The following is a 288,358-nucleotide window of genomic DNA, read 5'->3' as shown; positions in this document are numbered from 1 at the left end:
TTATATATGTATAAAAAGCCTTGGGATTTTCCTTAATCCTGTTTGCCAATGACTTTTCATGACCCCTTTTAGCCCTCCTAACTCCTTGCTTAAGTTCCTTCCTACTGTCTTTATATTCCTCAAGTGCTTCATCTGTTCCTAGCCTTCCAGCCCTTACAAATGCTTCCTTTTTCTTTTTGACTAGGCTCACAATATCCCGTGTTATCCAAGCTTCCCGAAACTTGCCAAACTTGTCTTTCTTCTTCATATGAACATGCTGGTCCTGGATTCTAATCAGCTGACGTTTGAAAGACTCCCACATGTCAGATGTTGATTTACCCTCAAACAGCCGCCCCCAATCTAAATTCTTCAGTTCCTGCCTAATATTGTGATAATTAGCCTTCCCCCAATTTAGCACCTGCACCCGAGGACTACTCTTATCCTTATCCACAAGTACCGTAAAACTTATGGAATTATGGTCACTGCTCCCGAAATGCTCCCCCACTGAAACTTCGACCACCTGGCCGGGCTCATTCCCCAATACCAGGTCCAGAATGGCCCCATCCCTAGTTGGACTATCTACATACTGTTTCAAGAAGCCCTCCTGGATGCTCCTCACAAATTGTGCCCCATCCAAGCCCCTAGCACTAAGTGAGTCCCAGTCAATATAGGGGAAGTTAAAATCACCCACCACCACAACCCTGTTACCTTTACATCTTTACAAAATCTGTCTGCATATCTGCTTCTCTACCTCCCGCTGGCTGGAGCCTTTTGTAACAATGTTCTGCTGGTGGGTTTGGCACTTGAAGTGGGATCATAAGGCATGGAAGCAAGGAGTATGCCATGTCTTCCAGAAGCCATCCTGATATTTGACTTTTTCCCTGAATAGAGCTGAGAGGCTGGAATTCTTCATAAGAAAAGTGCTTTGACCCCTTTCAGAAAGATTAACATAGGGAGGCAGGATTTGTTGTGGCTAGTCACATACAATTTGAACATTGAGAGAGTGGGAGCCCTTTGCAATGTGGATGCCATCCACAGCATCCTGGGAATTGAGACAACCAGCAACAAAATAGAACTGAATTGCCCAGTTTTTCTGCTGTTGCCCAGGAATCATAATAAAATGAAGATGGTATTGGTGACCTAAAAGACAGGTCTGTGCAGCTGATCTTGCAGAAATTCCCAGCTGCAGCTTGACAGGAGCCAGTATTAGAAAAGTTGAGAGTTGTACTTTAACACCCACTGGCAGAGCTGTTCATCATTTGGGGTGAGATTTCAACCCACTAATACAGAGATAAAATCAGGCCCTTGATTTGGGCTGCAGATCATTGTGCAGAAGCTGAAATAAAGGGCAGAAACTTAATGAAGCAGACCCGCCCACAGTGGGAATGCCAGTAGCATTAGCATCCCGCTTCCGGATTTCCTGGCCAATCACAGAGTAAGGGCTTGAAGGCAATCTGCACTCTGTCAATGAAGCAAATGTAAAATACTGCAGATGCTGGAAATCTGAAATAAAAACAGAAAATACTGGAAATATTCAGCAGATCTGGCAGCATCTGTGGAGAGAGAAACAGAATTAACGTTTCAAGTCGATGACCATTCATCAATCTGAAACGTGAATTCCGTTTCCCTCTCCACAGATGCTGCCAGACCTGCTGAGTATTTCCTTCATTTTATGTTTTTATCTCTGTCAATGAAGGCTCTGTATTTAAAGAGACCCCTGTAGGGGTCTGAATGGCTACAGGAAAGCTTGCTGCTGAAGCAATCTGAAGGCAAGAGCATGGAAGGAGGCTGGCCCCCAGATCTCTGACTCTACCCTAAATGTCATGTCAGAGGCGGTAAGGGTCTGAAGAGATGACCTCTTCCCTGTGGATAGGAGGAAAAGGCCAGCCACCCAAAAGAAGCAGGCGTGGCTAGAAGATGCAGAGGTTGTGAGTGACAGGAGTGTGGTGCCCAGCTCCTGGATTCAGTGCTGGAAAAGGTTTAATGACCTCATTAGGACTGGTAAAGTGAGTGCCCTACAACTTTCACCTTGCAGCCATCACTCTTTCACCTCCCCAGCATTCTCCTGTTCAGCACTCCTCTGACTGACACACATTGCAGTTCGACACATTCCTTTCTCTCCAGGCAACTCCTCAAATCTCCATCTGAACAGTCAACACTCAGTCACCTTCATTCTATTGCCTTCTCAAACTGATCTCTCACAGTTACCCTCCTCAAATGCATGCATTCCATCCTCAACACATCATAGCCATTTTCCTTTTTCTTCTGAAGGTCTCAGGTGTGTGTGTATATATATATATATATAAATAATTCAACTTCATTACTGATCGTTTCATTGATCAGGAGAGCTAAAAAGAAATAACAATCATTAACTCTTTATCCCCACCCCCAATACAGAGCCCTTTCACGCCGAAATCGCTCTTCGTGGGCAGCACTTAAGGATAGAGTGCAGTCCAGGAGACAGACGAGTTTTTTCTCCTTGTGGACCAGGCCTAAAGTCAGCGTGCGGCCCAAGAGATTGTTAAGTCTTTTTTCCAAGAATAAAGAAGATGTGATGGCACTGAGACTTCGAGAAGCAGGTAGCATAGCAGCTGTGTTTGAGCTACAATAGTAACTAGCTGCTCTACAGATACAGCATAAATGCTACCCACGCTACAGTGAGGATTTTGTTCTGCAATTGGAGAAGGAGCTAGTACAGGCAAGGTTAAGAGCAGCAGAATTGCAATGTGCTCTTCAAGAGATGCAGGACAAAGTCTTGGGCATAGACAAAGAGAAACTCTTCTTTATCTGATGAGAATAATGTGGCCAGATTGCAAGAGGAGCTTATAGGGGTGAAACCAAGAGAAGCAGAAGCCAATCGGTCTGAAGGAATTTTGTCAGCAAGTTAACGATTTGGAGGATCATTGGCTAGAACTATTGGCAAGTGGAAAGACCTAGACCTTGATGTACAGGACACAATTGCAAAATTTGCGATGATAATAAACTTGAAACAATTGTGAACTGTGAGGAAGATAGTGTTGAACATCAAAAGGACACAGACAAGTTGATGAAATTGGTGGACAAGTGGCAGATGAAGTTCAATGCGGAGAAATGTTAAGTCATTCATTTTGGTAGGAAGAACGTGGAGAGACAATATAGATAAAGGGTACTTCTAAAGTGGGTGCACGAGCAGAGGGACCTGGGTGTATATGTGAATAAGTCATTGAAGGTGACAGGGCAGTTAATAGAGCATACAGTATCCGAGGCTTTATTACGAGGGGCATAGAGTACAAGAGCAAGGAAGTTATGTTGAACTCGTATAAAAGACTAGCTCAACCTCAGCTGGAGCTTTGCATCCAGTTCTGGGCACCACACTTTAGGAAAGATGTGAAAGCTTCGGACAGAGTACAGAAAAGATTCACAAGAATGGTTCCAGGGATGAGGAACTTCAGTTATGAAGATAGATTGGAGAAGTTGGGACTGTTTTCCTTAAAGAGAAGGCTGAGAGGTGATTTGATAGAGGTATCCAAAATCATGAGGGGTTTGGACAGAGTAGATAGAAACTATTCTCACTCGTGAAAGGATTGAGAATGAGAGGACACGGATTTAAATTAATTGGCAAAAGAAGCGAAAGTGATGAGGAAAAACTTTTCATCGCATGACGGCTCTGGAGCTGCGGATGGACTCACTTTGGAGCATCCGCGATGCTGAGGAGGTCGTGGATAGCACGTTTAGCGAATTGGTCACACCGCAGATTAGGATTGCTGAGGGAGAAAGGGAATGGGTGACCAAAAGGCAGAGAAAGAGCAGGAAGGCAGTGCAGGTGTCCCCTGCGGTCATCTCCCTCCAAAACAGGTATACCGTTTTGGATACTGTTGAGGGAGATGGCTCACCAGGGGAAGGCAGCAGTAGCCAGGTTCATGGCACCGTGGCTGGCTCTGCTGTTCGGAAGGGCGGGAAAAAGAGTGGAAGGGCTATAGTCATCGGGGATTCGATTGTAAGGGGAGTAGATAGGCGGTTCTGTGGTCGAAAACGAGACTCCCGAATGGTATGTTGCCTCCCAGGTGCACGGGTCAGGGATGTCTCAGATCGGCTGCAGAACATTCTGAAGGGGGAGGGTGAACAGCCAGTTGTCGTTGTGCACATAGGCACCAATGATATAGGTAAAAAACGGGATGAGGTCCTACAACCAGAATTTAGGGAGTTAGGAGCCAAGTTAAAAAGTAGGACCTCAGAGGTAGTAATCTCGGGATTGCTACCAGTGCCACGTGATAGTCAGAGTAGAAATGAAAGAATAGTCAGGATGAATGCGTGGCTTGAGAGATGGTGCAGGAGGGAGGGGTTCAGATTTTTGGGACATTGGGACCGGTTCTGGGGGAGGTGGGACTATTACAAATTGGACGGTCTACACCTGGGCCAGACTGGAACCAATGTCCTTGGGGGTGCTTTTGCTAACGCCGTTGAGGAGGGTTTAAACTAATGTGGCAGGGGGATGGGAACCAAATGAGGAGGTCAGTGGACAGTAAGGAGGTAGTAACTAAAGCCTGTAAGGAACTAGATAATGAAGTCAGCGTGACTAAGGGAAAGAGTAGGAAGGGAGCAGATGATGTACGCAAAGGGACTGGTGGTCTGAGGTGCATTTGTTTTAATGCAAGAAGTGTAGTAGGTAAGGCAGATGAACTTAGGGCTTGGATTAGTACCTGGGAGTATGATGTTATTGCTATTACTGAGACTTGGTTGAGGGAAGGGCATGATTGGCAACTAAATATCCCAGGATATCGAAGCTTCAGGCGGGATAGAGAGGGAAGGGGTGGAGGAGTTGCATTACTGGTCAAAGAGGATATCACAGCTGTGCTGAAGGAGGGCACGATGGAGGACTCGAGCAGTGAGGCAATATGGGCAGAACTCAGAAATAGGAAGGCTGCGGTAGCAATATTGGGGCTGTACTACAGGCCTCCCAACAGCGAGCGTGAGATAGAGGTACAAATAAGTAAACAGATTATGGAAAGATGTAGGAGCAACAGGGTGGTGGTGATAGGAGATTTTAATTTTCCCAACATTGACTGGGATTCACTTCGTGTTAGAGGTCCAGATGGAGCAGAATTTGTAAGGAGCATCCAGGAGGGTTTTCTAGAGCAGTATGTAAATAGTCCAACTCGGGAAGGGGCCATACTGGACCTGGTGTTGGGGAATGAGCCCGGCCAGGTGGTTGAAGTTTCAGTAGGGGACTACTTTGGGAATAGTGATCACAATTCCGTAAGTTTTAGAATACTCATGGACAAAGACGAGAGTGGTCCGAAAGGAAGAGTGCTAAATTTCTTTTTCTTTTGGGCCTCCTTATCTCGAGAGACAATGGATACACGCCTGGAGGTGGTCAGTGGTTTGTGAAGCAGCGCCTGGAGTGGCTATAAAGGCCAATTCTGGAGTAACAGGCTCTTCCACAGGTGCTGCAGAGAAATTTGTTTGTTGGGGCTGTTGGACAGTTGGCTCTCCCCTTGCGCCTCTGTCTTTTTTCCTGCCAACTACTAAGTCTCTTCGACTCGCCACAATTTAGCCCTGTCTTTATGGCTGCCCGCCAGCTCTGGCGAATGCTGGCAACTGACTCCCACGACTTGTGATCAATGTCACACGATTTCATGTCGCGTTTGCAGACGTCTTTATAACGGAGACATGGACGGCCGGTGGGTCTGATACCAGTGGCGAGCTCGCTGTACAATGTGTCTTTGGGGATCCTGCCATCTTCCATGCGGCTCACATGGCCAAGCCATCTCAAGCGCCGCTGACTCAGTAGTGTGTATAAGCTGGGGATGTTGGCCGCTTCAAGGACTTCTGTGTTGGAGATATAGTCCTGCCACCTGATGCCAAGTATTCTCCGAAGGCAGCGAAGATGGAATGAATTGAGACGTCGCTCTTGGCTGGCATACGTTGTCCAGGCCTCGCTGCCGTAGAGCAAGGTACTGAGGACACAGGCCTGATACACTCGGACTTTTGTGTTCCGTGTCAGTGCGCCATTTTCCCACACTCTCTTGGCCAGTCTGAACATAGCAGTGGAAGCCTTACCCATGCGCTTGTTGATTTCTGCATCTAGAGACAGGTTACTGGTGATAGTTGAGCCTAGGTAGGTGAACTCTTGAACCACTTCCAGAGCGTGGTCGCCAATATTGATGGATGGAGCATTTCTGACATCCTGCCCCATGATGTTCGTTTTCTTGAGGCTGATGGTTAGGCCAAATTCATTGCAGGCAGACGCAAACCTGTCGATGAGACTCTGCAGGCATTCTTCAGTGTGAGATGTTAAAGCAGCATCGTCAGCAAAGAGGAGTTCTCTGATGAGGACTTTCCGTACTTTGGACTTCGCTCTTAGACGGGCAAGGTTGAACAACCTGCCCCCTGATCTTGTGTGGAGGAAAATTCCTTCTTCAGAGGATTTGAACGCATGTGAAAGCAGCAGGGAGAAGAAAATCCCAAAAAGTGTGGGTGCGAGAACACAGCCCTGTTTCACACCACTCAGGATAGGAAAGGGCTCTGATGAGGAGCCACCATGTTGAATTGTGCCTTTCATATTGTCATGGAATGAGGTGATGATACTTAGTAGCTTTGGTGGACATCCGATCTTTTCTAGTAGTCTGAAGAGACCACGTCTGCTGACGAGGTCAAAGGCTTTGGTGAGATCAATGAAAGCAATGTAGAGGGGCATCTGCTGTTCACGGCATTTCTCCTGTATCTGACGAAGGGAGAACAGCATGTCAATAGTCGATCTCTCTGCACGAAAGCCACACTGTGCCTCAGGGTAGACGCGCTCGGCCAGCTTCTGGAGCCTGTTCAGAGCGACTCGAGCAAAGACTTTCCCCACTATGCTGAGCAGGGAGATTCCACGGTAGTTGTTGCAGTCACCGCGGTCACCTTTGTTTTTATAGAGGGTGATGATGTTGGCATCGCGCATGTCCTGGGGTACTGCTCCCTCGTCCCAGCACAGGCATAGCAGTTCATGTAGTGCTGAGAGTATAGCAGGCTTGGCACTCTTGATTATTTCAGGGGTAATGCTGTCCTTCCCAGGGGCTTTTCCGCTGGCTAGGGAATCAATGGCATCACTGAGTTCCGATTTGGTTGGCTGTATGTCCAGCTCATCCATGACTGGTAGAGGCTGGGCTGCATTGAGGGCAGTCTCAGTGACAGCATTCTCCCTGGAGTACAGTTCTAGGTAGTGCTCAACCCAGCGGTCCATCTGTTTGCGTTGGTCAGTGATTATGTCCCCCGATTTAGATTTGAGGGGGGTGATCTTCTTGATGGTTGGCCCAAGAGCTCTCTTCATGCCATCATACATTCCTCTGATGTTTCCGGTGTCTGAGGCCAGCTGAATATGACTGCATAGGTGTTGCCAGTAGTCGTTTGCGCAACGCCTAGCTGTTCTTTGTGCAGTACTTCTGGCTGCTTTAAGTGCTGCGGATGTTAAATCGCTGGGGGCTTTCTTGTAGTTCAAAAGTGCAATGCGCTTAGCGGCTATGACAGGTTCCAGCTCTTCATTATGAGATTGAAACCAGTCTGCATTTCTCTTCGCACTTTTGCCGTAGGTGGTCAAAGCTGACTCATAGATGGCGTCTCTGATGTGGGCCCACTTGGTCTCAGCATCCCCTGTGGGAGTGTTTTGAAGGGCTGTTACAAGTGAATTTAGAAATTTTTGTAACAGCTGTGGGTGAGAAATTCTGCTCGTGTTGATGCGCGGGTGGCCCTTCTGCTTGGAATGATGCAACTTCTTTGGTCTGAGTCTAACCTTGCTGCACACCAGGGAGTGGTCGGTGTCGCAGTCCGCACTGTGGAAGCTGCGTGTGATTTGAACACTGTTTAAGGCGGCTCGCCTTGTGACAATGAGGTCTAGCTGGTGCCAACGACGTGATCTTGGGTGCCTCCATGAAACCTGGTGACAGGGTTTAGTGTGAAAGAACGAGTTGGTGATGCAGAGGTTATGATAGGTACACAACTCAAGCAGTCTCTGCCCGTTCTCATTCATCCTTCCAACGCCATAGCGCCCAAGGCAGGAGGGCCATGAGTCATGGTCGGCCCCAACCCTGGCATTAAAGTCCCCCAGCAGGAATAGGTGTTCGGTGTTGGGGATGCTGCTAATGATGTTATGGAGTTGTTCATAGAACTGGTCTTTAGCTTCAGGTGCGGAACAGAGTGTTGGAGCATAGATGCTGAGTAGGTGTACTGGACCAGAGGTGGTGAGCAGTCGGATGGACAGTATGCGTTCCGAGCCATTTGAGGGAGGCTCTATCATGCTGAGCAAGGAGTTTCTGATGGCGAAGCCCACTCCATGCTGTCTTGGTTCTTCAGGATCCCTGCCCTGCCAGAAGAAGGTGTAGTCTTGCTCTGCTAGAGAGCCACTCGCGGGGAGGCGAGTCTCCTGAAGTGCTGCAATGTCCACATTGAGTCTACTGAGCTCGTTGTTAATGATGGCGGTCTTCCGAGAATCGTTGATTTGTGTAAGGTCTTCCGACAGGCCAGGACACATAGTTCTGACGTTCCAGCTTGCAAAGCGAAGGGCTGGTACCTTCTTTCCTTTTTTCATGTTGTTTGGTGCGGTGTATCAGTCCACCTTTCGGGCAATGACCCTGAGCTCCAAGCACCCATTGAAGCAGGCAGACTGTGGCGGGACAGAACCTTATTGACCGGGGGCTGCCCGGTTTGAGGCGGGCGGTAGCTGTCCAGTGAGGTGCAATGACCTCTCCCACCGACAAAGGCAACCCGTGGCGCCCAGTTTCTACGCCAATTTATCTGGACTTATAACCCGTAACTGCTGCCTTCCGTGTTGTTTCAGTCGCTGTGAGGCAGCTATGGAGTGACCTCTCCATGGCGCATGCCTGGGCAAATTTATGGAGGTTGAGAGTTGCCCAGTCGTCAAAACCCCCCTCTCGGCCTTTCTGGTGGGGTCCAAAGGAGTGCAGGACACGACGTTTGGCACCAGTATGGCTGCAGGAACTGCCGGAAACATGCCAAAGGTGACACATGACCGCCTACGGGGTTCCGCTCCGGATTTTCTGTTAGGGTTTACTCCCTTAGCCTTGGTCTCTCCCGAGACGCCCACAAGGCAGTGGGGTTGTTGGGGCCCCTACACAGGTGTAGGATGGTGCCGGTGGGAGGAGGGGATGCAAGGGGGAGGGGTAGAGGGAGGGGGGGGGGTGCAGGGGAAGGGGGTGCGGGTGCTAAATTGGGGGAAGGCTAACTATACCAAAATTCGGCAGGAGCTGAGGAATGTAGATTGGAAGCAGCTCTTTGAAGGTAAATCCACATTTGATATGTGGGAGGCTTTTAAAGAGAGGTTGATTAGCGTGCAGGAGAGATATGTTCCTGTGAAAATGAGGGATAGAAATGGTAAGATAAGGGAACCATGGATGACAGGTGAAATTGTGAGACTAGCAAAGAGGAAAAAGGAAGCATACATAAGGTCTAGGAGGCTGAAGAAAGACGAAGCTTTGAAAGAATATCGGGAATGTAGGACCAATCTGAAACGAGGAATTAAGAGGGCTAAAAGGGGTCATGAAATATCTTTAGCAAACAGGGTTAAGAAAAATCCCAAAGCCTTTTATTCATAAATAAGGAGCAAGAGGGTAACTAGAGAAAGGATTGGCCCACTCAAGGACAAAGAAGGAAAGTTATGCATGGAGTCAGAGAAAATGGGTGAGATTTTAAATGAGTACTTTGCATCGGTATTCACCAAGGAGAGGGACATGACGGATGTTGAGGTTAGGGACAGATGTTTGATTACTCTAGGTCAAGTCGGCATAAGGAGGGAGGAAGTGTTGGGTATTCTAAAAGGCATTAAGGTGGACAAGTCCCCAGGTCCGGATGGGATCTATCCCAGGTTACTGAAGGAAGTGAGAGAGGAAATAGCTGGGGCCTTAACAGATATCTTTGCAGCATCCTTAAACACAGGTGAAGTCCCGGAGGACTGGAGAATTGCTAATGTTGTCCCCTTGTTTAAGAAGGGTAGCAGGGAAAATCCTGGTAATTATAGACCTGTGAGCCTGACGTCAGTGGTAGGGAAGCTGCTGGAGAAGATACTGAGGGATAGGATCTATTCCCATTTGGAAGAAAATGAGCTTATCAGTGATAGGCAACATGGTTTTGTGCAGGGAAGGTCATGTCTTACCAACTTAATAGAATTATTTGAGGAGGTGACAAAGTTGATTGATGAGGGAAGGGCTGTAGATGTCATATACATGGACTTCAGTAAGGCGTTTGATAAGGTTCCCCATGGTAGGCTGATGGAGAAAGTGAAGTCGCATGGGGTCCAGGGTGTACTAGCTAGATGGATAAAGAACTGGCTGGGCAACAGGAGACAGAGAGTAGTAGTGGAAGGGAGTTTCTCAAAATGGAGACGTGTGACCAGTGGTATTCCACAGGGATCCGTGCTGGGACCACTGTTGTTTGTGATATACATAAATGATTTGGAGGAAAGTATAGGTGGTCTGATTAGCAAGTTTGCAGACGACACTAAGATTGGTGGAGTAGCAGATCGTGAAGGGGACTGTCAGAGAATACAGCAGAATATAGATAGATTGGAGAGTTGGGCAGAGAAATGGCAGATGGAGTTCAATCAGGGCAAATGCGAGGTGATGCATTTTGGAAGATCCAATTCAAGAGTGAACTATACAGTAAATGGAAAAGTCCTGGGGAAAATTGATGTACAGAGAGATTTGGGTGTTCAGGTCCATTGTTCCCTGAAGGTGGCAACGCAGGTCAATAGAGTGGTCAAGAAGGCATACGGCATGCTTTCCTTCATCGGACGGGGTATTGAGTACAAGAGTTGGCAGGTCATGTTACAGTTGTATAAGACTTTGGTTCGGCCACATTTGGAATACTGCGTGCAGTTCTGGTCGCCACATTACCAAAAGGATGTAGATGCTTTGGAGAGGGTGCAGAGGAGGTTCACCAGGATGTTGCCTGGTATGGAGGGCGCTAGCTATGAAGAGAGGTTGAGTAGATTAGGATTATTTTCATTAGAAAGACGGAGGTTGAGGGATCCCTGTGGAACACCACTGGTCACATGTCTCCATTTTGAGAAACTCCCTTCCACTACTACTCTCTGTCTCCTGTTGCCCAGCCAGTTCTTTATCCATCTAGCTAGTACACCCTGGACCCCATGCGACTTCACTTTCTCCATCAGCCTACCATGGGGAACCTTATCAAACCTGATTGAGGTGTACAAAATCATGAGAGGTATAGACAGGGTGGATAGCAAGAAACTTTTTCCCAGAGTGGGGGATTCAATTACGAGGGGTCACGAGTTCAAAGTGAGAGGGGAAAAGTTTAGGGGGGATATGCGTGGAAAGTTCTTTACGCAGAGGGTGGTGGGTGCCTGGAATGCATTGCCAGCGGAGGTGGTAGACGCGGGCACGATAGCGTCTTTTAAGGTGTATCTAGACAGATACATGAATGGGCAGGAAGCAAAGAGATACAGACCCTTAGAAAATAGGCGACATGTTTAGCTAGAGGATCTGGATCGGCGCAGGCTTGGAGGGCCGAAGGGCCTGTTCCTGTGCTGTAATTTTCTTTGTTCTTTGTTCTTTGAGTGGTTAAGGTTCGGAATACACTGCCTGAGAGTGTGGTGGAGTCAGGTTCAATCAAGGCTTTCAAAAGGGAATTAGACTGTTATTTGAAAAGGAAGAATGTGCAGGGTTACAGGGAGAAGGAGGGGAAATGGCACTAGGTGAATTGCTGATTTGGAGAGCCGGTGAAGACACGATGGGCTAAATGGCCTCATTCTATGCTTTAATTCTGTGATTTTGTGACTCACCACAGAAGAATGCTGTAAGTGAGCTGCAGGACGAACTGATTAGAGTGCGCCTTAGAGGAGCTGAAACACAGGCAGAACTAAGTTAAACAAAGGATGTTGGAACTTGAAACACAGAATCAAATCAGCAGTAACCAGCTATGCCAAGAAATGCTCGACAGGCAAGAAAAAAATGAAAGACATGACACAAACCCAACATTCCCACCGACAGTCAAGACTGTGAGACTGTACACAACCACACATTGAACTTACAGGAACCAGGACAGGGCGTATGATTAGTCTGCCATTATGCTTTAGAGATTTGTAAATTTATTGCTGCATATTTTAAATATTTAATACCTTTTACACCCATTGTATTGTAAAGTTCTGATCATAACATTTAATATCTTTTTCACTTGCTGTACTGTAAATAGTTTCGATTATTTAATGACACATTTTTACTTTAGAGAAAAGGGGAATGTTGTGGTATTGCTTTAAGGGGCTTATCTGAAACGGCTGTCCATCTCCAGACAGGATGTGATGCATAGACCCATGTGATCTCTAAGCACTTGCTGGAAGCAGCCACAGGAACAAGACATGAAACATCACCTTCCCAGTATTGCGTATATAAGTTAGTATCTTCAATAAAAGAACCCACCGTTTACATTCACCAATCTTGTCCATGTGATCCAAAACACAAAAGTGGGGAGTCTTCATAAGGCACCCTCACTTCTCATCTCTTGCCTCCATCACCCCCTCAGACAAAGCTATACATGCTGCCTCCTGTCCCGATGACCAAATCTGTCCCTACAGTAGTAGCAGTCTTTAGTGGTGCTCTCACAGGCTACAAAACCCAGAGGATGTCTACCACGGGCAACTCATGTGTCAGAGCAGGGGAATGAGCAGTCTGCACACAGGGGTTTCACCACGTAGGAGTAAGAAGAAGTGAATGAGAAAGACTTAATAGTTGCACAAGGGGATTCACTTGGGTGTGTATAGTAATGTTAATGACATTTTGCTTATGTCCATTTCAATGAATGAAACACTATTTGAACACCTCTTTCTCCTGACCTCTACTTTATTGTATCCCCCATTCACCCAGGACAGTAGCCTTCAGGTGAATGGTATGATCAGCCTTTTTGAGGAGGAAAGGGTGTGAATATGATGGTTGGAAGAGTGGCTGCTGGAATGAATTGTGTCTTGGTGGTTTCTGATGGCACTGTCAGATGGCCTCATGCACACAGATTAAGTAAAGCATGCCTGGATGAGTCAGTCACAGCTCCTCCAGCAGCCAGGTGTGCAGCTGCAGACACTGTGCCCACATCTGACTCCTCTTTCTCCTCCTCCTTCTTCTTGGAGGATGCCAGTCAATCTGCATCTTCCTCTTGCTGCAGCTCTACTCCTCTCTGTTGTGAAGGGCACAACAGACCACAACCATCCTGGAGACCCTATGGGGCATACTGAAGGGCACCTCCAGAGCTGTCAAGGTGCCTGAATTGTATTTTGAGCAACCCCATGACTTGTTCTATTACTGCTCTTGTTGTACTATGGTTCCCATTATATCTCTCCTCCGCATCACTGGTAGCGTTCCTTACAGGGGTCAGCAGGCAGATCTTCAGAGGTGGCCATTGTCTCCCAGGAGCCAGCCGCTGAGGCTGTGTGGAGGACCGAAAACCTGTGGGAGATGTGACTGCCACAGGATAAATGAATCATGGCAGCTCCCTGGATGCAGACATGCATGATCACCTTCCAGTGGTCACAAATTAACTGGACATTGAGGGATGATTAATTAAAACTTCATGATGATCTTAGGGTGCCTTTATTGCCACATAAGTACAATCAATGACTCCCTGCACCTGTGAGAATCCAACCACTGCAGCAAACCAGACAGCCACCTGTACTTGACTGGCCTCATCCCTGGCGAAGTCCATATAAGCGGCAGCCTTGGCAAATGAGCATCAGTGACCTGGGAGATACACTTGTGGGCAACAGATTGTGAAATCCTGCAGATGTCACCAGCAAATCCCTGGCAGGAGCCAGAGGTGGAGAAATTCAGGGCTCTGGTGACCTTGATGGCCACTGGCAATGCGTGCTCACCTGGCCCTGGAAGGAGGATTTGTTCCAGGAGGCTGCAGATGTCAGCAACGACCTGTCGCAAAAGACTGAATTCCTGAGGCACTGTTGTTGTATCATGTTGAGGAAGCCTACCATCTGTTTGTAAACCCTATCCTGGGGTTATTGCCTCCTTCAAGCCATAGCTCTCTGTCTATCCCCTCTGTCCTGTAGAGTGACATATGGCTGCAGAGAAGGCAGCTGCTCTTGGTGTTGTTGTTCCTGGTGCTCTTGTTGTTGGTGCTGCTCCTGATGATGTTGGTGCTGTTGCTGGTGGTATGGTTCCTGGTGCTGTTGCTGGTGTGGCTGCTGCTGCTGCTCCTCATCAGAGGTCCAGGGCTATTGCTGCATATGTTTCTTTCATGCTGCAATGAAGTCTGACTGCAAGGAAGCTGAGATGAAGGTGAGTAAACACCAAGGCAGTGAAAGTACTTCCAAAAAGTTGAACTTTACCCTCAAAGTAGTGATTTCAGGCTCTCGGAGCTAATCTTGCAAGCACAAGCCTTTCACTGAGACTGGCCACAAGCTTTGCAATTTCACTCTTTAAAGGCTTCCCAGCATGTCAATTTCATTGGGCAATAACTCCCGGCTGTGCTCTCGCCTCATTGATCCTGGTGAGTTGCGGAGAGCTTGGGAAACCCATGTGCTGACCGTAAAGCCAGAAAGCTGGGTTAAATTCAAAGTTAATTGCCTGTTTGGATATTATAATGACTTTCCGGACAGCTACACGGGGGTTTCCTGCTCAACTGCAAATCCACGTGGGTTGAACCTGGAAGTGGGCAGGATCATGTTGGGTTCCTCACCCCACACCACTTTTCGTGGATTTAACACCCCTGCCCACAGCTGAACCTGCCTTCCCTTGGCAGTTAAAATTCTACCCAATGGATGCAGCAGTCCTTTATTTAAGCAAAGTCAGCAAAGACACAGATCCTCACTCAGCCTCTCATTAGATCTCCAGGTCTAGAAGCTCATTGCATGATACAAACATATCTGATAGAGGTGATAAAATAATTTTATTTTTCAAAATGGGGAGAATGGTTAACAGAATGACATTGTTGGCACTGTAAGGTTTTCACTGTAAAATAAGAAGATAAAGAGCTTTTTAAAAAACATATTACAGTGGAATGAAGCATTTGAATGGCGTGAAGTTTCCATATGGCAGTGACATTGTACAATTATGTACAGTTTGGTTGAGTGCTGGCAATTATGACATCACCTTTGGAACTGTTTCTAACCCTTAGTTTACATTATAGCTCTTTTTCAAACCACTTATTTTACTATTTAAAAAGAACTCTCAACTCATAGCATCTGTTCAAGTTACAACTGGTTCTTATATCGGTGCGTGGCGTATACCAAACTGAAGTAATTTTACTTAAAGCAGCCACAGATGTAGTCAATTATTGATCCCTTTGCATAATGCTAGAGTACTTCATGGAAAATGTTCAGAGAAGCTGTGGAATTTTCTTTGTTTCCACAAAGTACATCTCCTGGCAAAATAAGTCATGTTAAACAAGTAAAGTACAGATTGTTCAGCAATAACACAGAGCAGTAGTATGGCAGGGTCTTCTCTGGCCTACCCCACATCAAATTATTGGCTGTCAGCCAGACCTCAGAGCAAGGAAAGGTAAATTGGAGGCTATACTCACTTTTCGTGGTGATTACAACAGCAACATCACCAGAATCGCAGGAAAATTCTAAAAGTTTCTAAAACAAGAAAAGAAAGACCCTGGGGGGAAAAAATGAGTGAAAGTAAGAGATGGTGCAATGAGTCTTGTTTTCAATGAGAATGCAAGGAGGAAGAGCATGTAGTATGATTTATATGCATTTAGGAAAAACAAGAGAAGAAAGTTCAAGATTTGGAAAATGAGCAGTTAAACAAAAGTTGGAAAATAAAGGCAATCCTCACTTAGATTATCAGACAAAAAGGAACCCTGTATACACTGGGCTGGATTTTACCGCCGGCTTCAGGACCCGACGTCAAGACCAAATTGGGTTCGAGCACGCACTTGCCAGAAGCACGCCCGCCGGTACAATCTTCCCAGAGGTGGTCTCCTAATTGGCCGCCTCTGCATTCACTGTCCTTTTAAAGCGTTCATGTAATTAAAAACTGATGAGGATCAAAGCCAGTAAGGCCCCTCAGAGCAGAGGGGAAACCCCTCCGGAGGATTAGTTCATGCCTGCGGCCCTGTCATTGGATCATGGAGTCTCCCGCTCCAATGGGCCCCCCGGCCTGCCACATGGGGGCTACCTCCATTGAGCTGGCAGTCTCTGCACACGGGATGGGGGGAGAGGGGGGGGGGGTGGTTCTGCAAAATCACCCCAAATTGGGGCCACAATCATCTTGATTGGCTGCCCACCTACAGAACCTCATCTCCATGGAGCCAGGAAAATCCAGCCCATTGTGTGAAAAATTCACATTCAGCAATTCCTCAGAATGTTGAAAGTTTTTGCATTTTTCCTTGTGTTGACTAATCACAGTGACCCTTGTAGGAACAGCCTATTAGAGGTAGCTTATGGAAAATGTTTGTGGCTTGTTTGCATTTTAGGTCTAGCGAGACATGACAGAGTTCGGGAAACATTTACATTTTCTTGGGGTCTCCTAGGCTAAGAGTAGAATTAACTAAAGTTCCACAACTATTTGCCATTGCCATTGCAAAAGTGATGTCTAGCATTAATTCATGAGTTTTCTACACACAACACATTCAAATGAGATATATATTTTGACAATTTGTAAACTGAACAGTTATGCCTAGAACACAAGAGCTACTATGGCTGGACTTCAACATTTTATATTAATCCAAAAATTCAGCACAAAATACCAGTCCTGATACTTCAGTCGTTGCTTCTTACACCTGTGGACTTTCTCACATACAGTGCTGTTGCCTGGAACTTGGTTTAACTTCACTTCAGTTGCAGAGTTAACCATTATTTACTGAAATATGAGTTGTTGGAAATACTGTTCATGGACCCCTACAATGCAGTGACTATGAAAATTGGTGGAACTTCCATAATCTGAACCACATTTCTAGCACTGCTGTACTATCTGCCCTGGAATAGTTAGACTAATACTGCTGCTGCTCCACAAAGAATGGATATGATAAACCAGCTGTCTTTGGAGAAACTAGGCTTCTGGCTAATTGGCAGCGATTCAATCTGATTGGCAATGAAGTTCCAGATTCCAGATGTGTAATGCATGCTCAAGCTCTGATGCACAGAATAGGATAGATTTCACGAACTGTGCTTACGTCTGTGCTTAATCTTACAGTTTTCGTCCTCTAAAATGTATTATATAGGCTGTGCCTTCTTAACTGTTTTATATCCTTTAAGTATTGAGAAATGGGCATTCATGTTTAATTTTTTTCAACTCAACTGACAAAAGTGAAAACAAGGGGATCATTTCCAAACAATTTATAAGATGGCCCTTGGTAGATTTGTGCCCTGCAATGAGTCTTGTGGGTTTATTGTTAATCATTAGCATTTAAATATATTTATATATACCTTTTACAGCAACAAATTTCACCTAACTCTTTTCTCTGGCACGATGAAATCAGCATTGAACCAAAAGACTTAGAAACCAGTTACTTTGGCTGAATTGAAAGGTTTAATTTTACAAACCTCTTTAAGGTAGCACAGTGGGTCAAAACACATTAATTTCACTCCAAGGTTCAAATTCAGGACAAATGTCTTCTATTCCTCATAGCTCTAAGGATTGTAAATGAAATACATTTAAGCAACCTTAATCCAGTTCAAAGTGAGTGCGAGTTCACATCTTAATCAGCAACCTCACCTAGACATTAGGTTCAGGAATAAAATTCATTATTATTTTGGATCCAAGAGTTAACCCATTGAAGGGGGATTAATTACATCCCATGGAGGGCTGCATTGGTTGTTCATTGCTATACTATTCTTTCACTTCTGAGACTTTCATTGTAACCATCGCTAAAAGCTTCCTTTCTCTGACAGCCATGAGAGTCCTCAGTGAAATCAGCTTTTTAAGTCTCTGTATAGCTCCTGATGCTGCATGTCATCAGCATAAAACTGTCAGCATTTTGGCACAAGGTGGCCATCTCATGCAAGCAAAGACAAAAGCATAGCTGGCATATGAAGCAGAAACATTCACACTGAGTTTGAAGCTGAGGTTTAGACATAACACTTGGACAAAGAACAGTGGCAACTTTGCTCTGTATTGCTCTGCTACCAAACGCATCTTCCCTCCCTTCCCCTGTCAGCATTCTGAAGGGATTGTTCCCTCCAAGACACCCTGGTCCACTCCTCCATTACCCCCACCACCTCGTCCCCTTCCCATGGCACTTTCCCCTGCAATCGCAGGCGGCACAGTGGCGCAGTGGTTAGCGCTGCAGGCTCACAGCTCCAGCGACCTGGGTTCAATTCTGGGTGCTGCCTGTGTGGAGTTTGCAAGTTCTCCCTGTGTCTGCGTGGGTTTCCTCCGGGTGCTCCGGTTTCCTCCCACATGCCAAAGACTTGCAGGTTGATAGGTAAATTGGCCATTAGCAATTGCCCCTGGTATAGGTAGGTGGTAGGGAAATATAGGGACATGTGGGGATGTGGTAGGAATATGGAATTAGTGTAGGATTAGTATAAATGGGTGGTTGATGGTCGGCACAGACTCGGTGGGCCGAAGGGCCTGTTTCAGTGCTGTATCTCTAAACTAAACTAAAACTAAACCTGCCGATTTACCTCCTCTCTCTTCACTATCCCAGGCCCCAAACACTCCTTTCAGGTGAAGCAACAATTTACTTGTACTTCTTTCAATGGAGTATACTGTATTCGCTGCTCACAATGTGGTCTCCTCTACATTGAGGAGACCAAATGCAGACTGGGTGACTGCTTTGCGGAACACCTCCGCTCAATCCGCAAGCAGGACTGTGAGCTTCCGGTTGCTTGCCATTTCAACACTCCCCCCTGCTCTCATGCTCACATCTCTATCCTGGGCTTTCTGCAGTGTTCCAATGAACATCAACGCAAGCTCGAGGAACAGCATCTCATTTACCGATTAGGCACACTACAGCCTGCCGGACTGAACATTGAGTTCAATAATTTCAGAGCATGATGGCCCCCCATTTTACTTTTATTTTTAGTTACTTTTTCTTTTTCCTTTTTTTATATATTTTTTTGTGTTTATTTTATTTTATTTCATCTTGTTTGTTCAGTTTGCTTACCCACTGACTTTTTTCATGTTTGTACTTGCGGCTGTCCAATTTGCTCCATTCACACCCTATCTGTACGAATGCTTTGTCTTTCAACACACCATTAACATATTGTTTGCCTTTGCTCCACAACCTTCCGGTCAGCTATTCTGTGACCTTGTCCTATCTACACCTTCTCCTTTGTTATCTTTTGCCCCACCCCTGCTTTACTTGCTTATAACCTTTTACATTTCTAATATTTGCCAGTTCTGAAGAAGGGTCATTGACCTGAAACATTAACTCTGCTTCTCTCTCCACAGATGCTGGAGACCTGCTGAGTATTTCCAGCATTTCTTGTTTTTATTTGCTCTGTATTTGGATGTGCTTTACTTAACCTGAAAAATAATTGATACCAACACTAGGACCTAGAATGTCAACTGCGCATCGCCCATTTTTTGGACACTAAATGGCTTCATAAGCCTCCAAACAAAGGGTTGTGAATCTTTGGAATTCTTTACCCCAGAGAGTTGTTCCATCACTGAATATATTTTAGGCTGAGATAGACAGATTTTTGGTCTCCCAGGAAATCAAGGGATATAGAGAGCAGGAGGGAAAGTGGAGTTGAAGCCATGATCATATTGAATGGCGGAGGAGGCTCAAAGGCCCATAGGGTCGACTCCTGCTCCTATTTCTTATGTTCTTATGGTAGTCAGGAAGCATAGGCTCACTGCAAACTGGAAATGTGGTAAAATAATCAATTTCCAGGGCCCACGCCTGAACACGGAGTAGGGCTCTTTGCATATTCAAATAAGGAACCTAATGCCTGTTTGAGGCCTCTTTTGCAATAATGCTTTACCCTAGGACAGCTGGTGCTGGTTGTATTAAAAAAAAGCAGATCCTTATATGGCCTAACATGGACCGCTGCAGCTGACCAGTTACATGTTTAAAATGTACTTGCCTGACTTTGGAACTGGAATAAGCAAGAAGGCTCTTCCAGACCTCACATTAAAAGTATGCTGGATACTGCCAACCTGTTTCTCCTTCCACAGACCTGCTGAGTGTTTCCAGCATTCTTTGCTTTTATTTGCAGCATTTATACCTGTTAGCTGTTTGAAGAGTGTTGAAGAGGTATTGTTACAGGAACATCATGATTCACTGCTATTTTCTCATTACTGCTAACAATATGTTTCCATTAGGCTTTTCTACAATTTCATTAGTGGGTAGTAAATTCTAAAGGCAAGTGGGAATTGCTCTTGATTTTTAAAAAAACTAACCCTCGTGTGATAAGTAAAAAAAAGTTGCATTTTCTCCAACACTAACATCAATCGTCTTGGTGAGCAAATTTACACCCACCACCTTCACCCCAGTATCCCAAAAATAAAGAAAATCTCTTACCTAGGTACACAGCTACAAGACATTACAGTTCAACAAATGCAAAATGAATGAGGATTATTATTCCTATAGTTTTGAATTGAATGGGGTGGCATTTAACCAGGTTGGCACAGAAATAAGCTCAAGTAAATCACAGTATATCGATTCTGTTTAATAGCTTCAGTAAAAAAACGGAGCCAGTGTAAAGAAGCATTAGTAGCATAGAAATTATTGTTGAGGATTGTACAAATGCTTCACATGTTATATGATATTCTTCTATCCATTATTTTGGCAGAAGAGCTAACTCATTTAAAATGAATGGATTTATCACAGTAACAAAATATCAAACAGAAGAATGTTATGTAAATGTATTAAGTATTGGCACGTAAATATCACCAATAGTAATTTCTAGGATATGGTGGAGACTGACTTGACAATGCAGCTGGCTGAGCAATAAAAAAAAACCTTATGCGCTCTGGCTTTGAAGAGATTTGGATTTTCTTCTTTTTATTTTCAAAGATCAAATCAAATGGAAAATGCTTTAATTTGCCACTAAACTAAGCTTTTGTGTCAACGGAGGACCAAGCTGAACTAAGTTTGGGTTCAATTGGTTGACATATTTTTTTAACTTCCCAAAATGATCATTTAGCAAATGGTCTGATATTCCTTGAATGCTGCTGATTCACTCTGGTTTTCAGCTCAGTCAAACTGGAAATTAACTCAACCCTGATAAGCCAGCAATTGGAATTGTCCAGTCCTGGCTGGGCAGCAATTGGTCTGAGCTGCCATTCATGCAGAGTTGATCGTTACTGCACTATGTTGTTATATTATTTTTTATAATTTTATTGTTGCAGTGAGGTGATAATTTTGATAAAGACCCATTTCAAGTATTATTACATTTAAATCACTCCAGACAAAAAGCTGAAAACCCAAGTCAAGATCTATTTCCCTTCTCTAATATGCAAAGTGAAATCTTTACATAATGTCTGAAGACAGTTGGACATTTATGGGCTAGCCTCACTTAAACCAAACCAGGTACTCAGCTACAACCAGAACTCATCACTGACACGCACCCACTCATTAGAGACATGGTTGACATAAATCAGTGAAATACAACATTGGCCTTGAAAAAACCATTGCAGTGGAATAAAACATCATGGAAATTCCAACACAGTGGGAATGCAGAATGCTGAATATATCATGATTGAGATCATAGGAACACCCACACCTACTCTCCACCCCCCCAACCCCCTGCCACTTCCATAAGTAAAGGGTTATGAAATATTTCCTCTTAAATAACAGTACTCAAAGTTGATGGAAAGCATTCTGCTAATGTTTTTAAAGCATTCTGTTGCACTTCACTAATCAGGAACCCACTGGGGCCTTAGCTCTGTTCTTCAGAATTTCAAATCAAAGGGACGAGGCTCAGTTTTGTTTCTCAGTCATAAGTGTCCTGTCACGTGCTGGGATGAACTACTATTAATTTTTTGATGGTTTGTAGCTATCCTTTTCATATTATTCAATCTCTTTCTTTGTGTTAATCATTAGGCGTACCAGTTTACTGCAATCTGGGGAAGAGCTGTATTGTTTGAGGTACTGTCTTCCAAATGGGATATTAAACCCATGGCTCCATCTGCCTTATGAGATGGAAGTCCAAGAATCCATGGGCACTATTCGAAGAAGAACAGGAAGTTCTTCCAATGTCCTGACTAAAATCAGATTATCTGACTATTCATTCATTTGCTGTTTGTGGCACCTCGAAGTGTACAACTTTGCTGTTGCATTTGCCTACATAACAACAACAACGGTACTTCAAAATTAATTTGTTGACTTGTTAGTTTGTAAAGTGTATTGGATCATCTTGAGGATGCAATAAAATGCATTATGAATTAAAGTTGTCCTTGCAAAGTCTTAGGACTTAGCAGTATTTGTGAGAGATGCCCAGGCATCACACTGAAGAAACATTTTCCCCACTTTTTGTGTCCATTGTCAACATACAAGACTCAGGTCAGGTACAGAATGGACTACAGAGAGGCTGAAAGCCCTTTACTCCATTCTTTTAACTGTGTGATTTAACTCCAATTTGCCCAGTGTCAGTTTTCCATGTGAGGTCCCCTGAGGATCCAATTGATCATGAGTGGAGTTCCATTGCTATTCATTGCTTTCATCAATAATTTAGATAAGAACATTAATGAAAGCATTCTTAACTGCATAGACCACACATTTCCATTAATTAGTAAGTTAGACAAAATCAATAGGTTGTATTCTGATGTAGACAAGGTTCATGTGTGGCAGATATACTTTAACATTGACAGTGCAATGTCATGCATTTGGAGTTTGGAAGTTGAAGAAATGACCAAGTATCCAGCATTACAGCTACTAGTAATGAGGTTAAGTTCTGAGATTTAGGGATGTTTACTAAGAAAGGTTTTGACTCAGTCGAGTTTGCTAAATTATTGGAATTAGAGAATGAGCTGAAGATGGACAGTAGGTCTAGATAGGATGCATTTAAAATCAATAAGCAAAGAGTTTAGCTTAAATGCTGGAAAGTATTTCTATTCACAGAGACATTGCCCTCTGGGACAGACTACCAAGCAGATGATGGGTATGGATTTGTTCCAGTCCTTTACAAGAGTTTGACAAGTTGTTGAGCAGATAGTTCCATTATAGTGGATGCTAATTAGCTGGGATTATGAGGAGTTACAGGCAATGTTCCATATAACTTCTGTTTGTTGCGCATGGCTGGCTTTTTGTACTGTGCAATCCCTTTGATTGATGTGTTGATGTGCAGCCGCACATGTGCGCATCTTAAATGGAACATTGCTTGTGCGCAGCCTCTTTGTTCCTGTGCAGCACATTCCGGTTGGCGATCCTGCTGGAGAGCCAGATCATGGAGATGTGGCAGACCTGCAAGCCCTCGCCTCAACTATGGGCTCAATGCAGCAATAGCAATGCAAGCGGGGGATGAGGCACCGGGAGTCTTCTCCAGGTCCTCGTCTTTCTACGGTCAGAAAGGAGGTTCAAGTGAATCTTGAAATGAAGGAGGAGAGGTTGACTTCCACATCTGGGGGGCTCCCCTCGGGGTGCTCTAAGTGTGGTCAGTGGCTCCTCAGCCCCTCCGCGAGGGACCCCAGCTCCAGTAGCTGCGACGACCGAGGGGACTCCTGCCAGGTACAGGAGCCTCCCAGCCAGCCAGGGCCTTTCATGCGGGACATTGGCCAAAGTCATTCCAGGCCAAGGGACAGTGCGTCCAGCAGCCTACCTTCACCTCAGCTGCCAGTGCAGGGGCAGCACTTCATAGAAGCTCACGGAAGCAAGTGAAGAAGAACACTTGGGGTTTCATGGGCGTGTGCAACTTGGTCTTGTTATTGGGTATTGTGAATGTTTAAATAAATGGAGGTCACTTTCATTGTTGAGAATCTCTCATGCTTTCCCTGCTGCCCTGTCTGATGCCACCTTCACACTTGCTCCTTCAATGGGCTGCCAGTGCAGGCCATGTATGGTCACCTTCTCAGCTCTGTGCATGAACCTGGTGAGTCTGGGAGCAAGGCACGGGGGTGCGATACGAAAGAGGTGACACGTGGAAAACAGTGAGGTGGGTATTTACTGAATTCTTTGGAACAGACACCGTGGTGGCAGAAACCAGGTATGTATGAGATTGTCCTGAGCCTCACTTGAGCATCTTTCAATGGCCCTCGCCTCCAGTACAAGGGCTTCATCATCCAGAGCTGCCTGCTCGGCATCCTCCTCCACATCCTCCTCGTCAGATGAGGAGTGGTATTTAATTATGTCCTCCTGATGCAAGGCCTCCTCTCTCTGCAGTTTTAGATTGTGCAGCACACAGCAGACCACCACGATATGCGAGACCCTTTCTGGGGCAAACTATAGGGCTCCACCGGATCGATTGAGGCACTGGAATCTCATATTTAGCAGCCCAATAGCCTGCTCGATGGTTGCTCAGGTGAACTCGTGGCAGGTATTGTATCTCTCCTCTGCTGCAGTCTGAGAGTTCCTCACAGGTGTCAGTAGCCATGTCTTCAATGGGTAGCCCTTGTCCTCAAGAATCCACCCAGGAAGGCGAGCGGGGGGACGGAAAAGCTGTGGCACCTGGAATTGTTGAAATATGTAGGTGCCATGGCTGCTTCCCGGGAAGCAGGCACACACCTGCAGGAAATGCTTGTGATGGTCACAGACCAGTTGTATGTTGATGGAAAGGAAGCCCTTCCTGTTGATGAAGGCAGCTAGCTGTTCCACAGGAGCCTTGATGGCCACATGTATGCAATCGGTGTGTCTTGCAATTGGTGGGTCATAATGCTTTGCACCTGGGGAAAATCCAGGAATGGATCTGAAGCCGATGGCCCTTTCCACCTGACTATTTGGGTCGGTCTGATACCGCACATAGTTGCCGGTCCTCTTGAACATTGATTACCTCCTTGATGCAGCAAGCGACTGCTGCCTGGGATACCCCACACATCTCCCCAGTGGATCCCTGGAAAGAATTGGAGGCGTAAAAGTTGAGTGCCATGATGATCTTGAGGCCCACGGGCATTGGATGTCCACTGAAGCCCATGGGTCACAGCTCATCCTGCAGCATGGCGCATAAGTTGGTGATGGTCTCTGTGAAGAGCTGCAGTCTTTGCTGAAACTGCCGCTTGGACATTTTGAGGGTAGCTGAGGCAAGTCAGGTACACTCTCTGCTGTGAAAAGGCCCTTCTTGACGCAGCTTACTGCGGTGGCTCCCCTAGTTGATTTTCACCATCTTGCCCAGCCATCGCCTGGCCCTGCCTCCCTCTAAGTCTCTGCTGTGCAGCACAAGGATCTATAAAGACTGGGTGTATGAGACCCATGCATGCTGGTCGTTCCCCCTCCCGTACTCTGTCACCTTGCCTTTGGAGACTTCCCCTTACCACTGCCCTCTGAAAATGGGCTAATGACCCTCAGCACCCACCCTTGTAGGGAGCCCACCACCCTCTTGTAGTGAGGGCTGCAACCCCTCTTGCCTCGAGGGCTGCAACGCTCTCAGGCAATGGCTGCTGCACCACCCCTCCCCCGTCCCCCCGTTCCCCTTCCTGCATTCAGCCAATACTCCCCATGGCTGCTTTCCATGGGTGGCACAGAGGCCAGTCCTTGGTACCGCCACCTTTCACCGGGTGGGGATCAGAAGGCACATGATCTCCAAACACCGTTGATTAAATTCAAAACCCTTCACAAAACCAGAGTGAAGTCCATGCAAATGCTTATTACTAACCTGCTCAGCAATTCAAATTGCAGTCCAGTCACATCATAGCAGAAACACCACTTTGGACCTTTCCCACCGGAACTGACATCACCCATGTCAAGTTTCCGGGCAAGTGCATCCCCTCCCAATGTTACGGCCCCCCATGCCTCCAATTCTGCTCCTGCTGACTGGATAAAATTCAGCCCAATGATTCCATTCACACTTAAAAGGGCAGGAACAGCGGAAACCCTATAAGAGAAATATAGATTATTGTGGATTATAAGACGTATGAAAAGGTGAATTTTACAATAGTCTACTGTCAAAGGCTTGAAATATATTTCAGACAGCCTAAAGCTGCAATTAGCATTTCTGTGGTCAATATATTTATTTAAATATACCATACTCTGTGAATATGTGCGTGTTGTTGCATCATGATTAGGATGGCAGCAATCAAGCAAGCATGAGTTTAGTCACCACTACAGTTACCCTTGAAAGGAGTTTTCACTCTGCATTGCATCCATTTTGCAGGTAACATTTGGAAGAAGGGTGGAGGAATATCAGTCCTTCAGTTTTTTGCTCTGCACGCAGGATCTGAGTTGAGATAATCTGAATTAATTTCAGGTGAGAACTTTATAGCCATCAAAGGCAGGCGATCTTTGTTCCAGCTATCCAGTTTGGATTCAAATTTAATTTCCAGCTAGAGTTACTTTAATAAAAACAAGAAATGCTGGAACCACTCAGCAGGTCTAGCAGCATCTGTGGAAAGAGAGGCAGAGTTAACGTTTCGGGTCAGTGACCCTTCATCGGTTCCGCTGACCCAAAACGTTAACTCTGCTTCTCTTTCCACAGATGCTGCCAGACCTGCTGAGTGGTTCCAGCATTTCTTGTTTTTATTTCAGATTTCCAGCATCCGCAGTATTTTGCTTTTATTTTAGAGTTACTTTAAGTTCCTCTTTAACTGCCATTGCTATAGAATGCTGACTCTTTGGAGTCTGGCATTCATCAGACAACTCCTCAAGCTTATGTTACTAACTCTGCTGATCAAATAAGAGAGGCAGAATTGTAGAGCCACAAAAACTGGGTCTGTAACTCTGCAACTGGTATAAGAGACTTGGATTCAGTATTGTAAACTTGGAGACCTGGCTCACACACACTGGTCTCCTAGAATTAGCAGCAGTATAAAGCAGCTTTGCAATGTGCTACTCTAGTATTTTCAAAAATTTGCTTGTACGTGCTGCAAAGGATTTTTGCCTTAATTTGTTATAAAAAAATATAAAAAAAAGGACTTGCATTTATATAGTGCCTTTCATGACCTCAGGACATCCCAAATCCCTTCAGAGCCAATTAAGTACTTTTTTGAAGTGCAGTCACAGTTGTAGTGTAGGAAATGTGGCAGCCAAATTACAAACAGCAAGGTCTCACAAATAGCAATGAGATAATGATGAAATAATCTGTTTTAGTGATATTGGTTGAGGGATAAATATTGGCTGGGACACCACAGCAAACCCCCCTGTTTTTCTTTGAATAGTTACATGGAATCTTTTACATCCAGCTAAGAAGACACACAGGACCTCAGTTCAAAAGCTCATCCAAACAATAGCACTTCTGACAGTGCATCACTCCCTTAATATTGTATTTTGTGTGTCAGCCTGGATTTTGTGCTCAAGTCCATGGAGTGGGACTTGAATCCACAGAATAGACTGAACTTATAAAGGGTTAACTTCAAAGAATACACTTGGTCAAATGCTGCCTTAAGTCAGGTGCAGTCACTCTTACCTCACCTCATGAATTCAGCTCTTTTGTCCATGTTTAAGTCAAGGCTGTCCTGAGGTCTGGAGCTAAGGGGCCCTTGCAGAACACAAACTGAGCATCGATGAGCAGGTTATTGCTAAGTAAGTACTGCTTGATAGCAATGTCAATTACACCTTCCATCACTTTGCTGATGATTGCGAGTTGCCTGATGGGGCGGTAATTGTCCAGATCAGATTTGTCCTGCTTTTTTGGTACAGGACATACCTGGGCAGTTTTCCTCATTGGTGGTTAGATGCCACTGTTGTAGCTGTACTGGAATAACTTGGCTAGGGGAACAGCTAGTTTGGGAGCACTGGTTTTCAGTACTACAGCCAGGATGTTGTCAGGGCCCATAGTCTTTGTTGTATCCAGTAGCTTCAGCTGTTTCTTGATATCACGTAGAGTAAATCGAATTGGTTGAAGAGTGGCATCTGTGATTCTGGGGACCTGAGGAGGAGGCTGAGATGAATCATTCACTCAGCACTTCTGACTGAAGATGGTTGCAAATGCTTCAGCCATGTCTTTTGCACTGATGCGCTGGGCTCCCCCATCATTGAGGACAGGGATATTTGTGGAGCCTCCTCCTCCTGTTAGTTGTTTAATTGTTCATCACCATTCACAATGGATGTGGCAGGACTAGAGAGTTTTGATCTGATTAGTTGATTATGGGATCACTTAGCTCTGTCTATTGCATGTTGCTTCCACTGTTCGACATGCATGTAGTCCTGTGTTGTAGCTTCACCAGATTGACACCTCATTTTTAGATATGCATGATGCTGCTCCTGGCACGCCCTCCTGCACTCTTCATTGAACCAGGGTTGGTCCCCCGGCTTGATGGTAATGGTACAGTGGGGGATATGCCAGGCCATGGGGTTACGGATTGTGGTTGAATATAATTCTGCTGTTGCTGATGGCCCACAGTGCCTCATAGATGCCCAGTTTTGAGCTGCTAGATCTGTTCTGAATCTATCCAATTTAGCACAGTGGTAGTGCCACACAACACGATGAAGTGTATTCTCAGTGTGAAGACAGGACTTCATTTCCACAAAGACGGTGCAATGGTCAGTCCAACAATACTATCATGGACAGATGCATCTGCGACAGATAGATTGATGAGGGAAAGGTCAAATAGGTTTTTCCCTCTTGTTGGTTCTCTCGCAGAACTCGGCCAACTCGGTCAGTAATCGTGCTACCAAGCCACTCTTGTATATGGACACTGAAGTCCCCGTCCAGAGTATATTCTGTGCCATTGCTACCCTCAGTGTTCCTTCCAAGTGGTGTTGAACATGGAGGAGTACTGATGCCTCAACTAAGGGAGGGCAGTAGATGATAATCAGTAGGAGATTTCCTTGGCCATGTTTGACCTGATGCCATGAGACTTCGTGGGGTTGGGAGTTAATGTTGAAGACTCGCAGGGCCACTCCCACCTGAATGTATACCACTGTGCCACCACCTCTGGTTTGTCCTGATGGTTGGACAGGACATACCCAGGGAGGGTGATGGAGGAGTCTGAGACATTGGCAGTAAGGTAATGATTTAGTGAGTATGTCTATGTCAGGCTGTTGCTTGACTAGTTTGTGGGACAGCTCTCCCAATTATGGTACAAGACCCCAGAAGTTAGTGAGAAGGACTTTGCAGGACCGAATGGGATGGGTGTGTCTTTGTTGTTTCTGGTGCCTTGGTCGATTCCAGGTGGTCTGTCGGTTTTATTCTTTTTTGACTTTTCTGTTGCAGTTTGATACACTGAGGATATTTTAGAGATTTCAAGACAGGACATTTCAGAGGACAGTTGAGAGTCAACCACATTACTGTGAGTCTGGAGTCGCATATAGGGCAGGCCAGATAAGGACACCAGATTTTCTTTCCTAAAGAACATTACTGTAGCTTCAAATAATGCAAGTGCCACAAAAGTCAATTAGCTAAAATGGTCATATTCTTGAGAAAACATCTTTGTCCATCAACATAGGTGTTTCCCTTTGTTTTTAGGAAGCATTAGTAAAATACCCATTGTGAGTTATTTAAATCAAAAAGTACTTTTATATACACACACAGATCTAGATAAGTGAGAGATTGCCCTTTCTCTCTCAGAGTGTCAGATGCCTAAATTTTTCTTCATGATCACACTTGAAATTAGGAAGAATTGTGGCTGAAAGTGGAACAGAGTTGGATGGTCACGTTTACCACTACCCCCCACTCTGATCTCCATTTCTCTACCCTGGCTCGCCAACAGGACTACAGATATCCACTCCTTTCCCTCCTACAGCATTACCCTCCATTTCTATTTTCCTCATAGGAAACTGAGTCAAGGTTACAGTGGGGTCAGAGAGACCAGACATTCCTGTCCCACCACTATTTCATCCCAAACAGAGAAATTCTGACCAGAGACTCCAGTTTGTGCCAAACAAATCCATTCTATAAGAGAGGAACACGTGGCAGTTAGCTTAGAAAAAATTAACTTGAAGTTAATTTTTCACCTGGGACATCAGCAGAGTTGCATACAATTGTGTTTTGTAGTATGAGGAATAATAGCAAATTGTTGGATTTCCCTGTGAAATCTGTATCATTGTGTACTTCATTGGCTGTAAAGCGCTTTGGAAGGTCCTAAGACCATAATAAGCACTATATAAATGCAAGTCTTTCTTTTTCTTTCATTCATTATTTAATGTAAAATAATAAGTTTGTTAGATTATGTTCATGATGTCTAATTAACGTGCTTTGAAGTCTGCCTTTCTTAAAGAAGTTGAATGTACTTAGTAGTGCATGTGAGGTTAGAGGACATGCAACAAGACTTCTGTGTTATGACCATTGGAGCACATTGTTATTTAACTAGACATTGGGCAGTAAGTGTCTACTCCAGCTCATGGTAATTGGCCAATGAGATTCACTTATGGGAGTGACCAGCAATATAGAAACCAAGAGATACCTCTAATGTAAAACCCACAAAATTAACCTTATTTACTTCTAATTACGGGGAATGTAGCAAATTATGTTACGCATATCATGTAAGGCATACTAGACAAACCTTATATATTTCTCAGCTAAAAAGGACATACGTTGTAAAATAAAGCATAAATGGCTAAACTGAGTTTTGTAAGGAAATTAACCGAAAAAATTTTCTTGGCATAAATTAACATTAGAGTATGGAAAGTCATAAGAAATAGTTGAGGATAAAAAGGCAACTATACTAAAAGGTCCTTATAGAAAAATGATTCTGAACAAGTTTAGTAGTGATGGTTAAGCCTTTTTCAGTCACGACAGAAGCCAGGAAACAGTTGATTCTACTGGCTCATTGAGTAATTTAATAGGGCATTTTAGGTCTGAGAATCAGTATATTATCAAAGTGCTAAATAAATGCTTTGCATCATTTTTCATTAATAAAGATGGTGTTAAGAAGCTGGTAATGTTATATAAGGGTACTGTTAAAATTAATTTAATTGACAAGATTAAATTGATCCCTGTAAATTATAGGTTTGTTAGTTATAGGGAACATGCAGGAAAGCTTTTTTTTAAAATTCGTTCTTGGGATGTGAGCATCACTGGCAAGGCCAGCATTTGTTGCCAATCCCTAATTGTCCTTGAGAAGGTCTGCCTTCTTGAACCACTTCAGTCCATGTGCAGTAGGTATACCCACGGTGTTTTTTTTTTCCTGTAGCAGCTTGTTATGCCATTTCAGAGGCAGTTAAGAGTCAGATACATTGCTGTGGATCTGGAGTCAATGCGTAGGCCAGACCAGGTAAGGATGGCAGATTTTATCCCCTGATGGACATCAGTGAACTAGGTGGGTTTTTACAACAATCCAGTGGTTTCATAATCATTATTAATGAGACAAGCATTTTATTCCAGATTTTTTAATTGAATTTAAATTCCCCCAGCTGCCATGGTGGGATTTGAACTCGTGTCTCCAGAGCATTAGTCCAGGCCTCTGGAGGGTTCTGATTTATGATCACCTGAAGAATTCAACAGTTATCAGGGAATCCCAGTATGATTTTAGGAAATGAAGATCCTGCCACAAGAACCAATGCACAAATCAGAGGATGATGGCAATCCAGTAAATGGCATATACCTTGATATCTAGAATGCCTTTGATAAAACTACGACATAGACGGCTAGTAGAAAAGATTACATCATATGGAGTTGGTCAGATGGACAATGGTTGCAACCTTGTAGGTAGAGGGTGACTATTAATAGGACTTGGTTTGTATGGGGCCAGGATCCAAGTGTAATCCTACAGTCACTTTCATTAATATTTGATGAGAGTATTGCTGAAACCATTCACAAATCTGCAGATGACAAAATGTGCACAGAGTTTATGAATTTCCACCAAAACAATAGGTTGCAGATTCATTTACGTTAGTGGAATAGGATCATGTGCGGCAGATGTTGTATAATGAGGATATAACCGTGCAAATCTGGGTCAAATGATGCATTTTCACATCAGTCTCTGCTGAGTGTTGCTAGTGTCTGCTCCTGCCCAACAATCGTGGGTGATACAAGTTGTAAAGTGGCCATTTCCAGAAGCAATTTAAAGGATCCTCACCTGTAGTCAGAGAAAGACAGATGGAGCTTTGGGAGATATTTTATGGCAGTCACCTTTTCCAGATTTTACATCTTAAGGCCTTTCCAATACAATATATTTTCTGCTGTATGTTTGGCCCACATGTTACCGCTGCTGCTGTTTCTCTTTATTCCCGATGCTAATGCCCCTCTCCTTTAAGATTCTGCTGCTGCAGACACTTCGCAGCCGGCCACCCTGCCTTATTTCCCACCTCCAGGTCGAAGCACATTTCATACTGGCAGCTCACCAACATCATTACAATGGGGATCCAAGACAATAATCGATTGGGTCTCATGCTGACTATTCTGGATGACCACTATGCCTGTACATCCAGACTTCTGCCTGCTCAAATTGTGCTCAACTTGAAAATCGACCACAATATAAGCCTTACTTGAACATTTTATAAATCTGCCATTTATCTTTTCATTAAATAACTTGAAAAATAACTGAGTGAAAATTGTTAGAATCTTAAGAAAAATATTTCAGCAGTTCAGCTACTGATTGTGTATTGATGCAATCTGGGGAATTGAGTACATTGCGCATGCACAAACTGTGCCACTTGCATTCACCTCACACAATGATAGCTCTGGGCAAAAATATCTATCAAAGCCCAAGCTTCCGAGAAGGCCTGAGGCCTTCAATTTAAAAACTTCAATGACATCATTAGAAGTTATTTTAAAAAGACTTAATAAAATCATTGTGACATAAACCTTTACTTTTGATTTTAAAAATTTGGTTATACTTTTATTTTGGACATTTGATCGGCTGTGGGTCAGCAGCACTGTCATCTCTGCATCAGAAGGTTGTGCGTTCAAATTACACTCCAGAGGTACCAGTACTAAAACCTAGACTGACACTTCAGTGCAGTACTGAGGGAGTGCTGCATTGTTGGAGGAGCCGTTTGTCAAATGTGGCATTAAACCAAGGCCTCTCCTGCCCTTTCAGGTGAGCATAAAAGATTCCATGGCACTATTTGGAAAGACAGCAGGAGTGTTCTCTCTCAGTGTCCTGACTAATATTTATCCCACAACCAGCATCACTGAAACAGATTACTTGGTCATTATCACATTGCTATTTGTGGGATCTTGCTGCATGAAAATTGGCTGCCGCATTTCCTACATTACAACAATGCCTGCACTTCAAAAGCATTTTGTTGGTTGAGAAGTGTTTTGGGACGTCCTGAGGTTGTAAAAAGTGTAATATAAATGCATGTCTATTTTTCTATTAGAAGTTCCACTTACTGAGGACAAATGGCAGTGAATTTCTTTTTAGGAAACATTTAATACAGCATCAGGTGATTATCAGATTGTACAATTACAAGATGACAACGTTGCATTGGCAATTTCCAACAATATGCGAACATAGGAATTTAGAATGGAAAAGGTTGATACGAAAGTGACAAAAAGATGACAACAGGAAGTAAGGTTTTGGTCAATGATTTATTTTTCACTCACATAGGCTGTCCTTCCCCTCCCTCCCCAAGCATTGCACTCTTTTCCAGCCATGACAGCAGGTAACCACATCAATATTTTTTAGCATTCAGTTTCACGTCATGCTACATCCAACAATGATAACACATCTTCAGTGTTAATTAGGCTACCTTTAATACTACATGTGACCGAACAGAAGTACACACAGGAAATGCTTGCAACAAGAAACTGCATTTGTATAGCACTTTTCACATTATTTGCATATCTCAAAGTGCTTCACAACCAAAGAATGACGTTCATTTTATAGATATAAACAAGGGAGCACTTTTATGTACAGCAATTCACAAAAAAACCCAGCAAAATAAGGTAACAGATTAGATAATCTACACTTTGAATACGGCAGCAAGGCCTGGACAACGTACATCAGCTAAGAGCGACGTCTCAATTCATTCCATCTTCGCTGCCTCCGGAGAATCCTTGGCATCGGGTGGCAGGACCATATCTCCAACACAGAAGTCCTCGAGGCGGCCAACATCCACAGCATATCCACCCTACTAAGCCAGCAGCGCCTGAGATGGCTTGGCCATGTGAACCGCGTGGAAGATGGCAGGATCCCCAAGGACACATTATACAGCGAGCTCGTCACTGGTACCAGACCGACCGGCAGTCCATGGCTCCGCTTTAAAGACGTCCGCAAACTCGACATGAAGTCCTGTGACATTGATCACAAGTCGTGGGAGTCAGTTGCCAGTGATCGCCAGAGCTGGCGGGCAACCATAAAGGCGGGGCTAAAGCGTGGCGAGTCGAAGAGACTTAGCAGTTGGCAGGAAAAAAGACAGAAGCGCAAGGAGAGAGCCAACTGTGTAACAGCCCCGACAACCAATTTTATCTGCAGCACCTGTGGAAGAGTCTGTCACTCTAGAATTGGCCCTTATAGCCACTCCAGGCGCTGCTGCACAAACCACTGACTACCTCCATGCACTTACCCATTGTCTCCCGAGACAAGGAGGCCAAAGAAGAAGAAGACTTTGAATAGTGCTGCTGAATCTATATACATACACTTGGCTCTCAGCATTGGCTCAGTAGTAAGTAGCACTCTTGCCTCTGAGTCAGAAGGTGATGCATTCAAGCTCCAGTTCAGAAATTGCATAGATAGAAACAAAGAAAATTAACTGATTTCATTAGCAGGCAAATGATAAATATGTTCAGATGACATTCCTCTGTCTGCTTCTTTAATGAAGACATTAAACTGTACATTTTAAGTGGGTAAATGCCTCAGAGAAATGTCACTTGCATGCAGGAAGCTATTGTTCGTTAATATTTTTAACAGTGTTTACCAGCTTTTAATAACATTAAAACTTCTCAAGATACTTTCACAAATATTATAAACTACTGTACTGCAATATTGTCTTGAAGTCTGGCCATTGTTTAATATCTTTCATCAAACTTTGATAAGAGGCCCCTGTGTAGAAAAACCTGAGGCTGCATTACAAAAGGCAAAAATATGACTTGGCATAGGTCTCTGCTAATTAATACAAAATTTTGGCAAACCTGAAAATGTATTCTCATCTAAGTTACCCTCTAGATTTTTAGAAAAACAATGGTTATAACTCGGGGTCATAGTTCCAAAAACAAAAAAAAATGAGACAGCATATGTTTCTGTTAATGAATATGCCAGTGGCCTCTCTAAGGACTGTGGACTCCCTTTACTCCTCTATTGCAACAAGGCAAATGGAACTTTTTAATTGAAAACACTGTAGAACTCTCTTTAAATCTGAATGTTTTATTACGTTGCCCTTTCTTTTTAAAATTTACAACAGTGAAGCTGAAATTCACTGACAGATACTTTTTATTAGGAGTTTCACAGGGACTGCCAAAAATAAATGTAAAAGCTCTCCCACTCAGAACAATGGAAAACAGACACAATCTACCCTAAATCTGACTTAAAAGGGTAGGAAAAAAAGTAGCTTTTGAAAACAAAGGGACAGCCTGTAACCAAAATCATAATTATAAAAGTTTTGTGGGATAGCTCATCACACTTTAAAGACTAATTCTTAAAGTGAACCACGCAAAAATATGTTTTTTATTATTTTTAATTGTGTTTTGTGGTCATATATTCAACAACTGTACAGAGCCATAAAAACAGGAACTGTACTTTCATAAACCATAGGAGAGTGACTTGAGGTGGGCTCAGGGCCCCAACATAGCAAACCCATTATATAAATTCCTATGTTCTCTCAAGAAAAGGTCCCATCCATGACCCCCAGCTTATATATCCTTTGAGTACTTTGCATTTCTTAAGGATAATCTAAAAAATGTTTCAGAATAATTACTTGTAATTCTATTTTACCCTAAGTGTAAAAATAAAGCTCATTAATGTTAAATGAGAAGAGAAATGTGGGATGATTTTAACATGATTGGAGACACTTTTCATTTCTGATCCAAGTGGTATGTTAGCAAGTGGTATGTTGCAGATCAGCTTCCCAGTTATACGTCACAACTGATTTACAGTTCCATTGAAGTCAACAGAAAGAAAGTCAACTGGGACATATAAGGGATGGCTGATCCATAACCGGCAGTTTACCATCTTTGCCCAAAGTGAAAATCAGGCCCTAGTGTCCTAATAAACATGCCTAGAAATAAAACACTTTTTATAATGTTGGTTCCCACTGATTTCTTTTACAATTGAGGAAAAGAATTAAGGCCATATTATGAGGTGTTCTGTTGGTTCATGAGTGGGTATGACTCGCTGAATCAACGATCACGCCCAAAGCAGAATACCTATAGGAAACATAGGAACAGGAGTAGGCCATTTAGCCCCTCAAACCTGTTCCACCATTCAATGAGATCATGTTTGATCTGCAACCTTACTCCATATACCCACCTTTGCCCCATATCTCTTAATACCTTTGGATAACAAAAATCTATCACTCTCAGATTTAAAATTTATAATCGATCTAGCATCAATTGCCATTTGTGGAAGAGAGTTCCAAACATCTACCTCCCTTTGTGTATGGAAGTGTTTCCAAGTTTCACTCCTGAAATATCTGGCTCTAATTTTTAGACTATGCCCCCCAGTCCTAGACTCCATAACCAGCAGAAATAATTTCTCTCTATCTACGCTATCTGTTCCCCGAAACATCTTGAAAACTCGATCAAATCACCCGCTTAACTTCTAAATCCCACGGAATGCAACCCTAGTTCGTGTAATCACTCCACGTAATTTAACCCCAGATATCATTCTGGTAAACCTATGACCCACTCCCTCCAAGACCTACATATCCTTCCTAGTGTGATGCCCAGAACTGCTCACAGTACTCCAGGTGTACGTTAATCAGGGCTTTGAATAGCTGAAACATGATTTCTACCCCTTTGTATTAGAATGTTCCAGATATAAAGGCTAGCATTCCATTAGCCTTTTAATTACTTTCTGTACTAGTTCATGGCATTTTAATAATCTATGTACCTGGATCCCCAAGCCTCTTTGGAGAAATGAAGTGAAGCAATTTGCTGACCAAAAGGTAGGGGAACAATTGGGAGGCACTGGTCACAACATAATTAGATTCACAGTGGCGCAGTGGTTAGCACCGCAGCCTCACACCTACAGCGACCCAGGTTCGGTTCTGGGTACTGCCTGTGTGGAGTTTGCAAGTTCTCCCTGTGACTGCGTGGGTTTCCGCTGGGTGCTCCAGTTTCCTCCCACAGCCAAAGACTTGCAGGTTGATAGGTAAATTGGCCATTGTAAATCGCCCCTAGTGTAGGTAGGAGAATGGTGGGGATGTGGTAGGGAATATGGGATTAATGTAGGATTAGTTGTTGGTTGGCACAGACATGGTGGGCCAAAGGGCCTGTTTCAGTGCTGTATCTCTCTCTATTTAACTTATTAGGGAGTGATTTTCACTTCAAGTGTACATTGGGCAGACAGTCCAATCAATGACCTGATGGTTTATATCTGAGGATTTTGAGGGAAATTAGCAGAGAGAAGCCATAATTTTCCAAAATTATTTGATGACTACAGTTGTGCCAGAGGACTGGAAGGTGGCATATCTGACATATTTTTCAAAAAAACAGCATTAAGCGAGATAATTATAGATAAAGTAGTCTCATTTCAATTGTCAATAAACTACAAAGCTTGGATTTTCTTCAGGCAAACTGTTGTTATTTGGGTAGTTTAGCAGTGATAGTGAAGGGAAATGGGCAGTGATTCTTTCCAACACAACTTTCCCACCCACCGCACGCACCCCCCCCCCCCACCACCCACCACCCACCACCCACCACCCCCACACCCACCCCCCACCCCTGCAAAAAACACAGGTCAGTATTTTTCTTTGGGAAAACCACTTACACCACCAGCCCTTAGTCCACTGCACTGCATGTAACTGTCAGTGGGGGATGTGAATTGATGGCCCCTGCTATTTATCCAGTGACTGAGAAGGAACTGTGATTCTTGGAGACTTTTTACTTACTACTACCTAATAGTACAGAAATTTAAAGTGAGTAAAAAATGTATGTATTTACAAAGGAATGATGGATTTTCCTGTGGGAATATCTTTACTTCCTATGTTACGCAGAGAAGGATGATGTGGAAATGGAAGAGACTAGGAGAGTGAGGTATCACAGAAGCTGTCTACCACTGACCCATGGATACTCACTCAACAGGGTTTACTGACCAGAATTCTTACCTTGACTCTCAAGCCAAAAATGTAGTATAAGCCTTTTCCCACAAAGGTTATTGACACCTGTTAGCCAAAGACTTGCAAGCTACATCAGCAAGGAGCTGTACAAGTTACCACAGTGTTGAATTTTTATGCAGGCTACCTCAATCAAATCAGTCAGTTAGCTGTGTACCACTGTATTAAGAAGGTTACTATTATTCTGTTCAGCCAGCCATCTCAATTCATCACATTCTCAACAGACATTGAAAAGAAAATGAAAGTGAAGTGGAGACCGGAGACAGACAGAGTGAGAGAGAGAGAGAGAGGAACACAGGTGGAGAGGAGGTTTAAAAATCACACCAAAAGCCCAGAGTCAGAGACCAGAGTCAGACAGAGCGAGAGAGAGAGAGAGAGGAACACAGGTGGAGAGGAGGTTTAAAAATCACACCAAAAGCCCAGAGTCAGAGACCGGAGTCAGACAGAGCGAGAGAGAGAGAGAGAGGAACACAGGTGGAGAAGAGGTTTAAAAATCACACCAAAAGCCCAGAGTCAGAGACCGGAGTCAGACAGAGCGAGAGAGGGAGAGGAACACAGGTGGAGAGGAGGTTTAAAAATCACACCAAAAGCCCAGAGTCAGAGACCGGAGTCAGACAGAGCGAGAGAGAGAGAGAGAGGAACACAGGTGGAGAAGAGGTTTAAAAATCACACCAAAAGCCCAGAGTCAGAGACCGGAGTCAGACAGAGAGAGAGAGAGAGAGAGGAGCATGGCGGGAGCGGAACAGGGAAAAAAAATTGAAAAGTGATATCAGAGTGATGTCACAATCAACACAGAGAGCAGGGAAGAAGCTATCTGTTTGGTGAGTATCTGGTAATTGACTAAGGTCCATTCTGATCCTAACATTTAAAATAGTAAAGTGGTAAGCTTAATAAAATATATAATAAAAAGGAAAATAAAATAAATAATTGAATAAAATAATTAGTTAGTTAATTAAAACACATTAAGGATGGCAGGACAGGTGATGTGTCATGGCTGCAGCAGGTGGGAGCTCCTGGATGCTAGTGTGATCCAGGGCAAACACGTCTGCAGTAAGTGTTTGAGGCTCGAAGAGCTTCGGCTCAGAGTCATTGAACTGGAGTCCGAGCTGCAGACACTGCGACACATCAGGGAGGGGGAAAACTACCTAGACATTTTGTACCAGGAGGGGGGTCACACCCCTTAGGATAGGGTCTTTTGATTTGGTCAGTGGTCAGGGACAGGAGAGTGTGGCTACAGCTGAGGCAGGTAAGGGGACCCAGAGGGCAGGAGTGCAGGAGCCTCAGCCTTTGCGATTGTCCAACAGGTTTGAGGTTCTTTCAGCTTGTTTGGATGAGAGTGGGGGCTGCAGGGTAGATGAGCAACCTGACAGTATAGTTAGGGGGATTGACACTGTTCTCTGCAGCAAAGAGTGAGCGTCCAGACGGCTGTGTTGCCTGCCCGGTGCCAGGGTTCAGGACATCTGCTCAGGGCTGGAGAGGAACATACAGTGGGAGGGTGAGGATCCAGTCGTTGTGGTCCATGTAGGTATCAACAACATAGGCAGGACAAGGAAAGAGGTTCTGCATAGTCAATATGAAGAACTAGGTGCCAAATTAAGAAGCAAAACCTCAAAGGTAATAATCTCTGGATTATTACCTGAGCCGCGTGTAAATTGGCATAGGGCAAATAAGATTAGAGAAATTAATGCATGGCTCAAAGGCTGGTGTGGTAGAAGCGGGTTCCGGTTCGTGGGGCACTGGCACCAGTACTGGGGAAAGTGGTGGCTGTACCGTTGGGACGGTCTAGACCTGAACCATGCTGGGGCCGGTGTTCTAACCAACCACATAACTAGGGAAGTAGAGAGGGATTTAAACTGAATAATGGGGGGAAGGGATCAAATTTGGGAAGATATGGTAAATCAAGGAGAAGAGGCAAAGCAAGAGAGAAAGGTATTAATATGGGAAATGATAAGCAGACTGTGACATGAAGGGACAGAGCATACAAATCTAAGAGTAAATCAACAGATAAGGCTAGAGATTACAAAAATAATAAAAGGACACAACTGAAGGCTCTGTATCTGAATGCACGTAGTAATCGAAACAAAACAGATGAACTGAGAGCACAAATAGAAATAAATAAGTACGATCTGATAGCCATTACAGAGACATGATTCTATGACTCTGTTAATTAATGATGGTATTAGTGCAATAGAGAGGGATGACCTAAATTCAGGAGACCAGGATGTAGAAGCAGTTTGGGTAGAGATGAGAAATCATAAAGGCAAGAAGTAACCGAAGGGAGTGGTGTACAGGCCACCTAACATTAACCATAATGTAGGACAGGGTATAAAGGAAGAAATAATGGCAGCTTGTCAGAAAGGTACAGTGATAATTATGGGGGATTTTAATCTACATATAGACTGGAAAAATCAGATGGGCAGAGGTAGCCTAGATGAGGAGTACATAGAATGTTTTTGGGATATTTTCTTTAAACAATACGTTCTGGAGCCAACCAGAGAATAGGTTATATTAGACCTGGTATTGTGCAACGAGATAGGATTAATTAATGACCTCATACTTAAGGCACCCCAGGTAGCAGCGATCATAATATGATTGAATTTTACATTCAGTTTCAGGGAAAGAAGAGTGGATCCAAGGCTAGTATTTTAAACTTAAATAAGGGCAATTATGAGGGCATGAAAGCAGAGCTAGCTAACGTGAATTAGAATTAGAACATTACAGCGCAGTACAGGCCCTTCGGCCCTCGATGTTGCGCTGACCTGTGAAACCATCTGACCTACACTATTCCATTTTCATCCATATGTCTATCCAATGACCACTTAAATGCCCTTAAAGTTGGTGAGTCTAAACTGACAAATTAGGTTAAGGGACAGGTCAATAGAGATGCAGTGGCAGACATTTAAGGGGATATTTCAGAATACACAGAACAGATACATTTCAAAGAGAAAGAAAAATTCCAAGGTGGGATCCGCCATCTGTGGTTAACGATAACAGTTAAAGATAGTATCAAACTAAAAGAAAAAGCCTATAATTGCACAAAGATGGGAGGTAGGTCAGAAGACTGGACAGAATATAAAAAACAGCAAAGAATGATTAAAAGATTGATAAAGAAGGTAAAATTAGAGTATGAGAGAAAGCTAGCTAGAAATATAAAGACAGATAATAAGAGTTTCTTTGGATATTTTAAAAAAGAGTTAACAAAGTGAGCATTGGTCCTATAAAAAGTGAGTCTGGGGAATTAATAATGTATAATAAGGAGATGGCAGATGAATTGAACAGATATTTTGCATCAATCTTCACTATTGAGGATACAAGTAACATCCCAGTATTATCTGTAAGTCAGGAAATGGAAGGGAGGGAGGAACTCAATAACATTAAAATCACCAGGGAAGTCGTACTGAACAAGTTGTTGGAGCTGCGGGCTGACAAGGCCCCGGGTCCTGATGGATTTCATCCTAGGGTCTTAAAAGAAGTGGCTAGTGAAATAGTCGATGTGTTAGTTTTAATTTTCCAAAATTCCCTAGATTCGGGGAAAGTTCCGTTATATTGGAAAATAGCGAATGTAACTCCTTTATTCAAAAAGGGAGGGAGACAGAAAGCAGGAAACTACAGGCCAGTTAGCTTAACATCTAGAGTCATAGAGTCATAGAGAGATACAGCACCGAAACAGGCCATTCGTCCCACCGAGTCCACGCCAACCATCAACTACCCATTTATACCAATCCTACATTAATCCCATTTTCCTTCTCACATCCCCACCTTCCCTCAATTCTCCGACCACCTACCTACACTAGGGGCAATTTTTTTTTTTACAATGGCCAATTTACCTATCAACCCGCAAGTCTTTGGCATGTGGGAGGAAACCGGAAAAAATGTTAGAAGCTATTATTAAAGATGTTATGGCAGGGTATTTAGAAAAATTCAAAGTAATCAGGCAGAGTCAACATGGTTTTGTGAAAGGGAAATGATGTTTAACCAATTTATTGGAGTTCTTTGAGGGAGTTACATGCGCTGTGGATGAAGGGGAACCAGTGGATATATTGTACTTAAATTTCTAGAAGGCATTTGATAAGGTGCCACATCAAAGGTGGAGGGGGTAACATATTGGCATGGATAGAAGATTGGCTAGCTAACAGGAAGCAGAGAGTAGGCATAAATGGGTAATTTTCTGGTTGGCAAGATGTAATGAGTGGTGTGCCACAGGGATATATGCTGGGGCCTCAACTTTTTGCAATTTATATAAATGACTTAGATGAAGGGACCAAAGGTATTGTTGCTAAATTTGCTGATGACACAAAGATAGGCAGGAAAGTAACTTGTGAAGAGGACATAAGGAGGCTACAAAGGGATAGAGAGGTTAAGTGAGTGGGCAAAGACCTGGAGTATAATGGTGGAAAGTGTGAAATTGTCCACTTTGGCAGGAAGAATAAAAATGAAGCATATTATCTAAATGGTGAGAGATTGCAGAAATCTGAGATGCAGAGGGATCTAGGTGTCCTAGTGCATGAATCACAAAAGGTTAGTATGCAGGTACAACACGTAATTAGGAAAGCAAATAGAATGTTATTGTTTATCGCGAGGGGAATTGAACACTAAAGTAGGAAGGTTATGCTTCAGCTATACAGGGCATTGGTGAGACCACATCTGGAGTACTGTGTACAGGACTGGTCTCCTCATTTAAAGAAGAATGTAAATGCGTTGGAGGCAGTACAGAGAAGGTTTACTAGACTAATACCTGGAATGGGCGGGCTGTCTTATGAGGAAAGGTTGGACAGGCTAGGCTTGTATCCATGGGAATTTAGAAGAGTAAGAGGCGACCTGATTGAAAAATATAAGGTCCTGAGGGGTCTTGACAGGGTGGATGTGAAAAGGATGTTTCCCCTTGTAGGAGAATCTAGAACTAGGGGTCACTGTTTAAAAATAAGGGGTCGCTCATTTAAGACAGAGATGAGGAGACATTTCTTCTCTGAGGATCATGAGTCTTTGGAATTCTCTTCCTGAAAAGGTGGTGGAAGCACAGTCTTTGAGTATTTTTAAGGCAGAGGTAGATAGATTCTTGATAAGCAAGGGGGTGGAATGTTATCGGGGATAGGTGGAAATATGGAGTAATCAGTTCAGCCATGAACTTACTGAATGGCGGAGCAGGCTGAAAGGGGCAAGTGGCCTACTCCTGCTCGTAATTCGTATGTTCGTATGTTTCATATGTTTATAGATTACATGATTTCCCTAGCGACGGGGTGCCACTGATCATACTCATGTAGCATTGAAGGCCCCGTTTGAGAACCACATCAATTATTGAGCCAAAACACTGTCAACATGGTTGACTGGAGACCAGGGAGATGCCCCACAGCCCTAGTTGATCCATACTCAGCAAACAGTATAATAAAGCCCTTGGAAGCATTCGAACTGTTGTCAACAGACAATTGGAATACTGAAGGCTTTGGGGTAATTTTAATCTAACCCACCCAGTGCAAAAGTGATTGAATCAGATCAGACCTGTTCTATACTTCACCTGATTTTAATCTTTATTGAAATTAATGAAAAGCAAAATCAAGCGAAGTATGGTACAGGTGACCAATCCAATCAAATTCCTGCCATTAGGTTAAAATTACCAGCCTTGATAGATCTGGTGGTGAGCAGTCGTACAGCCCAGCAAGGGTATCAAGAATAATTGTAGCCAGCTGTATGCTGCACAACAATTCAAATCAGAAGGGCTTAGTCCTTCCAGCTGCAGAAAAGAAGACAAAGAGGAAGAAGGAACAGGCTTACTGTTCCCGGATAATGATGTGGTTGCCCAGAAGGGAGATGAGGTGTTTCACAAAAATACATTCCCTGCAGCTAAAGAGAAATGCCAGGAAATTATTGCCAACTGTTTTCAATAAAGCTAACTCATGTAAAACAGCTAAGACTATGACCCTCTGGATAAGCCCACTGTATTAGTCAGTTATGAACAGTATTCTCTAAAGCTTCTAAACTTTGTGTCTTTAAGGGGGTAAGTCAGTTTCCATATTATACAATCATAAGTAGCAGATGTCCACATACTGAAAATAAACAGACTCACACACTTTTGGCTGAAATAATGCATATTATTACTGTTAATTGCTATTACTTCTTACCACCATAATGTTTCCTACATTAGAACTTCAAACGAACTTCATTGGCTGTAAAGTGCTTTGGGATGTTGAGGTCATGAAAGGCACTATAAAAATACAACTCTTTCTTTTTATGTCTATCCCTTATGGCCATACTCGTGCTCCTAAGCTCTTAATCTACATGGTGCTCCCTGAGTGACAGGTGGTTGAGGGGAAGGTGGATGGAACATTTTTACTGGAGCCTTCAAGGATTGAGGTGCTTCAATAAAGCTGATGTTCCGGAAAGATCCAGCTCTGGCTGGATTTCTTTGCACTTGAGAGGGTTGCCAGATCCTTTCTTGTAGCTCCCTCATGCTAACATCAAAGGGGTCAGAAGGATGGAATATCAGTGTCACTATCCTGGGAGGCATCAAGTTACTGCTCCTTACAGTCCACTGAAGCTGGGCAGAAGCTCATCTAGGCTAATCGTCAGCTGGAGAACAGACTCACTAATCCCAATTAAGTTCTGGAAGTCCTGAGCATTGCTAAATCTGCCTAAAGGCATCTACGGAAGCAATGATAGCTGCAATCCTGAAGATCTCGTCTGTCCTTGGATCCTCCACCTGGTGCCTTGTTGCCACAGGCCACTACTGCACTGTTACACACTGTAGGAGGGTCCACATGGCTTGCTTTACTTCCTTCATGGTACTGCAGTAGTGGGGAGTGAACTGCTCCAACCTATGCACCATTTGAACCACAGTCTCTATTGTCTCGACATGACATTGAAACATCTTTATCGTCTATGGCTTGAAAACTGTGCAGCTGAGATCAGGTCCCTAGGTTCCGCAGCTTAAGGCAATTGTTTCTCCATTTTCCAGTCAGTTGTAGTTGGCTCATCCCCTTCCACTTCTTCCTTCTCACTGGTGCTTAGTGCATCATGGTCAAATCCTAATTGGTTGAGTGGATATATTTGGGCTCAAGTAAGTAAGGATCCCATGATAGCATTGGCAAGATTGGTGCAGGAGTGTTAAGCAGAAGGTACTAGGCCGCTCTTAAGACTGGTCATCCTCTTGATGAGCAGCTCCTGGGAGGGTCACAAGGGAATACCTTTAGTAGAGTGGATTCTCACGTGTAACTTTGAAGATTGTGATAGGAGACTAATTAAGGTTAACATCTGGAGAGTTTAACTGCTCACTGAATGTAGACAATCCCTGCCATTACAACCCTTTTCCTGGCAGCTCACCTCTAACTTCCCCCTCTCTCACTGCCTGTTCTCTACATCTCTCAAGGAATTGAAGCACTTTGCTCTTCATGTGATATTCAGGGATGCATTTTCCCGATCCTGTGGTGGTGGACTTAGAGGTGGGGGCCCAGTAAAATAGGGTGAGCTGCGTTGGGACGGCTCCTCGACACATTCCTGCCACCAGGCTCTTTCCTAGGGCCAGGCTGGGAAGCAGATAGGCTGCCCGCTTCATGGAGGCAGGCAGCCAATTAACATCAGTAAGGCCCCAATTAAGGGGAATTTTGCAACCACGCTTGCATTTTGCCAATTGCGGAGTGGCCCCTCCACCATGTGCAAAGGCTGCGAGCTCAATGGAGGTGGCAGCTGGGAGGGGCCATCAGAGCTGGGGGCTCCATGCCCCAATAGCGTGGACGTGGACAGGAAAGGCCGCACCGACAGCCCAAATGACTCCTCTCTAGGGCTTTCCCTTCCACTCTGAGGGGCCCAGTGGCTTCAGCCCTGATAATGTTTTAATTCCATCAACACCTCGGAGGGTGTCTCCATTGTTTTGAGATGCCCTCACGGTTCTCCACCTGCCTCCCGGTGGGGCTGCCGAGATTGCAGAGCTGTCAGCACTCTGATTGGGCCTGCAGCATTGTGAGCCTGCCCGCCGTTCTGAATAGGATGGCAAGCGTGGGGGCAGCCAATTAGGAAGCTGCCTCCTGGAAGATTGTGCCGCTGGTCTGATTGCCAGTAAGTGCAGGCTCGGGATCCCCATTTTGTCTCGACGTCCAGGTCCCGAAGCCCACAGGAAAATCTAGGCCTAAAGGTTTGATGATTGCTGTTCCTCCTGCTGTGGCTCTTCTTTGACACTGATTATGAACAACATTTTCCTCTGCAAGAATTATACAAATTGAGAAAGGCTTCTGGCTGACATAATATTTAATTTCACCCAGATGTGTCCAGTCATTCCAATGTGAGGATGGTTTAAGGTGAAGGCTATGGAGCCATACATTCCATTTGGAATCAGTTGTTACTTGCCATTTATCAGCCCAAGCTTGTATGTTGTCCAGGTTTTAATGCATCTGGACACGGACTGCCTCAGTCACTGGTGAAGCAGCTGAAGATGGATGGGCCTAGGACACTACCCTGAGGAACTCTTACAGTGATATTCTGGGACTGAGATGATTGACCTCCAACATACATAGCCATCTTCCTTTGTGCTAGGTATGACTAGGTTTTCCCCCTGATTCCATTGACTCCAGTTTTGCTAGGGCTTCTTGATGCCATATCCGGTCAAATGCTGCCTTGATGTCAAGGGCGGTCCTTCTCACCTCACCTCTGAAATTCAGCTCTTTTGTCCATGTTTGGACCAAGGCTGTAATGAGGTCAGAAGCTGAGAGACCCTGGCGGGACCCAAACTGAGTGTAACTGGGCAGGATATTGCTAAGCAAGTGCTGCTTGATAGCACTGTCGACAACACCTTCCATCACTTTACTGATGTTCAAGAGTAGACTGATAGGGCGGTATTTGGCCGGGTTGGATTTGTTCTGCTTTTGTGGACAGGACAGAACTGGGCAATTTTCCACATTGCCAGGTAGATGCCAGTATTGTAACTGCACTGGAACAGCCTGGCTTGGGACGCGGCTAGTTCTGGAGCACAAGACTTCAGAACTATTGCCGGAATGTTGTCAGGGTGCATAGCCTTTGCAATATCCAGTGCCTTTAGCCATTTCTTGATATCACGTGGAGTGAATTGGATCGGCTGAAGTCTGGCATCTGTAACGCTGGGGCCCTCAGGAGGAGGTTGATTTTATGGTATAATGAAGAAATACCTAACCTCCCAGCGGCAGCTATGTGCAAATGATGGAATTTGAATGGGATGGCATCACCCATCGTCAATTTGCATGACTATCATTTCAAATTCACCCTTGAGAACATGCACCATTGTTTAAAAAGCATAATTTGACAGGAGCTATTATCAAGGCAGAAGTGCTTGGTTAACAGGGGCAATGCTCAAGTGAGATTGTTTGTGGAGACTTTGGATGTATCTTGAAATTGACTCCTGCAGGTAATGGAAACTGTCAGGAAAAGATTCATGGTAGATGTCCCAGAGCATGTCAGAAAGCCTATAACACTGTTGATGATGAAGACACACCCCCATAAAAAACAGGAAGGTGGTGCAGCAGCAAATGCTGTTACACAGGATCATTTTGTACCCCTTTATAGATGAACTATTATTTGGAGGAGCAGACTGGCCATATGGAAAGTCAAGAGATTGTCCAAGTGTCACTGTGAATAGTTCCGTAGCGCTGTGTTATCACTGCCCCCCTTTATCCAGGAGAATCCCACTGCTTTTTCGAAGAACAAGTCCACCCCAGATTATCTGGAAGTCTCAGCTCAGATCAAAGGAAAACTCTTGCTCCTCACAGCTAGCCATCAACATCCAGTCCCAACATCAACACATTACTAGTTCCTCATTGGGTACTAGAGAAGTAAACACCAAGCAGGTGCCAGTATCGTAGTTGTACTGGAACAGCTAGGCTAGGGACACGGCTGTGTTTTTAAAGTTGTTGAGAGGGCACCTCAAGGTGGAGACGCCCTCTCTCTCCCTTACCTGTAACAGCAGGCTGCAGCTCCGCCAATGCTGGAGGTCCTTCTATTCGTCCTGCAGTTTCGAGAGCCCACCCACTGTCCTTAATTGGATAGCAAGTGTGGTCTTTGGCCAGTTCAGGGAGACCATTGCTGGTGACAGGTCCCGACAGTGCGTGGTCATACCCCCATTTGACCAAGATGGCGGGGTCCCAACCCAAAGCCCAAAATCTTGCCCATGGTCCCAGTACAAAGAACAAAGAACAGTACAGCACAGGAACAGGCCATTCGGCCCTCCAAGCCTGCGCCGATCTTGATGCCTGCCTAAACTAACACCTTCTGCACTTCTGGGGCCCATATCCCTCTATTCCCTTCCTATTCATGCATTTGTCAAGATGTCTCTTAAACATCGCTATCGTATCTGCTTCCACCACCTCCCCTGGCAGCAGATTCCAGGCACTCACCACCCTCTGTGTAAAAAAACTTGCCTCGCACATCCCCTCTAAACTTTGCCGTTCGCACGTTAAACCTATGTCCCCTAGCAACTGACTCTTCCACCTTGGGAAAAAGCTTCTGACTATCCACTCTGTCCATACCGCTCATAACTTTGTAAACCTCTATCATGTCGCCCCTCCACCTCCGTCATTCCAGTGAAAACAATCCGAGTTTTTCCAACCTCTCCTAATAGCTAATGCCCTCCAGACCAGGCAACATCCTGGTAAACCTCCTCTGTACCCTCTCCAAAGCCTCCACGTCCTTCTGGTAGTGTGGCGACCAGAATTGCACGCAATATTCTAAGTGTGCCCTCTGTGGGCCACAGAAAGCGAGATGCTGGTGGGTGTGCCTAAGAAACTGCTTCTCTTCACAGCAACAGCAAAGAATTGCACCAGCTCCCCACAGAAGCCATTATTGCAGGACCAGTCTGCCAAGGAACCCATGATGAAAAGTTAACCTATCCTGTGCCAATATCAGGATGTGGGGATAGAGCGAGAGAAGGGGCACCTCCATATGAAGAGGCAGTTAATATTTTTTTTTATTAGTCATTCAGGGATGTGGGTGTCGCTGACTAAGCCAGCATTTATTGCCCATCCCTAATTGCCCTTGAGAAGGTGGTAGTGAGCTGCCTTCTTGAACCGCTGCAGTCCATTTGGGGTAAGTATACCCACAGTGCTGTTAGGAAGGGAGTTCCAGGATTTTGACCCAGCAACAGTGAAGGAACGGCGCTGTAGTTCCAAGTCAGGATGGTGAGTGACTTGGAGGGGAGCTTGCAGGTGGTGGTGTTCCCATGCATTTGCTGCCCTTGTCCTTCTAGTTGGTAGAGGTCACGGGTTTGGAAGGTTCTGTCTAAGGAGCCTTGGTGCATTGCTGCAGTGCATCTTGTAGATGGTACACACTGCTGCCACTGTGCGTCGGTGGTGGAGGGAGTGAATGTTTGTAGATGGGGTGCCAATCAAGCGGGTTGCTTTGTCCTGGATGGTGTCGAGCTTCTTGAGTGTTGTTGGAGCTGCACCCATCCAGGCAAGTGGAGAGTATTCCATCACACTCCTGACTTGTGCCTTGTAGATGGTGGACAGGCTTTGGGGAGTCAGGAGGTGAATTACTCGCCGCAGAATTCCTAGCCTCTGACCTGCTCTTGTAGCCACGGTATTTATATGGCTACTCCAGTTCAGTTTCTGGTCAATGGTAGCCCCTCGGATGTTGATAGTGGACGATTCAGCGATGGTAATGCTGTTGAATGTCAAGGGGAGATGGTTAGATTCTATCTTGTTGGAGATGGTCATTGCCTAGCACTTGTGTGGCGCGAATGTTACTTGCCACTTATCAGCCCAAGCCTGGATATTGTCCAGGTCTTGCTGCATTTCTACACGGACTGCTTCAGTATCTGAGGAGTCACGAATGGTGCTGAACATTATGCAATCATCAGCGAACATCCCCACTTCTGACCTTATAATTGAAGGAAGGTCATTGATGAAGTAGCTGAAGATGGTTAGGCCTAGGACACTACCCTGAGGAACTCCTGCAGTGATGTCCTGGAGCTCAGATGATTGATCTCCAACAACCACAACCATCTTCCTTTGCGCTAGGTATGACTCCATCCAGCAGAGGGTTTCCCCCCTGATTCCCAATGACCTCAGTTTTGCTCGGGCTTCCTGATGCTGTACTCGGTCAAATGCTGCCTTGATGTCAAGGGCAGTCACTCTCGCCTCATTTTGCAGCAGCTGCCTACATTTCAGACCCAGGCTCTTAGGTAGCACTTTAGAAGTGTTAGAATAGGTCAGAGTGATGCAAGGGTTAAGCATGGTGACAAAATAATGATTGCGTAAATGACTACAATCACTGGCTCTCATTGTGGAGAAGAAACCCCTGCGCAAGGCGGCCTGTGGCCACAGTTATCGCCACATAAGCGGGGACAACCTCAAAATCTGCCTGAAGCACTGGAGCCCCACTCCTGGTCTGCCGCCAGGAGGCCACCACCAGGCGGCTGGCCTGTTCCTAAAGTCACATGGGGGCCCACAAGCTGACTGAAAAATTCCAGTTGGCCTCTTGATATTTAGCCTGTATCTTACCTTAATTGGTACCCACCGCTTGTGGGGGGGGGGTGGTTGTACCCCATCCGCAGCCAATCCCGCCTCCGGGAAAATGGTCCGGGGTGGGATGAATGCCAGCAAACTGACACACCAGTCGGTGGTGTGAAATTACACACCCGCCTGCTTCCTTTCTCGCCCATATTGGGGTGAAAATTCTGCCCCATGATTCTGGATACCAGCAAAGAGCAGACTTCACAGAATCAGAAACATCCTTAGGTTCCTAAGAATTAACCAACTATTCTTTGGACCCTGAGTGCCTCTACAGCTGCCCAGTATACTTCAAAATCTGGTTGGCATTGACCTGATGGTGGGCAGCATTTGCTGATATTCCTGTAGCTACCACTTGCTCCAGGCTGCTCTGCAATGCAAATGGCACAAGTACTTCACAAACTAATGTCAAATGTTGAGGTGCAAGAAAAGCTCATGGTAAACTTAGTTTCATCCTCATTCCTGGCAAGTGTGCTGTTTAAAATTCTTTAGAGATGTCATGACCCACTTCTTCATGCTTTCCTCAGCTTTGCACAGGGCTTCAATTGCATGTGTTATGGGCAGGTTTGTGCTGCAGTTTTACATTCTGGGATGGGGACTGACCAATCTCAAATCACTAATGTTTACAGTCGTTTCAGTCAGAATCAAATTCAGAACCCAGAAAACAAAAACAAGGTTTTTATCCATTCCCGAAAGCTGGTCTGAACCAGACCAAAGCCAACTTCAAAAACAGGAAAGTAGCTTATTGTGTAAGGAGCTTGCGATTAAATTTTGGCAAAGATCTAGGAAGCCATTCTTGAGCTTATCAGTTTTTGTAGTTACAGGGAGCTGAATAACCTCATAATATCATGTTAAAATAAAATAACAATCAGTATGAACAGAAATCTGATTCACATTGAAATGACCATTTGATAAAGGAGGCCAGTTATCAGCACCTTTTAAAAAAAAGCCTCCAGAAAAATATGAATACTGTAACGTGCATCATGTTTTTCTGTCTGCTTTTATTTTGTATATATTCTTGCTTAAAGAGGAAATCAAAGGACAAACTGGGTGTAGGGGTACTCTTCTGAGGCCCAAATTAGGGCACATTGCTGGATAAAAGCAGGAACTTTTTCTGATCAATGCTGTAGCCTTGCTTCAGTTCATCTGATGCTTCATGCTCACACTGAATATACAAAGTGGGAAAGGGAAAAAAAATACATTTAAAACATGCCTTAATACATCCTCAGGATGTCCCAAAGCACTTTATGATCAATGGATTTGTTTTGAAATGCAGTCATCATTATGTAAGCAAACACAGCAGACAAGTTGTGCACAGCAATATCCCAGAAATAGCAGGAAAAAACAAGATAATCACGTTCTCGTGGTTTGGTTGAGGGACATGTTGGGAAGGACACCAGACGAGCTCCCACTACTTTTCCATGAATCTTTTATATCCACCTGAATTGGCAGATGTCTCATTTGAAAGCTGGCACCTTCAGCAGTGCAGTACTCCATCAGTACTGTATGGAATTGTCTGCCCAGGTTATGTGTTCAAGTCCGTAAGCAAGGCTTGAACCCTCAGCCTTCTGACTTCGACAAAAGTTCTACCAACTGAGCCAAGTTGACATTTGGATTACATGCTCCAGCACTGATGTCCTGCAGCTTGATAAACAAAAAGAATTGCCAAAAAGTATTCTTAAAAAACCCTATTTGGAAAAATGGGTTTAATTTACAATAGGCCAGCTTACCTGGCACTGAAGTATTCAACATTTTCTTTATAAAAATTTGCTGCTCTGCTCTCTCACTCAGTGACATCCAACCTTTTCAAAACATGTACAATAGTCAACGTAAGAAGTGGGAAAGGAAAAGCAACGCAGAAAAGAATAGGGATTCAGAGAGCGAGATAAAGAGAGACTGGAGAGAGCCAGAAGCTGCAAAGAGATAGAGAGGGCGAGAATTGAAGGAGCAGACAAAGGGGGAGGGACAGATGCAGACAGAAATGAAGCAGGTAGAAATGGTGATTTCCAAACACTCCAAAAATGTGCATAATGGCTTAGAGGTCGATGTATTTAGTCCAGATTCTTTATCTCAAAAGAGTTTCATCATTTGTGATTGGTTGTGGTACATAAATCTGGCCACTGCTGCAAAAAGTTAGGTGCCCCTTCCTGAAATCAGTGGGCCCAGTTATCACTAGATAGAACAGAATGAAATCTGAAAAACACAAAAGAAAATTTCCAGAATTCCCTTACTAAAAACAGAAATTCATTTAAGATTTGGTAAATCAATGATTTCTGTTGATAACTGCTGTATTTAAAGTATGCAACCATCAATAATGACAAATTCACATTACAAATTCACAGTATCACGTCCACCAAGTTACCTTGGATAGAAGAGAGGGAAGTTAACTATTCAGATATAACTTAGCCCCATTGTATCTCTAATCCACACTCTCACATTATTGTTACAGGTTAACCAACAATTCAGTGGTTTACAAAAACCTAACTCTCAAACTATTAGCTTGTGATAAACAACCACCATGTCTTGTACTGTGATTACATATGCAATGATATAATCCCAAAGCTTTGTAAGCAATACTTAAAGTTTGATGGAAGTGAATTTTAAATAAACTGCCTTCCCCTCGCATTTTCATGAAACCATGTGATAATGCTGTTTGTAGATATCAGTTTACTGTTAATGTAATCCCAAATGTGTGGTGGCAGCTATCTTGAGAAGTTGAAAAAAAATTGATAATTTGGAATTATGCTTCCTTCTTTGCCAAGCGCTGTTGAATTGCCAGACCTTGATTTTAAGGCTGCTGTGGATTGTCACCATGTGGCAGAAGGCTCTTGACATGAGAAATAGTAGCGGCAAATTAGAAGTAAACAAGGATTCATCACACACAGTATATAATTCTTAAAATCAGTGTCATTTCACAGGAAGGTAATTGAATTGCTACATTCTAAAGAATTCTTGATACATATCAAAATAAATTGAGAAAAAACATGATGATGAAATTGCTACTTCAGCTGCTTGTGCAAAAAAACACAAGCACAGATGGTGGCAAGTGTCAAAAAGCAGACTTATAGGATTTATAGCTTGAAGCCGTAATATAGGATCCCAACCTCTATGGTGCATTTTAAAGCAGGAATATTATAAAGGAGTTTGGCTGATGCCAATAGCCACAGAACAAAGCTAAAGGTTGTCCTCTGAACCTCTGGTTTGATTACTGCAATGTAATTCTCTAAAGAATACATAGCAGGTTCATGAGAAATCACTTTGGCCAGTATTTTTGAAAAGGCATGAACCAATTTAGACTAAAATAAGAGTTAATACCTCCACTAAAAGATAAAAGAAATGATTATAAGCATAATTTCAAGGCATGTATGCTTTCAAGACATATATCCCATGGCACCTTGAAACAAAGAACAGACAGCACAGGAAGGTTAAGAACAGTACATTTTCTGCTACCATTTGAAAATATTGAATCAGGATCAGGATATTGAGAGATTTAGGAGTTGCAGTATCACTAGGTTACAAATGAAGTGATGGTGAGTTAGCAGCAAAGAACATTTCCTCCTCAGCTGCCTCTCACTCAGACAACAACACTCAAGAAGCTTGACATTATCCAGGACAAAGCAGCTAGCTTGATCGGCACCCCATCCACCACTTTAAACATTCACTCCCTCCACCACTGGCGCACAATGCCGGCAGTGTGTACCATTTACAAAATGCACTGCGGCAACTCGCCAAGCCTCCTTCAACAGCAGCTTCCAAATCGTTGGCATCTACCACCAAGAAGAAGAAGGACATCAGATGCATGGCAGCAACAACACCTGCAAGTTCCCCTCCAAATCACTTACCACCCTGACTTGGCACTATATTGCCGTTCCTTCACTGTCACGGGGTCACTATCCTGGAACTTCCTCACTAACTGCATTGTGGGTGTACCTACATCATATAGACGGCAGCTCACCACCACCTTCTCAATGGCAATTATTCGTTCACATCCCATGAACAAATAAAAAAGGTAGAAATGGTGGTCAAAGTGAAATTCGTTGTTAAAGAGAGAAGCACTCAAACCCACACACAGTTTTTATAATCTTGAACATCAGTACTGTAGCAATCATCTTGTTTCTTACATGGCATTTTTCACAGCAGCCAGAATAACACACAAGTCCCAACTCATGGTACTCTAGAAAGCATGGTACCAATACTGTGAATGTACAGACCTGTTACATCGTGGACATGGATGGCACATACTCCACTGGATATAATTTAATATGCTTTACACATTTAACCTCGTCAATCCTGGCTCATTAGTAGCACTCTCACCGTAGTCAGAAATTATGGATTCAAGCCCCACTGCAGAGACTGTAGCATATAATTTAGGATGACACTTCAGTGGAGTATGGAAGGAGTGTTGCCCTCTCAGGTTGGTGCAAAAGATCCCAGGGCACTAATTAAAGAAATGCAGGGGAGCTCTCCTGGTAGTTTGGCCAATATTTATAATTCAACTAACATCACTAAAACAAATTACCTGGTCAAGCAGCTCATTGCTGTTCGTGGGAGTTTGCTGTATACAAATTGGCTGCTGCTTTTCCCTACATTCTAACCGTGACTACTTCAAAAGTACTTCATTGGCTGTAAAGTGCTTTGGGATGTACTAAAGTCATGTAAGGCACCATATAAATGCATGTCCTTTCCTTTCCTTGTCATCATTTGCATCATCCAATTATTTAAACAAATATAAAGTCACAGCTGGTCACCACTATATTTAATATTAGGGCCCAGATGTACAATGAACACAACACAATTGCACTGTTGTCTTATGAAGAATTACAAATAGAGAAATAGCATACAAGATATGAGTCCAAAAACATATACAAATGTGACAGAACTGGGTAAATAACTAAAGTATGTTGAACATGACCACAGTAAAAAACAAATCTACAAGTAGATAGAGGAAAAATCTTTTTAAAAGCAATTTAAACAGCACAATTTATGGAACTTTGAATATTTTCTTCTGTTTTCATATAATGAGTGTCTTCCCATTAAATAAATACTTAGAAATTGAACGTCTAGACAAATATGCAGAGATGGTACTGGAGATCTGTGATATGCCTCATAGAAGCTAATGTTTTTGCCAGTATGCATAATCTTACTGTATTTCTTGACTGTGTTTTACAATATTTGTAATCAGAGTGTGAAACTTTTCATTTTCACCCACAACTATTGAGTTTTCTTTAACAGTAAGCCCTTGCCATTTTGCTTCTTTAATTTCTGCCATCTAATGCTGAATGAAGAGTTTTAGATTAACTTTAATTTTTTTGCTTGGCTTAGCAGAGCGACCATCAGTGCTGGTTTTGTTCTTTTTGCATATTACTAATATTATTTGGAGAATTATTTTCATATCAGGACAGTAAGGAATATTTACATGGAAACTGTAACAGCCAAATGTTGTCTACTGAATCACCAGAAAGATGATTGTAATTTTAGTATTTGCAAACCTTCTGGAGATTAGGAAGGACTCTTATAAGAAAAAAAAGGGGATATATTAAGGGGCCCTTCAAACACAAGCTCTCAAGAGAGCTCAGTATGAAATCTGCATAGTGCTGTAGTAAAATTAACACTAATAATGGAGGTTGGTTTTAAGTGCCCCTACTACAATATTTCATTGTTGAAATGGTACAAGATGAAAGAAGCCATGCTAAGGCAACAAACTTTCACATTCACTTTATTATACCAGCAATCATATCTGAAGGTCCTACCTGACAAAGACCAAGGAAAATCCTCTGCACAAGTTTCTGGAAGAGCTTCAAGGAGACCTGTAGTCAACCTGCACTAGGGTCCACACTAGAAATAACAGTCAAGTTCATTGACAGTGCTTCCACTTTTCTTCTCAGACGTTAGCTTGACGTCTGTCTTAGGGAATGTGTTAGAATCGATCATTAAGGAGGTTATAGCTGGCACTTAGAAAAACTCAAGATAATCGGGAATAGCCAGCATGGTTTTGTGAAAGGGAAATCATGTTTAACTAATTTGTTGGAGTTCTTTGAAGGAGTGACATGTGCTGTGGATAAAGGGAAGCCCGTTGATGTTCTGGACTTGGATTTCCAGAAGGCATTTGACAAGGTGCCACATAAAAGATTATTGCGCAAAGTAACAGCTCATGGTGTAAGGGATAACATATTAGCATGGAAAGAAGATTGGCTGGCTGGCTGGCAGAGAACAGAGACTATGCTTAAATGGGTCCTTTTCTGATTGGCAGGATGTGACGAGTGGAGTCCCGCAGGGGTCTGTGCTGGGGCCTCAACGTTTTACAATTTATATCAATGACTTAGATGAGGGGAGCGATGGCATGGTAGCTAAGTTTGAAGATGACACAAAGATAGGTAGGAAAGTATGTTGTGAAGATGACATAAGGAGGTTGCAGACTGACATAGATAGGTTGAGTGACTGGGCAAAAGTCTGGCAGATGGAGTATAATATGGGAAAATGTAAAGTTGTTCACTTTGGTAGGAAGAATAAAAAAACAGAATATTACTTAAATGGAGAATGACTGCAGAATTCTGAGGTGCAGAGGGATTTAGGTGTTCTAGTGCATGAGTCACAAAAGGTTAGTATGTAGGTACAGCAAGTAATAAAGAAGGCTAATGGAATGCTATCCTTTATTACAAGAGGAATTGAAAATAAAAGTAAGGATGTTATGCTTCAGTTATACAAGGCATTGGTGAGACCACATCTCGACATCTTGAATACTGTGTGCAGTTTTGGTCTCCTTATTTAAGGAAGGATGTAAATGCATTGGAAGCGGTTCAGAGCAGGTTTATTAGATTGATACCTGGAATGAACGGGTTGTCTTATGAGGAAAGGTTGGACAGACTGGGCTTGTTTTCACTGGAGTTTAGGAGAGTGAGGGGAGACTTGATTGAAGTTTATAAGATCCTGAACGGTCTTGACAAGGTGGATGTGGAAAGGATGTTTCCTCTTGTGGGTGAGTCCAGAACTAGGGGGCACTGTTTGAAAATTAGGATGCACCCTTTTAGGACAGAGATGAGGAGAAATCTTTTCTCTCAGGAGGTTGTGTGACTTTGGAACTCTCTGCCTCAGAAGGTGGTGGAGGCGGTGTCATTGAATATTTTTAAGGCGGGGATAGACAGATTCTGGTTAGGCAAGGGAATCAAGGGTTATCGGTGGTAGATGGGATTGTGGAATTCGAGACAAAAACAGATCAGCCATGATCTTATTGAATGGTGGAGAAGGCTCGAGGGGCTGAATGGCCTTCTTCTGCTCCTAATTTGTATATTCGTATGAGCATTAAAAGTACAGTAATGGTAGGTAAAAGGCCAAATTTGCAAGGCTTACAATAACACAAGAACCTGAGTCAGGTAAGAACACCAGATGTATGCTGGACCACTTAAAAGACTTAAACTGAAGAAAAATTTGTTCCCAATACCAAATCCTACAACCCATTCCTTACAGAGCAAAACCTATATAAAAATGAATACTTCACCTCTACAATTCACTTTCAATAAGCTGTAAAGCCAAGTAGTAACATAATAAAAATCCTTCCTGCATTGTTTTCACAAAGAGGGGCAGGGGGGATGGGGGGGAATGAATATACATTTGCATTAGGAGGGTACCACATTTTTAACATAAAACTATACCGATATGAACTTTCTTTCTATCAGTATAAACTTGTTCAAAGCATAATCAAAATCCAAGCAGAACATTTCTTCACAAATATATTGTGTGTTTGTTAGGTTTGACTGGAACAAAGGGGACAGAACACAATGCAGTTGACCACAATTTCGCAATAATGGTTGTATGGAATGCCTCCCACAGCAGTCTTTAATTTGACCAAGTCGCATAGCTCCGTGCTCTGAAGAGAATTTCTGTGATCAACGCCTAAACCATCTTCTGTCACATGGTGCACTTCATTAGTCTCCACTCGACCACACTCGTACATTTCATATCTTGGAAATACTCCATGAACACTTCATAAAGTATGTTATATAACAGTACCATCTAGTGCAAGAGGAGAGAACTGCATCCCAAGAAGCTACTGCCAAAGCCAATAATTCATAGCTTTCATGCAAAGACAACTTTTAAAAAATGAATTGAATCACAGAATATGGTACCTACAACACCAGTCAAATTCTAGACATTTCAGAAATAAGTTGTAATAAAAGCAGGATTTGATTAATTCAGTTAGCCTTCTCTTGGAGTCAAAAGTTTATGGGTTAAAGTCCCACTCCATGACTTGCGGGAAGCACATAAAGTGGCTGACACTTGAGTGCAAAATGTAAGGTCTGAGGCATTGTTGGAGGTGCCACTTTTCAGATGAGATGTTAAATCAAGGCTCTGTCTACCATCTCAGCTGAACATAAAATAGCCCATAACAATATTCTAAGATATCCTGGCCAACATTTATCCCTCAATCAACACCACCAAAACAGATTAATTGATCATACATCTCTTTGCTGTTTGTGGGATCTTGTGTGTAAATTGGCTGCTGCATTCACTTACCAAACATAAGTAATCCATTGGCTGTAATGCACTTTGGGACATCTCAAATATTGAAAAAACTGTAAAAATTCAAGAATTCATGTGGGCAAGAAAGAATTTAACCCTTACAGTCCAATAAACCAATGGCACTGTAGGATACTATATTTGAACTCAATCATTTACAGTGTATGCCCACCAGCCACCTCTCTCAGTGCCCAGAAAAAACACTTGAATTCCAGCCTCAAAATTGAACCACACACACCTCTGCACAATGCAAACCTATCAAAGGTCTCTCCCAGCTTGTAGTTGCATCTGTACAACAGAGTCCACTAAGCCACATTTTCTACCAAACTATAGCCTGTTGATCCCAGCAGCCTATTAAGAACAGCTGTAATTTTGAGACTAAATTTAATAACCCGACAAACATGCCAGTGGTGCTAGCCAGCAACACTAACCCAGCATATAACAGTACTGCCTATCCCAGTAATCAGAAAACATTCTTGTTCATATAGAGGAGTGGACGGCCGCATCATCAGAATGAGGCACGAAAACTCTGCTGTCTGTCTAGCAATTTCCATGACACAAAAGAAAGAGCATCTCGTGAGCTTATTTGTTGCATTATGTATCTAACCAACAAACCAGGAAACTTTTTTGTTAAATAGAAATTTGACTAGCACTAAACCTTTATTTTGAAGTAGGAGAAGCAGAAGTACAAGGTAAAGTGTGGCAAATTCATGCAATATAAAACATAAAGGAAGGAATCTCACCATTGGGATCCCTTTGAACAACTGAAATAATTACAATTAATAACAATTTGCATTTATGGAACACCTTTAAATGTAGTAAAACATCCAAAGCACAAGGGGGTACTTGAAAAGAAAACAGACACCAAGCCAAAAGAGATATTAGGACTGGCAACAAAGCGTTTGGCCAAAGAGATGGGTGTAAGAAGGCTTAAAAAGGAGATGGGAACATGCAGATGCAGTAGGATTCAGGGAGGGAATTCAAGAGCATTGGGTCTACATTCACCTCAGGGTCAGAAGGTTTTGGGTTCAAGTCCCACTCCAGAGACTTAATCATATAATCTAAGCTGGCAGTTAAGTGCAGTACTAGGGAGTGCTACGGCCAGTTAACACTTTGTTTTCAATAATTGAAAATGCTGGAACTACTCAGCAGGTCAGGCAGCATCCGATCATCGACCTGAAATGTAACTCTGCCTTTCTCGCCACAGATGCTGCCTGACCTGATGAGCATTTCCAGTATTTTCTGTTTTTGTTTCAGACTTCCAGCATCTGCAGTATTTTGTTTCTGTAACATTTTGTTTAGGGATCTTGCTGCGCACAATTTAGAACCCACATTTTCTACATTACAACAGTGACTCACCTCAATGTACTTCATTAGCTTTAAGATAATGAAGGCACTATATAAATTCCTTCTTCTTTCTTATGCCTTCTGTATGTGCGGCCCTGTCATTAGTTGGTGTACAATTATGAATTAAAAAGAAAAGCAAACATATTCCAGACCATTTATTTGAAAAACTAGGATCATTAAAAAGGTACAAAACTTGTCATCAGTAATACAGCTAAAAAGTTGTTGTGAAGATTCTCCACATACTCAAGTGGAGACACTTTTTCTTTTAGAACAAACCACTCCCAGCTTACAAGTGCAAACAATGAACAGGCAGCTGACCTGAAACATTAACTTTGTTTCTCTTTCCACATATGCTGCCAGTCCTGCTGAGTATTTCCAGCATTTTATGTTTTTATTTCAGATTTCCAGCATCCACAGTACGTTGCACTAACACAGAGATAGTATCTGAGAGATGATCCAGGATTATCATAACTTTCACCAACAGAGAGCATACTGTTAAAGAACACATATTTTTAAAAATGCAGTGAATTAGAAGTAAAAATCAATTTTATATACCATCTACATAGGCTGAAAGTGTATGTGAAGCACTGCATCTGTTCTTCATACTTGTGCAAAAATAAGAAACAGATGAACTTAAATTATATATAAAAATCCCATTAGTTAGTAATTTCAGTTGAATGCTTTATAGAATTTATTTTAGTTTTTATCTGCACCATGTGGATTTTTTCTTCTGATGACAAAGTCAGAATAAAATCTGTAATCTAATCAAATAATTCAGACTTGAGAGAACTGGAGACTTGGGAATGATTAAAAGGTAATAACATAACTGAATGGGGGAAAATCAGACAATAAAATTACAACCCTAGCTTGAATCATTTATAATGGTCATCTAACCTCCAAGATTAAACATCTTTGACTCTATGTACTGTAAAAACAACTTTAAAAAGCAAAATTATTTTGGATTGCTTTCTATGCTAACAGTGATGGCCAGTACAGACATCCAGCATAGGTAACTCCCTATGCTTCAGAGCCAACACTCAATGCAGGGCTCTCTCCATCACTCAATGCCGACACTCAATGCAGGGCTTTCTCACTCACAGCTTTGAAATCACTCTAATTTTTAATTTACATTAAAATTTGGGGATATTCCACTTTGGGTCAACATTTGTGCCTCTGGTGGATGTCCTGATCAACAGTGACAAGCAGTGAACTCGCACACAGTGTGAGATTTGTCCTTCCAAAGGAATAATAGCTGTAATGAGAACAATGTTTATCAACTGAAAAATCGGGAAACAACTACCACTGTATTCTATGTAAATCATCTTGCAAGCAAGGTGCTCAGTACAAGGCACAGCCAAGAAATGACGGTTTAAAATTGACTATTTTTTGTGAACTGCAACATAATCATAAACAGCTGATACCTGGAACAGGGAACACAATGCTGCGCTATTGGACTGCTATTAGTGGTGTGAATCCTTTTGGGACTGTACATACTTGCACATCACCAGCTCACAAATGTTGCTCTAATGTGAAAAATAACATAGCATCTTATTAGCCTCATGTGAATGGGCTTCTTGGGACATGAACAGAACATTTCTTCTCATCCACCTTTGAAAGAATAGACTGGCTGCTTTCAATGGGAATCATTAGCTGCCAGCTATCTAGGTTGCTTTGTCCTGGACTGGGCTTGACATCTAAAGGTGAAAGATGAAATATTGTCCGACTGCTCTTTGGCCAACTACAGAGGTTCCTTCACAGCAGGTCTGAAAAAACGGTCCATTGACAGCTGTCTCCCCCCACCATCTTTTGGAGCTTTGTGTTTTCTTCCTTTCTGCTCTTCCCCATTTTTTCCAGAGCCACACTCTCGCTTGTCACCCTGTGGAGGGATAAAGATTACAGCATTAGTTATGACAAGAAATTCTAAATTAGTTGTTCTAATGGAAAAAAAAACAATGGCCATTATTCATGTATAAGCCTTGTATCACGAGGCTCTGTGATTCCGCAGGGAATCATAGTCAAATCCAATTGTCCTCACCCAACATTCACATATGCATACTGACAAAAAGCAATCAGGAGCTGTTATCTTGCCCAATTTTCCTTCACCTAATTTGCAGAACTAAGAGCAAATTTTGCATCCATAAAGTTACCTAGCAAAGACCATCTATCTCAACATAAATTAAACATCAAAATAGAAACCTTCCTGGATTGCATGGTTCAGATATTCATTTGACAAACTCAGTCATAGAGCAAACTCTTATCCACACCTTCTGATAGCAATGTATCATGAATCTTTTGTGTCTATACCCAATAACACAACAAACTAAAATAGGAGGATGTAGAAAATAATGTGGCAAACAAAAGTAGGAAAATAGAAAATGGAATTGCAACAGCTACATTACACAGCGTTACTTTTCATATGTACACTGACAACACTCAACTTTACCTCACCACCACCTCTCTCAACTCCTCCATTATCGCTAAATTATCAGACTGCTTGTCCAACATCTAATAACCTGGATGAGCAGAAATCTCCTCCAATTAAACATTGGGAAGACCAAAGCCATTGTCTTTGGTGGCAAGACAGATTGAGAGAGCAGTTAATAAAGCATACACTATCCTGGGCTTTATTAATAGGAGCATAGAGTACAAAAGCAAGGAGGTTATGTTAAATTGTATAAGACACTAGTTCGGCCTCAGCTGGAGTACTGCATCCAGTTCTGGACACCGTACTTTAGGAAAGATGTGAAGGCATTGAAGGGAGTACAGAAAAGATTCACAAGAATGGTTCCAGGGATGAGGAATTTCAGCTATGAAGACAAATTGGAAAAGTTGAGACTGTTTTCCTTGGAGAACAGAAGGTTGAGAAGCGATTTGATAGAGGTATTCAAAATCATAAAGGCTCTGGACAGAATGGATAGGGAATAACTCTTCCCACTCGTGAAAGGATCAAGAATGAGAGGGCACAGATTTAAAGTGATTGGCAAAAGAAGCAAAAACAGCACAAGGAAAAACTTCTTCACGCAGCGAGTGCTTAGGATCTGGAATGCACTGCCTGAGAGAGTGTGGTGGAGGCAGGTTCAATCGAGGCATTCAAAAGGGAATTAGACTGTCATCTGAAAGGAAGAATGTGCAGGGTTATGGGGAGAAGGCAGGGAATGGCATTAGGTGAATTGCTCATTCGGAGAGCAGGTGCAGACACAATGGGCCAAATGGCCTCCTTCTGCGCTGTTATAGTTCTGTGATTCCTCGCTCCAAACTCCTAGCTACTGACTCCATCCCTCTCCCTGGCAACTGCCTGAGGCTGAACTAGACTGTTTGCAACCGGGGTGCCATATTTGACCCCAAGATGAGTTTCTGACCACACATTCGTGCCATCACAAAAACCGCCTATTTCCACCTAATTGGCTGTTTCTAACTCAGCCCCTGCCTCAGCTCATCTGTTGCTGAAACCCTGATCCAAGCCTTTGCTATCTCTAGACCTGACTATTTCAACACACTCCTGGCTAGCCTCCCACATTCTACTGTCCTTAAACATGAGGTCATCCAAAATTCTGCTGCCTGTGTTCTTGCTCACACCAAGTCCCATTTACCCATCACCCCTGCGCTCGCTAACTTACATTAGTTCCTGGTCAAGCAACGCCTCGATTTTAAAATTCTCATTGGCCCCTCCCTATCTCTGCAATCTCCTCCAGCACCACAACCCTCTGTGATCTCTGCCCTCATGTAATTCTGGACTCTTGAGAATCCCCAGTTTTAATTGCTCCACCATTGATGGCCATGCCTTCAGCTGCCTACACCCTAAGCTCTGAATTCCTTCCCCAAACCTCTCTGCCTCCCTTTCCTCTTTTAAGACAATCCATAAAATCTTTGATCAAGCTTTTGGCTATCTTCCCTAATACCTCCTTATGTGGCTCAGTGTCGTATTTCGTTTTATAATGCTCCTGTGAAGTGCCTTGGCATGTTTTATTACTTTAAAGGCGCTATATAAATAGAAGCTGTTGTTACCTTGTCAAACAGCTTCTCGTTCATACTGGAGTGTGTAAACAATCTGAATACCTGAAATGATGAAAAGAGTTAAACGTTGAACTATGAGCACTCATCCAAAGACGGAAATCACTCACCCTTACTGTAACAGTATCAAAGCTCAAACATATTGTGTTACGACCGAGGCATGAGAAGTGCCACTTCTTCACAGGTCACAGCATATCATAAATTTTTCCCATTTACTGAAACAGCCAATTAGATACTCTATTTGTCCCCAAAATAAACAAAGAACAAAGAACAGTACAGCACAGGAACAAGCCATTCGGCCCTCCAAGCCTGCGCCGATCTTGATGCCTGCCTAAACTAACACCTTCTGCACTTCCGGGGACCGTATCCCTCTATTCCAATTCTATTCATGTATTTGTCAAGATGCCTCTTAAACGTCGCTATCGTACCTGCTTCCACCACTTCCCCCGGCAGCAAGTTCCAGGCACTCACCACCCTCTGTGTAAAGAACTTGCCTCGCACATCCCCTCTAAATTTTGCCCCTCTCACCTTAAACCTATGTCCCCTAGTAACTGACTCTTCTACCCTGGGAAAAAGCTTCTGACTATCCACTCTGTCCATGCCGCTCATAACTTTGTAAACCTCTATCAAGTCGCCCCTCCACCTCCGTCATTCCAGTGAAAACAATCCGAGTTTTTCCAACCTCTCCTCATAGCTAATGCCCTCCAGACTGGGCAACATCTTGGTAAACCTCTTCTGTACCCTCTCCAAATCCTCCACGTCCTTCTGGTCGTGTGGTGACCAGAATTGCACGCAATATTCTAAGTGTGGCCTAACTAAAGTTCTGTACAGCTGCAGCATGACTTGCCAATCTTTATACTCTATGCCCCAACCGATGAAGGCAAGCATGCCGTACGCCTTCTTGACTACCATATCCACCTGCGTTGCCACTTTCAGTGACCTGTGGACCTGTACGCCCAGATCTCTCTGCCTGTCAATACTCCTAAGGGTTCTGCCATTTACTGTATACTTCCCACCTGCATTAGACCTTCCAAAATGCATTACCTCACATTTGTCCTGATTAAACTCCATCTGCCATTTCTCCGCCCAAGTCTCCAACCGATCTATATCCTGCTGTATCCTCTGACAATCCTCATCACTATCCGCAACTCCACCAACCTTTGTGTCGTCCACAAACTTACTAATCAGACCAGCTACATTTTCCTCCAAATCATTTATATATACTACAAACAGCAAAGGTCCCAGCACTGATCCCTGCGGAACACCACTAGTCACATCCCTCCATTCAGAAAAGCACCCTTCCACTGCTACCCTCTGTCTTCTATGACTGAGCCAGTTCTGTATCCATCTTGCCAGCTCACCTCTGATCCCGTGCGACTTCACCTTTTGTACCAGTCTGCCATGAGGGACCTTGTCAAAGGCTTTACTGAAGTCCATATAGATAACATCCACTGCCCTTCCTTCATCAATCATCTTCGTCACTTCCTCAAAAAACTCAATCAAATTAGTGAGACACGACCGCCCCTTCACAAAACCATGCTGCCTCTCGCTAATAAGTTCGTTTGTTTCCAAATGGGAGTAAATCCTGTCCCGAAGAATCCTCTCTAATAATTTCCCTACCACTGACGTAAGGCTCACCGGCCTATAATTTCCTGGATTATCCTTGCTACCCTTCTTAAACAAAGGAATAACATTGGCTATTCTCCAGTCCTCTGGGACCTCACCTGTAGCCAATGAGGATGCAAAGATTTCTATCAAGGCCCCAGCAATTTCTTCCCTTACCTCCCTCAGTATTCTGGGGTAGATCCCATCAGGCCCTGGGGACTTATCTACCTTAATGCTTTGCAAGACACCCAACACCTCCTCCTTTTTGATAGAGATGACTGAGACTATCTACACTCCCTTCCCTACACTCATCATCCACCAAGTCCTTCTCTTGGGTGAATACTGATGCAAAGTACTCATTTAGTACCTCGGCCATTTCCTCTGGCTCCACACATAGATTCCCTTCTCTGTCCTTGAGTGGGCCAACCCTTTCCCTGGTTACCCTCTTGCTCTTTATATACGTATAAAAAGCCTTGGGATTTTCCTTAATCCTGTTTGCCAATGACTTTTCATGACCCCTTTTAGCCCTCCTGACTCCTTGCTTAAGTTCCTTCCTACTGTCTTTATATTCCTCAAGGGATTCGTCTGTTCCTAGCCTTCCAGCCCTTACGAATGCTTCCTTTTTCTTTTTGACCAGGCTCACAATATCCCACGTTATCCAAGGTTCCCGAAACTTGCCAAACTTATCCTTCTTCCTCACAGGAACATGCTGTACTGCGGGAGGACATGTTGGTCCTGGATTCTAATCAACTGACGTTTGAAAGACTCCCACATGTCAGATGTTGATTTACCCTCAAACAGCCGCCCCCAATCTAAATTCTTCAGTTCCTGCCTAACATTGTGATAATTAGCCTTCCCCCAATTTAGCACCTTCACCCGAGGACTACTTTTATCCTTATCCACAAGTACCTTAAAACTTATGGAATTATGGTCACTGTTCCCAAAATGCTCCCCTACTGAAACTTCGACCACCTGGCCAGGTTCATTCCCCAATACCAGGTCCAGTACGGCCCCATCCGTAGTTAGACTATCTACATATTGTTTCAAGAAGCCCTCCTGGATGCTCCTTACAAATTCTGCCCCATCCAAGCCCCTAGCACTAAGTGAGTCCCAGTCAATATAGGGGAAGTTAAAATTACCCACTACTACAACCCTGTTACCTTTACATCTTTCCAAAATCTGTCTACATATCTGCTCCTCTACCTCCCGCTGGCTGTTGGGAGGCCTGTAGAAAGCCCCCAACATCATGACTGCACCCTTCCTATTCCTGAGCTCCACCCATATTGCCTCGCTGCACGACCCCTCCGAGGTGTCCTTCCGCAGTACAGCTGTGATGTTCTCTTTAACAAGTAATGCAACTCCCCCACCCCTTTTACATCCCCCTCTATCCCGCCTGAAGCTTCTAAATCCTGGAACATTTAGCTGCCAATCCTGTCCTTCCCTCAACCAAGTCTCTGTAATAGCAACAATATCATAGTTCCAAGTACTAATCCAAGCTCTAAGTTCATCTGCCTTACCTGTGATACTTCTCGCATTGAAACAAATGCACTTCAGACCACCAGTCCCGCTGTGCTCCACAACATCTCCCTGCCTGCTCTTCCTCTTAGTCTTACTGACCTTATTTACTCGTTCCCCCTCATTTATTTCACTTGCTGTCCTACTGCTCTGGTTCTCACCCCCCTGCCATACTAGTTTAAACCCTCCCGAGTGAAGCTAGCAAACCGCGCAGCCAGGATATTTGTGCCCCTCCAGTTTGGATGGAACCCGTCCTTCTTGTATAGGTCCCATCTGTTCCTGAAGAGATCCTAATGGTCCAGATGTCTGAAACCCTCCCTTCTACACCAGCTGTTCAGCCACGTGTTTAGCTGCACTATCTTCCTATTTCTAGCCTCACTGGCACGTGGCACAGGGAGTAATCCTGAGATTACAACCCTAGAGGTCCTGTCTTTTAACTTTCTACCTAGGTAGAACCTAGATTTCTTTCATCAACAACAAAATTGACTATCATAAAACCAAGTCTTAACCAATAATGAAATAAATCTATGAATTGAGATATTAAAGCTCCTTATTTCCCTAGTCCTCATGCATACATACATACATCCAAAAAAAAAGTTAACTGGAAAAAAACAGGATTTTACTTTACAGCTGTTTCATAGGAATGAAGAATAAACCTTTTACTGAAAAGCTATAGAATGAAGTCCTTCGGTTTGGCAAGGTGTCCCAAAGTCGAATAGTTGGATGCCACTTGAAGTCTTTCCAGGTGAGGTTGATGAACAGTCTGTGATGGGTAGGCGTTCAGGGAAATTCAACTGCAGCAGGCTTCACATAGGTCTTCCATCAGGGGTGTTGCAACAGGTCCTCTTAGGTGTTACAGCAGCAGTATAGCAGTAGAAGGTTTCTTCAAATTTCAGGATTGCTTAAAACACAGAAGGCAACACGAACCACACTTGATGCAGGGATTCTTCAGAGACAGGAGGCAATAGGAATCTGCCACATTTGAAATACAGAGTTTCTTCTCAAGAGATGCAGGATTCCTTTACAGAGAGGTAATACTTTTGCTGGGTCTTCTCCTGATCTCCAAGCAGGTCAAAATCAAATTTCAGAATGCCTGCTTTTTGTCCAAACTCACTGGCTTTTTAAAGTTCCAAACTGAAACCACAACCTTCCTGAAACAGTCATAAAGTCTCTCTTGTCACTCAAAAAGTAACTGAGGTCAAACCCCTTTGCTGGTTTCCTTGAAATGACCTACTTTCCTGTCCTTTTGGAAGTTCAGCTCCTGTTGACTTCCTTTCAAAACATCCATAAAGTTCAGCTTTTGTAGATGTCTCAATGTCCACTGAAAATCCTTTTCCAGTTTTTAAAAACATAGAACCTCAAGTTTTAATTTTAAAAAATATCCTTGTAACAGTTGTCCAAGCCCACAACTCTCCAGACTGCTCACTGCTTAACTGAATCATGCTAATACACCGAGTGAAAATTGGGGGTTGTGCACTACTCTTATAATAGGCTGTAGAACATCAGTGGCAGAGGTACCGATGGACCTCCAGCCCATTCTCAGTTGGATGAGGTTAATGGTGCAGGCAAATTAGAGGTAACAGCAGGAGCCCTATTTTTTCCCATTAGAGCCATGTACCAACAATTATAAAAAGCTGAAGCCATAAAATCAAAATCTTAGTAACAATATTTAGAATTTTAGGAAGCGTGAATTAAGAAAGACATCACAGCCCAGTTAGCTGACCCTGTTCAGGGCCGTGTACAGGAATTATACTGACCATTTTTAAACTCCCTCCTTCCTTGGCTGGGATTTTACTGAGCTCCCGAAATAGGGCTCCATGGTGGGGCGGGGCCAGAAGATCATTCTGGCAGCGGCCTGCTATGGAGCCCGACGCTGGGGGTGCCCGGCCTGATCTTCCCAGCAGTGGCGAGGCTCCATGGCGGGACCCGGATTAACATATTTAAATTAATTAAATGAATATATTTAAATAAAATCAACAGCAACCTTATCTTTGGGCCACGATCTTCCGAGTGGCGACCGGCACTCATGCGCCTTTACTTACATGTCCAGAGAAAGCATGCACCACCGTGGTGGGGAAGGGGGGAAACTTACGATTTTTGTGCAGTGCGGGTGGGGGTGGGAATGGCTCTAATGCAGATTACTAGTGTAGGGAAGGGTGGGAAAGATCGCAACGGCCTGGGCCACCACTTTTTTTGCCCACCGAAAATCCAGCCCCTTGTTTCCAAACCCTAACTCCTCTACTCACTGCAGTTTTGAATCATATTATGGTACAGCACAGAAGGAGTTTGTGCTGGTTCTTTCAAAGAGCAATCCAGTTAGTCCCCCACCTTTTGCCCATATCCCTGCATTTTTCTCTCCTTCAAGTATTTATCCAACTTTGAAGGCTATTTTTGAATCTGTATCCACCACCCTACCTGGCCACGCATTCTAAATCCTAACTGTTGCGCAAGATTTTTTTCTCATGTCGCCTCTGGCTCTTTTATAAATTATCTTAAATCTGTGCCTTCAATTATAAATTGAAGACTTTAGAGAATCCACATTTATTGTAACAGGTTGACCAGAAAAGGATAACAGTGGAGAGGGGAAAGGAAAGACTGCTTTCCATATAAAAAACTTTCCTCATTTAAGTAATTCAAAATAGTGATTAAAACTCTTTTTAATCCAAGAAAAATATACTCATCTTACAGGTGAAGACCAACGCAGTGAACTTTAAAGGAGCTGCTTATATGTGCAAATCATCACTAAAGAGCCCTCAAGTTTAGCTTAGAGCCTAATAATTTAACTACAGAGCCCTGTCCCTCTCGTTTTGTTTATTCACTCATGCGATTCAGCAGATCCCACAGCTAAATATTCACAGAGCTTTTACCTTCTTCATGGCTGTAGACACAGCTGATTGATGAAACTCATCTTTGGTTACCCAGCGGACGGAAGGATGTTCTGTCTCCTCCTGTTCCACAGTATTGGCATTTGCATCATTAAATGAATTACTGTACACATGGTAGGTCTGGTGAATGTGAGAAAAGATGTGCACTACCTAAAAAAAAAGAAAATGACTAATATATCTTTGCCTTACATGGTTGGCGCTTTGGTTGGTTGATGTCAATTGAACACAGTAATTACAATATTATACCATCTAATCAAAATTTACAAATCACACTAAAGACATTCTAGGTGCTTAATATTATTATGGCAAATGGCATTTGCTTTAATTTTGTATCTTCAACCCAACTCTGGGCTCCTGGAAATTGAGCCTGATTTCCATTTTAAGTCAATGGCACTTCCAAACTCACCTCCCCCATGTGCTGTAAATTTGCCTCTGTAACCGAACTCCCCAATAATTCTGTAAGCCGATCTAGAATGATATGTTTCTGCTTCTTTTCCGTCAACTCAGCCTCCAATAGAATGCTGGGGAACTCCCACATCCCAGCCAACAGGCCTGACAATTAGAAGGATACACCACAATGAATAAATGGCTTCAAAGCTCCAATTTCTGTGAAACTGGCAGAAAGAAAACGAAAATGAAAAAAAGAAAAGGAAAGACTGATTTGCAGGCACAGTTGTAACATAGGGAAACTATAACCGTACAAGTTTAACTACTATATTATCATTGGTAACACTTCTACTACTCACAGAAGACGGCCTATTGCCTCTGATTGAGACTACCAATTTTTGCCATGTTATAGTACTCCCTGTGCTTTACAATTGTACCCCCTTTTATCTGTAGAGCTTTGCTCCCTTTAAATAGGTATACCGTTGAGTTCAGCTTGACACATAATGAAATCTGTGAATTTGCTCTTGGAGTTCTCATTAATTTAATAGAATATTTTTTCTGATACCAAAAGAAAGGGCGTTGACTCCAAAGCCAAGCATACCTGAAGTCACTTCCATGTTTTACTACTATTGCCATAACTCTCAAGGAGGTGAAAAGCAAACAGAATAGAAATACAATTTCTCTCCCCTTTCTCCCCACACACCACCCCCACTCAAATTGTTTTCTACTGACAGTAGGTACCAAACTTGGGTCTCTGAACTAGGAAGTATTTTTCTGCATCATCAGCATCCCTCTTCCACATCACTACACAGGTCAGTGTTCGTTCTGTTCGTGGTGGTTTCTTTGCAGGTTTCCTTGGGAAATTCATTACACCAAGACTACTATCCCAGGATTCTTTGTCAGGTAAGCATAAAGAGCAGCTCCCTGCAATATCAGATAGAAAGATTACTTTATTAGGTATTCACAGTTGGCTTATCAGAAAGTAATGCTGGACATAGAACTGTTCTGGCCTTTGAAACTTACTGGAGAGGGGATGGAGGTGAGCCACATTATCAGGGTTTGGATCGAGCAACAGCAAGTTGCTTCTGAAATTTGATTCATCTGGGCTGGATTGCTGCCATCCCCACTCCCAGGGCTGAATTTAATCAGCCCCTCGAAACGTGGGTCGCAGCAGGGAGGCCCGTAAAATGCTAGTGGGAGCTGCCCGCCTTGACCTACGATGCCGGGAAGGCCCTGCCAGCTATTAGCGGGGGCAGCGAGGCCTCAGTGCGGCTGCACCCAGCCCCCCCACTCGCCACCCACCCCTCACCCCGGCTGCTTGGCAGCAGGGCCTTCATCTAAATATTTAAATGAACATTAATAAGATACAAATGACCTTACCTGCTGGCAGCAGCCGTCCCATGCCGATTTTATGTCTAACCTGATGCGCCTTGCACGCCTTCAGAACTCCATTGGAGTTCCGAGGCGAGACACTGGTGGTGAGGGGGGAAGGAATAAAATTATCAGGGCGGGGATAGGGGGAGAGGAGAGCAGGGAAAACACTTATTTTTGGTTGCAAGGATGATGGGAAGGGGTTGAGGGTCAAAGGGAACAAATTTCAGGGGGGAACGTTCAGGATATCAATAAAAGCTTTTTCTGGGGGGAAAGGGCAATTTATATATAGATTACCCACTGGGGAGTGGGAGACGGGATCTAAAGTTGAATTAAAATTTTAGTTTTATTTCCCGGAGACCGGGACCTTTAAAAATTTATATGTCACTGAAGGGCTTGAAGCCCTTTAAAAATGGTGCCGTGCCTGAGCGATGTCGCCGGACGCCATTGCTGGGGATGTGGCGGCCGCCCCCTCTACGCCATCGGGGGCAGCCTCTCTGCCCCCTCCATTTAAATGAGCCCCTGCTTGTAATATTGCGGGAGCTCGACAGCGGCACTTTTGTGTCAGAAGGCCGCCGTTTTCACAGCATCGCATGCTGATAAAATTCAGCCTCCAGGGATTTGAAGATTGTATGCAAATGTTGCAGCTCCCAGAGAATAACAACATGGAGGGATCAATGGGGAGATTTTTTCTGTAATTCTCCAAAAGTTAAGCTCCTGATCTAGGGTTCTGGGGAAAAAAATGTTTTTTTCCTCAGGATAGTAGGGAAAATAAAATCAAAGGGAAAGTTCCTCCAGCCATAGAACAATTATGGCACAGAAGGCGGCTATTCAGCCCATCGTGTCCGTGCTGGCCGAAAAAGCTAGCCACCCAATCTAATCCCACCTTCCAGCGCCTGGTCCATAGCCTTGCAGGTTACAGCATTTCAGGTGCATGTCCAGGTACCTTTTCAAAGAATTGAGGGTTTCTGCCTCCACCACCATTCCTGGCAGTGAATTCCAGACACCCACCACCCTTTGGGTGTCCTCTCTAATCCTTCTACCAATCATGTCCTCTCTAATCCTTCTACCAATCACTTTAAATCTCTGTCCCCTGGTAACTGACCTCCCCTCCAGGGGAAACAGGTCCATTCTGTCTACTCTATCTAGGCCCCTCATAATTCTGTACACCACAATTAAGTCTCCCCTCAGTTCCAGGGGAAACAACCCTAGCCTATCCAGTCTTTCCTCATAGCTGCAACTTTCAAACCCTGGCAACATTCTTGTAAATCTCCTCTGTACTCTCTCCAGAGCAATTTTGTCCTGTCTGTAATGTGGTGACCAGAACTGTATGCAATACTCCAGCTGTGGCCAAACCAGCATTTTATACAGTTCCAGCATCACATCCCTGCTTTTGTATTCTATACCTCGGCCAATAAAGGAAAGTAGTCCATATGCCTTCTTCACTACTCTATCTATCTGTCCTGCCACCTTCAGGGACGTGTGGACATGCACTCCAAGGTCTCTCACTTCTTCTACCCCTCTCAATATCCTCCTGTTTATTGTGTATTCCCTCACTTTATTTGCCCTCCCCAATGCATTACCTCACACTTCTCCGGATTGAATTCCATTTGCCACTTTCCCGCCCACTCAACCAAACGATCGATATCATTCTGGAGTCTACGGCTATCCTCTTCACTATCAACTACACGGCCAATTTTTGTGTCATCAGCAAATTTCCCAATCATGCCTCACACATTTAAGTTCAAATCATTAATATATACAACAAACAGCAAGGGAGCCAACACTGAGCCCTGTGGAACGCCACTGGAAACAGCTTTCCATTTGCAAAAACGTCTGTCGACTACTACCCTTTGTTTCCTGTCACTGAGCCAATTCTGGATCCAACCTGCCACATTCCCCTGCATCCCATGGGCTTTCATTTTACTGACGAGTCTGCCATGCGGGACCTTGTCAAATGCCTTACTAAAATCCATGTAAACCACATCCACTGCACTACCCTCATCAATCCTCCATGTTACTTCCTCAAAAAACTCAATTAAGTTAGTAAGACATGACCTTCCCCTAACAAATCCATGCTGACTATCCCTGATTAATCCGTGCCTTTCTAAGTGGCAGTTTATTCTGTCCCTCAGAATTGATTCTAACAATTTACCCACCACCGAGATCAGACAGACTGGCCTATAACTATTTGGCCTATCCCTTGCACCCTTTTTAAACAATGGTACAATGTTCGCAGACTTCCAATCATCTGGTACCTCTCCTGTATCTAGTGAGGATTTGAAGATGATCCTCAGCGCATCGCTATTTCCTCCTTGGCTTCCTTTAACAACCCGGGATGCAATCCATCCGGTCCTGGCGATTTATCCACTTTCAAGGATGTCAGACCCTCTAGTACTTTCTCTCTCATTATGCTTATCGTATCTAATATTTCACACTGCTCCACTTTAACTACAATGTCTGCATCAACCCTCACCTTTGTGAAGACGAGAGACAAAAAACTCATTCAGAGCCCTGCCCACATCTTCTGCATCTACGCATAAGTTCCCTTGCACATCTCTGATAGGCCCTACCCTTTCCTTAGTTATCCTCTTGCTCTTAATGTACCGATAAAACGTCTTCAGGTTTTCCTTGATTTTACCTGCCAATAATTTTTCATGTCTTCTCTCTGCTTTTCTAATTTCCTTTTTTCTTCATCCCTGCACTTTCTATATTCCTCTAGGCTTTCTAAAGTATTAAGATTTTTGTGATCATCATAAGCTTTCTTTTTCTGCTTTAACTTACCCTGTAGGCTTCTAGATAACCAGGAGGCTCTAGATTTCACAGTACCACCCTTTATCTTTGTGGGGACATGCCTACACTGTGCCTGTAGGATCTCGCTTTTGAATGCCTCCCACTGATTTGCCACTGATTTTCCTTCAAGCAGCTGCTTCCAGTCCACTTTCGCCAGGTCACCTCTCAGTTTTGTAAAATTTGGCTTCCCCCAATTTAGAATCTTTTCTCCTATTTTATCTTTGTCCTTTTCTATGATTATGCTAAAACTAACTGTATTATGGTCACTATCTCCAAAATGGTCACCCATTGTTAATTCATCCACATGCTCAGCTTCATTACCAAAGACTAAATCTAGAATTGCGCCCTCGCTCGTTGGGCTTATTACATGCTGACTAAAAAAGTTCTCGAACGCAGTTCAAGAATTTTGTGCCCTCTGTGCCCTTCACACTGTTCATATCCCGGTTGATATTGGGGTAGTTGAAATCCCCAACTATTATTTCCCTATAGTTTTTACACTCAGAAATTTGCCTACATATTTGTTCTTCTATCTCCCTCTCACTATTTGGGGGTCTATAGTACACTCCTAACAGTGTGGCTGCCCCTTTTTTATTTCTGAGTTCCACCCACAAGGCCTTGTTTGATTATTCATTTAGCATATCATCCCTCCTCAAAGCTGTTATTGATTCCTTAACTAATAATGTTACACCTCCTCCTTTTTTATCTCCCTCTCTATCCCATCCGAAAACTCTATATCCAGGGATGTTGAGCTGCCATTCTTAATAGTAACGATATTGTGTTGCCATGTGTTAACCTGTGCCCTCAACTCTTCGGCTTTCTTTACTATACTCCTTGCATTTAAATAAATACCCTTTAACACTGCCAAATTCCTGTGTTGCACCTTTTTAACCTTTGCTTCTTCTTTCAGAGCCGCTCGCTAATTTTCTACCTCCTGTTCCCTGCCCTGAAATTGTCCTATTTAAGACTGAGCTCAGGTTCCCATCCCCCTGCCAAACTAGTTTAAACCATCCCCAACAGCACTAGCAAACCTTCCTGCAAGGATATTAGTCCCAGTCTTGTTCAGGTGCAGACAGTCTGGTTTATACAGGTCCCACCTTCCCCAAAACTGGTCCCAATGCCCCAGAAATCTGAAGCCCTCCCTCCTGTACCATCTCTCCGGCCACGCATTCATCTGGTGTATTTTTCTACTTCTATACTCACTAGCACGTGGCCTTGGGAGTAATCCAGAGATTACCTTTGAGATCCTACTTGCTAATTTCATTCCTAACTCCCTAAACTCAGCCTGCAGGACCTCATCCCTCTTTCTTCCTATGTTGTTGGTACCAATGTGGACCAAGACCTCCGGTTGTTCACCCTCGCCCTCCATTCTCAGGCACCTCCTAGTATTTAGCTCAGAAGAGGATTTAAAAAGGAATGAATCTTATAAAATAAGACACACAAAGTTATAAATTGTTTCTTACATATGCAAGATGTTTCTAGTGTTAAAAAATGTTTTAACGTAACATATAGTAAACTGTACATAAGGTTGTATAGTATTTATTGACAATTCTTACCACATTGTTCGATGTCTGGGATGGAGGTGAGCTTTGACGTGGTATTATCCAAAAGTCTCTTTGAGACTGCTTCCCGCTCCTTCATAACCTGAAATAACAATCAATAGAAGAAAGATTTGCATTTATATAGCACCTCAGGACGTTCCAACGTGCTTTACAGGCAATGAAGTGTAATCACTATAGTAATGTAGGAAACATAAATATACCCAGAGCTTATGACATAATGAGTTAACTACAGTACACTTAGTTATTCTCTTTCTCTCCTCCCCACTGCAAAGGGAAAAAAAAAAACTGATAATTTTGAAGCTGCTTGTGCCTTAATTTTCACATGGGTGACTAAACTGAGCAAACTCAAAAGGTCAAAGGATGTCAATGTCAGAGAATGGAAACATTTTCAATTTTTTGCACTGCAGCAACCTCAAGAACATCAGGATAATGTTTAATGGGAGTAAGATATAGGGTAAAGTTCCCTTGACTCTACCCCAATATTCCTTACCCCCACACTGAGAAGCTCACCTCATACAACATACCAATGCAATACCAAGTGACTATTAATAGTTAGTTTAACTACTTGGATAATTTTATCTCTTGTAGTTTTTAATGTTTAAGATTCAAAGGAATACAGTAGGAGGATTTTTCCTAGGTGGTGAGTTTTAGTAATGGGAAGTTGTGGGGGGGTTGGGGGTCGTGGGGGTTGCTGTGAGGCTTAGTAGTTTTAGGATGACGCTCCTAGGGTTTTGGTGCTGGGGTCATGAGGATTTGGTTTGCATTGGGGAGGGAGCGTTTCAGCATGTGGGAGCACTGGGAATGGCAGTCGGACCAATGAAGAAATAACAAGGGCAAAGGGAATAGGAGAGGGTGATCAAGGTATGACAGTATCAGGAACTGCTGAGATAAAGGAGCACTAGGAGGGGAATGTTAGGTAACACATTAGTGGGAGGATGAATCTAGGGTATGCCAACATCGGGATGGCCTCATGTGGGTACATTGTTGAAAGAGGTTCATAAGAGTGTGGAAATACTGGGAGGATGTTGCAAGTTGCTATTGACAAAAATGTGGTGTTAAGATTTCCCTCAGGGGTAAGTCAGCTGCGCTCAGTCCAGAGGTATGGTTGCTGGGGATTGAAATCTTGACTTGCACTGCACTTGTGAAAAGCCCTGGATCACTCATTCATGACCAGAAGTGCTCAATCAACCAACTGATGAAATAAACCATAGTTGTACCGTCTTTTCCTTGGTTACTTGGACATAGTTGGTCATTAGTGCATACTTTATATACCGTAGTCAATCCCATTATCTCTTTCAGTCACTGTTTCAAACCCACCTGTTGGAAAGCTCTACAATGGGCCTGAACAGGGCACTCTGAACAAAGTGGAGCTTTGGGAGTACAGACAATAGCGCCCAGCTCCATCATAGCCTGGTTAAAGTCTCCCGGTCTAACTGGGTCCACCAAGATATTGGCCAAGATCCTACAATAAAACAACACCATGGCATAGGTTTAAAATATGCATACCACGAGCAAGCCCAACAGCAACATAAACTAAGTATTTGTGTCCTCTTTTAGTTGGTGAATATCTTTCTGAATCAGTTATTGTACATATGTCATTATAGAAAAATGACAGTAGTTCAGACATCAGTACCAAGTTTACCCTGAATCACAGGTTGCATGATCTGTTTCAATTAGTTTACAAACTATAGGCGTCAAGAGGTAAGCCAAGCTAATTTGAAACAAACAAGATTGCATGATTTGTTCAGTTAAATTCATAACATCCAATTATTTTGACCCTATGGTGAAAATGTTAAAGATAGTTTGGCCTCGGTCACTGCCCTGGGGAATTCCTGCAGTGATGTCCTGGGGCAGAGATAATTGGCCTCCAACAATCACCACCATCTTCCTATGTGTTAAGTATGACTCCAGCCTGTCCAGAGTTTTCTCTCTGATCCTCAGTAACATCAGTTTTACTGAGTCTCCTCGGTGTCACACGTGGCCGAAGGCTGCCTTGATATCAAGGATAATCACTCTCACTTCGCTTCCAGAATTGAGGTCATGTCCATGTTTAGACCAAAGCTGCATTAAATTCTGGGACTTCCAGAACCCAAACTGCACATATGTGAGCAGGCTACTGGTTTCAAACATTGAGATGAGTTCTTATGGAGGCATATGATACTCCAGTAGCGAATAACAATTATCAAATAGAGATTGTTGCTTATTTTTCTGGTATGTTGCCAAAAGATTACCTAGTTTGCATGGCAAGAATAAACATTCTTGAAGATATGGGAAGCTGACCCGCACCCATGAAATTGATCTACTGATATTAAAGCCAACACTATAGGATAAGATGGTTTAAAAAGATCCGAAAGTTAAAAATCTAAATTTAGGGAAAGATTTTGAGAGTGCTGTACATTCTGAAAAATTGGTTTAAAATGTCATTACACACAAACCATAGGGAAACATTCTGCATAGTTGCATTCCAATCTCAGTCTTGCCTTTGAGAAGGGGGTAGGAGCAATAGCTCCAACATACTTCTTACATGTTGTGGGGAGTTGGTGGGAGGTGGGGGGGTGTGGCGGTGGAGGAGAGGAAACTTTCAATCTGATTCACACTCCTCCATGCCACCAATGTCAGGCCGGGACCTGGGTGCAGGCTGCCTGCCTATCCATCCAGCCTGGGAATGCTGCACAAATGAAAAAATACAAAAAAAAAAATTAAAGGGGAGAAAATACAAGTTAGAACTTGGTAAACAATGATGCAATCAGTAATGAAAAGTTGGCTACTTTCACATCCAGCTTTTAACCCCTTCCATCTTTACACAAATAAAACAAGAGCAAAATTCCCCACAGAAACAGGCTCTAATGCAAATTACTAGTGTAGGAGAGGGTGGGAAGGGGACACCTCTGCATTTTAATTGGTTTGCGGAGGTGGGGGAGGGGGAGAAGATCAAGTGTTGAAGGTGTGTTTTTGGGGGGGGGTGGGGGGGGGGGGAAGGGGCGTTAGATTTATCACCGGTACAATTGGGGTGGGGGGTTAGCCCTTTAAAAATTTAAATGACCCAGCAGAGCTGGCTGCCCTTTAAAAATGGCGGCAGCGCCTGAGCACAGGCAGCTGACGCCATTGCCGGCATCGGAGAACCTGCCCCTTCCACGTGGTTGGGGTAGAGGGAGGGGGGGGATTGCGGCCTGACCAGCTCATTATCCTGGGCCGCCACAAGGAAGATCGCTGCAGCATGCGGGAGAAGAAAATCCAGCTGCTGTGATCATAAAACCCACCTACAGAGAATGTTGCTGGGAAGGAGGGGGGAAATTGGTAAAAAAAAATTAAAGAGGGACACTCTTTAAAATTCTTAACATGCTGCTGGTCAGTATACAAATTAGTAAGAGAAAAGTGAATCTTACCAAAGAGTTTCAGTCACTGGTGGGCTGTTGCTGTCTGCTCCAATCCCTCTAGTACGACAAAGCACTCGAACTACATTCCCATCCACCACTCCAGTCACCTACAAGAAGCAAAGCATCAAGTTCAAATATCCGCTGCTTATTTTTCCAACAGAAAGGAGATGTTTGGATTAATTTTTTTAAAAATCGTAACAATTTAGAAGCACATCACTAAATGATGTATTTTCCAAAATGCAATTTAAATAGTTTTTTTTTTCCTCTTATTTCCCTGGTACTCTTGTGCTGATTGTGCTCCTGTTATTGTGACACAGTGCATTTAAACATTTGCTCCAAGGAACAGGGGTTTAAAGATTCTGCTGGTTCAAGGTCTATAATTCTAAGTGTCTTAACTTGAAGAAAATATTCCTATGATGAGACATTAAACTGAGGCCCTGTCTGTCCTCTCAGGTGGGTATAAAAGATTCCACTGCACTATTTCAAAGAAGAGCAGTGGAGTCATCTGCTGGGTCCAGGCCAATATTTACCTCTCAAACAACATCACAAAAACAACTGGTCATTAACACTAAAATAAAAGCAAAATACTGCAGATGCTGGAAATCTGAAATAAAAACTAGAAATGCTGGAAATACTCAGCAGGTCTGGCAGCGTCTGTGGAGAGAGAAGCAGAGTTAATGTTTCGTGTCAGAGACCCTCCTTCGGAACTGGCAAATATTAGAAATGCCACAGGTTATAAGCAAGTAAAGCGGGGTGGGGCAAGAGATAACGAAGGAGAAAGTGTAGATTGGACAAGGCCACAGAATAGCTGACCAAAAGGTCATGGAGCAAAGGCAAACACACTAGTCATTAACACACTGCTTTGTGGGAGCTTGCTCTGCGCAAATTGGCTGCCGTGTTTCCTACATTACAACAGTGACTACACTTTAAAAGTATTTTATTGGCTATAAAGTGTTTTGGGACATCCAGTGGTCATGAAAAGCGCTATATAAATTACAGCACTTCTTTCTTGAAGTACAAGCAAGCACCTCTGCAACATTACTGGGTTTAGCTATGCCTAAAAATGTTAACTCTCTTGCTTCTCTTTTCATTCCTCCTTTTCAATCCTCCTCTTACTCTTGCTTGGAAAGATGTACATGGCAAAGCTTCATTTTTGAGTCCAGAGGGTGAAAGACTGGCTTGTATTTATGATGTTCCTGGACGGTGACAATCAACACAATGCTATAGTGCATTTACTTCTGTTAAAGTTTAAAATGGAATTGGATTTTGCTGATGAGTACTTGATGGTCAAGTAGTGCTCAACGCCTGAGCCCTCAATTATTAAAATATGACAAATCAGTTACTTACCATGTGAGTAGTTTGCACCATAAAGTCCAGTTTCCCCCAATAAGAGGGCTTAATAATGTGGATATAAGTGACAGCAAATATGAGAAATTAGAATGCAATTAGAGAGAAGGGCCCTGATATGTGGTTTCCTCACCTGTCCAAATGTGATGGAGGCAATAGCAGAAGCTGTGTATCTCCCAACCCCAGGCAGCAGCTTTTGTAGCTCCTCTGCATTCTTTGGCATCTCACCTTTGAACTCTGATAAAACCTATGAGGAGGGACAAGCATTTAAAGATTGCATAACTAGAGGATTTTAATAAAGTCTTTTCCTCTTTCTAGCATTTCTTGGTAGTCGACACCGTCCCTGGTTCAAAGAATGGGATAGGTGTCATTCAGACCTCTCCTGCAACACTGCTCTGAATCTGCTCACACACTGGTGCAGAATGGACAAAAACAACTCTTTGATTTTCCCCATCTTCTTGCAAGGACATGCATGGCCTCTGCATGGTGCTTTCACAGCAGCATGACTGTGATTAGGAACTCAGTACACAGAGAATTGTGAGCATAACCTGGACTCCTACCGTTCTGTGGCAAAGCAGCGACCAAACTCTATTACACATACCACAGTGCACTGCCTGAATATTTTTAATATTTTGAAATATATTTATAAATCACCGACATTTTTTTCCAAAATAAAAGCACACACGTAAAGGATATCAACTGAGCCAGTTGTGCAAGGATACCTCTGATACCTTTTGTGCTCCTTCATGCAATCTTCTGCCTCTGGAATAATATCCAAGTCCTGACCACATTTCATTAACTTCCTGCAAGAACAGCATTAAGGAGACAATAAAAGTACCAGAGTAAATATATTAAAAGAATGACTTGAATTTTAGTGATGATGCCTGCAGGGCCAGATTATTAAATTAACTCCAGATTAACACTTTTCCTCTGTAGATGATTGATGATTCGGAGATGAGTCATGTTTGATCATTTCATAAGAGACTCTGGGGTAGAAAGTTGTCTCGAGCAGTAATGCCAAAACGGGTGGTGTCGGATCGGCCGCCCATTATACACAGGGCCTAATATTGAGTTCCACTACAGTCAATGGAATTAAATAGTAGACGCTGAGTAGAACGGGCAGCCAATCCAACACCGCCCTTTTTGCGCCACCACTGGAGATAAATTTCTACCCTTTGAGTTTTACTTTGTTTAAAGAGGTTTTCTTGGAAATGGTCTAGCAAGCCACTCAGCTGTCTAGGCCAATTAGGATGGGCAACAAATGCTGGCCTTACCAGAGACGTCCACATCCCATGAAAGAATGAAAAAAAAGAGAGAAAAATATAAATATAAATAGTAAAAGGGTGGTTAAAGGTGGAGTAGGGCCGATTAGGGACCAAATGGGGGGTTTACGCATGGAGGCAGGGGCAACAGCTGAGCTATTAACTGAATACTTTGCATTTGTCTTTACCAAAGAAGAAGATGCTACCCAGGCCGCAGTGAAATAGGAGGTAATTAATACACTAGAAGGATTTAAAATTGATGAGGAGGTATTAGATAGGCTGTCTAAAGTTGATAAAGCACCAGGGCTGGATGAGATGCATCTAAGGGTACTAAGGGAAGTGAGAGTGGAAATTGCGGAGGCACTGGCCATAATTTTCCAGTTTTCCTTAGACTCAGGGGTAATGCCAGAGGACAGGAAAATTGCAAATGTTACAGCCTTGTTCAAAAAAGGAAGTAAAGATAAGCCCAGCAACTACAGGCCAGTCAGTTTAACCTTGGTGGTGGGGAAACGTCTAGAAACAATAATTCGAGACCAAATTAATAATTACATGGACAAATGCGGGTTAATTAAGGACAGCCAGCACCGTTTCATTAAGGGAAAACCATGTTTAACTGATTTGCTGGAGTCTTTGAAAAGGCAACAGAGAGGGTTGATGAGGGCAATGCTGTTGATGTGGTGAACATGGACTTCCAAAAGGCATCTGATACAGTGCTGCACAACAGACTTGTGAGCAAAGTTATAGCTCATGGAATAAAAGGGATAGTAGCAACATGGATACAAAATTAGCTGAGAGACAGGAAACAGAGAGTAGTGGTTAATGAATGTTTTTAGGGCTGGAGGAAGGTTTGTAGTGGAGCTCCCCGGGGTCAGTGTTGGGACCCTTGATCTTCCTGATATATATTAATAACCTAAACTTTGGTGTACAGGGCACAATTTCAAAATTTGCAGATGATACAAAACTTGGAACAATTGTGAGAAGGATAGTGTAGAATTCAAAAGGACATAGACAAGTTGGTGGAACAGGCAGACAAGTGGCAGATGAAGTTCAATGCAGAGTGATTCAGTTTGGTAGGAAGAACATGGATAGACAATATCACATAAAACTCTAAAGGGGGTGCAGGAGCAGAGGGACCTGGGGGTATATGTGCACTAGTCATTGAAGGTGGCAGGACAGGTTGAGAGAGCAGTTAATAAGGCATACAGTATCCTAGGCTTTATTAATAGGAGCATAGAGTACAACAGCAAGGAAGTTATGTTGAACTTGTAAAAGACACTAGTTCGACCTCAGCTGGAATATTGTGCCCAGTTTTGGGTGCCGCACTTTAGGAAAGGTGTGAAGGCGTTGGAGAGAGTACAGAAAAGATTCACGAGAATGGTTCCAGGGATGAGGAAGTTCAGTTATGAAAACAGATTGGAGAAGTTAGGACTATTTTCCTTGGAGAAGAGAAGGCTGAGAAGAGTTTTGATAGAAGTATTCAAAATCATGAGGGGCCTGGACAAAGTGGATAGAGAGAAACTGTTCCCACTCGTGAAAGGATCGAGAACAAGAGGGCACAGATTTAAAATGATTGGCAAAAGAAGCAAAAGCAGCATGAAGAAGAAAGAATTCATGCAGCGAGTGGTTAAGGTCTGGAATGCACTGCCTTAGAGTGTGGTGGAGGCAGGTTCAAGCAAGGGAATTAGACTGTTATCTGAAAAGGAAGAATGTGCAGGGTTACAGGGAAAGGGCAGGGCAATGGTATTAGGTGAATTGCTCATTTGGAGAGCCAGTGTGGACACAATGGGCCAAATGGCCTCCTTCTGCGCTATAAAAATTCTGTGATTCTGTGAATTAAAGCTGCCTTCGGAAAAATCTCTCAATTCACAGCATTTTTACATTTAATTATTCTTTAAAAATTCCATCAAATTCATGGACATTAATACAAACAGATGACTAAAGCACCTTTTACCTCAAGGGTAGCTTTAGCAAGATCCTGCAAGGTCGGCCATCTCTGAAAGTGAAAGCAATGACAGGATATTAAAATTTATGCTGCTTGCAACAACCAAAGCTATTCTTTGAATGAGGCCAATGAGAAGATTTTTTTTAACCTGCATCCATTTGTTATAGTAGTTGATCACAGTGGCAACCTGTGTTTGCTGCAGCATGATCTCAGACACCCAAACTGTGAAGAAGGATAAGGCTAAGATTTTAAAACATCAGAACACTTTCATAAAAAGATATACTGAAACATAGCAGTTGCTAAATCAAAAAAAAAAGCACAGTTCATCAAGTTCACTTTTGACCTGGTAATCGCATGATACAGTGATAATGGAGTTGTTGACTACAAATCAATAGCAAATCCATCAATTAATTAGCCTATAACAGACCCAGAGATGATGTGAAGAAAACCCCAGTGGTGCCTAGGATCTCAGTAGTGTTATTGGGACAGCTGCTGTCAGGAAGCCAGCTACTTTCCCCATGGAGAGCAAAATTAAGCAGCTCTCACACACTTTCTAAAAGCCAGAACATCATTGGCAGTGCCTTGCAGCAGAGGCTGTAGAAGGGGACCTGTAAAAGGGAGAACATCGAGAACAATTTAATGAATAAACTTTTGTATTTATAGTGAAAGGAGGGTCACAAAGTACATCTCCTGGTGGCTGATTATTAAATACAGCGGGCAGGGAAAAATGTGCAACTCTCATACCTTCCCAGGCAAAGGACAAAGCATGGCAATGACTGGCAACCTCAGCACCTGGCAGAGGAGCTGGACCATAAACAGCGAACCTGTATTGTGTCATTATGGGCAATGGAATTCGGAATTGCCTTTATTACAAGGATTTAATCAAAGCTGGCTATTGGGGGAGTCTTAGCAAATACCAAATGCTGCAACTAAGAAGACACTTTCTTAATGCTGTTAAAACATTAACATCGACAGAAGCCTTGAAGCAGGTCACCAGCCTGCCTTCTTGGTCAGAGAAAGGAAACATAAGAACAAAAAACAAAAAAAACGGGAAGCAGTAGAAAATAATAACAAAAATAGAGTTCACAATACCTGCGTAAGCCCTTTTGTTCAAATCAGACTCCGTCACAGCCTAGAAATAAAATGTTGCACTAATTAAACACTCCGGAGCAACAAACCTTCGTTTAATTATCTTCAAACAATTTAGGGGGAGAGGGGGTCAATGAAATTTGGACACTCAGATAGTACCATTCTCCTCCAAGGTAACTCCCGTTTGCTTTTATCATACCAGGAGAGCAGGTTCATCCGAATGGAATGGATTTCAGTGAGATCCTTGAAAGAATGGTAGCCAATTTCCTTGACAGATACAATCCTTGGTAACTCTGTAAAGGAAATAAAGACAACAAATATCAGACACTGGGCAGTTATTATAGATATACAAAGAATTGCAGCCCACAACCACTTGCGTTATGTATTGAAGGTAAACACAATTTTAATGTCAGGGGATATTGGGAGTGACATAGTCAGATTGGTTGCAATTCCATTCAAATATATGGAGTGTCATTTTCCCCCAAAATCAAAATACATAATAAGATACTTTTCATCAAGTTTTAAACCAAATGAATGAGTTTCAAACAAACAAGACTTGATTGGTTACTAAGCAGACTACAATGTTTATTCCTTGAACAAGCTATTAATTTCAGTGCCTGTTACAGTCATGAGACCAAGAAGTATCTGCTTGGCGAGCAGTATCCAGTCACCACTGCACCCTTGAGTCCTACGTTTTGCACTATTTTCCAGATTTTTGTCTTTAAACAGTCTCACGATGTGCAAGAAATAGCCATTGAACTGCCTTGTTTCATTGCAGATGTAACACCCTCTTTCACCCTCCTCCTCACTTTTTTTCATTCTTTCATGGGATGTGGGTGTCGCTGGCACGGCCAGCATTTGTTGCCCATCCCTAACTGCCCTTTGCCCATCCCTAATTGCCTTGACAACTGAGTGGCTTGCTAGGCCATTTCAGAGGGCAGTTCAGAATCAACCGTATTGCTGTGGGTCTGGAGTCACATGTAGGTCAGACCAGGTAAGGACGGCAGATTTCCTTCCCTAAAGGATAGTAGTGAACCAGATGGGATTTTACAACAATCGATGATAATTTCATGGCACCATTACTGAGACTAGCTGTCTATTCTAAAGTTTTTTTATTAATTGATTGAATTTACATTCCACCAGCTGCCATGGTGGGCAAGTGTGAAATTGTCCACTTTGGCCGGAAGAATAAAAAAGAAGCATATTATCTAAATGGTGAGAGATTGCAGAGCTCTGAGATGTAGAGGGATCTGGGTGTCCTAGTGCATGAAATGCAAAAGGTTAGTATGCAGGTACAGCACATAATTAGGAAAGCTAATAGAATGTTATCGTTTATCGCGAGGGGAATTGAATATAAAAGTAGAGAGGTTATCCTTCAGCTATACAGCGCATTGGTGAGACCACATCTGGAGTACTGTGTACAGTGCTGGTCTCTTTATTTAAGGAAGGATGTAAATGTGTTGGAGGCAGTACAGAGAAGGTTTACTAGACTAATACCTGGAATGGGTGGCCTGTCTTATGAGGAAAGGCTGGACAGGCTAGGCTTGTATCTGCTGGAATTTAGAAGAGTAAGAGATGACTGAGGGATCTTGACAGGGTGGATGTGGAAAGGATGTTTCCCTTTGTGGGAGAATCTCGAACTAGGGGTTACTGTTTAAAAATAAGGGGTCACCCATTTAAGACAGAGATGAGGAGAAATTTTTTCTCTCAGAGGGTCGTGAGTCTTTGGAATTCTCTTCCTCAAAAGGCAGTGGAAGCAGAGTCTTTGAATATTTTTAAGGCAGAGGTAGATAGATTCTTGATAAGCAAGGGGGTGGAAGGTTATCGGGGGTAGGTGGAAATGTGGAGTAATCAGTTCAGCCATTAACTTATTGAATGGCAGAGCAGGCTTGAGGGGTCGAGTGGCCTACTCCTGCTCCTAATTCATATGTTCGTATGTGAACCGGTGCCCCCAGGGCATTAGCCTGCGCCTCTGGATTACTAGTTCAGTGACAGGGCCTTGCAAACCTGCTCAACCAGCCATCGCTCACATTCTCCTCCCTCCAATTTTAAATGTCACCAAACACAGTCTGCCCCATTCTTGTCCTGTTGGCCACGACATTGCCTCCTCTGGCACAATCCCAATTTGCCCATCCCTTATTCAAAAATACAAAGTTATTCCACAACTGGACAGCTATGGCACAGGACATATCCAAGCAGTTCCCAGCCCAGCATTTTCTGACTGCTAGTAATACATTTAGAAACACTAATGTGCTAAAAGAGAACACAAATCTGTGCATTTCTGGGTCGTGTCATGCAAGAGAACAATGGTGTCACTCTGGGACCTGGCTTTTAATCCTGTCATGTGAAATGTGGCCAGGATTTTATTGGCAAGCCACAAGTCCCGATGTTGGGACTCAATGTGGGTCCCAAGCCCACGCGTGTGAACAGTGGGACCACGGCGGTAATTTTACCAGCAGCAGCCAATTAAGAGGCCACTGCCAGGACTGCTGCCCCATTAAGGTTGGGGACCTGTGTCTCCCAACTGCCGACCCAATCAGAGGGCCGACAGCTCTGCAGCCTCAGCAGGGCCACTGATAGAGGTGGCTGCTGCTGAGGCTGCAAGGAGAAAGAGAGCGCACCTCCATATTGAGGCGCCCTCAAAGGTCCAGCATAAAATATCTTCATGTGCCAGAGGCAAGCAGGCAGGCCTCAGTGATTGGACAGGTGACCCCTCCAGTGGTGATGTCGGGGCTGCCAAGGCAGTTATCGACACCGATGGGCCCTTCCATGGGACATCCACACTCAGGAAAGGACGCCCCCACCCCCACATCCCGGGAAGCCGCTGGAAGGCCGCCTTGATGTAGCTCGTGGTCTCCCCAAACAACAGGAGCAATGTCGATACCGGTAAAATGGCTCCAATAGGCCAATTAATTACCTTAATTGGTCATTCACCTCCAGTCAGCAGGCAGCCAAGCTATACTTTTCTCGCCCCTGGAATATCCCTTGACAGCGGAAACACGTCAGGCTTCCTTCCTGACACCTTCCAATGCCATTTTACCGCCACCCACTGCCTCCCACTCCATCTCCAAAGGGCTTGTAAAATTCCGGCCATTGTTCTTTTTGATGGCTGGATGTATTGCATGAAATGAGCATGGGCAGCAATAACAGAGATCCCAGTGAGAGTGTAGGTCCACATCACGGAACTCCCCAGAGTCTAATTTAAAATTAGCAACATCCTTCAAACCCATTAGAATGACTGGGCTGAGAAATGGAAATGGTTCCATGAAGAGTGAAGGTGCTCTATTCCCACATTATACCTGACCTGAGACTGCACTGAATCCATCACCTTCATAAACACGCAAGGAAACACCAAACCAGCTCTCACAAAAAAAAAAGAGAAAGCACATAAATTTCAGAAAACTACAAAAATCAGTTCAACTAGAATCAGTAAATAAAGACTGTAAAATTGTTAACAATTTTAAACTTTACTACCCACCTTCTTTGATCTGTTTGTGACATAACCTCTTCCTTTGTGGAGAATCTTTCACATTTTCCTTTCTTTTTAATGATGTTTTTCTGCCCATCACTGTGGCTCTCAACTTGCTCATTCTATTCTCTGGAGATAAATTCCATAATGTAGCTCAGTGATAAAGGAAACATGCAGCATAAGAGCAAATATTTGTATGTAATGTATTTTCCCTGCACCTCCTTAAATTAACATGATTCTGACAGAAGAGAAGAATGAAAAGGTCACTACCAATTCCAGCAGAACATTTGCAGAGAAGCATTTCATGGATTCTACCAATTATCTATATGTATCAAAACTAGCCCAAAAATACAGAAACCAGCTTTGCATTCAGTTCTATGGAAGTGAAAAGTAGTGCGCATTAAAGATGGCAGCCTCGGCTCAGTGGTAACAAACCCACCTCTGTGTCATGAAGGTAGAGCGTTCAAGACCCTCTCGAGATTTGAGCACAAAATCACAGGCAACACTTGTCTACATTACAAAAGTACTTTATTATCTTTTTAGAATTAGAATTAGAATATTACAGCGCAGTACAGGCCCTTCGGCCCTCGATGTTGCGCCGATCATCTGACCTACACTATTCCATTTACATCCATATGTCTATCCAATGACCACTTAAATGCCCTTAAAGTTGGCGAGTCTACTACTGTTGCAGGCAGGGCATTCCACGCCCCTACTACTCTCTGCGTAAAGAAACTACCTCTGACATCTGTCCTATATCTTTCACCCCTCAACTTAAAGCTATGTCCCCTCGTGTTTGCCATCCTCATCCGAGGAAAAAGACTCTCACTATCCACCCTATCTAACCCTCTGATTATCTTGTATGTCTCTATTAAGTCACCTCTCCTCCTCCTTCTCTCTAACGAAAACAACCCCAAGTCCCTCAGCCTTTCCTCGTAAGACCTTCCTTCCATACCAGGCAACATCCTAGTAAATCTCCTCTGCACCCTTTCGAAAGCTTCGACATCCTTCCTATAATGCGGTGACCAGAACTGCACGCAATACTCCAGGTGCGGCCTCACCAGAGTTTTGTACAGCTGCATCATGACCCCGTGGCTCTGAAACTCGATCCCCCTACTAATAAAGGCTAACACACCATATGCCTTCTTAACAGCCCTATTAACCTGGGTAGCAACTTTCAGGGATTTATGTACCTGGATACCAAGATCTCTCTGCTCATCTACACTACCAAGAATCTTCCCATTAGCCCAGTACTCTGCATTGCTGTTACTCCTTCCAAAGTGAATCACCTCACACTTCTCCGCATTAAACTCCATTTGCCATCTCTCAGCCCAGCTCTGCAGCCTATCTATGTCCCTCTGTACCCTACAACACCCTTCGACACTATCCACAACTCCACCGACCTTCGTGTCATCCGCAAATTTACTAACCCACCCTTCTACACCCTCATCCAGGTCGTTTATAAAAATGACAAACAGCAGTGGCCCCAAAACAGAACCTTGCGGTACACCACTAGTAACTAAACTCCAGGATGAACATTTGCCATCAACCACCACCCTCTGTCTTCTTTCAGCTAGCCAATTTCTGATCCAAAGCTCTAAATCACCTTCAACCCCATACTTGCGTATTTTCTGCAATAGCCTACCGTGGGGAACCTTATCAAACGCCTTACTGAAATCCATATACACCACATCCACGGCTTTACCCTCATCCACCTGTTTGGTCACCTTCTCGAAAAACTCAATAAGGTTTGTGAGGCACGACCTACCTTTCACAAAACCGTGCTGACTATCGCAAATGAACTTATTCTTTTCAAGATGATTATAAATCCTGTCTCTTATAACCTTTTCCAACATTTTACCCACAACCGAAGTAAGGCTCACAGGTCTATAATTACCAGGGCTGTCTCTACTCCCCTTCTTGAACAAGGGGACAACATTTGCTATCCTCCAGTCCTCCGGCACTACTCCTGTCGACAATGACGACTTAAAGATCAACCACAACGGCTCTGCAATCTCCTCCCTGGCTTCCCAGAGAATCCTAGGATAAATCCCATCTGGCCCAGGGGACTTATCTATTTTCACTCTTTCCAAAATTGCTAACACCTCCTCCTTGTGAATCTCAATCCCATCTAGCCTAGTAGGCTGTATCTCAGTAATCTCCTCGGCAACATTTTCTTTCTCTACTGTAAATACTGACGAAAAATATTCATTTAACGCTTCCCCTATCTCCTCTGATTCCGCACACAACTTCCCACTACTATCCTTGATTGGCCCTGTTCTAACTCTTATCATTCGTTTATTCCTGATATACCTATAGAAAGCCTTAGGGTTTTCTTTGATCCTATCCGCCAATGACTTCTCGTGTCCTCTCCTTGCTCTTCTTAGCCCTCCCTTTAGATCCTTCCTGGCTAGCTTGTAACTCTCAAGCGCCCTAACTGAGCCTTCACGTCTCATCCTAACATAAGCCGCCCTCTTCCTCTTGACAAGCGCTTCAACTTCTTGAGTAAACCACGGCTCCCTTGCTCGACAACTTCCTCCCTGCCTGACAGGTACATACTTATCAAGGACACGCATTAGCTGCTCCTTGAATAAGCTTCACATTTCGTTTGTGCCCATCCCCTGCAGTTTCCTTCCCCATCCTACACATCCTAAATCTTGCCTAATCGCGTCATAATTTCCTTTCCCCCAGCTATAATTCTTGCCCTGCGGTATATACCTGTCCCTGCCCATCGCTAAGGTAAACCTAACCGAATTGTGATCACTATCGCCAAAGTGCTCACCTACATCTAAATCAAACACCTGGCCGGGTTCATTACCCAGTACCAAATCCAATGTGGCATCGCCCCTGGTTGGCCTGTCCACATACTGTGTCAGAAAACCCTCCTGCACACACTGGACAAAAACAGACCCATCTAAAGTACTCGAACTATAGTATTTCCAGTCAATATTTGGAAAGTTAAAGTCCCCCATAACCACTACCCTGTTACTCTCGCTCCTGTCGAGAATCATCTTCGCTATCCTTTCCTCTACATCTCTGGAACTATTCGGAGGTCTATAGAAAACTCCCAACAGGGTGACCTCTCCTCTCCTGTTTCTAACCTCGGCCCAGACTACCTCAGTAGACGAGTCCTCAAACGTCCTTTCTGCCGCTGTAATACTTTCCTTGATTAACAATGCCACACCCCCCCCTCTTTTACCCTCTTCTCTGTTCTTTCTGAAACATCTAAATCCCGGAACCTGCAACATCCATTCCTGCCCCTGCTCTACCCATGTCTCCGAAATGGCCACAACATCAGGATCCCAGGTACCAACCCATGCTGCAAGCTCACCCACCTTATTCCGGATGCTCCTGGCGTTGAAGTAGACACACTTTAAACCAAGTTCTTGCTTGCCAGTGCCCTCTTGCGTCCCTGTAACCTTATCCCCTACCTCACTACTCTCAACAGCCTGTACACTGGCACTGCAATTTAGGTTCCCATTCCCCTGCTGATTTAGTTTAAACCCCCCCGAAGAGCACTAACAAATCTCCCCCCCAGGATATTGGTACCCCTCTGGTTCAGGTGAAGACCATCCTGTTTGTAGAGGTCCCACCTACCCCAGAAAGAGCCCCAATTATCCAGGAAACCAAAACCCTCCCTCCTACACCATCCCTGCAGCCACGTGTTCAACTCCTCTCTCTCCCTATTCCTCTCTTCGCTAGCACGTGGCACAGGCAACAACCCAGAGATAACAACTCTGGTTGTTCTCGCTCTAAGCTTCCACCCTAGCTCCCTGAATTTCTGCCTTAAATCCCCATCTCTCTTCCTACCTATGTCGTTGGTGCCTATGTGGACCACGACTTGGGGGTGCTCCCCCTCCCCCTTAAGGATCCCAAAAACACGATCGGAGACATCACGTACCCTGGCACCTGGGAGGCAACACACCAACCGTGAGTCTCTCTCGTTCCCACAGAACCTCCTATCTGTTCCCCTAACTATGGAGTCCCCAATGACTAATGCTCTGCTCCTCTTCCCTTTTCCCTTCTGAGCAACAGGGACAGACTCTGTGCCAGAGACCTGCACCCCATTGCTTACCCCTGGTAAGTCGTCCCCCCCAACAGTATCCAAAACGGTATACCTGTTGTTGAGGGAAACGGCCACAGGGGATCCCTGCACTGCCTGCTGGTTCCCTTTCCTTCCCCTGACGGTAACCCATCTACCTACTTCTTTTACCTGAGGTGTGACTGCCTCCCTATAACTCCTGTCAATAATCCCCTCCGCCTCCCGAATGATCCGAAGTTCATCCAGCTCCAGCTCCAGTTCCCTAACGCGGTCTGCGAGGAGCTGGAGTTGGGTGCACTTCCCGCAGATGCAGTCAGCAGGGACACTCTTGGCGACCCCTACCTCCCACATTCTGCAGGAGGAACATACAACTGCCTTTACCTCCATTCCCACTATTCTAGATTCCCAATAAATCTACTGAAAAACCAAACGAAAAAAAAAGTCAAAACTTGTTCGCTTAGCAATCCGACGGACTGAAGTTTTAAATAAAAAGCTTACCTTATCAACACCCTAGAGTCCTTTTTTTTGGTTAGAGGAGGAGGGTGGGTGGGAGACACTACACATGTAGTGTCTCGGGTACTGCCACTGCCCAAATAAATAGTTTTCCCCTACCCAGCAGTCCCCGGTCCTCCGAAACAAAAAAGGGATTAACTTGTAACTTGTAACTGTGAAGTGATTCTGAATATCTTGAAGGTGTGAATGTAAATGCAAGTTTTTTTTCCTGTAATCCAATGAGCATTAAAATGCTTCCTGAGTAGCTCGTAATTTTTAATCAGAGGATTTTTTTAAAATGTGCATATGAAATTATAAAAAACAATGCATATACTTGTGCATAGCAGCATTTATTTAACAGGTGAGGAGAAGTGTTAGCAGAAATTTCTTCACACAGAGGGTTGTTGGAGCACAGAATAATATGCCACAGGAAGTAGTTGTATCTTTAAGGGATGGTGGCTAAATATTTAAAACCAATAAAGATTCAAGTCGACAGGGTAACGCAATTATGTTAGCAAAGACCTGGCAGAGATACAAGGAGTGGAATGGCTTTTTTCTGTGCTTTGAATGTATATGGTTCTAACTCTCTCCATATTTGTGCTATTAATTTCACAATACATTTTAGGATTGCCTTTCCCAGTTCAATTTATTTAAAGTATAGATGCCAATACGCAAGCAGCTGTAAGAAAAGTCCCATTTTCACAAATGACTTTTCTGTGATGCTCTTAATTCATGACCATGAACTTCTCTCTCCATAATCACAGAATTGTTACAGTGCAGAAGGAGGCCATTCGGCCCATTGTGTCTGCACCACCTCTCCGAATGAGCAATTCACCTAATGCCATTCCCCCAGCTTCTCCCCATAACCCTGCACATTCTTCCTTTTCAAATAGCAGTCTAATTCCCTTTTGAATGCCTCGATTGAACCTGCCTCCACCATGTTCTCAGGCAGTACGTTTCAGATCCTAACCACTTGTGTGAAAAAGCTTTTTTCTTCATATCGCTTTAGCTTCTTTTGCCAATCACTTTAAATCTCTCATTCCCGATCCTTTCACGAGTGGGAACAGTTTTTCCCTATCCACTCTGTCCAGACCCCTCAGATTTTAAATACCCCTATCAAATCACCTCTCAGCCTTCTCTTCTCCAAGGAAAACAGTCCTAACTTCTCCAATCTGTCTTCATACCTGAAGTTCCTCATCCCTGGTACCATTCTTGTGAATCTTTTCTGTACTCTCTCCAATGCCATCACATCTTTCCTAAAGTGTGGCACCCAGAACTGGACGTAATATTCAAGCTTAGGTCAAACTAGTATCTTATACAAGTTCAACATAACCTCCTTGCTCTTCTACTCTATGCCCCTATTAATAAAGCCAAGCTACTGTATGCTTTATTAACCACTCTCTTAACCTGCACTACCACCTTCAATGACTAATGCTCCCAGGTCCCTCTGCTCTTGCATCCCCTTTAGAGTTGTACCCTTTATGTTATATTGTCTCTCCATGTTCTTCCTACCAAATTGAATCACTTCATGTTTCTCTGCGTTGAACTTCATGTGCCACCTGTCTGCCCATTACACCAACTTGTCTATGTCCTTTTGAAGTTCTACACCATCTTCCTCACAGTTCAAAATTGTTCCAAGTTTTGTATCATCCACAAATTTTGAAATTGCACCCTGTACACCAAGGTCAATTCATTAATATATACAGGAAGAGCAATGGTCCCATCACTGATCCCTGTGGAACTCCACTACAAACCTTCCTCCAGAGGAAGAACATCCGTTAACCACTACTCTCTGTTTCCTGTCTCTCAGCCAAATTCCTATCTATGTTGCTACCGTCCCTTTTATTCCATGAGCTATACCTTTGCTCACAAATCTGTTGTGCGTCACTGTATCAAATGCCTTTTGGTAGTCCATGTACACCACATTAACAACATTGCCCTCATCAACCCTCTCTGTTACCTCTTCCAAAACTCCAGTTAGTTAAACATGATTTTCCCTTAATGAATCTGTGCTGGCTTTCCTTAATTAACTCACATTTGTCCATGTAACTATTAATTTGGTCCCAATTTATTGTTTCTAGAAGTTTCCCCACCACCAAAGTTAAACTGACTGGCCTGTAGTTGCTGGGCTTTTCTTTACATCCTTTTTTTGAACAAGGGTGTAACAATTCTCCAGTTCTCTGGCACCACCTGAGTCTAAGTAAGACCAGAAAATTATGGCCAGTGCCTCTGCAATATCCATTCTCACTTCCTTCAGCATCCTTGGCTGCATTTCATCCAGCCCTACTGCTTTATGAACTTTAAGTCTATACTTGGGCGGCGCAGTGGTTAGCACCGCAGCCTCACAGCTCCAGCGACCCGGGTTCGGTTCTGGGTACTGCCTGTGCGGAGTTTGCAAGTTCTCCCTGTGAACGCGTGGGTTTCCGCTGGGTGCTCCGGTTTCCTCCTGCAGCCAAAGACTTGCAGGTTGATAGGTAAATTGACCATTGTAAATTGCCCTTAGTGTAGGTAGGTGGTAGGAGAATTGAGGGAAGGTGGGGATGTGGTATGCAATATGGGGTTAATGTAGGATTAGTATAAATGGGTGGCTGTTGGTCGGCACAGACTCAGTGGGCCGCAGGGCCTATTTCAGTGCTGTATCTCTCTATGACAGCCTATCCAATACCTCTTAATCAATTTTAAATCCTTCTAGTATTAATTACTTCCTCTTTCACTGTGGCCTGGGTAGCATCTTCTTCCTTGGTAAAGACAGATGCAAAGTATTCATTTAATACCTCAGCTATTCCCCCACCTGCATGCGTAAATCCCTCTTTCGTCCCGAATCGGCCCCACTCCACCTTTTCACTATTTATACGCCTGGAGAAGATTTTGGGATTCCCTTCTATGTTAGCTGCCAGTCTCTTTTCAGACTCTATCTTTGCTTCTCTTATTTGCTTTTTCACTTCCCCTCTGAACCTTCTATATTCAGTTGGTTCTCCATTGTATTATCTACCTGACATCTGTCATAAGCACATTTTTTCTTCTTCATCTCTGTCTCCATTATCAAACAGGCCATAACCAAGAATAGTTTACCCCATTATCGTGCAGTTTAAAATGCTCTCCAAACAGAAACCAGTTTTGAAAAGATCTAAATCCTAATTATCCTGTTCAGACGAAACAAGAAAAAATATTTCAGGAGGTTACCGTTATTGAAATCTTAGTGTCTGGATTTTTGTTCTCACTTTACAATACAAAGCACAATCCAATAGGGTTTTCTCGTGTTTAAGGATACATAAACAACGTGTGAAATTATTAAATGTTTGCATCACCCAACATTAAAATTATACCTGGGTCTACCTGCTGCGCAACATACCTTCAGAGCCAAATAATAAACCCTGGCAGTGGATAAACCACAACTTCACCCAAAAATAATGCTTACATCTGCCCCATCTTTAAAAAAGGTAACCCATGACTCCCCGCCAACAATAGACCGATCTCACTCGCTTCAGCTTCCTCTAAAATATTAGAACCTATAATTTCCCATGGCTGGTGTAGAAGAACGTAACATCCTAAAATCTTATCAGCATGGATTTTTTTTTAATTCATTCATGAGATGTGGGTGTCGCTGGCCAGGCCACCATTTATTGCCCATCCCTAATTGCCCTTGAGAAGGTGGTGGTGAGCTGCCTTCCTGAACCGCTGCAGTCCATGTGAGGTAGGTACACCCACAGTGCTGTTAGGAAGGAAGTTCCAGGATAATGACCCAGCGACAGTGAAGTAACGGCGATATAGTTCCAAGTCAGGATGGTGTGTGACTTGGAGGGGAACTTGCAGGTGGTGGTGTTCCCATGTATTTACTGCCCTTGTCCTTCTAGTTGGTAGAGGTCGCGGGTTTGGAAGGTGCTGTCTAAGGAGCCTTGGTGCATTGCTGCAGTGCAACTTGTAGATGGTACACACTGCTGCCACTGTACTTCAGTGGTGGAGGGAGTGAATGTTTATAGATGGGGTGCCAATCAAGTGGGTTGCTTTGTCCTGGATGGTGTCGAGCTTCTTGAGTGTTGTTGGAGCTGCACCCATCCAGGCAAGTGGAGAGAATTCCATCACATCCTGACTTGTGCCTTATAGATGGTGGACAGGCTTTGGGGAGTCAAGAGGTGAGTTACTCGCCGCAGGATTCCTAGCCTCTGACCTGCTCTTGTAGCCACGGTATTTATATGGCTACTCCAGTTCAGTTTCTGGTCAATGGTAACCCCTAGGATGTTCATAGTGGGGGTTTCAGCGATCGTAATGCCATTGAATGTCAAGGGGAGATGGTTAGATTCTCTCTTGTTGGAGATGGTCATTGCCTGGCACTTGTGTGGCACAAATGTTACTTGCCACTTATCAGCCCAAGCCTGGATATTGTCCAGGTCTTGCTGCATTTCTACATGGACTGCTTCAGTATCTGAGGATTCACAAATGGTGCTGAACATTGTGCAATCATCAGCGAACATCCCCACTTCTGACCTTATGATTGAAGGAAGGTCATTGATGAAGCAGCTGAAGATGGTTGGGCCTAGGACACTACCCTGAGGAACTCCTGCAATGATGTCCTGGAGCTCAGATGATTGACCCCCAACAACCACAACCATCTTCCTTTGTGCTAGGTATGACTCCAACCAGCGGAGGTTTTCCCCCGATTCCCATTGACCTTAGTTTTGCTCGGGCTCCTTGATGCCATACTCGGTCAAATGCTGCCTTGATGTCAAGGGCAGTCACTCTCACCTCGCCTCTTGAGTTCAGTTCTTTTGTCCATGCTTGAACCAAAGCTGTAATGAGGTCAGGAGCTGAGTGGCCCTGGCGGAACCCAAACTGAGCGTCGCTCAGCAGGTTATTGCTAAGCAAGTGCCGCTTCATGGCACTGTTGATGACACCTTCCATCACTTTACTGATGATTGAGAGTAGGCTGATGGGGCGGTAATTGGCCGGGTTGGACTTGTCCTGCTTTTTGTGTATTGGACATACCTGGGCAATTTTCCACATTGCCGGGTAGATGCCAGTGTTGTAGCTGTACTGGAACAGCTTGGCTAGGGGCACGGCAAGTTCTGGAGCACAGGTCTTCAGTCGCTAAAGTCTGGCATCTGTGATGCTGGGGAATTCAGGAGGAGGCCGAGATGGATCATCAACTCGGCACTTCTGGCTGAAGATTGTTGCAAACGCTTCAGCCTTATCTTGCGCACTGATGTGCTGGGCTCCCCCATCATTGAGGATGGGGATGTTTGTGGAGCCACCTCCTCCAGTTAGTTGTTTAATTGTCCACCACCATTCACGGCTGGATGTGGCAGGACTGCAGAGCTTAGATCTGATCCATTGGTTATGGGATCGCTTAGCTCTGTTTATCGCATGCTGCTTACGCAGTTTGGCACGCAGATAGTCCTGTGTTGTAGCTTCACCAGGTTAACACTTCATTTTGAGGTATGCCTGGTGCTGCTCCTGGCATGCCCTCATGCACTCTTCATTGAACCAGGGTTGGTCTCCTGGCTTGATGGGAATGGTAGAGTGGGGGATATGCCAGGCCATGAGGTTACAGATTGTGGCAGAGTACAATTCTGCTGCTGCTGATGGCCCACAGCGCCTCATGGATGCCCAGTTTTGCATTTCTAGATCTGTTCGAAATCTATCCCATTTAGCACGGTGGTAGTGCCACACAACACGATGGAGGGTATCCTCAATGTGAAGGCGGGACTTGGTCTCCACAACGACTGTGCGGTGGTCACTCCTACCAATACTGTTATGGACAGATGCATCTGCGGCAGGCAGATTGGTGAGGATGAGGTCAAGTATGTTTTCCCCTCTTGTTGGTTCCCTCACCACCTGCCGCATACCCAGTCTAGCAGATCTGTCCTTTAGGACTCGGCCAGCTCAGTCAGTAGTGGTGCTACCGAGTCACTCTTGGTGATGGACATTGAAGTCCCTCACCCATTCTGTGCCCTCGCTTCCTCCAAGTGCTGTTCAACATGCAGGAGTACTGACTCATCAGCTGAGGGAGGGCGGTAGGTGTTAATCAGCAGGAGGTTTCCTTGTCCATGTTTGATCTGATGCCATGAGACTTCATGGGGTCCGGAGTCAATGTTGAGGACTCCAAGGGAAACTCCTTCCCTACTGTATACCACTGTGCCACCACCTCTGATGGGTCTGTTCTGCCGGTGGGACAGGACATACCCGGGGATGGTGATGGCAGTGTCTGGGACATTGTCTGTCAGGTATGATTCCGTGAGTATGACTATGTCAGGCTGTTGCTTGACTAGTCTGTTGGACAGCTCTCCCAACTTTGGCACAAGCCCTCAGATGTTAGTAAGGAGGACTTTGTAGGGTCGACAGGGCTAGGTTTGCCATTGCGTTTCCAGTGCCTAGGTCGATGTCGGGTGGTCCATCCAGTTTCATTCCTTTTTATTGACTTCGTAGCGGTTAGATACAACTGAGTGGCTTGCTAGGCCATTTCAGAGGGCATGTAAGAGTCAACCACATTGCTGTGGATCTGGAGTCACATGTAGGCCAGACCAGGTAAGGACAGAAGATTTCCTTCCCTAAAGGACATTAGTGAACCAGATGGGTTTTTACAACAATCAACAATGGTTTAATGGCCATCATTAGACTAGCTTTTTTTAATTCTAGCTTTTTTTAATTCCAGATTTATTAATTGAATTCAAATTCTACCTTCTGCTGTGGTGGGATTTGAACCCATGTCCCTAGAGCAATACCCTGGGTCTCTGGGTTACTCGTCCAGTGACAATACCACTATGCCACCGCCTCCCTCATTTGAAGCACGCTACTGTGAGACCCAACTTATGATCACATCATGCATCAGCTTGATCAAGAACCTGAAGCACAAATCGATACAAGAACATAAGAAATAGGAGCAGGAGTAGGCCATGCTGCCCTTCAAGCTCATTCCACCATTCAGTGAGATCCTAGCTGATCTTCTACTTCAACACCATTTTCCTGCACTATCCCCATAACCCTTGATGTTTTTAGTATGTAGAAATCTATCAATCTCAGTCTTGAACATACTCAATGACTGGGCCTCCACAGCCCTCTGGGGCAGAGAATTCCAAAGATTCACCACCCTCTGAGTAAAGAAATTCCTCCTCATCTCAGTCCTAAATGGCCTGCCCCTTATTCTGAGACTGTGTCCCCTGGGCCTAGACTCCCCAGCCAGGGGAAACATCCTTCCTGCATCTACCCTGTTGAGCCCTGTAAGAAATTAGTATATTTGAATGAGATCACCTCTCATTCTTCTAAACCCCAGAGGAAAAAGGCCCAGTCTATTTAATTTTTCCTCATAGGACAATCCCTCCGTCCCAGGAATTAGTCTGGTGAACCTTTGTTGCACTCCCTCTACGGCAAGTATATCTTTCCTTAGGTAAGGAGACCAAAACTGCACACAATACTCCAGTATCATCAAGGCTTTATACAACACATCTTTACTCCTATACTCAAATCCTCTTGTAATAAAGGTCAACATACCATTGCCTTCTTAATTGCTTGCGGTACCGGCATATTAGCTTTCAGTGACTCATGATCAAGGACACCCAAGTCCCTTTGAAATTCAATACTTCCCAGCCTCTCACCATTTAACAAATGCTCTGTATTTCTGTTTTTCCTACCAAAGTGGACAACCTCACATTTCTCCACATTGTATTCCATCTGCCAAATTTTTGCCCACTCGCTTAGCCTCTCCAAATCCCCTTGAAGTGTCTTTGCATCCTTCTCACAACTCACATTTCCACCTAGTTTTGTGTCATCAGCAAACTTGAAAATATTACATTTAATTCCCACATCCAAAGCATTGATATAGATTGTGAATAGCTGGGGCCCAAGCACTGATCCTTACAGTAGCCTACCAGTCACAGCCTGCCAACCTGAAAATGACCCATTTATTCCTACTGACTGTTTTCTGTCCGTTAACCAGTTCTCAATCCATGCCAGTATATTGCCCCCGATCCCATGTGCTCTAATTTTGTTTACTAACCTCTTGTGTGGGACCTTATCAAAAGCTTTCTGAAAATCAAAATATACCATATCCACTGATTCCCCTTTATCCATTCTGCTAGTTACATCCTCAAAAAAACTCCAACAGGTTTGTTAAACATGATTTCCCTTTCATAACTCTATGTTGATTCGGCCCAATCCTACCATTATTTTCTAAGTGTCCTGTCATCACTTCCTTTATTACAGATTCTAGCATTTTCCCTATGACTGATGTCAGACTAACAGGTCTGTAGTTCCGTTTTCTCTGTCCCTTCTTTTTAGATAGTGGGGTTACAATTACCACCTTTCAATCTGCAGGAACCATTCCAGAGTCTATAGAATTTTGAAAGATGACCACCAACGCATCTATTGTCTCTACAGCCACCTCTGGGATGTAGGGGCCCAGGGGATTTATCTACTTTAAGTCCCATTTATTTCTCTAGTAATATTATATGCAGATACTAGATTTTACTGAAGCATTTGACTCTGTGGCTTACCAAAAAGCTCCTGCATAAAATCAACCATAATGAGGTAAGAGGTGAAATCCTACAGTGACTAGAAACTTGGCTAACCAAGAAAAGTCAACGTATTGTCGACAGGGAAACGTCACAAACAATGCCACTTACATCGGTTGTTCCCCAGAGGACCGTTCTCAGTCCCCCGATGTTCCTACTGTAAATAAATGACATAGGACATAGAATCAGTCCCAACACCAAAATCATGCTCTTTGCAGATGACTGCCTCATGTATCGAACCATTCGCCAGCAGGAAGACCAAGTCCAGATCCAGAAGGACTTAGATGCACTGAGAGAATGGTTCCATAGATGGCAACCCATCAAAATGCCACACTATGCATGCAACAAAATGCAGACAGCCTAGGACCTTTATATATAGCTTGATGGGAGTTAACCTTACACCCATCAAGCGGAATCTATATCTCGGTGTCCTGCCATCATGAGTACACCACATAGATAATACTGTAAATGATGCAAACAATATCCAAGGATTTGTAAGGAGAAATCTAACTAAATGCGACAAAACAGTCAAGATTGCTGCATACAAGGCTTTGCTATGTTCCAAACTGGAGTATGCAGCAAAGGTCTGGCACCCCCTACCAAGCCTACCTTGTAAATAAACTGGAAATGGTCCAAAGACGTGCAGCACGGTTGGTCATCAACGCCTATGTTAGAGCATCCAGTGTTACGTCTATGCTGAACTCCCTGGAATGACTTACACTGCAAGAACGAAGACAGATCAGTAGGCTTACACTGTTCTACAAAGCAGTTTACCAAGAAGTTGCTATTGATATTCCACTATATGTTAAACAAGCAGTCCACCGCATGAGGGAAAACACATACCGGGTTGTGCCTCTCCAATGTCGCACACAATCTGAACAGCTTCATACCAAATACCATTAGAGACTGGAATAACCTCCCAGAAAAAAAATAAACAAACCACTTCACAGGCATTTAAAGTAAACATGGGAAAGCGGAAACAAGAACTGCATGGAAGTGGTACCACTTCCAGACGATGATGTCCAGATACTATTCTGAGATAATGAGCAGATGAATATGCAATGAAAACTCACAGTTAAATATTACAAACATCAGGCGCCAATAGGTGATTCACAACAACAATCCCAGGGACAGAAGACGATTAATAGACTTTATTCAAAGGCGACTTCGCTAAAGAAAGACCCCTCCAGGACCATGTACTCGTTCGCCTGGGAAACAGTACTGGCGACTCTCGCTTAACCATTTGCCAGGCGAAGGCACGGGTGCGCCCATCAATTTTTCGCCCGAAAGCGAATGCTGCCAATTTTATCCCCGAGTTTAAAGCCGCCGGGAGGAGTTGTGGACAAAACTGTGACTGTTCTCATCAGAGTGCGACTGCTGCATAGAAAGACCCCCCTCCGGAAGGTAGGTCGGTCCATGGCGACCGTGTAGGTTGAAGTTGAGTGTAGTCTTCTGGTGTTTTACCCGTTTTCGTGAGTGCATTATTTTTTATAAATCTGAGGAGCGAGACTTTAAACAATAAACCATTGGGGAGAGGAAATTAAGCGGGCGGAGAATGGCTAACTACAGCAACAGGAAAAACTCAAATCAGAGGAAGGGATTTGTGTAAATGGCCCTGTGCGACTGGCCTGAGCTTTTCAATGCTTGAGGCACGTTTCTATGTTGTGCCCCCTGCATGCTGTCTTTACTTAATATGAAAAAAGACTTTGCTTTGGGGAAACATTTCTTAAATTAAATTAAAAGAAATTAACAGAGGATTTTGGGAGAACCGACTTTAACTGCAAACGAGGGAAGCCAGTGTACCAATCTGGATAATCCAGTTTTTATTTTACGTTTAAAGATGCGTATTTTGAAGTTGGACCAATACGTGTCGAGCAGAGGCCAGACGCCTAAAGCACCAGTCTCCCGAAGTTATTGTTCAGCACTGGCATAGTTGTGACATTCTGACTGGGGAATAATTCTCATAAGTATTTATACAGGTCACCTAGAAAAGAGAAAATTCTGTTGTTCGATTTTAAAAGAATGCAGTACTATACTTGGGTCCTGTTTTGGAGAGGAAGGTTGGACAGCTTACAATGGCCTTTGAATTACCTGTAATTGTATGTTTTTCCCTTGATTCTGTCATGACAAGAAAATATTTTATAAGATTTCATTGAAAGAAAATACTCTAGTGCAAAGACGTAGTGCCCTTGTAAAAGACATGCTCATTGTGTAAAAGTTTATCCAATTATCTTTAACATGCACTTTTTTTTAGATTGTGAATGAGATGAAGTGCATTTAAGTATACAAATTATTTGAAGAATCTGAAGATGTCCTTTATGAAAGTGCCTGTCGTTGATGTCCACATTGACAATTTTAAGGAGATCTGGCCATCTATACTGCTTGCAGTAAGGACAGCGAATTTCATAGCCCTTGATACTGTGAGTGCAGGGTTTGTTGTCTCTCACTAGCTTTGAAATCATTTTAAAATGAGAACATTTATATTTGACTGCTCTCCTCACAGGAACTGAGTGGACTTGGGACACGAAAAGCTTTACTGGCACAGTGAGTAGAAACTTGAGTTGTGGTTAAAGGAGCTTATCCTTCTATGTTCAGTTGTGTGATATTACAGTATTGTGATTAATCTTTCAAATTAATGCTGGCTTCTATCCATATTTTGGCTAAAGGGGATTTAGATGACCTAATCTTAGTTCTTTGCTCGGTGACAAAAACATTTTTTTTTACTGTGTGACAGTTAATTTGCAGATTTTGTTTTTCCTTACCTCTCCATCTTGGGAAGCATCTATCCTTTACTCACTGCAAACCCATGATGAAACAGTGGAGATCAGGAACTCAGCAAATAAAGAATTGCAAGTATAGAACCTCAACAACTCCATGCTTGTCCATTAGGATGTCTACAGTCCTAGTAAATTTTCTTAATCTATATTTACTAATTTTCCTAAATGTCTTGAAATTGAAAACAAGTATGGTGAGTTTTGAAAATCTTGAACAGTGAATTCCCGTATCACCTGTAACGTGATCAGAATCATGGTCTTGATATTGATAAAAGGATGTTTCACCTTAATAATTGATCTATCACACACAAAACTTGATAAGTTTGTTGCATCAGCCATGTGCAGGCCTAATGCAGTGGCAAAGCTTAACGGCTAACACTGGAAAAGAAGGGACCCAAAACTACATAAAGCCCTCCCACAAATATTTTGCGATATATTAGGAGAGATGTCTCTCAGCGATTATGTCCATGATCTACAGTCCAGATCTAGTTAAAATTTATAGACCAAGGATCTATCTTCTGCTCAAAGGCCTCTTTAGCTTTGTGACCTTGAGCAGTGAAAGGGAGGATCCATTGAGTATTACCATTGCCTTTTTCTTCTCTCTAAGTTTCTGGGAGGTAATTTGTGTCCTCCTTTGGTTCTGTTTTCACAAAGTATGTATTTAATTGGTTTGCCAATTCTTTGTTTCCCCAGTTTCTGACTGTAAGGGACCCACATTTGTCTTCACTAATCTTTTTCTCTTCACATATCTAAAGAAGCTTTTATAGTCAGTTTTTATGTTCTCTGCAAGCTTACTCTGATACTTTTATTTTCCCCTCCTTAATCAATCCCTTTGTCCTCCTTAGCTGAATTCTAAACTGCTCCCAATCCTCAGGTTTGCTGCTTGTTCTGGCCATTTTATATTTCTCCTCCTTGGATCTAATACTACCCATAATTTCTTTTGTAAGCCACAGTTGAGCCACCCTTCCTGTTTTATTTTTGCGCCACACAGGAATGAACAATTGTTGTAATTCATCCATACGCTCTTCAAATGCTAGCCATTGCCTATCCACTGTCAACACTTTAAGTAATGTTCCCCAATCTATCATAGCCAACTCATACCTTCATAGTTTCCTTTTAGATTCAGGACCCTAGTCTCGGAATCAACTCTCTCTCTCCATCTTAATGAAAGAATTCTATCATGTTATGGTTTCTCTTGCCCAAGGGACCCCGCACAACAAGATTGTTAACTAATCCTTTCTCATTACACAATATCCAGTCTAGGATGGTCTGCTCTATAGTTGGTTCCTCAACGTATTGGTCCAAAAATCCATCATGTACGCACTCCAGGAATTCCTCTACAGTATCATTGCTAATTTGATTTGTCCAATCTATATGGAGATTAAACTCACCCTTATTGCACGCGTCTCTAAAGCCTCAACGAATTGAAAAAAAAATACTTGGATACGCACTTGAATTGTCAGTACCTACAGGGCTACGGACCAAGAGCTGGAAAGTGGAATTAGGCTGGATAGCTGTTTTTCAGCCGGCACAGAGATGATGGGCTGAATGGCCTCCTCCTATGCTGTAAATGTTGTTTTTCTTCAATCCCACTAGAGTTAGCTTACTTTCAAATATTGGTGTCAGTGTTATCTTTCTTGCTTTTCGCAGTTTCTGCTGAGTTTTGCTGTGCTTTAGTAACGGAGGCAAATATGGCAGGCAGTGAGGACAAAGACACAACTGAAAGCAAATTGTTAACATTGTCAGGAATAATAAGAGGACATGCACTCTAAAAGTGAACTTCCTTGGCTGTTGACTGAGCAAAATTGACTAAAGGGACAAAAAAAACCTAACAAATTAGCTTTTCCCTCCTGTGCTATAGTGGATGAAGTAAATGGTAGACTGAATAATTCACGTTTACTTGGATGTCTAACAGATCAATTGAAGACCGATACAAAGCAATATGCCACGCTGCCAGAACTCGTTCTGTACTATCCCTTGGGATAGCAAGTTTCAAAGAGCTGTCAGACAAAGTAAGAGCTTTTCAAAAGAAATTCACTTTAATTCTTTGTGCTTATCAGAAAACTCCTCTGAAACAACAATTTTTTAATGAATTGCCTGTATTTACCTTCTGCTAACAAGTTGGATGGTCTGAGCCTTCCAGCTTCTCGAGGCCGATCACTGAATTCCTTTAGATGAAGCCAACAGAGGCACACTTGACCATATGATGTAATCCATCTAGATAACTGCACTTTGTCCTTTTTCTTCCTGTTTTCAGATCCCCTTGCTCTATTTCTTGACCTTTTGAAGGTGTGAAAATAATCTGGTTGCTGGTCACAGCCTGACGGCTAGATTGACTAATTAGTGACTTGGGTGGTTCAGAGTGACTATTCCCATGTGTATATTTTTAGATTTTTGTTTCCCTTTGGCAGTGTCTAGCCACTGCTCTGTAGTATCTTTAATGGCATGACTAAGATTGGGAGCTTTCCATGTGGAACTATCTAGCTTGACCCCCATTCTCTGCAAACCTATAAAAGCTGTGAATAAATACTTGAGAATCATACTGGTCGATCTCCAATATTGTACTAGGAGTTGACCAAACAAGTATTGAGGTCATGTATGGTTAGGGGGCATGGGATAATTGGATTGGAAGAGGAGAGGGGGAATGGAGGGAGACGGAGCATGGTGGGTGCAGAAGGAAACTATCTTAGTAATCTAGGAGACCCCTCCCTGCTATGTGGGAAAGGAGCGGGCAGTGATGAATTGTGCTTCATTCCAACCTAACCTTGACTTTATTTTCCAAATGGAGGAAGATGCTGGTGAGCTAAGCTTCTCTTCTCCCAGGCTCTCATTTTTGAGGGATGGAACTGTATGGAGCTATACTTTGCCTCCCAACAGGGTCAAAAAGTTCTTTTTGGTTAGGCTGATGGTATTTCTGAACAAGAGCCAATTTCCCATCTAGGGAAGGTAGAGGGGGACAGGAACAAAGGAAGACAGGCTCAAAAATACTGAGGGAACTACTGTTTCATATCAGCGGTGGTTATCTTTTCTTCCCTTCCCACCCCATCTGTCTCCTGTTTTCCTGTCATTGGTGGAGTGGGAGAAAGGGTTATCTACCCTTTCAACCAGATCTCAATTTTGAGGCTTGTGGTGATCCTTACATTCCCATTTTGTTCTGTCAGAAATGGGGCTGGGTTAAGCTTCAGATATCGTTCAAACACGCAAGGCAGCCTACACCATATGTCAATGTCGGATGGCTATGATCACAAGTGGATATTTGAGGGAGGAGTGCGCGAACAAGGTGACACTGGTGGGGATTAGGTGGGAAAAAGAGAATATCCAGCTCCTGGGGACAGCTCCAGTGTGAGGTGTAGGGATCAAATGTTTTGAAGCCGCAGTCACTTTACAGTGGGCCTATGGACGATGGTCACTTCATGTTGTAGTTTATTCCACACAGAAAAAGTAGCTGTCTGGATGGGGGGGGGGGGGAGCTGCAGCAAGGGGAACAATTCACTTAAGTTTTTAAATCTTGTTTTTTGCTTCCTTGTAGAAATGTGGCTGCTGGGGTTTAAAAAGTTTAGGGCTGCTCGGCAGAGATACTTGATGGCCAGAGTCTGCAGCAGGTGCTGTTAACTCAGCATGTGTAACTGCTGCTCTTTTAGCAGCTATCATTGTGTGACATTCAATATTGGAATCCCCATCATTGAGTCACCTGCAGGTGTAACATGTACATTAGATAAATGTCAATACTTTTTCAATGCATCATCCCATTAAGATATGAACTAGGACTTCTCTGTTTTGACCCAATGATTTTAATATCTAACATATGGATACTTGTGTGTTTGTAATTGGTTAATCAGAGCTGTAAATATTTCAGCCAGGTGGTACCTACTTGAGTCAAGTGTACAATCTCACCCTCCTGTGCATGGATGAATATATGATCGAGCCACAGTCTGTTCAGTTCTTGGTCCAGCATGGCTTTGATTTCAATAAACAGTATGCTAAAGGGATTCCATACCACAAAGGGAATGACAAGGTAACAGCAGACTTGATTTCTTAATGTTATACTTTTAAAAAAAAAAATACGTTTAACTCTTCACTATAGTTCTGTTTATGCTATCTTTCTTGCTCCATGCGGTTTGTCATTACTACATACTTAATAGGGGTGGGAAGAATGTTGGCTTTACTGATTCTTGTGCAATTTATTTTATCGGTGTAGGAGGTATGGTGTTCCATAGCATAGTATAACTCAATGCAGTCACATTGTCACATGCCAGGATGTAGCGTACAATGCCAAACAACATTTCCCAATTAGGGCACCCATTATCACTATTTAGCATATGTGGGATATGCAGCTATACCATGGTTACTCTGCCCCAAAAGCAAAAGAATATTCTCTACTGTACCAATGTAACTTTTTGCATTTTCCTGAACTAGCCATCCCATACCAATCTAGTGGCACATTAAAAGACAGGCTCATAGCATTAAACGGTATACAGGAACTGGCTGGATACTACCCAAACTCATTTCACATAGCAACCAGCAAGAGGGGTCCTTCATGCCAACAGTCTAGGCTCAGACTTGAAAGGCATTAACCCATGGTGCCACCCAGTTACTTCTACTTTTACCACCCATCATTTTATAATTTATTTCTCCACAGCCGAATGAATGCCATGGCCAGAATATTAGAGCTTTGTTCCTAGAAATTATTCAGTCAAAAAAGCCTTTAATTCTTCACAATGGGCTGATTGACCTGGCATTCCTGTACCAGTGTTTTTATGCCAACCTTCCAGACCAGCTCATGACCTTCACAGCTGACTTATCTGAGATGTTTCCAGCTGGGGTTTATGATACCAAATACGCTTCAGAATTTGAGACTCGCTTTGTGTCCTCCTACTTGGAATATGCCTACAAAAAGTGGTAAGTGATATCAACTAGTTGTCATTTGAGTTAGGGACCAGGGAAGCAATAGAAAAATTTAATGGGAATAGAATGATTTTAAAACCCCAGAAATCTGGTATTACAATTTTCTATTTTATAAGAAATTAGGGTTAAAAACTGAAGCACAATTAATAAGCAGCTAATTACAGCAGTCTTTACACTTTCAGTGCAAGTGAAATAATTCATTGAAACTATGAAGCTAAAGTGATTTTGGTTAATGGATAAATGTTCGCTGGGACATTGAGGGAATTCCTTGCTCTCTCAAATAATGCCATGGGATTTTTTGTACATCTTAGAGTAGACATAGCCTCAGTACTACACTGAAGTATCAGCTTGGATCATGTGCTCAAGTCTCTGACGTGAACCCTCAACCTTACCTCAAGTACAGCAAGTAGTTAAGGTGGTAAATGATATGTTCGCCTTTAGTACAAGAGGATTTGGAGTAAAGATGTTTTATTACAATTTTATGTAGAGCCTTGGTGAAACTGCACCTGGAGTACTGTCTGCAGTTTTGGTCTCCTTACCTAAGGCAAGAGATACTTGCTATAGAGGTAGTGCAGTGAAGGTTCGCCAAACTAATTGCTGGGATGGAGGGATTGTCCTATGAGGAATAATTAAGTAGACTGGACCTTTATTCTCTGGAGTTAAGAAGAATGAGAGGTGATCTAATTCAAACACACGACATTCTTACAGGGCTTGACAGGGTTGTTGTAGGAACGATGCTTCCCCTGGCTGTGGAGTCCAGAACCAGGGAACACAGTCTCCGAATAAGGGACAGGCCATTTAGGACTGAGATGAGGAGGAATTTCTTCACTCAGATGGTGGTGAATCTTTGGAATTCTCTGCCCCAGAGGGCTGTGGAGGCTCAGTCATTGAGTATGTTTAGGACATGAGATTTTTACATATTAAAAACATTAAGGGATATGGGGACAGCACAGGAAAATGGTGAAGTCGATCAGCCATGATTTCATTGGTGCAGTGCGCTTGAAGGGCTGAATGGCCTACTTCTGCTCCTATTTGTTATGAGAGTGCTACCACTACAAGGCACTCTTTTGAAGGAATGGTAGGAACCTTACTTGGCACTTAGTTGATGCAGACACTGACTGAAGAATTTTGACTCCCAAGCACAGACATCCCCAACTTTGATTTAAATAAATAGCAAAATGTTAGGATTTTAAAATTGTAGCAAAAGATACTTTTTTTGCAACAAAAAAGATTGCTGCTCCAAACTCTACACTACTCTATAAAGTTGCATTGAGTATATTTTTGGTGGTTAGTTTCTGTGCAAAAAATGAATAGAAATTTGGAAAGGGAAAACAGTACCTCATCATTAGAGGGAGTTTACTGTTTACAAAGCTTTGAGGACCTCTGGTGGCTTCAAACATAATACTCAGCTCTTTCTTGTCTAATGTCTGAAGTCCTGGAAAAGCATGGTTGTAATTTATTTTTTTAATCCTGCCTCTACTTATGGTACATTGTTTCAATTTGCAGCAGAAGGGAGAATACCAGATTAATTGATACCAGCAACACTCATCTCTCTGTTGAGTTCTGTAACTATCAACAGGCGTTCACAGGTTATATTGACTATCGGTACTGCAACCTCCCAGAGGCTGATAAAGTGGTTACAGAAGAGAGAAAAATGGGAATATGTGAACAATTTTCTGTGAGTATAACTGGCATCAAATTAACATTTTTGGTGAATTTTGTGCTTATAAAATGAGGGACACCTGTGCTCTTCATCTTTAGGCAGACACTATTTCACACCAGAGACTGAGATTATTTGCTTCAAGCCTCTCTGTCACTGAACCAATCAATATGTGCACAGAGCAGCCTGGGATAGCCTGACCTCCTGTTTTTTTTTCCATGAGGAGGCCAGGAGCTCACTATGGGAATTACGGGTACGAGCTAGCACAATATGACCCTTGAGAATGGGAAATGTGTCCATGATGACAAACTTGTAAATGTCTTTGCATGTCTCTTAAAAGGCTTATGGCTGGTGTCCAAATGGAGTGAAATGCTCCCTGTCGCACAACACTGACCTCATTATTGATGAAGATGAACGGATCAATGATAAAAGAAAGAAGAGAAAGGCCAGGAGAAAACGGAGACAGCACACAATGGAATTGAGCAACAATGTTACTGAATGTGCAGCTGCAGATAACATGGCTCCTGACATCCCACCGACTAAGTTACTGTGTGATAACTCCAGTATGCAGCCAGAAAGAATGGACACTGGAGAAGTAGTACAGGGAAAGCCTTTAAGTGATGTACAACCCCCAGAGGACGACTTAGAGAAGGAAAGTGAAGATAATCTCTGTGATGGAGTGAAAACGCAGGAGGAATTTTTAAGCAACAAAGAAAAGGAAAACAACCCTGAGGATCAAAAGTGTACAGGAAGCGAAGTGGTGGAAAAGAGCAAAGTGGAAAAATATGAGGGGGGCACCCACCGTGCAGGTTTCGATGCTTTCATGACTGGATTTATAATGGCTTACATTTTGATGTGGAAAAATGGTGAAAATAACACAAAGATGGACCCATGGCTCCCTGACTGCCGCAATAAACTTTATCTGAGTGGGAAGGCCATTCCCTTACAGATTTGTAAAAGTTCATTTTCAAAATCCTCAAAAGCTCACCAGGCCAAGATTGAATTGGTTTGGGGAAAACACTGAGGTCTGAACTATGAAGAAATCTACTCCAGCCAGTTTTTTTTTTTAAACATTGAATTCCAGGAAAACAACCTATACTGTATACATAAGTTTCCTTGTAAACCTTTTCAAAGGATGTAATAAATTTACAGAAAATTAAGATCTAATAGGTAGTAAGAGGGATAACGTTGCTTATCGTCTTTCTATTGTGGAAATGTCAGATAATCCTTTATTAAATTTTAGTTTTCCTTGCTTACTTTGCTGTGTTAGAAGTATATTCGTGTTACTGTTCCCAGTCTGTAAAACTGGATGCTGATAGGTTTGTATTAATATGCTGTGAATGCACCTTTTTTCACTAGATGGTATTTGACAAGGGCATGAGCCAGCCTCATTTGAAACCTTTTTTTCTATGTTTAATGCAGCATAGACCGGATCAAAGGCATGTCTGTTCTTTATATTGCAAAATTTCTATTACTTGTGGACAATAGAAGAGTTTGGGCTGGGTTTTGCATTCAGTGGCATAGCAACAGTGCTCGCTACTGATCTCAAATACTGCCTGAAGATCCAGGGACCTGGTTTTCCCTATGCCAGATTAAATCTGACACAAGTCAAGGGGATCTCTGACATGCAGCAGTGATATCAACATTGAAGGATTCACACACACCAACCCAGGAAGTTAAAAGCATTTAATATTTTAGATAATTAAATGATTGGATTCAGATAAAAGCTAAAATAGCTAATGAAATTTATCCAGTGATAAACAATTTTTATGTTCCACAAATATAAAATTAGCTTTTGATGACAAGTGAGGGTGTTTACCAGTATTTATAAAGGTAGTTCGCCAGAGCTGGCGGGCAGCCATAAAGGCAGGGCGAGTCGAAGAGACTTAGCAGTTGGCAGGAAAAGAGAGAGGCACAAGGGGAGAGCCAATTGTGCAACAGCCCCGACAAACAAATTTCTCTGCAGCACCTGTGGAAGAGCCTGTCACTCTAGAATTGGCCTTTATAGCCACTCCAGGCGCTGCTCCACACACCACCTCCAGGCGCTTACCCATTGTCTCGCGAGATAAGGAGGCCAAAGAAGATGCCATAAAACCCAGTTACACCTCATTCAAGGTTTTTTTTTACAGCATAAGAGGGAATGTTCTCATCATTTCATAAGATTTTCCACTGACTAATGTATTTCTGCATAATTCTGCATGTGACTCTAGAAGTTGCTGTCAGTTTCGCCTTCGTTATCACTGCAAAATCTGGGCCAATATTTCAATTAAAGAGACATGGTATAGCAATCAGATTGAGTTTTACCCTAGTTTAAGTTTAAAATAGTTCACCACTCATTTCTACAGCAGCCATCTTGAATAGTTTTTGTGCTGAATGTCTAACAAGAAAGCAATTCAACTGAGTAAGTCTCAGTCACACAAAAAATTTTCCACAAAGTGGTTCTTAAATTATAGCTTTAATTAGAGATCTGAATATTAAGACATTTCGCAAAAACGCCTTCATAAATAAGAAAATAGATTTATAATCAACATCTTTTTCTTCCTGTTGCAAAAAGAGGAAATTTTTTTTGCATAGAAATGTAGTGACATGATGTAAGGGCTTATTACAAACGCAAATGATCTAGTTATACAAGTGTCTCAACTGCAAAGGTGCATTATAGCTTAATTGTTCAAGTCTATAACAAGTTTGTCAAAGTAAATCATTTTGCTGTATTTATAAGGAAAGCACTCAGATCCACAGTTCAAAATTATATCAACTAATGTTCCCAAATACCTCAGCTTTTTTTCTGAATTTTTTTGTAAGAATCGATACTAGGTATACTAGACAGCACAGGCACCATTCTGCCATTACCAATGCCTCTTTAGACTATATTCTTTAAAAGGGCATTTTCTGTTCTGTAACATCTTACTTCAAAGTTTATTCTGTTGCAGCACATATCCTTTCCACTGACTTTCTTTCCTGTTTCAACCTTTCTCAGAGCATATGTCAGCAAATTGTTATGCAGTCATGGGTTCAGTAACTTGGTATTAAGGGTCTGAACCAATGTTCCTTTCCTATTAAAAAGGTAAACTAAAGATCACTATTTTCCATTTGAAATAGACCTAGATTTTTGTTACTTTAAGACAATCTAACCATTGGTGGAGGAAAAATGTTGTTTTCCTTTGCAACTGCAAAATGCCCTCTGATCATTTGTCAAGTCAACATTTCAGCAGAGTAGGGGAGAAAGGTGATTACTGAAAAAAGTAGAATTTTCTGCAAAATTTACAAAACATTGATTAGAAATCTCAAATCAAAGTTGCTCATTTTACAAGAATGAAAAAGCTCTGGTTTAGCACTGCTATGCCAGTACTTCTCATAGATTGGATGCCACATATTTTCTAATTATTCCAATTATTTGGGAAAGTAAATGTATCAATCACAAAGCGATAGATTATTGGATATTTGAGCCCACGAACATAATGTTCTTATAAACTTTTTTTGATATAGCATGATTACAGTTTTTGATGGTGAATTACAATATTAAATACCTAATGTACAGTACTAGAACCTAATCTTTTGCAATGGTAATTATGTACCAGCCAACAAAAAGTTTTAAAATTCACAAGGATTTTTCCATAATCATTACAAAAATAAATTGCTCTAAATTTCAAGCAGGCTTCAAATGCTGACAAATAAAAACTGACATTTTTGAACTATCGTGACAAAAGTTTTTCAAAACCTGAACTCAAAACAGTTTCCTAAGATACAGAATAAGAACTGAGTGGTAGAAAAGATCATTTTGTTCACACAAGCATTATGTTTCAAAGTGGACTCACTTCTGCTTTTCCAATTATGACAATGCCCTTACAAGAATGTTACATTTTTGCTAACAAGCAAAAAAAAAACATGCAAGTAGTTTCCGTTTTTCCAATGAACTAAAAAAGATGCAACAGGATGACTATAGCAATTTACTGCACACTCCAAACAATTTGAATTTAGTACAGTGAATACTCCAATCATCTATTTAACAACAGTATTGTTTCATTATGATCAGCAAAAGCAACTAAAACTCAGTTTGTTGCTGCAGATTGTGTGTAAAACTAAAAATACCAACATTGATTTTTGAAACCAGTATTGTAAAAATTAAAAGGGGAGCTCCCTATCCATGAATGGCTTCTCTGCACTGTGGAAAATAGATAAATCCACAGGCATCTGACTTTATGCACTTTCAGCTAATAAGCTGTACACCATGATCCCGTGCCAAGAGTGTTGGCTGTATCTGATGCAACGAGGAAGCACCCTTAAGACCTGTTTTAAATGTGTAGATGATATCATTTAACTTACTGTAAATTAAATGGCTATTTGGAGCCTGGAGTTTCCCAGATTAAAGCACCAGGTAAAGCTCAAATAGAGACTGGTTGCTCAAAATGATAGATGTGTGCAGAGCAGTGTGTGTTAAAATACATACATTAACTTCCCCCTTCTGAAAATTACTGGGGGAATGGAAAATAGGTGAGAAGCAAATTTAACTGCTAAGTGGCAAACTTAAACAATGAGTATAACAATTATCTAATCTTTTCATCTAGACAGGTTTGCTAAATGCACAAATGCATAAAAAGTTGATCTACCTTTGTGAGTACCAAATGACATTCAGTAAATGAATGAATCAGTGAATTGCTTCAGTGGAAGGCCATCCATTGATAATCTGAAATCCATCCCAAACATGATAATTTTGAATGAGATTCATCTGAAATAAAAACCACTCTGTTCCCTCAACCATATTAATACAAGTTATGATAACTGGGCCACTTCATTAAAAAAACATTATTTAAGTTTAAAGTCTTGAAATCAATACCTTCAATTTTATTGCCAAAATTACACAGCTCCCACCTTGCCGAACAACTTTACTGAATAAGACAATTCCAAAAATAAAGCATGGTGCATAATAATGATGTGTACTTAGTGGAACTTTTCACTAGGAGCAGGGAATCCATTTGTGATCTCACTATTAGCATTATTTAAATTCTTTTTTCTTTTGGGCCTCGTTATCTCGAGAGACAATGGATACGCGCCTGGAGTGGCTATAAAGGCCAATTCTAGAGTGACAGGCTCTTCCACAGGTGCTGCAGAGAAATTTGTTTGTCGGGGCTGTTGCACAGTTGGCTCTCCCCTTGCGCCTCTTTTTCCTGCCAACTACTAAGTCTCTTTGACTCGCCACATTTTAGCCCTGTCTTTATGGCTGCCCGCCAGCTCTGGCGAACGCTGGCAACTGACTCCCACGACTTGTGATCAATGTCACAGGATTTCATGTCGCGTTTGCAGACGTCTTTAAAGCGGAGACGTGGACGGCCAGTGGGTTTGATACCAGTGGCGAGCTCGCTGTACAATGTGTCTTTGGGGAAATGGAGCGCTCAAAAGGTAGTGCCAATGTAAACAAAGGAATCCTACTGCGTGAAAATAAACTATTGTTAGTATTACATCCAGTTAGCAGCCGAATCACAAAGCATTTCTCACCTATACACACGTAATATCACCTTTTCCTGAAAAGTTAAATGAACCAAATTTATCACTTCTGTAAATTATTGGCAGGCTTCACATGGATTTGCTGAGTTGAATAAAGCTGCTGCCAACTCCCATTGCTTCTCCACTTATAATTGATGCAGGTATCACAGGACCTAGCTAGAAGGTCCAGACAGGTCACTGTGTCAAGTGTTCACTCCATTTCAAAAAATAGAAGTGGTAATTGCTTTTCCTGAGCATAGGTTGTACTGATCAGATACCCATTTCAGGTTGGTACATCTCTTATTAAAAGAAGCCTTTTAGTGACTCAATTACATGCACCACAGATTAGTGGAATTCAGTTCTTTAAAATTACATGCAAACACAGATGGATTACATGCCCTAATGCCCCACACAGTACGTTATTGACGCATGTACCCCTCCCTATGCCCCTATAACCTCCCTCCACAATGTCTGAAACAGTTTATGCTAAGAAATGTACAGCATATTTGATATTCAAAGATGCCAATATTGATTTCTCGTGCTGAACCTGCATTGTTGTGCAGAGGGATAAAAAGTTGAGTGCATGTGTGGAGTACTTGTGTGTACTTTAACACTCATATGAAGCAACACTGACAGAAACATGGAAATGTCAGAGAAACTAATGGGGAAGGAAAGAACTATCTAAAAAAAACCTGTGCCTCTGTTCAAAAGGTGTGACATACATAACTTAAGCAAAATCCTAGAAACAGAATTCATAAACAAAGCACTGAAGAATTATTTCAACATTGGCACTTCAATCTGAAGCATTTTTCAGTTTTAAAAGTATAGATGCAATGCTTTCCTCTCTATGGATCCAAACTGAAAAACCACACATTTCCAAATGCCTGCTGATGGGCACACTCCCTATGAACGAACTTGTATTTATACACTTTTCTTTCATGATCTCAGGATATCCCTAGTGCTTTACAGCCAATAGAGTACTTATGAAGTATGGTCACTGTTGCAATGTAAGGAATGCGGAAGCCAATTAGCACACAGCAAGGACCCACAAACAGCAATGAGATGCATGAACAAGTTATCTGCCTTTTGTTTTAAAAGTGATCAGTTGAGATAAATATTGGTTCGGACACCGAGAACTTCCTTGCATTTACTGCAGGTGTAATAGCATCTTTTACATCCACCCGAGAACGATTTAACATCTCATCTGAAAGATGGCATCTTTGACAGTGCCGTGTTCCCATAGCACTGCACTGAAGTATCAAGCTGGATTATGTGCTGAGGTCTCTAGAATGGGACTTGAACCCAAAACCATCCGACTCAGAGGTGAAAGTGTTACCAGTGAGCCAAGGTTAATACAACACATTTAATCAATCAGAATGATACTCCTGGAAATACTTCAACTATCTTTTACAAATTCAAATAAATTTTTATGTTACACCACAAATCGATGGAGATTAAGGGAAAGTACATTCAAAACATGGTATTAATCTTTGCTCAAATTTTTCAAGATCAGAAATAAACAGGTCTAATTAATCCTGCAATGAAAAAGTTTACTGAAATCTATGCAATTCATATCTATAATGCAAACCTTAAAATTAAAATGGACTCCCGCCAAAACTCATTCTCCAACATCATTTTGAATAGATTTCTTCAGTGAAAAATTGCCGCTTCAGCTGTGACAAATTCGAGTAATTAAGTGGTAGGGCATTCAAACAGCTTGCTCTATGTTGTTACTGGGAAATAATATAATAATGAAATAGCCAGAAATTCAAAATAATTTAGAATAGTTACATGCCATTTTGTGTAATATCTTTTGTGCAAACCACAATGTGAGGCCAAACTAAGATTCCTGTCATTATACTCTTAACTAGTTTTATATAACATCCAATATTAGAAATACAGAGTCATATTAAGAAATGTGACCTTTTTACATAGATGGTTATTATGTGTTGGTGTTCACCCAAATATTCCTAAAACCAAATGGCCTTCCATTCAGCTACACACTAACAACCATACAATGTATCTTCCTTGCTTTTGGCCAAAATAAACTTTTCTAAGAGTGCAAATGCAAAAATTTGTAACATTTTGTAAGGCTGGAGGATTTCGAAAGCAATAGCTTTGTTTTTTGCACACAATCATCAACTATATTGCAGATCAAAAAGAAAACCACAAGACATTTTTAAAATGAGATCTCACTTAGTTTCTGACCCTTTTATGGTTAAATGTTTGTTCCCATTTAAGGAATGTAAAACAACAAACATTTTATTGCATTATCCATTGCAAAATCTTATTTTCTGCATTACTTTCGAATTCAATTGTGAAATTTTAATAGTACACTCCAGGTTAAAAAACTAGAGTTTACTTACACAATACAGTGCACCACAGGTAAGTGTCTAATTTCTTGAATGTGTACACTGCAAGCCAAGCACGCACAGTACCCACTAAATAACAGGATCCAATGTTCACGATGAGGGCAAGCAGTGATGGTTAAGGACAGCCAATAGTGATTGATTTGATATCTTGGACTGTTAACAGCAGTTTGAAAATGGTGCAAAACTTCTGTACAATGCATACATTTCTTGAATGAAATAGCACATAACTGTTGCATGCCACAAATGATTAGCTGCATTTACATAGTATGTACTATCCAAAGATGTGTAGAGTTTTGGGTACACTTCTGTACAAATCTCACTGAAATCTTTAGATATACAGTATATAAATATAAATGGGACCTATGCATATTCCATATACTTTATGAAAAACCCAAAGCATCTACACAGTCCTATGCTTCTGTTATGAATTTTCTTTCCCCTCACTCTTACCCAGCCAAGCTAAGGGCAATGGTTTTTAAATAGAATTTTTTTGGTGTCAAATATACACAGCTGAGGACAGTATCGGGCTCAGCTGCAATGCCTCCAATACTCCAGGTCTAAGGCTTGCATATAGATAAAGGCTAGTGGATGAGAAGCCAGAATGCTGTTTGTGCTTATGGAACCATTTCTCACATGGAACCAAACTCCTCCCGAGAGTCCAACCAGAAGTTATAAGTCTACAATCTTACAGGTGGCACAGGTTTATTTTGCCCAAAAAGTTAGGAATAGCCTGATTCAAGTAACAACAGCAATACTGTGACAGCAGCAAGCAGAGACTTTGCCATCTTCCCTTGCTCCCTTCCTAAAAAACATACTGCCTGTATTTTTATTGTGCAATAATTTTTTTGTTGCATATGATTAACTTTGATTTCATTTATAACTTTATCCAAATCAATGTGCTGCTTACTCACCTTGATTAGTATACAGAGATGCAATACATACTATTTCTGTACACATGGAATTAGTAACCTACCAATTTCCTAGTTTCACATTCTACTCGGGAAACAGATTCATAACAGAATACAACTGTAATTTACACCAGAATTTATGGTTTTAGATCACAGTTAAGTCACTTCCTGGGATCTGAACACTGTTTACAAACATCAAAAAGCATGGGTTCGCAATTAAATCAAATAATCTGTTTTAGTGACCCAAACAATGGCAAATATAAAGACTGGATATTGAAAGACGGTACCAAGACAAATGCATCACCATCTTAAAGTAAAACACATTAAATTATGTGGCACTCTATGCTGAAATACTATAATATAGCACTTTCCCCCACCAAAAGCTGCAATTTGCGAAATATGTAAGTTAGCAGTTAAGGTGAATGCAGAACTGCAAATTCCATCACCAACTTTACTAAAATGATAAATGAGCAGAGCTGCAAGGACCTGTGTTCACTCTGGTATTAGAGTACATTGATCATGCTTCCTAACTTCAATTTCATAACTAAGAATGAATCTAACCAAAGAGACTTTTTTCACTTGGCAAATAGAATTGTGTGTTATTCTTGCAAATTACTTAAAGGAGAAATAATCATTGATATTAAGCATATTTAAGAAATTAAAAATTAAACTGTCCAAGATTAAGCAATTCATGTCCTTAAGGAGTCCCAGCAGTAGAGTGAATTAATCTGTGGAAATATTTAATGCAAAAAACTCAAAACAATGCAAAAGCACACCTACCAAACCAAAGTAATGAGTCAAATGCACTTTTCAGTTTGACCAAGTCGCTCTGGTTTTTAAAAAGCATAAGCAGACTAACACTGGACTGCTGCTTCACCATTACAGTACTGTAATTTGGAGAGCCAGACTGGATGTTAATCAAAAACCTTGTCAAGTCACAAGATGTGTGTGTATAAATATATATAAAATACACAAATAAAATTAATTTTTTTTAACTAAAACAATGAAATCAAAAGAAAATTAGAAGCAAGTGTTGATCAATGAATTTAAAAGCATAGGCCTGAACATTTAACACTTCCCATCAATTTATCTGTTCATTATATGTCAAACTGATTGAGGTTAGAAAACAGTATAATGCATAGCCATAGGAAAACCTGGAATGTGTATGAACCATGAGTCAAGTTAATTGCAGATAATCTGAAGTAAATTCCCCCATTAGCTCAGGAGTAAATTAACTGCACTAAATTACCTGATGCAGATTTATTTTTAATCTAGATTAGATCCAGACCAATAGCCCTCGTTTAAACCGGGTGTAAAAAAAACATTGCTTTGTAATTCACATTAATGGTTAAAATCTAATTAACTGATTAATCAGGACAAGATACTTCAGCAGAGGGCCAGAAAGGAAGGTAGCAGAGAAGGCAAACCTACATTTGACATATGGCCTAGTAGCCAGTTACAAAAAAGCAAAGGATGATGTGTGGAAAGAGTTCACCAACCTGCATAACATGTGACATTTTTGGAGGAAAGGAAAAGGAAGAAATCTAATTCAAACAAAATCTCCATATAATGAAATTGGATTTCACAGGGTCCAAAAAGATAAACGCATCATGCTTTTTGTAAATGAAACATTCTTTGTGCTAATCCTGTGAGTTGACCCATCATAAACTATAGTTTATATGGCACCATGCTGCTATACATCCAACTCCAGTTACAGTAGTCCAGGTTGAAATACAAAATATACAGTAGTAACATCTTTCAAGCTATAGGAAAGAAAGTGATGAAGTGCTTTTCTTGTATAAGAAACCTTGTAGGTCCACTTTTTCAATTTGAGTAATTTTATTTTTTTTTAAATATCGTTTTTGTGGACCAAAGGAAGACCAAATTGACACCCAACATGGTTTATTACATACCGGTACCCTGGGACATGCAGGCTATTCTTACAATGACACTGTATCCCTAACAGTTATCTTATTGCAAGTAGACTTGGATGCAAACATGTGAGATGTAATATGATCATATGTGCTCTTAAATAATCTTTAAGCAACATGGGCATAATCTTGAGTTAATGGGGAAATCTCCCACATATGGAAAATACTAAATAAAAGGTTATTTTTATAATTAACTTGCCCAATAGATTTTCACTAAAAATAGGATTGCTACAGCTCCATAAATGATACAACAAACTTCACATTCGAATTGAAGAAAATTTTCTAAAAATATCTTAATTGCATTCAAATTGAGAAAAGAATGGGCATCCAACAGATTTGTTCAAACCACTGGTGATCCTACAAATACTGAAGGTGCCAGTGGATATACTGCTTGTACACTGATACTGACATTAAAAAAGGGAGGACAAACTTAGTCACTTTATAGAACTACTGCCATAAAGGTTTGACTTAACTTGGAGGGGATGTGAAAAGTTTACCCAAATGAATGAGACAATTTATAATACTGGTTTACCACCACAAATTAAGCCAAATAATTTATTCATTAGAACAGACTGATGTCCATGGTACCAGCACCCACCTTGAAACAGCTTTGGAATTCTAGTCTCTCTCACATACCTCTTCTGACAATATAATAACTGGATTTTTGTTAGACCGAAATAACCATTATACAAAGCCTCACTGTACAATGTTAATACATGCACACCCTTCAAATATCACATTTTGACTGAAGGTGACATGGATTTGAAGTCATACATGGAGTCAGTACTACAGATGAGTGCCCTTCCACTTCAGAAGCTTCAGCTGGAAAAGCAGTACAGCTACTTGGGTCCACTTCACCATCTCGTTCCAGTGCGATACTTACACTGAAAGGTGACTTAGGTTCTGGAATTGCTAATTTAGACATGTCCCTCTGCATCTCTTGTTCCTCCATTTCTTCACCTGAAATTGAGCTATCCCACTGGCTAAATGATGTGCTATCTAAATTTTGCCCATTATCGCCAGTCATATTATTACAATTCAGACTTTCTTGGCCAAGAACAGTCATGCTTCCACTGTTTTTTAAAAGTTTCCTGCTCTCTATATATACTTCACTTTCATCTTGCCGGAACTCTCTCCCTGAACACTCCATAGCATCAAACTGTTCCAATGATGCAGTTTTCTGCATCTGTGGTTTGAACTTAAATGGTGGAATCTCCAACTCGGAGTATCTGGAGCTGCTCGACACTTTCTGACGCACATCAGTTCCAAGCTGCATGGGATCACATTTTCCAAATGTTAATGAAAAGGCCCCAAAACTGTGACATTCTTTTGTTGGAAGATCAGGTGAAACTGGAAGAGATCGATATTGTCGCTCAGAGGGAATAGATTCCTGAAAATCCCCACTGCAGTACTGTTTCGCCTGGGATATTGAAGTGACTGGGTAGTTTATAGCATCAGGTGAAGGCAGGTCAAATGCAAGTGATATTACTGATTTACTTGGTGTATCCACAAACTTTATCTTTCCACCTTTCAGGTCCTGTCTGGCATTGAAGGGGTTAATCTTGCGTAATGTTCCCTTACTAGGGGTATAGTATGGATCTTGGACATTAATCTTCCGACCGCCTTTTCGGGTAAAAAAGTCTGATTGACTACGAGAAAGCCATATATTGCGACGAGGCCGAGGCGATTTGGGTGGAATCTTGTCACCTGGAAGTCTCAGGGGACTGCACCTTTTTATTGCCTGTCCTTTCTCTCCAGCACCTACAAATGATCACAAAATAAAAAGTGTTAAAACAGAGTACTATGATTACAGCTTGAAGACTATTTCAAGTTATCCATACTATACTTGCAAGTGACACTGTCTTGCATAAAATATCACGGTGGCAGTAAACTACTGTGCTTCTATTAAGAAGCTTTTGTCAGTTTATTTTTTGAAGTATTCCAGTTTAAACATGAGCAACTCCCAGATAAATATTGACCAAATGTTCAAAGTAAAAGTAACAAGAGTATTTTCTACCGCACAGCATGCTGGAAGGTAGGGGCAGGGAAAATCAGTGACAGCATTATATTTTGAATAAATATACCCCAAGAGAAAGCTCTAAAATTGGATTATACTGCCTGTAAAATACACTCCTCCACATGCTTTATTAAAAAATAAAGTTTAAGTTTTTGTTTTAAACATATACAAAATGTTTCTTCACCCAATCAGAATTCAAACTTGACCATTTTCAGGCACACATGGGCCTTAATATTAACACCTCTATAATGGCGAGAAAGGGTCAGGGCCAATGAGGGGGGTTTAAAAATTAAAATCTGGAAACGTGCATGGCTGCTGTAATTTTCTTTTACAGCAATGTCCCCCATTCTGGAGAGGTGGGACATTTCGATCATATTTAAATCAGCCTCCCACAATGTAACTGGGAACCTGATTATAATTTAACAACTGCCAAGCCAGGTTTCCCAGGACTCAGCAGCTGCATTAATGAATTGCTGGAACAAGAATGAGGTTCGTGACTGTGAGGAGTGAGCAGAAGAGTGGAGTAAGACTAGCTGGAGATAAACACTAGGAGACTTGTTAGGCCAAAGTTGTAACAACCTATGATTATATAACTTATTTTCAAACTACAGATGTTCCCCAACTTGGGTGGAAAGTCATTACAGCCCAGCAATTTAAAAACCATACCTAGCCCAACGGACAGAAAATAAAATGGCAGTCTACCCCAACTGTTTACGCTTTCCACCAGTGGCACAGGAAGAGTCTTGGAAAACCAAGTTAGTGCTTACCTTCTCCACGAGTCATGCCACCTCATTCACATTACAATGCTGCACCTGGCAGCAATAATGCAATGTAATGGGGTGCCTGTATTTTTAAATAAAAATATATAATTCTTTTAGTGCAAATGAGGACAAAGCCACTGAACTATCTGATCCTTAAGCATATGGCTTTAAATAATAAGATATTTGCATGACTGGTGTACTCATAGAATCAGAGTTATACAGCACAGAAACAGGCCGTTCAGCCCATCGTGTCCATGCCGGCCATCAAGCACCTATCTATTCTAATCCCATTTTTCAGCACTTGGCCCGTAGCTTTGTATGCTATGGCATTTCAAGTGCTCATTTAAATACTACTTAAATGTTGAGGGTTCCTGCCTCTACCACCCCTTCAGATAGTGTTCCAGATTCCAACCACCATCTGGGTGATAAGTTTTTTCCTCAAATCCCCTCTAAACCTCCTGCCCCTTACCTTAAATCTATGCCCCTCATAATTTTGTATACCTCAATGGGGTCCCCCCTCAGCCTTTTCTGCTCTAAGGAAAATGGCCCTAGCCTATCCAGTCTCTCTTCATAGCCAAAATACTCCAGCCCAGGCAACATCCTAATGAATCTCCTCTGCACCCTCTCCAGTGCAATCATATCCTTCCTATAGTGTGGTGACCAGAACTATACACAGTACTCCAGCTGTGGCCTAACTAGCTTTTATATAGCTCCATCATAACCTCCCTGTTCTTACATTCTATGCCTCATCTAATAAAGACAAGTATCCCATATCCCTTCCTAACCACCTTATCTACCTGTGCTGCTGCCTTCAGTGATCTATGGACAAGTACACCAAGGTCCCTCTGACCCTCTGTACTTCCTAGGGTCCTACCATCCAACAGTTTCCCTACCAGTGATGTTAGGCTCACTGGCCTGTAATTACCTGGTTTATCCCTACTACCCTTCTTGAATAATGGTAACACATTTGCTGCCCTCCAGTCCCTTGGCACTTCTCAGGTGGCCAGCCAGAAAGGATTTGAAAATTTGTGTCAGAACCCCTGAAATCTCCTCCCTTGAGTCACATAACAGCCTGGGATACATCTCATCTGGGCCTGGGGATATATCCACTTTTAAGCCCACTAAAACAGCTAATACCTCCTCCCTTTCAATGCTAATTTGTTCAAGTATATCACAATCCCCCTTCCTGATCTCTACACCTACATCGCCCTTCTCCATAGTGAACACAGATGAAAAGTAATAATTTAAAACCTCACCTAAGTCCTCTGGCTCCACATACAGATTGCTACATTTGTCCCTAATGGGCCCTACTCTTTCCCTGGTTATCCTCTTGCCCTTAATATACTTATAAAACGCCTTGGGATTTTCCTTTATCTTGCCGCCAGTGTTTTTTCCCGCCAGCATTTTTTCATGCTCCCTCTTCGCTCTCCTAAATACTTTATGAAACCCCTACACTTTCTATACTCCTCTAGGGCCTCTGTTATTTTCAGCCCTCTGAATCTGCCATAAGCGTCCTTTTTTTTCTCCTTATCCAATCCTCTATATCCCTCGACATGCAGGGTTCCCTGGACTTATTGGTCCTACCCTTCACCTTTATGGGAACATGATGGCCCTGAACTCTCACTATTTTCTTTTGGGATGATTCCCACTGGTCTGATGTAGACTTTCCTACAAGTAGCTGCTCCTAGTCCACTATTTGATCATATTAAAATCACCCTTTCCCTAATTCAGTATCTTTATTTCCGATTCATCTTTGTCCTGTTCCATAACTACCTTAAATCTTAGCGTTATGGTCACTATTCCCGAAATGCTCCCCTACTGACACTTCCACCACTTGTCTGGCTTCATTCCCTAAGATTAGATCCAGTATCGCCCCTTCTCTTGTAGGACTTTCTATCTGCCGGCTCAAAAAGCTCTCCTGTATGCATTTTTAAGAATTCCGCCCCCTTTAAGACTTTTGCACTAAGACTATCCCAGTTAATATTGGGGAAGTTGAAATCCCCTATTATTTTCACACTGCTCAGATTTGCCTACATATCTGCTCCTCTATGTCTCCCAGACTGTTTGGAGGTCTGTAATCCACTCCCAAAGTGATTGCCCCCTTTTTGTTTTTAAGTTCTACCCATACGGCCTCATTTGAGGAACCTTCTAAGATATCATCCCTCCATACTGCAGTAATTGACTCTGATCAATAGTGCAATGCCACCTCCTCTTTTATACCGCACCCCCCTACGCTCCCCCCCACGTCACGCCTGAAGATTCTATACCCTGGAATATCGAGCTGCCAGTCCTGCCCTTCTCTCAACCATGTCTCTGTGATAGTAATATCATGTTCCCATGTGTTAATCAATGCCCTCAACTCATCTGCCTTACTTGCAAGACTCCCTGCGTTACAATAGATGCAATCCAGCCTTGCATTATTCGCTTGTGCCTTAAAAGGCCTATATTTGCCGTGCCTTCCAGACTGACACTTTCTCTTCTGTATTTGGCTGTGCATCACCCCTACTGTACCTCCACTCTGTATCCCATCCCCCTGCAAAATTAGTTTAGCAAACCTCCATGCAAGCATGTTGGTCCCGTTCCGGTTCAGGTGCAACCTGTCTGACTCGTACAGGTCCCACCTTCGCCAGAAATAGACCCAGTGATCCAGGAAACTAAAGCCCTCCCTCTTTATCCAATTGTATCTGTCCTTGCCAGAAGATGTGATACTTGCTGAGGTACAGTTCCACAGACGCTGGCAGGACTCCCATTGCCTGTTCAAGTGTCCATTCTTCCTGTATGAACCTCGGTTAATGACCCCTGGCTACAGGACCATGGAAAGCATCAAAGTCAAGCCCAAGCAAATGTACACATTCTTTCCACAGAACTAATTGGATCATCCAGAGTTGGAATTTTTATGTTTGGCTGGGCTGCTTATCCATTGAGTACTTACATAGACAAATAGAAAATAGGGGCAGGAGTAGGCCATTCGGCCCTTCAAGCCTGCGCCATCATTCATTATGATCATGGCTGATTATCCAACTCAGTAGCCTGTTTCCGCTTTCGCCCCATACCCTTTGATCTCTTTAGACCCAAGAGCTATATCTAACTCCTTGAAAACATACAATGTTTTGGCCTCAACTGCATTCTGTGGTAGCGAATTCCACAGGTTCACCACTCTCTGGGTGAAGAAATTTCTCCTCATCTCAGTCCTGAATGGTTTACCCCATATCCTTAGACTATGACCCCTGGTTCTGGACTCCCTCACCATCGGGGGCATCCTTCCTACATTTACCCTGTCAAGTCCCGTTAGAATTTTATAGGTTTCTATGAGATCCCCCCCCTCACTCTTCTGAACTCCAGCGAATATAATCCTAACCGACTCAATCTCTCCTCCTACATCAGTCCCGCCATCCCAGGAATCAGTCTGGTAAACCTTTGCTGCACTCCCTCTATAGCAAGAACATCCCTCAGATAAGGCGGCCAAAACTGCACACAATATTCCAGGTGTGGCCTCACCAAGGCCCTGCAAAATTGCAGCAAGACATCCCTGCTCCTGTACTCAAATCCTCTCGCTAAGAAGGCCAACGTACCACTTGCCTTTTTACCGCCTGTTGCACCTGCATGCTTACCTTCAGTGACTGGTGTATGAGAACACCCAGGTCTCGTTGCATATTCCCATCTCTCAGTTTACAGCCATTCAGATAATAATCTGCCTTCCTGTTTTTGCTACCAAAGTGGATAACCTCACATTTATCCACATTATACTGCATCTGCCATGCATTAGCCCACTCACTCAACTTGTCCATAACACCCTGAAGCCTCTCTGCATCCTCCTCACAACTCACCCTCCCACCCAGTTTTGTGTCACCTGCAAATTTGGAGGTATTACATTTAGTTCCCTCATCTAAATCATTAATATATATAGTGAATAGCTGGGGTCCTAGCACTGATCCCTGCGGTACCCCACTAGTCACTGCCTGCCATTTGGAAAAAGACCCATTTATCCCTATTCTTTGTTTCCTGTCTGCCAACCAATTTTCTATCCATCGCAATACACTACCCCAAATCCCATGCCCTTTAATTTTACACGCTAATCTCTTATGTGGGACTTTGTCGAAAGCCATCTGAAAGTCCAAACAAACCACATCTACTGCCTCCCCCTCATCAACTCTACTAGTTACATCCTCGAAAAATTCTAGTAGATTTGTCAAGCATGATTTCCCTTTCGTAAATCCATGCTGACTGTCTGATTCTACCACTGTTCTCCAAGTGCTCTGCTATAAAATCTTTGATAATGGACTCTAGAATTTTCCCCACTACCGATGTCAGGCTGACTGGTCTATAATTCCCTGCTTTCTCTCTACCTCCCTTTTTAAATAGTGGGGTTACATTAGCTACCCTCTAATCTGTAGGTAACTCTTAGGTAAATCCCTTGCAACTTAAGGCTTGCACTTACTGGTAGTAATTAAAGTACACCAAAATATGGCTTCGAGTGGTCATGGTGAGGAAAAGACATCATCACACTAAAAATCACATAGGAAAGCAGCAAGCAAAACATAACTTCTACTGAGCTCCTTCACCTAACTGTATTGTGCACATTATTTCCAATATTGTTCTGGTAGAATAACTAAATGTAAATTACTGAAGTTTTTTTTTTACACCTGTTCAAGGAACTATGACTCAGTTTTCTTTTGCAAGTATACAGACTCACTGGTAATCTTAACTTTGAGCGATGGTACAAGATCCATCAGCCACCGGTTTTTCAGCCTGCCCCATCTTCCTTTACACTGAAGTCAAACTGATAACTGAACCAATATCACCTGTTTTATATCACCCAAACTTAAATTTATCCACATTATACTTCAGCTCAACAATGTGCAAGTTAAGAAAATAGAGGGTCATTACCTCATTTAAAATAAAACAAGATTTTGGGAGTCCTCAGTAAAAGGCTTCACATACAATGGTTGAAATCAACACAAAATGCTGATGAAAATGACCTTGATAGGTACAGTAAATGTGACTTCAGATGACAGGTTGCATTATTTATTGCTGGTGTTTTAACTCACTTTGCTTGTCATACCCTCGAGGTATGGGTGCTAGGAAAACATTACCAATCTCATTAACACTAACAGCCAGAAAAATGGGGAGATTTTAAATTTAATTTTTACATATCTTATTCTTTCCCCAACATTAGAAGTATTTTAATTATGCATGAATTTACATCTGAAACCATTATAGCGAGACACTAGTATAGTGACAATATTACTAGACCAGTGATCCAGAGGCACAGACTAATGCTCTGCGGACAGGAGATCAAATCCCACACGGCAACTGGGGGAATTTAAATTCAAAAATTAATAATCTAGAATAAAAAGCTAGTATAATGATCATGAAACTACCAGATTGCTCTGAAAAATCACCTACTTCATGAATGTGCTTCAGGGAAAGAAAACTGTTGTCCTCACCCAATCTGGCCCACACATGACACCAGACTCTCAGCAATGTAGTTGACACTTAACTGCCCTCTGAAATGCCCTAGCAAGTCACTCAGCTGTATCAAGCCGTTAGAGAATAATAAAACCAAACCACCCAGCGTCGGCCTCGGCACCGGAAACAACAAAGGCCACACCCTGCCTAGTGTACACCACAAAGTCCTCCTCATTAACAGCTGGGGACTGGAGTCAAAATTAGGTAAGCTGCCCCAAAGATTAGTCAACTCACAGAATCATACCATACAGCCAATGTTCCAGACCCGTCTATCACTATCCCACCAGAGGTGGTGGCACAGTGGTATACAGTGGGGAGGCAGCGGCCCTGGGAGTCCTCACCATGGACTCCGGATCCCACGAAGTATCAGGTCAAACTTGGGTAAGGAAACCTCCTGATTATCACCTACCGCCCTCCCTCAGCTGATGCATCAGTGCTCCTCCATGTTGAACACCACCTGGACAAAGGACTGAGTGGTAAGGGCATAAAATGTACTCTGGGTGGCAATATACATGAACAGCGCCTTGGCAGCATACTACTGGCCAAGCTGGAAGAGTCCTGAAAGACATATCTGCCAAATTGACCCCGCAGCAGGTGGTGAGAGAACCAAGAGGGAAAAACATACTTGACCTCGCCATCTCCAGTCTGTCGTAGATTTATCTGTCCATGACAGCATTGGTAGCAGTGACCACCACACAGTCCGCATGGAGACAAAGTCCTGTCTTCACAGAGGACACGCTCCATCGTGTTGTGTGGCGTTACCACTGTGCTAAATGAAAGAGATTCAGAACAGATCTAGCAGCTCAAAACTTGGCATCAAAAAATTCCTCCTCAACTCCCCTCTAAACCTCCTGCCCCTTACCTTAAATCTATGCCCCCTAGTTATTGACCTCTCCGCTAAGGGAAAAAGTTTCTTCCTATCTATCCTATCAATGCCCCTCATATTTTATATACCTCAATCAGGTTCCCCCCCTACTTGTCTTAATATACATCAACGACCTAGACTTGGGTGTACAGGGAACAACTTCAAAATGTGCAGAGGACACAAAAGTTGTAAGTATTGTGAACTGTGAGGATAGTGATAAGCTTCAAGAGGACATAGGCCAGTGCAATGGACAGACAAGTGGCAGATTAACTTTAATGCATAAGTGATGCATAATGCGAAGTGATTCATTTTGGTAGGAGGAACGAGAAGAGGCAACATGTCTAAAGGGGGTGCAGGAGCTGAGGGCCCTGGGGGTATGTGTGGACAAATCACTGAAAGTTGCAGGGCAGATTGAGAAAGTGGTTAATTAACCATATGGGATCCTGGGTTTTATAAATAGCGGCACAGATTAGAAAAGTAAGGAAACTACGATAAACCTGTATAAAACACTTGTTCAGCCTCAACTGGAGTATTCTGTCCAGTTCTGGGTGCCACACTTTCAGAAGGATGTTAAGGCATTAAAGAGGGTGCAGAAAAGATTCATGAGAATGGTTCCAGGGATGAGGAACTTCAGTTATGTGAATAGGTTGAAGAAGCTGGGCCTGTACTCCTCGGAGAACAGATTAAGAGGAGATTTGATAGAGGTGCAGATAGGGAGAAACTGTTAGCATTGGCCGGAGGATCCAGAACCAGAAGACGCTGATTTAAGGTGACTGGCAAAAGAAGCAACAGCAACAGAAGGAAAAACTTTTTTTTAAACATAGCAAGTGGTTAGGATCTGGAATGCACTGCCTGAGAGTGTGGTGGAGGCAGATTCAAATGCGGCCTTAAAAGAGAACTGGATAATTATCTGAAGCGAAAAAAAATTACAGGCCTATGGGGAAAAAGGCAGGGGAGTGGGACTAGGTGAGTTGGTCTTGCAGCAATCCAGGACAGGCACAATGGGTCAAATGGCCCCCTTCTGTGCTGTAACCATTCTATGAAATTGCCCAGGTATGTCCTGTCAACAAAAGCCAGAATAAATCCAACCAGTCCAATTACTGCCCCATCAGTCTACTCTCAATTAGTAATGTGATGGAAGGTGTCGTCAACAGTGCCATCAAACAGCACTTACTCAGCAATAACCTGTTCCCGATGCTCCGTTTATGTTCTGCCAGGACCATTCTGCTCCAACCTCATTACAGCCTTGGTCAAAATCTGGACAAAAGAGCTGAAATTCAAAACGTGAGGGGAGAGCGACTGCCCTTGACATCAAAGCAGCATTTGATCGAGTGTGGCATCAAGGAGCCTTAGCAAAATTGAAGTCAACAGAAATCGGGGGAAAACTCTCCATAGTTGGAGACACACCTCGCACAAAGGAAGATGGTTGTAGTTGTTGAAGGTTAATCATCTCAGCCCCTCCAATCTTCTGCACCACCCCCCCCCCCCCCCCCCCCCCCACCCCCACCAACCCCCCCAACCGCCACAGAACCAGACGTTGGGCTGGGAACAAAATACAGCCCAATGTAATCATGACAAACTCAGGTGGACATTCCAATGGCTTCAACCCTCTTAAAGGCTCAATGTTGACTTATACTAAATTTATTTATGGGTGCATATAGTTTTCCCTCTGCCACACCTTATTCCTCGCCGAAGATAGCCAGCTCTAAATATGTCTCAATCTGGAAACTGATCACTAAAACAGAATTGGTCAGAGTTTATTTCTTTTTTAAATACCTGGCAGTCACTTGCTACACTCCCCTTTGCAGCAAAGAGAACAGGAGCTCACAAGAGTTTGTCATAAATCTGCATTTCATTACTCAGTGAGAATACGCTGAAACATCAATGTATGAACCACCCTCATCCTAAGATTACACATGGGCTGAAAAGTGCAACTGAGCAATCACCATTTCAATTATAATTTATTAGAGAAATTAAAGAATTCAGCAAAATAAAGTGCAACATCCTGCACAGTTCACAGTGACCAGTTTCAACAGCAATGTAAGCAGATGGAAAGTTTGGGGAATTTTGGTAAGGTTAAAAAGTGTTTCACTTTACAATATCCAAAACAGAATTAAGTGGCAACTATCAAAATACAAGACAATATGGTCACATGGAATTGCAAACCTTTGTGGATTCATGCAACTGCAAATTCAGAAGTGTTAGCAAACATTCAGCACATATATTGGGGTAGAGTTTCAACTTTGGGTGCAATCAGGAAACTGGGTGTAAACTGCACTTGAATTTTCTTCTTTTTCCCCCCAAAGTGGTTTAAGTTTCTGCCCAAACTCATTTGCATAACCAAACAAAATTTTCAAAGAACCAGTGCAGTCAGCGTAATTGGACATAATCACTGAATATTTTTTAATGCAAAGAAAAAAAAATTGATGTAATTAAGAGTGGTATTGTTGAAAATGGGTTTACCACAAAAATAAGTATTTTTGGTTAAGAGTGTCTAGTCCTCCACTTGTGAGTAACTTGGTTTTAGATCACTGAAAATTACTTTAAAAATATCCTGAACCATTTACTAGATTAATTGATATACACTAATCAGTAAATATTTAATTTATTAAGAAACTATGTACATTTAAAAATGCATACTAGCATCTAACAAAAAAAGCTCAACTTGCTTCCTTGAATGACCACAAATGGGCACAATCAGCAGCAACTTGTCTCATTACTTCAATCTGCGGCCATGGCCAACTGCTGCAGAAATGATTTTTAAACCAACGTTAAAGATCATGGAAACCCTATTATGACTGATGTAATTACTATTTAAAATTCCCTGATTTTTTGTACTGGTTTGGTTGTTTTCACCTATTTTTGTGCTGATAATACTGTCACAAACTCTACTCCATTGCATTTATGGTTGCACTGCATTCTTTCAATATTAGGATCCAATACCGTTGCTCTGTACAGTTCAACATACAACAGTGCTACAAGACTTCAACACAGTAAAAATTCAATTCCCATTAGTAACATCATGGCACTCAACAACCTATACTTTTTCTGCCAAATTGATGCCTTCTTTTTAAAAATCTGGACAATAAAAAAAAAGCATGCTTACTTTTTTGAAGATTAATTGGCTTGGTCTCTCTACCTTCTTCACTATTGGCACATCTCTCTTGACCCTCATCTTGTAGGTGTGGCATAATCTCTTCCATCATTTTTACTATTTCTGGAAAGGACGGACGGAGCTTTGGATCCATCTAAAGAAAGCAAAGGAACACTTTTAATATTGAACCTCCACAAAGCAATTCACAGTTAATGAGTTACATTTGAAATCCAGTAACTTACATAAACAAAATTTAAAGTGAGAACAACTTTACTATTTCACATAGCTCGCTTTAAACTTCACGAAAGCCCAAATAGTAAGGTATCAGTATAAGATTGGTCCCATCACATAAATGGAGTACATCAGGAATACATAGTTACTACCACTCTGAGATCATGATAAATTGTACAAAGCCACGATAGATTCAGAACCCTGCGGCAGATCTGTGTATATGGGTGGCCTGAATCCATCCAGGAGATCCCCACGGATCTGACAATATATTGGCCATATCGGGAAGAGATGGGTATTTAAAATGGAGTGCCCTTCAAAAGGACGCCAAGTCCTAATTCCAGTGTCACATTGGTCTGACATACCTGGTCAGCTCCACCAGGGCCACATGGGAATAGAGAGGACAAGATGACTTGCTCGTCGGTCACTGTTCTGGCCTGGCATTAGCAAGTACATCGACCAGGCAGTGAAGGCTTGTGATGTGTGTCAGGAGCACCAAGCCAGTCAGCACAAAGAGCTGCTCCAATCACATGACATCCTGTCCTCACCGTGGACCAAGCCAGCCGCAGACCTATTCACCAGGCAAGGAAGACTGTACTAGTGACCAACTATTACTCCAAATTCCCAATTGTTCAAAAACTTCGGGGCACACCAGGTGCAGCAGTGGCCAGCACTGTTCGTGCCATCTTCAGTATCTTCGGTGCCCTAATGGAAATGGTATTGGACAACGGTCCGTAATATAGTGGGAAACCATTTCAGGATGTGTGTGAAAAATGGGCTATCAACCCAGTATCCTCATTCTAATGGAGTGGCTGAATGCATGATCAGGACAATCAAATCACTGATCAAAAAGTGCACTGAGACTGGATAAGACATCCAGGTTGCGTTGCTACATCTCCGTTCGACTCCGGATTGCCATCACCAGCAGCGATTCTGTTCAGTCAGCTAGTGAGAACCACTTTACCAAGCTATCACTTCACGAAGTCATCCACAATCAAACAGCAGCTATGTCAGAGACAACACAGGATGAAAGACATGCATGACATATGTACAGGTTCTGAATCACTACTACTTTGCGTTGGCCAGAAGGCGAGGGTCCTACACCCACACAAACAGATGTGAATTCCAAAAGAAGTGTCGAAGATATGCAAAGAACCACGATCTTATAAGGTAATGACACCAAACTATGTGATACTCAGAAGATATCAGTCTCTCCTGCAGGTCTCTCTGCCAGTCACAAACAGGGTGACCAACCAGCATCGCTTACGAGCATGTGTTTATTTTTCTGACCAAGAAGCAACACACCGACAACTGAGGACAGTCAGTCTGAACACAATCTTCAGGATGAAAGAACAGACAATTCGAAATCACACCCTCATGTGGTTGTCACAAGGTCTGGTCAAGTCAGCCAATGACCAGTACGTTTCCAAACGTAGACAACACCTTGAGCAGTAGCATTCCAAGTGTTCGTGTTACAGTTGAATGTTCCATGTAAAGTGTTTATCGTTGTCATTTTTTGCTAATCCACAAGGAATAACTATATGTAAATATTAGTGTTGGACTATAGGGTTTTTTTTTACTTAAGGGAAGGGGAATGTTGTGATGGTACGTTGGAGGAAACAGTACCAGTGCCAGAAGAGGTTCTGAATGTTGTCAGCTCTTGTAACTCTTTCGACAAATGTAAGGAACAATATCTGTCCTTGGCATCTAGCTTAGAGAAGTGTTTTGTTCCTACAAACATTGGGTTAATCTGCAAGGCTTTGTTTAGCCTCCTTGGATCCAAACATAACCAAATTGAACCGTCCTTTTTGACTGCAGCAGTCATGAAGCTGCACCAGGACATGTGGTGCTGCACTCGGTGGATATTGCCTAGTCTCTCCATGCCATCCAGTTCGATCCTCAGCTTCTCCTGAATGTGCACGCTGCACTTCCGTGCCTTCTGAGGTGAAGAAGTGCAAAATCGTGGAAGTTTAACAACCGTGTCAAAATGGTCCAGATACAACCTCTGGAGGTCTTGAATTGATTCTAAAGGTGTGTACGCATTTTGATTGCTGCAATCTTTTGCCTGGGTCAGCCCACAGATGGTGACCAAGTTGAGCTCACTGCATGGCAGCATTCCTGCTACTGCAGATCCTGACACATCCACTACATAAAATGTCTTCCCAAATCAGGCTGAATCTTTGTACCTGCAGTCTAGATTTAGGGAGCCTAGGCACCTTATCTGTGATCCATTGTAAGCTGCGAGCTTTACGCTAGTGGGCTTGACCACCAATATCTATGCCTCGTGGTACATATCCTTAAAAGTACGGAAAGGTAGAGTATTGGCACCTGCGCCTGTCAACTTTCACATGCATTCGATAGCTCCCAGCTTTATTTGGGCAAATGATCTGCAGTGTTGCGAAATCTTCTGTTTTGGTTACGGAATTAACCTGCTCCGCTAGGGTGATCATGTGAAACAACTGCGCAGTAATATCTTCGCCTTGATCCACCTCATCCGGTTGGGTCGGACATTCTTCCATTTCTTGAATGAGTCAGTGCCTGTGGTAACGCTTAGAACAATCTCGCATGCCTTCACCACTGGGTAGCATGCTTCTGCGGTTGGATCACTGGCTTCTCCCTATGTTCCTGCTGCTGGGCCTTCTGCAGAGCTTGGCCCAGTGTCCTCTAAGCCCACAGGACATGCATGTGTCTGCGTATGCCGGGCATCTATGCGGTTTCTGGGAGAGCAGACAGTTACTGTGCACCTTGTTTTGTTTGGGTGCTCTGGAGATTGCACCAACAGATGTTTCAGACCCTTAAGCTTGAAAACACTGTCTTCCAGTCACAATGGCCTCTTATCTGTACCAATCCTGTAACACGCTTTCTACGCTGTGTTTTTTTGGCTTTTCCAGTAGATCTTTCTGGAACGCCTCTGTGGGAGTGGAGGCAATGACCAACTCCATAATGCTTTCCAAAAGTTCTGCATCCGTAAAATCGCATACTCTTGCTTTCTCCCTACATCTGCTGACAAAATCATCAATGCACTCTTTGGATTTCTGCTTATATCGCATGGGCTCCAAGCGGCGTATTCTAAAATTTACTTTAACTTAGAGCCGGGCTTCTGTATTGACTATAATTTTGCGGATCCTTCTGGTCAGAATCCGACAAACCGTGAGGTATTTATTCTGTGTAGCCCTTCATTGCTTACCGCAATCCTGATTTTTATGGCTTGCATTTCAGCATCCACAACTTCACGCTGCAGAAAATACAACTCCATCCTCTGTTTAAATATTTGGAACTTGCCCAGGTCATCCGACATTTTCCAGTTCATCTCGGGGAATCTGGCTGCCATGATCGCAGTCTTCTATCACTTTTCCCTAAGGGGCAAGTCTCAGTATGGAGCTGCAGCTAACCACAATGTCTACAGAGTTGAGCTGGTGCCACACCGCGTTCTGTTGCTGCAGTGCAGGCTTCGAGCTTGCAGGCGGGAGGAGCTTTGGTGATGGGGTCAGCTAGTGGTGTGCAAGTATGGCAATGGCAGGAAGAAATCTGTCCCCTAACAGAGTGCTGCCCTGTTCTCTCCAGCTAAAACTGCAGCTAATTTTGCTTTGCCAAAGTGGGGCAAACCTGGGGTGCGCTCAAGCCACTGCGAATCTCACTATTCACACCTTGCTCTCCTCATATATGAGCTATGGCCTGGTTGCACCACTTCTGGCAAGGCATCCGATTCCACTGTCAATTCAGCTGCTGACTGATGTCACCAATTCACCACCGCTGCCACCGTATTGTATTATCTGGGGCTTCAGACTAATACAAACATATTTGAAAGGCCGACAGAGTTGAAAACAGAGCTTTATTGGGAGGCTTCTTCCAGCTTCTGCTTACACATGCTACTGACAGAGCAACAGGGATGCAACAAGTGATATTACATCACTTCCTGTGATTACATATATACAAACATTCAAATGATTATACTTGTTCTATCAAACATATTACCTTAACATACTAACCAATGCACTATCACAACAGTTAATCTTTAGAATTCCCTTTCCCAAAGAGCAATAGAGGCTGAGTAATTGAATATATTCATGGATGAGTCAGATAAACTTTTGATCTACAAGGGAGTCAAGGTTTATGGGGAGCTGACAGGAAAGTGGAGTTAAGGCCACATTCAAATCCGCCACAATCTTATTGAATGTTGGAGCAGGCTCGAGGGGCTCAAGGGCCTACACCTGCTCCTTTTTCTTATGATCTTACAATGAGTCTAAGAGTGAAACAAGAGAATAAAAAAAATCTGTGCTCTACATCCAAGGGCGCCTGAAATACATCCAACATATTAGCAAGAAAGGAGTCTAACACCTGATTAAGGACTCCTCTCTGAAATTGGACAGAAACTGAGTGGAGACTGTGATTTATTCAGTTTTTCTGACCTTTCCATGGCCTAACTGGCAGACCTTAAAGAAACTGCCAAGGCCAACAATACAAAAATAACGTTTCTTGTTTTCAGTTATGAGGCAGGGGAAAACTAAACATACCAAAAATAAATTTAGTACAAATCAATATTGAACATTTAAGGGGAGGCTTGATGCACACAAGCAGAAGAGAACAGAAGTACACAAGGGCAATGGGGTGGGGGTGGGGGGGGGGGGGCGTGAGGAAGAGAGGCAACTCAAGTCATAGGAGACCTATGTGGAATATGCACAAACTCTCAGACCAATTGTCTGCTTCTGTACTGTAGAGTCAGTGTCACTACAAAGAGTTGCCATTGTTATGAATATAACAGCAACAAGCTGCATTTATATGGCATATTTAACGTAGTAAATCATTACGAGGTGCTTCACAGGAGTATAATCTGACAAAAGTTAGCACAAACTGTCAAAAACTGACGCCAAGATAAGGAAGGAGACATTAGAACAGGTGACCAAACATTTCCATCAATGATGTGTTTTAAGGAGGGTCTTAAAGAAGGAAAGGTGGGAAGATTTAGGGAAATAATTCCAGAGCTTAGGAAAGCTGAAGGCATGGCCACCAATGATGGGGTGAAGGAAATGAAGGATGGACAAGAGGCCAGCATGGGAGGAATGTAGTATTCTCAGAGGCCATGAAGGGATTTCGATGCACAGATGAAAACTTTTCAAATGAAGTATACAATGACTAGGATTAAGGGGGGTTCGGCAGCGAACAGCATTAGCTGAACAAATGACTGTGATAGAATAAATATTTTGGAATCTTATGTGCACATCAACTATAACATATCAAGCTACTGATTGAACCCACTCTCTTTCTGCTTGCATTATTTAAAAAAGTGGTTTGGAACACTGGCTCAGATACATTTGTTTTTGCAATTGACTACAGTACACAGAATTCATTGTAGAATAAAACAAAGAGAAATGCATGTGTTAAGATGAATTTTTAAAAATATTTTCATGATATGCATTCCTAATCTTATACTCTGATGAAAGATACATAACCAAAAAAAGTTATTTCCTCTTTTTTTCCAGTACAGATGCTAACTGACCTGTACATTTCCAGCATGGTATTTTCTTGAAATCAGTAACATATGCACAATGAGGAAAGAAAAGACTTGCATTTATATAGTGCCTTTCATGACCACTGGACATCGTAAAGCACTTTACAGCCAATAAAGTGTAATGCAGGAAACTGAGTCCAAATTTTGGGCCCACTGACTTTTCCAAAAAGCAGGAGCACTCACCAAGCAAACTAACAGAGTATTTCACTCTGCAGTTTATGATTGCTGTAAAAACAGTTAAGACAGATCATAAAGTACTTCATCCTTAATGACAAAGGGTGCATCATTTCTACCTGAGGTTACAACTTCAGGCTGAACAGGAATAGTCCACTACATACATCAATGCCTTTTTGAATTTATCAAAAAATACCCATGGCAAACCTTTGCTAATGCTATCTTAACTGACACAGAAATAACATTATAACAACTGTGTGCGGTCTCCTGCCAGAAAAAACAGTTCCCTTATTTATCCACAGGATTATCTAGAAATGACTCATTTTTATAATATTTTACTCACATTGCAACAGTTGAAGGCAAGCTGAAGAAAGCTAGGTGGACAGTCCCCTACCATGTTCTGAAATGCATCATAGTCTAATCCAAAGTTCTAAATTTTTGGTGGAAGGGGATGAGAGGAAAAGAGGAAAATTTAAATTCAGTAACCTAAGTGATGCATATACTGTAGCAGAAAAGTACGTACAAATAAGATGTACATTTACTATCACATAATACATAAAAATATGAAGTCACAAATTATACACATTTAAATCTATTGTTTTAGATTATAATTAATGAAAGAAGTCAATGTCTAACCAAAGCTCCTTACTGTCCATTCATATTAGCTCTGTAAGGGCAATGGCTTTATTTAAGGACAGTGCAGAAATTTTCTGATTTCGCCTTTGCATAATGAACAACAGACACTTCCATTACAACTCCAAGAAATGAGTATTTCTTTTTAAATAAAGAATTTTAGGTAAAATACAGCTCTAATTTTTTTTGAAGAACAAAAGTATAACTTGACATTTTTGTCAAACAGAACAATTCCCACAACTTTGTGGGTGCAGCTTTACCACAAAGACTGCAATGGTTCAAGGCGGCCCATCACCATCTTCAGGAGGAACTAGGGATAGAAAATAAATGCCAGCCTTGCCAGCAATGTCATGCCCCAAGAATGAATAAATAAAATTCTGAAGTATGATATTTACACTTCAGTTGTAAAATTGTAGTGAGTTACTTGTATCTAAATATTAAAACCTGAATATTTTAAGGTAAAGCATTTGTAATTCTATTCTATATGCAAGCTAAAGTTCATTTCCCATTAGCACACTTTTGTTGATGTGTGATCAATGGAGTCTGTGGTACTCCACATACATTCCTAACATCAAGACAGCAGCATTGATATTTCTTAGCTAAACCCAGGATTTACTCTCACATAATTTGGGGGATTTATAGATCAGGAAGAAAACTAAATATCTGCAATGAAGACAGAATGCTAAAATTCTGCAGTGTAAAATTTGTATTCCATGTTAATAAAATGAATAAAGTAACCTTAGCATCATTTCTTACTAATTATTGGACACAAACAATATAATGGCAAGATAGGGTAGATGGCTTTCAAGGTGGTTTCTTAATCCTAGCCATTACAGGAGATGCTGCACAACTTCAGCTCTTCCCAACAACTCAGGAATGAACACTGGAAAGGCAGTAATATTGAACACTTCTTGCCCCTTGATGTTTGCCAACCACCATCCTTGCACCCCTCCCCCCTACATGTTTTGATGCTTATAGTCCTGGCAAGAGAAACAGGAGATATTCTCAAATTCCATCATTACTGCACAGTTGATTAGTACTAGTATACTGACTAGTATTACACGGGACAGCTGAGATAACACCAATTTGTCAAACTTAAAAGAACAGCAAGCCTATTAGCATCCCCATTTAGATATTGTCCCATTCACCGGAATGCTGATGTCAAATGAAGGAGTAAGATGCTTTTTTTTTTAAAAATAAAGTCTCCTAGAAATACACTTACTTTTTAAAGACAACAAAGTTTGTTCATACAAAATTTGGCTGATTGTTAAACCACAGAAGTGACAGAACATTTTTGACAATTATTCTTTACTTCTTATCTTAGCAGAAGCAGGAGCAAAAGCTCACTCCTTACCACTGTCCGAGGGAGATAGTCAGGATCGGCTTGTACTCTGGCTATAATTTCGCATAGAATAATGCCGTATGAAAACACGTCTGCCTGCCATTAAATTAGAAACAGTGTTAGAAACAAAGCCTTGAAAGATCACTTATCTATTAAGCTACTATTGTTATTTATAAAAGCGAATAATAAAGAATTTACATTTATATAATGCCTTTTTTATTTTCAGTATTCCTCAAAGTACTTCACAGCCAAGGAATTACTTTAAGAACGCAAGTAGGAGGAGCAGGAGACGATCATACGGCTCCTCAAGCCTGTTCCACCTTTCAATACTTTTGCCTCAGTTCCACCTTCCTGCCCACTCCCCATATTCCTTGATTCAGAGAGATCAAAGATCTGTCTACCTCAGCCTTAAATATACTCAACGATGGAGCATCCACACCTTTTTGGAGCAGAGTTCCAAAGATTCACAATCCTCTGACTGAAGAAATGTGTTCTCATCTCAGTCCTAAATGATCCACACCTTGTCCTGAGGCTGTGCTCCTGTGTTCTTCGATCACCAGACAGGGGAAACAATCTCTCACTGTCTACCCTATCAAGCCTCTTCAGAATCTCATATGTTGCTATGAGATCACCTCTCATTCTTCTAAGCTCCAGAGAGCATAGACCCAATTAACTCAGTCTATCATAAGACAACCCTCTCATCCCAGGAACCAATCCAGTGAAGCTTCACTGTACCACCTTCAATTCAGCTATATCCTTCCTTGGGTATGAAGATCAAAACTGAATACAGTACTCTTGGCGTGATCTCACCAAAGCCCTATACAACTGTAGCAAGACTTCCTTGTTCTTGTATACCAGTCCCCTTGCAAAGGCCAACATGTCATTTGCGTTCCTAGTTGCTTGCTGTACCTGCATGCTGGCTTTTTGTGTTCCTTGTGCAAGTACACCCAAGTCTCTCTGAACAATACTTGAAGTGGAGTTACTGTTCTGCGGGCAAAAGTCATCGTCAGTGACCATGATCTAAAACATGGTCACAGGATCTTTCACATCCATCTGAACTGGCATATGTGGTCAGCTTATTCTCCTCATCGAATATGAGCCTCCCTGTGTTCTCGAGAACTTGCCAGTTTCCTTAATATCCAAATAAAGTATTGTGGTGCACACAGAATGGTAAACAGAAAACTGTGTGTTTTATTTTAGCTACTAGCTTTATTCCATGCCTCATGGGACTCTCCTAGTCACTGAAAGCAAAGTAACATTACACTCCATCTTATTTTGGGTTTTAACTACCAAATAGATTTATTGAACAGTTCAGAGCAATAACAGAACATTTCACAGTAGTCGTATTTTGCTTACTACTTGTTGAGAAGTGCTTTTTTTAAAAAAAATGTTCTTAAGGACTCATTTAAATTGTGCACATTGATTCATTTAGAAGTCTGAAGAAATGCTGGACTTGGTTTTTTCACAGGGGTCACTGAAAGGACACTTGACTGTGAAAGCTATTACTGTAAGAACCAAGGAGTGCTGAAAACAACCTTCACTGGAGATCACCTGCCTTGAGATAAATAAACAGGAACCTTGGACTAAGGGGAGATGTACAGAGAAGCCACATATCAAGTTTATGGAGGTCAGGAGGTTGACTTTCTGTTTGGGCTTTGGATATTGTTTTTTTCAGTTGGGGGGTGAACTGTTTTGAAGACAGTTGAAGATCAGCCTGCCAAGGAAAAAACACCCAACTCATCTCTTTCCTCCTGTCGCTGAAAAAACCCTGTGTATTCAGCATGCTAACCGAAACCCTTGATGCCACATTTCTCCTGAGAAGCTGGAAAAAACTTGTCAGATTAATTCTCAACGCTGCATGAAAAGAACTGTTCCAGAAAAGATCCCAGTGACCCGTCTACATGTACTTGGGCACCAGACCAAAAGGGACAACTGACATCTTTTATTTTTTTTTCTCTTCAAGAATTAGCAAGTATTTGGCTGAAGTATTTTTTTTGTAACAGAGCTCTGCAGAGAGAATTTCTTAATTTTTCTCAGTGTGTGTGTGAGACAGTTTGTGTGTGAGGGGGATTTAAAAAAGGAACTTTCATATTTCAATCTGTGAGATAATGTTTTGCTTTGTTACTGGATAAGTCTTGTTTTTATAATAAACTGATAATTTTGCTGTTTGTTAAAGAAACCTGGTTGGTGTATTTTATCCTGGGATAAAGAGTAGAGTCTCTGACTGACCGTATCAGTAACTGCGTAAACATTTTAAAAATATATTTTGTGACCTGTGGAGAAGTAGGACTAGAAAAGACAGTGCACTCCTCCTACCCTCTGTCGTAACATTGTATAGTAGAAAATATTATAGTTCACAATTCTCTGCTAAAACTATATTATAATTACTTTTTTTTTTAAAGAAGCGTAGTGGTTCTTCAATCCTCTTTTCAAAGAAATTCTTTGGCCTATCTAATTACCTTTACAAGTTCTAGACAGTCACAGGCCCCTTATCAAACTCATCAATTTGAAAGGGACAGGTTGAAACAGTAATCAGAGGTTAGTGAATATGAACAAAAGTAAAATTCAAATGATCGCTAATCGGGCACACATCTGAACAAACAATACAGCGTTTGAATTTAATTAAGTCACTTAGCTCCTCCCTCAAGTAAACTGCCTGACAATGCAACAAGTTAAGCTGGAACATGACACAGTTAATAACTCTTACGTACCATGAGAAAGTTAGAGCCAACACCAAGGTAAATGTTACACAAAAATACCTAATTCTTTATATAACTCAGCCCTTATAGATTCAATACTGCCAAATGCACCAACACAAAGATCAAGAGGATCAAAACCATATCTTATCCTGTTTTCCCATTTTGGAAGCCACATTGATATTCGGTGATGATGCTACATTCTTGCAGCAGAATATTCCAATCACAACAGATGTCTGTTTCTGTCGTGAGTTAAATTGGAACCACACTAAAGGATTGTGATCAGAATACACAACAATGGAATTGTCTATAAGCTTGCAGCACACAGATGATGCTTAAAAATCCTTTTTCAATTCCAATTGCATAATAAGCTATTTTCCACAGCAGCTGCTTCGAACTCAAAAACTGCATCTTTCTCCCCAGAATAATTTATATGTTTCAATACAGCACCACTGCAGTTTCAAAATTGCTCACAACTCTTCAGCTGTCAAAACTGATGTCACACCTAGACTACAGGAAAACAACTGTGATTGTTGGAGGCCAATCATCTCAGCCCAGGACATCACTACAGGAGTTTCTTGGCGTAGTGTCCCAAGCCCAACCACCTTCAGATGCTTCATTAATGACTTTCCCTCCAACATAAAGACAGAAGTGGGGATGTTTGCTGATGATTGCAGAGTGTTCAGTCCCAGTCACAACTCCTCAGATAATGAAGCAGTCCGTGTCTCTACGCAGCAAGACCTGGACAACAGTCAGGCTTGGGCTGATAAGTGGCAAGTAACATTCATGCCATACAAATGTCAGGCAATGATAATCTCCAACAGGAAAGAATCTAACCAACTCTCCTTGACATTCAACAGCATTAACATTGCAGGATCCCCCATCAACATCCTGGGGACCACCACTGACCAGAAACTTAACTGCACCAGCCACATAAAATATTGTGGCTACAAAAGTAGTTAGAAATTATATACCTTGTGGCAAATGCCTCACCTCCCAACTCCCCAAAGCCTGCCCACCATCTGCAAGGCACAAGACAGAAGTTTGATGGAATACTTTACACTTGCCTATAAGTACAACTCCAACAACACACAAGTTCAACACCATCCAGGTCAAATCAACCTGCTTGATTAAGGTGATGGATATGATGCCATTCACTCCCTCCATGACCTGTGCACCATGGCTTCGATGTGCACCATTTACTGCAGTGCAGCAACTGGCCACGACCTCTCCATCAGCATCTTCCAAACCCATCACCTCTACTACCTACAAGAAGGAAGCAGCAGGCATATTGGAACACCACCAATTGCAAACTCCCCAAGTCACATACCACCCTTGCTTGGAAACACATTGCCGTTCCTTCATCATCACTGGGTAAAAGTCCTGGCATCCGCTATTAACAGCACTGTAACAGTATCCACACCACACAGATGCAGTGGTTCAAAGCTCACCATCAGCTTTACAAGAGCAATTTTGGACGGGCAATGAATGCTGGCCTTGCCAGCAAGATCCTATGAACAGAAAGTAAACTGCACTTCTGTAGAGGTCCCCAGACAAAAACCAGGAACACCTCACATCTATTTCCAATTAAAAACAGATACCTTAAACACACTGGTAACTGACCAGAAAGATAGAAACACCTTACACATCTCCATCTAATGCATATCTTCAAAGTTGAATAAATAAGTTATTTCTTCTTGCACATCAGCATGTATACCACCATATAAGAATATAGTACAAAGATAAAGCACTGTAAACTACTTAGTGTTGTCCTCAATATACTTCTTTGTGCTTGGAACTTGACAGAACTTGGCAAACAATTTGTCGCTGACTGCATCAGAAATAGAAGTTGCCTTCTTCCAACTGCTGTTGAGACCCACTTCTAAACGGGTCATGTGAACTGTGCCAGATCTGCTCCTGCCCAGTGCCTGACTGAGAACAGTCCTGGGCAGATATATAAGTGGGGGAGAGTGATACTAGGTGGTCAATATAGCATTGCTTCCTCCAAAACCCATGCAGCTATGTAAAAGCATTTACAGATAGAAAAAGTACACTGACATGCATCTTTGTTCAGTTAGCTTTTCAGGCCTTTTTAAAAAATACATACTTTTTCTATTAACCAACAGCAACACAAGTGACTTTTAAAAAAAATGAAGCTGAACCTAAAAGAAAACTGAGAAATATATAGAAATAAACATTTAAAATCAGCTTTCTATAAAGTTTCTTTGAAAAGATGTCTGCTACCCATCTCAGAACAGAACACCTACCTTTTCATTATAATGCTCACTGTGCAGCACCTCTGGAGCCATCCAAAAAGGTGATCCAACCACTGACAGCTTTTCTACATCCGCACTGAGATTTGAAAAAAGGAGAAATAGCATGCTTCGTTATTCTAGAAAACACGAGTTTATTTAATATGGCTTCTTTGGCATAGCATTAGGACGTCGTTAGTATAGATGTTGACCTTCAGTGCATGATGATATTCACATAAGGATAGTAATGATTTGCAATGTGACCAGGTTTATTAAAATATTACTTTCAGTTGGATTATCAGAAGATTCTATGACCAGTGCACATCATCCAATTTCATTTCTGATCAGCTACAAATCATCATTTGGCAAAGTTCCCACAAGGAGATATTACAATCATTAATTCTTCAGTACAAGCACCATCATATTTTAATTACAGCTATAAATATCTGCAACTCCTGTAAAACATCCCAAACTTAGACATACCTTCTCCCAATACTTCATGGCCTAGTTGAACCAAACACACCATGTAGCCCAATCTCCAACACAAAATAACCAAGATACCTTTCGACAGTTCTCATGATCCTTAGTATAGGCCCAGTCCATATACATCTCCACTCACTTGCTCCAAGCCTGCAGATGACCCAGGTTCCATAATTTATCATTCCCTCCTGACCCAAGCCTCTGCTGCTTCCTCCTACATCTCTCTCATGATGGTCCTGGTCAATCCACTCCAACATGTCTCCCTTCATTCCTACACAACAGTGACTATACTTCAAAAGGTACTTCATTAGCTGTAAAGCGCTTTTAAATGTTTGGTGGTTGTGAAAGGCGCTATATAAATGCAAATCTGGCTTTTTCACATACGCTCAGTCTCAGTGCCACCCTTCACTGCCTTCTCGCCCTCATCAGCTTGGTTCAATTGCTAGCACTCTTGCCTGAATCATAATCTAGTGCCAGGCAATGACAATCTCCAACAAAAGAGTTTAACCATCTCACCTTGACATTCAATGGCATTACCATTGCCGAATTCCCCCACCATCAACAGCTTGAAAGTCACCATTAACGAGAAACTTAGCTGGACTAGCCGCATAAATACAGAGCGGGTCAGAGCCTGGGTATTTTGCAGCGAGTAACTCACCTCCTGACTCCCCAAAACCACTCTACCATTGACAAGTTAGATGTCAGGAGTGTGATGAAATACTCTGCACTTGCCTGAATGAGTGCAACTCCAACACTCAAGGAGCTTGGCACCAACCAGGACAAAGCAACCCACTCGATTGGCACCTCGTCCACCACCTTAAGTATTTACTCACTCCACCACCAGTGCACCATAGCTGCAGTGTATACCATCTGCAAGATGTACTGCAGCAAGTCACCAAGGCTCCTTCAACAGGACCAAGAACAAACGCAACAGGCATATGGGAACATTACCACTACCAACTAACACACCACTCTGACTTGGAAATATATCGACATTCCTTTATTGTCACTAGTTTAATATCCTGGAACTCTCTACCTAACAGCATCATATGGGCTGCAGTGATTCAACAAGACAGCTCACCACCACCTTCTGAAGAGCAATTAGGAATGGGCAATAAATGCTGGGCTTGCCAGCAATGCTGATATTCAATGAATGAAGTAGAAAAGAAAGTTCTTCCAGTGTTCTAGCCACAACACCCTCGCAACCAAAAAGACGACAAATTAGTTGTTTGCATCATTACTGTTGGCTTCATCATGCTGTATTTGCTTAATTTAACAGTGACTGCATTTCACAGCAATTCATTTTATATGAAGTGCTTTCAGGACCATAATAAAGCAGCATATAATTGCAAGTCTTTCCTTTCCATTTGAAAATATACTGCAAATTTACTGATTGCTTAGAAGATTGATATTTAATCACAATCTATGCTGTAAAGGGGCAAACCACATTTTAAGAAACAAGTGAAAATTGTTAAATGAAAATGGAAAGCCATTTTTACAAGTAAACCCCCTTTAAAGCTAAAGATGATAATTTGGTCAGAAAACTAAACTGAGGATTAACCAAATATTAGAGAAGACAATTTTTTTTTTTAAAAAACAGTAAATTGATGCGGAAAAGCCAAATAAATACAAAGTTGGACAGTAACACGCCACTGATTCTACAGTTTTTACAGAAAAATGAACAGAATTGCATAACTTGATGACTAAGCTCTCATAATGATCACAGATTTCCATATAACAAAAATCAAATTTGACTTATTAGCCACTATAAAAACCAATGGCCTCAATCGTAAGTCAGCAGAATCATGGATTGTGACCCCAAAACAAGAGTAAAATACTGGAGTCCCAATTATGCAATCAAAAATAAATCTATATTCAAATATTCAAAAATTGTTTAATATTTTGTCCATATATGTCTGTTTATGGGAATAATGTGCATTTACGTTGCATAAAATTATTGTACTTTAAAAACTTGATTAAATATCTCAACATTTTTAGAAGGGATGCAAATAAAAACATTTCTACAGATGATCATTTTTGTCACAGTTACATTAGTAATTTGATTCTACTAAAGAAAGTTCCACTTAAAAGAAAGGGAGGTTTACTTACCTGTCAGGGATTTTCTCTGCCAACCCAAAGTCACCCAGCACTCCAGTATATCCATTGTCTTCCATTTTAATTAAACAGTTCTGAAGGCAATAACATTTATTACATTAAAAACAATTACGGTACATAGAATTCTTTACATCTTTACGTTCCAAAAAATGTATCCGTGGACATTTTTACAATTAAATCAAAGTAAGTTAACAGCCATGGAAAGATATGAGTCTACCGTCAAAAAGTAGCTCCTTTAGTATTTCTTTAATATATGCTCCAGATGAAATTTAAAACAAATTAAGCTACCACCTTTGTCATCCTTTGCAGATGTGAAACATTGGACTCCGCTATGTATGGAGTTGCAAAATTTTGAATCAACCGCCCCCGAGGTGGTGAGCACCGAATTTTAGCTGAAAACAGTCTTTAAAAAAAGCTGACTTTTTATCAATCAATACACCTGCTTACTTTGTAAATTTTCATTTGCTGGATGCATATAGAGTACAGAATATTTTTATCAAGTCAACCCCTCAAACTAGCATCTAATCTTAAAATGAAGAATACATGTATACAAGCTACAGATTTTTTTGGTTACGGAATTTGATTTGGAGAATGCACAGTATCAGCACTTAAACAATGAACCTTTAAGTATGTATTTAAGCATCAGGACCATACTCTCAAAACTCAACTTTCAGTAAAAAATATGTACATATATTTCACATAAAGATCTCGTTACCACTTTCCACTTAGCAGCCATCATTTATAGAAAATGTTCTAGAAATGTACACTGAAGAATGAATGTACTTTAGACCATCTTACTCTAGTGCAACAGAGCACCCTACACCTCAAGCCAATTAAAAGCTGCCATACTTACGAGCAATATATTAACACTCCCTGTATAAAAAAAATACATGAAGGATACCACTTGGATACAAAATTTATTTGACAGCTTCAGAATTTAGATTCACCCACTAAGCAAATGTTGTACACAAAAGACACTATATTCTTCACTTATACTTGACATAATTTCTGCTTCCCTGGAATATTATAATCACTGCTTTGATATCACAGCACATCCTAATGGCATTCAACAAATTTCAGCTTTTAAAAAACACAAATACCAATAGAAATCATTGCAAGCACCTTATTCACAAATATGGTGTGATACTTTACCTCCTCCAGATAAGAACCCTTTGCATTCTTGGACCAACTTCATTTGCACAGGCATCACCACAACCGAAAGACCTAGGATAAATCCACCACCACCAGCCCCACCCACCCATCCCCACTTCTTTCAACCAAGCTCCTGCTGAAACTTCGATGAGGATGTTCAGCTTCTTTACTGATGGCCTCAAGAAGAGCCCTCTGAATGGTAATCCAAATAGTATGCAATGCTCAAGTTGAATGAAAGCTGATTTTTGCTACCCTACCCAGGAATAAAGAAATAAATCTACTATATTATTTACAAACTTATTTGCTGTGCATTGGCTAGAGCCTTGTTCCCAAAAAAACCCCAAAACAATTGCCTTGATAATACGAATGCGTTGCACAATCGATATAAAAGGGTAGTGCCTTATACAGGTAAATTAATTGACACTTACTTTCTTCCACCGAACGACAAAATCCAAAATAAAATTTTGGCACATCATCCGAAGCAAAACATTTTTGGAATGTAGACCAACTGCTCTATCCACCTACAAACTGAGATAACATGGGCCCCACTACGAATGCACATATCTTGCCAATTCTGTGCTGAGATGAGGGCTAGCATATTATGAATGTTGAATTGAAGAAATCACAACATACAGGCTCCAATTATTCCAAAGGATTTGCTGAAAACCAAATTTAATTCCTTTACAAACCAACAGAATGAATGAAATATCAGTTTCTAAGCAACTAACCATAAACTGAGGCACCATTGGAATATATTCTAGGTGCTGTCTCTGCTAAAAGCAATGTGCACTCTTAATACGATTGGAGAGAATCTAGCAACAATTGCCAACAATATTCCAACAGTTTGAAGCTGTCCCAAGACCTTGGACAAATATTTGCCATTAAGCCTTTAAAAGGACAGGACAGGCCAAGCTGGATAGCAATGAAGTGGCAGGAAAAACTGATGGAACGAATCCCCGATGACTATAGCCCTTCCACTCTTTTTCCCGCCCTTCAGAACAGCAGAGCCAGCCACGGTGCCATGAACCTGGCTACTGCTGCCTTCCCCTGCGGTCATCTCCCTCCAAAACAGGTATACCATTTTGGATACTGTTGAGGGAGATGGCTCACTAGGGGAAGGCAGCAGTAGCCAGGTTCATGGCACCGTGGCTGGCGCTGCTGTTCAGAAGGGCGGGAAAAAGAGTGGAAGGGCTATAGTCATCGGGGATTCAATTGTAAGGGGAGTAGATAGGCGGTTCTGTGGTCGAAAACGAGACTCCCGAATGGTATGTTGCCTCCCAGGTGCACGGGTCAGGGATGTCTCAGATCGGCTGCAGAACATTCTGAAAGGGGAGGGTGAACAGCCAGTTGTTGTTGTGCACATAGGCACCAATGATATAGGTAAAAAACGGGATGAGGTCCTACAAGCAGAACTTAGGGAGTTAGGAGCCAAGTTAAAAAGTAGGACCTCAGAGGTAGCAATCTCAGGATTGCTACCAGTGCCACGTGATAGTCAGAGTAGAAATGAAAGAATAGTCAGGATGAATGCGTGGCTTGAGAGATGGTGCAGGAGGGAGGGGTTCAGATTTTTGGGACGTTGGGACCGGTTCTGGGGGAGGTGGGACTATTACAAATTGGACGGTCTACACCTGGGCCGGATTGGAACCAATGTCCTTGGGGGTGCTTTTGCTAACGCCGTTGGGGAGGGTTTAAACTAATGTGGCAGGGGGATGGGAACCAAATGAGGAGGTCAGTGGACAGTAGGGAGGTAGTAACTAAAGCCTGTAAGGAACTAGATAATGAAGTCAGCGTGACTAAGGGAAAGAGTAGACAGGGAGCAGATGATGAACGCAAAGGGACTGGTGGTCTGAGGTGCATTTGTTTTAATGCAAGAAGTGTAGTAGGTAAGGCAGATGAACTTCGGGCTTGGATTAGTACCTGGGAGTATGATGTTATTGCTATTACTGAGACTTGGTTGAGGGAAGGGCATGATTGGCAACTAAATATCCCAGGATATCGATGCTTCAGGCGGGATAGAGAGGGAGGTAAAAGGGGTGGAGGAGTTGCATTACTGGTCAAAGAGGATATCACAGCTGTGCTGAAGGAGGGCACTATGGAGGACTCGAGCAGTGAGGCAATATGGGCAGAACTCAGAAATAGGAAAGGTGCGGTAACAATGTTGGGGCTGTACTACAGGCCTCCCAACAGCGAGCGTGAGATAGAGGTACAAATATGTAAACAGATTATGGAAAGATGTAGGAGCAACAGGGTGGTGGTGATAGGAGATTTTAATTTTCCCAACATTGACTGGGATTCACTTAGTGTTAGAGGTCCAGATGGAGCAGAATTTGTAAGGAGCATCCAGGAGGGTTTTCGAGAGCAGTATGTAAATAGTCGAACTCGGGAAGGGGCCATACTGGACCTAGTGTTGGGGAATGAGCCCGGCCAGGTGGTTGAAGTTTCAGTAGGGGACTACTTTGGGAATAGTGATCACAATTCCGTAAGTTTTAGAATACTCATGGACAAAGACGAGAGTGGTCCTAAAGGAAGAGTGCTAAATTGGGGGAAGGCCAACTATACCAAAATTCGGCAGGAGCTGGGGAATGTAGATTGGGAGCAGCTCTTTGAAGGTAAATCCACATTTGATATGTGGGAGGCTTTTAGAGAGAGGTTGATTAGCGAGCAGGAGAGATATGTTCCCGTGAAAATGAGGGATAGAAATGGCAAGATTCGGGAACCATGGATGACAGGTGAAATTGTGAGACTAGCAAAGAGGAAAAAGGAAGCACACATAAGGTCTAGGAGGCTGAAGAAAGACGAAGCTTTGAAAGAATATCGGGAATGTAGGACCAATCTGAAACGAGGAATTAAGAGGGCTAAAAGGGGTCATGAAATATCTTTAGCAAACAGGGTTAAGGAAAATCCCAAAGCCTTTTATTCATATATAAGGAGCAAGAGGGTAACTAGAGAAAGGATTGGCCCACTCAAGGACAAAGGAGGAAAGTTATGCGTGGAGTCAGAGAAAATGGGTGAGTTCTAAACGAGTACTTTGCATCGGTATTCACCCAGGAGAGGGACATGACGGATGTTGAGGTCAGGGACAGATGTTTTTGATTACTCTAGGTCAAGTCGGCATAAGGAGGGAGGAAGTATTGGGTATTCTAAAAGGCATTAAGGTGGACAAGTCCCCAGGTCCGGATGGGATCTATCCCAGGTTACTGTGGGAAGCGAGAGAGGAAATAGCTGGGGCCTTAACAGATATCTTTGCAGCATCCTTAAACACGGGTGAGGTCCCGGAGGACTGGAGAATTGCTAATGTTGTCCCTCTGTTTAAGAAGGGTAGCAGGGATAATCCAGGTAATTATAGACCGGTGAGCCTGACGTCAGTGGTAGGGAAGCTGCTGGAGAAGATACTGAGGGATAGGATCTATTCCCATTTGGAAGAAAATGGGCTTATCAGTGATAGGCAACATGGTTTTGTGCAGGGAAGGTCATGTCTTACCAACTTAATAGAATTCTTTGAGGAAGTGACAAAGTTGATTGATGAGGGAAGGGCTGTAGATGTCATATACATGGACTTCAGTAAGGCGTTTGATAAGGTTCCCCATGGTAGGCTGATGGAGAAAGTGAAGTCGCATGGGGTCCAGGGTGTACTAGCTAGATGGATAAAGAACTGGCTGGGCAACAGGAGACAGAGAGTAGCAGTGGAAGGGAGTTTCTCAAAATGGAGACGTGTGACCAGTGGTGTTCCACAGGGATCCGTGCTGGGACCACTGTTGTTTGTGATATACATAAATGATTTGGAGGAAAGTATAGGTGGTCTGATTAGCAAGTTTGCAGAGGACACTAAGATTGGTGGAGTAGCAGATAGTGAAGGGGACTGTCAGAGAATACAGCAGAATATAGATAGATTGGAGAGTTGGGCAGAGAAATGGGAGATGGAGTTCAATCAGGGCAAATGCGAGGTGATGCATTTTGGAAGATCCAATTCAAGAGTGAACTATACAGTAAATGGAAAAGTCCTGGGGGAAATTGATGTACAGAGAGATTTGGGTGTTCAGGTCAATTGTTACCTGAAGGTGGCAACGCAGGTCAATAGAGTGGTCAAGAAGGCATATGGCATGCTTTCCTTCATCGGACGGGGTATTGAGTACAAGGGTTGGCAGGTCATGTTACAGTTGTATAAGACTTTGGTTCGGCCACATTTGGAATACTGCGTGCAGTTCTAGTCGCCACATTACCAAAAGGATGTAGATGCTTTCGAGAGGGTGCAGAGGAGGTTCACCAGGATGTTGCCTGGTATGGAGGGCGCTAGCTATTTAGAGAGGTTGAGTAGTTTAGGATTATTTTCATTAGAAAGACAGAGGTTGATGGGGGACCTGATTGAGGTGTACAAAATCATGAGAGGTATAGACAGGGTGGATAGCAAGAAGCTTTTTCCCCCCCAGAGTGGGGGATTCAATTACTGGGGGTCACAAGTTCAAAGTGAGAGGGGAAAAGTTTAGGGGGGATATGCGTGGATAGTTCTTTACGCAGAGGGTGGTGGGTGCCCGGAACGCGTTGCCAGCGGAGGTGGTCGACACGGGCACGATAGCGTCTTTTAAGATGTATCTAGACAGATACATGAATGGGCAGGAAGCAAAGAGATACAGACCCTTAGAAAATAGGCGACATGTTTAGATAGAGGATCTGGATCGGCGCAGGCTTGGAGGGCCGTAGGGCCTGTTCCTGTGCTGTAATTTTCTTTGTTCTCATTCCTCTCAGATGACCTTCTCCAAAAGGTAAGCCATCAAACTAAAACTTCAAAAGTACTGCACTAGGTCATAATCTTCAAAGTGCCCCTGGATTAAAGTATGTGGAGGCTTTGAAATACTCCACATTAAATGCAAATCATAATTCAAATTTTGGTTCCCTCAGTTGTTCCTCCTTCTTATCTACAGGATAATCGCCTGCAGATGAAGGGTGGAATTTTCAAAGTGGTACCTTGTGGGTTGACTAGTTGTGCAATAGTGAGGAGAGTGTGACTGCCCTTGACATCAACACAGCATTTGACCGACTATGGCAACAAGGAGCCCCAGCAAATCTGGAGACAATAGGAATCAAGCGAAAAACTCTCCGCTGGTTGGAGTCATAGTTAGTACAAAGGAAGATGGTTGTGGTAGGTCAATCATCTCAGTCCTTGGACAATCACTGCAAGAGTTCCTCAGGGTAGTGTCCTAGGCCTAACCATCTTCAGCTGCTTCATCAATGACCTTCCCTCCATCATAAGGTCCGAATTGGGGCTGTTCACTGATGACTGCACAATGTTCATCACCATTCGCAACTCCTCAGATACTGAAGCAGTCGGTGTCTAGATGCAGCAAGACCTGCACAACATCCAGACTTGGGCTGATAAGTGGCAAATAACATTCTCACCACACAAGTGCCAGGCAATGACCATCTCAAACAAGAAAGAATCTAACTATCGCGCATTGATGTCCAATTACATTACCATCACTGAATCTCCCACTAACATCATCCTGGGGGTCAACACTGACCAGAAATTGAACTGGACCAGGCACATAAATACTGTGGTTGCAAGTGCAGGTCAGAGGCTGGGAATTCTGTGGCAAGTCGTTCACCTCCTGACTCCCCAATGCCTGTCCACCAACTACAAAGCACAGGTCAGGAGTGTGATGGAATACTCTCCACTTGCCTGGATGGGTGCAGTTCCAAGAAAACTCAAGCTCGACACCATCCAAGACAAAGCAGCCCGCTTGACTGGCACCCCATTTACCACCTTCACCACCGATGCACAGTGGCAGCAGTGTGTATGATTAGCAAGATGCGCTGCAGCAACTCACCAAGGCTCCTTCGACAGCACCTTCCAAACCCACAACCTCTGCTGCCTGGAAGGACAGGGGCCGTAGATGCATGAGAACACCACCGCCTGCAAGTTCCCCTCCAAGTCACACACCATCCTGACTTGGAACTATATCGCCGTTGCTTCACTGTCGCTGGGTCAAATCCTGGAACTCCCTTGCTAACAGCACTGTTGGTGGACTGACACTCCAAGGACTGCAGCAGTTCAAGAAGACAGCTCACCACCATCTTCTCAAGGGCAATTAGGGATAGGCAAAAAATGCTGGCCTTGCCAGCGATGCCCGCATCCCAAGAAAGAATAAAATAGTTGTCTACTCCTTTAAGTAGCATGTTTTATTAAAATCAACTACAGCGAAAATGGATTTATTTAGAGAATCATATCCTTCATCCAGACATGCTCCTATGGTTCAACCAATCTTGTTTCAGAAAACCTGACTACTTTTCCTCGAGGAAGGTAGTAATTTTCATAGTAATTTTATGAAGGGAGGTGGGAGTACACGTAAGCAGTTTTGACTTTAATAATGATTTGGCACCAAGCAATTTTGATAGATACACTGCACCAGTGTCAGAGTCCTCAGATATTCACAATTAGGAGTGGCTGAATGCACCAAGATCAGCATTCCTGATTGGAGTTTACCCTTACATTACAAACTGATCTGATGCTCCTTCAATGTGCATTTGGAGCACCAAAGACAAAACATAGGATTACGTAGGATATACAGCACAGAAACAGGTCATTCGGCTCAACCAGTCCATGCTGGCGTTTATGCTCCACACGAGCTTCCTCCTACCTTTCCTCATTGAAACCAATCATCATAACCCTCTATTCCTTTCTCCCCTTTATACTTGTCTAACTTCCCTTTAAATGCATCTATACTATTTGCTTCAACCGCTCCCTGTAGCAGCGAGTTCCACATTCTCACCTCCCTTTGGGAAAAGTTTCTTCTAAATTTCCTATTAGATTTCTTGGTGACTATCTTCTATTGATGGCCTCTAGTTATGCTCTTCCCCAAAAGTGCAAACATTCTCCCTGTATCCACTCTACCAAAACCTTTTAAAATTTTAAAGACCTCTACTAGGTCACACCTCAGCCTTCTTTTTTCAAGAGAAAAGAGACCCAGCCTGTTCATCCTTTCCTGATATGTATACCCACGCATTTCTGGTATTGTCCTTGTAAATCTTCTCTGCACCTTCTCCAGTGCCTCTATATCCTTTTTATAATATGGCAACCAGAACTGCACACAATACTCTAAGTGTGGTCTAACCAAGGTTCAATATAACCTCCCTACTTTTCAATGCAATCCCTCTAAAAATAAAGCCTAGTGCTCGATTTGCATTTTTATGGCCCTGCTCACCTGTGGCGCAACTTTTAGTGATTGGTGCACTTCTACACCAAGATCCCTTTGTTCCTCTGCCCAACCTATTACTTCTAAGTAATAAGTGACCTCCCTATTTTTCCTACCAAAATATACTACCTCACGGTTATCAGCTGAACTTCATTTGCCAATTATTTTTCCATTCGGCAAGTTTATTAATGTCCACCTGTAAATTGTTGCAGTTTTTCTCAGTATTGACTGTACACCAATTTGGCATCATCCACAAATTTAGAAATTGCGCTTTTGATTCCAAAGTCCAAATCGTTAACGTAAATTGTGAACAACAGTGGTCCCAGCACCGTTCTTTGTGGGAGACCACTTCCCACCTTCTGCCACTCTGAATAACTACCCGTTACTCCGACTGTCTGCTTTCTGCCTTGAAGCAAGCTAGCAATCCATTCTGCCACTTGTTCCAACTACGCATTCTCTGAACTTATTCAGTAGTCCATTATGGGGCACCTTATCAAAGGCCTTTTGAAAATGCAGATAAACTATATCTACTGCATTAGCATTGAGTACTTTCTCTGTTGGAAACATAGAAAGTAGCAGTGTTTATATCCTGGTGAGTTGAGCTTTATGCATCATTTAAGAATAAATATTACATTTGATATTATTTAATTTGGCAGATGCTGTTAACTTTGTTCCAACTGAAGTGGTGCTCACTTGGATTGATGCAGGCAATATATTGCATAGCTTACAGGATTGCCAATCCAGTTGTAGCAGATCTAAAATAACTCAGTGGGGCACACTGTTCACTAATGAAATTCTCACTGCCTTTTGTTTTACGTCTCTCTTTGAAATAACTGCTTACAACTACATGGTTGTCAATAGGTGAACAGAGAAATACTTTAATAAGTAATAAAACTGAGCCACATTAACGTTGTTTATGTCGTATTTTATGCAGGTCCTGAAGAAAATAACATTCCATTTTCATAATGAAGGCTCATCAATCAAACACCTCAATCCTCAGGAAGCTGAAAATGAAGGAAAAATAAAACAGACCTGCTTGAAAAGAAATACATTCACAAAGCTGTAAAGGACAATCTAAACTCCTCTGAAGGAGAAACCAGAGGCCTTGCCCAATTCTTCCAGAGAGGCAATGTGGGAGAACACTACTTTTTAGCTGGAGAAAACTTAGTTTTTCAATAATGCCTAGAGTTTCATACAATGTTGGAGTACACCATCATATGCAGTACCACCTATCTGCAACTTCATGATGATACTTGTGTACACACAAATGCCAGGCACATATTCCCCTAGATCAAGCAAGACTTGACTCGTGCGCTCCATGTTTAGCAAAAGTGTATTTGTCTATAAAGTGATTCTGCTCCATTAGTTTGTAAATAAATCTATCTTCCCAAGTGACAGTATTTAAATAACGACCCAAGGAATAAATAGCATTTATTTTTGATTTCTCGCTCTATATACTGTACCTTAGACGTCAAGTCCCGATGAAAGACGCCTTTTGAGTGCAGATAGCTGAGTCCACAGGCAAGGTCATACGCTATTTTGACCCGGACACACCAGGATAGATGAACGCTGCTGTCCAACAACTGTTCGAGGTTCCCTCTATTAATGTACTAAAAAGAAAGCACACCGAATAGGAAATTACTAACTTAAGTGGTTTCATGCAGTGCTCGCTTCTCATTTATAAATATTCAAGACCCTGGTCTAAAATACTACTACACTGATCACTATTTACAAAGAACTAGACTTAACAACTAAAAAATCTTCTCAGCTAGTATAATTCATTCTGCAAATAATTCTGAGCAACCTACTGCCAAATTTATTCCTTTGATCAGTTAGTAAAAGGTGTACTAGAGCATTATGGGACAACTCATTTAGTTTTGTGCAACTTTTCAGGCAAACCAACACTCCTGGTGCATCCCAAAAACATCTCGGCTGAGATCAGGATCTTGTCTTGCAAGTTCAAAGCCATATCCTGTCATTCAATGGTAGATAATATTTCTGCAGAACGGCTCTGAGCAATTTTAAGTCAGTTTGTAGAGCTAGGAATATGATGAATGTGATGAAAAGCTGAGGGCCCAGTACAGGAATAAATTGGTTGAAATAAGAAAATATATTTGTGCATGCCAGGTGATAGAAAGATGTGACCTCTGATGGAAAGAAATCTTATAATATTGACTGTCATACACCAGTCCAAGTCTGTTATTTCGCAATTTCTTTTTCACTATATACATAAATGACCTGAAAGACAAGAATGTGCGTATGTACTCATACTATAAAATAGCTGTTTTTACCCACTCTGTGCTATGTTTCCCAATTAGACATGAACCCTCTCCCATTCTTAATTCAGAAAGCTGCATCAGTTCCTAACCTTTCCAAGGAGATTTATTTTACTGGAATTAGATTATTGGCATGGCTGGGCAGTGGCCTCAATATCCAAGATCAGCTAAAAGTCGTCTAAGACAGAATAAATTAAAATATGAATTATCTGAGAACAAAAACTGAGACGCCTGGTAGTGGAGATACTGGAAAGTATTGCAGAAACATACAAGTATATTAAGGGCAAGAGGATAACCAGAGAAAGAATAGGGCCCATTAGAGACTAAAGTGGCAATGTGTGTGTGGAGCCAGAGGACATAGGTGAGGTTTTAAAATGATTACTTTTCACTAGAGAGAAGGACGATGTAGGAGTAGAGATCAGGGAGGGGGATTGAGATATATTTGAACATATTAGCATTGAAAGGGAGGAAGTATTAGCTGTTTTAGTGGGCTTAAAAGTGGATAAATCCCCAGGCCCAGATGAGATGTATCCCAGGCTGTTATGTGAGGCAAGGGAATATATTGCAGGGGCTCTGACACAAATTTTCAAATTCTCTCTGGCCACAGGAGAGGTACCAGAGGATTGGAGGACAGCGAATGTGGTACCATTATTCAAGAAGGGTAGCAGGGATAAACCAGGTAATTACAGGCCGGTGAGTCTAACAATATAGATGGGCCTGTAAAATGGGGCGGAGCTGTGGCAAATGGAATTTAATCCTGAGAAGTGTGAGGTGATACATTTTGGGAGGACTAACAAGGCAAGGGAATATACAATAGATGAGAGGACCCTAGGAAGTACACAGGGTCAGAAAGACCTTGGTGTACTTGTCCATAGATCATTGAAGGCAGCAGCACAGGTAGATAAGGTGGTTAGGAAAGCATATGGGATACGTGCCTTTATTAGCCGAGGCACAGAATATAAGAGCAGGGAGGTTATGATGGAGCTGTACAAAACGCTTGTTAAGCCACAGCTGGAGTACTGTGTACAGTTCTGGGTACCACACTATAGGAAGGATGTGATTGCACTGGAGAGGTGCAGAGGAAATTCACCAGGATATTGTCTGGGCTGGAGCATTTCAGCTATCAAGAGAGACTGAAAAGGCTAGGGCTGTTTTCCTTAGAGCAGAGAAGGCTGAGGAGAGATATGATTGAGGTATACAAAATTATGAGGGGCATTGTTAGCTTAGATAGGAAGACATTTTTCTCTTAGTGGAGGGGTCAATAACCAGGGGGCATAGATTTAAAGGTAAGGTGCAGGAGGTTTAAGAGTGGATTTAAGGAAAAAAAAATTCACCCAGAGGGTGGTTGGAATCGGGAACGCACTGCCTGAAGAGGTGGCAGTGGCAAGAACCCTCACAACATTTAAGAAGTATTTAGATGAGCACTTGAAACGCCACAGCATACAAGGCTACGGGCCAGGTGCTGGAAAATGGGATTAGAATAGATAGGTGCTTGATGGCCAGCACAGACACGATAGGCCGAAGGGCCTGTTTCTGTGCTGTATAACTCTATGACTCCATAGGGTGCCACATAATAGGCTTGCCAGCAAAGCTGAAGCCCATGGAATAAAAGGAACAGTGGCAGCATGGATAAAAGGTTCGCTGAGTCACAGGGAACAGTGTAGTGATAAAAGGTTGTTTTTCAGACTGGTATACAGTGGGGTTTCCCAGGGATCGGTATTAGGACTGCTGCTTTGCTTTATCTATATTAATGACCAAGACTTGGGTGTACAGGGCATAACTTCAAAACGTGCAGATGACACAAAACTTGGAAGTATTGTGAACTGAGAGGAGGATAGTGATAGACTTCAAGAGGACATAGACAGGCTGGTAGAACGTGCAGACACATGGCAGATGAAATCTAATGCAGAGAAGTGTGAAGTGATATACCTTGGTAGGAAGAATGAGGACAGACAATATAAACTAAATGGTATGATTCTAAAGGGGGCAGAGGAACAGTGAGACCTGGGGTATATGTGCACAAATCATTAAAGGCGGCACAGCAGGTTGAAAATGCAGTTAAAAATGGGTTTTAAAAATACAGGCATACAATACAAAAGTAAGGAAGTTATGAAGAACATTTAGAAAGCAGTGTTCGAGCCTCAAGTGGAGTCTTGCACTGCACTTTAAGGATATGAAGGCTGTAGAGAGGTTGTAGAAAAGACTTACGAGAATGCTTCCAGCACTGAGGAACTTCAGTGACCTGGATAGATTAGAGAAGCTGGGGTTGTTCTCCTTAGAGAAGAGAAGGTTGAGAGGAGACTTGAAAGAAGTGTTCAAAATCATAAGAACACCAGACCAAGTAGACAGAGGAAAATTGTTCTCACTGGCAGAAGGGTCGCAAACCAGAAGACGCCGATTTAAGGAGATTGATAAAAGAACCAAAGGACCGTGAGGAAAAACATTTGTTACGCAGCAGGTGGTTAGGATCTGGAATGCACTGCCTGAGGGGGTGGTGGAGGCAGATTCAATCATAGCTTTCAAAAGGAAATTGGATAAACACAAGATAAATAATTTACAGGGCTACAGGAAAAGGGCAGGGGAGTGGGACTAGCTAAATTGCTCTTGCAGAGAGCCAGCATGGACTCGATGGGCTGAATGACCTTCTGTGTTGTAACCATTCTACGAATCCGTAATCCTCCATGTTGAACACCACTTTGAAGAGGCACTGAGGGTAGCAAGGGCACCAAATGTACTCTGGGTGGAGGTCTTCTAATGTCCTAGCACCACTACTGATAGAGGTGGCCGTCCTGAAGGTCATGTCTGCTAGACTGGGCTTGCGGCAGGTGACGAGAGAACCAACACAAGGGAGAAACTTACTTGGCCATGTATTGGAGTGACCACCACACAGTCCTTGTGTAAACCAAGTCCCATCTTCACAATGAGGACACCCTCCATCGTCCTGTACGGTTGCTACCGTTGTGCTAAACTATATAGGTGCAGATCAGATCTAGCAGCTCAAAACTGGCATCCATGAGTCACGATGGGCCATCAGCAGATGCAGAATTGTACGCCAGCACAATCTGCAACCCCATGGGCCTGCACATCCCTTACTCTAACATTACGATCAAGGCAAGGGACCAACCCTGGTTCAACAAGGAGTATGGAAGAACACATCAAGAGCATATCTAAAAAACGAGGTACAAACCTAGTGAATCTACAACACAGGACTACAAAGATGCTAAACAGTGGAAGCAGCATGCTACTGACAGAGCAAAGCGATCACAACCAATGGATCAAATCAAAGCTTTGCAGTCTTGCTACATCCAGTCGTGAATGGTGGTGGACAATTGAACAACTAACGAGGAGGAAGTTCCACAAATATCCCCATCCTCAATGATGGCAGAGCCTAGCAAATCAGTGCATTTGCAATCATCTTCAGCCAGAAGTGCCTAGTGAATGATCCATTTGGACCTCCTCCTGAGGTCCCAACCACCACCACATGATATTAAGAACCTACTGAGAACCAGCTGAGCGCTCTGGACACAGCGAAGGTTCTGAGCCCCAACAACACCCCAGCTATAGTGCTGAAAACTTCTGCTCCAGACTGGCTGCGTCCCTAGCCAAGCTGTTCCAGTACAGTTGCAACATTGGCATCTACTCGTCAATGTGGGAACTTGCCCAGCTTGTGTCTTGTCCACTAAAATCAGGACAAATCCAATCTTTCAATAACTGCCTCATCAGTCTACTCTCAGAAAAGTGATGGAAGGTGGCATCGACAGTGCTTTCAAGCGACATTTGCTCAACATTAACCTGGTCACCGATGTTCAGTTTGGGTTCCGCCAGAACTACTGGGCTCCAGACCTCATTACAGCATTGGTCCAAACATGAACACGTAAGAAACAGAAGCAGGGACGGACCATTTGGGTGCCTCCAACAAACACGGCCCCTCCACCCACATCCTGAGTCTGCTCTGCCATTCAACACCATCATGGCTGATATTCTACCTCAACTCCACTTTCACAAACTTGGACAAAAGAACTGAATTCCAGAGATGAGGCGAGAGTGACTGCCCTTGACATCAAGGCAACATTTGACTGAGTGTGGCATCAAGGAGCCCTAGTAAAATTGAAGTAAATGAGAACCAGGGGGAAAACTCTCCCTCCAATGGCTGGAATCACACCTAGCCCAAAGGAAGATGACTGTAGTTGTTGCAGGCCAATCACCTCAGCCACAGGACATCACTGCAGGAGTTCCCTGGGCAGTGTCCTAGACCCAACCTTCTTCAGCTATTTCATCATGGACCCTCCCTCTATCATTAGGTCAGAAGTGGGAATGTTTGCTGATGATTGCACAGTATTCAGTACCATTTGTAACTCCTCAGATAATGAAGCAGTCTGTGCCTATACGTAGCAAAAGCTGGACAAAATTCAGGCTTGGACTGATAAAGTAACAATGGTGTCACACAAGTGCCAGGCAAAGACCATCTCCAACAAGAGAGAATCTAACCATCTCCCCAAGACATTCTGTGAGTCACCATTTACCTGAAACTTAACTGGATGTGCCATATTAAATACTGTGAAACAAGAGCTGGGAATTCTGCAGCAAGGAACTCACCTACTGACCCCCCAAAGCCTGTCCACCATCAACAAGACACAAGTCAGGAGTGTGATGGAATACCCCCCACTTTCCTGCTTGGGTGCAGCTCCAACACTCAAGAAGCTTGACATCATCCAGGACAAAGCACCCACTTGATCGGCACCCCATCCACTACCTTAACAATCACTCCCTCCACCACTGACGCACAGTGGCAGCAATGTACCAAGGCTCCTTCAACAGCAGCTTCCAAACCCACATCCTCTACCACCTAGAAGAACAAGGGCAGCAGGCAGATGGAAACTCCCTGCATGTTGCCCTCCAAGCTGCATACCATCCTGACCTGGAACCATATCACCGTTCCTTCACTGTCACTGGGTCAAATCCTGAAACTCCCTCCCTAACAGCACCGAGAGTCTACTTACACCACATGAACTACAGTGGTTCACCAAGGCAGCTCACCCACCATATTCAAGGGTAATTCGAGATGGGCCTTGCCAGTTATGCTCACATTCCATAAACGAATAAATTTTAAAAATTCCAATACTGGTGTGTGTGAAGAACAATTTCCTGATATCAGTTCTAAATTTCCCTTTTATGAAGTTAAAACTTCTTTTCCTACTTCCACAATTTAAAGTAGCATTTCAGATTTTCCTTATCCTTTCACTTTGTAACATACCTCAGTAAATACAGCTTTGCTGGAGTAGCCCACATGTGACAACAAAAAATAAATCACTTCTCCAATGCCTCCCTACAAGACTGAAAAGCCCAAATCTTTCTTAGCAATAGCCTCATGGGCTTTTCACTGAACTGCTTCCAGCACTTCAATATTTCCCTTGTTTCTCAATGACTAGAAATGGATACAGCATTCAAGGTGAGGTCTAGTCAGACCCCGGTATATTTGATCACTACTTTCTCTGACATATTCTACTGATTTGGCTTTTGTAGTTCAACGTTCTGTTGGCTTGATCAATTGCTACAGAATGAAAGTAGCGCAATTTTTAAACTATCATTTAATCCTAAACTGCTCTGGCAAGTTCAAGAACTTAGGTAGCCACAGGTTGATTGCAAGAATGAAATGATACATATCCAAAAGAAATTCCCATCCCCCAAATAAAGTGATGTGTTAGCTGATCAATTTAAAAAAGTGAAGCAGCTAATTACTAAATTAAAACATTAGCTATATGAATAATGAGCCGTCAAGCAGAATGAAGAGTTCCAGACACACCACTTGTTAAATTAAATCCAATCCACAGATGACTGCTGCAACTGCAAAACAATTAGGTGTTTTTTGTCTTACGTTCATTAGCTGGAGAATTAACATTCTGCAAATCAGATACAATATCAGATTATGTCGCTGGCTGAAAAGGGAAACTGAATACATTGGCTTCAAGAAGATACTATGAAAATATTAGGTAGCACACTAAATACACATTTACAACCAACAGCAAGATTCCCCCAAGGTAGTGTCTTTGATTTAAACCCAAGTTATCAAAATGAATTAAGGATATAATTCCCCTCCAAAGAATTCATAACAATAACCAATTTAACTCTCCTTTTCCATATCCTAGTACAACTCTCTGAAAGAAGACATTATTTCCTTTTGAACTGGGGTAGAAAAACAATGCACACATATAATCAATATTACACAAGATTGATGTATAAGCTGTAAACAGATTCCTGAAGAGGATCAAAGGACTGACTAGATCTCAGCATATGAAGATCAACATATTACATAATCTGTTACTTATTTTCGTTCAACATTCTCCTCATGCTGCAGAACTCAGGACTAAAACGGACATACGTGTTTAAACTGAAAGATTCTTGAAGTCAACTGAGAAAAAATCTTAAGGTTCTGCTGATGTGGAGCAAGTGGCCAGAAATGAAAAATGGAATCCTCAATACCTTGGACTATTGGTCTGCTTGAAGACTCAAAGTCCTCAGCCAAGCAAGACAGTAGACATTAGCAATGACGGAGATGTATACAATTTTTTGCGACAAAAATTAAATCGCCTCTCCACCAGGCTGAAGAGTCCAAGCTTCTCCAATATTTGGGCGGGGGGGAATGCATAGAGACTTGAACAGCAATGTTCAAAGACTAAATCTAGGATATCCTTTGGTAGAACAGCTCTGCCTGGTATATTTGCCAGCAATCTATCCTCATCTGTATTCAAACACATAAAGCTCTATTACCCTATTAGTTTAGCCATTTCAATTTAGCTTGGGTACAGTATTTTCCCACACTTTGCTACTTGGCCTGGAAGCAAGATCAGCCTACAATCCTGTAGAAAATGTTCTCCTGCAGGTGTCAACTTCTAGTGAAAAAGATGATACTGTTGCAAGTGCACCAAACAAACAGATAAACTGAACACAATGCTAAATAACTGGCATTATATTCATTTGCAAAGCTCTGGTGAATAATTCTAAACTACTGGACAAATCAAAATAATTTTCTATCAAGAGAAAAAGTGTTTAGCTCGAGCAGATAGTTCAACAGTGATAAATTTCTATGTGCCACCATCAAAACAGGCGCATTATTAAAAGGGAGAAATACAAGGGTGAGAGAGATTATATAGAGACCATTCACCTTCAAGCATTAAAACATGCAAAACAGCCTATGTAAGGAAACTGCTCAAAACCTTCTGTGATACTTCCTTATTGGTCCGCAAATAAAAGGGAACATAACTCAGTTGCTTATTTTTCAAGTGGAGTTGCAAGTTTTTTTTATTACTACATGCATTCTGCTGGCCAGTTCTTAGCCAGAGGCATCTAAATCCTTGGTGCAATAGATTGTGGCTCAAAAACGCCTCTGAAATAAGTCTGGCCTGGCAGTTCATTCCATCTGGGTGCACCCTTTCCTCTAATCCAACTGTAAGGAAACCCAAATGCATAAAAGTGCATATAAAAAAAAAAATTTCCACAGGAAAAGTAGTAGCGAGTGGCCCATACTGATAATAGGAGAAAACAGGTCTTGCGTTAGCTTTCATATGGAAAGCAATATTTGCAAATAATTCCTTTGGTCATAAAGCAAAATACTGCAGATGCTATAAATCTGAAATAAAAACAAAAGTACTGGAAATACTCAGTAGGTCTGGCAGCATCTGTGGAGAGAGCAGAGTTGATGTTTCAGGTCAGTGACCTTTCATCAGAATTCCTTTGGCCACATTTCTTCTCCTGCTCAGAATATGAACTTTTTGAAATATGAGGATCATAAGAGCAGTCAGAATGAGTAATTTTAATTAAATTATGACATACAGAAGTTTATGATAAAATTTATGCTCCCCTAATCACAAGGCAGTGTGAAGTGATATGCAACTAGTTACTATTGCCTCAATCTCTATCTTAACACAGCAGTAGTTACAATGGTAGTTATATAGGATCTTAAAGCACTTTACAAAATAATTCTTGCAACTGCAATAGGTTTATAGACTGCCAACAAATCTCTAGTGGCAACTAAAAAGTAAACATTATAATCTCAATTATACAAACCATGAGCAACAAAGGAAATGAAAATAATTTCAGTTTCCACAACAATTACTGAGGTTTTATTTATACTCTAGATATTTTGGATATTAACTATGTATTTGGAATTAGAAACAAGAAGAACTGCATTCATATAGCAACCTTTGCAACCTCGAGAGACCCTAAAGCACTTTACAGCCAATGAAGTACCTTTGAAGCGTACTAACTGTTGTAATGTGGGAAATGCATCTGCTGATTTGCGCACAGCAAGTTCTCACAAACAGCAGTGAAATAAATGGTCAGATTACCTGTTTTGGCTGTTGGTTGAGGGATAAATTTTAGCCAGGGCACCAGGAAAACTCCCTTGCTCTTCAAATAGTGTCATGGGATTTTTTGCATCCTCCAGAGACGGCCCCAGTTTAACCTTTCATCTGAAAGGCAGCAGCTGCAACAGTGCAGCACTTCCTCAGAGCTGTATTGAGACGTCACCCAAAATTATGCACTGAAATCCTTGAGAGGAGCTTGAATCCACTACCCAACTCAGACAAGAATATGGACAGAGTCACAGCTGACACTGTAACACAAGTATATATATATATGCTTAAGTTTGTACCTTAAAATCCAGCTGTACAGCAGTGTATGATGGCAGTGGAGGCATCATGTGTTGGCCAACTGCAATCGTGGACTGACACTGGTCTAAAATCACAGATTCTGTACTGGTATCACTCTAATACAAGGTATTTAAATTACATCAGTACTAAGATTAGATGATTTGTTTTTACATTAACCTTAAATTTGAGAGATATATTTGCAGCATAATCACAATCATTAATTCTGTTACCATGTGGCAGAAATCCCAATTAACCCCCCGAATCAACATGTTCAAAAATGGCTCAGGGGAGGGAACATGCTGGCAAACCGGCATGCCAGCCAGTGGCAGGAAATTGCAGGCCCATCTGCCTCCTGTCACACCTATGCAGTCATTTGAAAATTCAGCCCGTGGAGCTTAATCCCAAAGCACCAGTAAATAAAAAAGGGACATTTTACGATGTTAAAGGTGTTATGTAAATGCAAGATGTCATTGCAAAAATCTCAGAGTACATTTAAAGTAAAATTTATTAATTGGATCAGCGGCCTTGACATTATTCCCTGCATAGACAATGCTATAATTATAAAACATTGTATTCTCAGACTCACTATTAGCAATGCCACAAAAGATGCGCTAACATATCTGTTCTGAACAAACTTTGTTACATTCCACTACATTTCAACATAAATCCATATAATATTAACGTTGAAAGAGTTGCCTCTTAAAATAGTAGAAAATTTATAGAACCTATTCTGGCAGCTCAGGAAGGAAGAATTCCTACTTCACAGAATCACAGAATTGTTACAGCTCTTCAGCCTGTCATGTCTGCGCTGGCTCTCAAAGAGCGATTTACCTAGTGCCACTCCTCAGCCTTGCATATTCTTCCCTTTCAGGTAACAATCCAATTCCCTCTGGAATGCGTCGATTGAACCTGCCGCCACCACACTCTCAGGCAGTGCATTCCAGATACTAATCACTCGTTGTGTAAAAGTTTTTCCTCATGTCGCTATTGCTTCTATTGCCAATTACCTTAAATCTGTGCCCTCTTGCTCTTGATCTCTCTGCCAATGGGAAGGTTTTTCCTATCTACCCAATCCAGACCCCTCAGGATTTTGAATACTTCTATCAAATCTCCTCTCCAAAGAAAAGAGTCCCAATTATTCCAATCTATCCACGTAACAGAAGCCATCACCAGATTCAAACCAGTTGGAACGGAGAGATGGTACGTTACAAATAATTTAAACAGTTCTTAAACAGCCTTAATAAAGTTCAGCATGAAATAGTGAGGATCAAAGCTCACTGCTATTTATTTCAATGAAACATGGCCTTTACTTTGCAAGTTTCCAAATGCAGTTGTGTGAGACTGACTTGAACAGAGATACTTTAAAGAATCCTAAATCTCATTGAATTTACAGCCATCATTTTTGAATGGGTTAGCTGTTTATAAGTAGTCAGCAGGAACAGAAGCTGGCAAAGTCACTGGAAAAAGACATCTGCACACACAAGCAATGGTTTGCTAATCGATTAGCAAAAAATTCTGTTATACCTTTATTCCAATTTTGTGTTTTGTCCTACAGTACACTAATGAAGGGACAATTTGGTGAACATGTATTTGTACCAGAATTCATGTCAGCCACACACAACACACCATTACCAGCCAGTGCCTAAATGTGTTGACATTAAACCATTGTATGGTTAGTGTCATGGAACTGTATTTTTATTCTCCTCTGTTTGAAACAGCGTACCTTTAAGACTCTGTTGAAAACAGTGTACCTTTAAGACAGAGAGAGAAGTTTTAGACTTCTGAGAACAATGTGCCATAGCTGCACTTGTTACCTAGGCAACATGATATAATGTTTCAATTTGACTTTGTAAAATTCAGCTAAAACCAGTTTTGAGAGACACTAGCCAAGCGTGCTTACTGGAGGAAAGAGCTGTCTATTTTTCTCATCAGAAAATTCTATTATGAGTTACAGGCCATGTTAATTGCCTAAGGGGGAAAAAACCCTTTGAAAAAACCATTTGTACTGCTGGAGGTAGCGAAATTCTTTTCCTTTACTTCCAATCTAAGAGTCTTTGCTTCAAGAATGACTCTCTCTTGACTGATTGTGCTTGCTAGAATTTTCAGTAAAGTTTTTACGAAAAGACTGCCGATTTTTTAAAATTCAAGTAGACCTACTGCTATGCTCATTGACTACATGATGCCTGCTGCAGTCGAATGCCTATTTAAGAAAAGTCTGTTTCATCAAATCCGCGTGGAGACTTCGAGTGGCATTTGATTATTTCTACACTAGGAAATCTCACCCATCAGGAACGTAACCCACAAATACTAACAACCCAGTTATTTATTTATTCTTTATTAACAGCTAATTTTTAAAATATAATTTTTAAAAGAAACCGTTAACCATTGATTTTTGAGTATATGTTTGTGAATGGGGGAAGTTAGGTTAAAAGAAGTTACAAGGTCTTTAGATATAGGTTTATCTTAATAGTGTTTAAGATTGCATTTTTAATAAATGGTTAATTTGCTGTTGTCTAAAGATACCTGGTTTGGTCTGTTTTATTCTGCGGCATTACTAGACTGTTTAATTTGGCTGTTTTCCAGTTGGGTGGGAAAACTAATAATATGCTGCAACCTGTAGAGTGATGGGACTGAATTGACAGTGCACTGCTCCCGCTTCAGTCGTAACATTAGTGTTATGCAGGCTCCCATCTGCCAAGAATGAGGCACATATATTTCGCCACATGGACATTAGATTTTAAAATTGTTACAGGGAATAAATGAAGGCCTATTACAAGGGGTTGCCAAGCCCCTGGTTGGAAAGACATTTTTTTCATACTAGCAGTGATGGAACAAAGGAACCAATCCCTGCCCCAATACACAGAAGAGACCTGGTCAAACCAGTTGGTCATGTGACCACCTGCTGGCCAACTAGAGGAGTTTTAAATTGGAGAAACAGTGTTTGAAGACAGAAAGCTGTTTGCTCCTAGACTGGAAAAGACCTCTCGTGGCTGACTTGCCACCGCCTCTCTCCTGTATGCTCTCATTTCTCTCTCACCAGCTTCGGAAACCATTGAAGACATATGAACCCCAAGAGAGAAAAGTCTCCTGCAGTGAACAAGGTTTAAGAATAGGACTGGTCCCCAACGAAAAGCAAGATCCACCTACAAGCAAGGACTACAGCGAACTCAAAGCACAATAACAAAATCCCCTCTTCAGAGATTGCCTCAAACCTCGGTTTTATTTTTTCTTCTGCTCTTTTCTGTCTCTATTTGCATATGCGTATCGCGTATGCATGCTAGTTGGGCATTGCATGTATCCGTAGGCGTTAACCGAACTAAAGTTTAAGTTTAAATAAATTTCACTTTTCTTCTTTAAACTTAAGAAAGCCTGTTTGTGCTCATTTCTTTGCCTTATAATTGGAAAACGGTGAACAAGGGTTCACCAAAGGGGAGCTAAAACACGGTGCGTTTAAAATTAAACCCTGTTACAATAAGACCAGGTGAAGGCTGCGAAAGACCCCCAGCCACCTTTCTCACCTGGTTGTAACATTAGTCATCACCATTTTCCAGTTTATGTCCAAAATGTCCCAAACTATGGTTATTCTAAGGCATGCTACACCTGTAACAAAAATGCATTTTGTCTGCATTAGATTACTGATTTGGATTCCTTAGAATTAGCAGCAGTATGCACAGTGTCAATGAGAGGAGTCTCCAGTGTTGTACATTTTCATTCTAGCGAACAAAGATCAATTAATAGGTGTCAGAATCTTGGTTTCTGGGAAACAAAAGGGTATTAGGTTTATTTATCAGTGACTTCATCATAAATGAAGCCCCAGACAGGATAAATGGCCTAGCAAGTAACTCCCCAGGGACAGATAGTATGCGTCAATGAGTTATCAAGGAACACTTGGGGACAGATTTATGAAGCAGACAATTACAAGGGAGTCAACGGACACAAGGGCAGTACCAATAAGTAAGAAACAACAACAAGCCCTGAGGGAATCAGTAGCACCAACCCCCACAACCCAACACAACTCCTCTACTGGGTACTCATTGTTCTGTACCCTTCAGCTAGTGTAACTGGAGGAGGCAAGACAGAAATTACAGAATAATTTAGACAAAATATTTAAACAGGCATAAGTAACAGCACTATACATAAGGAAATATAAATGAAATGCATATTTCATGAATTATTTTGAAATGGCTAAGGATGAAACTGAAAGAGATCCAGGTGTTTTAGTAGAAACCATGCTAAACATGTCCAACATATGCAAAGAAATAACAAAGTCAAGAAGATTTTGAACTACACAGCCAAAGAAGTTGAATATAAGACAAAGGAAGTAATGATCAAACTTTGTAGTGCTCTGGTCAGACCACACGTTAAAGACTGCCACATAGAAATACAAGTGCTGGAGGCAATGCAGCTAACAGCCACAAAACTGTTTCATTACTAAACTGCAGAAGTAGAACTAGGGAACATAGCTTCAAATTAGTGAAAGATCATTTTACCAGTGATGTCAAAAAATTGATCACTCAAAGTGACCAATATATGAAATAAACAGAATAGAGACAACAAAAACCCTGGAATAATTTAGCAATTGCATGCTACAGCAGTAGTGGGAGGTAGGTGTAAATTCATTCATCCAAACAAGGCCCAAGATGGCTGAATAACCATCCTCATCCATAACTATCTTGTGATCAGCAAAGTCTGTTACTGGTGCCTGCTGAAACAAGTGATGTTTACCTGTACCAACATTGTCTGAATACAGCGGTACTGGGCCGCACATGGTTTTCCAATTTTCAGACATCGTTCAACCTGCTAGACAAGCATCCTGTTCAACTGAACAAGAATGGTAGCCAAGTAAAAGTTACTCTGTTCGTGTGTTTTGTTCTGACATGTATTCACATGCAATTCCAGGGCATCTGGTACAGATAAAGAAATCAGGCCCCATCAGAAAAAGTAATCCTTTGACTGAAAGCTGCCCGAGAGAAACCATGGGCCAGATCTGTGTGCATGGAAGAACTGAAGTTTCTATGCATCCATGTAAATAGACATTAGTGTGGCCAAAGTTTAAAATTACAGGGCTAAATTGGGCTATCCGGGTTTAGCTAGTCAACCACAGGTTTGTCGCCAGGAAACAGAGCGGCTAGTTTTACTCCATGACAGTGGTTCACCATGTACGAATATTAGTTTCCAAGGTCTGTTGAGTGTTGAGATATTATTCAAGAGAAGGATATTTATTATTGATATATTGAGGATGATACTAAAGTTTGTAAATTGCTGTAATGTGCTTTGTGCAAGTTAATCAATAGGTTGGTTTACAGCTTGAATATTAGTTTGAGGGTGCATTTTTAATCCACCTACTGGAGAGAACAATCAGGCGCCACTCGGGATATTCCAGCAAACTGGTAGATAGTGGCAAGAAATCTATGTTTGATCACAGTCTTTCACTTATTTACCTAGCTACTGGGCAGGTAAAGACACTGACTGTAGGAGACACAAGTTAGGCTTACAGAAATGGTTGGCAGCTTTGAACCAAAGTAGAATTATGCATTTTCAACAAATGAAACAAAAAATAATTTGACAATGTAATCATAGGGCGGCACAGTGGCGCAGTGGTTAGCACCGCAGCCTCACAGCTCCAGGGACCCGGGTTCAATTCTGGGTACTGCCTGTGCGGAGTTTGCAAGTTCTCCGGGTGCTCCGGTTTCCTCCCACATGCCAAAGACTTGCAGGTTAATAGGTAAATTGGCCATTATAAATTTCCCCTAGTATAGGTAGGTGGTAGGGAAATATAGGGACAGGTGCGAAGGTGATAGGAATATGGGATTAATGTAGGATTAGTATAAATGGGTGGTTGATGGTCGGCACAGACTCGGGGGGCCGAAGGGCCTGTTTCAGTGCTGTATCTCTAAATAAAATAAATAAACAACAGCATTTTTGCACGCATCTATACAAGTAGCTTTAGAGATGGCAATATTTAAAATTGAATAGTTTCCCCTCTCATTTCAAGTCATAGAACACTGTCAGGTAAACTACCTCTCTGTTGGCATTTCTGATGATATTCACCATACTCCTTCCGCTCACATACCCAACTTTCCCTTAAAATAAAGTGCCATCTGTCACAATCACTCCCTTTCACAAAGCCATACTCCAATGCTTTATCACAAGAATTTTCTCCTAACCTCTCTATGTGCCCTTAATTATATTCATGATCCCTCATCACAAACTCTCCAACCAGAGGAAACTGTCTTTCCCTATTCATTATCAAAAGTTTGTCATTTTAAAAACCTCCATTAGATTGCCTCTGTTCCAGTGGAAATAGTTCCAGTATCTCAGTTTCTCTTCCTGCGCAACAGCCTTGTGAATCTACAGTGAATGCTCTCTATAGCTTTATTGTCTTTTCTAGAAGAGAATTTATTCATCCTGCTCTCCTCCTAGTCTCAAACCTAGATTTTCCCAGCCTTCTGCCATATTTGATCCTCCTCCACTGCTCTATTTATTCCTTTTTCGCAAGGACATTGGTGCTCTGATTCTGGTAAAGACCAACCTTCAGTTACAAAAATTGCTACAATGTGTCATGAATGTGAAGCTCTCCTCCTGCACCAGCCCTTTCTCTCCATGCATGTGGCAAAGAAAAACAATCCTGAGATTATCATCTGAGGTCCCTTTCGCAAACTAGTGTCCAACTCCTTAAACTGCCTGAAACAACTTTTAACCACTCTCCCTCCATTTCCAGTAGATTTTCCACCTGTATTATGATAACCTTTATCCTGGCACCAGAGAAGCAATATGTCACCTGGGGCTCCTAAAAAAAACTGCAAAAAAGGCTAATTATATCCATAACTGTAGCATCGCTTTCACCCTCATCGTCTACCTCGTACTTGACCTACTAGTCAGCTCTAGTATTCTTAGATCCTATACACACAACTTGCAAAAAAAAATTTTAAACACTGCCCAAACATCAACAAATGAGGTTCTGCAACTGAATACCCATTTATTGCTGCATGTTATTAACTGAAAAGTAATACTTCCACAACCAATCTTGAGAAACAGCAAAGAGTAACACGATTCAAAAAGAAGTTCTGTTGCATTTTTAAACCTAATTGCTGCTGTTTGACACCTACACAAAATTATGAATTAAACACTAGATTTAACTTTATTATTCATTCTCAGGACATGGGCACCACCGGCAAGACCAGCATTTATTACCCATACCTAGCTGCCCTTAGTGTCAATCACATTGGTGTGGGCCTGGAATCACATATAGGCTAGACTAGGTGAAGGCAGCAGATTTCCTTACCTAAAGGACTTGGTGAAACAGTGACATTCTTATGACACTCCAACATTTCCGTGGTCACTTTTACTGATATCAGCTTTCCATTTCATTTTCTTCTAAATTTAATTTTAAATTAAACTAAAATTCTCAAACTGCACTGGTGGGATATGAATTCTCTTTCTCTGGATTATTAGTTAGGTAATCTTGCCATTACATTAGTAATATTATGGGATACAATAGCGTAACAGCATTACTATGTAACTACTACTGACTACAAACTTAGCAACTTACCTCAGTTAATGCATGCAGTTGGCCTTCATGAACACAAACACCCATAAATCTGCAAAATAAAAATGAATCATAAACATCTTGCCAAATTTGAACTACATCACACAAAGGGGCCACTAAAAATTAAGCAACTTGCTATGGTTACATTGTGTGAATTTTTAAATTCTATTAAAAAAGTAGTCATAATATTTAAGGCAAGAGAAAATAATACCTTGCAACTATAAAGCACCTTAAACATAGTAAAACTTCCTATGGTGCTGGAGAGAGGAATAACAAAAACATATCACTGGGAGGAAGCACAATCTCTGGGTGTTGTTGAATTTGTTAGATTTGTACCATATTTCCAGAATTAAAGTTTGTCCATCATGTTCTATCGTCAAAATTTAGTCAAAATGAAAAGAAAAATCAACCTCATACATTTTGCAAGCATGTTATAACAGTTGTTCCAAAATAACATATCCTTTAACTCACTGCTACATAAAAGACTAGTTTTGTAACAAATAGTCTGAATTCTAAATTCGTGGGTAATCAGTAGTTTGAGTTCAAGTGATTCAAAGAGACCCCACAGGATCCCATTAAAAAAAAATGGACTGGAGTGAAAATAAACTCAGTCATAGGAATTGCTGCTAATTTATATTCTGGATTGTCTTGATTACCCTGGTCCTTGAGGTGGTTATTTTAAATAAGTGCAGATTATTGGAAAAATTACTAGTTCTGACACACTAAAAATGTGATCAGTTTGTTTACACCCAAGTGATAGCTCTGAATTTAAACCTAAGCACACAAAGGTGAGGTGCAGGTCAACATTGCCCTAGTGTTCCACTGGGAGCAGAAAGAATTTATGAAGCCTTGATATCAACATTTAGTCAGAATATTTTGAATTAACATGGAATATTGAGGTAAGAAAGCCTAGTCACCAATAATTACAGTCCCTTTAGAAATGCGTAAAGCAAGACTGCAAATAAGGACACGCACAACAGTACAAAGCGGGATCTAGCCTAGGTAAAAATTAAACAGGTACAAATTAAACAGAACTGAAGTCTAACACAACAGGAGAGACTCAGAACCACATAAAAACAATCTAAATTTATCAGGAAAATTTTGTCTTATGTACCATTAAATCATAAAAAAGACATCCCAGATGGAAATGATGCACAATATTCTCAAGCCTCCTGACATCACAAAAACCAAGAAATTTGACAGACTCTTCCACAGGCGCTGCAGGTAAAGTTGGTTGTCAGGGCCATTACACAGTTGGCTCTCTCCTTACACTTCTGTCTCTTTTCCTGCCAACTGTTGAGTCTCTTCGACTCCCCTCTCTTCTGTCCCGCCTTTATAGCTGTCCGCCAGCTCTGGCAATCGTTGGCAACTGGCTCCCACGACTTGTGCTCAATGTCACAAGACTTCATGTCGCGTCAGCAATGTCTTTAAAGCGGAGACATGGACAGCTAGTGGGTCTGATCCCAGTGACGAGCTCACTGTACAATACGTCCTTGGGGACCCTGCCATCTTCAATGCGGCTCACATGGCCAAGCCATCTCAAGCGCCGCTGGCTCAGTAAGGCGCACATGTTGGCCGCCTCGAGGCGTCTGCGTTGGAGATACGGTCCTGCCACCTGATGCCAAGGATTCTCCGGAGGCAGCGAGGATGGAATGAGTCGAGACGTCACTCTTGGCTGACATATGTTGTCCAGGCCTCGCTGCCGTAGAGTAAGGTATTGAGGACACAGGCTTGAAACACTAGGACTTTTGTGTGCTGTGTCAGTGCGCCATTTCCCCACACTCTCTTGGCCAGTCTGGATATAGCAGCAGACGCCTTTCCCATACACTTGTTGATGTCTGGATCGAGAGACAGGCTGCTGGTGATGGCTGAGCCTAGGTAGGTGAACTCTTGAACCACTTCCAGAGTGTGGTCACTGATATTGATGGATGGAGCATTTTGATGTCCTGTCCCATGATGTTAGTTTTCTTGAAACTGATGGTTAGGCCAAATTCATTGCAGACAACCGCAAGCCTGTTGATGAGTCTCTGCAGACACTCTGTGTGGGATGTTAATACAGCATCGTCAGCAAAGCGGAGTTCCCTGATGAGGACTTTGGTCTTCATTCGAAGACGGGCAAGGTTGAACAACCTGCCATCTGATCTTGTGTGGAGGAAAATTCCTTCTTAAGTCTTGAACGCATGTGAGAGCAACAGAGAAGATCCCAAACAGTGTGGGTGCAAGAACACAGCCCTGTTTCACGCCACTCAGGATGGGAAAGGAGTCTGATGAGGCACCATTATGCTGAATTGTGCCTTTCATATCATGGAACGAGGTGATGATGCTTAGTAGCTTTGGTGGACATCCGATCTTTGCTAGTAGTCTGAAGAGACCACTTCTGCTGACGAGGTCAAAGGCTTTGGTGTGATCTATGAAGGCAACGTAGAGGTGCATCCGTTGTTCACAGCATTTCTCCTGTAGCTGGCGAGGGGAGAACAGCATATCAATAGTGGATCTCCCTGCTCGAAAGCCGCACTGTGCCTCAGGATAGACACGCTCAGCCAGCTTCAGGAGTCTGTTTAAAATGACTCGAGCTAAGGCTTTCCCCACTGTGCTGAGCAGGGAGATACCACAGTAGCTGTTGCAGTCACCGTGGTCTTCAAAGTGAGATTGAAACCAATCTGCATTCTGCTTCTCACGTTTGCCAAAGGTGGTCATTGCTGAGTCCATAGATGGCATCTCTGATGTGGGCCCACTTGGTCTCTGCATCCTCTGCAGGAGTGTTTTGCAGGGCTTTTTCAAGCGAATTGAGTAACTTTTGTGACAGCTGTGGATAAGAAATTCTGGTAGTATTGATGCGCGGGCGGCCATTCTGCTTGGAATGATGTAACTTCTTTGATTTGAGTCTAACTTTGCTGCACACCAGGGAGTGGTCGGTGTTGCAGCAGTGGAAGCTGCGTGTGATTTGAACACTGTTTATGGAGGCTTGCCTTGTGACATTGAGGTCCAGCTGGTGCCAATGACGTGATCTTGGGTGTCTCCATGAAACCTGGTGACAGGGTTTAGTTTGACAGAACGAGTTGGTGATGCAGAGGTTGTGGTAGGCACACAACTCCAGCAGTCACTGTCCATTTCATTCATCCTTCCAATGCCATAGCGCCCGAAGCAGGAGGGCCATGAGTCATGGTCGGCCCCAACCCTGTCATTAAAGTCCCCCCAGCAGGAACAAATATTCGGTATTAGGAATGTTACTAATGATATTATAGAGTTCCTCATAGAACTGGTCTTTAACTTCAGGTGGGGAGCAGAGTGTTGGAGCACAGATGCTGAGTAGGTATACTGGACCAGAGGCAGTGAGCAGTCGGATGGACAGTATGCGTTCCGAGCCAATTGTAGGTGGCGCTATCATGCTGAGCCACTCCATGCTGGCTTGGTCTTGGACATTGTCAATAATACATGAGCAAGATCAGACGATCTATTATACACAATCATGAGTTGTCACTCTCAAGTACAAAATATAACCCATTACAGTTCGAAGTTCAGACTCCCCAGTTTTTTTTAATAAAAAGTTTTGATCAGTTGAACTTAAATACATCAAATTTGGATCAATGAGAGAGATATCAGGTAAAAGCATTGGAAGTACTCTTCTCAAACAAAGCAATATCAAATGCCTGAAGAGTGAATACAGCCATACAAAAGCAGAAACTATCAGTCCAATATAGTTTGTACAATTAATGCAGCAATCAAAATAATGTCCCAACAGAAATTTTAGTAAGTATGCATTACGATTACATAATAGCTGGAATACAGGAAATCAAAATGCACTGCAAGATTCTCAGTTTAGAATACAAGGAAAACTGGCCTTAAGCCCAATCCAGGACAACTGTAAATAGGCCTTGCTAAAGTCACATGACATTGCACTCACTATAATATACTACATTTTAAAGGCCGGCTACCCAACCCGAATGACATATGTCTTGTTCGGGTCGGGTCGCACTTCCGGGTCCGGCATTCGGACACGGGTCAGGCCAGGTCGGACACGCTCGATCACAGGTAAGTGGCTCCAATGTTAATTTAACTTTTGGACTAGAAAGTTGATTTCGTTAGTTATTTTAAGCTTGTGCAGATCACCAACAAGGTGAAAAATAGCAGGTAAGTTAACTGATGGTTGGGTCGGGCGTGGGAAAAAATGGAAGGACTTGGGCCAGGTTGGGTTTTTTTTTTTGCAGACCCGAGCAGGCCTTTATTACGTTTGCCGTAGGCTATTGAGTCAGTGCTCTTTTTGTTCCCAGGTCTCATTTCTTACTTGCTGCAAGAAATTCAGTGCCTACAAAAGTAGGACTCAACATATACAGTGAAAGCTGTATAAACTGACACTCCCAAAAAATTGACACTTGCAAAAACAAAAGGCTGAATTCGTGACACGATGAAGTCGGTGGCCTTCCAACACAGAAGCACCGCCACAGAGTCCCCGCGATATTAGATGGCAAAATACTAATACTCCAGCTAACCACAAAGCAAGTAATGCTGAGCCCAGAAGACAGAGTACAATTATTGTCAATAATACATGAGCAAGATCAGACAATCTATTATACACAACCATGAGTTGTCACTCTCAAGTATAAAATATAACTCATCACAAATCGAAATTACAGTTATTTTAAGCTTGTGCAGATCAGCAACAAAGTGAAAAACAGAAGGTAAGTTAACTGATGGTCGGGTCGGGTGCGGGAGAAAATGGAAGGACTCAGGCCAGGTTTAAAGGTGCCAGTTCTATAAAAATTTAAATAAAAATTTGTCCACACCTGCATTCCCCTCTCCCATCCCCCACCCCATGCATAAATCGTTAGTTTTTTGGCCTATCACCCCCCCAAAACAAATTAGTTACCAGTAATGGCCTTATCCCCCGAACTTTATTATCTTTGACCCTAAACCCTGTCCCACCGTCCCCACAGCCAATGAAAAAGGATTTTCCCGCTTCCCTCCAACCCTGATAATTTGACTTCTCCCCACCAGTGTCTCGCCTCAAAACTCCCTACGGAGTTCCGAAGGCACGAGCTGCGGCCAGCCGCCGTAAAATCGGCATGGGACAGCCACCGGGAGCAGCTAAGTTAATCAGCATTTTTATTACCCTCATGTAAATATTTTAATGAAGGCCCCACCTCCAAGCGGTGGGTTGGTCGGGGGGGGCACACCGAGGCCTCACCTCTGCCGCTAATATCCAGCAGGGCCTTCAGGGTGTTGTGGGTCATGGCAGGCCACTCCCGCAAGCATTTTACTGGCCTCCACACCACGATCCACAATGCCGAGGGGCTGGTAAAATCCAGCCCACCTACTAAGACTCAAATACTATTAAACATGCAAATTAGGGACACCAACAGACTTGTATTAGATGTCCTTCATTTGCAGGTGTTCTTACTTCAATATGGACAGTGAACGTGCAGTAAACCAGATGAGCCAAGTATCCCAGGATCGGCTGTATTTCTTAGAATTCCTTCCTTTTTTGATCTGGGATTGTGCCCAATTCTGGAACTCTGCTAGGAGGATGTGGTTTCAGTTCATTTTGTGTTTGTTGGACTTCCCAGTTCATTGCAATCTAACAGTCCTTTTCAATTCGGGGAAGGATGCCTTGACACCGGAATCCCGACACTGGCAGTCTGCACCAGACAAGATAGCAGCTATAGGACCGAGATGCCTGGGAGATCCCAGCCAAATGGGGCTCTGCATACCCCTGTTTGAGACTCCCTCCTGCCATGTGCTGCAGCTGTTAATTCTTGAAGTGCTGGAAGTGTGAAGGGGGTTGTTAGCAGCTTGTTTGTACCTGACATACTGGTGGAGTGAGATGTCTAGGGTTGTCAACTTTAGTATGAGAGGCACGGTTGGAGGCACCCCTATAGGTTTTATCAGGTTACTGTCTGCCAAAGAGTTCCCGGCCCCCACTGCTCCCCGAGTTCTGACTCCTGATCTTCTCCCCGCAGTCCTGTAAAATGCCTTCGGACAAATTCCTATGTTTACAACAACAACTTACATTTATATAGAACCTTTAACATAATAAAACATCCCAAGGTGCTCTACAGCAGCATTATAAAATAAAGTAGGACACCAAGTCACAAAGGGAGATATTAGGGCAGATGACCAAAAGCTTGGTCAAAGAGGTAGGTTTTAAGGAATGTCTTACAGGAGGAAAGCAAGGTAGAGGGGCGGAGAGGTGGAGGGAGGGTTTTCCAGAGCTGAGGGCTAAGGCAACTGAAGGCACAGCCACCAATGGTGAAGCGATTAAACTGAGGGATGCATAAGAGGCCAGAATTCTCCAATATAGGTCAGCGAGCACAGGGGTGATAGGGGAATGGAACTTGGTGCGAATTAAGGCACGGGCAGCAGAATTTTGGATGACCTCCAGTTTAGAAAGAGTAGAATGTGACAGCGCATTGGAATAGTCAAGTTTAGAGGTAATGAAGGCATAAATAAAGGTTTCAACAGCAGATGAGTTGAGACAAGGGCGAAGTCGGGTTACAGAGGTGGAAATAGGCAGTCTTAGTAATGAGACAAACATGACGTCGGAAGCTCATCTTGCCGTCAAATCTGATACCAAGGTTGCGAACAGACTGTTTCAATCTCAAACTGTTGCCAGGGAGAGAGTTGGAGCCAGAAGCTAGGGAACGGTGTTTGGAGTACCATATAATTACAGAAATACAAGTTGTTGTTGGGACACAGCCTATTGCAAAGCTGCTGTATCTGGAACTTTCCCCGAGCCCGAGTCACTGGCACTTCCCTTGTGTCTTGCCATAAATCCAGTTTTGAAGTAGTGCAAATGTTACTGATGAGAAATTAATTCTGAATGCAGTAAAGATGTGCTCCTAAAAACCGGAAATACAAATTATAAAACATCTATACACCAAATATGCCTAGTGTACATATTCCAGTGATGTCAAACAGCAAGGCATAATTAATCGCATAATTAATCGCTATGGCAAGATGGTTTTAGCTTCTACCATTCACATTGCAAACTGATGAAAAGAAAAGAGAGGGAGCACTGCTGGACCCAGTAAAGAGAAATGAACCAGAACAGATGAGAGATTCTTTACCTGAATGCGCAAAGCATCTGTAATAAGACAGATGAACTAGTGGCACAAATAGAGGTACATGAATTAGATCTAATCACCATTAACATGGTTACATGCTGATCAAGTTTGGGAAATAAATATTCCAGGGTACACAATATTTCAGAAAGACAAAGGAGGAGGGGTAGCACTGATGGTAAAGGATGATGTAAGGGCATTAGATGAGAAAGGATCGGGCCTCAGAAGATCATGAAGTAGAATCAGTACAGGTGGAAATAAGGAATAGCAAGGATCAGAAAACACTGGTGGGAGTAGTTTATAAGCCCCCTAACAGTAGTTATACTGTTGGACAGAGCATTAAACAAGGAATTATTGGAGTTTATAACAAAGGCAATGTAATAATTGTGGGGGAATTTAATCTCCATATAGACTGGGATAATGAAATTGGCAGGAATAGTCTAGAACAGGGCTGTCCAACCTTTTCGGGTGGAGGGCCGCATTACGATTTCTGCTCGGCCCAGGGGGCCAGTGAGCAAATTTCGAAAGATAAAGGCACTAAAAATGTATCTTTGATAAAAACAACAAATATGCATTTTTATGAAGAAGCTTTAAATGAGACGACTAATTTATTGACTTACTTTCTTGTCACTATATTGAAAACGGATTTAGTGACAGAACTGGCATTGTTTTTGCTTGCATAAGAAGTCAATCTCTGCCCGCACCCGCACACTTGATGTAGCGAAGCAGAGTATTCTGGACAGATTTCCAGCTTTCAGAAGAGACTTTGATCTCCCTCCCCCCTCTCCCTGCACTCTGTGTGTGCGTGTCTCGTCCCCTCATCCCCGCCCCACTCACTCCCCTCTAGGACAATGCCATAAGAGTTTTTTTTAAAGCTAGGTCTGTATGACTTTAAGACTGGAAAAAAAAGACTCAACAGTGACTGAATGTTGACATTTGGTGTCTAAAGCGCAGGCTGTAAACTTGTATCCAAGCAACCAGAAACTTTAAGACGATCATATGACGTCTGTTAAAGAAAATTGTTAGTTTTCAGTTCTGCAGTGAAACAGAACAGAGAGCTGTGAGCTGGCTGGGAGTTGTGATTTGATGATAGACCAGAGAAAAAGAGCTATTCTCTCTGAATATATGCTTTGCATTTAAAGAGAAAAAGTGCCACATTTAAGGTGAGGTTTTGACTTGCCTGAAGAGAGGGGAAAAGACTCAGGAAAAAAAAAGGAATTGCTACATTCTATGGAGAAACAGTCCTTTGCTGAGAGGAAGCCTGCAATATTGAAGGTAGCAAAACTTCCTATTGTCTCCAGTCTCTACAAAATCTCTACCTCAAGAGAGAGTCCTGTGGCCTTTTTTATTTTTGGAAGTTCCTGAAATCTCAAAAGAACGCTTCTACTGTTAGACGGCTACTTTAAAAATTTAAATAGACCTGTTGCTGAAAAATCTGTGTGACACTTGCTGCAGACGAACTACCTTGAATGCCTACCCACCATAGACCGTTTCTTAATTTCACCTGGAGACACATCCAGTGGCACCTGACTATTCGACTCTGTGACACCTCACCGATCCAGGAAAGCAACCCACCAGGTGTTACAACCCAGTTATTTTATCCCCAAGAAACTGTCAGATCACCATTTTCCCCCCTGGTTAACAGTTGGTAACTGAATGTATGTGTGTGCATGAGAGTTAGGAGGATTAAGGAGTTATAAAATCTTTTCACACACATAGATTCACCTCATTATCGTTTAAAAACTTGGTTTATTAATAAATAGTTAATTTGTTGCTGTTTAAAGAGACCTGGTTTGGCGTAAAGTGGTTTATTTGGCTATTTCTTTCCAGTAGGTGGGAAACTTTACTAATGTACTGTGACCTGCAGAGTGGTGGGACTGAATTAACAGTGGATTACTCATGCCTCGGTCATAACACATTAATTGGAGGCTGTTGTTGGGATTTAAATCCTACGCTAATTAAGTGAATCATAAAGGGGAGTAATCATTTGAATGGCAGAAGTGGTGGCAAAAGATAGTAAGTCAGAGAGTGATTCAGTGGTATCGGCGAGAATTCAGTTAGAAACAAAAAAACTTGAGCAGGAACAAGATATGAAAAAACTTGAGGCTGAAAAAGAATTAAGAAAACTTAAATTGGTAAAAGAGGAAAGGGAGAAAGAGACAGCATTTCATTAAGTGAAAGAGAAGCAATGGAATTCAAATTAAGAGAGATGGAACTAAGAAAAGGAGTAATCATGACTCCAGGGAAAATTCTGGTCAGGAAAAATCTTAATCCAGCCTAGGACCCAGCGAAAAGCTGTTTAAATTTATACAAGCTCTCCCAAAGCTTGAGGAAAGGGGCGTAAAGGCATTTTTCATATCTTTTGAAAAAATAGCCAAACAAATCAAATGGCCGAAGGAAAGCTGGACACTGCTTATGCAAAGCAGGTTGATGGGCAAAGCTCATGAAGTTTATGCCATGCTTCCTGAAGAGGCTTCTGCAGATTGATAGCAAAAAAGGCTAATCTCACTGCATAGGAGTTGGTCCCTGAAGCTTACCATCAGAAGTTTCGGAACGTACGGAAATGGGCTAGGCAGACTTATGTAGAATTTGAGAGAGTAAAGCAAATTAATTTTGATCATTGGACACCGGCATTAAAGATAGAAACCACGTATGAGAACCTTAAGGAACTGATTCTCTTGGAAAAATTTAAAAATTCAATCCCTTCAATAGAGAGAACTCATGTAGATAACCTGCAAGTTTTAAAAGCCAGGCAAGCAGCGGAAATTGCTGATGATTTCAAGCTTGTGAATAAGTCAAAACCTTTTGTCGGTCACCCCCACGAACCGGAGAAGGATAGAAAGTGGGAGAGTGAAAGGAAGGCAAGTAGCTGGGGACAAGAAGGAATAGCTGGGAATGCCCCAGAATCACCACATCAGGCCAGAAAGGAAGGTGCTGAGGGTAGAAGCGAGGTCCACAAGCCGAAGTGTTATCATTGCCACAAGGTAGGGCATCTTCATTCAGAATTCTGGAAGTTGCGACGTAAACCCATGGGATTGTTGGGGTACGCAAAGCTAATGCAGAGAAAGAGGTTCTGACAGAGTATGGCAGACCAGGCTGTAGCTTTAAAACCAGATACAAAAACTAAAGTGAGCGTAGATGTTAAGAATAAGATACCTGAAAGTTATAATGAATTCTTGTCAAAGGGAAAAGTATCTCCATTTCCCTCAAGTGAGGCAGGAAAACCTATAGTTATACTGCGGGATACAGGAGCAACCCAAACTCTTTTACCAGGGAAAGGTATAACATTTCCACCAGCGAGCGCACCGAATGCTAAAGTTTTAGTTAATGGAATTGGCGGGGAGTATAGACCCGTACCTTTATATAGTGCGCACCTAGAGTGTGACCTAATATCTGGGATGGTAACTGTAGGGAGTTTTCCAGTTTGCCAGTAGAGGAAATTGACCTACTCCTAGGGAATGATTTGGCCTGATCAAAAGTATCAGTTTCTCCCGTAGTCACAGAGAAACCAAATGAGGTTAAAAAAATGGAACATTTACAGGAACAAGTTCCAGGAATATTACCTGCGTGTGTAGTAACCCGAACAATGGCTAAACAGGTTCCATTGTCGGAGATAAAACTGACACCACAGACAGATAACAGAGTATCTGAAACGTTATTTGGGGATTTGGATCGTCCAGATGAGATGTTTGACAAATCTTCTATAATTGCAGCACAACAAGCTGATCCAGAGCTGCATAGAATAGCACAGTCAGCTCTGACAGAGCTGAGGCTAAAGGAGTTCAAGACGGGGTTCTGAGGAGGAAATGGAGACCACCTCATAGACTTGCATGCGAAGGTTGGACAGTTGTTTGACAGATAGTGGCACCACCTAAGTATCGCCAGGAATTATTAAAGTTAGCACATGACATTCCTTTTGCAGGTCATTGGGGGATTTGAAAGACCAAATCACAAATAAGTCAACATTACTACTGGCCAGGCCTTACAAAGGACATGAAGCAATTTTGGAGGGCACTATGCCATACATGCCAAATGGTAGGAAAACCGATGCCTACCATAAAACCGGTGAGACCAAGGTGGACCGGAGAGCGGGAGTTCCAGAGGCTAAAAGAGGCTGCGAGAGGCCAGGGAAAAAGCGAGACCAAGGCGGACCTGCAAGGAGACAAGCACTGACGAGCGGGAGCTCCAGCAGATTAAAAAAGGCTGCGAGAGGCCAGGGAAAGAGCGAGACCAAGGCGGATGGCAAGTGGGAGTTTCAGCGGCTCACATACTCTCACAGGGACAGCGAGAGAGTTCCAAGACTGACATCACAGTTCAGAAAGTATGCGTTGCAAGGGGAGGCAGCTGATTAAGTACGAACAGGTACCCTTTTTTACTACTTTCAATAGCTGAAGTAAAAGTAAAGGTAGGGATTTTAGATTGTAGTAGGTAGGGTTTGAAGTAGAATAAGGTCCCTATCATAATTAGTACTCCAAATTAAAGAGAGCAACTAAGGAGCTTAATCTAAGGCTATGTCATGGCAGGAGAGCTCAGCCCCATGGCATGCTCCTCCTGCGCTATGAGAGAAATCAGGGACACTTCCAGTGTCCCTGGTGACCAAGTGTGCAGGAGGTGTGTCCAGCTGCAGCTACTAGCTGACCACATTGCACAGCTGGAGCTGTGGATGAACTTACTGTGGAGCATCCGTGATGCTGAGGAAGTCATGGATAGCACGTTTAGCGAGGTGGTCACACTGCAGGTAATGGCTGCAGAGGCAGAAAATGCAGAGATAAACACCAGGAGTAGTAGTAGGCAGGTAGTGCAGGGGTTCCCTGTGGCCATCCTTCTCTCAAACAGATATATCGCTTTGGATATTGATGGGGGTGGGGGGGATGGCCTCCCAGGGGAAAGCAGCAACAGCCAAGTTCATGGCAGCACAGATAGCTCTGCTGCACAGGAGGGGGTGAAGATGAGTGGGAGAGCCATACTGATAGGAGATTCAATTGTAAGGGGAACAGACAGGCGCTTCTATGGCCGCAAACGAGACTGCAGAATGGTATGTTGCCTCCCTGGTGCTAGGGTCAAGGATGTCTCGGAGCAGCTGCAGAACATTCTGAAGGGAGGGTGAAGAGTCAGAAGTCGTGGTACACATTGGTACCAATGACATAGGTAAAAAGAGGGATGAGGTCCTGCGCAAGAATTTAGGGAGCTAGGTAGCAGATTAAAAAGATTAAAAAGCAGGACCTCAAAGTTTGTAATCTCTGGATTATCCCAGTGCAACATGCTAATGAGTATAGGAATAGGAAGATAGAGCAGATGAATACGTGGCTGAGGAGGTGGTGCAGGAGGGAAGGCTTTAGTTTCCTGGATCACTGGGTTTGTTTCTGGCAAGGTGGGACCTGTACAAGTTGGACAGGTTGCACCTGAACCGGAACGGGACCAAAATCCTTGCTGGGAGGTTGCTAGTGCTGTTGGGGGGGGGGGGGGTGGGGGGAGTTTAAAACTAATTTGCCAGGGGGATGGGATACAGAGTGGAGTTACAGTAGGGGGTGATGCACAGTCAAATATAGAAGAGAAACTGAGTCAGTCTGGAAAGCAGAGCAAATATAGACCTGATAAGGCACAAGTGAAAAATGCAAGGCTGGACTGCATCTATTTTAATGCAAGGAGTTTTACCAGTAAGGCAGATGAATTGAGGGCGTTAATTAACACATGGCATTATAATATTATTGCTATCACAGAGACATGGTTGAGGGAGGGGCAGGACCGGCAGCTCACTAGTCCAGGGTATAGAATCATCAGGCGTGATGGGGGAGGGGGTATAAGAGAAGGTGGCATTGCACTGTTGATCAAGGAGTTAATTACTGCAGTAAGGAGGGATGATATCTTAGAAGGGTTCTCAAATGAGGCCATATGGGTAGAACTTAAAAACAAAAAGGGGGCAATCACTTGGCTGGGAGTGTACTACAGACCTCCAAACAGTCAGGGAGAGATAGAGGAGCAGATATGTAGGCAAATCTCAGAGAGGTGTAAAAATAATAGGGTAATAATAGTAGGGGATTTCAACTTCCCCAATATCAACTGGGATAGTCAGTGCAAAAGGCTTAAAGGGGGCAGAATTCTTAAAGTGCATACAGGAGAGCTTTTTGAGCCCGTACGTACAAAGTCCTATAAGAGAAGGGGCAGTACTAGACCTAATCCTAGGGAATGAAGCCAGATAAGTGGTAGAAGTGTCAGTGGGGGAGCATTTCGGGGATAATGACCATAACTCGAAGATTTCGGGTAGTTATGGAAAAAGACAAAGCTGGACCAGAAATAAAGGTACTGAATTAGGGGAAGGCTGATTTTAAGATGATAAAACAGGATCAGGTCAAAGTGGACTGGGAGCAGCTGCTTGTAGGAAAGTCTACATCAGACCAGTAGGAGTCATTCAAAGAGGAAATAGTGAGAGTCCAGAGCCAACATGTACCCATTAAGGTGCAGGGTAGGACCAACAAATCCAGGGAACCCTGGATGTGAAAGGATATAGAGGATTGGATCAGGAAAAAAAAAAGGAGGCTTATGGCAGATTCAGAGTGCTGAAAACAGCAGAGGCACCAGAGGAGTACAGAAAGTGTGTGTGGGGGGGGTACTTAAAAAAATGAGGGCGAAGAGGGGACACGAAAAAACAATGGCAGGCAAGATATAGGAAAATCCTAAGGCATTTTACAAGTGTATTAAGGGAAAGAGGATAACCAGGGAAAGAGTAGGGCCCAAAGTGGTAATGTGTGTATGGAGCTGGAGGATACAGGTGAGGTCTTAAATCATTACTTTTCATCTGTGTTCACTATGGAGAAGGACGATGTAGGCGTAGAGATCAGGGAGGGGGATTGTGATATACTTGAACATATTAGCATTGAAAGGGAGGAAGTATGAGCTGTTTTAGCAGGCTTAAAAGTGGATAAATTCCCAGGACCAGATGAGATGTATTGCAGGCTGTTATGAGAGACAAGGAAGGAGATAGCAGGGGCTCTGACACCAATTTTCAAATCCTCTCTGGCCACAGGACAGGTACCAGAGGATTGGAGGACAGCGAATGTGGTAACATTATTTAAGAAGGGAAGCAGGGGTGAATCAGGTAATTACAGGCCAGTGAGTCTAACATCAGTGGTAGGGAAGCTATTGGAAAAAGTTCTGAGGGACAGGATTAATCTCCACTTGGAGAGGCAGGGATTAATCAGGGATAGTCAGCATGGCTTTGTCAGGGGGTGATCATGTCTAACTAACTTGATTGAATTTTTCGAGGCGGTGACGGGATGTGTAGATGAGGGTAAAGCAGTAGATGCAGTATACATGGATTTCAGTAAGGCTTTTGATAAGGTCCCGCATGGGAGATTGGTTAAGGTGGTAACAGCCCATGGGATCCAGGGCAATTTGGCATTTGGATCCAAAATTGGCTTAGTGGCAGGAGGCAGAGGGTAATAGTCGAGGGTTGTTTTTGCGAGTGGAAGCTTGTGAACAGTGGTGTACCGCAGGGATCGGTGCTGGGACCCTTGCTGTTTGTAGTGTACATTAATGATTTAGACGTGAATATAGGAGGTATGATCAGTAAGTTCGCAGATGACACGAATATTGGTGGTGTGGTAAATAGTGAGGAGAAAAGCCCTAGATTACAGGACAATATAGATGGGCTGGTAAGATGGGCGGAGCAATGGCAAATGGAATTTAATCCTGAGAAGTGTGAGGTGATGCATTTTGGGAGGACTAACAAGGCAAAGGGAATATACAATGAATGGTAGGACCCTAGGAAGTACAGAGGGTCAGAGGGACTTTACTGTACTTGCCCATAAATCACACAAGGCAGCAGCACAGGTAGATAAAGTTGGTTAGGAAGCCATATGGGATACTTGCTTTTATTAGCCGAGGCATAGAATATAAGAGCAGGGAGGTTATGATGGAGCTATATAAAATGCTAGTTAGGCCACAGCTGGAGTACTGTGTACTGTTCTGGGCACCACACTAAAGAAAGGATGTGATTGCACTGGAGAGGGTGCAGAGGAGGTTCACCAGGATGTTGCCTGGGCTGGAGCATTTCAGCTATGAAGAGAGACTGAAAAGGCTACGGTTGTTTTCCTTAGAGCAGAGTAGGCTGAGGGGGGACATGATTGAGGTATACAAAATTATCAGCTGCATTGATAGGTTAGATAGGAAGAAACTTTTTCCCATAGCGGAGGGGTAAATAACCAGAGGGCATAGATTAAAGGTAAGGGGCAGGAGGTTTAGAGGGGATTTGAGGGAAAAAAACTTCACCTAGAGGGTGGTTGGAATCTGGAACGCACTGCCTGAATAGGTGGCAGAGGCAGGAACCCTCACAACATTTAAGAAGTTTTTAGATGAGCACTTGAAATGCCATAGCATACAAGGCTGCGGGACAAGTGCTGGAAAATGGGATTAGAACAGTTATGTGCTTGATGGCCGACACAGACATGACGGGCCGAGGGGCCTGTTTCTGTGCTGTATAACTATGACTCCATGACTCATACCCATACCAGTTATTGAGGAATCATTTAGTAGGGTATTGGTAGACTGTGCAGGATACTTGACAAAAACAGCAGGGCATCAATATATACTGACCATCATGGATATGGCTACTCGATTTCCATAGGGTAGTCCTTTAAGGACAATCACTGCTGAAGTAGTAAAAGAGAAGTTAATCCAATTCTTTACGAGATATGGATTACCCCTTGAAGTTCAATCGGATTAAGGTTCTAATTTCATGTCAAAAATATTTCAACACGTCATCGACAATTTGGGTATCAGATAGTTGAAATTTTCAGCATTTTTTAAAAAATTCATTCATGGGATGTGGGCGTCGCTGGCCAGGCCAGCATTTATTTGCCCATCCCTAATTGCCCTTGAACCGCTGCAGTCCATGTGGGGTAGGTACACCCACAGTGCTGTTAGGAAGGGAGTTCCAGGATTTTGACCCAGCGACAGTGAAGAAACGGCGATATAGTTCCAAGTCAGGGTGGTGTGTGACTTGGAGGGGAACTTGCAGGTGGTGGTGTTTCCATGCATTAGCTGCCCTTGTTCTTCTAGTTGGTAGAGGTCATGGGTTTGGAAGGTGCTGTCTAAGGAGCCTTGGTGCGTTGCTGCAGTGCATCTTGTAGATTGTACACACTGCTGCCACTGTGCATCGGTGGTGGAGGGAGTAAATGTTTGTGGATGGGGTGCCAATCAAGCAGGCTGCTTTGTCCTGGATGGTGTTGAGCTGCTTGAGTGTTGTTGGAGCTGCACCCATCCAGGTAAGTGGAGAGTATTCCATCACACCCCTGACTTGTGCCTTGTGGTAGACAGGCTTTGGGGCGTCAGGAGATGAGTTACTCGCTGCAGGATTCCTAGCCTCTGACCTGCTCTTATAGTTACGGTATTTATATTGCTACTCCAGTTCAGTTTCTGGTCAACGGTAGCCCCTAGGATGTTGCTAGTGGGGGATTCAGCAATGGTAGTGCCATTGAATGTCAAGGACAGATGGTTAGATTGTTTCTTGTTCGAGATACTCATTTCCTGGCACTTAAGTGGCAAGTAACATTTGCGTCACACATCAGCCCAAGCCTGGATATTGTCCAAGTCTTGCTGCATCTCTACACGGACTGCTTCAGTATCTGAGGAGTCATGAATGGTGCTGAACATTGTGCAATCATCAGCAAACATCCCCACTTCTGTCCTTATGATTGAAGGAAGGTCACTGATGAAGCAGCTGAAGATGGTTGGGCCTAGGACACTACCCTGAGGAACTCCTGCAGTGTTGTCCTGGAGCTCAGATGATTGACCTCCAACAACCACTACCATCTTCCTTTGTGCTAGATACAACTCCAACCAGCGGAGAGTTTTCCCCGATTCCCATTGACTGCAGTTTTACTCGGGCTCCTTGATGCCATACTCAGTCAAATGCTGCCTTGATGTCAAGGGCAGTCACTCTCACCTCACCTCTGGAGTTCAGCTCTTTTGCCCATGTTTGAACCAAGGCTGTAATGAGGTCAGGAGCTGAGTGGCCCTGGCGGAACCCAAACTGAGCGGCACTGAGCAGGTTATTGCTAAGCAAGTGCCGCTTGATGGCACTGTTGATGACACCTTCCATCACTTTACTGATGATTGAGAGCAGACAGATGGGGCGGTAATTAGCCGGGTTGGACTTGTCCTGCTTTGTGTGTACAGGACATACCTGGGCAATTTTCCACATTGCAGGGTAGATGCCAGTGTTGTAGCTGTACTGGAACAGCTTGGCTAGGGGCGTGGCAAGTTCTGGAGCACAGGTCTTCAGTACTATTGCCGGAATATTGTCAGGGCCGCTAGCCTTTGCAGTATCCAGTGCCTTCAGTCGTTTCTTGATGTCATGGAGCGATTCAAATTGGCTGAAGTCTGGCATCTGTGATGCTGGGGCCTTCAGGAGGAGGCAGAGATGGATCATCAACTCGGCACTTCTGGCTGAAGATTGTTGCAAATGCTTCAGCCTTATCTTGCGCACTGAAGTGCTGGGCTCCCCCATCATTGAGGATGGGGATATTTGTAGAGCCACCTCCTCCAGTAAGTTGTTTAATTGTCCACCACCATTCACAGCTGGATGTGACAGGACTGCAGAGCTTAGATCTGATCCATTGGTTATGGGATCGCTTAGCTCTGTCTATCGCATGCTGCTTACGCAGTTTGACACGCAGATAGTCCTGTGTTGTAGCTTCACCAGGCAAACACCTCATTTTGAGGTATGCCTGGTGCTGCTCCTGGCATGCCCTCCTGCACTCTAAATGTGGGACAGCTCTCCCAACTTTGGCACAAGCCCCCAGATGTTAATAAGGAGGACTTTGCAGGGTCGACAGGGCTGGATTTGCTGTTGTCGCTTCCAGTGCCTAGGTCAATGCCGGGTGGTCCATCCAGTTTCATTCTTTTTTATTGACTTCGCAGTGGCTAGATACAACTGAGTGGCTTGCTAGGCCATTTCAGAGGGCATGTAAGGAGTCAACCACATTGCTGTGGGTCTGGAGTCACATGTAGGCCAGGTAAGGACATTAGTGAACCAGATGGGTTTTTACAACAATCGACAAACGTTTCATGGCCATTAGACTAGCTTTTTAATTCCAGATTTATTAATTTAATTCAAATTCCACCTTCTGCTGTGGTCGGATTTGAACCCATGTCCCCAGAGCAACACCCTGGGTCTCTGTTACTAATCCAGTGATAATACCACTATGCCACCACCTCACTCACAGACACAGGGAGCTTTAGAAAGGTACCATCAAACTCTCAAAACAATGATTAGAACATACGGTCATGAATATACGCATGTTTGGGATAAAGGGCTAGACTTTTATTTGCTACCAGAGATTCACTGAATGAGTCTACAGGTTTCAGTCTTTTCGAATTGGTTTATGGACATGAAGAGGTCCTCTAAAACTCAGACAGATTCTTAGAACAAAGGAATGCATTTTCAACACTAGACTATGTATCTGTGTTCTGCTAAAGGCTAAAGAAAGCTTGCAAATGGCTCCATTACACCTCAAAGCATCCCCAGCCAACATGAAAACATTGGCAGACAAAAATGCACAGACCCGCAATTTTCAACCAGGGGATGACGTATTGGTGTTATTAACGTTACAGGGTGAACCATTAAAAGTACGGTTCAATGGTCCATATAAAGTGGTCAAGAGAGTGGGTAAGGTAAATGACTTGATTGACACCCCAGATCGCCAGAAGAAAAATCTGTGATGTCATATCAATATTATCGCAGGGAGGAGGATAAGCCAGTACAGCTATGTCAGGTAATGGGGACTGTTGGGAAGGACAAGAACAGTGAGGATGAGGCAGAAGGAGGCCTAGACAATTCTCAGATTGAACCTCCTACTATCGAATACAGAATGGCTAAGAAAATTGGACAACATGCTTTTGTACTTAGCTGCAGAATGAGCTGAAAATCTAACGAGACTTCTCACAACATTTAAAAGTGTCTGTAGGGATCAGCCAGAATGTACATCCTTAGCCACACATGTGGATAAAGGGCAATCCGTTCCTTTAAAACAACATCCTTACCGGGCTTAAGTCCAGACAAACAGGCCCAAATAAAAGCAGAAATCCAATACATGCTGGAAAACTTAATTGAACCTAGTCAAAGCAGCCAGAGTTCACCAATAGTCTTAGTGCCTAAACCTGACAGGTCAACTCAACTTTTATGTAGACTACAGAAAACTCAATGCAGTAACAAAAGCAGACTCCTACCCAATTCCTTGTTTGGATGATTTTATTGACAGAGTGGGCAGTGCTATATTTCTTACAAAGATAGATTTGTTAAAGAGATACTGGCAAGTTCCTTTGACACCTCGATGTAAAGAAATATCAGCTTTTGTCACACCAGACAAAATTATCAGTGTCGAGTGATGTCATTTGGGCTAAAAAATGCCCCAACAACTTTTCAAACACTGATGAATCAAGTGGTAGCCAGTGTTCCCAACTGTGTAGTGTATCGCAATGATGTACTAATCTACAGTAACACTTGGAAAAAATGCTGAAAACAGCTAGAAACTGTGTTTAAAAAGTTACAAGCTGCTGACTTAGTGGTAAATCTGGCAAAAAGCAAATTTGGAAAAGCAAGAGTAACCTACCTTGGACACATAATGGGACAAGGACAAGTATTGCCAAGAATGGCAAAAGTACAAGCCTTAGTGAAGTTCCCTATCTCTAAAACCAAACGTGAAATCATGAAGTTTTTCAGGGTGTGGTTTCAACAGAAAGTTTGTACCGAATTTTAGTGCTGTAGCTGCTCCATTAACCGATTTGCTACAGAGAAAGAAAACCAAAGTAGTATGGTCAGGTGAATGCCAGGCAGCTTTTGAAAAGCTGAAAGCAATTTTGACTAATGAACCAGTGTTGGCTGCTCCAAATGTTGCTATACCTTTCAACCTGGGGGTTGGTGCAGTCTTATTACACGGTGACAAATCGGGCATAGAAAAACCAGTAGGTTACTTCTCAAAAAAACTGAATTGCCACCAAAAGAAGTATGCCACCATAGAAAAAGAAACATTAGGACTTTTTCTGGCTCTTAAACATTTTGAAGTATATGCCCACCAAGACTACAAAGAAACACTAATATTTTCTTTCTTTGGCCTCCTTGTCTCAAGAGACAATGGGTAAGCACCTGGAGGTGGTCAGTGGTTTGTGAAGCAGCGCCTGGAGTGGCTATAAAGGCCAATTCTAGAGTGACAGACTCTTCTACAGGCGCTGCAGATAAAACTGGTTGTCGGGACTGTTAGACAGTTGGCTCTCTCCTTGCAATTCTGTCTTTTTTCCTGCAAACTGCTAAGTCTCTTCAACTCGCCACTCTTTAGCCTCACCTTTATGGCTGTCCGCCAGCTCCAGCGTTCACTGGCAACTGACTCCCACGACTTGTGGTCAATGTCACAGAACTTCATGTCGCGTTTGCAGATGTCTTTAAAGCGGAGATATGGACGGCTGATGGGTCGGATACCAGTGACGAGCTCGCTGTACAATGCGTCCTTGGGGATCTTGCCATCTTCCATGTGGCTCACATGGCCACTGGCTCAGTAATGTCTCTATGCTGGGGATGTTGGCCGCCTCGAGGACTTCTGCGTTGGAGATACAGTCCTGCCACCTGATGCCAAGGATTCTCTGGAGGCAGCTAAGATGGAATGAACTGAGACATTGCTCTTGGCTGATGTACGTTGTCCAGGCCTTGCTGCCGTTGAGCAAGGTATTGAGGACACAGGCTTGATACTCTCGGACTTTTGTGTTCCGTGTCAGTGCGCCATTTTCCCACATTCTCTTGGCCAGTCTGGACATAGCAGCGGACGCCTTTCCCATGCGCTTGTTGATTTCTGCATCAAGGGACAGGTTACTGATGATAGTTGAACCTTGGTAGGTGAACTCTTGAACCACTTCCAGAGCATGGTCGCCGATATTGATGGATGGAGCATTTCGGATGTCCTTTCCCATGATGTTAGTTTTCTTGAGGCTGATGGGTTAGGCCAAATTCGTTGCAGGCAGCCGCAATCCTGTCGATGAGTCTCTGAAGACACTCTTCTGTGTGGATGTTAATGCAGCATCGTCAGCAAAGAGGAGTTCCCTGATGAGGACAGGCAAGGTTGAACAACCTGCCATCTGATCTTGTGTGGAGGAAAATTCCTTCTTCTGAAGACTTGAACGCATGTGAGAGCAGCAGGGAGAAGATCATCCCAAACAGTGTAGGTGCGAGAACACAGCCCTGTTTCACGCCACTCAGGATAGGAAAGGGGTCTGATGAGGCGCCGCTATGCTGAATTGTGCCTGTCATATGGTCATGGAATATATACCGGCCATAATCCATTAACGTTCATGGAAAAATTTATAAAACAAAATGCTAGAATATTTACATGGAGTTTATTATTACAGCCTTATCACTTGAAAATTGTACATATTTTGGGGAAAAACAATGTTATCGCCGACGTTTTGTCATGAGTTTAATCTTGTTGAGTTTCATGAGTAACAATGGTACAAAGATAAATTGTGTTAATTATTGGTCGAGTGAATGAGGGCATGAATGCGAAAATTTGTTTTAAAAGTTTTTGTTCAATTTCTGGTTTACAATTAAATGAAATGCATTCAAGAATGGCATTTCATTTCACCAAGGGCAGAGCCGTCATAAGAGTTTTTTTTAAATCTAGGTGGTCTGTGTGCCTTTAAAACTGGAAAAAAAAAACTGAACAGTGACTGAATGTTGACATTTGGTGTATAAAGTACAGGCTGCAAACTTGTATCCAAGCAACCAGAAACGTTTACAGCAATCGTTTGACTTCTGTTCAAAAACTGTTAGTTTTCAGTTCTGCAGTGAAAAAGAGCGCTGTGAGTTGGCTGGGAGTTGTGATTTGATGATAGACCAGAGAAAAAGACCTATTCTCTCGGAAAATACACTTTGCATTTCAACAGAAAAAGTGCTACATTGAAGGTGAGGTGTTGATCCGCCTGAAGAGAGAGGAAAAGACCCAGAAAAAGAGGAGTTGCTACATTCTGTGGAGAAACACTCCTTTGCTGAGAGGAAGCCTGCAATGTGGTCTCCAATCTCTGGAAAACTCTGCTTCAAGTGAGTCCTGTGGCCTTTTGAATTTTTGGCTCTGTGGAGAGCTGGCATGGGTTCGATGGACAGAATGACCTCCTCCTTTGCCACTCCTCCCTCTCTCTGAAATCTCAAAGAACGTTTTTACTGTTAGACTGCTACTTTAAAAATGTAAATAGATCTGTTGCTCCAACCTGTTGCTGAAAGATCTGCGAGACGCCTGCTGCAGACAAACTACCTTGAACGCCTGCCCATTATAGACCGTTTCTAAATTTCAGCTGGAGACACATCTAGTGGCATCTAACTATTCGACTCTGGGACACCTCACCAATCCAGGAAAACAACCTACCAGGAGTTACAACCCAGTTATTTTATTATGCACAAGAAACTGTCAAATCACCCTTTTTACCCCCGGTTAACCGTCGGTAATTGAATGCATGTGTGTGCATGAGGGTTAGGAAGATTAAGGAGTTATAAAATCTTTTCACACATAGGGATTCACCTCATTATCGTTTAAAAACTTAGTTTATGAATAAATAGTTAATTTTGCTGCTGTTTAAAGTGACCTGGTTTGGCATGCTTTATTCTGGGGATAAATAAAGTGATGAATTTGTTTTTTTATGCTGTGACGTGTGTAGTAGTGAGACTGAATTAACAGTGCATTACTTCCGCCTCAGTCGTAACAACTAGATGACACAGATTGAAAGTTTTGCGAAAAAGATGCAGGGGGAATATGAGGAAGCACTTTTGTTTTTTTACACAGCGGTGGTAATGACCTGGAACTCACTGCCCACAAGGGTGGTGGAAGTGGAGACGATCAATGACTTCAAGAGGAAGTTGGATGGCCACTGGAGAGAAATAGATTTGTGAGGCTACAGGTATCGAGTCAGAGAGTGGGACTGACTGTACTGCTCCCTGGAAGCCGGCATGGGGGCGATGGACAGAATTACCACCTCCTTTGCCGTAAGTAAATGACTCTGATTCTCTCTTTCCCCCCCCCAACCCCCGTCTGTCGCCCTCTCCTCCCCCTCCCTGTCCCTGTATCCCTCTCCCCTCCTTCTCCAACCCCGTGTCGTCAGTGGTCCCTGCTCAGTGGACTCCCCTTCCCCCCCCCCCACCACCGCTCCCCGCCCACCCTCTCTCTCAGTTCCAGAGAGTGGAACGCTCAGCAGATGGTTGGTCAGTTCTTTTAATAAAGGTCACCGTCAGTTTCACAGTTGAGAGCGCCTGACATCGGTAACAGCTGTTTCCCAACAGGCTCGGGGTTTTCTGGCAGGCTTTTGAAAAAAAGTCAGAACCCGTCGGAAACCCCACCCCCCGAGTCTGTTGGGAAACAGCTGTTCCCGATGTCAGCAGCTGACAGGTGCGAAACTGTTTAGCGGGCCGCATCCTGGCCCACGGGCCGTATGTTGGACAACCCTGGTCTAGAAGATGAGTTTGTAGAATGTTTTCCAGACAGTTTCTTGAAGCCATACGCTATGAAGCCAACTAGGGATAAAGCTATCTTAGATCTGGTATTGTGTAATAAACAGTGGGAAACCTTTAAAGAAACAATTCAAAATGTTCAACAAATATACATTCCTTTGAAAAACAGAAACTCAGCAAGACCCATCCGTGGCTCACTCAGGAAGTTAAGGATAGTATTGGATTGCAAAAGGCTTACAATGTTGTAAAAATAAAAATAGCAAGTCTGAGGATTGGAAGTGTTTTAGAAACCAGCAAAGGGCCAAAGAGTTGAAAAAAAAAGAAAAACAAAATGAGAGTAAACTGGCTAGTAATATAAAAACAGATTGTAAGAGCTTTTAAAGGTACATCAAAAAGGAAGAGAGTAGCTAAAGTAAACTTTGGTCCCTTCGAAGCAGAGACAGGAGAAATTATCATGGGGAATGAGGAAATGGCAGAGGCATTGAACAAATATTTTATGACTGCCTTCACAGACTCCATACCAGAAATAGACAGTAATCTAGGGACTATAAAAGTGAGGAAATTCATATCCGGAGAGAAAAGGTATTGGAGAAACTTAAGGGACTAAAATCTGACAAATCTCCAAGACCTGATGACCTACACCAGAGTTGTCTATCATACGGCCTGTGGGCCAGGATCTGGCCCGCCAATCTGCCTGTGACTCAGCTCTGATTGACGGCTCCCATGTAGGTCAGGTGTAGGCAGGACCTGTGTCTGATGGGCAGCGGGACCCCTGTCTGTGATTGGTCACACAAGTGCCAGGAAATGAGTATCTCAAACAAGAGACAATCTAACCATCTGTCCTTGACATTCAATGGCACTACCATTACTGAAGTCCCCACCATCATCCTGGGGGTTACCATTGACAGAAACTGAACTGGAGTAGCCATATAAATACTGTGGCTACAAGAGCAGGTCAGAGACTAGGAATCCTGTGGCGAGTAACTCATCTCCTGACTTCCCAAAGCCTGTCCACCATCTACAAGGCACAAGTCAGGAGTGTGATGGAATACTCTCCACTTGCTTGGATGGGTGCAGCTCCAACAACACTCAAGAAGCTCAACACCATCCAAGAGAAAGCAGCCTGCTGATTGGCACCCCATCCACAAACATTCACTCCGTCCACCACAGACACAGAGTGGCAGCAGTGTGTACCATCTACAAGATGCACTGCAACAACGCACCAAGGCTCCTTAGACAGCACCTTCCAAACCCGCGACTTCTACCACCGAGAAGGACGACGGCAGCAGATGCATGGCAACATCACCACCTGCAAGTTCCCCTTCAAGCCACACACCATCATGACTTGGAACTATATCACTGTTGCTTTACTGTCGCTGGGTCAAAGTCCCGGAACTCCCTTCCTAACAGCACTGCGGGTGTATCTACCACACATAGACTGCAGCGGTTCAAGGCGGCGGCTCAGCACCACCTTCTCAAGGGCAGTTAGGGATGGGCAATAAATGCTGGGCTGGCCAGCGAAGCCTACATCCCATGAACAACTAAAAAAACTCCGTGACTGACAGGGACTACCCAGGCAGCGTAGCGCTGATTGGTGGAATGCGGCGCTGGCGCCCTTTGATCGGCCACCCCTGCTGCTTTCGCCAATTCAGTAAATGTTCTGTATCCTGCACACTGGGCAGGTTCCTGCCTCCACTCGCCCAAACTTAAATAATACAGGCATGGTAGGTATCCGGATGTGGGAATGGCCGCGGCGGGGAACACGGAGCGGGAAGCACGGGGGGGGTGGAGAGACGGGTTGGTCGGGGGAAGAAGAGGGACAAAGAGGACAGAGAGAGAGGAGGAGAGAACAGAGAGAAGGTCACAGAAAGGGACAGGGGGTGTGGGGGGGAAAAGAGAGAGAGTCAGAGTCATTTACATGGCACAGGAGACATTTCGGCCCCAGTCCATGCCAACTCTCAGCAGAGCTATGCAGTCAGTCCCACTCCCTGGCTCGATCCCCTTACCTCTGCAAGTCTATTTCTCTCAGATGGTCATCCAACTTCCTCTTTACGTAATTGATCGTCTCCACTTCCACCACCCTGTGGGCCGCGAGTTCCAGGTCATTACCACCTACTGTGTAAAAATGTGCTTCCTCATATTCCCCCTGCATCTTTTGTCCAAAACTTTCAATCTGTGTCTCCTAGTCTGAGAGACAGGAGAGGGTGGGAAAAAAAAAGACAGAGACACACACGCACAGAATGCACGGAGAGAGGGGTGAGACAGATCAAGGTCTCTCCCTACAGATGGAAATCTATCCAGAATACTCTGCTTCACTACATCATATGCGTGGGCAGAGATTGACTACTTATGCAAGCAAAAACAATGCCAGGTATATCACATGTTTTCAATGTGGTGATGAGAAAGTAAGTCATTATATTAATCTTCTCATGTAAAGCTTTTTCACAAAAATGCACATTTGTTGTTGCTTTCATTAGCAAGATAAATTTCAATGCCTTTATCTTTCGAAGTTTTCTCATTGGTTTCAGGATAAGGGGCCGATTATTTAGGACTGAGATGAGAAGAAATTACTACACTCATAGGGTTGTGAATGTTTGGAATTCTCTGCCCCAGATGGTTGTGGATGCTCCATCGTTGAATACATTTCAGGCTGGGATAGAGAGATTTTTGGTCTCTCAGGGAATCAAGGGATATGGCGGGCAGGCGGGTAAGTGGAGTTGACTCCTAAGGTCAGTCATGCTCGTTTTGAATGGCAGAGCACGCTCGATGGGCCATATAGGCTATTCCTGTTCCTATTTCTTATGCTCTTGTGCTGTGTGAGAAGTAAGCATAGGGGAACATCTAGGCAATAGCACTCACACATAAGGTTTAAGTTGAAGATTGAGAAGAAAATAAGACAAAGACTGAAATAATAAATTGGAAAAAAGCTTATTTTAATTGGATGAGTATGGAACAAGGAAAAATAAAGTGGAAAAAATTACTGACAGAAATACAACAGCAAGTTACAAGGAAGTGTGCGGCTCGTCAACTGAAATTTTTAAGAGATCAACAGATCTTTTGTTAGGTAAGGTTACCAAAGAAAATTGATCAAAAATGAGATACAGATCAGCCATGATCCAGCTGAATTTCAGAACGGACTCAAGGGGCTGAATGGTCTACCTCTGTTTCAAACAAAGGCATTTCACAATCTCTGAACTATAATCAGCACAGAGAAGAAAACTATAAAAACTGTTTTGAATTTTACTTAACAGCTGAATAAAAAGACTCTCATAACATATGTCACCTGCAAACCTCACCAAACATCTCATCAGTTCAACAGGCATTGTTAATCCTCTTTTTGAAGATACACGACATCAATTGCCTTGAGCCTCTCCAACTCCCCCATATCTACATACGTAAACTGGGTTTATGCCATGTTATGGCAGTGGAGTGGCAGATGTCCCAAGAAAATTCACCAGAGTAACTCAAATGACCCAGATAACACATTTGTTCAAATTTAGTTTTGAACACCAATTGTATCTCAACTCCTTTAAGCCAAAATTCAGTGATCAAATCTTTACCTTTTTTGTTCTACACAAGGATTGGTTTTGGAGTTTTATTCTGGCTCATTAATCAATTTGCTACAAAGAAATTATAATTAGACTGATCAGAACGTGATTCTCCTTTCAGAAACTATCAACCTTAATGAAGGAACTGAACTGAAACTAGAGCAAAACCTTTTCCTTCCCCTTATAAATTTTAAACACGTCCTTTGAATTCTTCTCACATTTCATTTCATTCCTAATTTTCATAACTGCTCTCAAAAACCTCACAGATGACTGTAGAACCAAGTTAAACAAATCTACTTGGTTGAAAATGATGTCTCTTAAGTTAAAGCAGCCCATCATGCAGAAGTTCTTCTGCAACATGGAATGACAATTGACTACATTAAATCCATCTCATTACAGCACTGATAAGTAAAGATGCACTACCAGCTGGCATTCTGGCTGCCACACCTATCCTTATGTCTGTCAATGAAAATAATCAGAAAAGAGAGAAAAAAAAAAGTATATCAGATAGCAGTAATTCAATTTTCATACTTAATTACAAATATCAAGGTACAAACCTGTCAAGCACTGAAGAGGTTATAACAGATAAATGCAATACAAAACAAACACTTAACACCAAAAGTTATAAAAAAATTTCATGTTAAAACAAAAATCAAGAATTATAGCTCATTATATTTTTTAATGTAAGCTACTCGCAAAGAAACAATCTGACTAAAATTTGCTTCAGTCAGCTAAAAGGAGGAATATGTGAAGATTGAAATAAAGTTGATTGAACCTCTAATTAGCCATATAGGTAAACAAGTCCTGGAATAGCCCAAACATTTTCAAAATAAAGTGAATTTCCTTCTGGACTAATGGTTTCACCAGTTACTGTTGAATTACCTGAGAATGTTGGGATGAGAAAGACGATTCATTAATTGCACTTCCCGCAACATATTTGCTCTGTTACTGATCTGTTTGTTCATCTTCAGTGCCATTACTTGGCCTGATGTTCTGTGCCGCACCTGCAAAATTTTTAAAAGTGCAGATAAACCCGTTAATAAAACTATAACTACACAGCCAATCTATGGGAAGTTCTTTGAAGTAGTAACATGTGCTCTGGATAAAGGGGAACCGGTGGATTTCCAGAAGGCATTTGATAAGGTGCCACATCAAAAGTCATTGTGGAAAATAAAAGCTCATGGTGTAGGGGGTAACATATTGGCATGGACAGAAGACTGGCTAGCTAACAGGAAACAGGGAGTAGGGAAAAATGGGTAATTTTCTGATTGGCAAGAATGTAATGTGATGTGCCGTAGGGATCAGTGCTGGGGCCTCAACATTTTACAATTTATACAAATGACTTGGATGGAAGGGCCGAAGGTCCGTTGGCTAAATTTGCTGATGACACAAAAATAGGTAGGAAAGTAACTTGTGAAGAGGACATAAGGAGGCGACAAAGGGGCACAGATAGGTAACTGAGTGGGCAAAGACCTGACAAATGGAGTATAATGTGGGAAAATGTGAAATTGTCCACTGTGGCAGGAAGAACAAAAAAGCATATTATCTAAATGGTGAGAGATTGCAGAGCTCTGAGATGCAGAGAGATCTGGCTGTCCAAGCGCATGAATCGCAGAAGGTTAGTATGCAGCTACAGCAAGTAATTAGGAAAGCTACTGGAATATTATCAGTTAATGCGAGGGGAATACAAAAGTAGGGAGGTTATGCTACTGTTATACAGGGCATTGGTGAGACCACATCTGGAGCGCAGTGTATAGTATTTGTCTCCTTATTTAAGGAAGGATGTAAATGCTTTGGAAGCAGTTCAGAGAAGGTTTACTAGACTAATACCTGGAATGGGCAGGTTGTCTTGAGGAAAAGTTGGACAAGCTAGGCTTGTATTTACTGGAGTTTAGAAGAGCAAGAGGCGACTTGATTGAAACATTTAAGATCCTGAGGGGTCTTGAAAGGGTGGACGTTGAAAGGATGTTCCTCCTGGTGAGAATCTACAACGAGGGGTCACTGTTTAAAAATAAGGGGTCGCCCATTTAACACAGTGGAAGTAGAGTCTTTAAATATTTTTAAGGTAGAGGTAGACAGATTCTTGATAAGCAAGGGGGGGGGTAAAAGGTTATCGGGGTAGGCGGAAATGTGAAGTCAGGGTTACAATCAGATCAGCCATGATCTTATTGAATGGCAGAGCAGGTGTGAGGGGCCGAGGAGCCTACTCCTACTCCTAAATATATATTCGTATGCAAGTAGGAGAGACAAAGGAAAAGAACAGGAAAAAAAGGTGTTGGTGCATCAAACTCCAGGGGCTAGAATTTATAGCTTTGCCGCCACAAATCGGCGGCGGACGAAAACAATGGCGGCTCGCCCGTGTGGGCTGAACATCGTGGAGCCACTGCAATATTAAACACAATGGCTCATTTGAATAGCCGGGGTGAACCGTCCACCCCTATGATGTGGAGGGGGCGGGTTGTCCATCCCGGCAACAGCATCAGCTGCCTTTGCGCAGGTGCTGATGCCATTTTTAAAGGCTTTGAAGCCTTCCCATTTAATTTTTAAAAAAATTTTTAAGAGGTTATGAAAATTTTTTTTAAACATTTAATTTGCCCCCTCCCACCTCGCCAATAACCATGTAATTACCTACTTGCCCTCTCCCGCATCCCCCCCCAAAAACACTTCCCTTGTGCATCTTCCCCTCCCCCCCACCCACCCCCCCCCAGTACATAAACTTTTACACTATAACCCTTCCCGCCGTCCCCTACACCAATGATATTAGTTTGACCCCTCTCCCGCACTGAACAACCCACCTACTCCCCCCTCCCCACCAATGTTCCAACTCAGATCTCTGAATGGGGATCCAAAGGCGCGCGAGTGCCGGTCACCAGTACCAATATCGCACCAGGACAAATGGTGGGAGGGAGAAGGTAATTTATTCCTTTATTTAAATTATTTTACATATTTAAATTTGGGGGGGGCCCGCCGCCACCAATATCAGGCCAGGACTTCCCAGCGTCAAGGCCCGTGGCGGGCCTCTGCTGGAGACATTTTTCAGCTCCCCACCACGACCTCCAATGTCGGGGGGGGGGGGAAGGAGCGGGGTCTGTAAAATTCAGCCCCAAGTTACATGGCATAAACTATATCTACATGTATGACTAATGTCAGTTTGAAAGCACAAAGGGAGAAAAAGTACAGAGAAAAATGCAAAAGGAAAGCGAGGCAAAGACAATACGAGAACAGAATAGAGAATTCAATAAGGTGCCACAGAAGATTAGGGCTCATGGGATTAGGAGTAATATGTAAACACGGATTGAGGATTGGCAACGAACAGAAAAGAGAGTAGAAATAAACGGGTTATTTTCAGAATGGCAGTGCAGTGCCGCAAGGATCAGGGCTTGGGTCTCAACTATTTACAATCTGTAAGAGCGGCTTAGATGAAGGGCCCAACTGGAGGATGCAAAGAGGCTGCAGTGGGATAGAGACCAGTTAAGGGGACAGCTGGAGCATAATGCGGGAAAGTGTGAAATTATGGATTTTGGTAGGAAGAATGGAAAAGCAGACTATTTTTTTTAAAACTGAGACTGGTAAATATTGGTATTCGGAAGAATTTGGAGGGTCCTTGCACCTGAATCACAAAGTTAACATGCAAGTATAGCAAACAATTAAGGAAGGCATAAATAAAAGCAAAATACTGCAGATGCTGGAAATCTGAAATAAAAACAAGAAATGCTGGAAACACTCAGCAGGTCTGGCAGCATCTGTGGAGAGAGAAGCAGAGTTAACGTTTCACGTCAGTTAACTTTGCTTCTCTCTCCACAGATGCTGCCAGACCTGCTGAGCATTTCCAGCATTTCTTGTTTTTAATTAAGGAAGGCAAGTGGTTTAATGCTCATCCCCTTGCAATGAAGGCCAAGAGCAAAGAAATCTTGCTGCAATTATGGTGATAACACATCTGGAGTAGCGAACAGTTTTGTTCTCCTCACCAAAGGAAGAATGTACTTGCCTTAGAAGGGATGCAATGAAGGTTTACTAGATTAATCACTGGGATAAGAGCGCTGTCCTAACAGGAGAGATTGTCTCTGGGGTTTAGAAGGAGATGAGAGGTGACAATGGCAAACCCAGCCCTGTCAACCCTGCAAAGTCATCCGTACTAACATCTGGGGAACTGTGCCAAAATTGGGAGAGCTTTCCCAAAGACTAGTCAAGTAACAGCCTGACATAGTCATACTCACGGAAACATACCTTACATCCAATATCCCAGACACCACCATCACCATGCCTGGGTACGTCTTGTCCCACCAGCAGGACAGACCCACGGGAAGCGGCAGCACAGTGGTACATAGTCGAGAAGCAGTTGCTCTGAGAGTCCTCAACACTGACTCTGGACACCATGAAGTCTCATGGCATCAGCTCAAACATGGGCAAGGAATCCTCCTGCTGCTGACCATCGACCGCCCCCCTCAGCTGATAAGCCAGTACTCCTGCATGCTGAACACCACTTGGAAGAAGCACTGAAGGTGGCAAGAGCACAGAATGTATTTTGGGTGGGGGACTTCAATATCCATCACCAAGAGTGGCTCAGTAGCACCACTACTGGCCGAGCGGGCCAAGTTCTGAACGGCATATCTGCGAAACTAAGCCTGCGGCAGGCAGTGAGGGAACCAAGAGGAAAAAACCTACTGGACCTTGTCCTCACCCATCTATCTGTTGTAGATGCATCTGTCCATGACTGTATTGGTAGGAGTGACCACCACATAGTCCTTGTGAAAACAAAGTCCCATCTTCACGCTGAGGATGTTGTGTGCAGGGATGTGGGGAAAGAGCATGAGTGTGGGACTAATGGGGTTGCTCTTTGAAAGAGCAGGTCCGTTGAGCCAAATGTCCTCCTTTTATGCTATTCCACGATTCTATAGAAATAAAAACTACAACTGCTTTAGGAATCTTCAACAGACCATTCTCTGCAAAGGACAATTATCACAATCGCAAAATAGCTTTTTCTCCAAGAGTTATATCAGGTACTGTGTGTACATGTTTGTGCAGCACAGCATTAAGCTGAAGACTAAAATCAAACTCTACCAGGCCACTGTCCTTTCCACCCTGCTGTATGGCTCAGAATCCTGGGTCTGCTATCGGCGTCACATCAAAACTCTAGAGCGTTTCCACCGAACACCCGAGGTCCATCATGAGAATTCAATGGCCAGACAAAATCACAAACAATGAGGTCCTCCATCATGGTGGACTCAACAGCATAAAGACCATCCCCCAGAAAATTCAACTTAGATGGACTGCCCATGTCTCCCAAATGGATGATTACAGAATCCCCGAGCAGATCTCCTGTGGGGAACTATCTCGGCGCAAACAATATAAGGACACCCTAAAAAAGAGCCTTACAAATTTCTGCATTGCAGACCACCTCTTTTGGGAAAACACCGCAGCCAACAGCCCACGTGGAGGCAAGCACTGAAATTTGGTTGAGCATGTTTCGAGGACCATCTACGTCAAACTTGCAACATCCAACGTGCCGCCCCAAGGAAAGCCAGAGGTGACAGAACTGAAGTTCCCCCAAGCACCAACGACAACATGAACTGCCAGTTCTGTGGACGTCCATGCCAATTCCGCATTGGACACTTCCGTGGGTCCACTCGTGACTGAAGACGATGAAATTATTTATAGCTTGGACATACTCGAACATTGAGTCTACCACAGTATTTGTAAATTAATAACGTTCATTCACATCAAAACCAGGTCCAATGGGCAAGTCTGCATTAGCATTTTCCATGAAGTTGGCCACTAACATGACAAGCACTCAAGCAGGGAACAATTGTAATTTTTGTTTGTTTTTTGGATATATAAACAAAAAAAGCAAGTGAAAGAGAAAAGACAACAAATGGCACTTATATTGCACCTTTTTGCGTCTGTGGAACATCTCACCACCACAAACAATGCCATCTCATAAACAATGAATTAATTTAGCAATGCAGTCACTGTTAAAAGGGAAACATACAAGCCACCTGCATACAGCAAGGTCCAATAAACAGAAAATAAGATTGGTTTTAAAAGTAAGTTGACTGAGGGAGGAAAATATTTGCCAGGAAGCTACAAGAATTCCTTCTGCTCTTTGCATAGTGCCAGGGAATCTGATGAAAGGTCACACACCTGAAACATACAAACATATTTTTAAGGCAGAGGTAGATAGATTCTTGTTAAGCAAGGGGTGCAAGGTTATTGGGGGTAGGCAGAAATGTGGAGTTGAGGTTACAATCAGATCAGCCATAATCTTGTTGAATGGCGGAGCAGGCGCGTGGGGCCGAGTGGACTACTCCTGCTAATTCGTATGTTTATATGAAACGTTAACTCTTTCTCTCTCCACATATGCTGCCAGACCAGCTGTGTATTTCCAGCACCTACAATATGTTTTTAATCTTTTAGGTCTGCCTGCTCAGTTTACAGGATCTCTATTCAAAGAACATAAGAAATAGGAGGAGTAGGCCATTTGGCCCCTTGAGCCTGCTCCACCATTCAAGAAGATCACGGCTTAGTTAATATTTCATTGAAAAGATGGGATCTCCCAATAATCAGCACTTCTGAGCATACAACACCCAAAGTATCTGCCTAGATTACATGCTTAGTCTTAAATTTGGGTTGAACCAAAAACCTTTTGACTCCGAGGCAAGAGCACAATTAACAGCCAATTTGATAATGTTGACTAAGTGCATATAAAATATTTTTGAATGAATATGTACATACCATATGGCTATTGAAATAACAAGCAGGAAACTATATAATCCTAGTAGAGGATTGAATAAGATAAAAGTTGATAAAGAGAAGGTACTTAAAAAGGTTCACAGTCCTCAAAGTACAAAAGTCAGTCAGTCAGATGGGATGCAGCCTAGGTTCCGGAGGGAAATAAAGGTGGAGATAGAGGCTCTGGCCACAATCTTCCAATCCACCTTACATATAGTACTGCCAGAGGACTGCAAATGTTACACCGCTTTTCAAAAAAAAAGGGAGTGGGATAAAGCCACCAATTACTGGCTAGTCAGCCCAACATGAGTGAAAAGTAGTACAATAATTCGAGACAAGTCACTTGGAAAAATATAGATTAAAATGAAAACCAACATGCACTTGTTAAAGGCAAATTGTGTTTGAATAATTTGATCAGAGTTCTTTCACGAACTGAGAGGGTTGAAGTATGTAGTGCAGATGATGTGTATATAAACTCTCAAAAGGTGTCTGTTAAAGAACCACGATAGGCCTCTCAGCAAAACTGAAGCCTATGAGATTAAAGATACAGTGGTGGTTTGGATACAAAATTATCTAAAAGACAAAGCAGACAATATTGACAAACAGTTGGTTTTCAGACTGGAAGTATACAGTATATAACCTCAGGGTTATTATTAGGACCAATGCTCTTTTTGATATATATTAATTATCTGGGCTTGAGGATAAAGGGGCATAATTTGAAAGTCTGTAAACAACACAAAACTTAGAAATGCAGTAAACAGTGAGGAAGACAGACAGATTGCTGAAATGAGTAAACACATGGCAGATGCAACTTAACGCAGAGCAGTGTGAAGTGATGCATTTTGGTAGCATGAATGAGGAGAGGCAATGTAAATTTAAATGTACAATTTTAAAGAGGGTACAGGAACAGAGACCTGGCAGGTGTATATACAAAAACCTTTCAGGGTGACAGGACAAGTTAAGAAGGCTGCTAAAAATGGATACAGCATCCTTGGCTTCAGAGGCATAGGGTACAAAAGCAATGAAGTTCTGCTAATTTCTCATAAATCATTAGTTAGGCCTCAACTGGGATAGTGTGTCCAACGCTGGGCATTATACTTTAGGAAAGACATCAAAAGGCCATAGAGAAGGTGCAGAGCAGATTTACTGGAACGATATGGGGGATGTGGGACTTCAGTTGCATGCAGTGACTAAATAAAGTTAAAGCAGAGGTGAAGGGAAATTTAATTCAAAACTATGGAAGATTCTAATAGACTAAACAAGGAGAAACTGTTTCCAGTAGAAGGGTCAAAAAGCAGAAGACAAAAGATTTAAGGCAACTAGCAAAAGAACCGGAGACAAAATGAGACTTTAAAAAAACCACAGCAAGTTAGGATGATCTGAAATGCACTGCCTGAAAGAATGGTGGAAGCAGATGCGATAGCAATTTTTTCTTATATACAGAGAATTGGATAAATACTAGAAGGGGAAAACTTTGCAGGACTATGAGGAAAGGGCTGGGGAATAGGACTAATTGGATAGCTCTTTCAAAAGGAACCTGCACAGGCATGATGGGCTGAATGGCTTCCTTCAGTGCATTTTCATCCCCAATCGTTCATTGGATACGGCCATCACTGGCAAGGCTAGCTTTTAGTGCCCATCCCAATTGCCCTCGAGCAGGTGATGGCGAGCCACCTTCTTAAACCTCTGCAGTCCACATGGTTACAGTAGTCCCACAGTGCGGTTAGTCAGGGAGCTCCAGGATTTTGACCCAGCAACAGTAAAGGAATGACAATATATTTCCAAGTCAGGATAGTGTGTGACTTGGAGGTGTACTTGCAGATGGTTGTTCCCAGGCACCTGTTGCCCTTGTCCTTCTAGGCAATAGAGGTTGTAGATTTTCGGAGGTGCTGGTGAAGAAGCCTTGGCAAGTTGCTGCAGTGCATCTTTTAGATGGTGCCAGTGATGCCATGAGTGCCAATCAAGCAGGCTGCTTTGTCCTGGATGGTGGTGAGTTTAAATGTTGTTGCAGCTCCACTCATCCAGCAAATAGACAGCATTCCAACACACCCCTGACTTGTGCCTTATAGATGATGGAAGGATTTGGGGAGTCAGGTGAGCCACTCCCCACAGAATATCCAGCCTCTGACTTGTTCTTATAGTAGGCTTACATAGACCATTTCCATTAGAAACATGTACATTGGAATATAGAATGGAAAAAAGTTGCCACAAAAGTATGATACAGCAAGGCGGCTTATTTCAGACAGGAAATGCATGCAGACTAAGATTATATTATAGAAATGACAATACTACACAATTAAAATGTTTAAGAGCAATTGCACTTAATTCATTTCTGTAACTGCTGCACCCTTCCCAAGGTTTTGGGGAGGTTTTTTTTTCAAACAATATAGCAACAGTATCTTTATGACTGGTTCAGTTAAGTTTCTGGTCAATGGTGGGGGATTTGGCGATGGTAATCAGCTCAAGCCTAAAAGCTTTCTAGGTCTTGCTGCATGTACGCATGGACCCCTTCATCATCTGAGGATTTGTAAATGGAACTGAACACTATAATCAGCAAACATCCCCACTTCTGACATTATGATGGACGGAAGGTCATTGGTGAAGCAGCTGAAAATGGCTGAACCTAAGAAACTGCTGAGGATCTCCTGTGGCGATATCCTGGGACTGAGATGATTGGCCTCCAACAACCACAACCATTTTCCTTTTTGCTAAGTATGACTCCAATTTTACCAGGGCTTATTGATGCCACACTCACATCCTGCCTTGATGTCAAGGGTAGTCACTCTCATCACCTCCTATTTGGACCAAAACTGTAATGCGTCTAAAGCCAAGCAGTTCTGGCGGAACCCAAACTGAGAATTGGTAAGCAAACTATTGGTGAGCACGTGCTGCTTGATAGTATGGTCATTGACACCTTCATCGCTTTGCTAATGATTAACGATAGACTGATCTGGCTGTTCGCTGGATTGGATTTGTCCTGCTTTTTGCAGACAGGACATTCCTCACCAATCTTCCTCTTTGTCAGATAGATGGGTTGTAGCTGTACTGTAACAGCTAGTTCTGGAGCACAGGTCTTCAGCACTGCAGCCAGAAATGTTGTCAAGGTCCACTGCCTTTGTTATATCCATTGCATTCAGCTGTTTCTTGGTATCATGTGGAATAAATCAAATCGGCAGAAGACTCTATTCAGTGATGGTGGGATCCTCAGGAGGAGGCTGAGATGGATCATCCATTTGGTACTTCTGGCTGAAGATGATTGAAAACTCTTCCTCCTCCTCCATGCTGCTAATGGCCCACATCACCCAATAGATGCCCAGTTTTGAGTTGCTAGATCTAGTCTGAATCTATCCTGTTTAGCATGATGGTAGTGCCACACACGATGGAGGGTGTCCTCAGTGTGAATTCAGGACTTCTGTCTCCACAAGGACGATGCAATGGTCAACAATACCATCATGGACAGATACTTCTGCGGCAGGTAGATTGGTGAGGACAAGGTCAACTAGGTTTTCCCACGTGTTGGTTCTCTCACCACTTGCCACAGGCCCAGTCTGGCATCTATGTCCTTCACGGCTCAGTCTGCAGTGGTGCTATTGAGCCGATCTTGGCAATGGACATTGACGTTCCCACCCAGAATACATTGTGCTTCTTCCAATTGCTATTCAACATGAAGGGAGTACTGATTCATCAGCTGAGGGAGAGACGCAAGTGGTAATCCACAGATTTCCTTGCCCATGTTTGACGATGCCACAAAGCTTCATGGGTTCCAGAGTTAATGTTGAGGACTCCCAGGGCCACTCTCTTCCAACAGTAAACCACTGTGCCACTACCTATGGTGGGCCTGTCCTGCTGGTGGGATAGGACATACCCAGAGACAGTGATTGAGGAGCCTACGACATTGACTGAAAAGGTATGATTTGATGAGTATGACTATATCAGGCTGATGCTTGATGAGTCTGTGGGACAGTTCTCCCAATTTTGGCACAAGTGCCCAGATGTTTGTGAGGACGACTTTGTAGTGTCGACAGAGCTGGGCGTGTCTTTATGTCGTCCGGTGCCTAGACAGATACAATAAAAAACAGGAAAACTGGATGGACCATAAGGTAATGGTTTCATACAACTGAGTGGCTTGCTAGGCCATTTCAGGGGGCAGTTAAGAGTCAAGTACATTGCTGTGGCTCTAGTGTCACATATCAGACAGCAGATTTCCTTTACTAAAGGACTCAGTGAACCAGATGGGTTTTTAAATGACAAATAGTTTCATGATCACCATTACTGATACTAGCTTTTTATTCCAGATTATACTAATTAAATGAATTCAAATTCTTCAGCCTCCATGGTGGGATTTGAACTAGAGTCTCCGGAACATTAGTCCAGATTTCTGGATTACTACAAAAGCAAAATACTGCAGATGCTGGAAATCGGAAATAATGTTGGAAATATGTTTCATGTTGGAAAATGTTTCATGTTGGAAATACTCAGCGGGTCTGGCAGTGTCTGTGGAGAGAGAAACAGAGTTAATGTTTCAGTTCTGTGACCTTTCATCAGAACGCTGATGCAAGATCAGAGACCTGAAATATTGACTCTGTTTCTCTCTCCACAGACATGCCTGATTTGAACATTTCCAGTATTTTCTTTTTTTACTTTTGGATTACTAGTTCAGTGACATTACCATATTCATGCTGCATTACTCTATGATTCTATGATTTTGATTGTCATAGAGTGATACAGCACAGAAACAGGCCCTTCAGCCCATCATGTCTGTGCTGGCCATCAAGCACCTAACTATTCTAATCCCATTTTCCAGCACTTGGTCCGCAGCCTTGTATGCTATGGCATTTCAAGTGCTCATCTAAATACTTCTGAAATGTTGTGAGGGTTCCTGCCTCTACCACCTCTTCAGGCCGTGTATTCCAGATTCCAACCACCCTCTGGATGAAATTTTTTTTTCCTCAAATCCCCTCTAAACCTCCAGCACCTTACCTTAAATCTATGCCCCCTGGTTATTGACCCATCCGCGAAGGGAAAAAGTTTCTTCCTATCTAACCTATCAACACCCCTCATAATTTTGTATACCTCAATCATATCTCCCCTCAGCCTTCTCTGCTCTAAGGAAAACAACCCTAGCCTTTTCAGTCTCTGTTCATAGCTGAAATGCTCCAGCCCAGGCAACATCCTGGCGAATCTCCTCTGCACCCTCTCCAAAGCAATCACATCCTTCCTATAGTGTGGTACCCAGAACTGTACACAGTATTCCAGCTGTGGCCTAACTAGTATTTTATACAGCTCCATCATAACCTCCCTGCTCTTATATTCTATGCCTCAGCTAATAAAGGCAAGTATCCCTTATGCCTTCCTAACCACCTTATCTAACTGTGCTGCTGCCTTCAATGATCTATGGACAAGTATGGATATTGCTACGGATCAGCTTCAGAATCCTGGTAAAGGACTGTACTTGTATTCCCATAGTGCCTTTCACAACCTCAGGATTCCCAAAGCATTTTTCAGGAAATTAAGTACATATGAAGTGCACTGTTATAATGTAGGGAACATGGCAACCAATTTGCACACTGCAAGGTCCCACAAACAGATAGCGATGAAATACATGAAAAGCTTCTGACTTTTTTTTTGGTGGTGGAGGCGGTGGTGGCAAGTGATAAATATTGGCTAGGATACCAGGAGAACTCCTTTGCCTTTCTTCGAATAGTGCCATTTGATCTTATTCCTTCCAACCAAGACCCCAATTTAAATGTCTCATCTGACAGCAGCAACTCCAAAAATGCAGCATGCCTTCAGTGCTGCATTGAACGGTCAGTCTCCATTGGGACTTGAACTCATGAACTATTGACTCAGGATGCTATCACTGGGTCAAGACTCCATCTGACTCCAGGGACTGACGTATGCATTTGAATAGCTTTTTTTTCTTTTGGGCCTCCTTATCTCGAGAGACAATGGATACGCGCCTGGAGGTGGTCAGTGGTTTGTGAAGCAGCGCCTGGAGTGGCTATAAAGGCCAATTCTGGAGTGACAGGCTCTTCCACAGGTGCTGCAGAGAAATTTGTTTGTTGGGGCTGTTGCACAGTTGGCTCTCCCCTTGCGCCTCTGTCTTTTTTCCTGCCAACTACTAAGTCTCTTCGACTCGCCACAATTTAGCCCTGTCTTTATGGCTGCCCGCCAGCTCTGGCGAATGCTGGCAACTGACTCCCACGACTTGTGATCAATGTCACACGATTTCATGTCGCGTTTGCAGACGTCTTTATAACGGAGACATGGACGGCCGGTGGGTCTGATACCAGTGGCGAGCTCGCTGTACAATGTGTCTTTGGGGATCCTGCCATCTTCCATGCGGCTCACATGGCCAAGCCATCTCAAGCGCCGCTGACTCAGTAGCGTGTATAAGCTGGGGATGTTGGCCGCTTCAAGGACTTCTGTGCTGGAGATATAGTCCTGCCACCTGATGCCAAGTATTCTCCGAAGGCAGCGAAGATGGAATGAATTGAGACGTCGCTCTTGGCTGGCATACGTTGTCCAGGCCTCGCTGCCGTAGAGCAAGGTACTGAGGACACAGGCCTGATACACTCGGACTTTTGTGTTCCGTGTCAGTGCGCCATTTTCCCACACTCTCTTGGCCAGTCTGAACATAGCAGTGGAAGCCTTACCCATGCGCTTGTTGATTTCTGCATCTAGAGACAGGTTACTGGTGATAGTTGAGCCTAGGTAGGTGAACTCTTGAACCACTTCCAGAGCGTGGTCGCCGATATTGATGGATGGAGCATTTCTGACATCCTGCCCCATGATGTTCGTTTTCTTGAGGCTGATGGTTAGGCCAAATTCATTGCAGGCAGACGCAAACCTGTCGATGAGACTCTGCAGGCATTCTTCAGTGTGAGATGTTAAAGCAGCATCGTCAGCAAAGAGGAGTTCTCTGATGAGGACTTTCCGTACTTTGGACTTCGCTCTTAGACGGGCAAGGTTGAACAACCTGCCCCCTGATCTTGTGTGGAGGAAAATTCCTTCTTCAGAGGATTTGAACGCATGTGAAAGCAGCAGGGAGAAGAAAATCCCAAAAAGTGTGGGTGCGAGAACACAGCCCTGTTTCACACCACTCAGGATAGGAAAGGGCTCTGATGAGGAGCCACCATGTTGAATTGTGCCTTTCATATTGTCATGGAATGAGGTGATGATACTTAGTAGCTTTGGTGGACATCCGATCTTTTCTAGTAGTCTGAAGAGACCACGTCTGCTGACGAGGTCAAAGGCTTTGGTGAGATCAATGAAAGCAATGTAGAGGGGCATCTGTTGTTCACGGCATTTCTCCTGTATCTGACGAAGGGAGATCAAGAGTGCCAAGCCTGCTATACTCTCAGCACTACATGAACTGCTATGCCTGTGCTGGGACGAGGGAGCAGTACCCCAGGACATGCGCGATGCCAACATCATCACCCTCTATAAAAACAAAGGTGACCGCGGTGACTGCAACAACTACCGTGGAATCTCCCTGCTCAGCATAGTGGGGAAAGTCTTTGCTCGAGTCGCTCTGAACAGGCTCCAGAAGCTGGCCGAGCGCGTCTACCCTGAGGCACAGTGTGGCTTTCGTGCAGAGAGATCGACTATTGACATGCTGTTCTCCCTTCGTCAGATACAGGAGAAATGCCGTGAACAACAGATGCCCCTCTACATTGCTTTCATTGATCTCACCAAAGCCTTTGACCTCGTCAGCAGACGTGGTCTCTTCAGACTGAATAGCTTTACCACTATAATATGTTATTTCCAGCATCAGAATACAATATAAATTAAGCCTAAAAATATCAGAAATTTCCTAGACTGCTCAGTAATTTATGGAATAAATCACCATTCTAAGAATTTGATTTCTAAAAGTTGCCCATCAAAATCTATAGGTACTTACTACAAACTTTCAAGATTCTGAAGGGGCTTGGCAGGGTAGACACCAAGTGGTTGTTTCCGCTGGTTGGGGAATCTAAAATGCGGGGGTGCACTCTCAGGATAAGGGGATGATCATTGAGGACCAAGAGGAGAAATTGCTTTACTCAAAGGGTTGTGAAACTTTGGAATTCTCTGCTCTGGAGGATACTGGATGTTCCATTGTGGAGTATATTTAAGTCTGGGATAGACAGATTTTTGGTCTCTCAGGGATGTAATGGATATGGGGAGCAGGCGGGAAAGTGGAGTTGAAGCCCAAGATCAGCCATGATCGTACTGAATGGCGAAGCAGGCTCGAGGAGCCATATGGTCTACTCCTACTCCGATTTCCTATGTTATGTTCTAGGTGAATTGAACAAAAGATACTATTTATATTAAATATTTCAACCATAACTAATTTTCCCACTTCTGACCTTTAGCTGAAACTAGAAGAGAGTATTTTCTTTTGGAGCTAACCCATCTAGTTCACTAATGTCCTTTAGGGAAGGAAATCTGCTTTCCATGCCGGGTCTGACTTACATGTGACTCCAGACCCACAGGAATGCGGCTGATTCTTAAATGCCCTCTGAAATGGCCCAGCATGCCACTCAGTTCAAGGGCAATTAGGGATGGGCAATAAATGCTGGCCTAGTCAGAGATGCCCAAATTGCACAAACAAATTTTTTAAAAATGCTAGCAGCTACCAATGCTGTCAAATTTAAGTCCGATATCAGCTGACAAACATTAATTCAGTTTTTGATGTCTCAAGGCATCCCATGTGATCAATGCTCAATTCAAAAACAAGCAAATTGCTCATTTAAAAATGTTTACAGGATTACCTAATCTTTCCTGATTTACAAATTCATGGGACCACTGCATGAAACCTATTGTGCTATGTACCTCAATACAAAAAGAATTAAAACAGATTTTCAAGTCATTAATATGGTATTCATCGCAATGCCACATGCTAATTTGATGTATTCTTTGTAACTGGCAAGGTGGACCAAAGTGGATTTGTGTACAAAATAGATGCACTTGTTCAAGCATGACACTGTGGGGTGTTGTTGGTCCAGCTGTTTCAATAAAGCAGATTCATAGAATCCGAATTAACAGCACAGAAAGAGGCCATTTGTCCCATTGTGCCTTTGCCAACTCTCTGATAGAGCTATCTAATTTATCCTAATCCCATGCTCTTTCCCTACATCATGGAATAAGTGTCCCAAACTATACTTGTAACTTGTATGCAATGCCAAGTTTAAAACTCAGAAGCTCAGCTTCGATCTAAAAAAGGTTGCGTTTGCTGACAATGCAACCACTAGGTGGCGCAGTACTGGCACATGCGCAAATGCAGCCTTATCGACAGACACATCACTGTCTGCAACGTCTCAAGCAGCTGCCTGTAATAAAGATGGCGCTGCTCAATTTAACGCAACAAAACACCCTCACCCCTCAATGGCTGCGATCACCGTCTCCACCCCCAACAGTACCCTCTTGCGATCACCGCATTCAGTTTCGCGCTCCCTCCCGCCACTTTACACTGCTTGCCATTCCATCCCGCCGTTCTCTCCTGCGCCCAACTGGTCGCCCTTCCTTCCCGCCACTCACTCCCCAGCTCACCGCCTGGAATAGCGGCCGGTTTTTGGCGGGGCGGGGCGGGGGGGGGGGGAGCAAGCGGGGTGCTGGCGGTGAGGTGGGAAGCAGCGGAATGGGGCGGCCAAATGGAGCAGCAAGCAGGCGAGCTTGAGAGAGAACAGTGGAAGGGAATGGGGAAGAGAAGTGGCAATTGAGGCAGCTTTCCAAAACTCATACTGGAGACGGACGTCCTTGTGCATGATGACGCATTCGTGCGCATTTGTTCTGGCAGGCTGGCAAAGCCCGGGTGCATTCCGCGCATGCACAAGGATGAACGCATTCCACGCACGTGCGCAGTTCAGACCGCAGTGATGATATTGACACTTGGCTGTGTTGTCAAGAGACACACTGAAAAGAAAATTGATGCTTACCACACAGATGGAAGAGTTAAGGAAAACAATAGAAGACACATAAAAGCTCTGAGGCCCACTGTGTTTCATTACTTTGCTGTGCAATGGGTAGTCAAGGAACACTGCCACGGACTCAAGACATTACTGTTGCTAATTCAAATTTGCATTCACATGAAAACATTTTCCAGAAAAATGTGCACTGATCACTTTGCATAGCATAACATATTGATCACGTGATTATGAAATCACTGGTTATCTTAAACAGTACACTGCTTCCAAATGTCATGTTACGAATGAGTGATGGAACGCTAGTTCAACCCACATTCCATTGAAATGGCACTGTGATTAAATACAGATGGAGTTTTTTTTTATTCGTTAATGGGATGTGGGCATCACTGGCTAGGCTAATATTTACTGCCCATCCCTAACTGCCCTTGAGAATGTGGTGGTGAGCTGCCTTCTTGAACCACTACCGTCCTTGAGGTGTAAGTACACCAATAGTGCTGTTAGGAAAGGAGTTCCAGGATTTTGACCCAGCGACAATGAAGGAACAGCAACATAGTTTCAAGTCAGGATGGTGTGCAGCTTGGAGGGGAACTTCCAGGTGGTGCTGTTCCCATGCATCTGCTGCCCTTGTCCTTCTGGATGGTAGAGATCGAGAGTTTGGAAGGTGCTGTCTAAGGAGCCTTGGTGAGTTGCTGCAATGCATCTTGTAGACGGTACACACTGCTGTCACCGTGCGTCGGTGGTGTAGGGAGTGAATGTTGAAGGTGATGGATGGGTGCCAATCAAATGGGCTGCTTTGTCCTGAATGGTGTCGAACTTCTTGTGTTATTGGAGTTGCATCCATCCAGGCAAGTGGAGTGTATTCCAGCACACTCCTGACGTTTGCCTTGTAGATGCTGGACAGGCATTGGGGAGATTGGTCATCAGTCTATACTTTCACAGCAACTAATGCCCTGTTTTACAGCAGCATTAGCTGAGTCTAAGAAGATATGGCCCAGCCATAGAAGGAAGGAAAATTAAATTTCATGAATTCCTTCATTTTCTAATTTTAGCTAAAATTAGCTTTAAAAAAAAGGTAGAGGGCATAAAACAGTGCATATTACAAGCAGAAATCAGTAATAGATCATTTACTTATGTTTACAGCCCTGCTCCCCCATCCTCCCCACCACCAAGAAAGATGATCAACATCAGTAAATTGTTCGGGGGAGAAAAAGGTAACTTGTGATCCTCAAGCCATTAATCAGCATCTCCTATAGCATTTCGCAACTGCACAGTCAAATCAAAAAGTTACTCCAGATCAGACCAGGAGCTAAGCTAAGGGAACAAAAGAATGCTCTTGCAGAGCACCAGCACAGACACGATGGGCTGAATGGCCTCCTTCTGTGCTGTAACCATTCTATGAAAATTACCAGCACAGTGACAGAACTGAATAATACTCAGCAAGTTTTCAAACCAGGGAGCATGGGTGTACTGGCTAAGTCATAGTGCAACAGGAGAAGGAAATAGCAGTCCAGAAACACAATGGACACAATAGTTTACAGTAGGTATTAACACAGGAAGCAAGTTGGCCACAATAACCCAGCTACCAGGGCAATTTCAGAAACAGTGCCAATAGGCTGCAAGAGATAACTATCATTTCACCAAAAAAAAAGATAGAAATAGATAAAATTTTAAGAATTCTTTCAGGTTAGTTTTTCAGGGCCTGGTTGCTGAAATTCATTCCTTAATTCAGTTTCCAATAATATATATCCTGATCAAAAGCAATGAACAAAGCAATCACAATAGTATGCCAAATGGTTTGAATATCACCCAGGAGCCAAGTAATTAAAGCACTTGCTTTAATCTACTATAGACAACATTAACCATGCTTTTCTTAAGTTTCATCAGTTCTGATTCAGGTTTTTAAAATATTTCACATAAGGAAGCCAGGCTTCATTCTTCTTGCTCTACAGCAAATTACACAGTATTACAGCCATTGAGGTGCATGTATTTGTGTTCTTCATTCTCCATTCCCCTCTCTGCTCTCCAAAGAGTATGAATCAACAGTGCAAATAAGGAAGGGAAAGGCAATTCAAAAATATTTCACAAGAGATTATAGGTCTTTCACTGCCAGTTATGTTTTACAGAATGTGAGTACTAACATGCACTAACTAACCTTGTAAACTTCAGAGAAAAAACCAGATCCTATTTTTTCACAGATGAAGTCATCAAGCCGAGTAAGTCTGGAGACAGCACTACTCAGGGCTCTGTAGGATGAAGGGAACACTGTCCCTGTTTGAGCACCACCACCTTCTCTATTGCCATCAAGATCCTCCAATCGCTCATGTCTTGATGGTATGCCTGCTATCGAATTCCTTTTGTTTCGATCCATTCCAAAGAGTTTAGCAAAAATGGCTTTCACATTTTAGCATCCAGAATCCTTTTCAATGATTTAGTTGGAGTCAAACTGAAGGGAGAGAAAAAACATACATTTAGTAATTCAATAAAAAGTCAACTGACTTACCTATTCCCATAACAGCAATAAAACATAAAATTACCACTGCTTTGGTTAGCAAACTAGTAATGAAAAATCTGAAAGGAAGCCTTTACACCTAACATTGAGACAACTTTCCCCCTCGAGATCAACAGCCTGTGAACATAAGTCACTGGACATCAATTTATAAAAGAATAGAATTGTCTTCAATATTAGCATTAAACTCTAGTGCCAGGATAACGGTGTTCCTAAGCTCCTCCAGAATTCCTCACAAAGTGCTCAGGAGACTTGCTATTTTTCTATTTCATGCACATTTATTCCTATTGCTGCTGCAAATTCACTCTCATTTAAAAATTCTAAGATGTGAGTCTGTAACTCGGATTCTTTCATGAGGAAAAGTGCTAAACTGAGGTCTGCCACTTCGTATTAGGAATGGACAAGATGTCATAGCTAGAAGATGGTCTCATGTCCTTAGCAGTTGGTTCAAAAGCAGCATTAACATGGAGCCCTGGGAGCCTGTTGCCTGTTTTTCAATACGGAAGGGAATATACCAATCACACATATATGCACCCCTACATTCACCTTTAAAAGTTTGTATTCCATCAGATATGCTGACAATTAGAGTCATAGAGAGATACAGCACTGAAACAGGCACTTCAGCCCACCGAGTCTGTGCCGACCAACAACCACCCACTTATACTAATCCTACATTAATCCCATAATCCCTACCACATCCCCACCATTCTCCTACCACCTACCTACACTAGGGGCAATTTACAATGGCCCTGCAAGTCATTGGCTATGGGAGGAAACCGGAGCACCTGGCGGAAACCCACGAGGTCACAGGGAGATTTTGCAAACTCCACACAGGCAGTACCCAGAACTGAACCTGGGTCGCTGGAGCTGTGAGGCTGCGATGCTAACCACTGTGCGCATTGTTCAAGTAAAGTTTTTGAAAATAAGGACAATAGTCCTATGCCAACGTAAACTTAAAAATTAATCAAATGCTACTCAATGTAATTACACAACTGCACTTCAATATAAAGAATGCTGTCCACTGACGCTATTCAGTGAAGGAAAGTCACAGCAACTGAACTCCTGCTCCAGCAATTTCTCAGACATAGAACAACTGAATTCTCTTCCCCCAACAAACAAAATCCAAGGAGTCCATAACCAAAGGACACAGATTTAAACTAATTGGCAAAAGAACCAAGGCCGGGAGATGAACAGAATTTATTTTTTATAAAATGCTGCGAGTGATTATAATCCGGAATGCATTGTCTGAAAGGGTAGTGGAAGCAGAATGAATGGCAAATTTCAAACGGAAATTAGGCATACTTCAAAGGAAAAAATTTGCACGGCTATGGGGAAAGAGCAGGAAGTGGAACTAACTGGATAGCTCTTTCAAAGAGTTGGTACAGGCACAATGGGCAGAATCACCTCCTTTTCTGCTGAATCCCTCAATACCCTTACTTAACAAAATCAACCGGAGTCTTAAGTTTCAATTGACTCAGCACCCACAGCCTTTTAGAGAATGAATAACAGATTTCCACGACTGCGTGGAAAATGTGCTTTTTTTTTACTCCTAAATAGCCTACCTCTAATTTCAAGATTGTGCCTCCATGTCCTAAAATCCCCCACCAGAGGAAATAGTTTCTCTGCATCAACACTATCAAATCCATAAATCATTTTAAGCACCACAATTTGATCACCCTTCCACCTTCTAAACTTGTGAATGTAAACCAAATTTATGCAACCCTCCTAATTCAATGCTTTAAGCCCAGTATCATTCTGGTGAACTGGAGATGTACCCCATCCAAGACCAATATATCTTTTCAGAGATTCAGTGCTCAAAACAGAATGCGGTATTCCTGATGTGGTCTAGCCGAGGGTCTGTGCAATCAAATCATCGCTTCCTCACATTTGTATTCCAACCCCTTGAGATAAAGGCCAACATTTCATCAGTCTTTCTGATTACTTTTTATACTTAAGCAATTTGTGTACATCTAACATCTTTTATTCTTCCACAGCTCATAGTCTCTTACCTCCCCACAGCTCCCCGTGTCTCACTATAAACAAATCACAATTTGTCTTTCTCAATCCAAAGTGGATGGCCTCACACTTCCCCACATAGAACAGCACGAGATACAGATCTGCCCAGATATTCTGCATGTACCTTTGTAACTTTCTGCTCCCATCTAGTCAACATACTATGCCTAACTTAGAGTCATCTGCAAATTTAGACATACAACTATCTATTCCTTTATGGAAGTCATTGATATTGTGCCTAGCAGAAGCCCCAATTCAGGACCCTGGTGAATGCCTCTTAAAATGCCAATCAGAGCATTTCCTTTATCCTTATTCTGTCTTCTATCCACCAACCAATTACCAAACTATGTCATAAGGTTCCCCCCATTTCCAAGTACTTCCACTTTTTCTAATAATCTCCTCTGCAGAACCTCATCAAATGCCTTCTGATATAGACAACATCCATAGACACCCCACCTCCCCCCCCCCCCACCCATCCACCATTCCTCCTTCTCCAATGATAGATTGCAGTAACTCTTCCACAACTGAAGTTAAACTGACAGTTCTATAGCTACCTAGTTTCTTCCTTCTTAACTAATGGATCTGTACTTGCCTAGTAGCTTATTCCTCCCTCCCTTCTTAAATAATCAAGTGACATTTGCAATTTTCCAATCCAAAGGCACAATTCCGAATCCTAAAATCTCCCATTATGACCATATTATCTTTGCTAAATACTTCCATGATCTCCATATTTGTAGATCCTCCCATTCCAACTGCTGCATCATCTCATCATCCAGCTCAGCATCTTGCTACAGGGCAAAACAATAGGAATTTTTAAAAAACACAAGAGCAACAATACTTCTCTGAACCCAGGAGAGATCATTTTTTATTTTCAGTAAGGTATGCTGTACAAATGGCAAACAATTCCCATGTTTAAGAGTCTCCAAACAAAGGTAAGAAATCTGGATGCGAAAAATATTTTACCCTACAAAGAATCCACTCTCTTTCCATTATCTCCAAGGAGCTTAGGCACAGATAGTCAGAGCAAAGGACCTGAAGTGTGTGGTGTGATGCAACTGATGTATAACCAGCTTAAATAGTATTGTACAAAAGAAATTGTTAACTACAGGCGTGATTACAGCAACATCTCTTTTAGTTATATCCACAAGCAGAAAACACCTTACACACAATACAGCTAAATGTACTTCACATGTATATTTACTTAAGATCCAACATCCAGTACTGGATGAGCATAAATTTCTTCCAATTAAATATTGGAAAGACTGAATCCATTGTTTTCATTCCCTGCTCCAAACTATGTTCCCTAGCTACCAACTCCATTCCTCTCCCTGGCAACAGATTGAGATTAAACCAGTCTGTTCACAGACTTGTTTAGTTTAGAGATACAGCACTGAAACAGGCCCTTCGACCCAGCAAGTCTGTGCCGACCATCAACCACCCATTTATACTAATCCTACACTAATTCCATATTCCTACCACATCCCCACCTGTCCCTCTATTTCCCTACCACCTACCTATACTAGGGGCAATTGCTAATGGCCAATTTACCTATCAACCGGCAAGTCTTTGGCATGTGGGAGGAAACCGGAGCACCCGGAGGAAACCCACGCAGACACAGGGAGAACTTGCAAACTCCACACAGGCAGTACCCGGAATTGAACCTGGGTCGCTGGAGCTGTGAGGCTGCGGTGCTAACCACTGCGCCACTGTGCCGCCCCATGGTGTCATTTTGACCCCAAGATGAACTTCCGACCACAAACCCGTGGCATCACTAAGTCTGCCTATTTTCACCTCCATAACATCACCCGTCTTCATGCCTGTCTCAGCTCATCTGCTGCTGAAATCTTTATTCATGCCTTTGCTGCCTCTAGATTTGACTATTCCAACAGACTGCTAGCTGGTCTCCCATATTCTACCCTCTGTAAACTTGAAATGATCCAAAACTCCTCTGCCCATGTCTTAATTCACACCAAGTACCATTCAACTATCATCCCTGTGCTTTCTGTTCTACATTGGCTCCCGGTCAAGCAACATATTGATTTTAAAATTCTCATTCTTGTTTTCAAATCCCTCCATGGCTTCTCAGCTCTCCCTCTCTCTCATCCAGCCACACAACCCTCCAAAATACCTGCGCTCATCTAATTTTGGCCTCTTGACCATGCCCACTTTTAATCGCTCCACCTTTGGTGGCAGTGCCTTCAACTGCCTAGAGCCCAAGCTCTGAAATTCCCTCTCTGCCTCGCTTCCCTCCTTTAAGACACTCCTTAAAACCTAGATCTCACAAAACTTTTGGTTATCTGCCCTAATATCGCATGTGGCTCAGTGTCATATTTTGCTTTAAAATGCTTCTGTGAAACGCCTTGGGACGTTTCATTATCTTAAAGGCGCTATATAAATATGAGTTGATGTAACATTTACCACCAATCAGTATGACATTTTACAGTCATTCCCTTTCATTACAGTTGGAATTCTGGCATAAATTAATCATGCGCAGCATGTCTTAGTGCAGATTGTAGATTTTTGTCCAGCAGTTACAGGAAGTACTTTGTTTCAAAGTGGTTGCTGAGAACGTTGACACACACAAGACTGGCCTCAGCCACCCCTGCTCTCTGTCCAGAACGCAGTTGGATGCTGTTTGGCTATTGCCATGACGTGTCCTTGGAGAGGCTCATTAGCTTTCCTCTGTTGGTCTGGAACAAATTATTGGTCAAGCTGATCTCAGTAACATCGGACATCCCCCCTCTCTGTAAAATACTGCTGGTGTTTCCATGGTAATGTGTTAAACCATGTTAAACACCAAATTCCAAGATAACCAAACAAGCAAGTAACCATGGAAGCAAAGCACACAGGACAATTTAAAAAAAAACACCCACACAAGCTGCTTTTGAGTCTTCCATGCTACCAACAAAATACACAAAAGATTAAAGTACATATGATTATGCCATATAAATGAATTGAAATCACATGCCAACAATTTGGAATTCCAAATCATCACATTCTGAGCACTTCTTTCATGTATCTGAATGAAATTTATTACCTTGGCTAAGTCACAACTAGTATCAATTTAGCCTCTATCGAGGTCACCAAGGCAAACATTTTTCAGGTCAGTGCTTCACGGCTTATCCAAATTGTACAAGTATTTGACATTTACTTCAAGTGCTGCAGTAGAAACTTTTGTAGAGTAAATTTTACTCCTTGGAAAGTTAAAAGCTAAATTTGTGATCTGAATACTTTAAGATGTCAAAATTTGTATAAAATTATTAATACTCTTACAGCAGATCTGGTAGGCTACATACCAAATCCACTTTAATGGAAATATACCAAATGGACGCAATTATGACATACTGCAATTTTCTTCTCTCAAGTGGGATTGCAGTATACCCTGGTTAGATACTTTTACCTATAATTCTTCTGTCATTGCCATCCTGTACCTAGGTATTAGCAGACCTAAGAAAATTCTAAAGGTGGCTCACATGTTTAATTTTTCCTGACTTTTCTTATGGGGGGAAAAATATTTTCACTGTTAAAGTACTGGTGTCTTCCAAAGGTCATGAAATCCACAAATGATGAAACATGATCACAAAAATCACATATTATCCTGTTATGACAATACCAGATCACACCAAAGCAATGCATCAACCTGCCATCTCCATACAGAGGAACATGAGCAGGCCATTCCACTCTTCATGTCTGTTTTCGCCAGTCGATGAGATCATGGCTAATCTGCATCCTAACTCCATCCAATGACATTGGCTCCATATCCCTTCATAACAAAAATCTAATGATCTCAGATTTAAAATTAATTAACATAGTATTTACTGTTTTGTTCCACACTTCTAACACCCTTTGTATAAGTGTTTTCCAACTTCTCTCCTGATTAGCCGGGCTCTGATTTTAAGGTTAGAATTCCCCATTACATTATCTGGTCATCATCGCAGTGTTGCTTTGGGAAAGCTTGCTGAGCACAAATTGGCTACCACATTTCCTACATTACTACAGTAACTACACTTGAAAAGTACGTCATTAGCTGTAAATCACTGGGGACGTCCTGTGGTCATAAAAGGTGCTATAAAAATCCAAGTCTGTCTTTCTTTACCATTGGACTATGATTTTGGGTCAGCTACACAAACATTCCTGAAACTTCTAACTGAAACACTGGTAGCATTTCACCGCTGCAGGAACAATTATGCAGAAGGACCTGAAATGTTCCTTCACTCAAAGCAACTTGTGTCACTCCATATAGCTAAACTGCCAGAGGCAAAAAAAACTTCAGAATAAAAAACACAAAATAACATAGCTAACAATGTGCTTTATTCAGCAGGTCAAATTTTTATACAAGCTATTCCATAGCTAGAATCAAAATAATTTTGTAGGTAATACCTACAAGCACTGCCCCAGCCGAACAATTTACTTACATCACAGAGAAATCATAGAAAATTTAAAAATTGATAATTGTGGTTCTATACTACTGGCACAAAGTGAAAATGTAGGTCTGTTGTACAGGAAATACAGAAATACTACTTAGAGAAAAGTGCTACACGCAGTAACAACCTTGGGAGGCTCGCCACAAAAGTGATAATGTTCTATTTATATCACAATACTGTAATATAAATTAAGTAGCATACAATGGCCCAAGACCCATTCAAAGGGGAATTTCGAGAAGCAAAGGTAAAAACAGCACTACTTGGTGTTAGGACTTTTGTTTTTGGCCACGAGCAGACTGAACTCAGTCCATTTACACAGATCAGCAATGCAATTTGATATTATTTATCTATCTGGACCTTCCTCGGATGTCAGAAGAATAAAGTTGCAACTGCAATTTTGTAGTAACTTTTTCAAATGTTTCTGAATCCAACTGCACAATAAGGCAGACAGATGGAGTTAAGATACAGATCAGCCATAATCTAAATGAATGCCATAACAAGCTCAAGGGGCTGAATGGCCTACTACTGTTCCTATGTAGGACAAAGTGAATTCAACACCACAGGAATCAGAACTTAAATTGAAGCTATTCCATAATATAAATTGGGCATTAACTATCCTACAAAGCAACATCTGTTTATTTCTATAAATACAACAATACACAGCAATGAAAATCTAACACTGAGGGCATGTCACCTCTCCACTAAATGGTACACAGAACATGGAAACATGAAAAAGAGACAAAGAAAATACCTATCTAAAAACATGCTAAAAACAGCAGTGGCCTCAAGCAAACATTCTTTATTTAAATACTAATATATAGCATTTATCATTGGTTTCAACAAAATTTCACAATAAAGTATTTACTATAAATATCTGTACTTAAAGCCAATGTCAACAGACTTCTCATTAAAAATTGGTTTCACTTTTATATCCAAGAGGTACTGCATTTCAAATTTTTAATTGATGCCATTTCATATGTATACAATTCTACATGAGGAGTAGGACAGACAGAAATAAAACCCCCATTTTTACACACGACCTTGAAATACCCTTGACGTAGACTCTTGCAAAACACCTAAATTTGGAAAAGCAACTTTGTACTATAAAATGGAGTCCAGAAAACCAAATACCACGAGTCAAAATGACCTGACATAAGCTGTAGTACTCCCTTGTCTTTTATATTTACATAGCTTGTTATTTTACAACCATTAAAGAAACACAACAAACCGTTCATTAAAATTACTGAAGGCCCATTCTAAAACAAATTTAAAATATTCCGAAGAAGGGTCACTGACCCGAAACGTTAACTCTGCTTCTCTTTCCACAGATGCTGCCAGACCTGCTGAGTGATTCCAGCATTTCTTGTTTTTGTTTAAAATATTCTTATGTTGCCTGAAAACTATAAGAGAACACGAGTACATTTTTAATCATGATGTTAAAATAGATAAACCAAAAGCTTTCATCTTTTAAACACAGTTCCTCTTTAAGATGCCCATCCTCAGAGTGGAAACGAATAAATTCATCCCACTTTCTCTTCTCTCAGAACTCACGCCAGAAAATTTCTTTCCCCTCCCTTACAACTAAAATCCAAATCTCTCTACTGCTTGAATTTAGAACAGCAGCATGGAACTTACTTACACTGCATCAGTATTGTTTAAAGTGACTATATATACTACAAACTACCAACTCAAATTCTTACCCAGATTATGCTTAACCCCTCAGTTAAATTATCTCAGCTACTGGTTTTCTGTCCATTGTTCATTATACATAACTTGCATTTATATTGGGGGGGGGGGGGGGGGAAAGAGAGAGAGAAGGGTGGGAGAAGAATAAAAGGGAAGGTCTGTGATTGGAACATTCACACTGCACAAGTGCTAAGCAATGACTACCTAACCATCACCTCTTGACATTCAACGGTATTACCATCATTGGATCCCCTACCACCAATACCCGCGTTATCAACATTGACCAGAAACATCACTTAAATAGCCATAAAAATATTGTGGCTACAAGAGCAGGTCTGAGACTGGGAATTCTGCACCAAGTAACTCACCTCCTGACTCCTCAAAGCCTGTCCAACATCAACAAGGCACAAGTCAGGAGCATGATGGAATATTCTTCACTTGACTGGATGAGTGCAGCTCCAACAACACAAGGAGTTCGACACCATCAGGACAAAGCAGCGCACTTGACTGGCACCCCACTCTCCACTTTTAACGTTCACTCCCTCCACCACCGGCACAGTGGCAGCAGTGTGCACCGCCTACGAGATGCACTGTAGCAACTCCCCAAGGCTCCTTCGACAGCACCTTCCAAACCCGCGACCTTCACCCCTTGGAAGGACAAGGGCAAAAGATGCATAGGAACACCACCACCTGCAAGTTCTCCTGCAAGCTACACACCATCCGAGATTGGAACTATAATCGCCGCTCCTTCACCGTCGCTGGGTCAAAAACCTGGAATTCCCTCCCTAATTGCAATGGGGATGTATCTACACCAGAAGGACTGCAGTGGTTCAAAAAGCAACTCATCAACACCTTCTCAAGGGCAATTAGGGATGGGCAACAATTGCTAACAATGCTCACATCCCACGAAAGAGGGAAAAAAAAGGGTGGAGGGCAGGAAATTAAAATAACAAAAGGTTTCATAGTGCAAGGCCAAAGGAGTGATCATGGGACAAGTAAAGGAACAAAAAAAGAACGGTCTACAGGATGTGTGGATAGCAGGATCCCGAATAGCTGCCATCTGAAAGTAAAAGAAATAAGAGAGAAATGATATATATAAAAAAAACAAAGAAACACAAAATAAAATGCAGGCAAAGGTTATGATGTAAAATTGTTGAACTCAGTGTTGAGTCCTAAAGGCTGCAAAGTACCTAATTGAAAAATGAGGTGCTATTCCTCGAGCTTCATTGGAACATTGCAGAACAGGTCAAGGACAGAAAAGTCAGTGTGGCAGCTAAGTGGAGAATTAAATGACATGCGACTGGAAGCTGAGGATCATGCTTGCTGAGTAAACAGAAGTACTCTGCAAAGCGGTCACTCATTCTGCATCTGGTCTCACCAATGTAGAGGTGGCCACGTTATGAGCAGTGACTATAGTATACTAAATTGAGAGTAGTACAAGTAAATCACTGTTTAACCTAATGAAAAGGGAGAAGATAAAATGACAGGTTCAACATCTCCTGTGCTTACATAGAAAGGTGTCATCGGAACATAGAAGCATAGGAAAGAGGAGTATGGCATTCAGCCCCCAAGCCTCCTCTGTCATTCAACTAGATCATGGCTGATCTACTACCTCAATACCATTTTTCTGCACTATCCCCTTGATGCCTTTAATATCTAGAATTGATCTCGGTCTTGAACATACTTAACAACTCAAGCTCCACCACCCACTGGGGTAGAGAATTCCAAAAATTCAGCACTCTGAGTTACGAAATTCCTCCTCATCTCAGTCCTAAATGGTATACCCCATATTCTGAGACTGTGTCCCCTGATTCTAGACACCCCCCACCCCCGCAGCCAGAGGAAACATCCTTCCTGCATCTACTCTACCCTGTAAGAATTTTGTATATTTCAGTGAGATCACAGCTCATTCTTCTAAACTCTCTCTTTGCTTCTCTTATTTGCTTTTTCACTTCCCCTCTGACTTTCTATATTCAGCCTGGTTCTCAAAAGTATTTTCTACCTGGCATCTGTCATAAGCACACTTTTGCTTCTTTATCTTAATCTCTCCTTCTTTCGGTCATCCAGGGAACTCAGGATTTGTTTGTCCTACATTTCCCCTTCAAGGGAACGTAACTTGACTGTGCCCAAACTAGCTCTTCTTTGAAGGTAGCCCACTTTTCAGCTATTGTTTCTCCTGCCAACTTTTGACTTCAATTTATTCACCCTAGTTCCATTCTTACCCCACTGAAGTTGGCTTTCCCCCAGTTAAATTATTCTTACTTTGGATTGTTCTTTTTCTTTTTTCAATGTTAGACTGACTCCATACTTTGTGCAGCACCGAACGGTCTCCTTCTTTGACATTAAATAAACGACTCTTGACTCTCTCTCTCTCTCTGTCTCTCTCTCTCTCTCCCTTTTCCCCCCTGCCCCCCACCCCCCCCCCCCCCCCCACAGTCTCTCTCTTTACCCCTCTCTATCTGTCTCTCGGTCTCCCGCTCACCCTTCTTTTTATATCTCACCCGCACCTCCACCCCCATGTCTCCAGTGTTCCCCAATCCCCGCCTCTCCCTCAGTTGCAGAGTGCAACGCTTAGCAGATTGTTGGTCAGTTGTTTTAAAAACATCGCGCTGTCAGTTTCACAGCCGACAGCTACTGACTTCAGGAACACCGGATTCCCAACACACTCTTGGTTTTCCAGTCAGCTTTTTAAAAAAAAGATCAGAACCCGCCGGCAAACCAGTGTCTGTTGGGAATCCGCTTTTCCCAATGTCAGCAGCTGTCAGCTGTGAAACTGATAGCGATGTTTTTAAAAAGGCCACTCTGTAAGAAGACAACAGAGAGAAATTTCTCATATCCAGTCACGGTGAGGATGAGGAATGGCCCCGGCAACATTTTACTCACGGGCCGGATGGAAACGATTGGCGGGCCAGATGTTCTAGGAACTCTTGCCCCTCACTTACACTACTAACTCTCATTTACACCACCACCATCCCAGTCTGTGTTTGGATAATTAAAGTCCCCCATTATCACTATCCTACAATTTTTGCACCTCTCTAATTTCCTTGCAAATTTGTTCCTCCGTATCCCCACTAGCTAGAGGCCTATAGACAACACCGAGCAATGTATAACAAAATCAATAATCACATGGACAAATGCGGGTTAATTAAGGAAAGTCAACATGGATTTCTTAAGGGGAAATCATGTTTAACTTGGAGTTTTTTTGAGAAGGTAACAGAAGGTTGATGAGGGCAATGCTGTTGATGTGGTGTACAGACTTTCAAAAGGCATTTGATACAGTGCCACACAACAGACTTGCGAGCAAGGTTATAGCTCATGGAGACGGAATTGGCTGAGTGACAAGAAACAAAGTAGTGTTAATGGATGTTTTTCAGGCTGGAGGAAGGTTTGTAGGACTTACCCAGCAATCAGTGTTGGGACAATTCCTTTTCCTGATGTATATTAATGATCTAAACCTCAGTGTAGAGGGCACAGCTTCAAAGTTTGCGGATGAGACGAAACTTGGAAGCATTGCGGACTGTGAGGAGGATAGCGTAGAACTTCAAAAGGACATAGACAAGTTGGTGGAATGGGTAGACAGGTGGCAGATGAGGTTCAATGCAGAGAAATGTGAAGTGATTCATTTTGTTAGGAAAAACGTGGAGAATTCTAAAAGGGGTACAGGAGCAGAGGGACCTGGGTTTATATGTGCCTAAGTCATTGCAGGTGGCAGGACAGGTTGACAGAGTGGTGAATAAAACATACAGTATCCTGGGCTTTATTAATAGGGGCATAGAGTACAAGAGCAAGGAAGTTATGTTGAACTTGTATAAGACACTAGTTCAGCCTCAGCTGGAGTACTGCGCCCAGCTCTGGGCGCCGCATTTTAGGAAAGACACGAGGGCAGTGGAGAGAGCACAGAAAAGATGCACGGGAATGGTTCCAGGGATGAGGAACTTCAGTTATGAAGATGGATTAGAGAAGTTGAGACTGTTTTCATTGGAGAAGGCAGAGAGGCGATTTGTTAGAGGAATTCAAAATCATGAGGGGTCTGGACAGAGTAGATAGAGAGGAACTGTTACCACTCGTGAAAGGATCAAGAACAAGAGGGCACAGATTTCAAGTATTTTGTAAGAGTAGCAAAAGTGATAGGAGGAAAAACTTTTTCACGCTGCATGTGGTTAAGGTCTGAAATGCACTGCCTGAGAGTATGGTGGAGGCAGGTTCAATTTGAAGCATTCAAAAGGGAATTAGACTGTTATATGAAAAGGAAGAATGTGCAGGGTTGCGGGGAGAAGGCGATGGAAATGTAACTGAGTGAACTGCTTTTGCAGAGAGCAGGTGTGGACACGATGGGCTGAATGGCCTCTTTCTGCACTATAACAATTTGGTGATTCTGTAAACTCGAGAGAATACACGTCCAGCTGCCTCAATTTCTCCTCACAGGACAAGCCCGCCATCCCAGGAATTAATCTGGTGAACCTTCAATGCATTCCCTCTATGACAAGTATATCCTTCCTTAGGTAAGGAGACCAAAACTGCACACAATACTCCAGGTGCACTCTCACCAAGGCTCAACAACTGCAACAAGACTTCTTTATTCCTGTATACAAATTCTCTTGCAATAAAGGCCAACATACCATTTGCCTTCCTAATTGCTTCTGTGCAGCTGCATGTTAGCTTTCAGTGACTCATGAACAAGGACACCCAGGTCCCTTTGGAAATCAATACTTCCCAATCTCTCATCATTTAAGAAATACTCTGCATTTCTGTTTTTCTTACCAAAATGGTTTGCTGATGACACAAAGTTAAGTGGGAATGTGAGTTGTGAATATACAAAAAGGCTTCAAGGGGATTTAGATAGACTAAGTGAGTGGGCAAGAACATGGCAGATGGAATATAATGTGGAAAAACATGAGGTCATCTTGGAAATATTACATTTGGTCCCCACATCCAAATGATTGATATAGATTATGAATAGCTGGGGCCCAAGCACCGATCCTTGCTATACCCTACTAGTCACAGCCCGCCAACCTGAGAATGACCCTTTTATTCCTACTTTCAGTCCACTAAACAATTCTCAATCCATGCTAGTATATTACATCAACCTCATGTGCTCTAATTTTGTTTACAGACCTCTTGTGTGGGACTTCATCAAAAGCCTTCTGAAAATCCAAATGCACCACATCCACTGGTACCCCCTTATCTATTCTGCCAGTTACATCCTCAAAAGATTCCAACAGGTTTGTGAAACATGACTTCCCTTTCATAAATCCATGCTGACTCTGGCCAATCCTACCATTATTTTCTCAGCGTCGAATTATCACACCCTTTATAATGAGAAAGAAAAATTCCAAGGGTGGGACCCGCCATCCGTGGTTAACGAAAACAGTTAAAGATAGTATCAAACTTAAAGAAAAAGCCTAAAATTGCACAAAGATGGGAGGCAGGTCAGAAGATTGGGCAGAATATAAAAAACAGCAAAGAATGAACAAAAGATTGATAAGGACGGTAAAATTAGAGTATGACAGAAAGCTAACTAGAAATATAAACACAGATACTAACAGTAACTGTAAATATTTAAAAAAGAAAGAAAAGTTAACAATGAGTGTTGGTCCCATAGAAAGCGAGTCTGGGGAATTAATAATGGATAATAAGGAGATGGCAGATGAAGTGAACAGATATTTTGCATCAGTCTTCACTATTGAGGATACAAGTAACATCCCAGTATTATCTGTAAGTCAGGAAATGGAAGGGAGGGAGGAACTCAAGAAAATTCAAACCACCAGGGAGGTGGTACTGCACAAATTGTTGGAGCTGCAGGCTGACAAGTCTCCGGGTCCTGATGGACTTCATCCTAGGGTCTTAAAAGAAGTGGCTCGTGAGATAGTTGATGCATTAGTTTTCATTTTCCAAAATTCCCTAGATTCAGGGAAGGTTCCATTAGATTGGAAAATAACGAATGTAACTCCTTTATTCAAAAAGGGAGACAGAAAGCAGGAAACTACAGGCCAGTTAGCTTAACATCTGTCTTAGGGAAAATGTTAGAAGCTATTATTAAAGATGTTATAGCAGGGCATTTAGAAAAATTCAAGGTATTCAGGCAGAGTCAACATGGCTTTGTGAAAGAGAAATCATGTTTAACCAATTTATTGGAGTTCTCTGACGGAGCTACATGTGTTGTGGATAAAGGGGAACTGGTGGATGTATTGTACTTAGATTTCCAGAAGGCATTTGATAAGGTGCCACATCAAAGGTTATTGCACAAAATAATAGCTCATGGTGTAGGGGGTAACATATTGGCATGGACAGAAGACTGGCTAGTTAACAGGAAACAGAGTAGGGAAAAATGGGTCATTTCCTAGTTGACAATATGTAACGAGTGGCGTGGCACAGGGATCTGTGCTGGGGCCTCAACTTTTCACAATTTATATAAATGGCCTGGATGAAGGGACCAAAGGTATGGTTGCTACATTTGCTGGTGGCACAAAGATAGGTAGGAAAGTAAGTTGTGAAGAGGACATAAGGAGGCTACAAAGAGATATAGATAAGTTGTGAGTGGGCAGACCTGGCAAATGGAGTATAATGTGGGAAAGTGGGAAATTGTTCACTTTGGCAGGAAAAATAAAAAAGCATATTATCTAAATGGAGAGAGATTGCAGAACTCTGAGATGTAGAGGCATCTGAGTGTCCAAGTGCATGAATCGCAAAAGGTTAGTATGCAGGTACAGCACATAATTAGGAAAGCTACTGGAATGTTATCAGTTATCACAAGGGGAATTGAATACAAAAGGTAGAGAGGTTATGCTTCAGCTACATAAGGCATTGGTGAGACCACATCTGGAGTACTGTGTACAGCACTGGTCTCTTTATTTAAGGAAGGATGTAAATGTGTTGGAGGCAGTACAGAGGTGGTTTACTGGACTAATACCTGGATGGGCGGGCTGTCTTACAAGGAAAGTTTGGACAAGCTGGAATTTAGAAGAGTAAGAGGCGACTTGATTGAAACATACAAGATCCTAAGGGGTCTTGACAGGGTGCATGTGGAAGGACTGTTTTAAAATAAGGGGTCATCCATTTAGGACAGAAATGAGGAGAAATTTTTTCTCAGAGGGTTGTGAGTCTTTGGAATTCTCTTCCTCAAAAGTTAGTGGAAGCAGAGTCTTTGAATATTTTTAAGGCAGAGGTAGACAGGTTCTTGATAAGCAAGGGGGTGGAAGGTTATCAAGGATAGGTGGAAATGTGGAGTAATCAGTTCAGCCATGAACTTATTGAATGGCAGAGCAGGCTCGAAGGGCCAAGTGGCCTACTCCTGCTCCTAATTCGTATGCTCGTAAACCAGTTTCTAGCATTCTACCTGCTTCTGATGTCGAGTTAACAGGTCTGTAGCTCCCTGTTTTCTCTCTCCCGCCATAGAAAAGAAAAGGGGGAGTTGGCGGTGCCTGAGGAGTGGACCAGAGTATTGCAGAGGGAATGGTCCCTTCAAAATGCTGAAAGGGGAGAGGAAGATGTGTTCGGTGGTGACATCATGCTGGAGGTGGCAGAAATGGCAGAGGATGATGCGTTGAACGCCAGGTGAGGACGAGGAACCCTATCGAAATGCTGGGCGGGAGGGGAAGGGGTGAGAGCAGAACAGTATGAAATAGGGCCCTTGACTGTGTGCCCATTCTATCAAGCTGGGTGGGGGGAATCTTTGGTTGATGAAAAAGGAAGACATATCAGAAGTGCAAGTATGGAAGGTTGCATTGCCCAAACAGATGCGATGGAGACACTGGGAAAATGGAATACGAGTCCTTACAGGCAGCGGGTTTGACGTAGTATAGTCAAGATCGCTGTGGGAGTCAGTTGGCTAATGGTGAATATTGGTTAATAGCCTATCCCCAGAAACGGAGACAGAAGTCAAGGAACTGAGGCACTTGCAACCATCTTCAGCCAGAAGTACAGAGTGGACAATGCATCTCTGTTTCCTCCTGATGTTCCCAACATCATAGATCACAGACTTCAGCCAATTCAATTCACTCCATGCGATATCAAGGAATGGTTAAATGCAATGGATACAGCAAAGGTTATGGGCCCCGTCAACATTGCAGCTACGCTCCAAAACTAGTTGCACCCCTAGCCATGCTGCTCCAGTACAGCTGCAACATGGCACCTACCTGACAAAGTGTCAAATTGCCCAGGTATGTCCTGTCCACAAAAAGCAGGACAAATCCAATCCAACCAATTACCACTCCATCAGTCCACTCTTGATCATCAGCAAAGTGATGGACAGTGTCGTCGCCAGTGTTATCAAGCAACACTTATTCAGTAATAACCTGCTCAGCGATGCTCAGCTTGAGCTCTGCCAGGGCCACTCCGCTCCAGACCTCATTGAAACCTTAGTCCAAACATGGGCAAAAGAGCTGAATTCAAGAGGTGAGGTGAGAGTGACTGCACTTTACTTAAGACAACATTTGACCGAGTGTGGCATGCAGGAGCCCTTGCAAAATTGAAGTAAATGGGAATGAGAGAGAAAACTCTCCAACAGTTGGAGCCATGCCTAGCACAAAGGAAAATGGCTGTGGTTTTGGAGGTCAATTATATCATCCCCACGACATCACTGCAGGGGTTCCACATGACACTGTCCAAGACCCAACCATCTTCAGCTGTTTTATCACTGACCTTCCCACCATCGTTAAGTCAGATGTGGGGATGTTTGCAGATGATTGTATAGTGTCCAGTACCATTCGCAATTCATCAGATACTGAAGCAGTCCATGCCCACATTCAACAGGACCTGGACAACATTCAGGCTTGGCCTGATTAGTGGCAAGTAACATTCATGCCACACAAATGCCGGGCAACGACCATCTCCAACAAGATCTAATCATCTCCCCTTGACATTCAATGGCATTACCATCACTGAATATCCCACTATCCCACCCTGGGGTTACGCAGCAAGCAGTTAGGATCTGGAATGCACTGCCTGAGAGTGAGGGCTCGGGTGAAGAGAGTTAGAAATCCAAAGAGTCACAAAGTTATACAGTACAGCAACAAGCCCTTCGACCCATCGTGTCTGAGCCGGCCATCAAGCAGTTAACTACTCTAATCCCATTTTCTAGCACTTGGCCCGCAGCCTTGTATGCTATGGCGTTTCAAGTGCTCATCTAAATACTTCTGAAATGTTGTGAGGGTTCCTGCCTCTACCACCTCTTCAGGCAGTGCATTCCAGATTCCAACCACCCTCCTGGTGAAAAATTTTTCCTCAAATCCCCTCTAAACCTCCTCCCCTTACCTTAAATCTATGCCCCCTGGTTATTGACCCTCCGCTAAGAAAGGTCAAGGCAATAGAATAGTCTAGTGATGTGGGTAAAGACGAGCAGAGTGAGACAGGAAGGAACAGAGAGTTTAACGGTAATTGTCCATCAATGAATAAGGTCCATGCAGAGAATAGAAGTACAACAAAAAAAGGAAATTAAAAGTTCTTTATCTGAATGCACGAAGCATCTACAATAGGTAGATGAACTGGTGGCACAAATGGAAATAAACAGTTTAGATCTAATTGCCATTAGAGAGACATGATCACAAGGTGAGCAAGGTTGGGAAATAAATATTTCAGGGTACACTATTTCGAAAAGACAGACAGAATGGCAAAGGAGGAGGGGTTGCCCTGATAGTAAAAGATGAAATAAGGGGATTAGTGAGAAAGGACCTTGGCTCAGAACAACATGAATTAGAATTATTATGGGTGGAGATTAGGAATAGCAAAAGTCGGAAAACGCTGATGGGAGTAGTATACAGCCCCAGCCCCCACCCCAACAAGAGATATACCACTGGCAGAGCATTAAAGAAGAAATTACTGGAGCTTGTAACAAAGGCAATGTAATAATTGTGGGGTCTTTTATCGTCATATAGACTGGAGCAATCAAATTGGCAAGGGTGGTCTAGATGAGTTTGTGGAACTTTTCGTGTCAGTTTCCTAGAGCAATATATTGCAGAACCAACTAGGGATAAAAATATTTCAGATGATGGCTCCACTGTAACTGGATGAAATTGCAGCATATCCAGAACTGGATGCCTGACAAGCAGTCTGACAATGCAGCAGCAGAGCAGGGGGGCTGAAAAGAGGTAGAGCTGCATGTTTCAGCATATGTGGAAACTAACTCAAGTCTTGAGGTAGTTGCTTAATGTGAAGCGAAGGGAGACCAAGGATAGATCAGAGGTTCAATACCATTCACAATTCCTCAGATACTAAAGCAGTCCATGCCCGCATGAAGCATGACCTGGACAACATCCAGGCGTGACTTGATAAGTGGCAAATAACATTCATGCCACACAAGTGCCAGGCACTGGCCATCACCAAGAGGGAATCTAACCATTTCCCCTTGACGTTCAACAGGATTACTATCGCTGAATCCCCCATCAACATTCTGGGGAATGGTCACTATTGACCAGAAACTTCACTGGGCCAGCCATATAAATACTGTGGCTACAAGAGCAGGTCACAGGCTGAGAATTCTGTGGTGAATAACTCATCGCCTGACTACCCAAAGCCTGACCACCATCTACATGGCATAAGTCAGGAGTGTGACAATACTCTCCACTTGCCTGGATGAGTGCAGCTCCAACACTCAAGAAGCTCAACACCATCCAAGACAAAGCAGCCCACTTGATCAGCACCCCCACCACCAGCACACCATGACAGCAATATGCACCATCTACAAGATGCACTGCAGCAACTTGTCAAGACTCCTTTGACAGCACCTTCCAAACCGACGATCTCATCCACCTAGAAGTACAAAGACATCAGGCACATGCACCACCTGCAAGTTCCGCTCCATCTCACACACCATCCTGACTTGGAATCATATCGTCATTCCTTCACTGTCATGGGGTCAAAATCCTGGAATTCCCTCCCTAACGGAACTGTGTACCTAGTATACCTAGTGCACACAGACTACAGCGGTTCATGAAGCCGCTCATCACCTTTTCAAGGAAAATTATGGATGCGCAATAAATGCTGGCTTTGCCAACGAAGCTCACATCCCAAAAAATGAACAAAAACAAAAAGGTGGGAAGAGAACTAAGCGAACATAGCTTCATTCAACTGGACATCGGGGAATAGGCATTGGAGCAGGATGGTGTGGTCAACCATATAAAAGGCTATAAAGTGGTTAAAAATGACAAGGAGGGATAGTGCAGCACCATCACAGGCACAGAGAATGTCATGTGACTGATTAACGTCATTTCACCATTGTAACACAGGCAGAAACCAATTTGGAAAGATTCAACTTTGGTGCTACAGGAAAGATGGGTACAGATTTGGGGCAAGACAACATGCTCAAGGACTTCAGAGAGAAAGGAGAAGTTTGACATGGGTAAGTAGTTTAAGATTGGAGGAGACAAAGACACTACTTTTGGAAACGGAGTTGATGATGGCAGCTTTTTGTGGGGAGGGGCTGCAGACAGTACCTGAAGAAAGGAAACCATTTTCTATGTCAGCTAGCAAGGATGTCAGGAAAAGAAGTTGGGTGTTCAGTTTCGTGGGAATGGGATCATGGCTCCCATGGACAAAATCAGTTGCCAGAGAGCACCAAGGGAAAGAGAGGATGAGGGTGAGGGCGACCTTTGTTTATATAACACCTTTATTGTAATAAAATGTCCCAACTTGCTTCACATGAGCATTAGAAGACAAAGTATGACACCAAGCAACGAAAGGAGATTGTTATAGACAGGTGGGAAAGGGTGTGGGTGGTTCCCACTGTTCACCTCCCAAATGACCGCAATCGTTTTTTGTTAAAAATGGTGAGTTAGTCCCTGAGTGTTTTTATTTGACCCTAAAAAAAGACAAATGACAGTTTCTTTTTAAACCTACAAGAATACCTATTTTTAAACAATTCGTGTTCCTGAAATGGTCACCACCTCACTCACACACACACATACACAAAAATAGATTGACAGGGTAGGTAGTTTAAAGTCCAAAGTGAGTTAAGTGCTCATGGTATACAGTAAACCTGCTGAATCTTCTTAGGAAGTTTTTTTTTTAAATATAAAAAGGTGCATGTAGTCTTGAACTTGTTGAGGTGTTGTAGAGTTCTAGTGGTACAACTCAGCACAAAGCTGGTGGTTTGGATTTTGTTACCTTCACAAATGGAGAGTCTCAAAGTTACTTTGTGATATCCCTGTTGTAGTGGCTGTTCAGATATTGTTCAGCAGGGTTCTTGTTGCTTGGTTGGATCTCTTGCACAGCCACTGGCTGGACTGCTTTCTGAAGGTGTTAGTTTGATCTCCCCCCTCTCTCTCCAGAAGGCTACCTTTGTAGGGTTAAAATCCATCACAGAGTTTCTTTTAGGAGACACATGGCCCTCTCCCCTGATATGACCACACAATGTGCCAGAATATGATAACCGTGGCTAACGACTGACGTCTGAATGTGGACCATTCTGGTAACACGGTGCTACTTCAGAACTATTCATCTTGGTTTGGGCTGTGAGTCAGGCTGTTTCCAGAAACCTTTGTTAGTTCATTCATGTTGATAAGAGTCATTAATATGCAATAGTGCTCCTTTCAATTTCAATGGAATTCTCCCCCAGAGCTATTTCAGACAAGGTTAACGAGTTCCATCTTTGCAGACAGGTTAGTTGATTTCCAGTACAGGAGGGATCACATGACCACTACTCCATGTTGATTGTGGTACAAGTGTCCATGTTCTTGTGGTTTTGTTTAACAGTTGACTTTAATTCATAATTCTTCCATTTCATTGTTTATTTCATCACGGCTCCTTCCGTGTATGACAAGATATTCGGTCAGATGACCAAAAGCTTGGTCAAAGAGGTAGCTTTTAAGGAGTGCCTTAAAAGGAGCAAAGCGAGGTGAAGAGGCAGAGGGGTATAGGGAAGGTATTCCAGAGCTTGAGGCCTAGGCAACTGAAGGCGTGGTCAACAATGGTGGAGCGATTAAAATTAGGGATACACAAGAGGTCAGAATTAGATGAGCACACATACCTTGATGGATCGTGGAGCTGGAGGTTATTACAGAGATAGGGAGGGGTGAGGCCATGGAGGAATTTGAAAACAAGGATGAGCATTTTAAAATCGAAGCATTGCTTAACCAAGAGCTAATGAAGGTCAGCAAGCACAGGGGTTATAGGGGAACAGGACCTGGTGTGAGTTAAGACACAGGCAGCAGAGCTTTGCATGACCTGAATTTTACGGAAAGTAGGACGTGAGACACCAATCTGGAGTGCATTAGAATAGTCAAAACTAGAGGTAACAAAAGGCATGAATGAAGGTTTCAGCAGCAGATGAGCTGAGACAGGGCTGAAGTGGAAATAGACAGACAATCATACGAGGTAGAAAGTTCATCGCAGGGTCAAATGTGACATCAAGGTTGCGAGCAAACTATGTTCAATCTTAGACTGTTGCCAGGGAGAGGGATAGAGTCGATAGCTAAGGAATGGAGTTTGCAGCGGGGAATGAAAACAATGGCTTCTTGTCAACTGTTCTCACTCTTATCTCTGCATTTTTTTGACAAGTCAAAAAGACTAACTGAGCTGAACGTAGTGAATGATAACAGAAATGGATTGCTCTTCGGATGGTTTGGTTCCCTGCATGGAGGATATTTTTAGTTTCTCTGCACAAGTAATTGAATAGCTGATATTTACACGTTAGCACAATATTTTGACAAGAAAACAAATTGCATATTCTAGTTAACACATCTGCAGTCTCATTCTCCAATTTTTACACAAGCATTTTTAAATTTCTTTATGTTCCTACACCTCTCCACTTCGCTTTCTTTCTTTAAGACACTCCTGAAAACCTACCTCGTTGACCAAGCGATTGGTCATCTGACCCAATATCTACTTTTGTGGCTCGATATCATACTTTGTTTTATAATGCTCCTGGGATGTTTTACGTTAAAGGTGCTATATATAAATATAAGTTGTTATAATAAAAGCAAAATACTGCAGATGCTGGAAATCTGAGATAAAAACAAAGTGTTGGAAATACTCAGCGTGTCAGGCAGCATCTGTGGAGACAGAAGCAGAGTTAACGTTTCAGATCTGACCTTTCATCAGAATATAAGTTGCTGTTTTATCCCTGGGACGTTTAACTATGCCAGATTACAGCTCAAGTATTGCTTTTTTTTTCCTCCATTTATCCACCAACGAACCCCACCCACAAAAAAATGTCGTGGAAATAATCACAACCAAGCTTATACCCATTTCACCTGATATACACAAATACATCTCTGATTAAGGACTGATTTTTTTTTTTTTAAATCTTCCACTCAGCAGCCATGCGCATTACTGCTCCACCATGCCACCTCAAAAATGGAGAACCTGTTTACCTAACCAGAATGAGATTACAATAGGGGACATTTTCCACCTCTCACTTTGCAATGTCTCAAAACTCATTTCAGCAGTACACCAAATCTAGAAATCTATTTTGACCTAAAACAGATGATATTTTAGCAATGAATTACAAAAATCTGAATTGAAACCTCTTACTTCTGGCATACAGCAAATGGGAAAATGCGATCTAATGAAAGTCCTTTATTTTAAGGTTCAGGCAGATACATTAATTTTCTATTGTCAACAAAGGCCAAAAAAATTGCTCATCAGCTGATCTCTAATTCTTTTTATTCCATACAATTGTGCATACAGGTTGAAAACCAGACTACAAGAACAATGTGCACTTATGTAAGATATTTAGCTTAGAAAAGCATCCCAAGGAACCACACGTCAAGAATAATTCAGCCTTCGATAGGCTAAGGCTTCTCGATCTTACTGAGAAGCTGCCTCTTGGTGCCGTATCTGAAAGACACGGAAAGGATGTACAACTTCCTTAGTATAAATATCAGGTTCTGTCCAAAGTGTGTTCAACATCTTATCATACCACTGATATTGGAGCCCTTGTAGGAAGCTCAAGGATCTCACATTCGTTTCTCACCTTCAGTCACTTAGTTCTCTTAAATCCCTCTCTTCTGTCTCCTCCAAGTGTAAGGAGCTCATGGACTTCTTTGTCATTAAGATTGAGACCATCCAATCAGCTTCCTCTGTCACTTCCCTCTCTTCCACTAGCCCACAGGGACAAAATTCCTCTAAGTTTCCCCTTGCACTACCTCTAAACTCTCATTGTTTTCTAGTTTCTCTTCCATCTCTCTTCATGTCCTCTCCGAGCTCATCCCATCCAGGAGACCCACTTACTGTTCCCGTGACCCTATACCCACTAAACTGAACACCCAACTTCCCTTCCTGGCTCCGATCACCCCTCTCTCCAAAAGCCAAACCTGGACCCCTGGTCTTTTAAACTACCACCCCATCTCCAACCTCCCTTTCCTCTCCAAAGTCCCTCCAAATCAAGTTTATAACTCTAGCACAGGACCAAAACAGCTCTCAAAAGTCACAAATGACATCCTATCTGGCTGCGACAAAGGTAAACCATCCCTCCTCATCCTTCTTGAACTGTCTACAACCTTTGACACAGATAGATAATCATACAACTCCAATACCTCTCCATCAGCCAGCTGGGTGGGACAGCACCCACCGAGTTTCATTCTTATCTATCTACTCAGTCAGAATCACCTGCAGTGGCTTCTTTTCCCACTCCCAGAGTGTTAGCTCTGGTGTCCCCCAAAGAATTTTCCTTACCGCACCCCCCCCCACCCCCCCACCCCCCCATTTCTCATGTGCATGCTGCCCCTCAGCAACACCATTCAAAAAAGCAGCATCAGTAGCCACATATATGCTGCCCTTGACAAGCTCTATCTCATCACATCTCTCCGTTCTAATGGAAAATCTCAAAGACCTGAAATGTCAACTGTTTCTCCACAAATGCTGCCAGACCCAAGTATTTCCAGCATTTTTTTTTACATTTCAGATTTCCAGCATTCGCAGTATTTTGCTCATCTATCTCACCACACACTCTGCTCCTCAACTGTCTCTAAATTGTCAGACTGCTTATCCAAGATCCAGTACCATATGAGTAGAAATTTCCTCCAGCTAAATATTTGGGAGATCGAAGCCATTGTCTTTGGTCCCCACTACAAACTACACTCCCTGGCCACTGACTCCATCCCTCTTCTTGGCGACAATCTGAGACTAAATCAGTCTGTTGGCAACCTTGGCGCCGTATTTGACACCAAGCTGAGCTTCCGACCACCTAACTGCCCATTTCCACCTCTAACATCATCCTACTCAGCCCCACCTCAGATCATATGCTGCCGAAACCCTCATTCATGCCTTTGAAACTTCTGGACTTGACTATTCCAATACACTCCTAGTCGACCTCCCACGTTCTACCCTCAGTAAATTTGGTAATTTAAAACTCTGCTGCCCGTATCCTAACTCACACTAAGTACCATTCGCACATTACCTGTGTCTGCTGACCAACAATTGCTCCTGGTAAGCAACGTCTCGATTTTAAAATTCTCATATTGGTTTTCAAACCACTCCAGGGTTTTGCTCCTCCCCATCTCGAACCTCCTCCAGCAATACAACCCTTGGAGATACCTGTACTCCTCCAAGACTGGCTGCTTAATCATCCTGAATTTAATATGTTTTGACTGGTGGGGGAATCTCAAACTAGGGGACATAGTTACAGAATAAGGGGTCACACATTTAAAACTGAGATGCAAAGGAATTTCTTGTCTCAAGAGGGTGGTGAATCTCTGGAATTCTCTACCTCAGATTTGTAGAGGCTAGGTCACTAAACGTATTTAAGGAGGAGGCAGATAGATTTTTGAAATCTCGGGGAGTCGAGGGTTATGCGGAGCAAGCCCGAAAGAGGAGTTGAGGCCTGGGACAGATCAGCCATGATCTTACTGAATGGCGGGGCAGGCTTGAGGGGCTGAATGGCCTCCTATTTCTTAGGTTATATTCTTAATTGCTCCACCAGTGGCAGTCATGTCTTCAGCTGTCAAGGCCTTAAGCTCTGAATTGCCCTCCCTAAACCTTTCTGCCTCTCTTTCCTATTTTAAGACGCTCCTTAAAATCTACCTCTGACCAAATTTCTGGTCATCTGCCCTAATATTTCCTCAGAGTCAAATTTGGTTTGATAATGCCCCTGTGAAGTGCCATGGGACGTTTTGTTATGTTAAAAAGGGCTAGATAAATACAAGCTGGAGTAGTGATCATGAAAAGTAACAAAACACCTCTGCAAAGTAGTTAAATGTCATCTAAAGACACGCAACAATTGAATCATCACAGTGATATGGACAAAAACTGAACAGCAAGCAGTTACTTTCAGCATTGAAGGAATCAGCCAATTTTGATCTTACTATCCCACCTCTAATCTGCAAGGGTTTAAATTCCTTCACAACACTTATTTAACCCCTTGGTTTAATAATTATACTCACTCTAAACTTGGCAAACAACTGCAGAAGGTGGCTGAAAAAGCTGACAGTGGGAAAATTCTTCCAACTTGTTTCACTGTCAGCAACTCTAGAGTTCAACAATAATTGTATCTATCCAGATATGAAATATCTGTCCTGAGGACGATTACAGAACAAGTTCCATTTGTATTGTGCCTTCATCTAAAGAAATTTCCAAGGCAGGAAAACTTACATCTGGACAAATGGTGAGACTAGGAGCTGTGTAGAAGCAAAGAGATTTGGGTATCCACGTACATTAATCACTGAGAAATAATGCAGAAGTGAAAAAGGATCAAGGAGCAAGAGGTGGGTTACTTGGACGAGTTGGGTTTGCAGAGGGTGGAGCAGGGAAAAAGGATGGGCAAAGAGCTGTTCACTTAACTGAAGACCTGTGACTTTTAGTAAGTGTTGTTTTTGAACAGAAAGCTCAATTCCAAAGTCCTTCTGGTGACCTTTAAAAAAAATAGATCAGCATCTAAGGAATCACTTCAGTCGTCCAATGAATCCATCTCCACAACACGAGTCCTCAAAAAATATTTTAAAAATGGAAGCACTTTCATAACAACCCGGAGAGTGATGACAATTTGGAACTCGCCGGCACAGGGAATAGTTGAGGGGGAATAGTACAGATGCATTTAAGGGGATGCTAGACAGGCTTCTAAGGGAGAAAGAAATGAAGAGTTATGCTGAGAGAGTTAGATGAAAAAGAATGGAAGGAAGCTTGAGTGGTGCACAAGTTTTGGAAAGGACTGGTTTGGGCCGAATAGCCTGTTTCTATACTGTATATTATGTGCAACTCTATGCAACATGCAATGGTCATGGAATGTTGTTAATTCAGCATAGAAAATGTTTCTTGTTATTCATTATGCTGACATGATTTGGCAGGTGTAGTCCACTGATGTGATTAAATGCACTACATAATATGGATTAAGGCCATGATAGTCCTAAGTTTAACTGCTGCTATATATTGTTCAAGTCATTTTCGGCTGGGGTGTCTCCAGAGATGCAACAATGGCAGCAGCATTCCTGCCTCGGGGGTGGAAGGGGAGGCCATTCAGACCATCATACTGTGCAGACTTCTTGAAAGAGCTATCCAATTAGTTTCACCCCAATAGCCCTACAAACTTTTACTTTTGAAGTATATGTCCTATTTCCTTTTGAAAGTTACTACCGAATCTGTCTCCACCACTCTTTCAGGAAGCACATCCAAATCATAACTCAGTGTAAAAAAAAAATTCCCCTCGCACCTCTGGTTCTTTTGCCAATAATCTTAAGTTTGCATCCTCTGGTTAAACAGATTCTCATTTACTTTTTTCATAACCTCCTCAATTTTTTTTAAACTCTTAAATCTGCCCTTAGTCATCTGTGCTCTATAGGAGAACAATCCCAGCTTGTCCGGTCCCTTCACATAAGTGAAGTCAGTCATTCCTGAGAAGAAAGTATGAGAGGAAAGAAATCATACAGAACTTCTCCTGAAAATACATCCCGAATTCTTTTTTTTAAAAAAAGGATTGCTATGATGGCCACCAGTCATATAACCCAACAATAATTTGACAAGGTTCACCTGTGCTGAACATCCATTCGAGTAAAGTTGTCACCCGTGGAACATCACTCCAAACTGAGTAGCTGAATTCAAGAACGACAGCAACACCACAAAGCAAAATAAAAATTATTGGTGGGTGACATTTAAACCACTTTCCAAAATGCTATGTACAACTGTCAATTTTATTTTAAACAATGACATTGAAGCAGTAAAAACAAAACTACTCCAAATATAGGATACTGCATCAATGATCTGGGAAATACATCTACATAATGGTTAATTGATTCAATACAAGACAACTTTTCAAAATGTGTTAAAAAAAAACTGATCAGTAGCAAGATATAACAAATATCTCCACTTACAAGGCTAACCACAACATGTGTGAGACTTCAGAGCTTAAATCGGTTATCACATCATGGCTGACTATTCTTTTCTTCTAAGTTTATGGAATATCTTAGTAATCTATGCAAAGAATATTAATATTGAACAAGGAAATATTTTTCTGTCAGTATTATTCTGCCCCTCACTAAGACAAAATCAGAATAGCAAGAACTCCTCTGTTTTGCGAAAAGCTCCAGTGTAACAGCTTCGCCTTGAATCCAGAACACCACACAATAATTCTGCAACATATTCCGATACCTCATTCTGCACCTGTTGAATATTTAGATTCATTAGCAAACCCAACTTTAAACTGTAGCAGTAGGATACAAAAACACCATCACTAGAATCATAAAATGGTTACAGCACAGAAGGCCATTTGGACTGTCGCATCCATGACAGCTCTGTGCAAGAGCAGCTCAGCTAGTACCACGCCCCACCTTTTCCCTGTAGCCCTGCAAATTTTCTCTCTTCAGATAATTATCCAATTCCCTTTTCAAAGCTACACTTGAATCTGCCTCCATCACGCTCTCAGACAGTGAATGCCAGATTCTCACCATTCACTTTGTAAGGAAGGTTTTTCTCATGTTGCTGTTGCTTTAGATTGGGGGCGGCTGTTTGAGGGTAAATCAACATCAGACATGTGGGAGTCTTTCAAACGACAGCTGATTAGAATCCAGGACCAGCATGTTCCTGTGAGGAAGAAAGACAAGTTTGGCAAGTTTCGGGAAGCTTGGATAACGCGGGATATTGTGAGCCTAGTCAAAAAGAAAAAGGAAGCATTCGTAAGGGCTGGAAGGCTAGGAACAGACGAAGCACTTGAGGAATATAAAGACAGTAGGAAGGAACTTAAGCAAGGAGTTAGGAGGGCTAAAAGGGGTCATGAAAAGTCATTGGCAAACAGGATTAAGGAAAATCCCAAGGCTTTTTATACATATATAAAGAGCAAGAGGGTAACCAGGGAAGGGTTGGCCCACTCAAGGACAGAGATGGGAATCTATGTGTGGAGCCAGAGGAAATGGGAGAGGTGCTAAATGAGTACTTTGCATCAGTACTCACCAAAGAGAAGGACTTGGTGGATGATGAGCCTAGGGAAGGGAGTGCAGTCATCTCATTATCAAAAAGGAGGTGGTGTTGGGTGTCTTGCAAAGCATTAAGGTAGATAAGTCCCCAGGGCCTGATGGGATCTACCCTAGAATACTGAGGGAGGCAAGGGAAGAAATTGCTGGGGCCTTGACAGAAATCTTTGCATCCTCATTGACTACAGGTGAGGGCCCAGAGGACTGGAGAATAGCCAATGTTGTTCCTTTGTTTAAGAAAGGTGGCAAGGATAATCCAGGAAATTATAGGCCAGTGAGCCTTACGTCAGTGGTAGGGAAACTATTAGAGAGAAATCTTCGGGACAGGATATACTCCCATTTGGAAACAAACGAACTTATTAGCGAGAGGCAGCATGGTTTTGTGAAGGGGCGGTCGTGTCTCACTAATTTGATTGAGTTTTTTGAGGAAGTGACGAAGATGATTGATGAAGGAAGGGCAGTGGATGTTATCTATATGGACTTCAGTAAAGCCTTTGACAAGGTCCCTCATGGCAGAATGGTACAAAAGGTGAAGTCGCACGGGATCAGAGGTGAGCTGGCGAGATGGATACAGAACTGGCTCGGTCATAAAAGAGAGGGTATCAGTGGATGGGTGTTTTTCTGAATGGAGGGATGTGACTAGTGGTGTTCCGCAGGGATCAGTGCTGGGACCTTTGCTGTTTGTGGTATATATAAATGATTTGGAGGAAAATGTAGCTGGTCTGATTAGTAAGTTTGTGGACGACACAAAGGTTGGTGGAGTTGCGGATAGTGATGAGGATTGTCAAAGGATACAGCAGGATATAGATCGGTTGGAGACTTGGGTGGAGAAATGGCAGATGGAGTTTAATCCAGACAAATGTGAGGTAATGCATTTTGAAAGGTCTAATGCAGATGGGAGGTATACAGTAAATGGCAGAACCCTTAGGAGTATTGAAAGGCAGAGAGATCTGGGCGTACAGGTCCACAGGTCACTGAAAGTGGCAACGCAGGTGGATAAGGTAGTCAAGAAGGCATACGGCATGCTTGCCTTCATCGGTTGGGGCACAGAGTATAAAAATTGGCAAGTCACTCAGCTGTACAGAACCTTAGTTAGGCCACACTTCGAATATTGCGTGCAATTCTGGTCGCCACACTACCAGGAGTTGGAGGCTTTGGAGAGGGTACAGAAGAGGTTTACCAAGATGTTGCCTAGTCTGGAGGGCATTAGCTATGAGGAGAGGTTGGAAAAACTCGGATTGTTTTCACTGGAACTACGGAGGTGGAGGGGCGACATGATAGAGGTTTACAAAGTTATGAGCGGCATGGACAGAGTGGATAGTCAGAAGCTATTTCCCAGGGTGGAAGTGTCAGATACTAGGGGACATAGGTTTAAGGTGCGAACGGCAAAGTTTAGAGGGGATGTGCGAGTCAAGTTTTTTTTACACAGAGGGTGGTGAGTGCCTGGAACTTGCTGCCAGGGGAGGTGGTGGAAGCAGATACGATAGTGACGTCTAAGAGACATCTTGACAAATACATGAATAGGAAGGGAATAGAGGGATATGGGCCCCGGAAGTGCAGAAGGTGTTAGTTTAGGCAGGCATCAAGATCGACGCAGGCTTGGAGGGCCGAATGGCCTGTTCCTGTGCTGTAGTGTTCTTTGTTCCTTTTGCCAATCATCTTAAATCATCGTCCTCTGGTTCCAGATCCTTCCACCAACGGGGACAGTCCAGACCTCTCATGATTCTGAACACCCCTCCCCTCATGACTTTGAACACTTCTATCAAATCTACTCTTAATCGTCTCTTATACATGGAGAATAGTCCCAGCTTCTCTAATCTATCCACATAACTCAAGTTCCTCATCCCTGGAAACATTCTCGTGAATCTTTTCTACACTCTCTCTAATGCCTTCACACCCTTTCTGAAGTATGATGCCCAGAACTGGACACAATACTCCAGTTGAGACCAAGTGTTTTATATAGGTATATCATAACTTCCTTACTATTCTAGTCTATACCCCCATTTCGAAAGCCCAGGATCCTGTAGGACTTGCTAACCACTTTCTCAACCTGTCCTTGTTCATGAGTCACTGAAAGCTAACATGCAGGTACAGCATGGTATGTTGGCCTTTATTACAAGAGGATTTGAATATAGGAGTAAAAATGACTTGCTGCAATTATATAGAGCCTGGGTGAGACTGCACCTGGAGTACTGCGTGCAGTTTTGGTCCCTTTACCTAAGGAAAGATATACTTATCATAGATGGAGTGCAATGATGATTCAACCAAACTATTTCCTCGGATAGAAGGATTGTCCTATGAGGAAAAATTAAATAGAATGGGTGTTTATTCTCTGGACTTTAGAAGAATGAGAGGGTGATATCGTTCAAACATACAAAATTCTTACAGGGCTTGACATGGCAGATACAGGAAGGATGTTTCCCCAGGCTGGGATGTCCAGACCCAGGGAACACAGTCTCAGAATAAGGGGCAGGCCATTTAGGAGAGGTGTGAGTGATGCATTTTGGGAGGACTAACAAAGCAAGGGAATATACAATGGATGGTAGGACCCTAGGAAGTACAGAGGGACCTTGGTGTACTTGTCCATAGATCACCGAAGGCAGCAGCACAGGGAGATAAGGTGGTTAGGAAGGCATATGGGATACCTGCCTTTATTAGCCAAGGCATAGAATATAAGAGCAGGGAGGTTATGATGAAGCTGTATAAAATACTAGTTAGGCCACAGCTGGAGTACTGTGTACAGTTCTGGGCACCACACTACAGGAAGGATGTGATTGCACTGGAAAGGGTGCAGAGGAGATTCTTCAGGATATTGTCTGGGCTGGAGCATTTCAGCTATGAAGAGAGACTGAAAAAGCTAGGGTTGTTTTCCTTAGAGCAGAGAAGGCTGAGGGGGGACATGATTGAGGTATACAAAATTATGAGGGATATTGATAGGGTAGATAGGAAGAAGCTTTTTCCCTTAGTAGAGGTATCAATAACCAGGGGGCATAGATTTAAGGTAAGGGGCAGAAGGTTTAGAGGGGATTTGAGGGAAAACTTTTTCAACCAGAGGGTGGTTGGAATCTGGAATGCACTGCCTGAAGAGGTGGTAGAGGCAGGAACCCTCACAACATTTAAGATTTAGATAGGCACTTGAAACACCATAGCATACAAGGCTACAGGCCAAGTGCTGGAAAATGGGATTAAAATAGTCCGATGCTTGATGGCCAGCACAGACACGATGGGCCGAAGGGCCTGCTTCTGTGCTGTATAACTCTTTGACTCTGACTGAGATAAGGAGGAATTTCTTCATTCCGAGGGTGATGAATCTTTGGAATTCTCTGTCCCAGAGGGATGTGGAGGCTCAGTCATTGAGTATGTTCAAGACTGAGAGCAATAGATTTCTACATATTACAAACATCAAGGGATACGCGGATAGTGCAGGAAAATGGTGTTGAAGTAGATCAGTTCTGATTTAATTGAATGACGGAGTAGGCTCGAAGGGCTGAATGGCCTACTCCTGCTCCTATTTCTTCTGTTATGTTCTGCCACCTTTAACGATTTATGTACCTATATCCCCAGGTCCCTCTGCTCCTGTACTCCCTTTAGAATTGTACCCTTTATTTAATAGTGCCTCTTCTTGTTCTTCCTACCAAAATGAATCAATTCACACTGCCCTGCATCAAACTTCATCTGCCACTTGTCCACCCATTTCACCAGCCTGTCTATACCCTCGAAGTTTATCACCATCCTCCTCACAGTTCACAGTACTTCCAAATTTGTGTCATCTGCAAATTTTGAAATTGTGCCCTGCACACCCAAGTCTGGATCATTAATATACATCAAGAAAAGCAGGGGGTCCTAATACCAACTCCTGGGGACCACCACTATATATCTTCCTCCAATCTGAAAGACAACTGTTCACTGCTACTCTCTGTTTCCTGTCATTTAGCCAATTTCACAGCTATGCTGTCACTGTCCCTTTTATTCCATGGAATCTAACTTTGCTGACAAGCCTGTTATATGGCATCAAATGTTTTTTGGATGTCCATGTACATCATATCAACCACATTACCCTCATCAAGCCTTTGTTATCTCATCAAAAAAACTCAAGCAAATTAGTTAAACACGATTTGTCCTCAAAAAAATCCATGTTGGCTTTCCTTAATTAATTCACATTTGTCCAAGTGACAGTTAATTTTGCCCTGAATTATCATTTCTAAAAGCTTTCCCACCGATGTAGGAAATATTAAACAGGTTTTTAAATAAAATCAGTCTTAAAACTGTTCATGAAACAGACGCATTAATTTTACTTCAATGAGTTATTATACCATTGTGTTACCACAGAGAGCAACAACAGTAACATTCTCTATAAGCAAAGGTGACCATGATCTTAACCAATCATTACATTGCACAGGTAAAATGTCAATATTATGGGCAGTACAATGTTAAGGGTTCAGATGACAATGTATGGACCACTCAAAATATGCTTTCACGTTGTAAGTTTCTATCTGCACCTTTTCAATTCAATTAGAACTCTGCAACTGAGGTTCAGTGAGCAAAGTCTATCCTGTATGGGAAAAGGAAGAATCTACTACAACTGATAAATTAAGTCATTAAAAGCTGTGAAACTGGACTAGAACTGTAGCAAAGTATCATGCTTAATGTTCAGCATCGTGGGGTATTCTACATTGAAATCCTTTTCTGTGATGAAGCATGTCCAAGTGTCAAAAGCAGTTTAAGATCTGTCGCTCTCTGAAATCCAAGTGCAATCTCTGAAACTTGAAAATCCATTGCACAAGAATTACCACATTGTCAGGTAGCAGAATTACTAGTTGCAAAAACAGACCAGAAACAGATGTTCAGTTCAGATGTCACACTCGAAAAAATAAATACAACCATCAACAGAACAACCTAAATATCGAAAGTAAAATACTGCAGATGCTGGAAATCTGAAATAGAAACAGAAAACGCTGGAAATACTCAGGGTCAGGCAGCATCTGTGGAGAGTAAATCAGAGTTAACGTTTCAGGTCGATAGCCTTTCAACATTAACGCCGTTTCTCTCGCTACAGATGCTGCCTGATCGGTTGAGTATTTCCAACATTTTCTATTTTTAACCTAGATATCAACTTACCGTCACCAATTTATCATTCTTTAGACTAGGGAGAATTTGGGTTTTGTTGAAGATTTCAACTTTTCTCGTCGTAACACCACACAAAACAACATAATATTAAAAGAACAAAGGTCGGAGAAATAAACTGTGACCGTCAATCCGAACATGTATAACCTTCACCCACCAAAAAATCTACCCGTATACTGGAAAACTAGATCTAACAAAACCACCATTATATATTTAAACAGAAACCGCCAGAGTTGTCATTACACCTAATAACATATGACTTAGAAACATTCACATTTTTTGTTGAGTTACTTGGGTTGCACTTCATGTTTTAAAGACTGAAATTCACAACAAAATGTAAACAGACACAAAAACAGCGCGTACTTCTTAACTTGGCGGAGTCGGCTATGGACTCTCACATGGGCCTTTTAGCTCACACTTCACAGACACCAGAAAGCTCAATCACCTGTAACTCCCACCCTCACCTCCAGGCTAAGTAGGAAGCAAGTAAGGCCCCGGCTCCTCCACTGTTAGCTGCGCTTGCCTGTGATCCACTGGACAGTGCGGCCCGGTCCTTAGGGCCTAGCCTGACAACCGGAGGAAAACCAGACCTAGTACAACGCAATAAACAAACGCCCCTCTTTTAGCCAGTGCCCGTGACTGACCGCCTTCCATTTAAATGGGGGCTCCCGGCCCACCTTACTTACTGTTTATTTGTCCTAACTGTTCGAGGCTACGTTTGTCACCCAGCTGCTTCTCTCCGCCTGCTCCCACCCCGAACGCCCAGGGAGACAGACAGTAGCCCTCGACCACTCAGCAATCGAGGAACACAGGTGGGCGTGGCACTCCGCACCACGTGGCCCAACCGCTCCACTTACCCCACCCACCCCGCGCGCCACACCCTAGCCAATAGGCGGAGTAGGAAGAGACTCGAGCTATGAAGTTTGGTGGAAATGCGCAGCAGCAAAATCGGATGGTTCTCTGTGTCGGAAACTGTCTGTTCTAGCGAGTTGAGATGGAGGGATGTTGCTGGAAGTCAGGTTTGGCGGCCTGGAAGCGTTGCTACGTCGCAAACATGTTAGGAAGGATGGAAATATTGGCAGTATCTGTGGAGAGAGAAACAGAGTTAACGTTTCAGGTCCATGACCTTTCATCAGAACCGGCAGAGGTTAGAAACGTAATCGGTTTTGAGCAAGGGAGAGGGGAAGAATGACTAAAGGAGTGTGTGATAGGGTGGTGGGCAGGAGAGATTAAAAGACTGATATCATGGAACAAAAAGTAAAGGAAGCTGTAATAGTTGTAGTAAAAGACTTTTTAAATCATGTATTTGCCTCGTTTATGTTTTTGCTTTTGGACAGAGCTGTTCATTATTCTGCTGTTAACTGTTTTATCTTTTACTACAACTGTTACCACTCCCTTTGCTTTTTATTTTGTGACATTTCTGTTATTTAATCTCCTGCCCTCTGTCCGATCAAGCACCTTCCCTTTTTTTTTGCCCCTTTCCACTTGCTTAAAGCCTATTATATTTCTAACCTTTCAGTTCTGATGAAAGGTCACAAACCTGAAATGTTAACTGTTTCCCCACTGATGCTGTCAGGCCTGCTGAGTATTTCCAGCACTTTTTATTTCAGATTTCCAACATCTGCAGTATTTTGCTTTTATGTCAAGAAGGATGTTAAGGCATTAGAGAAGATGCAGAAAAGATTCATGAGAATGATGGCAGAGATGAGGAACTTCAGTTACATGGATAGGTTGGAGAAGCTGAGTCTCTTCTTGGAGAAGAGAAGATTTGATAGTGGTGGTCAAAATCATGAGGGGTCTGGACAGAGTATTTTTTTTATTTATTTAGAGATACAGCACTGAAACAGGCCCTTCGGCCCACCGAGTCTGTGCTGACCAACAACCACCCATTTTATGCTAATCCTATATTAATCCCATATTCTCTACCACATCCCCACCATTCTCCTACCACTTACCTACACTAGGGGCAATTTACAATGGCCAATTTACCTATCAACCTGCAAGTCTTTTGGAGGTGGGAGGAAACCGGAGCACCCGGCGGAAACCCACGCAGACACAGGGAGAACTTGCAAACTCCGCACAGGCAGTACCCAGAACTGAACCCGGGTTTCTGGAGCTGTGAGGCTGCGGTGCTAACCACTGTGCAGCCCAAGAGTAGATGGGGAGAAACTGTTCCCATCGGCCAGAGAGGACACCGAATTAAGGTGATTGGTGAAAGAAGCAGCATCAACATGAAAAACTTCTTATGCAGCAAGTGGTTAGGATCTGGAATGCACAGCTTGAGATTCTGATGCAGGCAGATCCAATCAAGATCTTCAAAAGAGAACTGGATAATTATCTGAAGAGAACATTTGCAGGACTGTAGGGAAAAGGCAGGGGAGTGGGACTAGGTGAGTTGCTGTTGCAGAGATCTAGCACAGACATGATATGCTGAATGGCCTTCTTCTGTAACCATGACTGACTCTTTTCCTCTTGCCTGAAAGCTGCAACTGACGGGTTCCAATTCTACAGGTACCCGCTCCAATACAATACTTTAACCTCTTTGTGATCATTATTGTGCTATATTGTTGGAAGTACCAGCTTTCAGATTAAATGTTAAAGATTAATGCAAAAGTAAAATACTGTGGATGCTGGAAATCTGAAAAGAGCAGAAAATACTGTAAATATTCAGCGAGTCAAGCAGCAGCTGTAGAGAAACAAAGTTAATGCTTTGCTAGATGACCTTTCATCACAAGGATAATACCAGAACTCAGGTTGCAACTGTCAGGAAAGACTGAAGAAGCTGGGACTCTTTTCTGTAGACAGCCAAGGATGACTTGATAAAGGCTTTTAAGATAATGAAACCGTTTGGGTACAAGTGGAAACATTTTTCATGGAAACATTTGGAAACATTTTTCCACTTGTTGGGGAGACTAAATCTAGAGGACATAAACAAAATAGTCACTGACAAATCCACTATGAAATTCCGGAGAAACACTTTACCCAAAGGGTAGTCAGAATGTAGAACTCACTACCACAAGGAGTCGTTGAAGGTAATAACATAGATCCATTTAAAAGGAAGCTAGATAAGCACATGAGGGAGGAAAGAAAGACTTGCATTTATATAGTGCCTTTCATGACCACTGGACGTCTCAAAGCACTTTACAGTCAATGCAGTACTTTTGAAATAGACACTGTAGAAATGTAGGCAATGCGGCAGCCAGTTTGCACACAGCAAACTCCGACAAACAGCAATCTGATCACCAGATAATCTGTTTTTGTTATGTTGATTGAGGGATAAATATTGGCCAGGACACTGGGGGATAACCTGCTGCTCTTCAAAATAGTGCCATGGGATCTTTTATATCCACCAAGAGGGTAGATGGGGCCTTCGTTTAATGTTGCATGCAAAAGACGGTACCTCAGGCGGTGCAGTACTCGCCATTTACTGCACTGGAGCGTCAGCGTTAATTTTTGTGCTCAAGTCCTGGAGCCACAGTTGACGCAACAGAAGAATATTCTGATAGGATTAGATGGCGAAGGGTTGGAAGAGGCTGATGTGGAGCATCGACTGGTTGGGCCCAATTGCATTTTTCTTTGCTGTAGATGCAATAGGGGAATTTAAGCTGTCAAAAACAAGTGGGTTTGGGTCATGTGGGATGTAAAAATGTTAAATATCTGAATTCTGACACCAACCTGTCCACTTCTAGTTTTAACAGAGGCAACCAATCCACTACCAGGAGGCAGGCAGGTTGTCTATTTAAATATTAAAATGAGGCTGTTTGCCTTGTATTAAACCATTGTTTTAAGCTTAATCCTGGCCAGCTGAGTTTTCCGGGCATCGAGAAATGTGATGTCTAAAGCGAGGTGGAGTGCTGGATCCAGGAGATAAGTGCTTTTCTACTTAACTGTTTGATCCTGTTTACCTGCATCACGCCCACCTGCCCATACCCCTGACCACACCCTTCTGATCTCCCCTCTGATCTTCAATCTTCCCCAGCAGAAATAAAGTTGTGAAACTCAGTTTGGAAAAGTGCTCTACCCCAACAAATCGTATTTATGAATTCCTTGCCATTGACATCAGCCTTGAAAAAACAATTAGTAAACTAATTTCTGGCCCAATATATATTGAAACATGGAATCACTAGTTTAATCCAAAGTGTGTTTTTTAAGAATTGCTTGCAGGCCATCAGGTAAAAATGAACATTTTTAAATTGTACTACATTAATCAGTTTTTTAATGCTTCATTTAATATCTGTAGTCTTATCAAATTATTGTCGTAGCAGAAATATACACAGACTATACAATGCCAATGCACTGCACAATGGAATGGTGGGTTGGTGGTCTGCAGTCTCTACTGGGACGTATGGACAGGATTGTACTTCCTCTCAGGTAGAGTAGATGGAAATTTCAGAGAATGGGTTTCTCCAAATCTTTCTCTTGTAACTCCATGCATTTGGGCTACAGAGGTGGCATTAGTGTTGGGGGGGCTGAGAGCAAATCTCCTGCCTGTGTTATCATAAAAGAAAAATAACAAATATAGTCAAGGAAGAAGTACCAATTTCATTTCAGCTGTATATGATATCACAATATCTTGTGTTGCTATTCACTTCAAGCTATCAGATGTCTTGTATGTTGTATCACTATTGCAACTGCGCTCTTGCTTTTCCGGTGCTGGAGACAAAATTTCACTTTGCCGCTTATCTGTAGTTAAACAACGATCCAAAATGGTTCATTTAGTGTTGGATGACCTATTTGTTGCAAACAGTTTTCCTTGCTTTGGTACAAGCTATCCGTCATGAATTAAAAATATGCAGAAAAGAAATGATATCCTTGAAATGTAACAGTTTAGATCTGAAGGATAACAGGAACATTTTGTGCTGACATTAAATATTTTTACATGTGAACATTGAAGAAATTTTCATTTTTGCTTTACCATAAATGGGGTGGACGATTTCTTATCCTGTGGGGTGGACTCCCAGGGCCAGGCAGCTCTGCAGCAACTCCCAGGCAAGTTTGAAGTCTTTTCCTCATTGTTTCCAGTGGAGTAAATCTAGGAGGGACAGGAAGTTTCCTGTAGTTCACTACTGCAACCTATCAGGGAGGGTGATCTGGGGTCTCTGATGGTGAGAAAGGTGTCTAGGGGTCCCTCTCAGCCTTCACCTGGTCTAACTGTAACAGGGTTTAATTTTAACACTTTTTTAATTTAAATTCCCCCTTGGTGAATTCTTGTTCACTAACTTCCAATTATAAGGCAAAGAAACCAGCACAAACGGACTTTGTTAGGTTTAAAGAAGAAAAGATGAAATTTATTAAACTTAAATTCTAATTCGGTTGACGCCAATGGACACACATCCATGCTAGCATGCATATGTGATACACGTGCAAATAGAGACAGAAAAGAGCAGAAGAAAAAATAAAGTGGAAAAGTTTGAGACAATATCTGAAGAGTTTTTGTTATGGTTCTTCGAGCTCACTGTAGAATCCTTGATTGTAGGTAGATCTTGCTTTTCATTAGGGCCCAGTATTCTTAAACCTGTTTATTGTAGGAGACTTTTTTTCTCTTGGGATTCATGTGTCTTCAGTGGATTCAGAGGCTTTAGAAAGAGATGGGAGCACACGAGAGATCTTCAGTCCAGGAGCAAACAGACTTTCTGTCCAAACTGTTGGTACAAATTCAAACAACTCAGGTTGCCCAGCAAGTTAGTCATGTGACTATCTGGTTTAACTATGTCCGTTTGTGTATTTGGCCATCTTAGCAGTCAATCTGGAATGCAAGCTCCCGCACCTTCGTCTGGTGATCGGAAGTCCATTGTGGGTTGAATGTATCAGGGAATGATCCTTTGCCCTTTCCAAGCACTGTCTGTTAATATGCAAGTGTCTTTCTAGCCAAGGGTCCATTGTGGGTTGAATGTGTCAGGGAATGGCTGCTTTGTCCTTCCAAAACCTCCGTTAATATGCAAATGTCTTTCCAGCCAAGATCTGGCAATTTTTTAAAGCAAGGCCTTTCTTCACTTCAGTTTGAAATTTAATGTCCATGTGGCAAAATTATTATGCCTCCTGCTTGGCAGGTGGGGGCCTGCATGACATGATATTTGAATAAAAGTCATGCATATTTATGGTAAGGATATTTATTTCTATATAAAAAAAAAAAAGAGCTTTGAGGAGTATCCCTAGTTTCTGCTTTGATTTGCTTCCCCCATTTAATAATTACTTATCCATCTTTCTTTGCATAGCACCTACCAGCCCTAACCTACTCAGTCTGTATCACTCAGTGCTTTAGGGGCAAATGAGTATCCTCACTGGGAAATGATTCACCTTTGCTCAGCTGCATAGCCAATCGTTCAATCAAGACTAAGAATTACAGACAAGAGTTCTGCATCCTACTAATCTGTTGCTTTACAGTGGAGCAGTTTATGAATTCACTTTGATTGTCTCAGTCTGTGTAACTATCTTAATCTCTTATCTGGCTGGAAAGCAATCCAAAGGATGGTTATTTTTTTTTATTTTAGAGATACAGCACTGAAACAGGCCCTTCGGCCCACCGAGTCTGTGCCGACCAACAAACACCCATTTATACTAATCCTACATTATTCCCATATTCCCTACCACATCCCCCACCTTCCCCCAATTCTCCTACCACCTACCTACACTGAGGTAAATTGGCCATTATAAATTGCCCCATCAACCTGCAAGTCTTCGGCTGTGGAAGGAAACCGGAGCACCCAGCGGAAACCCACGCAGTCACAGGGAGAACTTGCAAACTCCGCACAGGCAGTACCCAGAACAGAACCCGGGTCGCTGGAGCTGTGAGGCTGCGGTGCTAACCACAGTGCCGCCCAAATTTTTCTACTCTGGAGAATGTTGCCTGTATGTCCTTCAGTTGGAGATGGTGTGTTGAGCAGAAAAACTACAGAGGAAAAAAGATCAATTAAAAATAAATTTATGAAATATGACAGGATTTGAATTTGAGTACCATGACATTTTTCAGAATGTATCTGACTTCCATCTCCCAGAACCATTAGTTACTGCTCCACCTTTACGGAAATGAATATTTGGCTGTAACTTTATTATTTTGAAGAAATAAACTCATTCTCATATTTGCATGTTTTACTTTCAAATCTTACTTAAATACCATAGGGGGGTCAAACCCAAAGGCAGTATTCATTTAAGCAAGGTTAGATGACATGGGTATAATTAGACCAAGGCAGGAAAGGGGATGGTAGGGATGAGGTTGGTTGGAGGGGTAGGGATAGAGGAGGAGAGGAGACTGGGTCAGGGAAGAGAGGACTGGGAGGAAGAGGGAAGTCCTATCAATGCACTTAAAGCATAGTATGATTAGAATAAGTCAACATTGTTTTATGAAAGGGAAATCCTGTTTGACAAATTTATTAAGAGTTTTAAGAGCTATAACTAGTAGGGTAGATAAAGGGGAGCCAGTAGATTTAGTATATCTGTATTTCTAAAAGGCATTTCATAAGGTGTCACACGAAAGGTTAATAGGCAAGATAAGAGCTCATGGAGTTGGTATTAACTGACAGGCAGCAAAGACTGGGAATAAATGGGGCATTTTCAAGTTGTCAGGCTATGACAATGGAGTGCTGCAAGGATCAGTGCTGGGGGCTCAGCTATTTCCAATCTATATTGACTTAGGTGAAGGGACAGAGTAATATATCGAAGTTTGCTGACTATACAAAGCTAGGCGGAAAGGTAAGCTGTAGGGAGGACACTGAGAAGCTGCAAATAGATATGGTTAAGTGAGTGGGCAACAAGATGGCAGATGGAGTACAATGTGGGGAAGTGTGAAGTTATTCACTTCAGTCATAAGAATGGATAAGCAATATCTTTTGAAAGGTTTGAAACTTTTAAATGTTGATGTCCAAAGAGACTTGGGTGTGCTCGTACAAGGAACACAATGTTAGCATGCAGGTACAGCAAGCAATTAGGAAGGCAAAGGGCATGTTCACCTTTATTGCAAGGGGCTTGGAGTACAGGAATAAAGAAGTCTTGCTACAATTGTACAGAGCTTTGAGACCACATCTGGAATACTGTGTACAGTTTTTGATCTCTATATTTAAGGAAGAATTTACTTGCGCTGGAAGTAGTACAGCGAAGTAGACCACAGGTACCCGACCAGACCTGACGACATGTGTTGGAATCTGGTCTTTCTTCCAGGTTGGAGACAGTGCTGCCTTTTGGTCGGAGAGGGAGTAGCTTCCAGATTTGAACAACCAGGACGTCAAGGCGGGAAATGTGCGTCCGGACTCTGCATTAGTCTGCAGTGAGTGATTCTATCCAAGGTAGAGCACAAACTCTTTAATATAATCAACTTCATTCCAGTGGTTGGGTTGGACGTGGGAAAAAAATCAAAGGACTCTGGTTTCAATTGCAGACTCGAGCAGGCCTTTGCAGCGAAGATTCACTAGATTGATTCCTGGGTGAGAGGGCTGCTTCATGATGAGAGGCTGAGTAAATTGGGCCTATGTTTTCAGAAGAATTTGAGGCAATCTTACTGAAACAAGCCTGATGGGGCTTGATAGAGTAGATGTTGAGAGATTGTATCTTCTGGTCGAGGAATCTAAAACACGGGCATAATCTCCAGATAAGGGGACAATCATTTAGGATTAAGATGAGGAGAAATTACTTCACTCAAAGGGTTGTGAATCTATGGAATTCTCTACCCCAGAGGGTTGTGGTTGCTCCATTGTTAAATATGTTTAAGGCTTGGATGGACAAATCTTTGGTGTCTCGGGAATCAAGCAATATGGGGAGTGGGCAGGAAAGTGGAGCTGAAGCCCAAGATCAGCCATGATTGTATTGAATGACTGAGCAGGCTCAACAGGCCAAATGGTCTACTCCCGTTCCTATTTCTTGTGTTCTTGTGAATGAGGGAGAGGGAAAGGAGGAGAACATAAGTTGGTGCTGTTCATGGAATTGGAGAGGAGCAGTACTAGAAATAGGGACAAATTGAGTTTTAATTTTCTTCCTCTTTACATAGAATTTACAGCATAGAAATAGGCCATTCAGCCCAACTTTCTTTGTCAGTGTTTATGCTGCACTACCTGACTAACCCTATCAGCATATCCCTCTATTCCTTTCTCCATCATGTGCTTATCTTGCTGTCCTTTAAATGTATTATTGTGATGTACAGTGATTGCTTAGTGTAATTTTCAGCATCAGGACATTTTTTTAAAGCAACTTTATAAATCTTAACGAAACAAATGTTTTAAAGTAAAAATAGAGATTGAGGCAGTTTACCTGCTTGGAGTTTCAATTCTATGGTGCTGACATCTAATCACTCTAGGAAGAGATCAGGTCAATAAAACATTTATATTTTGTTTCTTTCCTGCTTCTTTACTCCTCTCCTATCCCTCTCACAGTTTTCTATCTTTCACTCCTCGAGATGCCAACTTTTGTTCGATAAGGGTTCCATAGAAACTGGCAACTCTTCAATGCCTCTCCCTAGAAAACATTCTTTATGTGTTAAATGGAATATTTGACCATAAATGGTATCACATTAGTGTCCAACCTCTACACACTTGGCACATTTCAACGGGGTTGAGTGAACACCCTTTCACCATCCCAAACTGAACAATTATATATGCAGTAAAAACAAGAAATGCTGGAACCACTCAGCAGGTCTGGCAGCATCTGTGAAAAGAGAAGCAGAGTTAACGTTTCGGGTCAGTGACCCTTCTTCGGAACTGACAAATATTAGAAAAGTCACAGGTTATAAGCAAGTGAGGTGGGGGTGGGGCAAGAGATAACAAAGGAGGTCTAGATTGGACCAGGCCACATAGCTGACCAAAAGGTCACGGAGCAAAGGCAAACAATATGTTAATGGTGTGTTGAAAGACAAAGCATTAGTACAGATTAGGTGTTAATACACTGAATATTGAACAACACCTAATCTGTACTAATGCTTTGTCTTTCAACACACCATTAACATATTGTTTGCCTTTGCTCTGTGACCTTTTGGTCAGCTATGTGGCCTGGCCCAATCTAGACCTCCTTTGTTATCTCTTGCTCCACCCCCACCTCACTTGCTTATAACATGTGACTTTTCTAATATTTGTCAGTTCTGAAGAAGGGTCACTGACCTGAAACGTTAACTCTGCTTCTCTTTTCACAGATGCTGCCCGACCTGCTGAGTGGTTCCAGCATTTCTTGTTTTTATTTCAGATTTCCAGCATCTGCAGTATTTTGCTTTTAATTATATATGCAACATAGGTAAGGGAATTCTACCAAAGCTTATAAATACAAAGATCAATATAGATTCTCAAAATAAATCACAGTTTTGGATGTCTGGATGATAAAGGGAGAGCCAGAGAGACTGTCACATGATGTGAGGGAACATCCCACTCAAGTTAATGAGTCATAAAATGCTACACTGACAGTGCCCATGTAGATGGCTATCATTAGAATAATGACACTGCTCACTGTTTTTAATGTAAAATGGATGAAGTAGTGGCAAGAAGATGAGTGCAGCAATATATTTTGTCACAGTTTGATACAGGGCTTGGATCTGTATTTCCCGTACAGTGGTATCATACACGACCTGCCAGCAGGGGGATATTGTGAGCTCAAGCCAGGACCGCTCCACAAGGAGGAACAGAAAACCTGAAGGCTACCCGCTGGGCTGCTCTCATCTACCTCCTAGTGGCTGGCTTAAGAATTGGAAGACTGGGGGGCAGGTACAAAATAAAAGAAATGAAAAATTAACTTTAAAGTGGACAACAAAATATCTCAATATTAATTGGTGAACTTTTTGGTGAAACAGATGACCTTTTCTAAACAACATGACACATTCCTTCAGGGGTCTATCTTCTCCAATGTTTTTGGAAGTTTTCTGCTTACCTAGTAAGAATTAAAACCTCCATGCATTCCTTACAAACCAAATGACAGGTGGACAGGGAATATCTTTGCCAGGAGTTTCTGCTCCTTAGGCTTTGATGGAATGCAGCATATCAGTGGAGACATATTGACCTCCATAAGGGAAGATGTGGGTCCCAAGGAAGCAGCCTGGACTCCCAAATAAGTTTGTGTAAATTTTTGCAGATCAAGCCCTTTGTCCACGGGTCCAAGGGGACCATGCACAGGTATGGAGGGGCCCTGGGCAAATTCACCATAAGGGTAAGTGGGTGCTGGAATCTCTAGCAGTTATGGATAGGGGAGTGAGGCAGAGATACACTTGAAGTGGCTCTTCCACGCACCTATCCTTTGCAAATGAGCTGTCATCATGCTGAACCCACAAAATCCAGTGGGGACAGCTCTGGAAGGCTTTAGTGGTGTGATCCTGGTCATCACATTGGAAATGTGGCCCAAGATATTTCACAACCAGCAACCTTGGTGAGACTGTACCAAAGATGAATTTAACCCTTTTAAATTTAATTCCAGGAACTTACATTGCAACAGTTTACTGGTTTTTGACAAAACAAAAATTGTTATCATGCAAGATGTTCTCTATTCTCTTGTGATTAATTAAGGGATTATCAAATGAATATTAGAGTATCCATTTAGAGTTCTGTAAGATTGCTTACCAGAAGACTAAAGTATCTTTTGGGGAAATGCCTAACATCAGCCACGTGATGATTATAAAATTGCTGAGAAGGAAACATAGGGGTAAATTTTAATTTTCACTGCAGCAGCCTGGCACTTCCTTCTCTCAAGATAACTCTGGAACTGCCAGGACTCTCAAAGCACTGTGCCAGCGGAACATGGGAAGTGCGACCAGACTGCCTAGGAGCACCCTTCAGAGATGCAGAGGAAATTAAGGGGCGATTTAATAGCAATATATGAATTTATGAAGGAATAGGACAGAGTTAACACAAACAGTGGTTGAAGGGTCTAGAATGAATGAACATAGGTACAAGGTTAAAATGTAACAGGTTTAGGACAGAGAGCAGAATTTTTTTTACATGGAATGTACTGCCAGAGTTACTAATTTAACCAGACATCATGTCAATATTTAAAATTAGATTAGCTAGGTGTTAAAAGAAAGGACAGGGCAGGCACATACGATCGCTCAAATACTGTTCATGTAGAGGATAAACACCAACTTAGACCAGCTGAGCCAATTGGTCTGTTTCCATGTTTTAATTTCTATTTATTTCTAAGTGATACTTTTACTTTCTTTCAATTTTTTTGTAGCACAAATTATATATTAGGCATTTTTCAAGGATATTCCAGTCACATTTAAGTCATAGGATCAGGAGCAATGCAATATGACTTGCTGATAACTATTGGTGGAAAATATTAAAAGCCATTTGGGGCTTGCTATAAGTTTCAGAATATTCACAATTGTCAAAAGATCTTTGGAATGAAGCTATTGCCAAATGTGAAACTTTTTAAAGTGATAAAATTGGTGATCATATTTCCTAATTCTAAATATACACAATTATGAAAAGAAGTATGTTAAGGGAAAAGGCAGTCTATATACACATGTGAAAATAAATTAAAATGCCCACCTGTTGGAATGCATTAAACAGCAGAACATTTTAGTAGGTACTGGTATCCAACCTGAGAGTATGGCACGAAGGCTTTTCTATATCATCCACTCAGTGACATTGGTGCTTCCATCATTCTCAACTGTGTCTGTCAACTTGTATAAACCCATCTGAGTGGCAATTTTATCAAAGATTTTACTTATCTAAAAGAATTGATTAGTCAACAAAATACTTAACAATACACAACTTGCAACACAGGGGAAAAAAAGCATTTGGCCCAACCAGTCCATGATGCTGCTTACTTTCCACATGAGCAATGTCAGAATTTAACAACTTACATCATAGTTACACTATCATATGGAACTTTTGTCTAGTAGCCAAGTCAGTGGAGCCCATCGGTGGGGCGGTACAGTGGTTAGCACCGCAGCCTCACAGCTCCAGTGACACGGGTTCAATTCTGGGTACTGCCTGTGTGGAGTTTGCAAGTTCTCCCTGTGTCTGTGTGGGTTTCCTCTGGGTGCTCCGGTTTCCTCCCACATGCCAAAGACTTGCAGGTTGATAGGTAAATTGGCCATTACAAATTGCCCCTAGTATAGGTAGGTGGTAGGGGAAATATAGGGACAGGTGGGGATGTGGTAGGAATATGGAATTAGTGTAGGATTAGTATAAATGGGTGGTTGATGGTCGGCACAGACTCGGTGGGCCGAAAGGCCTGTTTCAGTGCTGTATCTCTAAATAAATAAATAAAAAATAAATCTGTCTCTTGTGTACATCATAATCTGCAAGAGAGACAATGTGAGAGCCACTAAATCGGTTATGGAAGAGGTTGTGAGGTACTGTATGAAGTAACATTTCCATTTCTGCATAGCTTAGAGACAAGTGTTTCAGAGAATATTTTGCCAATAATGTGATGACGAGAGTTGCACAAACAAAGAAAAAGTGACCATTGTATCAGTTTTAGTGTTCTGTCACAGTCTTGTACCAATGATGCTTGGTTTAAGGATTAAACTTATTATTGAAATCATTTTATTCATCTGAAAATAAGAGGACAAAAAGAACTGCAAAAAGACTGAGATTTTGAAGCTCACTTGTCATTCAGTTTCACCGAAATCAGGAATTGATTCATTTCCTTCTAAATGCTTCAACTGAATCAGCAATAACTGCACTAGATGGCAGTCTATTCCATATTGACGACAATGTGTGTGAAGTTATTCATTAAATTAATGTTAGCTTGAAACTCTTCACCTTTAATCAGATCATCTAGTACTTCTATTTCTTCCTAAAATTTCCTATGTCAGCTTTACCAATTTGTCCATTATTTTAAAAACTTGAATCATGCACCAACAGGTTGATCCTTTCTCCAAAATAATAACAGATTTAAATTCCTTAGCTTCTTCGTTGCTCAATAGCCTAAAAAATCGAGTCATTACGTGGATATTACAACACAAAAACAGTCTGTTCAGCGCAACCAGATGTGTTAGAGAGCGTAAAACGCAAGGGAGAGTGAATGAACTGCCACAAATTGTCCAGCACACTGATGCAGAGGAGGATGCCCTGGAGATAAGTGGCATATCTGTATCCTTCTAAGTCAGAGTTGGAGAGACAGGAGCTTGCAGAATTACAACTATCTCTGACATACATATGTTGACATCATTTCATCAATTACTGAACTATGAGAAAACTGAGTATGTTGTCAAGACTATGACTTCGCCATGACAAAATTAGATCCCTTTCTTTTGTCTTCCAGGGCCTTCACGCATACAGCACGTGTCACAGAATAAGGACAATTCCACGGAGGAGCACATTCTTTCTGAGGACGCACCTTCAAAGGACCTACAACCAGTGCAGTTACTCACAGTTCAATGGGTCCACTTCAAGAGTTGGATTTTCAGCTCGTGATTCACACCCTCACAAGTGACCATAAGCAGACACTGGTGGCAGGGACAGTGCGGAGAGTCTGTGTCATAGGAGTTGCAATCCTCCTCAAGCTATACTAGCTGGAAACAGATTCTGAACCCCATTGCGAAGGAGAACACTAGCGGTGCAACAGCAACTTAACCAGGTCCTGACAGACGTACCACACACTGTCCCCAATAGTGGAGAGTCCAACTCGATTACTCATGGATTAATGGCGCAGGGAGTCGCAAGAATGTATGCCATGGAGAGAGAGGCCATCTCCATAGAGCTTTAAGCAAGGCTTTCAAATGAATCCATGCAGGCCATGACCACAGCCATGCAGAATTTGGATGGCAAATTGTCTACAGCCTTAAACAGGATGACAGATACCTTGTCCGTGGCCTTACATGTCACTGATCTTCACCAATCCAGTCTGTAGCAGAATGGTAAGAGTGAGGTGGTGCTGGCGCAGAGAGGGCTGATGATGAAAAGGGACATGGAAGTGGGAACACCCCTCAAAGCGCTCCTATTTCTCACCCATTGCACCCCACCCCAGCCACTACCCAGTGTGCTGCCTTGTCTCCCGTTGGCAGTCTGCCGCTGTACGGATTCAAGTGGGGCACTCGGGCTCCAAAGCTCAGAGGGCAAAGGCCAAAAGCATCTCAGAAGTCAGGGCAGGGATCTGAACAGCCTGTCTCTACCTCTGCTAAAGCTACACAGGATGCACTAAATAGAAGCCAAAGGAAGTATCGATTGAAGAAATTGTAATTCACCAAGGTTATGTACGTGAGTGTTATATTGTTAAGTTTCCTTTTTTGTAATGTCACATCAAATCTATTGATTAGCACCACTTCCACGTCTTGTTCATTATTGTGTCTCGAGTGCCAACTCACCCTTTCACTTGTTTCATGGTAAATGTCAATATGCGACAGGACCAATTGGGTGGATGTGCAACAGGTGGATAACTGGTTGAAGGACTGTGCAAAGGGAGGGGTTCGCGTGGTCTTGGTATTGGAAGCGGACTGCAGTGTCTCATTTATGTTTCACTCTAGGTGAACCTTTGTGATATTAGGGTATGCCTGGCATCTTGGGCAGCAAAGTAATCAGTTGGTAGGGTGATGGGTAACCCATCTTCATCCTCCTCTGTCTTCTCCTATTTCTCTATGTTCCCCTCATCCGAGATGAGTGATGAACCCCTTCATCCTCCTCCATCCACAATCCTCTCTGCTGCATAACGTTGTTCAGGATGTAGCACATCACTATCATTCTGGACAGTCTTGCTGACGAGTACTGAAAGCTGCCTCCAGACATACACAGGTACCTGAATCGCATCTTTAACATTCCAGTCACTTGCTCGATGACACTCCTGGTGGTCATATAGTTCTTGTAGCACCTCTGTGGCTCACTGGTGGGGTTCTTCACAGGTGCCATGAGTCAAGTTTGAAGCGGATATTCCTTATCTCGGATGAGGCCACCCTGAGGTCTGTTTCCTGGAACGAAATGTTCTGGGATGTTGGACTGCCTCAGTTGACAACTCCTAAAGAATCTTGCGTAAATCTGCATGAACATGTTCTTGTGGTTGCACACCAACTGCACATTGATGGATGAATATCCTTATGGTTTATAAAAACACCTGTATACTGTGGCGGTATCAGATTCCCACGTATGTGCAGTCAATCCCATCCTGTAGCTGTGGAAATCCAGCCAGAGAGGTGAATCTGAGTGACCATTCATTCTGGCTATTGTCATCACAGGAGTAATTTACATAATTATCAGCCCTGTGGGAGACCCTTGATATGTCTCCCTTAACACTGGAAGGATCAGAAGGCAAAAATGCTGAGGGTGGTGCCCACCTTCACAGCCACTGTTAATGCATGGCCACCAGTCCGAGGGGAGCAGCTCTTCCTGTAGGAGGCAGCAGATGTCTGTCATCACCTGATGTGACTACCTCAGCTTGCAGAAGCACCGCTCTTTTGAGAATCAAAGAAGCTGAGCCTCTGTCTGTAAACCCTGTGACATGGTAGTGCCTCCTGTGACCTCAACCCTCTCCTGTCTAATTCCCTCCTGTGCACGTCCCACCATAAAACATTGCTGAAAGTCTGAGGAGGCAGATGGAAGGTGAGGAGACTCGTGTGGAGTATAAGCACCAGCACAGACTAATTGAGCTAAATGACCTGTTTGTGTTGTATATAATATGCAATTCTATGTCCTGTCACTCCAGAATTGGCCTTTATAGCCACTCCAGGCGCTGCTTCACAAACCACTGACCACCTCCAGGCGCGTATCCATTGTCTCTCGAGATAAGGAGGCCCAAAAGAAGAAGAAAGAAGATGTAATACTACTGGTTAAAATCTCTCTTTCCCACACACTGGACCAGCGAATGAAAAAGGATCAGCATTAGTCCTGTAAATTAGCTGTGAACCACAATTCCGAACCAGTAAAGCACCTGAAATAGCAGCAGGAGAGCCATGCTCTTAGATTTAATATAGGATTGGACATTATTGATTGAAAAAACCCTGGACCACAAAGTATGATTAATTTATGTCTAGTGGTTCGCTTGAAGCCTTGTGTCATCACCGGGCACTGCTGCATATTACAGCCTGCAAATTGAATAGCACCTGTTTTTTGGGTGCTAAATAACCACCTAACCTAACCCTCGTTCCTGGCAGGCAGGAAGCACATGCTTATTTCAAGCCAGCAGTACACTGCCCACTGTATTAGTGTAAGGCAAAAAAAAAAGGCATCCAGGCTCTAAGACTGAAACAGATGTTATATCCTTTGTATAATCAAATAAGAGGCCCAATGCCTGTTTGAGGCCCCCTCTGTAATATTAGGTTGCCCTGGAATCGCTTGGCACCAGGCTCGTTGCATTCATTAAAACCAGGTCACATGCAGCCTTACAGGCAATCCTTAAAAGGGACATCAAGTCGCAAACAACAAGGTAAATATTTAAAATATACTTAGCTGAATGTGGTGCAGTAGTGTTCCTCCTGAATCCACATTCAAACCATGTGGTTCGCAGCTGTGCACCGTGCACTGCACCCAAATCTTGATCACCACTAGCACCCTCCCTGATCTGCCTTTTATTTGACCATGTCTCGACTGCTTTCTTACATTGATCTTTGTATTTTCAAAATGTTAAATGTCTTCAGAGTGATGGTTTAACACATTTAATACACAATACAGAACTTTTAGAAATAAAATGAATTTTTGCAGAATTTGTAAAACCATGTATTATGTAAGAAATTATTAGTATTTGGTGAAAATATTAAACAATTGCAAACTAACTGATAGACAGTTAATCAGACATTGTATCATTTCGGCATGGAGTGTACAGAGTTTTGATACATTTTGTACAGGCTACCTAAAATAGAGAGGAAGTAAGGACACCTCAATGATGGGTTGTTTTTGAATATTCACAGCTGAGATTTTAAGTTTCATCTGTCCTTGTGGTTGCAGCTTCGGTGCCATTGCTCACAGCCAGAACTGAAACTGATTTTTAAAATTATTATTGCTTAATTTTTCTGTAAATGTCAGCCTTGTAGAGATATTTAATCTCTGTACATTTTGCAATAAACCTATAATTAATATCCCAGGAAGAAGACATAAATTGTATGGAGGATTACCGGGGAAAGGTTTGGAATGCAACTTTGCAACTAAGGCAGAATATGTAAATCTTAGGTTAGGATCTGGCAATTCCAGAAAAGAAAAATTGAATCAATGACAAGATATAGTACCAGCAAAATACTGTGGATGCTGGAAATCCAAAACAAAAACAGAAAATGCTTTAAATAGAGTCCATCTTTCTGTTTTTATTTCAGGTATAGCACCAGTGCTATGTCAACAACAGCAACTTGTATTTATATAGTGCCTTTAACATAATAAAATGTCCCAAGGTGCTTCACAGAAGCATTATGAAACAAAATTTGACACCTAGCTACATAAAGAGGTATTAGGGCAAATGACTAAAACCTTGGTCAAAGTGGTATCTTTTAAGGAGCATCTTAACTGTGTCTCAAAAGACATGATTAACAGAGACAGGCACAGACTGTCTGCCAGCATATAGTGAAGGAAAAGAGAGCTTTCTCTCAGTTTATTTAAACCCTATTTATTATACTGTTGGAATTCTGATGTCAAGCCAGATTAATTTCTTAAAAGAAAATAACCAATTCCTTTACAGAGCTGTAATTATTGAAATACATTGCTGGAAAAGAAAAGCATCAATTCAACTGCTGAACTAGACTATGGACTGTTCTACTGTTGAAGAACCTTTATTTTTCCCCAATTGGATGGCTGTGAGGACTTCAGCAACCTTGGACTATTCCCCATTGGAAGATTTTACTTTGGCAGGAGCATAAATATGCAAGGACACTAATTTTTTTGATTTTAAATGTTGTTTATATCTGAGTAGTGTTTAAGAATTTAGTTTTTTAGAGTCAGAGTTATACAGCACAGAAATGGGCCCTTCGGCCCATCGTATCTGTGCCAGCCATCAAGCACGATGGTCGGCACAGACTCAGTGGGCCGAAGGGCCTGTTTCAGTGCTGTATCTCTAATCTAAAAAAAAAAATCACCTATCTAATCCCATTTTCCAGCACTTGGCCCATACCCTTGTATGCTATGGTGTTTCAAGTGCTCATCTAAATACTTCTTAAATGTTATGCGGGTTCCTGCCTCTACCACCTCTTCAGGCAATGCATTCCAGATTCCAGCCATCCTCTGAGTGAAAAAGGATTTCCTCAAATCTCCTCTAAATCTCCTGCCCCTTCCCTTAAATCTATGCCCCCTGGTTATTGACCCCTCCGCGAAGGGAAAATGTTTCTTCCTATCTACCCTATCAATGCCCCTCATAATTTTGTATACCTCAATCATGTCCCCCCTCAACCTTCTCTGCTCTAAGGAAAACAACCCTAGCCTTTTCAGTCTCTCTTCATAGCTGAAATGCTCCAGCCCAGGCAACATCCTGGTGAATCTCCTCTGCACCCTCTCCAGGGTAATCACATCCTTCCTATAGTGTGGTGTCCAGAACTGTACACAGTATTCCAGCTGTGGCCTAACTAGCGTTTTATACAGCTTCATCACAACCTCCCTGCTCTTATATTCTATGCCTCGGCTAATAAAGGCAAGTATCCCATATGCCTTCCTAACCACCTTATCTACCTGTGCTGCTGCCTTCAGTGATCTATGGACAAGTATACCAAGGTCCCTCTGATCCTCTGTACTTCCTAGGGTCCTACCATCCATTGTATATTCGCTTGCCTTGTTAGTCCTCCCAAAATGCATCACCTCACACTTCTCAGGATTAAGTTCCAATTGCCACTGCTTCGCCCATCTTACCAAACCATCTATATCGTCCTGTAATTAAGGCTTTCCTCCTCACTATTTACGACACCACCAATTTTCGTGTCATCTGGGAACTTACTGATCATACCTCCTATATTCATGTCTAAATCATTAACATACACTGCAAACAGCAAGCGTCGCAGCACTGACCCCTGTGGTACACCACTGGTCACAGGCTTCCACTCGCAAAAACAACCCTCGACCATCACCCTCCGCCTCTTGCCACTAAGCCAATTTTGGATCCAATTTGCCAAACTGCCCTGGATCCAATAGGCTCTTACCTTCTTAACCAATCTCCCATGTGGGACCTTATCAAAAGCCTTACTGAAGTCCATGTAGACTACATCAACTACTTTACCCTTATCTACACATTTAATCACCACCTTGAAAAATTCAATCAAGTTAGTTAGACATGATCACCCCCTGACAAAGCCATGCTGACTATCCCTGATTAATCCCTGCCGCTCCAAGTGAAGATTAATCCTGTCCCTCAGAATTTTTTCCAATAGCTTCCCTACCACTGATGTTAGACTCACCGGCCTGTAATTACCTGGTTTATCCCTGATACCCTTCTTGAATAATAGTACCACATACGCTGTCCTCCAATCCTCTGGTACCTCTCCTGTGGTCAGAGAGGATTTGAAAATTTGTATCAGAGCCCCTGCTATCTCCTCCCATGCCTCATATAACAGACTGGGATACATCACATCTGAGCCTGGGGATTTATTCACTTTTAAGCCTGCTAAAACAGCTAATACTTCCTCCCTTTCAATGCTAATTTGTTCAAGTATATCACAATCCCCCTCCCTAATTTCTACTCCTACATCGTCCTTCTCCATAGTGAACACAGATGAAAAGTAATCATTTAAAATCTCATCTATGTCCTCCGGCTCCACACACAGATTGCCACTTTGATCCCTAATGGGCCCTACACTTTCCCTGGTTATCCTCTTGCCCTTAATATACTTACAAAATGCCTTAGGATTTCCCTTATCTTGTTCTAATTAAATAGTTAATTTGTTGATCAAAAACACCTGGTTTGGTTCGCTTCATTCGGAGGTTAATAGATGGTCAATTTGGCTGTGGTTTTCTTTAATTTGGAAGTTTAAAATGATACATTAGGCAATCTGTGGAGGGGCGGGACTGAATCAACAGTGCGTTTCTCCAACCGCAATCAGAATCGTATATTTTGACTGGGGGCTTTGACTTCAGCAGTTGGTTGTAACAATAGACAAATCACAGGTTTTCTCGTACGTTTAAAAGAAAGATTATGTTTATTATGCAACTCCTGAAATATTCGCAACAATACCCTCTCACACACTCATACAGATATACACACACACTCAAGAAACAATAGAGATTATAAAGATAACATGCGTTAGGTCCGATAATTTTTTTATAAAGAGTCCTCTGTTAATTTTGCTTTCCCAGGGTTAAGAATTGAAACAGTGAAGGCCTGTAATTTGTTCCCTTGTCCACTGAAGAAAGACTTGGGAGGTTCAGAAGGATGGCTGCGCTGTTTCAAATGGTTCTTGTTATATTCCAGCCAAAGGTCAGTGACGAAGTCCTGGTATCATTTCTCAGGTGGGGAATTCCAGGCTAAACGCCAGTTGCTGCCTACATGTATTTCCAAGCTCATAATCTTAGGCAGGGTCCTGTCTCTTTGATGGCATAGATGGATCTCCTTTGTCTAGAATACACCTTTATTAAAGTTCCTTATCAGAAACCTCGTTTCTGTCATGTGACCATAGTTTCCCTTCCCATTGTCCTCATAAATGATTTCTGATGGTGAGGCCATTGTTCGACAATGGAGTCTGGGTGTCATTCATCTTCATCTCACCTTGATAAAGTAAGGCTTCTCACACTCATTCTTTGGAATTTCAGTTTGGAATCAAAAGCTCTACACCATTATTGCTAACCAAATCAGTTGGAGAGAAGCAGCAATTTCCACAGAAAACGTTGTTTGCATTTTAATAATTTCTCAGGATGTGACCAGAAAGATTGTTTGTATTTTAATGACTTCTCCAAGACTTGTCCAGACATGAAAATTGGCTCAGAGTTCTTGTAGTTCTATGTGTATTGGCAGGAAAGGATGGGTCACCTGACCTCTTCATTTTGTTTACAAGAAAAGTGTCCATTTAAGGTTATTTCTTAAGTTCAATTTATAGTTCATAAGTTCAGCTTGCGTGGACATGACGAGGCTGAACCAGTGTTTTAAAAAGGTTCACCATAACTTCTTTGCTTTTGTGCTCTATGCCTCTACTTATGAAGCCCAGAATCCCGTGTTCCTTATTAACTGCTTTTTCAACCTGCCCTGCTACCTTCAATGATTTGTACACATATACCCACAGATCCCTCTGTTCCTGCACCCCTTTAGAATTGTATCTTCTCTTTTATATTGTTTCTCCTCTTTCTTCCTACCAAAATGTATCACTTCACACTTCTCTGCATTACATTTAATCAACCACAAGTCCTCCCATTCCACCAGCCTGTTTGTATCCTCTTGAAGTCCATCTCTGTCCTCCTCACCGTTCACAATACTTCCAAGTTTTGTTTCATCCACAAATTTTGAAATTGTGCCCTGCACACCCAAGTCTAGATCATTAATATAGATCACGAAAAGTAAACCTAATACCGATCCCTGGCAAACCCCACTATATACCTTTCCCCAATCTGAAAATCAACTGTTCACCACTACTCTGTTTCCTGTCACTCAGCCAACTTTATATCCATGCAACCACTATCCCTTTTATTCCATGGGCTTTAACTTTGCTGTTATTTGACAGTTTATCAAACACCTTTTGGAAGTCCATGTACACCACATCAACCGCATTACCCTCATCAACCCTCTCTGGCACTACATTAAAACACTCAGTCAAGTTAGGTAAACACAATTTGTCCTTACCAAATCCATGTTGGCTTTCCTTAATTAACCCACATTTGTCCAAGTGAATGTTAATTTTCTCCTGGATTATCATTTCTAAAAGCTTTCTACCACCGCAGTTAAACTGACTGGTGTGTAGTTGCTGGGCTTCTTATTACACCCTTTTTTGAACAAGGGTGTAACATTTGCAATTCTGCAGTCCTCTGGCACCACCCCTTTATCTAAGGAGGAAAGAGAGGTAAAGAGATTAGGGAGGGAATTCCATAGAGTAGGGTCTTACATAGAAACTAGGAGCAGGAATAGGCCATTCATTATGATCATGGCTGATCATCCAACTCAGTAGCCTGTTCCGGCTTTCGTCCCATACCCTTTGATCCCTTTAGACCCAAGAGCAATATCTAACTCCTTTTTGAAAACATACAATGTTTTGGTCTCAACTGCTTTCTGTGGTAGCGAATTCCACAGGCTCACCACTCTCTGGGTAAAGAAATTTCTCCTCGTCTGAGTCCTGAAAGGTTTACCCCTTATCCTGAGACTATGACCCCTGGTTCTGGACTCCCCCCACCATCGGGAACATCCTTCCTGCATCTACCCTGTCAAGTCCTGTTAGAATTTTATAGGTTTCTATGAGATCCCGCCTCACTCTTCTGAACTCCAGTGAATATAATCCTAACCAACTCAATCTCTCCTTCTACATCAGTCCCGCAATCCCAGGAATCAGTCTGGTAAACCTTCGCTTCACTCCCTCTAGAGCAAGAACATCCTTCCTCAGATAAGGAGACCAAAACTGTACACAATATTCCAGGTGTGGCCTCACAAAAGCCCTGTATAATTGCAGCAAGACATCCTTGCTTCTGTACTCGAATCCTCTCGCTATGAAGGCCAACATACCATTTGCCTTTTTTACCACCTGTTGCACCTGCATGCTTACCTTCAGCGACTGGTGTACGAGAACACCCAGGTCTCACTGCATATTCCCTCTCTCAGTTTATAGCCATTCAGATAATCTGCCTTCCTGTTTTTGCTACCAAAGTGGCTAACCTCACATTTATCCACATTATACTGCATCTGCCATGCATTAGTCCACTCACTCAACGTCCAAATCACCCTGAAGCCTCTCTGCATCCTCCTCACAACTCACCCTCCCACCCAGTTTTGGGTCATCTGCAAATTTGGAGATATTACATTTAGTTCCCTCATCTAAATCATTAATGTATATTGTGAATAGCTGGGGTCCTAGCACCGATCCCTGCGGTACCCCACTAGTCACTGCCTGCCATTCTGAAAAAGACCCATTTATCCCTACTCTTTGTTTCCTGTCTGCCAACCAATTTTCCATCCATCGCAATACACTACCCCCAATCCCATGCGCTTTAATTTTACATGCTAATCTCTTATGTGGGACTTTGTCGAAAGCCTGCTGGAAGTCCAAATAAACCACATCCACTGGCTCCCCCTCATCAACTCTACTAGTTACATCCTCGAAGAATTCTAGTAGATTTGTCAAGCATGATTTCCCTTTCGTAAATCCATGCTGACTCTGCCCGATTCTACCACTGTTCTCTAAGTGCTCTGCTATAAAATCTTTGATAATAGATTCTAGAATTTTCCCCACTACCGACATCAGGCTGACTGGTCTTTAATTCCCTGCTTTCTCTCTACCTCCCTTTTTAAATAGTGGGGTTACATTAGCTACCCTCCAACCTGTAGGAACTGTTCCAGAGTCTATAGAATCTTGGAAGATGACCACCAATGCATCCACTATTTCTAGGGCCACTTCCTTAAGTACTCTGGGATGCTTACCATCAGGCCCTGGGGATTTATTGGCCTTCAATCCCATCAATTTCCCCAACACCATTTCTCTACTAATACTGATTTCTTTCAGTTTCTCTCTCTCACTAAGCCCTGTGTTCCCCAACATTTCTGGTATGATATTTGTATCCTCCTTTGTGAAGACAGAACCAAAGTCATGGCCAATGATAGTGGACAGATTAAAATCGGAGATGCTCAGGAGGCCTGAATTAGAGGAGCACAGATATCTTGGTGGGATTTGTGGTTGGAGGAGATTACAGAGATAAGGAAGAGTGAGGCCATGAAGGGATTTAAAAACAAGGATGAGAATTTTAAAATCAAGGTATTGCTTAACCAGAGACAGAAAACTTTGCAGGGCAGTACAGTGGCACAGTAATTAGCACCGCAGCCTCACAGCTCCAGGGACCCGGGTTCAATTCTGGGTACTGCCTGTGCGGAGTTTGCAAGTTCTCCCTGTGACCATGTGGGTTTTCGCCAGGTGCTCCGGTTTCCTCCCACCACCAAAGACTTGCAGGTGATAGGTAAATTGGCCATTGTAAATTGCCCCTAGTGTAGGTAGGTGGTAGGAAATATGGGATTACTGTAGGGTTAGTATAAATGGGTGGTTCTTGGTCGGCACAGACTCGGTGGGCCGAAGGGCCTGTTTCAGTGCTGTATCTCTAAATAAAATAAATAAATAAGATAGACCAAATTTGATACAAGGAACCAGAAACACTTGCTGGTACACATCAAGCATCTCAGTAGGAATTACAATTGCCATTGTGTCGAGTGATCTTTTGCTGTCTTTTTGTAACAGGGTTTAATTTTAAACACACTGTGTTTTGAGCTCCCCCTTTGTGAATGACCACCTCCAACAAGAGAGAATCTAGCCATCTCCCCTTGACATTTGATGGTATTACCATCGCTGAATCCCCCACTGTCAACATCTTGGGGGTTTTCATTGACCAGAAACTGAACTGGAGTAGCCATATAAATACCGTGGCTACAAGAGTGGATCAGAGGCTAGGAATCCTGTGGCCAGTAACTCACCTCCTGCCTCCCTAAATCCTGTCCACCGTCTACAAGGCACAAGTCAGGAGTATGATGGAATACTCTACACTTGCCTGGATGGGTGCAGCTCCAACAACAAGTAGCTCAACACCATCCAGGACAAAGCAGCCCTCTTGATTGTCACCCCATCCACAAACATTCACTCCCTCCACCACCGACGCACAGTGGCAGCAGTGTGTACCAACTATAAGCTGCACTGCAGCAATGCACCAAGGCTCCTTAGACAGCACCTTCCAAACCACTTAGAAGGACAAGGGCAACAGATGTATGGGAACACCACCACCTGCAAGTTCCCCTCCAAGCCATACACCATCCTGACTTGGAACTATATTGCTGTTCCTTCACTGTCACTGGGTCAAGATCCTGGAACTTCCTTCCTAACAGCACTGTGGGTATACCTACCCCACATGGACTGCAGCCATTCAAGTAGGCAGCTCACCACCACCTTCTCAAGGGCAATTAGGAATGGGGAATAAATGCTGGCCTAGCCAGCGATGCCTACATCCCATGAAGGAAAAATACTGTCACCAGTCCGACAGGGGTGGAACAACAGAATTCTAATTTGTTTGCCATCTTCAAACAAAAAGATGATTTAAATAATAGAGGCTCACATGTGACTGATCCAGCCTTTGTAATGACAAATTTCACAACACACGACCCACTGATGTAGTTAACTCAAAATTTGAATGCAAGTTGAACAATTCAGGTAGAATTGTCCATTAATTTAAAAATTGTCTGTTGTTTTCTGCTGGGTTGCAATTTCAGTTGTCATTATGCAATCATGATTTGTCCTTATGACCAGGCACAATTTGATAATAGATGCTATATTTCCCATCGTGAAAGGAACATTTCTGAGAGACAGATTTGTTGTTATTGTTCTTGAGTTCAGTCCGACAACATAGATAAATTCACAGAACCCCAGAGATTAACACTGCAGAGCCACATGGCTATGTTTGTTGTGCAGCTGAGATGAGAGATACAGCATAAAGTCGGTAGACAATTATTTGGGTAGCTGACTTTACCCAAGAATAGATTAAATTAACTGTCAAATAGACCTCTGGCAAAATATCAGAGAACAACGATTTGTTAATGTTCGTATATAAATCCTTCTTTTAGTTTCTGATAAAGCAGGGTAAACTAACATCATTCCACATTATATTGTCACAGGGGAATCTGCGCCCATTGCCTTAATGAGTTATTAACAGATGACTGGCAAAAAGAGCAATGGAAAAATTGATTAATTGTGTCCTTCAAATGGAGTTGATAATCAGACTGAATGTTGAGAAAGGAAAGAGCTAATGCCAACAAAAGCTTACATAAATAAAATATTCCTGACCAGGGATAGAAAACAAGCTATTGAAACCAAAGGCCCAGAGATGGCTCATTCAAAGGGACATAAAGATGTTCTGCCTTATCTGCACATTGTTACGACCAGGTGAGAAATGTGTCGCGGGGTCTTTTGCTGTCTTTACCTGGTCTTATTGTAACAGGCTTTAATTTTAAATACACTGTGTTTTGAGCTCCCCCTTTGCAAATCCTTGTTCACAACTTTCCAATTATAAGGCAAAGAAATGAGCACAAACAGGCTTTCTTTGGTTTAAAGAAGAAAGATGAAATTTGTTAAACCTTAAACTTAAATCTTAATATGGTTCATGCCTACGGATATATGACGTGCCCACGCTAGCATACCCACGTGATATAAACATGCAGATAGGGACAGAAAAGAGCAGAAGAAAAGATAAGTAGAACAGTTAGAAGCAATATCTTGTTACTGTTTCTCAATCTCGCTGTAGTCCTTGATTGAAGATATCGTCTTGCATTTCATTGAGGCCCAGTATTCATCGTAAACCTTGTTCACGTAGGAGATTTTTTCTCTCTTTGAGTTTACGTATCTTCACAAGATTCAGTTCCATGGGAAAGAGATGGAGCAGGCAGACAGGAGAGGAGATGTTCTCAGTCCATGAGCACATGGCGTTCTGATCAAATCCTTTGTTGGAAGATCAAATTCTCGCCAAGAGCCAGTTAGTCACGTGACTAAAACTGGTCTGACCAATTCTGTGCATTGGGGAAGCAACTGCTGGGTCCCCATTGTCTGGTACTATGCAAATGTCCTTCCATTCAGGGCTTGCAATTTTACATTTTTGTTCATGTGGTGAAATAATGTGTGCCTCAGTCTTGGCAGGTTGGGGGGTTTGCCTGACAACATTGTTAGCAAAGATTTGAGAAATTAGCAAGTAATTGAGTGACCTGACATGTCCAGTTACTGGTGCCTCATTGGTTTGAAGGTTATTGGGGTACCCACAAGGCTGTGTGAGGTGATTAACACATCTTCCAACAAGTATCACTCAGGTTGGTCAATCAGATTGAAGCAGTTCTTTTGAAAATTAAGGACATAAAAGATGATGTGGATGTCATGCTAAAAGTTTGTCTTCAGTTCTTGATCCTTAGTTGTTAGTTTAGTTTTAGCACTTGCAGTAATTCTTGTTGTATCCTTTATAGTAGTAGATGTAGGAGTTTTTGTCTTCTGTATGTAGAAAGGTGTTTCTGCAAAATTGGAAGTGCATCTCTGACAGAGATATAAAGGTTACAAAAGGTACAATTGTGTGGTTATAGCAGCCAGATAAAGACAAATATAAGTGCACAGGTTTCCCTGCGATCAAGGAAGATGAGATTTAAGTCAGTCTATCCAGATACAGTTACCAGTGCAGAAAGTGAATTTATCCATGAATAGAGGATCCAGGAGAAATAGATAGCACTTGCATAGACAAAGGTTCATCAATCTGATGTGTTATGATGGTTCTTCTATTTTTTGTTGTTGAGTATTTTTGAGGACTCATGTATTTTAGAATAATAGACATTGTTTTATTTGGGAAAACTGAAAAGGATTCCATGGATGTTTTTTTTCACTGGAGTCATTGAAAGGACACTGAGAGGTCTGGTTTGAAAACAACATTTGCTGGAAGTCACCTGTCTTCAGATAAGTACCCAGCAGGGGCTTTTTGACTTGGGGAGATGTTTACAGAGAAGTGACAGGTCAAGATTTATAATGGTCAAGAGGCTTGACTCGTAAGATATTGTTTTTGGTTTCGCTTTGGACAGTGTGTTGGGGTGTGAACTGTTTTGAAGGCAGTTGGAGAAAACCAGCCAAGAGAGCAGTCACCATCAGCACCCTCTTCCATCTCTTTGAGAACTTCCTGAGAATCAAATGTAAGAAATAGAGAAACTGATGCTGCATTTCTCCTGAAAAGCCTTTCAGAAACTCCTGCTGTCACATTTCTCCTGGAAAGCCTGCCAAACTGATCTTCAACGTCACCTGAAAAGAACTATTCTAGAAAGATCCCAGTGACGACCGTTTACGTGTATTTGAGACAACAAACCAAAAAGGGACAATTGACATCTTTCCATACTTTCACTTTTTTCTTCAAGAATTAGCAAGTATTTGGCCAAAGTATTCTTTTTTTGTTTTTCTATTGTAACAGTGCTCTAACGAGAACATCCCTATTTTTTCAGTTAACGTGTGTGTGTGTGTGTGTGTGTGAGAGGGGCTAAGGTAAAAGGGAACTTTCATATTTCACTCTGTTTGTTAATGCTTTCCTTCGTTCTCGGGTATGTCTTGTTTTATAATAAACTGATAATTTTGTTGTTTATTAAAGAAACCTGGTTGGTGTATTTTATCTCTGGGATAAAGAGTAGAGTCTATGTTTGACCATATCGGTAACTGGGTAAACATTTCAATATATGTTGTGAACTGTGGAGAAGTGGAGCTAGAAAAGACAGTGCACTCCTCCCACCTCGGTCGTAACAGGTGCCTCAGTGCAGAAGACTAGCATCATCCTCCCAGAGGAAGGCAAGGCACCCAGTTCATTCACACTAATAAGGAGAGCTAATAAGGCCAAGGTTGTATAAATTCTGAAGACATTATTAGTTACAAGCATATAGACTTTAATCTGTCAATGAACTGGTGCTCCAGTGCTGTTAACTTATCCAAGGAATCTAATCCTAAATTAATCTCATTTATTTGCATCAATCACATGCACTAATTTGCATCAATCATGTGTGGAGAGATTGAAGAAACTGGCATTGTATTCCTTAGAGCCGAATGGGTTAAGGGGTATCACAAAAATGTGCTATGTCGAATGATGATTTTAATCCACCAGCTGGAAACCTGAATTAAATTTAAAAAGAAGGAAACAGATAAAAGGTGATTCTATACTAGCAGCTAAAGATGGCCACCCCAATTTGCATCACGGTACTCCACATTCCAATGCATTGAGGTGGAGACGGATTGTCTGCACTGACCTATCAAGTACAATGATTTGGGGAATCTGGGTGAACTATCTATCCTGTTCCCATTAGCAAGGCATCAAGGCCATCACCTGAATATTAAATTGGTGGAGACAAACCACTCAAACCTAATCACTTGAACAATGGGACCCTGGTTGTGAGAAGGGAAACCCTAGACATGGACTGATTAAGTTGCAAGAGGGAATAAACATTGGTAACCACCATGCTTGAATCACTTGATGGTCTTGTCATAGGCCCACCATCTGTTTGCTTCAGCTGGTGTTTTCTCTGCAACAACCAGACAAGCAGATAGACACTGACAAAAGAAGACCCAAGTGGGGTCCCTCTTTCCTTCCTCTCTTTCCAATCCACCTTGCAAGCTTTGAACCCTGCCTACTGACCATTGCCATCAAGGCATATCCCTGCTGAGAGCCCTTAAAGGAAATCAGCCACATTACTGTCTCCCAGAAAACCACCAAATCAGCCATCCACATCTTCAAAGCAGAAGCTTCAGGATCACCAAAGGAAAGTTGTGAGACAACCAAATTTAGCCTGAAGCCAGCCAAGCCACCAACCTTCACAAACTGTATACCTCTTTTATTTCTCTAATTTGACCAATCTGTCCTTTCCCACTCCATACCCTATTTGTGTGTGTGTGTGTGAGAGAGAAAGTTGGAGTGTAGTTTATTATTTTACTTAGATCGGTTTAAGTACAATAAAGCTAACCTTTTTTTTGTTAACATCAAGAAAATCTGTCTGATTGGTTCTTTTTATGATCATGGCAAGTAAACAGTTAAGCATTCACTGAATTGACAAATATATCCACTTCAAAAAGAAACAAACCCCTTGTGGAGAGGGAAAAGAGGGAAGCCCTTCAACTCCTCATCACCTGATCGTAACAGGGGGACCTAATAGCAGTGCTCAAAATTAGGAGGGGTTTTGATAGAGCAAATAAGGAGAAACTGTTTCCTCTGGCAAGTGGGTCAGTGCCCAGAGGTCATACATTTAAAATAATTAACAAAAGAACTAGAGGGAAAATGAAGAGAATTGCTTTCACACAGGGTTGCTAAAATCTGAGAAGCAGTACCAATGGAATCAATTCCATAGGAACTTTCAAAAGGCAACTGGAGAAGTACTTGAAAAGGACCGATTTTAGGGTTGTGGGACTAAATTGCATAGTTCTTTCAAAGAGTCGGCACAGGCACAATGTGCCAAATGGCTTCTTTTTGTGCTGTAAGATTCTATGATTCTACTGATCTCAACTGTAAATTTATAATCAGCAAACAGTTAATGCTGAATTACTGCAACATGACTAACTGCCTTTGTAACTCTTTTATTTACTGTCAATTAATCCCTCTACTAATTATTTGCATATTCAATATTTAAGTTTAACTGGTGTTAGCTACAATTATAAAGTTAATAAGCCATTGTCAGTTCACCACTCTTCTCTGATGCCTTTAGTAATTGGCAAGAAAGTGTTCATTTGTTCACTCGGTAGCTTGTGTGGATCCTGATGGGGGATTGGCAGGGAAAGTGCGAATGTAATCTCAGCTGGTTAATGTAAGACAATTCGGCAAGTCATATTTAGGCATCATTAACTCCTGGGTACAGACTAAATGGTAAAAGGTACTTTAACAAGAATGTTAAGAGTTTAAATATTCATCTGATGCCCTTGATGAATATTCTTGTCAGGGTATCGATTCTACATAGGCTAACATGTTGAAATGACAGCAGATGTTATTGAACCATCCAAAGTAATGACTATACAGCAGTGACTACACATCAAAAGTAATTCTAATGAGTTCTGATGAAATGTCAATGACCTTAAATATTAACACTATTTCTCTCTCCACAGAGGCTGCCTGGCCAGAGAACCATAGAAAAAGTACAGCACAGAAGGAGGCCATTCAGCCCAGCATGTCTGCACCGGCCAAATAAACTATCCGCCCAAACTAATCCCACCTTCCAACAGCTGGTTCGTCGCCCTGCTGGTTACAGTACCTCGAGTACATGTCCAGGTACCTTCTAAAAGATTGAGGGTCTCTCCCTCCACCATCATTCCTGGCAGTGAATTCCAGACACCCATCACCCTCTGGATGAAAATTTTTCCCCTCATGTCCCCTCTAAACCAATCACCTTAAATCTGTGACCCCTGGTAACTGACCTCCCCACAAGGGGAACCAATGCTCTATATAGTTCCAGCATCACATCCCTGCTTTTGTACTGTATACCTCGGCCAATAAAGGAAAGTAATCCATATGCCTTCTTCACCACTCTATCCACCTGTCCTGCTACCTTCATGGACCTGTGGATATGCACAGCAAGGTCTCTCACTTCTTCTACCCCTCTCAATATCCTCCCGTTT

At 42.5% G+C, this 288,358-nt stretch overlaps 3 protein-coding genes and 1 long non-coding RNA gene across 16 annotated transcripts; 2 read left to right on the top strand and 2 right to left on the bottom strand.

Moving 5' to 3' along the window:
* Nucleotides 1–60,505: 60,505 nt before the first annotated feature.
* mutyh (mutY DNA glycosylase) lies at nt 60,506–103,175 on the bottom strand. Of its 6 annotated transcripts, XM_068037042.1 has the most exons (18): nt 103,089–103,175; nt 102,625–102,735; nt 102,127–102,172; nt 88,987–89,106; nt 85,668–85,801; nt 85,512–85,551; nt 84,568–84,641; nt 84,429–84,470; nt 81,938–82,018; nt 81,349–81,462; nt 79,878–79,975; nt 77,809–77,953; nt 76,486–76,573; nt 71,501–71,692; nt 70,788–70,933; nt 70,364–70,531; nt 64,371–64,421; nt 60,506–62,241 (listed from the first exon to the last, which is right to left on the bottom strand). In XM_068037042.1, the coding sequence occupies exons 4-18, from the start codon at nt 89,096–89,098 to the stop codon at nt 62,104–62,106; spliced, it is 1,623 nt and encodes a 540-aa protein (XP_067893143.1). In that variant the 5' UTR covers nt 89,099–89,106; nt 102,127–102,172; nt 102,625–102,735; nt 103,089–103,175; the 3' UTR covers nt 60,506–62,103. The 6 variants fall into 6 exon arrangements, with proteins under 6 accessions (XP_067893143.1, XP_067893141.1, XP_067893145.1 ...); XM_068037040.1 differs by lacking the exon at nt 102,127–102,172; XM_068037044.1 differs by lacking the exon at nt 102,127–102,172 and having other exon boundaries at nt 71,510–71,692.
* Nucleotides 103,176–103,397: 222 nt separating this feature from the next.
* Nucleotides 103,398–112,610, top strand: toe1 (target of EGR1, exonuclease). Of its 4 annotated transcripts, none has more exons than XM_068037049.1 (8): nt 103,398–103,419; nt 104,270–104,435; nt 104,519–104,559; nt 106,705–106,801; nt 108,646–108,804; nt 109,429–109,688; nt 111,201–111,372; nt 111,695–112,610. In XM_068037049.1, the coding sequence occupies exons 2-8, from the start codon at nt 104,325–104,327 to the stop codon at nt 112,376–112,378; spliced, it is 1,524 nt and encodes a 507-aa protein (XP_067893150.1). In that variant the 5' UTR covers nt 103,398–103,419; nt 104,270–104,324; the 3' UTR covers nt 112,379–112,610. The 4 variants fall into 4 exon arrangements, with proteins under 4 accessions (XP_067893150.1, XP_067893148.1, XP_067893151.1 ...); XM_068037047.1 differs by having other exon boundaries at nt 103,414–103,487; XM_068037050.1 differs by lacking the exon at nt 103,398–103,419 and adding an exon at nt 103,431–103,452.
* A 757-nt stretch (nt 112,611–113,367) lies between these two features.
* On the bottom strand, nt 113,368–257,087 carry tesk2 (testis associated actin remodelling kinase 2). 4 transcript variants are annotated; one of them, XM_068037037.1, is made up of 13 exons: nt 256,986–257,083; nt 250,654–250,789; nt 249,740–249,801; nt 222,369–222,659; nt 204,462–204,583; nt 176,497–176,545; nt 159,484–159,630; nt 149,676–149,755; nt 147,102–147,186; nt 142,151–142,234; nt 140,507–140,593; nt 134,265–134,406; nt 113,368–123,807 (listed from the first exon to the last, which is right to left on the bottom strand). In XM_068037037.1, the coding sequence occupies exons 4-13, from the start codon at nt 222,582–222,584 to the stop codon at nt 122,774–122,776; spliced, it is 2,046 nt and encodes a 681-aa protein (XP_067893138.1). In that variant the 5' UTR covers nt 222,585–222,659; nt 249,740–249,801; nt 250,654–250,789; nt 256,986–257,083; the 3' UTR covers nt 113,368–122,773. The 4 variants fall into 4 exon arrangements, with proteins under 4 accessions (XP_067893138.1, XP_067893139.1, XP_067893137.1 ...); XM_068037038.1 differs by lacking the exon at nt 249,740–249,801; XM_068037036.1 differs by lacking the exons at nt 249,740–249,801; nt 250,654–250,789 and having other exon boundaries at nt 256,986–257,087.
* A 109-nt stretch (nt 257,088–257,196) lies between these two features.
* On the top strand, nt 257,197–274,003 carry LOC137372787 (uncharacterized). 2 transcript variants are annotated; one of them, XR_010975501.1, is made up of 3 exons: nt 257,197–257,318; nt 264,454–264,578; nt 270,472–274,003. It is a non-coding gene; the product is annotated as an uncharacterized lncRNA (long non-coding RNA). The 2 variants fall into 2 exon arrangements; XR_010975500.1 differs by having other exon boundaries at nt 257,197–257,446.
* The last annotated feature ends 14,355 nt before the right edge of the window (nt 274,004–288,358 follow it).

The sequence above is a fragment of the Heterodontus francisci genome, chromosome 8, assembly GCF_036365525.1.
Source record: "Heterodontus francisci isolate sHetFra1 chromosome 8, sHetFra1.hap1, whole genome shotgun sequence".
Taxonomy (NCBI): domain Eukaryota; kingdom Metazoa; phylum Chordata; class Chondrichthyes; order Heterodontiformes; family Heterodontidae; genus Heterodontus; species Heterodontus francisci.
This window is presented reverse-complemented; position numbering and strand designations above follow the sequence as displayed.

What these genes read in the sequence shown, in the direction of transcription:
- mutyh (XM_068037042.1), bottom strand. Translation starts at nt 89,098, where the DNA reads ATGAGCAAGTTGAGAGCCACAGTGATGGGCAGAAAAACATCATTAAAA. An exon ending in AGTTACCTTGGAGGAGAATG is followed by an intron (nt 85,552 to 85,667) that starts GTACTATCTGAG and finishes TTTTATTTCTAG; the next exon opens with GCTGTGACGGAGTCTGATTT. An exon ending in TGTCTACAGCCATGAAGAAG is followed by an intron (nt 64,422 to 70,363) that starts GTAAAAGCTCTG and finishes TCATCATTTCAG; the next exon opens with GTATTCAGATTGTTTACACA.
- toe1 (XM_068037049.1), top strand. Translation starts at nt 104,325, where the DNA reads ATGTCCTTTATGAAAGTGCCTGTCGTTGATGTCCACATTGACAATTTT. An exon ending in ATTTCATAGCCCTTGATACT is followed by an intron (nt 104,436 to 104,518) that starts GTGAGTGCAGGG and finishes CTCTCCTCACAG; the next exon opens with GAACTGAGTGGACTTGGGAC. An exon ending in CGAAAAGCTTTACTGGCACA is followed by an intron (nt 104,560 to 106,704) that starts GTGAGTAGAAAC and finishes GATGTCTAACAG; the next exon opens with ATCAATTGAAGACCGATACA.
- tesk2 (XM_068037036.1), bottom strand. Translation starts at nt 222,584, where the DNA reads ATGGATCGAAACAAAAGGAATTCGATAGCAGGCATACCATCAAGACAT. An exon ending in ATCGGGACTTGACGTCTAAG is followed by an intron (nt 149,756 to 159,483) that starts GTACAGTATATA and finishes TATTGCCTTCAG; the next exon opens with AACTGTTTAATTAAAATGGA. An exon ending in TTGCCTTCAACTGTTGCAAT is followed by an intron (nt 134,407 to 140,506) that starts GTGAGTAAAATA and finishes TGCTTTCTTTAG; the next exon opens with ATGGATCCAAAGCTCCGTCC.